We start from the raw sequence: 288,358 nt of genomic DNA on the forward strand, positions 1-288,358 counted from the left end.
TTAACGGGTGAAGAGGATGGTAGACAGAATCTTAAAACTTGGACTGGCCACTATGGAACAATTCTTAATGATGTCCGATGCCAGTGCTTCATAACCCTTTTTCTCTATGTTTCTCTATGGACCACTTGAAAATTGCCAAGAGCCTTGCCAAAACACCAGATTGGTTTTTCTGTTGGTTGTGCTAGATGCTGTATGGTTTTATTTTTACAGACACAGTACAGGCCACCCAAATAAAGCTTTGGAAACACCATCCTAGACTATTAAAAGCAGGGGGGGGGCCTCAGGCCTGGGGTTGAATGTGGGACCCCAGCAGCCCTGTTTATCTGGCCCTCTTGACTCTCCCCAAGCCAAACCCCTCAGTAGCCCTGCTCCACACTCGGAATGTTTCTTCCTGGATGGAATGTGTTCTTGAAGTCCGATAATGCCTTTTGCTTGTCTGGATGGGGAACACAGAGAACACGAACAAACACACACACACAAACACACACACACACACACACAGTAGCCTAATGCACAAAGGTAACATTTCAGAGAACCATAGTTGGAAGGGATCAGAGGGTCAACTAGTCCAACCCCCTGCAAAGCAGGAATCTCAGCTAGACCAACACAAATGGCCACCCAATCTGCTTAGAAACCTCCAATGAAGGAGTCCACAACCTTCCGAGGGAGCCTGTTCCACTGGCAAACAGCTCTTACCTCCACCCACTTTCACCACTGGCTCCACCCACCACTGACATGCAACCCTCATGGATTCATGGGCTGAAAAAAGTTCCCCATCCCCGATTTAGTTTCAAAAGGTAAAACCAGCACCTTAAACTACATAGACAGGCAGCCAACTAAGTTGAGAAATACGGATTATACATGCTGATCAGAGCACACAACAAGTCAAGCCTGGCTGCTCTAACATGGATTCCTTAGGAAGGAATTCTCTCCTTTGCGTGCACTGAGTGCTCTTGGGCTGCTACTGCAAGGGAGGTCTCACATTGAAAGCTCACAATTGTCCTTTCCTCCACATTCAATCCTACCCCATCTTAAGGCCCCCTTTGGGGAAAGGATAGTAGGTTTCCGCCCTCTTCACTTTCCAGATGTGAAGGTGATGGTCCTTCCCTAATAATTTATTTTTTTCTCAGCTTCTCTAGGATCCTTAAGTTGGGGTGGGGAATTATTTTTGGCCAGCCTTCTATCAAACCAAAGCTCTGCCTGGCTAGGCAAGTCCAACTCCGCTACCAGAAGAGGACCTTTCCTATTAAAACAAGCCTGAAAGCTGAGAAGATTGGCTACATCTATAGTGTGAGAATACACCCTTCACCTGCCTTATTTGGTACTGTTCCTCTGACATAATTGCTCTCAAGTGCATGCAGGGAAGATGGGAGGTCACACACCACTGTGTTAACTAGGTTGTAGCCTTTCCCCACCCCTTCTTATTTATTGCAGTCACATTCACAAGTTCAACCCCACAGCTGCTGAGATGGAACAGGTAATGCAAAGCAAGCAAACTATAATGAGATACAAGTTGCACCCAGAATTGCACCAAAGAGCAAAATACAATGCAGACACAGCCACGGATTAATCAAAATGATTATATTGCCATTGCAGCATGTTACTGGAATATTTATAAATATAGTAGGCAAGTTAGAGAACTATCCACTTCAAACGCAAACTAAAATGCACTCATAGTAGGAACACAAGTACAAGAAAATGTTACTGATTTGTTTTCTCAAATTTATGGTGTTTGGGCCACTAAGTGAAGTGTTGTGTTCAAATGAGCCAATACTAAAAGCTTACTGGAAAACATGTCACAATGTTAAGCAGAGTTTTAAAGGGTGCTGAAGCGCATGACGACACTTTCCCACGTATATAAAAGCTGTTGCACTGGGGAAAATGTGCTTTGCTGAAAAATAATAACCAAACTAAGTTATGTTCTGTAGCTTCTCCTAAACAGTAGAGGTTTTTGGAATCTTTAATATGTTAAAAGGCATTTGGAATAGTCCATTTTGATATGCTATTCCAGTCCTGAGACTGAAGAGAACAAGTTGCGAAAAGACAGCGAGCCAGTTCCGTGCTATTTGTTAAAGCCATGAGAAATGAAATCTACATCGTCATAACAAGATGAATGGCCTATGAAGAAGGGAATGTTTTCTAAATTATTTAGTCAGGTTGCACTAACCTTATTCCACTATGTACAGTGGAATGCAGTTTTTGCACCATGTTACAGTGGAAATAAATGATTAAGCGTGCAACATAGCAATAGTTCAGCTACAAAAAGCTACAATTTCAATTCAATGATTGATTAATATTGGACTTTACAACCACCTTTTCTGCAGATATATGCAAGCAGAGAATCCCACCTCTCAACTAGTTTCTCTTCTTCCTGCTGCAGTTTCCTTATGGAAAGGGGAGTTTTAACCCAGGGCAGCACTTTTTGTGATCCCTCAATCCCTCGATTCTGGAAAAGTTCAAGACTACAGCTGATGCTTTTTCTGAATGTTCAGCTTCTAGACAGCTTTCAAAAGACAGACAACACACTACATTTTACAGGTTGTAGGGTGTTTTTTTCTAATAATTTTATTTAAATAAGACACAGGGACGTCTATACTGAAAAAATACAAAACAAAAGCCACACATTTCCTTGTGTAAAGCAATATTGTGTGGTAATTCAAATACTGTTCAGCACAGTGGCTAGAAATAACAGTACAACTATGTACAAAACTCTTGAAACAATATTTGACAAATTTCTACAGCTGAATGTAGGATATATTGGAGATCAACAACTGCTGGGAAATTTACATAGCAAAGCATTAGGTTTTAAACACATTTGATTCAGAGCCTTCCAATATGCCAAGGGCAAATGTGTGTGACAATTAATATTTAGTTTCTCGTGAGAAAACAGAACAAGTAATATCACTGTAAATATTGTTCACCAGAGTTCACTCTTGATCTAAAAAGTCACCTGATAGTTTCTCATAAAACCCTATAACATCAAGAACTGTGACAATGTATTTATATTTGGAAAAAAGAAAGAGGGTGAGAAGGTAGATGTACTGTCATAGTCAACTTTAATGTAAAACTTCAAAGAACACACATTTAGGTCACAAGAAACTGGATGCTTTTTCCCTTACCCTTTATTAACATACAAACTATATAGTGCTTCCACCAAGGCCTGAGATTAGCAAGATTAAAGATGCCTGTTGCTGTATTAAAAAAAATACTGTGAAAACAAAAGACAAAACAGATCTTTTAAGCTTTCCGCTCTCCGCCTGCTCCTACAGTCACACAGCGACTGAAAAAGAGGCTGTCGGTCTAACTTCCTAACAGGTTATTACCAAACTCTTTGGTGATGATAGGAAGGAAACTGGGCTTCATCTTGCAACAACATACATGTGCTGTATATTTCATTGCTTTTCTTAGGTACTTTTCACTGAGGCCTTTTTTATTATTTCCCAAATTTCTTCCACAAAAGTAGTAGCGGAGAGAGTATAAATTGCTGCTGCAGCAGCTGCAGTCTTAATCTTTTCAGTTCCTGAAGAGGGGCAAGTAGGCTTTCTTAGAACAGGCTTGCATAAAGGTACTTCCACTGAACTGAAAGCACAGAGCTAAGAATATTGAGTGGGTCTCTTGCCTTTGGGGTCCCTCTTTGTATTGCAGGTTCATTCTCTCTGAAAGCAGCACTCGCACAGTTCCAGGGCTACTGTAATGTAACACTACTGGAGGCTTCTAAGCTATGCAGCATCTGAAGACAAGCGAATGCACTGCCTGCCCACCTTCAAACTAAATTTACCTGCCAATGGGCCTAAACCAGAGGGTACTAAGAAAGGCTTCGATTAGATACATGACTTAAAAACTATTGCTTCTTTCTTTCTTTTTCTTTCTTTCTCTTTTTTGTTTTTGTTTTTTTTTCTACAAAACCTCATAGCCGCTTTAAGAGATTTTTTTAAAGTTCAGATGCAAAATACCCACTGTACAAATAAAACAAAGTTCACCTATCATTGCTTGTCAAAAACCCGAGATATTTTTTTTTTTTGCAACCAGCATATGAATGGAACATTTCCTCCAAAAGAGAAACTAAACATTAATTAAGACTCCTAAAATGGTAACAGTAGCATTTCACGTCCTTATAACTCGCCAATGCAAACGCGTGAGGAAATTCCCACCCACCCCCTCTGAAACCTGGGGGGAGGGGGGGAATGAATTTGCTGAAATTAAACGAAAACATTCTTGCCTTAGAGCCTCTCTCACACACACGTCATGGAATGTTTCTTATGTGCAGCCTAAAACTGAACACTTTATTCACAACAGCTTAACAGTCATTAACTGTGCAAACACCTGAAACTTTAAAATGCCACAATTTACACGCTGAAACGATGGCAAATGCAACAGTTTAGTTTTTTGTTTTACTTGTAACCACATGACAATGTGATGCAGCACACCACAGATCTGCTGGTTCTCCTCATGTTCACCCATGTCCAGGGTTCGTATCCCCCTAGATCTGAATGCACTTTTTCCAAGAAAGTGGAATGTAATGAGGAAATATTAATGCATAAAATAAGGAAAGGCAGAAGAGTGATGATCCCTCTTTAGCTTTTTAGCTGTAAAATATTTTATATCCCAATATGATATACATTCCAAGTTACCTGAGTTTAGACTTCGAGAGAAGTACCTGAAGCTAGGCCATATAGGGTGGGGACACTGTGCAACTGTTGTGGCCATTTTTTTTTTTTTTGCATTGTATGTATTACAGAAGTTCAAAACATAAATACCTGGATAAATTGTAAACATAATCCTGAAGTACAGTATTTTCCATAGAATACAACAAAGCAAGACATTTTCTATTTAGACAGGCAACCTTTGTTTGATATAGAGCTTATTTATACTGTAGAATTTGAAACAGAACACAGGACAAAGTACTAATCTGGTCAAACATTCTATGAAATGCATAGTCTCCACTTAAAATGCTTAATGATACACAGATTCTGCAAGCATTCTGCTCCCCCCCCCCTGCAAACTCACACACAAACACAAAAATGCTGAATGCATTTTTGTCCCTGCCAAGAACAGTGCTGAAATGCAGAAAGATGCTGATAAGTAGCTTTGTTTTGTTCCAGAAAAGTGCCACTCATGCAGTTGAGTTTTAGACCGTCCCTCTGCCTTTGCTCATCTAGATTATCATCTAGATTATCACATAATTTTGAGGAGAGGAGTGTTCTTCGGACTGCAGATCTTGCAAAAGCTGTGGTGGCTGCTGCTGGGATGGCTGTTGTACTAAAACCTCTGTAGGGTCCATTGTGCTGGTGTCGTCTGACAGAGAGGAGAAAGAGACCCGAGATGAAAGCTGCTCAACAGTCAGAGTACTCAAAGCTGTGCTTTGACCAGAGTTTGGAGAGCTTTTGAGCATCAGGTCAGAAGCAGGTAGTAAAGGGCCCAGAAGTTTTACAGGACAGAAAGCTGATCCGGTTGGGATGAAATTAACCTTGTTTTTGTCAGGACATGAAAAGAGAGGGGCTGAGACAGGCTGACGAGTCCTAAAACAAAGGGGTTGAAAAAGAAATTAAAGTTACATACTTGAACATTTGCAGATAACTTAGCATGGGTTGGCAGTTTTGTATGTTGCTAGAATGTGAGTGACAAGAAATGGGATTATTTGACAAATGGGCAAACATCTTCCATATTGGTAGTCAGCTGACTGATCCACAGCAATAAACAATATACATGCAAAAAGCAACCAGAGAGGTAAGACTTTTCCACAATTCCCTTCCCTAAAGGATTCAGATGCACAAACCATATCATCAGAAATCAATCAATGTGCCATTTATCAATAGAAAACTCACTGTAGCAAACACACGTGAAATGATAGCACAATGTCCTTTTTTCTTTATCTCTATTTTGTCCAGCAAGGCATCTACATTCACTTTAGAATCCTCTATTAATGATCCGGAAGCATTTTTTACCAGCATCTGGTTTCAGCTATTTTCCCAAGCAATATGTCTATGCCGTCCTAGTCTAAATTAGTCCCATGCTATTTCCTTGTAGAGCAAAACAGGAGATAAAACTGGCCAAACTTTAAGATATTCCTGCATGTATGTACTTACATACATACTGTGTTCTCTCCCCCACTCCCCAAAATGCATAGCTCAATTAAAAAGACCAAAACTCAAATGCTACCAAAATAACTCTGGTCACGGCTGTTATTCACAGCTTCAAAGGCTAAAAAAATAAAGCTGAACTGGTATCATTATAAAGACAGCTTTACTCATGCTGGAAAATACTTTTTAGAACACTGAAGAAACCATAGCTCTGCTTGCATTTCCTCCTCGGTTGTGCTTTTATACATCTGGGTCATGTGGTCAAGAACAAATAGGTTGCATTCCCGGCCCCGCCCCCCGCAAGCTGACAGGAACACTTCAACTTCTTGCCTGTGCAAAATTGGCAAGAGTGGTTTGCTCCTGAAAGAAGAAGAAGAAGGGAAAAAACCCTCATCAGCTGGAGTAGTTTATTCATCTGCAGTTGAAAAGGTCCAGTAAAAAGGTTTCCTGCATTTGCAGATCCAGCTGATATAAAAGGCATTACTTACGACATTTCCTCAAAGACCTTCACTCGCTCACATCCCTCTGGGGGCTCTCGTTTGAACATGTAGCTGTTGTTGGGTTTAGGAGAGGAGGCATACTTGGGCAACGGTGAGCTACTCCCACTGTCTGAAAATTTAAAGCAGTTGTATTACTAGGGATTGAGAGTGCTTTTTAATTAAATTTGATTTCCAAACACCATGGCTTTTGCACAACTTCACTGTTAATGCCAGTTTGTTTCAAGTCACAAAGCTTCTTTTATTGCAGGCTATATCCAACACTCTGGTAGAGCACATTTCTTCTGAATAAAAGCTTTAGAGGAGCAGTAATCTACCATACAGCAGCACATAATGGGAGGATCTTTTTATCCAGAATGTTACAGACTGAATAAAGCAGAGCTGTAATCCTGGAAACAAATAAGTTCTTTATTATGCATTTCAAAAATGTAAATGATCAGGGCAACATGTACAGCATATGCAAAGAAGGGCAAGTGGTTAATGATAACGTAAAGTTCCGTTGTGTCTTGTCAAAGCATAAACACAATAATTGGAAAGTGCTCGTAAGCAGCTTTTGAAATATGAAGGCATTAAAAATATTGTCCACAGTAATGTCACCCACAGAAAAGACCAAAAAGGAAACAAAACCAAGGGCATATATAATGCAGATGCTGATCTTCAATCTGCTGTGTATGTGAGCTTTGGAACACAGGAAAGGGCTATTCTTTCTCTGCATCCCTGCTTTTCATGGCTGACACATTGGTACAGCTGTTCCTGGTAACCCTTCTTTCACCTTGGAATACCATTTATCACAACAGCAGAAACCTACGAAGAGCTCGGGCGCCATTCTACCTCCTAAAATTCACCACTGGACTTACATGAGCCAAGCTGGACAGCACTCCTACATTCCTAAATGTCCTGCATATGTTTTTCAGACAAAGACCCAAAACATTTACACTTTTTTAAGATCAAAAGGCTGAAACAGGCACCTCTCAGAGCCTTTTTACTTTTTTCTGTATCTTGTGGTTATAAAGTCCTGAACTCACCAAAAGCTCAAATTTGTTCATAGACTGTAGTAATGGAACAGGGCTTTTTTAATTTTTAAAAAAGAGTTGCGAAGGAGTAGGCAACACTTAGCCTGCTAGAATATATATAAAATTATTATAAAGCTGAGGACTCATGATTTCAAGAAATAATAGTTGGAATGGGGACTTTCCAGGTATCCTGATGGAATGGCGGCTGCTAGGTGAGAAAGGGCCGTAGAGATTGGTCTCTTTCTCATCCTAGGATACATGGCCACGTAAACAACATCAGCACTATCTAGGGGAATACAGGACTGCATTCCCTCTATGGAACTATGAGTAAGTATTCCAAAACAAGTAGGAGTGTGAGGAACTGCCAACAACAACTTTATAAAGTTCCCTGAAAGCTAGTAGTAAAAGCCATAAAAGGATAAATACAAGTTCTAAATGCTGCTGTTGTTTTTTGAAAAGTTGAGTGTCATTTCTCTTGTTGTTTCCCTCCCCCCCCCCCTTAAAATGTCTTCCTCTGTGGTTTCGAAATCAAAGTTTGCTCTGAGTAGACCCACAAAAATATCAGAATTGGATGGTTCACTGGAATTTGCTGGTAATAACTTTTTACCTATACAGCTCAATTAAATCATTCTAACATAATCCAGTGACCAATTACACTGGGTAAAGACTATGAAATGTCCACGGGCTCATTTATATATCCTTCAGTTCCCTAACCATATATAGCACACAAACTTCCCTCCTTTCTTTCTTGTGTGTATTCAACCCTGTATGTTCCCTGAGCCCCCCCTTCAAGCATTCAAAATTTAATTTTTCACATAAAGCTAGTCCTAAAAAAACTAACCCTGGAGGAACCTCAGAGTAGTGAGCAAAGTTTTCACTAACTTAAGAGGCGCTGTGCTCAATAGATGGCTAACAAACAGTGTCAAAGGCTGGTTGTTTTTTAATTTTTACTTATCAGAACTGAAATTTAATTTAAAAATTCAGAAAGTAAAGGCTGAAAACCAGTATCTTTCTTTGTGGAGCAAGGTCTCAAAACTGAACCCTCCAGCTGTAAATAGCACATGGGGTCACCAAACTGAATTCTAATCACTGGCACCCTGTGGAGCTGGCACTTCTAATGCAATAAAACTGCTTCTAATCACAAGGCCAGCCGGGCCCTTCCTCACCTCCCCTTCTCCACACACACAACAGGTGCCATTAACATTTTCTCCACCCCCTGCTGTGCAAGATCACTCTCCCATCCCAAAGCAGACCATGGGTTCCCTTTGCAGACTTTATGTTCATTTTCTTTTGAAAATTTCAACCTATTTAAGCAGCTCTTTATAGAAATGTAAAGTAAACAGCTGATCTGATCCAAAGAGCGGCAGTGGAGCCTGTGGTCAAAGCGCAGACTTAGACAGAAAAGAAAAGATGCTTTAGAAATGTAAAGCAGGTCTGTGTCTGGCCAGCAGGTTAGCTCTCCCCATGCTTGATCAATTATTAACTTCCATTTTTTATTCAGAAACACAGTCAGGTCCAGCTTAAAGCTGATTTACGACTGAAAAGTATAATGGAAATTTAGCTGGAGAAGAAAACAAGCCCTACGACAGGGAACAACAGAGCACGGAACCTTTGGGCATTATTTTAAATGCCTTTTTAGCATAAGACATTCAAACTTGAAATGGTCTCCTTCCAAAACACTGATACAGTACATTAATCAACTGCTTAGGTTGAACCATCACAGAAGAGCCCTAAAATAAGAGGTGGCAGATGGCTTGAACAGAGATTAAACTGCCAAAGGTGGGATTCACATTAGTAGTTTGGGAACTTCAACTCTAGAACGCGAAGTGGGGGAAATATTCAACAATAAAAGGAATTGCCAGCTCTGTTATGCAAACAAGTTGTGAACTACCACTAAATGTGGTACCAAATATGCTTTTCCGGTACAGTAGGACAGGATCAAATTATAATCACTAACAATGATTAGTCTGGCTTTCTTCCTAATAAAAAAGTATTTTAAAACATGTATTTCTGATAATCAATATTATAATGTGATTGTGTACTCCAATACACATTTCTGCAGCTTCCTAACCGACAGTACAATGCCAACCTAGATCAATCTACTTTAGTAATTTCCCCATGTTTCTATGAAGTTGCGAATTCTGCATATGTGGTACAAATACCTATGACTGAATAAACAAACTTGGCAACTGTTTTCCACAAATGAAAGATTGCCAGTGTTGGTGGCCTGATAGAATAGGTTAGATAGGAAAGGTGTAACAATTGACATCCTCCCACCATCTTAATTAAAACAGAGCCAGTGATTTTCAACAGTTAAAACAAAGCAGAAAGTACAGTTGGCCATACTTCTTTAACAATTGCTCAGAGATTTAAGAACACTTCATCCAGAAAGCTTCCTGGAACTAGCACATAATACTGTCTGGATTGATAGCAACAAACTTTCTCTTCTGAAAAAATAGATTATCTGTTTAAGTTAACTGGAAAACGTAGTGTTCTGCAGTACCTTGTTTACATTTCGCAATATCACAATGCATTGGGGGAAAATCACACATGGTCTAGAATACAAACCAAAATGATTATTTTATTCAATGCTCCATTATTTTTCTGTACTTAATTAAGCACACAACACAGTTGATGGGGCAAATGTACTTTTTAAGGGACCACTGAACTAGTGAGCAATCTGCACAGCCTTTTATCAAACTGTGCCTTGTTCCAGAGGTACCTGCTAACAGGTAACCATCTGTGAAAATAAGTATCAGATTCATCCTAAGGTAGCATGCACAGCAATTAAAGTTGTAACCACATCAGAGACTGGCTAACCCAAAAATACAGATCTCCAATGATCTAAACTGGGACCAGTGCAGATTATCTGGAGTGAGAGGTGAGGAAGGAGGTAGCTCAGTTAGTGGGCAATAACCAATTATTCAAGGTGGGGAGAACAAAAGAGGGGTACCGAAGGCTCAAAAATGAACTCTCCAGACTCGCTGATTGGGCATAAAAATGGTGAATGGAGTTGAATGTTAGTGTAAAATGAAGCACATCTGGGCAAAACATCCTAATTTCACATACATCCTGATGCAGTTTGAGCTGGTGGTGACTGGCCAGGAAAAGGATCTTGAGTTCATGGTGTATTTTTATTTATTATTATTACACAATTCTGGTCATCACACTTCAGAAAGGACATTGGAGAGAGAGGGAAAGGGTAACAAAAATTGTCAAGAGTCAGTTCTATACAAGGAAATGTTACGGCTTTTCCGTTATCAGGACAAAGAGAAGTACTTTTTCACCTAACACAGTTGAACCATGGAATTTGCTATTGCAAGTTGTGGAGATAGCCACCAACATGCAGCTTTAAAAGGGGATGAGACAAATGCATGGAGGGTAAGGTGATGGCCACTAGTTATGATGACTATATGCTACCTCCAAGAACAGAAACACCATGCCTCTGAATACCAGTTGCTATGGAACAAACAGGGGTGTGCTATTGTGTTAATGTGGTGTTTATGGGCTACCCATAGGTATCTGGTAGGCTGCTGTGCAAAATAGCAGACTGGACTAGACAGGCTTCTGTTCTGATCCAACACTGCTCTTCATATGTTCTTAAAACTGTTGATAAAATCAGCCATTATCAGATAACCCAAGATAATGAAAATTGTGGCAGCTCTGCCTACCGAAAAGAGTTTTGTGAATCCTTCAAGACTTCTCTCTCTCTCTCTCTCTCTCTCTCTCTTAGAAAGAGTAGATGTGAATGCTAATTTTCAGGCATTCTGCTCTAGAGCATTCCCAAAGCTGGATCTGTGCAGGTGTAGATACCATGAAGAACTGTGACCTTCAATCGAATGCACTTATCACATCAACTCCAAAAGAACTCTTATCTGTGTTCACCATTTCAGACGTCATTAAGTAAGAGAAGCCCTCTCTGTAAAACCAAATGCTGACATTGCTGAAACATATCTTAATGGCTACAGGCAAAATGCACAGACATGGACTTAAAGTTCTGCAGAATATTATTTTTTCCCCCCAACTAACAAATGTTAATCATTCAACAAGCATTTGAATGAGGTCTGTGAGCATGAAACTAAGGAAACCTACCAGAATTTTCTAGAGGTGATTTAGCCTAGTACCTCTGGGTTTGGTGGGCTGAATGCTTGAGTTTTAGCTATACAAAGGGCAACATCGAATTTGGAAAAAGGGCTGGGGTATGTAAGATCTGTGGTGGCAAAGAGCTAATATAGTGGTAGACAGCATGGTGCCCTCCACATTTCTTTTTATTACAATTGCCATCATCCCTGATCACTGGCCATGCTGGCTGAGGCTAATAGGAGCTGTAGTCCAAAACGCAGAGAGGATACCTCGTTGGCTAACCCAATTTCTAGTATGTGAAAGTGACAATAATGGACTTTACTTTTTGCTGCTAAGTATTAGTACTGCTGTGCCTTTCTTCTTCATTAATTAGAATGTGTTGTGAACTGCAGAATCATTTAATTACATTTATTTTATTATCATAATTAGAATGCTTTCCCTTCTAAGGTTTATTTGTTTGCTTGTTTCCTTTGAATACCAGTTGAAAGGATGGTTGACCATCCAAAAATTTACTGGTTGTTAGTGTCTAGACTGGGTGCTTAGATGTAGATAGCTATATATTATAGACTGTTTATCTATTGATTTGTTTTTTATCTGTCCTTGTTTTATTGTATGAGTATTTGTGAATGTCTGGTAGTTTTACATTATTTTATTGCACCTAGCATTGATTGCTCATGATGAAGGGTGGGATAGAATATTTTTTAAAAAATAAAATAAAATTCAAAGTGAGATCATGATCTTTACTTAGTTTACCATGAAGCATATATCCAAAAGGCAGGCCAGGCTATAAATCTCTCCTCCATATGTTTTTGGACTTCAACTCCCATCAGCTCCAACTAACAGTCAATGGTCATGGATAATGGGAATTGTAGTTCCAACATCTGGAGGACACCTTGTGTAAGTCACAATCCCTAGGCTTTTTTCTTTCTTTCTCCCATTTCAAGAATGTCTGGTCCCTTCATGGAAAAATATTGTGTCTGGCTCCAACTGAGTAAAGAAACTAGAGCCAAGACAGCAAAATCACATGTGGGGGTTGAGGAAGTGTCCATGCATTGTAATCCTCATGAAAGAGAGAAAATGGATGGGGAGATTATCAGGCAGGGCTACAGATGGGAAAGAAAGTTAAAGAAAGAAAAACATGAGGCATGTGAGGAAATGCTTTAATTGTAAATGATGTGCACAAATATGAAAAAATAAAGGTAGAATGTGGCCAGGCCACTAACAATACAGAAACAGAAATTAGCATGAAAGATGGAAAACAAAAGAAGAAAGAGCTGGAGCACTCTAAAAATAATTGGGAAAAGGATGGAAGATACAAGGCGTTTTTTGTTTTTGTACAATACTTAAATGGAGAACTCCCCTTCTGCTGTTTTAAAAATTTGTAAACCGAGAGACTTCATTATTTTATTCTTAATTTAAAACAGCTCATGTTGACCAGGAGGCCTACACCTAGTGTTAAAAATACATGCACATATTCAATCCTACAACCTACATTAATTCCACAAACCAAGCAAAATAATGATCCCAAGGCATGGTCTGAAAGCACATGGTGCATCAACTTTGCTGAGACTAAGCAGCCAGGAGCCTGGTCAGTGTGCAAATGGAAAACCAGCTGGAAATGTCCCACGTGTCCTTCAGCTCCATGGAGGAAAAGGGGTATATAAGATAAACAGACACATGTATTTGCAGATTGTGCATAATCTGTTCTACTCCTGATAGTTATAAAGTGAACCAAGCAGCTTTGCAGAAAACTGAAACCACTCCCCACTCCTTGTGGTTTCTGCACTGTCACCAAGCATTGGCCATACACTTCTAAGCTTCTGTTTGCAGCCACTAAGGGCTAAAACTGTAGGTCTAAAAAAAAGGAGACCGAAAACCAAGAATCTAATCATGCTGAATTCTGGGTTCACCACCAACACTTATGCTTGAGTAGAATTGCAAAATTCAAAAAACCATTGACTTTGCCAAAAACTGAGAACGCTGCCAGACTTTTAAGGCTGCAAAATGCTATATTCACTTTTCTAGGAATCAATTCCTACTGGACTCAATGGGGCTTACTTTGAGTAGACATGCATAGGATTACTCTGTTAAATACACACAGTGAAACATGACCAGCATTGATTTCATTCCCACAAGTCATTCTGTTGCCATAGTATTTTGTACACTAGACTCAAATATATTATTGTCTTCCCAATTTACCCTTTAAATGACCAATAACAGTGATACCGCAACCACAAACTCTGGATTCACCAATAATTGTCACACTATTTTATAAAATATTCACTTCATGCTTTTCCTTAACTTTTCATACTATAGCTTTCATAAAGAATTAAGCTCATTTGCTGTGTCCTTCTGACATTTATGGAAGATGTTTGTGAAACTGCACAAACAAAAGGGAAAACAAATGTAAACAAGCAAAAACAATTATGAGCAGTCTTCAGTTCACACCAACACAACAAAATAAAATGAAATCAAAAATCTGATTTAAGCACAATGACAGTACAGCAGAACAAAAGCAAGCCATGAACCAATTATTCAAATAGACTCTCACCTTTGTCACGGTCATACAGCATGTCTTCTGTGGAGCAAGGACTCCCATCCTGAGACTCAGGAGGACAAAAAGGAGAAATGCATGGGGAATGGCTGCTGCAGCTGCTGCTGCGCTCTTGCACAGAAGGTGTTTGTGTATCGATGCTACGCGTACTGCTGCTACGATAGTGAGCAGGTAAGGGAGCTCGTCGGCCATCAGGAATATCCAAGGGCTGCAGCAAAAACAACATTCTTAAAAGGCACAGTGAAAACTCCTGCCCCAGAGTGAAGTCTGGGACCTGGAGGGCACTTTGACCTGTGCTAATTTCTTTCAAGCCAGAAATGACCTTGGGAGAGGGAGGGAAGTCAGCTTCTTACAAAAGGAGGCAAGTGACACAATGGCATACTGTTCATCAACTCATTTAGTGCAAGAGACTGCATGAAAATTCTAGTCACTTGAACGTGCAGCTATATCCTTAAATAAACATCAAGGCTAGATACACTTCAGCCATTAGGCCACATGCTGATATTTATGCTTACTAAACAAATGGTTTGGCATTATTTAATAGTAACCATATTAAAGGGACGTGGGTGGCGCTGTCGTCTAAACCACAGAGCCTAAGGCTTGCCGATCAGAAGGTCAGCGGTTCGAATCCCTGTTGCTCAGTCCCTGCTCCTGCCAACCTAGCAGTTTGAAAGCACGGCAAAGTGCAAGTAGATAAATAGGAACGTGACGGGACCTAACGGCCAGGGGTCCCTTTACATTTTTATACTAAAGGAAACAAGAACAAGACATTTTGCAATTTCAAAAGAGACAGGAAATGTCACACAGCTTAGGACTATCCCTATTACAATTAAAGACAATTAAAATTCTCCCCCCCCCCAACAACATCGAGAGAGGAAAAACCCCACAAACACTAATTTTAAAGCACAGTCCCCTGGGATCTTGTCATAAAGGGCAGGCAGCAGTAATTTAAGGGGTCAACTCAGACTTCATTTTTTCCATGAACTAGTTTCTCTTTTCTTAAGAGAAGAGTTTATTATTGCTTTCAGGGTAGAAAGTGTTGAAAGAAAGCAGTGAAGCTCTTCCATGCTTTCTACAAAACAGTTATGCAGTCTTTTTTCCCTTACAACTTACATTTTCACTGGGAATCTTTCTAAAAAGAAATATCAAACTTTATGATGGTCTCACCATAGGCATGTCATTCATTAGAAGTGAATTACTGACAGCCTATTCATACCACTGTTCAGCTACCATCTCATCAGCCTTGATTAACATAGCAAGTAATTCTTTCAAACACAGTAAATAAGTTGATTAAAAAGAAGTACACAGATTAAATTGTGATTTGCAAAGTTAGAGGCATCACATTGCAAAGAAAATACTGACAAAAGAGAAGAGTGATGCAAAAATACTGACTCTGCCTTAAGATCACAGCAATTTTTGCTTTCCTGGAAAGCTGTAATGAAGAAAATTCTAATACACTGATGTGCACTCCCTTTGAGAGAAACACAAAAGGCTTAAGTTCCAGAAAGTAAGATTTAGCTTAGGAAATGCCTTCTTGTTCAACATCCTGTAAGTGTTTGAGACATTACTCTAGCGTTACAGAACACTATTTTCACTTCATTTTTTTATATGGGCTTTCCAATTCTTCAAGGCATTTCATTTTCGGCTGATTTAGAAACAAAGACTGAAGTTTTTCCATTAAGTACTTTTCCCTCAAAAGCTTTTAAATGGCATCAACAAATGTATAAAAATAGCTTTGTCTTGCTGTCAAATAAGCAATGTTTCAAGGCGGCTTTCCATTTGTAACACTTAAAGACTGATCCTCTGAGCGCACACAAACTGCAGGAGCAGACATGCCAGAAGGGTGGTAGCAACATGCCACCCCAAACCATTTACTTCAGGGGGCTTTCCGATCTAATGGTTCTAAAAGAACCATGCGCCTCCTCTATGAGAGGTTTGGAGTGTAGCAACACAAGAACAGGCCTTTTCTGCAGTGGCTCCCTGCTTATGGAATGCTCTCCCTAGGGAGCTTTGCCTGGCGCCCTCATTATACACCTTTAGGTGCCAGACGAAAAAGTTCCTCTTCAACGAGGCCTTTGGCTTATTAACAGTCTATGTCTTTTAAATGTGTTTGGCGGGGGGAGGTCAATGGTTTGGTTTGTTGTTGTTTTTATTATGTATTTTGTATCTTATCTTACATTTTTTTGCTGTGAACCACCCTGCGATCTACTGATGAAGGGCAGTGTACAAATTTAATAAATAATTATTTTTTAAACAAAATATTTAAAAACTCAAACATAAAGGAGCTGCAGCAGCTCTCTCATTTTCATTTCCTCCATCAGCACCAGCTGGCACCAGTGTGCTGTACCAGGGAAGGTTTCATACATCCCAGAGGTAGTGTTGACGTCTTCTGCCAAGCTGGCAAACTGACACAAAGCCAAGCTACCTATGAGGGCATGCTAGAAGAAAAGGTCTGAGTTAACTAATGTTATGCTTTGCTGTGTTTGTGTCTCCAGCAGACTTTTATATATTTGTACATATATGCCTATCTTTGTCTCAATCATAATGCGTAACAAAAGCAACAGAACCAAAATTTTAAAAACTGTAAGCCTATGAAATTACCTACTTTGCAATTCTGTGGCTTGCTGTCCTACTTAAAATATAAGTTACTTCATAACCTCCTTTCAATTTAGGGTAACAAAATCCCAGAAACTTATATAAAAGCACCTGTGCCGTTCAGCATTTTCTGCAAGACTTTTCTGCATTCTGCTGGATGCTTACTAATGGAATAACAATTATGCCTGTGAAGAGAGCATACTGTGATGTCAGCAATAGCTAATGATCTCTCAGTAACTCTCATGAGAGCATGGGACACGAAGCTTTGAGCTTATTAAAGCCTATGACCTAAAATGAGGCATGAATTGCTGTTATTGGGCAGATCAAATTATACTAAGTGCCAATTATTCAGCAGGCATATTTTCAAGTGTCTAAAAAGCACATTATGCAATATAGTAGTTGATGAAGAAATATAAGGCAATATAGTACATGTAAGCCCTGTCTTGGCAGTAGCCTTCATCCAACACAGAAATTATTTGCATATATGGAGTACTGAATATATTGACGTATGAACTCTCGCCTACACTCCCCCACCTCTAAATGTGTATACTTTTCTAAAATATAGTTTCTTCAGTTGTGACTTCTCTGTTTTAATTCTGGAGATAAGAAGAGAAATATTGGATCTAGTTGTAACTTTGGAAAGGGGATTCTTTTCAGCTCAGTATTGCCTCTCATCAGAAGCCCTGGCAAAAATCCAGTAAATCACTTAAAACTTTGAGGAGTCCTAATGAAATCAACATAGTTCCTCCTCATTGTACTGCTTGATCAGAGCATAAGGACTCAGGAGCTCAGAGACCTAAACCTTGAACAGCCAGCAATAAATTGTTAAGAGGACAAGTATGTCCATTTTATTTTTCACTTTAATTTTGGGAGGTATTATTGCCACAGTGACAATGACACTGTAATATAAATTGTGGGGAAATGGTGTAAAAAGCAGTATTTAGGAGATTTCAGCCTAGTTAAAATTGTCTCAACCACTCTGAGTGTTTTAAGATCAGTTCTTGCACTGTTTTATTCGAATTACTAACCTCTAAAAATACCAATCACACAAGATGCCTGGATTACTTTACCACCACCACCATCGTAGTAGTTAAATGCAGTAGTATATATTTAGTGTTTTTTTGCCACCTTACACTACCAGGTTCTTTGTAAAACTGAAACTAACTATATTAGTTGCTTATATGAATACATGCAGAGTATTTATGCTCTCAGAGATTAGTTCAGTCATTTTGCACAGATTCACACATTTCTACATTCAATTTCTATATTATGCAGCTTAAAGTAACCATGCTTAGCATCAGCTTACCTTGGACATTTCTTCCTTTCCACTGTTCTCTTTGATGAACACCTTTTCTAGTTCTGGACTTATTCCTTCTACATTGCACGGCACACGCGAAACAGCTGATTTTGGCACTGAAATGTTTGAGAGCGGCATAGGGACTGATCTTGATATAGAAGCCTTTAAAGACAAAAGATATGTCAAATTTAGCTTTAAACTTATGGCAGGAGAATTTATGATGTGAAAGTTTGAGCTGTGCATTCATCTGAAGGTAGAGAAATATTAAAGAGCTATGCATCTTAGATTTCTGATGAAAAGGAAGAAAAGATTACGTTCCTACTCTTATAGAGCTTTACCTGCTCAGTACTATGCTTATCAAAGTGATCAGTGTACTGGCTCAAGAAAAAGGACATAATACTTGCAAGGAACACTGTGACATCCATGACATCAGAAAACCAAACACATTAAACATATCCAGCGGTATATGCTAACAGCCAAATGTGCAGCCACCGCACCAAAGGTATGGGAGTAATGGGTATTTTTCACCCCACATCCGAAAGGGCTGAATAAACACAGACCTCTTATCAAGAGTCTTTGTTAGAGCAAAGGTTCTCAAACTGTGGTTCACTGATTACTGGTGGTCTGTGAGCTCCATTCAGGTGGTCTGCAGAATGGTTGTGCACCAGTCAAGACTATCTGTACTTGACCCTGCAGTTAATTACCTCCCCCCCACCCCCAGACAATGGAAAATAAGGGCATTTTGACCAGCAGCAGATTACTGAACTAGTTAACAAGGCCCTAGGGCCTGTGCTGAAGAGAAATACTGAAGTGGACTGCTGAGACCCACCCCCAGCAATTTTCAAGTGGTCCATGGAGGAGGGGGATGTTTGGGAACCACTGCACAGGAGGTTTTATATCCTGTTCTAAAAATGATTGCAGATAAATGTGAATAATGAGTACTGAAAAGGGGTACAACTGGTTAAAAATATTGCTGAATCTTTGTGGTGCGCAAACACTTTTTAAATCCTAAAACGAGGGTTTCTAGCAAAGTGTCTGTGACTAATAAGATGGTTCAAGTATGCTGCTTCAGTGGGAGTAAAATGACAAAGATAAACAGGACCTCCCTGGTCAGCAGGACTGAATAACCAGGTGGTGATATATTAGCATTTTTAAAACATCACAAGTCCACAGGAGGACAGCAAGGTCAAATAACTGTGACTATAAATAATATAAATGGTTGTTGCTGCTGAGAAAATGACACTCCTTGACTGCTTTTAGTGAGTAATTTGGATGTCAGGATTCAAACCTAACCCTTGTTTCTGGTGAACTCAATGCTGCAAATTTATTATTTTTAAACAGGAGATTTCTCCCCAACTTTTCCAGGCTTGTTAAACAACCTGTCACTAATTTTTCCTGCATGAATTAAAACAGGTATAAAATCGTCCTTATAATTCATAACTATGGAATCCATTTTTAACTGTAGACAGAAATTCAAAAGTGGAAAAGGATGATCACTTTTAATTCTGAAGGCTGCCTGAACAAGCTCAGTTGTCTGCTTACCTGAGTCTGATTGATTGCTATATGGTTGCCATGGAGAGGCGACTGACGTTCTTTTTCTTTATTGTGACGACTACTCTGTTTACTGCGCTGGAGCTGCTGTCTCAATTTGGCAATCTAGCAGGAAGAGGAGACAAAATCAAATAAAAGAAGGCGTGTAACTGACAATGCGCACATCTTGAGTCTAGCTGAAAGGGGGAGGAAAGGCACCTGCCATACAAATAAGACTAACTACAAAACTACAATATCACACTTCAGAGATAAACATGGGTTACGATTACTGCTTCTTGCATAGAATTTAGCTGCCCTGATATGAATGCTCTCTTCCAAATACTAACTATTAGCTTAACATGAAAAGTTGCTTTCTATGATTGTTCTGAGAAGGTAAAGAGGTATATTTGAGAATCACAACCATATCTAAATGTTCATAAAAACATAATGTTGTAATTCACACATCTGCCTTGGAAAAAAGATACACTAATTCTGACCTGTTTACAGAGCTAGCTCTGAACATGCCTTCTAAGACAGAACTGTGTACTGTACTTACAACAGTGGATTTTAATAGAGTCTATGATGAACTCCCAAATACAACTGAGGGCTGTCCTCCAATGCAAAAGCCTAATGATGAGAGGATTGATTAGAATGCAACCTTTCTCAGAAAAAAAACTGCTGGTTGCTGCTCTTTTGCATATGTAAATTGAAATAGCTTTCTGAAGTTACTCTTAAAACAAACAGCCAGGTGGCAATGTTAGCTAATCAGAAAAAAAAATCAACTAGGCTTTGATGCCAATAAAAAGGCATCATATAAAAATAAATAAATAAACTGCACATTTTATTTCGCCATGTAAAGAATGTGTGACATTATATGTAGATCTTGCTCCTATAAGCAACAATCACACTTTTAGCACCTTTTGAATATATTTTCAGTTTGAACTTTAAACCCATCAAGAATGTTGGCATTGTTCCCAGTGAATAGGTGTTTAACACCACCCTATTCTTGCTCTTCACTGTGTTAATTTTGTTCATTTTACTCCTCTTAACATATTTCAGCAGAGACTTGCGGGGGGGGGGTGTCCAACTGAGCAAGCTGGAATACTTGCACTGAAGAGGCATTTACTTAGTGCTGCGTTGGATACAAGCAACAATATCTACAATAATATGCAGTGTGCCGTTTCTATGGTGTCAACTGAGCATATAAGAATTACTGGTACAGACAGTATATGATTATTTCAATTTTAACATATAATACCCAAATGTATTAATTGGCTTTCATGTTAATTGTGGCCAAATAATGACAAGAATATGTGAGTCACAGATACTAAGTTATATTTCAAACATCACTACGGGGACATTTTTGAATCTGGGACAGATCTGATTCTTATCACGCATCTATCTACCTTTGGAACAATGCACACAATAACGTAAAACAGTGCAGCACAGCTTTATGTCAATATTATCACAGAGAACTCTACTGACTCCCCAATGCATTCTCTCCATTCACTCACATTAAAGAAACCCTTAAATTGGGAGTTTGTAAAAGGGAGAAGAACATGAATGTGCTCCCATGGACAAACTACATCCAGTGAACCTGTGAGACTTGAGGGCCTCCTGTTTGTCAAACTGTTAAACACTTACTTCTTTTAGTTGATCAGCGCTCCCCCATGAAGCTGAACGCTGATGCGATCTCTTTTCTAATACCTCTTCTGCCCAACAGCTAGGTGTCTAAACGAACGAAAACCAACAAGTATGATATGGCACCATTACTTGCTCTTGTTTTAATCTTATGTTAGAACACCATTTAACAGTTATATTGCATATATGTATATTTCACATATGTATCTTCTTAGAGCAGGGTCGCCAATGTGGCACCCATGAGCGCAATGGTGCCCTTGAGGTCTGCCCCTGGCACACCCAAAGCCTCTGAGCTCTGCCCCCCCGCACTGCCCCCTTCAACATCAGGTGGTGAGGGTGATTAGCTTTTTCTACCCTGAACAGTAGACAGAACTGAAGAAGGAAGCTGGAAGAGTAATGCTCTTTCCCACATCCTCTTTCAAGTCTATGTGCTTTTTAAGGCTCAGATTAATGCTACTGGATCCGGTTTTTGCTCGGATCCCTTGAAAAAGTGCACTTTATATTTTTCTCACTCTTGGAGGTGGGGATGAGAAGTGACCAGAGCGGGTGGTGCCTCACAATCCTTGCTCAAAAATCCAAATGTGTTCATAGGAGCAAAGGATTGGGGACCTCTGCCTTAGATCAGCCCTAAAATAGGATTAATATCCTTTATTAATGATGGATGCTGTTACTGGGGGAGAAGCAGTTTAGTCTGCCGAGTGAGTTTGTGGCAGAGGTAACATTTGAACCAGAAGACTTCCTGGTTCACAGCTCAAACAACTAGTCATTTCTAGGCACGACAATAGCTCTCTACAAACAACATGCAAGAGAATTTCCTTCATATGTTGCTAATAACATTTTCACCACGGAGCACTGTTTTAGATAAATGCACATTTCATTACTGCATACTGAAGTCACAAATGCATGCTTAGAACATGAACTAAATTAAAAACTTCTAAACAGCAATAACACAGACCATGTAATATTGGCAACTTGCAAGCTGTGCTCCTGCCACATCCCCCACTTTTCTTTACAGTGCATCTGCTATATTGAAAATGTGGCTTGCTAAGGCAAGTTGAACCACATGAACAGAAGCAGATGTGAAAAGCTTCAAAACAAAGGAAGCACTTGTTTAGAAGTGCACAAGCGAAGTGCTTTAGTGCAACTGCAAAATACAGATTCCCAGACAAATAAAGAAAATAAATATTTAGCTCAAGGAAAAGGACAAGAAGTAGATATTGTAGTAAAATTTGCCAAAACGTCAGCCTGTGGGAATGAGAAGTCAGATTTGCAGTTTTGACTTAGAAAATGAAGAACTGGAAATAAGGTATCTTATTCAGAACTATCCCTAAAGCAAAACCTTTTCACTCAGTACCACATTGAGCTTTTTGATATCAAGCTAACATCTATATTGTAATACTATGGGTTACACCACTTGTCATTTGTGTTAAATGGTAAATGGGTAATATGTTTAAAATGTTAATCATGCAGAAGAATTGGAGACATTTCTAAAGACACATATAAGAGATTCTAACATTTCAGTGGTTTCACAGACCCAACAATGGACTAACATGTTCATCTGCAGGCACAATAATTCCTTTCGCAGCAGAGTGGCTTCTCTCACCCTTACTTGTATTTAATATTCAGAAAGTGCTTGGAAATTTTTGACTATTCACAGAGCAAGCTTGTAATAAAACACTTGCCCTGATTGAAAATGGGGCATAAAAGTTGCCTCTGGGCAAGGTTCTTATCATCACCTTCTCTGGGCTTCCTCTTTTCTTCTGACAGATGCACATTCACAGACCTCAGCTGTGGTTGTGGTGCATATGAGAGAGACTCCACCCAGACTGGCAGTAGTAGAAGGAAACACAGCAGCAGCATGGCCACTGCAGTATCTGGCTTCCTTCAGACAGTGAAAGAAACACCAAGACAAAGGCAGCTCGGCCCAGAGGCAGCCATAACAATGCTATTGCCCCAGCTGGCAAAACATGCAATATGTTGCATGAGCTTGCTTACTCACTCTTCTGTTAAAGGGAGCTCACATTCCACAGCACTATCTGATCTTTTTAGCTGGTGATGATAGGGACTGAACATGCAAAGGACGTGCTTTTTCACTGAGCTATAGTGTCTTCCCATTTAAGTGTCAGAGGCTGAAAAGTATTGCCAATAAGGCCCTTTAAAAGCAACCATGTCAAAAGGACCATAACCCAAAATTGCTTTAACAAGCAGGTGGAAAATTTGAATTTTCAGATTTAGGAATGCTATAGCTCAAGTTGCTGGCTGGCTTTTCAACGAACATAGCAATGAGCTAGAAAATTTTTTTGCATCAACTCATTTGATTTTAGCAAATTATGACTGTAAAATTGAAATTTGAGAGCCTTGAAGATCTCCGTCCCCACCTCAAGTACTACCTCAGTCTTCTACTCATTTGCCATATAAATAACTCCAAATTCTATTTTCTCAACACCTATTATGAGGAAGAAAAATGCTACACACATACTTTATTTTTAAAGTTACATATGAAAGAAACATGCAACTATTAAAATGAGGACCAGCAGCTGTTTTGGTACAGTGTACAGCCCCCCCCCCACTATTTCATGACTGTACAATGGGCTTCTCTGATTTTCAAAGCACTAACTGTGCACCTTTAAAAGGCAGCATAACTGCCACAAAGGCCTTCTATGCCACCCCTTTCATCAGTGTGGACTTTTGTTCAAGACGCAACATGTTCTATGGGCACAGATCTGTTCCATCACTCCAACCTTCTAGCCCCGTACTTTTTACACAGTCCAGAAAACAGTGGAATGTAGCTGATGATTGTGCATAAGCCCACATAAGAGAAAATGAAAAAGTTGTCAAGTGTTTCATGGATAGCAACTTGTACACAGCAGATTGCAGGGAAATGCACATAACCCTGCAACTGTATGCTTAGGAGCAACTAGGACTTCAGCCCTTCTCCATGTGAAAGTCTACCCTGCACTAAGCCACGGTTTTGTTGCATGCAAAAAGCAAGTATTTTTTTACAAAACATTAATAGCTAATTTATGCATGATGTCCTTTTATCTTCTACTACAATTTCTCGTGTTCTCCTTCACTATGCACAATAATTGAGTGTTAGTCATGAAATGTAGCTTTTTAAACATTCTCTTATAAAATAAGGTGCAAGTGAGCTGAAAAAAATTTTTTTTTAATCCATTTTTTTGTTAAGAACCAAAATAACAATTATTATAATTTAAGATGCTGATTCTGCAATATATTCATATTGACTGCTACCTGATACACATGTCAAGGCTACAGAATTTTGAAGATTTCGATCTCCAAAGTAGTAAAAAATCTGCAACTGTAGATGAATTGTAACATTCTTTAAAATGCTGAAACTTGTACATATGGACAAACTTTAAAAGCCCATGTCTTTACTTGCACCACTTGGAGAGAAACTGTACACATGGAAGGTTTGAATGACATGTTATGAAGACGCATGATGAAACCACGCTGCTGAAGCTAAGCAGGCCCAGATCTGGAAAGTGCCTGGATGGAAGGCTGCCTGGGAATCCCAGATGCACCACCCCGAGTTCCATGATAGAGGAAACGGACAATATAAACAGTACTGAATAAATGTCCACATTCCATTTTCTTAGAAGCTACTTCAGTCACTCACCTGTGGAGTACTAAATGTTGCCTCTAGGTGAATAATGAAGCTTGAAGAGTTTTGGCCACTCAAAAGGGAGATGGCTTTCCCAACACATTCAGAATGCTATTTGTGTCATAAAGTATTAAAACACAGATAGGACATCAGATGGAACAATATTTTTTTGAGGGCTAATTATCTCTTGCAAGACTATTTGCCAGTCGGACTTCCAAAGGTGATACATGCATGTTGTCACGCCGTACAACCTGATCAGCAGTACAGCCAAAATCTGTACTCAATAAGCATTTGTGGATTTGCTCTTTTCTAATGTTTTTAATTTAATTGGCCGACCTTTTTTCACTTTATGAACTCTTATTTGATTTTATATTGTTTTATTGCTTATGATTATTATAAAGGTAAAGGGACGCCTGATCATTAGGTCCAGTCGTGACAGACTCTGGGGTTGCGGTGCTCATCTCACTTTATTGGCCGAGGCAGCCGGAGTACAGCTTCCAGGTCATGTGGCCAGCATGACTAAGCCGCTTCTGGCGAACAAGAGCAGCGCATGGAAACACCGTTTACCTTCCCGCCGGAGCGGTACCTATTTATCTACTTGCACTTTGAGGTGCTTTTGAACTGCTAGGTTGGCAGGAGATGATTATTATAGGGATTAGTTATCTATTGTGATTTTATTGTTGTTATGCACTGTACATTTACAGTATGTAACAATAGGATACAGTATTAAGTATAATAAATAAACAGTCTCATTAAGAAATTGATGTCACTTAGCAGTATAGACTTCTAATATACTTGGGCAATATGCAGTCACTGATCAATGAAAATGTACCTAAAAAGCACTTTTTAAAGTAGTAAAGCACTCAAAAAAGCAAAAAAACAACAACACCTAAAATGCATCTAAAAGACCAACTTATTTATTTTGGCATATGTTTTATTATGACAGCAATAAAAAGTTTAAGTATTATATTTTCCCAATGCTTCTCCAAGCAGTTAGTGGTAAGATATAATTACATCCAAAACTCAACATGAAGCATGTAATCTCACTTGCATATAACTTTTGGAAACAAATGTTCTTTCCCCTGAAAGTGACTCTGTAGGCAATATTTTTAGTACACCTTAATTAAAATTTGTGACCACCTTCAGGCACTAGATAAGATCACGCTGCAAGTCATATCTGGGTTGCAGGTTACCCTCTGGATATAAAGTCTGAAGAATGAAAAGCACTTTATTTGCTTTCAAAATAAGAAATCGCTAAGAGGTGCCAAATTCTACACTTTGGATTTGGTCATTTGAGCACAAAACGATTTAACTGCTTTGAAAACAGACAATTTTGAACTGCAGTTTAATTTTTCTAAGTCTTGTGAGCCTATTTTGTCCATTAAAACAGATTAAATACCACAGGAGTTTGTTTTAATTTGGTCTCCGTCATGTTATTTTAGTGTTGTAGTACTAAAGTGATGTCCATAATCGTGGTAAAACATCAGATTAGTAGTTTTATGTCCTTGTTCAAAGGTTTATCAAACAGTAACTTGCATAGTTCACTCAATTCAGGCCAAATATACGATATTCTGTCTATTTTTAACACAGGATTAGCTGGGACTGGCCATTAATTAGGTGGTTGGAAGGCACAAGAACAATCATGATCATTTTGAAGTGGATGGGTTTTTTACATACAGAATTATGATCTTGAGATAAACTAATTTTGGTCTAATATAGTTTATCCATCCCCAACAAAAGTGTTGAGAAGCGGCTGGGCCCAATACATTTTACCACCAGAAATGAAGGAGAAGACAGGCATGCGAAGAATATACAGAAATCAACTGAACTAGCCATTTAATCTCACTTAAACACTGATGAGAGGACAGTGTCCTCAACTGCCCTTAAGGGCAGCAGTCTAGTAAACTGTGTTACACACAGTTGTTTTCCAACAGAGGAATATACTTGGGTGGCTGCCACTCTGTGCCCCACACGGACTAGCATGTGGCCCCTGAGGCAGCAGTCAATACTCTTTTGCTTACTGCTAGGATAGTTCCTGGTTTAAAATCTAAAAATTGTGAATCACCAACAGAACACAAGAGCCCATGAGGATTTTTGTGTGTAATTTAAAAAGAAAGTGCTGAGACTAAGACCTTAAGGGGTACCATGCCCAGTATTTCTTAAAAATGAAAATTATTCAGCTACATAGGAAGCTGCCCATGGATGGGTGCTGTTCCTGATGCTGCCTTTTATTAAAGGTTTGAGATCTGTGACTACTGATTTTGTTTTAAAAGCCACCTTAAGAGGATTTTATTTTGTTTTTACCTTTCAAGCAATTTGCAAACTATTTAAGAATAAAAATTAATAAAAACCAGGTCAGACCGTTTGCCCATCTATCCCAGAATTGTATACTCTGATTCACAGCAGCCCTCTGGAACAGATGTGTGCAGCTAATGTGACACTTACCAGATGTTGCTGGACTACAATTCCCATCATCCCCAACCACTGGACATGCTTGCTGGGGGTGATTGCATTGTGAGTCCAACAATGTCTGGAGGGCACCATGCTCTAGCTCTAGGATACAGGTAGCCAATGTAGTGGTCTCATGATATGGACCAACTCCCATTAGCCTCAGCCAACACAGCCAATGTTCAATGATGAGAGCTACAGTCCAACATCATCTGGAAGACGCCACATTGGTTATTCCTGCTCTAGGGACTCTGACAAAGGTTTTTCTATCCCTTTCTACTCGATCCTTTTAACTAGAAACGTCAATAAACCTAGAACTTTTTGCATTCAGAGCATGTGTCCCACTGCTTGGGTTATGGCCTTCCTCCATACTCTGAACTGACACTCAGAACTGAACCAGCTCACCATGTTTTTCAGTAGTAATGCAGTAATTATAACCCAGATATACTTTTAAACTAAGCTAACCAGTAGTTAAAGGAAAACATGATTTCACCCCAAGTAAGTAATAATTGATTGTATTCCTCTTACATAATAGTGCCTAAAACCATACATCCAGCAAGTCTAACCATTCCATTACTGCAGAATGGCTCTCAGTATTTCCAATACTCCCAGCTACTATTATGTCAATCAATAGCCAGATCTTGATGTAGAGTCAGACCAATGCATTAATAAGGACAGCATGAAAGACTCCAACAAAATGAAAAATGGGTCAAAGTGACCATGTTCCCTCAAGCTCCAAGTTAAATCAATAGAATTTGAGGTAATCAACTGTACATGTTGAGGTCTTGCTAGGCCATTTAACAGACAAAGAACGACAGTATCTCCAGTTTGCAAAACAGATACAATGCAATTACAATATTAGAATTACTATGACAATTCACCAGTGCCATAACTGAAGTTGAAAATTTAAATCTCAACTCCAAAAGTCCTTTCACATCTTTCTTCAAATCTGTTCTATGCAAACCAAAGGAGGGCATCTGTTCCACTGAATAATTTGGAACAATCAGAGATAAATACATTATTCCCCTTCTACAAACTAACACTACTGTTCACCTGGAGTATCACGCTCAACAAGGTATTTTTATTATCATCATTCATTCATTGTGTGGTACCCAATGCACTCTTTCAGTAAGCGCAAGATATAAGTTTACACAGTTCAAGTTCCCCATCCCATGTGCACCCTCCCCAAGTCAGCTTTGAAGAGTTGAGGGAACTCCCAAAACAGATTTAGGGGGCGGGGCACCTGAGAGTGGGAGAGGAAGTTCCATTGCACAGCTAAATGTCCTTGCACTGATAGAGCAATTGAGTTGAATACCACTCACTTTTTTATATTCCACCTTTCCTCCAATCAGGAGCACAGAGCAGCTAACACTAAAAATTAAACCATGCAGTGATAAAATAATCAAAACTATAAAATCTCAATATAAAACTATAAAATCTGCAGCAAGGGGACCACACCTAATCATCTGAATGACTGGACAAATAAAAATATATTCAGTGACAATTTCTACTCTAATGGCAGATTGAACACCCCCTGGGAGGGAGTTTCAAAGCTTGGGTGTCTCATTATCTTAGTTAGCACACTAAAGCTGCAGTTATTCAACCACCAGGTGCTGCCAAATATATGTGTTTAATATGGGGATTCAAGAACAACTCAACACCAGCTTAGAAGATCAGGCTGCCTTTAACTTTCCTGTATTTAAGGGGAAATTCCAGCTTTCCAGAAAGGCATTAAGCAGGGTGGTAAAAAGGGCTTAGCTACTTCCCATCTTAGATAAGTTATCATAACCCTGTACTCTGTTTTTCCCATTCATAACACACAGGAAAAGTACAGAAGAATCATATACACTGCTACAGGGTATGGAAAGCTGACTACAGATCTGAGGGAAGAGGAAAAAGGCATTATCTCAATTGCTTTATATTCAAAAGAACCTTAAAGCAAACTACAAGACAGAATAAAATAGAATTATACTGTAAAAAATCAACAGGGACCAGGCCAAGAAAATCCTTCTGGGAAGGCATGTTGGAATAAAAATGCCATTAAAAGGCACTGAAATGCCAAGATAGCCAATGCCTGTCTGATATCCACTGGAAGGGAATTCCTATAACAGTGGGACGGCTCTATTATTATTATTATTATTATTATTATTATTATTATTATTATTATTATTATTACTATTATTATTATTATTTACCCCACCCTTCTGGCTGGGTTTCCCCCAGTTGTTTGTCACCATGTAGCAGACCTCAGGGGCATGAAGCACTGCAAGAAGTGCATACCCCATGGCTGTACCAGTATGTAGGAAGGTAAGAAACTCTCACAGGTACTCTGATCCCAAATTCTTTTAAAGACCAATATGAAAACCTTAAATTTGACCCAGTAGCATGTTGGCAGTCAGTGCAGATCCCTGTGCAGAGTAGGTGTTACATGCTGCTGATAGTATCAGGAGCTCGTCCTACACTCAAGTAGACCTTGGCAGAGACACATGCCCTACTGGCATGTTCCCTCCCTCCTGGTCGATCATTCAGGAACTTCAAAAGCTTTCTTCTGCCCGAACATCACCGTGACCGATGCCAACAGACATCGGCACACTTAGGGATCCGCAGAGTCTTCGCACCTTGCATGACAGACCTCGGCAACTCAGCATTTTGGCTAATCTACATTATTTACATATAAACACACATAGAGCACTGCAACATGGCTTCCTCTCTCTCTAGCATCAAACAGCAAAGAGAAAAAGAACCAAGGACAATAGTCCCACTTCACGGAACACAGTAACACAAACATCCTGTCTCCGTCACTTCCCACTCTGTGGAGTCAAAACATACACCATCATGTGAAAGACAACAATCCCATTACTGTAATCACGGAGCAGGAATCTCAACAGTTAGTAGTGTAGATGCACTACATTAATTAATAAATAATAATAATAATAATACAGTAATCAAGTCTAAAGGTTACCGATTCATGAACAACTGTGGCCCTAGCTGGAAAAAGGCCCTCTTGGCTACTAATAACATCTGGGCCTCTAGTGACAAGGATGGATCCAGGAGTACTCTCAGATTACAGAGCTCCTCCTTCTAAATGCGTGCAACTCTATCTAGATCAGGAAACCAACCTGAACATGGGAACTTCTCACCTATGGTGCCTCCATCTTGTCAAATTGATAACCAGCAACTGTTCTTTTCCCTGGGACTTACTTGGTCCTGGGGTTTGTCTTCAATTAAACACTACAGTTCAAAGCCACACTAAAAGAGCCACCCTGTCCAGATATTAGACTCAACATCTGAAGCAAGGAAGAGTCAATGCTAGGGAACAAAGCTCATTTCCTGAAAGAGCAGGCTGAAGCACCTATCTTGTCCCAGTGCCAATTTCTAGAGGTACTGCAAGCCCATAAAAAGCAGCATAAGAACAAAAAAGAAAAGAAAAATCAATCTGGAACAGGAGACAGGAAATGCACAGGTGGGCCTCTAGAATGGATGCACATTAGTGACAGCTGATTTTTGGACTTTCACATTTCTATTGTATTTGAAAAGAAGACTAAATATAAGGTTCTGAATCCCTCCTGTATACCTAACGTACTCATGCCTCAAATTAAAAAGCTTCATTAATAAAGCTGTCCTGCTCCAAGCAAGAAGACCCCATGGCCATAAGGCAAACCTGAAATTTCAGAAGCCACTACCCCTCACAAATAACATGCAGATGTTATTCTGTATATCAGAGCTCACCAGCGATTTATAAGCTAAATAGCCCAAATGCCCTAGCTTTGCTGCAGTAGAGGGAAAATACCATCTTGCACATGGCTGCTCAGAACCTTATGACCTTTCCAAATGGACCCTAAAATAAAAGACAGATCCCTGCCTTGAGGAACTCCCAACCTAAGCCTGGACTGTTGGGTAATAAGGAAAAGAGAAGTTGAACATGGCAGGGGTGCGTGAAGTGGAGGCAAGGGTGAACTAGAGAGATGTTTCTATTAGGGAATATTACAATATGAAGGAGAGTATGTTCCCTCAGCTTGTTTTGCCTCTTCTCTTACCCATCCTCAACCAACTCATCCACAGTGTTTTTAGGTACCAGAACTGGCTATGTATTGCACATATTATTTGGAATGAATGGCACACAACAGTTAAGTAAATAGCAATGATTGGCTTCTCAAACATACCTGAGTGGATTTATCCTTCATGCATGAAGGATAGTGTATGTGGGGATCTCGTGGCCACTGTCCTGTGAGGTAAGGTCCCGTTATTGTGTCCAAGGAAGAGGTACGTCTTATGGTGCTAGAAGTTCTAATTTGCTGGGCTTTTGGCCTGTCCACTGAAACAGAAACATGTTATATGCAACAGTTAATATGGTGTTTTTAGCTATTCACATCTGTTTTTAGTGTGGCAACTAGCACAAAAGGCCTTTTAAAACTGAAAATATTTGCCTTAAGTACAAAAAAAACCCTCTCAACAGGTGAGGTACATGTGATCAATGCCAAGTATTCTGTAACTAGAGGGAATATGCACAACTGTTACAACCAGACTACACTAAAGGTGAACTCAGGAAAGAGTATTTGTAAGATTTTCTCTCACTTACTCTTCCATCTTTCAATCCCACCATATATAAATCCAAGGCTTGATATTCTGCATTTTGAAAACTTATGGCAAGCTACAGTTTCCGGGGGGGGGGGGATACACCGGAAGGCCACACCTTTAAGACTAATATTTTTTATGATACATTTGTAATAGGTAAGGCTGAAAACCTAATTTCACCTTCTTAGAAGTTAAGACCCACTGAATAGGACATGGTTAGGGCTGCACTGCAAGAGTTTATTTCATTGTATGTGCAGACACAGAGTGCTAGACAAAACGTTATTATATTAAGAAAATACAACTAATGTTAGAGCTGTGGAAGCTACACTATTCCAGTTAGATCACTTCTCATTGTTTTACCTTGCATTTTCTTAACAGATTCTGAGCCTCGTGTGACAATGATGACTTGAATATAACATCCAATTATGGGGACAATGTATCCCATGAAGTACCATCTCCATGTCCTGAACTACGTACTATCAAGTAGCAGGAAGGGAGGGGAAGCTATATCATTTGGAGAACCTGCAACTTTCTACCTCCAAAGTTATTAATAATTCATTTCTATACTGCAAATTCATAAAAAGATACCCACGTGGTATACAGAATCTCAATTAAAACCAAAACATCAATAAAAATCAACAAATATAAAAGAATCTGAAATACAAAAATAGATGTTCTAATGAGATAACGAAAACAATAAATTATTTCCCTAACACTTGCTAAAATAACAAAGTCTTTAAGTTGGCACTTGGAGCTCATTACAGACAACACCAACTTGATTTCATTAGGTACAGAATTCCTTAACTCACACATAATGCACAATTTTTTGCCGAGGACAGTCTAGCACTGCCAGGCACCGTCAGACATGCCTCTGTGGCAAATTACAAAGATCAGGCAGGGGAGTAAGGAATAAAGCCATATTTTAAACACAACGCCCAAGATTGCTTAGAGCTGTATATAATAATGGGATACTAAAAATAACTTGGTAGCATAGTGACTGCCAGTGCAGCTCCCACATAGGTGCAGGGGAGCATGCCCAGTAACTACCCGGCTGCAGAATTCTGTGTCAGCTACTGCTTCCAAACCTACTCCAAGGGCAGCCCCACATAGAGTGTATTATAGTAGTCTGTCCTCAGTTATCAATGCTTGAACCGCCATAACCAAGCTATCCTGATTCAGGAACAGTCACAGCTAATGCATATGCTGAAGCTGGTGGAAGGCATTCCTAGTTACTGAGGCAACCTGAGTCTCAAGGGACAAAGCTGAGTCCAGGAATACCTCCAGACTGCATGCCTGCTCAGAGGGAGTGCAAGAACAGGCAAATGGACTATATCTCAGACACAGAAACCACTCATCAGCCATGTTTCCACCTGGCCAGGATTTCAACTCAATTTACTGGCCCTCATCTAGCCCACCACAGCATTCAGGTACCAGTCCATGCTTTGCACAACCTCACCTGATTCAGACGTTATGGAGAAACACAAGATGGTTGTTATTGGCATATAGGTGACACCTGGCTCCCAACCTCTTAACAACTACTCCCAACAGTTTCGTATGTTTAATAGCATCAGGGATAATATAGCGCCCTGTGGCACCCTATAAAACAAGTGCCAGAGAGCCGAAAGGTACTCTCCTAATGCTATCCTTCGTAACCAACCTCGTAGGTAAGATTGGAACTGCTGTAAAACAATGGCCCCCAATATCCTTTCCTTGGAGGCAGTCCAGGACACCTAGTTGATGCCATCAGAAGCTGCTGAGAGATCAAGAAGTAGTAACAAGGTTGGTCCACTAGGAAATCCAAGGTCAAACTCAATTCTGTTCCAAAACTGGGCCTAGATAATCAGTCTCCTCCAAGCGTACCTACACTTGTGCCAACACCTTCTCTCAACTCCTTTGCCCTAGAGAGAGTATTTGTGACTACATGATAATCATTAAAAGCCAATGGGTCCAACATGGGTCCAGCATGCGTTTCTTTAGAAGAGGACACTTTCAGCCAGGCAAATAAACTGCACCCAACCACATACCTCCTCAACTAGCTTTTATGAACCAGGGTGGACAAGAATCAATAGGGTGATTTCAATGATATATATATATTTTTCAAAATGAAAGAGCATGATAACCTATCGTAAGTATTTTTTAAAAGTCAAATATACTACAGCAGGATTTTTAAACTCAAGATTCAAAAGTATTAATGTTAGCAATGGTAGCATTGTTACTAGATTACTAAATAAGGTATTTAAGCTACACTATTATGACTCAATGTTGGTAAAAGTGCTTTCAGAAGTTACAGAATATACAGCCCCTTTATTGTACTTGGTTCAAATTGTTAGTGTGACACATATTGCTCCTGCAATGAAGTTGCAAAGCTTTTAGACAAGCGATCAAAATACTTTGTGCTTGTCTCTTGCCACAGATTCCTTCATTTTCTGCATCAAGTGAAAACTGATGAATGTTTAAAGACAATACAAACCAATATGAATGTTATTTGAATGGCCACTGGAAAGAAAGGCTTTTCAAAGGGGGCAACAAAACTGTGAAAATCAAACTGTTTCCCCATTTCCCCTTAGGTGCCAGTTAATACCTATTCTGCTGCCATGCTTTCAAGTGTCTTCTGTAATGCTATTATGAAGCTAAAACAAAAGTTCAAAATAAGAAGCTATGGTTCTTTCGGACATAAATTCCAGTAACATTACTATTTTTGAATATATATTATTTACTGATATGGAACAGGACATAAAATAAATATGGTTCAATATAAACAATTTCCTCTTTTTTATCATTTTATGTTGTATGCTGCTTTAGATTTTTAATATAAAGTGGCAAATAAATAAAAAGCGAAGTTTACTGCCCTAGATTGAACATCACAGGAAGGCAAACTATGGTTTGAGCCCCTCGATAGGACAGATATGCCATGATGAGTAAAATACAGTATATGTTGAGCTTTCGAGGGAGTAAAGAAGCAAAGCACACCTCCCTTTTCCACTAGTCTTTTCCCTCCCTCTACTCTGCACCCCTTATTAGTGTGCACGCACACACAATGTCCTTTAGTGCCATATAATACAGCCAGCAAAGGTTTCAGGAGGTTTGGAAGCTGCTCCTGAAATCTCCCTTGTGAACTCTGTTCTAGGATAGCTGAAACCTGAACAGCAGTGCTCTTTTTAAGAAGTCATGGATACGCTGCACCATTTTGTTGCAGATCTCCAGCTGTGATATATGTAACATCCAAATGTATTACTGCTCCTTCATTTACATTCTGGTAGGATTTATTTCCCAAGCTCAAAAAGACAAGTTTCTTCAAACGTCTACATATAATTTTAAGTCCAAAAAATAAAACCTTCCTTTGTATACTACAACGTTGGATTTTCTTTTTAAAATTCTTCCTCCTCCACCACCCCCCACAATATTTTCCCAAAGGGCAAGAACAAATACATGTTCGAGATCTTTAGATGCAGTAGCTTGCAGTTTTATCTCTAACACTATTTTCAACTGATTTCCATTTAATTTTTTGGTACTTTTTTGTATGTTTATGTACTAAGCTATAAGTGATATTTACAGAACATTGTCATGTTTGCTACGGACTCTTGAAACCAGAATTCCCATATACAGCTAAAGTACTGAACACATAAGTTTTCCAGACTTTACTGGGGTCACGTAGCTGGCACTCTTGCCTTTTTTTAAAAAAAGAGCAAACAAAACTAGGAAAGATTTCGACTACTGAGCAACTATTGGTGAAGATAAGATTACATGACCCCATGACTGCTAATGAATGCTTGGATTACAGCCCAAACCAGATCATATTCAAGAACATTACACTTTTTGTAGAATACACAATTAAGCTCAACTTTTATTTAATGTATTTTCTCTCTGGAGCTAAAATAGACTTCAGTACCTTAATAGCTTAAAACCACTCATTTGAAGTTAAAAAAGAAAAGTAAGCTTCATCTTAGTTATAGGAGGAACTTAGTAAACTGTACTAGTCTGGGTTCCTGACAGTATTTTACAGTTGTACACAGATATGTAACAACTTGAAAGTTTTAAACTTCAAAAATCCAAGTTAAATTATTTGCAAAACTGAGTTATGACTAAACTTGCCTGTCATTTTAAGAAGATGGAAAGTATTTTGTACTCTCTGCTAAGCAACCACATATCATTGTTACTTATGAAATAAAATTTTTATATAGGTGTTTATCTAGATAAATTACAAATAAAGATTTAAGCTGCTGTACCCTAAGTAGCAATCCCACATTTTATTTTATTTTGCACACTGGCAAATCAGAATACCAGCTGAAGGCCTTCAATGAATTACAGGGATGGAATAAGCAACTGGGAAATTCCACCACAACAGCACAGCACAATATTTCTAAACCCTGGTACTTTATGGTAGCTTCTTGCTCACTGAAGCTGAACCTCAGCTGTTTAGCAATTGTCCTGAGGAGGGGGAAGTGAACAGAAAACTGCCTTGAGAACTCTGATACAAGGAAATAGTAATAACTGAACTTAAACTGCTACTCTATCCCTGAACATGAGCTATATAGCATAGATAGAATGTTTGCATCTCCCTGCCTTAACATATAGAGTCTGGGGGTGCGAAGATTTGGCCTCAAGGGTAGGAACCTCATGGCACACTGAATAATTGGAGAGAAATCCCTTAAGCTATGGGTAGGCAAACTAAGTCCCGAGGGCCAGATCCGGCCCAATCGCCTTCTAAATCTGGCCCACAGACAGTCAGGGAATCAGCGTGTTTTTACATGAGTAGAATGTGTCCTTTTATATAAAAGGCATCTCTGGGTTATTTTGGGGGCCTGCCTGGTGTTTTTACATGAGCAGAATGTGTGCTTTTATTTAAAATGCATCTCTGGGTTATTTGTGGGGCATAGGAATTCGTTCCCTTTTTTTCTCTTCAAAATATAGTCCGGCCCCCCCACGAGGTCTGAGGGACAGTGGACCGGCCCCCTGCTGAAAATTTTTGCTGACACTTGCAGTGCTCTGGGTGGAGTGAGGCAGGGTGGAGAGGAGAGCGAAGAAGACACAAATTATGAGAGCTTAAGCTTTTTGGTCTGAGTAGGTCCCAATTTCTCATCTCCTTGATGCTTCTTGTATTCAACACCTCCTAGAGAACATCGAATATGCTCAGCATGCTTTGTGTCCTCTTTAGGGTTTTTAGTTTATTATTCTAATTCAGACATATGCTTTTAAAACTTTTTATCCAAGATACTTTTAGCATAAAGGTAAAAAAGGTAAAGGACCTCTGGACAGTTACGTCCAGTCAAATTTGACTATGAGGTGTGGCGCTAATCTCTGCTTTCATACATACCCAATAACATGACCAAAATAATTCAGAAAGTTGCTCTACATAAAGAAGATGCAGCTTAAATGAATTTACTAAGATGTTGAAAAGGACATCTTTTAGCCACAGATAAAATGCTTATTTGTATAAGCATTTATGCGACATGTCGAGTACTCATTTGCATACATCAACATGTTGTCTATCTGATGTCAGAACAGGCACAAATTCTACATGTAAAGGTGTTGACATGAAGCATGTAACATATGCTGGTGGACACATGGAATTTTCACAAAGTACTTTACTCATAGCCACCATAATGTCTGTTTTGGTTCCATGCTTTCACAGAAGCTCAGGATTCTGAGAGCTACAATCTGCTAAGCAACTACATACCATTGTTACTTAGGAAATACAAACAATATCATTCAGAAAGAAGATGATAAACGAGCACATTATCCACAACAACAGTAGTGAAAACACAAGAATAAAATGTCTTCCTAAATAAGGTTTTTCAATATCTGTCTAAAACAGGAAGCTTGTTGAACTTTTGAGAGTGTCCTGTAATTGCAGTGCCACCATCAAGAAGGTTCTGATTCTGGTATCCAATTTCCACCAAAGATGAGCCAGAGAGCAAATGTTTTGGGGGGGACATGCGTACGGTTGGGCCAGAAGCAACGTGTTTCACACCAAACCATTCTGAACATGTGGGATCTTATTCTCGATATTAGTTTAGTGCACCATCACAATGCAGTCATAAAAAGTTAGCTTTTCAGTGTCCAGGGCATCACCAAGGGGAGTTCTTGAGAGTAGTGAGATCTCATATATGACATTTTTCTACACACTATGGAAGAAAAACACAACTTTGTATGTGATGGTGCAAGGCACAAGTTCACTGAGCATGCCAACATGAGCACCTGATGCATTAGTACTCTTATTTGAAACAACTGTATGTGTATAACCAGTAAATAAATCAAACCAAACATGAAAGCCATAAACTTGAGCTATGTTTTCACAATGATTTATGACATAGGTCAACTGCCCTTCACCTTTAAGAAAACAGGTCTAGTTAACTTTATCTTGTATTAATGCCAATGTAGCCCAATATAATTTATTCTCAGCAGTAGGGGGAGGAAGGAGCAAGCTCTAGGCCTCAGAATATATTCAAAGGCTACTTGAACGTGTTAACAAAAGCATTTAAAGATTAAATTCACTGTCCATAACCCTTTAGAGGCTTGTAAGAAAACATCTGCATCCATTTTAAATTACAGACAATAGCCATGTCTCATCCAAATAATTTGCCAGAGATTATACATTTTAAATTGTACTCTCTATGCTTAATTTATCATATTTTTATCTTGATTTGGTAAAGGAAACCTCCAGGAATAAATTTAGAAGTCATGCATTCACAGAAGGACAGCTTAAATATTTTTTAAAACAAGTGAATTCACATTTATATTAGTTTAAAAAGGGCCGGATTAGAATGTAAAATGTGGATTATGTAATTGAAATGCATTAGTTTTATTACAAAGCAGCAAGCATTTCTCCCAAATAAAACACTATGGCTGTTTTATTTGGTTAGCTAATATTTTAACACAGTGGCATTAAAGTAACCAAATGCTGTTCAGTCACCATTATTTTCCAGTACAACTTTTTGCACTGGGTTAATTCACATATGTATTATTCCTTTTTCGTATAACCATGGAACTCAGTAAAACAAATGCTTGCTTATTTAGCGTGTTTATAAACCACTCTTCATGCAAATATATCCCAGGATGGTTGTAAGACATCTGTTTTTATCTTCAAAAAATGCAAAAAGGAAACAGTTTTTAAAAATGTAATAGAAAGGGGGAAAACTGCAAAACGTCAGTTTTAGTAAAACATCAGATGCTGTAGTACTCCAAATAAATATGCACAAAACCCAAAGCATGCAATGACTATTATGTTTTAAAATGTACGTTGCTGAAGATTATAAATATGTAGAAAGAAAGAAAATGCATTTTTGTAGAAAAACAACAACCCTGTTCTACAAATTTCAGCTCTAAAGATTGGCCTGGCTTGATTCTATTTTAAACCAGAATTAATGTTTTGGTTTTTTAAAACCAACATTTTAGATCATCCTTAAGCTGCAAAAGGGGGAAGGATGATGGAAGGGGAAAAAACCCAGAGGAAGCTGTTTTCATTCATGCAGTAGTGATGTCAGCGTCTGCAGTGGCAGCTGCCTGACCTGTACAAGCTTCCAACCCAGAGCACTTTTGCAGATTTCTTTTAAGAACCTCTGGCAGCTCCATTTTTACTAAAGAACTTAAATCAGAGCAATGTCCTTTAAACATCTACACTGTAAGAAAGTGAAAGACATACCTATGTATACAAATATATATATATCCTAGAATGGCTCCAGTACAACTGAATAATGCAACTCATTTGCAAAGCCAGAGCCATGCATTGCAGTATAAACACTAATGCAAAGAGAAAACAAGATACATTTATGTGTGACTTAAAACATTCTAAAGTATGGTATCTATGAAACATATTTATTATTCTTTCATGCTCTTTGAAAACAGTTAAAATAAGTAACTGAATAATTAGAGTAATTAATGATTGAAGCTAAATTGATTTATTCTGCTACAAAGGAGTTTTCACAAAGCAACCGAGTTCTCTGAAGTTATTCCATAATGCAGGTTGCCATGCTAACTATATACTACATGGGCCAGAGTCAGAACAACTGGTGAAACTAGTCCACGGGGCAGATTCTGCAGGCTAAGAATTTGAAAGTAAAACTAAACATTTTATTTATTAGCTTGCAGAATTAAATAAGGCTTGTTCTGCTATCTAAGATGAGTGATGCCATAGACCCTAAAAGGCAACAAAATCTAGTGGAACTTTAACGGCTAAGAAACTGATTATGGCATAAATCTTTTGTGGACTACTGTCTACTACATCAGATACAAATGTGGGTTATGGTCCATAAAAGCTTACGTCATAGTAAAGTTAGATGCCTCAATAGCTTGGTTTGTTTGTTTGTTTGTTTGTTTGTTTTTTGCCGCAACAGGATAACATAGCTGTCCTTCTAGAAATTATAAAATGAATGAATTCAAATATTCAGTACGTGGGCACATATTTTCATTTGTTCAGGATTTACTGGAGGGTGCCTGCTTTGAAATGCCAGCTCAACTAATGAGGATTTCCTTATGGTACATGCAGGTTAACAGTTCACTGCGGTCAATCCATAGTTATATATTGTATTCTCACAACTCTATTAAACAGTGGATGCTGCCATGATGGCTTAAGGCAGGCTCAAACAAGTTTAATGAAGTCATTCAGTTATAATTTAAGAGGACTGAATCATTGAAAGTAAGGCAGTAACATAATTCATCTATTAAAAGAGACTGTATTATTTTAAAATACTTTGATAAAAGAATGATCAGCTTTTTAGTATTTGTTCACAAACACAACACATTTAAATACAGATTCAAACATGCAGTATTTGTTAGCAGTTTTCCATTTTGTTTTATTTTAGCAAGCAAACAGAAATGTTTGAGTTAGCTTAATTAGAATTGTATGCACTTGTCTTGTCCCCATAAAAGGAGAAAGCTTACATTTTCTAGACCCAATAACATGGATTAACCTCCATTTTTACAAAATACTTGGTTTAGAAACACTAATTCCATAAGGGTTTCCATAAGGATGAATCAAGATCATAGGCCTGATGCATAACTTACATGTAATTTGAAATGCAAGGGGGGAAATTAAATTTCATCTAGATGTAAATGTTTTTAAGGCTAATATAATACAAGCAGCATTTTGGAGGGGTGAATTTAGTACAATCCAAATAACCATAACTGCACAACTAAGTGCAAGGATTCATGGCAATAATGCATCCAACTTGCTGCATTCAATACTATATCAAGAGGGGTATCTAATTTGCTTCTGAAACAAAACACAGTCTTGGCATGATTAAAGACATGCTTAAAGATACAGGTTACCCAATAGCTATAGAAGGATAAGCAGTATATTTCATACGATTCATTCAACTGCTTAAGGGGAGTGGACAGAGCCACCTTTTAAAGAAACTTTTTCAAATATGTTTGGAGGGAACTTTTCCTAGGACATTATATTCTTTAACAAGAATACCACAGAATGTGCATTCTACTTGCCTCCAGGGTTCAACAAGGTTTAATTTTAGCTCTACAAAGGGTTGTATTTGAGGGAGAGGGGTTTTCAAAAGCTTTGTAAGTAGATTTGTGCATCTTATATATTGGAAATATTGCAGGAGCGGCATGGGTGCGGTATTCTATTTAGAACCTGCAGTTTTGCTAGCATGAGCTTGTTTAAGTCAGGTGTTTTTTATACCTTCCTGGTAAAAGGGTACAGGAATACTTTTACAAACACTGCTGTTTTGCAAATCTTATGGTCTTGGTAGAGAATGCTAGTATCTTTGTGCTTCGGCTTCCCGGAAGGCAGACATCTCAGAACTTACGCTTCAATAACCTATTGAAGTATTTAAATAAGTTGGCCAATATGGAACCATCAGACATTAGCCCAGCCTTTAGGCACTAAACCAGATGAAAATTTCCATACAAGGCATGGATACAGCATGCTGCAACGCAAGTGTTGAAAAACACTCTTCTAACCCCTTTTTAAAAAGGTGGATAAAATATACTTCATTAAACTGAGAATTCTGCTTCAGGGCACAGGCCAGTCCAAGCATTCTATTCACACACATAAAACGCAGCAGCTTACTTTCTAGTTTAGTAGCTCTGCATTAATAGAGCTTGGGAGTTCCTCTCTCCTTTAAGGATATGCAACAAGGCTCACTTTACCAATAGATAAAGGATTGCAAGGTAGAATTTTATAGCCCTTCAGCAGCCTAAACCGCGAGTATAGCAGATGCAGGGTGTTAAAAGGGGTCACTAACCAAGACCCCCGTTGCAAGCTCGAGCTGAATTAAGACCTTGAGTCTAAACATTTAGGGTGGTGTGTTGTTGGGTGTTTGTGTTTTTTTTAAGGGCTGAGTCACTTCGCCTTCTTTAGGGCTGGCGATCGTATTCACACTTACCTGGGCATGAGGCCCCCACCGAAAAGACGGGAAGATACTTCCGAGCAAACCCTTGACAGAAATGCGCTGCTAGATCGGGGAGGTGGTGCCATAATCCGAAACATGAACCGCGGGGTCGAGTTTGTTATTTTTTTAGAGGGGTGGCTCAAGGAGGGTCTTCTCCACAGTGCTGCGTGGGGAGTTTGAGGTGGAAAATTGGGTTATTTGGGGGGGCGCAGAGACGGATTCCAGGTGAGAGCCCCACAGGTGCCCTTACCTCTGTAGATGGGCGAACTGGGGCTCCTCCTCTCAGGTGAGATGCTTCTCCGCCGGCCGCTGCTGCTGTCGGGCGAGCGCCTCTGCCTCACCTTCACCCTCCCGGGCTCCGCCGCGCCGCCTGCTCCCGGCGGGGAGGCGGCAGCCGCGAGGGACAACGGAGGGGTCGAGCTGGGCGGGGGCGGGCTGCTGCCGCCGCCGTTGTTGCCGCCTCCTCCTCCTGCTGCTCCGCGAGGCCCCCCGGGGCCGGTGTTGCTCCCCACCGAGGCTGAGGCGGCGGGAGAGCGAGTGGGGCTGTGCTGGTTGCCCCTGAGGAGCTGGTAAGGGACGGTGGCGCGGATAGGCTGGAGCAGCCGGCTAGTCCCCGAGCTGCCACCGGGGGCGCCGCTACCGCCGCTTCCTCCTCCTCCTGCTGCTGCTGCTCCGGCCCCGCTACTACCGACTGAGGCGGCTCCGGCGCCGCCGCTGGTGGGGGACCCGGCGGCCCCGCGGCGCATCCTCTGCGCGGGCGGGTGGTGAGGAGGGGTCTGCGAGGAGGAGCTGGACATGGCGGCGGCTCCGAGGGCCACAGGAACGAGGCGGGTTTTTTCCCCCCCTCGAGGCTCTTTCCCCTGGGAAGGAAAAAAAGGGGGGGTGGGAAGGCGACCGGGGATCCCGAGTGAGGCAAGTTCTACCGCCCAGCTGTGGCCATGGCTGCCCTCGTCGGCACTCGGCTCCTCGCGGCTCACATTGTCCACACGGCGCCGGCCGCTGAGGAGGCACAGCTGGGGTGGTAGTGGTGGTGGGAGCGGGGGGTTGCTTAAGGCTCGCGCTCCTACCTAGCCGCGAGCGATGGGGGGGGGGCAGGCGGCGCTACCGCACCTGCAGCCAGCCAGCCCTGCCAACCTACCCTCCTGCTCCGCCGCCCTCCCTCCGAATGGCACTCCGCAGGCTCCGCCGCCCCGTCTGTGGCGGGCGAGGGGCGTCAGGCCTCGCGCCCATTGGGCGCCCTGCCTCCGTTAGCTCGAGCCGGATTGGACGCGGACCGGGAACGGGCGGCGCGTCTGCCCAATCGCCGGCCTCTGCTTTACCTGGAGGAGGGGAAGGGCAAGAAAAAGGAAGGGGTTGGTAGTTTGGAGCCGCTTTGTGCGAAGGAGGGAGGTTTGTAGGTGGTGGGGGGCGGGGGGAGTCCGAGGTGGGAAAGTGGAAGTTATCCTTTTGGGATGGGTGGCCCTCTGTCCAAAGACCAAGCTGCTATTACAGGGGACACGTGACAATGGATTGCTCTGATACCTGTTTGGGCTTTGCTTTCTCTCTCTTTGATTTGCATCCGCTTTCATTCGGAACTGGCAGATTGCAAGCAGATCCCAGTGCCGATCCCAGGAACGTGATCTTTAGGAAAATGTGTATCTAACTTTTCAAAGAGGGGCAACCTGAGTACAGGAGGTGCCTGAGTCCTGAACACAATTTCTCTTCATTTATATCAACCCATCACTGATGCTTAAAATTGGAGCAGTCCAGATGTTTAGTACTCTATCCAACACTCTGAGTTGACCCATTGAAATTAATGGACGTGACTCATTTAGGATTCTTAATTTCAATCTGTCTCCTCCCAAGTAGAAATTAGCTGGATCCAACGTTTAAGCTAGAAAACTGTGCAGCATAATAGCCAGAGAATTAAAAGGACTGGTCTTTCTTGTAAATAGTATATCCCAGTTTGCCTAACTTAGCTGCACAGAAGCCCACCACCCTACTCACCCAAACTCTCACTATAGGATATTTATTAAAGGTTAGATCTTCATTCTAAACATAGTTGCAAAAACGTTTTTGAAAAGTTTAGTCTAAAAAGGTACAGCCAGGTTTTTAAAAAAAATGTTTACTATATCTATATGCAGTGCTTTTTTCTCTCATTTTCCTACTCATATTGAAATACTGCCCCTCAATGAGGCCAAACTTAGATTCACAAAATGTTTAGGGGTATGCATAGCCCTGTGTGCCCCCAGAATAAAGCACTGCCTATTTGTAAAAACTTTGTATGGCCAGCATGTAGGAAGCTGCCCTATATTAAGTAAGGCCATTTGTCCATCTAGCTCAGCAGTGACAACATGGACCGGCAGTGGTTCTCTGCAGTTTCAGAGAGGAGTCTTTCTGAGCCCTATCTGGAGAAGCTGGAGATAGAACCTGAGACCTTTTGCATGCAAGGCATCTGCCCTGTCACTGGGCTGCAGTCCTTTCCCATCGCCTTTTAATTTCCCATGATGCCCTACAGCAGCACTATGCTGGGTACATTGTGAAAGATTTATATTGCTCTCCTAGTCCCCTAGCATGACCAGAGTACTGCTGCTGCTAGGTAAGCCCACAAAGACTCACTCGCCTTAGAGTGGGATCTACTGATGTAGGAGGGTCCCGCCTAAGGGCCCTTTGTTGAGAGTTTTTATATGGAGGTCCATTCAATCATGGAATTCCCTCATGTTGCAGGTACAGATTTATATTTATTCTTTTTTTTTTTTTTTACCCATTTAAGAACAATCTTAACCATTTCACCTGCTCATCTGGCCAATAGGGAGCTAGCTGTCAGTCCACCCTTTTGCTGTGCCTGAGCCCTATAAGTTAGGAAAAGGCACAGAAGAAATAATTGACTGGTTCTATGCCGTGTAAAACGAGGCATGCTCAAGGGCTTATGAAACAAGAGCAGATGGATTCTCAGGAAGGGGAGCTTTCTGTCTAAATTTTAGATACTTAAGTGCCTTACCTTATAGCTGAGTTTCTGGACTTCTTCTGATCATACTTCCCAAGCCCTACCAAATCGCATTAGCTAAGAGGACTAACTTCCCCCACCAACTTCTTACTGGTCAGCAGCTGGTTATATTGCCCCAGCTGTATTGCTTTTCACAACTACTGCTAATGGTGGGGATGTCTTGGCAGGACCCCTGGAGAACAAGTTCTGTATTGGTAGAAAACCTGAAGGTGACATAGGCACAGGGCACACTGTGACATAGGGACAAATTGCTTAATGGTTGCATGAGCTTTCATAGCCTTCTTTATCAGATGCTAGGGTACCATGGCATTCTTTGTCTAAAGGTTGTCCATTATTCTAGAAAACCACAGTCTCATGAAATGAATGGATGTTCCCTTATCTTCACAATTCACACCTCCATAGAACATTGTGGTATTTCTTATTTCGGACATAACAAAACGTCTTTCATTTGTATTTTTTCTGGCAACCCTGTTTCTACCTGCTGTTTTACCTCTATGGAAATGGTTCTTCTCTTTATCCTAACTTTTAAATGTTTAGCTATAAGCCAGAAGACATTATAATAAATCATGCCGAACTGCAAAATTTAGGAACTCTGAATCAACATTTAAGGGTAGCAGAATGAGATTTCATAACTGAGACATGAACGGTTTGGAAAGAAACCAAGATTTTATTGCAGACTTAACAGTGCAACCCACTGCATGTTTATTCAGAAGTAGGCCTACTGTGTTCAATGGGACTTACTCCTGGGTTAAGTGTGCACAGCAATCTTCCCTCTTGTGGAACCAACTGGTAAAATTCACGGTTTTAACCCCCCCCCCCCCCACAACACTCAGTCTTGTTTCCATACTTCCATTTGGGTTGCTAATTTTGTTCAGAAGTCAGATGACCTCTGATAGAGAACTAATCAAACGTGAATAATGGAATTGATTTGATAGTGCAGGTAAAAGGGCTGTTGTCAAAAATATACAAAGCATTATTAAAATTGAAGAATCCTGCGAAAATATCACGAAAATGCAGCAGATTAAACTGGTATGATATGTATCCTGCGTGTACACCAGAAATTTAGAAGCCTTATCCTACAAAGATGCTATTGGCATCAGTATGTTTAAGCACACCCAAAAGCACTGCATTCTTGGTGGTAATAACAATACTGTAGCATATAGCTCAATCTAAAAAGTCATAGCTTAGCTGAGATCCTTTGATGGGGGAGGAACCCATTGATCTGAAACACTGTTAAATACAGGCAGGAAGTTTACATGTTGGCAACTGCAAGCAAGTGTGTGAGGAGAGGAAAATAGAAAGTTCATTTCATTTAACATTTAATTAGTATTTTTATTTCATTGGAGTGGGGTAAGAAAATCCTACATGATCCCCATTTCTGATTGTTCCGCCTTTATATGGAGCCAAAACTCCAAGCCTTTCACAGCATAGCTTGCAAACCACTTTAGGAATATTCAAAATTGCTAAAAATTCAAAATGACAGGTGGTATAGAAGCGGAAGTGATAATGACTGTTGACTGTGTGTTGCATACATTCCTCTTTACAGATTTAGTATAATCACTAATTAGCTATAATAGTTTATAATTGCATCAACAGAATGTAATGGATCTCTGTTATATAATTAATCCTACCCTTAAGGTAAGTTGTTTATATGATGCGTGCTGTTTTTCCTCAAATGTTTCTCCTTCACTGACTTGTGTTCTTGTTCAGTATCTGGCCACCCAGTGCAACGGGCAAGGATATAAAGAGAGTGAGTGATATATCTGATCTCTTGTTGCATAACGTGAGTTGTGTTTGCAAAGGTTATGTCCCCATATCATATCCAACAACAACAAGAAGACCAATATGTAAAAAATGAGTATTGTTTCATAGATAAAGTACTAGGCTTAGACATAGAAGACCAGTGTCTTTTAATTCAAGGCCCACTGAGCAGCTTTGTTTACAGAACTGTCTTTCAGGTATATCATCTGTAAAAAAGAAAAGAAAAAAGGAATAAATACTTATTTTACAAAATTGTTGCAAGGCTGATGATTCCAAGGCATTTACTGCCCTTGAATTAGTGTTAAAACATTTTTTTGTTTTGTTTAAATAGGCTTTTAAAAACTTGACTTTACCAACTAGTCTTCATTGCTCTGCTTTTGATATTTTATTGCTGCTTTAAAAAAAACCTGTCTCTGCCTCCTGATCTGCCATTGTGCTTTGCATGCAGAATGTCCCAGTTTCAATCCCTAGCATTTTCAAGCAGGGCTAGAAGAGAACTCTGCCTGAAATGCTGGCGATCCACTGCCAGTCATTCCTGAATACAATGGTCTCACTCATTTTAAGGCAGCTTCCTATGCTCCTATAGTTTTGTGATTTCTAGTTTTACTGTGTGTTATGCTGTTTGCAGGGAGTTGCCAGGAACTTGTATGAGGAAAGCCAGTGTATCACTATTATGAATAGAATAAAATAAAATACAGTGGTACCTTGGATTACATACGCTTCAGATTACATACGCTTCAGGTTACAGACTCCGCTAACCCAGAAATAGTGCTTCAGGTTAAGAACTTTGCTTCAGGATGAGAACAGAAATTGTGCTCCGGCGGTGTGGCAGCAGCAGGAGACCCCATTAGCTAAAGTGGTGCTTCAGGTTAAGAACAGTTTCAAGTTAAGAACAGACCTCCGGAACGAATTAAGTACTTAACCTGAGGTACCACTGTAATTAAATAATAACCCATGACACACTGCAGAAGGAACGGAAATAAGGCAGGAAGAGGAACCTAATAGCGAAAGAAAACAAACTAGCTGATGACACTGTTGTCCAAGGAGAAAGTCACTATGGGTACCAGCATGTATATGATGGGTCAATCAAGAGCTGCCTAACTAACACTATTAAGTAAGAATGATCCATATTGCATCTTCATCTGTCAATAACATTTTGCAGGTAGTGATGGGGTCAGCTTCAGTATGTTAAAATTTAGATTTCAGTATGTGATACAGGCTGCAATCCTTACACAGGAGCAAACTCCATTGAACACAGTGGGGTGTACCTCGAAGTAAACATGTATAGGATTGAGCTTTAACACTAGCTCCCCACTATCCCCATAAAACCCTCCACATAAAGCTATATAATATTTAATAAACTTAAATATTGGGAACACAGAAAGCTCAGAATGGAATAGAAACGTTCTATCTGGCTTTGAAAATTCAGAAGTTGCCAAAGGTAGATCATAAGAGATCTGACAAAGGAAGCTGTGGTAGGACAAGGAATTTCCAAAATGAAAAACAAACAGACTGTCATTTTCTTTTATGCAAGGAAGGGAAACAGATTTGCAAAAATGACTGCATGCACCTTGCTAAGGGTGGGATTTTCTGCTTGTGAGAAGATCTGGATGTCAGCAGTAAGATTAATTATTTGGCTCTAACTGCAAATATGATTACTTATAGAATCACAACAGAACAAAGCTTTTCAACTTGCCGCACCTTTTAAAATGATGGTGGAGTGATTAGTCATTAGGAAATCTTCTGAGCTATATGAGCAGTGGCATGATGCTTACTTAAGTGTTCCCCAGCATTTGTGTGGGAGCTGATTAATATGGAGGCAGCTATCAAAAAGTTGTGGGTTGGGGCGTTCTTTCATCTTACTTATATGTGTGTTTAGAGGAAGGCTAGAAGACAATTTCTTATAAGAATAAATGTGAGAGTTATTCCAGAGTTCAAAGCTTTTGCTGAAAGTATGCAAGTTTAATTCCGGTGAGATGTTCATCTTGTCTTCAGCTAATGCATCAGCTCTCTATTTCCACACTATTTATTGTGAGAAACAAAATGTCACTATGACAAACACCTGTCAATAGAAATTTTACAGGAAAGTCATTAACATGTTACCCAGTTTTAATTTATCTAGTTTACGTTGCTATTAACGAGTGCTACAGCCATCCTGTGCATTTTCCACTTGTATATCCTATTAACAAACAAGACAAGCTGCTTACATTGCTATATAGCAATCTGGCCATTTTGCCTCTTTGCTAATAGCATGCAAAAGTCGAGAACATTGCACCCAACACCACTGGTGTACAGCCTCTGGAGGCTAACTAAATAAAGTTAGCTATGTCTGCATCCCACATTGTTTTTTCTCACAGACATTTCCTGAACGATGGGAAAGCCTCTAACCCTTGGCTGAAGTATTTAGTGAAGTCTTTATATATGAAATCTTTATAATAGACTTCATGGCCAGACTGTGATCCTCAGCATTTGATCAAGGCAGTTACCTGATATGGCCAGTGATGTGTTTTGGAGGGTGTTATCCATGTTCCAATAATATTTCCCTTAAACTACTGTTACCTTTTTTTGACAGTCTCTCTTTTAGGAATGTCAGCAACAGCAATAGTATAGCTTGCCAAGTCCAAGTGGGGACTAAGAGCTCTCTAGGTCATAAAAGTGGAATCTGAAGGTGACCCTCAAAGAGAAATAAATAGTTATTTCAACACTATGGTGCCCCCACGTGTGTGCCTCATGCATGCATGGAAACATAAGAGAAGCCACGCTGGAGAAGACTTAGTCTATTCTAAACCAATGACTTGTTCTTCATAATGGCCCACCAAATGCCTCTGGAAAGCTCATTAGGACATGAAGAGAATACCCCTGTTCTGTTTGCTGTTGCTGAAACTAGTGGTTGCATTGTGACTGGCAAGCACTGATAGAACAGTTTTCCTCTGTGAATCCACAGTTCAGAATCTCCAGAAGTGGTTGGACTACAACTGCCATCATCCCTAGCCATCTTAGTCAGTGGTCAAGGATGATGGGAAAATATCTGGGGTTCCAATAACACTGGCCTAATCCTGCTTTAAGATAATGGCCTTCACCACATCTTGTGGCAGTGAATTCCATAAATTAATTATGCACAATGTAAAGTTCTTTGCCTGTCTTATAAAGGTAAAGGACTACCGACAGTTAAGTCCAGTCGCGAACAACTCTGGGTTTGCGGCGCTCATCTCGCTTTACTGGCCAAGGGAGCCAGTGTACAGCTTCCAGGTCATGTGGCCGGCATGACTAAGCCGCTTCTGGTGAAACCAGAGCAGTGCACGGAAACACTGTTTAGCTTCCTGCCGGAGCGGTACCTATTTATCTACTTGCACTTTGACGTGCTTTTGAACTGCTAGGTTGGCAGGAGCTGGGACTGAGCAACGGGAGCTCACCCCGTCGTGGGGGTTCGAACCGCCGACCTTCCGATCGGCAAGCCCTAGGCTCTGTGGTTTAGACCACAGCATAACCCCCAAACCTTTTGCCTGTCTTATATCTCTTGCCAATTTATTTCATTGTATAATCCCAAGTTAAATGGGGGACCTTCTATTGATCTCCCCAACATGCTTAGTATTGTCACCCTCTATCACTTCTCCCCTTTGTCATACAAAAAGAAAACCACCCCTCCAAACATTCTAGAACCGTTTCCCATGGTGATTTTGGCTTGACAATAGATCTATGCTGGTTTCCAAGACCTCCAGCAGATGAGGCTTATATCTCACTACCTCCCGTTTGGCTGAAAGTACCTGTCTCCATGAGAAACATTATAAGGCTGACCTTCTCCAGCCTATTTACATCATAAGAGGTTCTTTTGTTGCTAACCCCACGGATGTCAAGAGCGTCACTCTTGTGCATAACAGCTTCTGTTACTTGGTAACATTTCCAAATATCATAGGGGAGAGTCAAAATGACATAAGACTGAAATTCAACAGCATTTAAACAAACAAAAAAAGCTACATAAGGGAATTCAAAATACGGAACAGGCTGTTGTATTGCACTTGTCATCAAACCACCCACTTCCTTTTCATAAGCACTCTACACACCTGTGCATATAGAAATAACTGTGAGAAAGGGCATCTTTCTTTTCTTCAGGCGTTGTTGCACTCAACATTTCATTTTATTTGTAAAAGCTGTGCAGAAAACAGGTTCTTGATTTCTTTTTTTAAAAAAGTGGCATGGGTATTGTACAAGCATTCCCAGGAAGGAAGATGCTTATAATGTTCACATCATGGGGCTTTCAATGGCAGAAGCAACTGTGTGCATTTAATGCAGCAATTAGTAACTCAGAAAGAAAATGAGAAAATAATATAATACAGTATACTCCTCTCGCAAACTGCTCTTCCACTTTTCTTTTCTGGAAAGATTACAAACTGAAACATGAATGTTTTTTTTTTCACCCACTACTACCACCTTGCTCTATCGAGCCGTTTCACATACTTAATGGTGGCATTCGACTTCCAACAGCCCAAGCCAGCATAGCCACAGATCAGGGAGGAGGGAAGCTGTGGTTCAGTATAATTGGGAGAGCACCACATTGGCTACCCCTGCAACCACTGGCGGAGCTTCATGCGCCTGTGGGGGTGGGGCACCCAGCACGGGCGGGCAGCCACGATGGCACCCTGGGGATCATGCTGCCAGGGGTGGGGCGCTCTCCCCGCACTCCTCTTCCTCTGCCAGTGCTTGTAACATGTTGCCACTCTCAGGCTCACAGTTATTTGCATTCCTGTGTACAGGAAGTACATGCAGATCTATTGACATGCAATTGCTGCAAAGTGACACAGTTATATATAATTGAAGCCACCTTGACTGATGTCTGCAAGTTCACACTTACTTGGAGTAAATAGGGTAGGAGTCAGAAATACGATTCCTCCCTCTGTGTGTATAGTCAGAAAGCTTCACAACTTGTCCTAACAACCAGACTCTGCAGTCATGGTATACGATCCCCACCATGATTGCCATTATTATTGTGAAGTTGGCAATAGAGATGCAGGGCTCATTGTCACAAGCTGAAACCGCACTCCCCGCCACTGAGTTGTGTTTGCATTTTCCTGTCTGCAGGCCTAGGGGAATGCAGGATATGTGGACATGCAAATTAAAATCACACTTAAGAGTGTTCTGACTATCACAGGGGACCCTGGGGAGACCCTGCCTCCCATGTATGCATGTAAATAAACAGCCCAACTCTCAATAAAAGCTCAAACAGGATTCATCTGAATTACAAGGCTACTTGAACAGAAACGGCAAAAAAATATTTATTTATTTTTAGAGTAGAAGTACAAGCACTCAAGGAGTAAGTGAACTGTTTCAGGTTCCGTTTTTGGACTACTTCTGTTGCTCTAATCAAACAGAATTATATAAAGAGCCTAGTAGACTGCAAAGTTCCCGGGATACATCAGAGAGCCTCCTAAAATAGAACAGTACTAACAAGATTAGATTGCCACTTCTCAGTAGTATTTGCTCTTCTAGACCCAGGGGAAACAAATCAGTTGATCTTAACAAGTAGATTTGTCTATCTCTACATAAAATTAATATATGTCATCCCCTCAGAGTTTGCTTCACCTTCTCTAGAGCCCTGGAAGTGAGACTCTTGCAGCTAAATTTGGTGAGGAACTATTAGAACTACACTGAGGAGACTTGTTCTGAGGTAGTGAACCAGGTTAAGGAATCTTTGTAAGAAAAGGCATTATGGAATCTTCCTTCCAAATCACTTCCTCGTTGTGATCTCAGTTAATAGAGCCGTATCACTTTTCTTTCAGGAGCAACACACTGAAGAACATCAGTTCCTTGCAACATCATTTGGACTAAGGCCTAGTGTAATCGGGAATCAGAATTTAAAGAGTTTGATTGATTACATTACATGGATTAACACTACAATGGATTGGCAAATACATAAAGAATATTTAAAGGTGAATTTATATTGCCAACGTGAAATTTAGCTAATGGCTGTTAGCCACTGCCAAACCCATCTTCCTTGAATATGTTTAATTTAATAAATTTCTGCAGGCCAATGCACATAATTAACCTGCAACTGTTCCTTGAGCACCCTTTGTACAATCACACATGGATAGTACACATCTGCCAACTGGAGTTTTCAAGTTCTGCATGTTTGCAAGTTCTTTATTGTCTATTTATAGGTTTTAAAAATTGCAGTCACATTTTAATCGTACGTTCCCCACTATAATAAAGTGTCATTTGCTATTGAACAGTAGCTTATGTTAGAAGCATCTTCTTCAAGGAACTGAGGGGTTAAGACTGGTAAGGCAAAGGTAAAGGGACCCCTGGCCATTAGGTCCAGTCGTGGCCGACTCTGGGCTTGCGGTGCTCATCTCGCTTTATTGGCCAAGGGAGCCAGCGTACATCTTCCGGGTCATGTGGCCAGCATGACTCAGCCGCTTCTGGCGAACCAGAGCAGCGCACGGAAACGCCGTTTACCTTCCTGCCAAAGCAGTACCTATTTATCTACTTGCACTTTGATGTGCTTTTGAACTGCTAGGTTGGCAGGAGCAGGGACCGAGCAGCAGGAGCTCACCCCATCACGGGTATTCAAACCGCCAACCTTCTGATCGGCAAGTCCTAGGCTCTGTGGTTTAACCCACAGCGCCACCCATGTCCCATTAAGACTGGTAGCCCTTCCCATTTTGTCAGTCCTAGAGACAACATGTTGGTCTCTAAGTGTTTGGGACTACAACTCCCATAAGCCCCAGGCAGCATGGCTAATAGTCAAGGATGGAGGAGTTGTAGCTCCCAACATCTGAAGGACACCACAACAGCTATCCCTGTTCTAAGATGAAATTTCTGGTTGCCCAAGCATAATAGTGCAGCTGCATAGAGTACATAAGGGGAACATATGCATCAGATGTGATCATAACAAGAGCTGTGCCAGAGGTCTATCTAATACAGAATTCAGTCTTCACAGTGGCAAACCAGATGCCTAATGAAAAAGGCCACAAGCAGGACATTGAGCAAACAGTACTCCCCCACTCGTATCTCCAGGAACTGATGCACAGAAGCATACTATAATTCAGACATCATGATTTACAGTTGCTCATAGTTGAATCCTCCATGAATTTGCCTTTTAAAACCATCCAAGTTGGCCATCACTACATCTTGTGGTAGCAGACTGAAGTTCAACTACGCAAAGTGTGAAGAAGTTCTTTGGTCTGCCCTGAATTTTCCAACGCTCAGCTTCATTGGCTGACCCCAAGTTCTAATATTATGAGAAAAGAAGGAAAACTTACTTTCCTCCACAGTATGCATGATGTCATACACGTCTATCATGTTGCTTCCCCTTTGCTTGCCTACAGTCCTTAGATGATTTCCATCTTTTGACCCTCTGCTTCTTGTATGTTCTTCTACACAAATCTTAAAATAATGGAAGAGCAGATGCAAGCCAATATTATGTCATGATACAGATGCGGAAAATTCGAACGCCCTTCTTTGAGGGCTACTTTGTAAAAACAGAACAAAACACCCTTAAATCTTAAAAAATACTTGATGGTGGTCAAACAGGACAATTACTTGATCCAGTTTGCAGTGATGCTGTTATTTACATGATGTTCATTGGCCTTAGTCATGGTATTTAAAGAGCAGCAGACACTGGCCTTGAAATGAGTTATGTCTCTTGCTTGGAACAAGATCCTTGACCATTACATAAAACATCCTCCTTTTTTTGATGCACTTCAATGAGCTCAGTGTTCTTTGTTGCAATAATGCATAATCAATACCGCCCACTTTAAAAGTCAGAAATTCCAGAGAACGGCAGTTAAAATAAATTATTTTTGACTGGAAATGTTAATTTAAACTCTTTAATCAAGGGAAACAGTTCTACATATGTAGAATCCATGGTCCTACAAGGTAGAATCCTGCCATCCAGTCTTCTGAATTTAGTGCATCTTTTCTCTGGTGTTGAAACAATAGCTAAGGTGGCTATTAAGCACTTTGAACACAGATAGTGCTGTGGAACTGTAATTTAGGTTCTTAAAGTGTTTTTGAGAGATTTGAAACGAACGAACATTTGGATCCGAAAACTATAATTGCTGCACCTATGATTTATATTAAAAAAGGGGTAAAGGGACCCCTGACCATTAGGTCCAGTCGTGACCGACTCTGGGGTTGCGGCGCTCATCTCGCTTTATTGGCCAAGGGAGCTGGCGTACAGCTTCCGGGTCATGTGGCCAGCAGGACTAAGCCGCTTCTGGCGAACCAGAGCAGCGCACGGAAACACCGTTGACCTTCCCGCCAAAGAAGGTATTTATCTACTTGCACTTTGACGTGCTTTCGAACGTCAGGAGCAGGAGCAGGGTTGGCAGGAGCAGGGACTGAGCAATGGGAGCTTACCCCATCGCGGGGATTCGAACCGCCGACCTTCTGATCGGCAAGTTGTAGGCTCTGTGGTTTAACCCACAGCGCCACCCGCGTCCCCTAAAAAAGGGGTAGGATACCGTTTTTCAGCTGTATGGCCACATTGCCTTATGGGCAAAACTCTAGGGGCTACAAGCCAGTGGTGGGTGGAGACATATGCAAAACAGTGGGTGGGCCCAGAAGCAAAACTGGGCGGAGCAACGGATGTGACTCTTATCTGTGCACAGTAGGCTACATTCCAGCCATGCAAAGGACAATGGTATCTAGCTACCCACAACTCCATCCTCCTTTAGGGCAGGCAGTAAGTGCTATTTCAGTTCAAGGACACAAAGCAGCCAGGAAAATCACTCAAGGTGGATGGATGCATTAGCTGGCACACTAAAGCCTAGAAGGTTCTAAAGTTCTATTTCCTTTTATAGTATTTCTCTCCCTCGAACACTTCATTTTGCCTTTACAGTTTGGAATTAGGCATTAACTAGGTACAATAAAATAGATTACCTACTGACTTAACCACATGAGGCAATTTACACATTCCTTTAAATCAGATGTCAGAAAACTCTCTGCAGAGGGCTGGAAGCTAAACTCTGGTCCACCTGACGCAGAACAAGTGAGAACAGACACACTTTCATTAACAAAGGTGTGACACACTTAAAATTGCTGTACAAATAGCACTTGTGGTATCCAGGCAGCAGAGGACAAAGGAAAACGCAGAAACAGTTTGATCTGCCTATGAAACTCACATACGTCTGCAGTTTTAGTCCAGGACAGGGGCTCGAATTCACTGGGTGGCCTTAAGCAAGTCTATCTAGGTAACGAAAAATAAAAAATAAATGGGGAATGGGAAGGGAATCAAGTATGGCTCTCTGAAGATCTTGGAGAAAGGGGAAAGGTAAAAATGCTATACATTTGTGGTTCTCAAATTTGTCTTTTTTGTCGATCATTTGAACATTGCTTGGGGGTGGGACCACTTGATGGACCACTCAAACTTCTTTTTTTAAAAAAATCTACAGCAACTAATTCAAAATTTTAATAACCTTAGCATTTGCTTTCTCACGTGGTGGATGTGCTGATTTGGGGAGCCAAGTTCTGCAAAACTGATCATTCTTGCCAGGATAAATAAATAAATAAATAAAACAGAGGGCCAAGTACAGATATGCTTAACTATTCCACAGCCTTTCCATGGACGACAGTTCAAGAACCTCTGTTGTAAATCAAAGTTCAGATGGAGCACAGTGCTGTGATGAGCAAAAACATCTCTCCCTTGGCCTTGACAACCCTAGGATTTATAAAGTGCATTTCAAGTGTTCACAGAATTTCATGTACCTCGTTCTATTATCATTACAACCACCATGTGAGGTGGGCCAGTATTATAATCCCAGGAAGGATACTGCAGGTCAGAAGCTGAGACTGAAAAATAGAGCCTGGAGGTCATAATATTTCCCTCAAAATACTGTCCAAAGTTCTTTGCATCCTACCTGCAGGTTTTGTATTGTAAGAAGCAACTTTCTTCCAAAGGCTGCCAGAATAAACCTTGCGAGCCAAGGCAGATCCACACCATATATTTAAAGTACACCCAAGAAACATTTCAAAAGAAAGAATTCTGCAATTTCCCCCTCACAGTGGTACAATTTCCAACACCTTTAACAAACCACAGTTCCTGGGATTCTTTGGGAGAAGTTATGCGCTTTAATTGTGCGCCAGATGAGCTGTAAATATATAGTGAGGATCTGTCCAGAGTGTGGTGTGGTGGTTACCTGCTAGACTAGTACCAGAGAAACCCAGGATCAAATTTTGCCACAAAGCTTCAATCAGACCCTGCTACTTAGCCCTATAGTGGGAAGTTGGTGCACTCCAGGGACTACAATTCCCACCTTTTCTGACCACTGGCCATGGTAGCTGGGGCTGATAGGAGTTGGAGTCCAACGTCTCAGGAAGAACAGAGATTTCCCATCCTTGATTTAGACTTCTCTCACAGGGTAGTAATAATGATAAAATACCCCCTTGTAAAAAAATGTGATAATAATCAAAGACAGTTCCACCACTCAACAATGTTTCAAGTTGGGCTGTTAACCATTAATTCATCTACCTTGGGCTGAATAAAACCTTCTCTGTTCTTTAGCAACCATTTAAATATACCAAGAAGCCCGCAGGGCATTCTACACCTAAAATACTCCCATTCTTTTATGATGTCTTTGAATGCCGGACACAAACGTTTTACTGAACCGCAGAGAACACACATTCCCTAGGGCATTGTGAGAGCACTCACCTGTTTGAATGGCGCCTTTCTCGTTGCTGCTGGAGATCTGGGCAGGGCAGGCAAGCCTGTTCCGTCAGTGAAAGCCCAAGGGAACAGAACCCACACAACATTCCATCTCCTGGTTTCATACCTTGCCATTTTACTGGCAAGTTTGGTCCAGCAGGAATAATTACCAGGTTAACAGGCACCATAATGAAACCCAGCCAAACAACCTGCTTTAGATCAGTAGTCTTGGAAGTAGACTTTGGGTTGGTCCAATCCTCCATCTCTTATCTTTCTTCTGTTCCCACCCCCTCCGTTCCCCACTTTCCTGTTTCCCATCTTTTTTTCTCCTTGCCTTTGAAAACAAACCAAGAGATAACTCAGAAATTATGTCACAGCAGAGCACCTCATCTCAGTTTCTTGACCAAGATACAGTAAGGACCTTGACCTTGCTTGGAAAATAAACGACTAAAACATTGTACAGGATCTGAGTGAATTTGATGAATGAGAATGGGTTCAATCCTAACCATACCTACTAGAGAGTAAGTCCCATTGTAGTGCATGATGTGTAAGGACATAAGCTGCAAATTACAAATAGATGCCCCTTACATGTGAAATGCAAGTAAAAATAATGTGGAATCAAAAGGTGTTCTGTAGGAACACATATTTAATCAAAGAAAAATAGTGAGATGGAATATCTAAGGAAATAAAAAAAAAGCAAAAACACCTCCTGCTATTCCATTAACTGACTGCTTTTGCTCAGTTAATGGAATATTTTAATCAAATATGTGAAGGTAGAAAAAGATTTAAAATTCAGCCTCATCTTAATTTTGTAGAGAGTTTTTTATGGAAAAATCTCAGCTCTAATAACATTGTATTGATTGTGCTGTGTAAAACATATTCAGCATCTGTACTTAAAACGGAAAAACAGGATTTCAAGAGAACAATATATTCATCTCACATTAAAATATAGATGATTGCAAGATATTTAAATATTCCCCTTTTAACCTCTGAGCAAGACTGTTGTTCTGCTTGCTTCATTTTCCTTTCAATCTTCTGGTGCTTGGGAGAATATTTTCTAATATCATTTTGTTGCAAAGCTTGTAATCATATGCATAAAAGCAAAGTCAGGCACTTCCCAGTTAAATATTATAATACTAAATTAACTTGGTGAGCAGCAGGACAGTCTTAACTTTCAGGAGGTTTAAATACAGTTGTCAAGATTTTAGGCCTAATTATATGGCTGTATCTGACATCAGGTTTTGGCAAAAGATACACAAATTCTTCTGCAAATTCATGGTGCATTAAAAATCCAGCATTTTTCTTCTGATGGCATATTTTATATCTGCAATACAGCTCTGTTGGAAAGTACCAAGCTCCACAATTTAATCAAGATTAAAAACCAACAACAAAAAAAGAGCTTAATATTTTCTAAAAATGACTAAGGAGATAAAATAAAATAAGGTAACCAAACAAAGAACTGGGCCAGAGTTTAACAAAAGGTTTCCATACGAAGTTTTAGAAACAGACTATCCGTAACAAGTAGTATGATGGATGGAAGGAATGAACTGATGATGTCAAATCCATCTCACAGATCTTTGAGAAAGAGGAATTAACGTTGCTGCACCAGACTATCATTAGAATAAACAACTTCCTGTATGAACCAGGTGGCCAAATTGCTATGATTTGGTGTGGGGCAATTGTAAGGGGGGGAAACCCTGTCTTCTTTGAGCTGCACACTTCTTAAAAGTGGAATTCCCTCACACTCTTGCTCATCCTACTTTTAACTTCTCCGTCCTTCAGTTTATTTATTTCTTGAATCTGGGGGACAACTAGGCAGGAAAGGAGGGGGACACATAGCTTTCAGCAAAGACAGATTTGATGTTACACCATTCAGGCATCTTTTTAAAGTTCAATTTTGGCTTATGTATACAATCAAATACATGGAATAATTTACAGGAAAACTATTATGAAAGAAATCCACAAATGTTCTCTGGTGAGATTTTTTCCGCATGTTTTTGCTGTTTGCATGTAAATAGCTTTTTAATGTCCTATGAGTTGTGTGTATGTGGTGAGTGACTTAGGAAGACAGGCTTCTAAATGGGATCTTTGATCTCAAGCATTTATTTTATCTCTGTAACAAATAAAACTAAACGGAGTTGGTGGCTGAACCAAGTCCTCTTTTTCATCTGTACTGCAGCTGCTGCCTACATCTAGGATGATATCTGAGCCTCTCTCTCTTAGCTACCGCCCACATCTCCAGATGCTGTAATAAGCTGTGAATACCAGGCCTTTTAGCTCTTCTTGAAATTAAATCTTCACATGACGGAAACCTTCACAGCCATTTTCTTTTGTGCTATGCGTAATCTTTCTTTTCTGTAAAACTAAGCCCACCATGTAAGTGGCCTTCATAAATACTGGGAATAGAAAACCTAGTCGTCCATCTGCTTCAGTATATTATTTAGAAGGGCAAACAGTATCTTACTATGAGAGAATTCCTTAAATTAACAGTGCAAATATGGATTACACTATAGGACGCTTCATTATGTTCAGAAGTAATGGGAGATATTGAAACTGGATGGGAAACTGTGGTTTCCTGCTACATGAGCAAGCTGCAACGAGCCTCAGATTCTCTCACTCTCTACTCCTTTTTTGTGTTCAAGAGATTGGAGACAACCATATTTCATTATTATATTACATTTCTAACCCACCACTCCTCCTCCATGTTGTATCCTCATGCTGGGTAGTGATGGGACCAAGTGAGCTTCATGGATGAGTGGGGATTTGAACCCTAGTCTCTGAGGTCCTGGTCCAACACCCTACACCCTATTGACAATACCATTCCTCCCAATGTGGGATTCCCTATAAAGCCCCGGATATTGGTCAAGAATTATGGGAGTTGTAGTTCAACAACTGGAGGGTCACAATCCCAATTTTTGGTTTAAACAAACCACAGTTATTTGCACATTACAGGGAGCTATGGCTTCTTTGAAGTGGCAGTGCTTAATCTTCTCTGATGCACAAAAGAGAAGGAAGCACAGAATCCCAAGGTTTGCTCTCAGAATGGTAACTAGTTTCTTGTTATGGCTGAATCATCCCAATAAGTCACAGCATTCATTTGCTAGATACATCTACAACAAAGTGTTATGGAATTTTATTTGTTTTTAGTAATAATGAGAAAGTTAACTTGTAGGGGGAATGTTGCAGCCCGAGGCTGCACATCTAAGAATAAATACTTGGAAGTGAGTTACAACTGAAAACTATTGTTCTTAATTCATTCAAGTCATAATAAGCCTGGAATGCAGGGCTGTCAAATACTGTTTTTACTCTAAAGCAGGGAAGCCGGAAAGTCTCCAAATCTACCCAAGGAGATGACCCAATGGCTTGGTCGAAAAGCCTGCAGTATGTTTTGAACAGCTTGCTTTTTGGTTTTCAGAGACTCATTAATTATTTCTTTAGTTTTATGGAACAGCAGCACAATCCTATGAGAAGTATTGTTGGGAAATAAGCAGCTAAAACGGGTGGCACAACTCCTGGCCCAGCAGCAAGAAGTGAGTTGTCACCGTATGACTATGACAGTTTGGTGGCCAGGGACTTTTTAGTACCAAATGGACATGGCAAGACCACTAGAAGTAGTTTTAAATCCAAATGACCTCACCCCATAGGCTCACCAAGTTTCAAAGGCATGAGCAGCGAGAAAACAAACCAAGCTTTGGAGAAACAAGCCATGGTGTGTATTTTTGTGGGGACAACTTCTGATTCACTCATGGTTTGCTATCTATGAACTGGTCAGAAACTAGGATTTTCCCATTCGTCTGGGAGTTTCCTGTAGTCATCTGGAAACATATAACAGCTCTCTTACAAGTCTGCTTCCAGACACTTCAGTCAGTACTGGCTCAACACAGAAATTGCTCTTATTCTCCTGGGCACCTTCAAGTGGTTTCCATTACAATTCCAAGATACCCAGTTAACACTGTTTACAGAATGGAGACAAAGCACTGCAACACTTATTCAAACACAATTCTGTTGCTATATACTCTATCATGCTAACCTAGGATAGCGTATCTGCATCGGAATGTGTCTTGGCATGGCTCAATTACAGTTGTGGGTAATAATTGCCACCACCATAGCAGCCACATTTGCACTCAACTGCTCTAGAATGCAAAACTGAGTGGAATTAAAGAGCGTGAATGGTGGAACCTAGAGAGGCCAACTTACTCAAGTAACACTCTGTGACAGGGATGGGAAACCCTTTTCAGCCAGAGGGTGGCATTTCCTCAAGGACAACCTTCCAGAGGCCAGTAGTGGCCAGTAGTGGCTGTGACCACAAGCAAAAGGAGGTGGAGCCAGAGGCAGGTGCAGCAACAGACGTGAGATACATTTTAGCTGTGCAAAGACCAGAGGTTTCTACGCACCCACAGCTCTGAGTCTAAGAAAGAGGTATTATCACTGTTCAGGTGCCAGGCAACAGCACTCAAGGAGGACACAGAGCAAGGCCAAAGAGGGCATGGCTTGGGGAGGGTCCCATGGACCAGACAGAGAAGTCTGGAAGTCTGGATTTGGCTTCCAGGCTTGAGGTTCCCCACCCTTGTTCTATGACATTAGGCCATCAGAGCGGCAGTGACATTGGTATAACTAATCTTTTATGCCTGTGCGTGTTTATGCATGTTGCCAAACCAATTCTACTCTCAGGGCAGCCAGTTTGTTTGCTGTCATAGCTATAGGCTCCGTTTCTGTAGGATGAAGTGTAATTCCACCCAGCCTCACTGGTTGCAAGAGCTGGGTATTGGGTTACAACCATATTGCGTTGGAAACAAACAGTAACAGAGGTGAGATAATCCGAAAGATCCCCCTCCACAAAAGAAAAGGTTATTATGTCATCACATACACCTTTTTCTAAACTTTTTATAGACTTTACTTTTATAGAATGTTTTAGATTTAAACAGAAAATGGGTCAAAACAACTGCATGCATATAAAATCATTCCAGAGAACAAACAATGGCTCTGCTTTGCACATGACCTTTGGGAGAGCCATAGTTCAGTGGAAGTTTAGTGCCAGAAGCTCCCAGTTCCCGGAATCTCTTGATCCAGGATCTCAGGAAGTTGGGCTTCCAAGCCCTTGGAATACATGACCTTGCTACAATCTGTATTGTGTCTACCCACTTCTGAAGTTTAGTGATTATTTTGAAAAGTTCCACCTTGAACCGAAAAGTCAGATACACCTGATGAAAGAGTTGAACCATCTTTTAATTCACAATAAAAGCACTGCATGGAAGAGTACAAAGAATTTGAACACACATGTGTTTTACACAGGAATTTTCAGATCTCAGGTGAAATGAAACTCTCTCCAACTGTGTCAAGATCACGAGATATTCTCCACCTTGAGTATTGAGTCCTAAGAACAAAGACGTGTTGAGCATCCCCATAATTTTTAATCAAGTGCAGGCCTGTCAAGGAGTTTACCAGCTCTTCCAAGACGTAGAGCCTTTTGAAGACTCATTTATAGCCTGGTGAATATAATTATTTCCATTTTTGCCAACTTGTGATTGAACATTTCTCTCCCTTGCCATCCCATACTTCCTCCCCTAAACCCTTCTACTCACAGTGACAGATCCCTAGGGACAAATCTAGTTTTAGCCCTCAGATGCATGCAGATAGGGGAACACATAAAAGAATGATCAGACATGAGATATTGCCAAAGAATGTTTTCAGAGATACACATTTTACCTTCATGGATGTTTCCTGCTCTTTATTATGGTTCTTCGAAGCTTTCTTAGATGCTTTCTTTGCAGTTATTCATAGAGTATAGCTGAATTATATGGTCCCTTTACCTTTGCTGTAGTCACTAATTTACAAAAGGTGACAGGCGGACCACATAAACATACAATACACTAAGAAAGCTCCTAAGCTCAACCGAAATCAGTAGAAGCCACACAAGAGAATGATGTAGATTGAAACTGCATGCTCCATGTTCCATTTCTCATGTAAACATTCAGACTGATTTTCATCTCCTTCACTTATAAGGTTTCATTGGCTTCTGTGTTGCCAACAGACTGACCATCAAACACTCTGTAGTCTATCAAATAGATGTATCCTTATTTGCACATAGTTAATATGTGGTAAACCATAGTTAATATGCCTATCATGCCTGCTTTGTTCCTCTCTGTTAACATGCAGAAAACGCAAATTGAGATCCTTGGTTTAGTGCTGTGCCCAAATCAGGCACAATGGTTTGTTTTGGTGAAACAAACCATTATCACTAAGCTATGAACAATCCTTTCTGCAGATTGTGGTTTGTATGGAAAATCATAATCGACCATTTCATAGGTTTATCTTGAGCTATGAATAGCTTATTTCTTGTGTTAAGATTATGTTTTAAAATCCTTTCCAAAAATCTATAAGAAGATTCTTTTTCAAGGGAAATAAAGTGATTTGTAATGCTTATGTCAGAGCAAGGGCATCAACTATTGCCAAAATAAAATAAGAGACAGTCATACCTTGGTTTTCGAACAGAATACGTTCCAGAAGTCTGTTTGACTTCCTAAATGTGAAACAATAGCGGAAGCCACATCGAATGCTCAGCTTCCAAAAAAAGTTCAAAAACCAGAACACTCACTTTCGGGTTTTGATCATTTGGGAGCCGAAACGTATGTGTACCAAGGCGTTTGAAAACCAAGGTATGACTGTACTCACCATAGTGTAATTTAGCTGAGATTTACCAATCTCACAGGCTCCTCTAAACAAATGTAAATGTAGAAATAATTTACATTGCAGAGGAATTGTCAGTTGCGGAATAACTGCCCCAAAGCCCCTCCCACTTGTAACTCTGCTACAGAACACCTCCAATATGTCACAACACTCCAGTACCCAATTGTTAATAATTGGAACTCATTAGCCCAATAAAGATCTGCTGCAGGGACAGTTTAATAGTATAGATTTATTTCATTTTATTAATACCTGCCCCAGAAAGAAATACACTCCAGTGTAGCTCACAACAAGCAACACAATAAAAAATACAATCAAAATATTAACACAAATACCTTCATTGTAACACTTTTGTGTGTTTTATTGGAGCCCCAATAAAAATATATACTGTACTGTGAAACTTATTTCGATGTAAATTATTACAGGAATCATAAAATAATCATACAATAAAAAAGAAATGCTAAATATAAAAGTATGTCCTGCTGCCTGCCTTTTATTTAATGCAAAGCATTTTGAAATATTAGCTTATGTTTTGTACTGTACGTTACATCTAATTTTAAGTATATTTTAGATTATACTGCAAAGTGGTTTTTAACAGAGTAAAACGGGGCAACAGTAGTGGCAATATTGCTTTTGGACTAGTCAAAATATAATGGCTAATGTAAAATAAAGAACAAAAACGAACAGTACAACATACAACCTAGATGATCAGGGATTGAGACCCCCTTGCCATCAAATTTGCAAGAGACATAAATTCTAACAGCCTCATTTAAACTGTTTATTCCTTCCTCTAGAAATAATTATTCATATCCTAGAATATGATCACAATCTAGTTCTTCTGCTGATATGATGCAACATCATACAGAATTTAGTGCAAATTAGATTTTCTAAGCTATCACTCAAGTTAATTAATAGAAAGTCATCTCTCATTTACCATTAAATAAATCTCTAATTCATTAAAAACAATGTCTGGTCCCTTCTGTGACATCTGATAAACACGGCTACAGAACTGAACATGCAAGGACACTATTTTCCAGTTTCAAAAGGAATATCACATTTAATTAGCTTTTATTGCACACATACAAATATACGGCACACCTAGATCTGTCAAACTTTATAACATAGTTTTCTCAAGAAAAAACAACACATAGACACTAAGGAAACATTTAACATTTGTTAGTGTAACACAAAAGCAAAGCAGTGGATCCAGAATAAGTTCCCCTAACATCAATGGAACCTAAGGCATGACTAGCATCCCAGTGATTTTGATGGGAATTAAGTGTATCTAATGTAATCTAGAAGATGCATCCCACAGAGGAACTTTCCCCAGCCTGATAACCTCCAGACAGCATGGCTGAAAGTCAGGGCTGATAGGAATCATAGTCAAAACCACCTGGGTGGTACTAGGTTGGGAAAGGCAGTCACAGAATATTAATTTTAAAAATGTGTATCATGTTTTTAAATAACCATGTTGCACATTCCTTTTGAAATACTTGCTTTTGGCACAGAACAAATGTATCCTCTTCCACTCAATCCCTGGTAAAAAGAAAATAAATGAACCTTGCACACAATAATTATTCATATACACTACAATAGTGAGCACAGGGAAGTTCAGCTAAACTTTAGTAGGAATAAGACCTGTGAATTGAATATGTGGGTCGGAGGATACCTCATATAGTTAAACATGTAACTATTTGATCTTTTCCAATACTCCAACCCATCAATTTTACATTTGACCCATATAAATTATAGGATCAGTGGTAAACTTGTGTGTGTGTGTGTGTGTGCATAAACACATACCCAGATTTCACTCTCTAGTGGGTACAGAGATTTGCAATGGAAAAGCTGATCAAGATATAAACCAGAAACATATGTGCTGATGAAAACAAACAGCAAATGAAAAACTGCTGAGTCCCAAGGAAATATAGTATGAAAACCCCCAAAACTACACCAGCAGCCCATTCTGAGCTGTGGATGTAGACAATTCTGTATTTCATAAAAGGGGTAAAATAGAATCTGGCACTGTTCAACGTTTCTACAAAGTTGTGCCTAATGTTAGAGAACTTAAAGGCTGTTCTCCCAAAATGAGCCAGTTTATTCACTATCATGTACTTCTTACCCGTTTATTAAATCAAAGTGCTCTTGTAATATGCAATGTCTTCCTTTGAAAAGGCAAGCCCTGAACTAATGTCAACACCTAGATAGCTTATCTGGAATTAAAAGGAACTCTGCTCAAGGAGTTCAAGATGAAGATTATAACGGAATTGCCAGGTTTGGCACAGGTACTTTCAAACTTTGTAAAGGACATCACAGTGGATGGAAAATGTCAATGCTTAACCAGACAATGACTCAGATTGTGTCACAAAGAAGTTGAGCTACGTAGCACACAACGCCTCGGTATTTTACATCAAGTGATCAAGGTACATTTGATTCAACAACTACGATTCGCACAGCACAGAATTTTCAAGTGTAAAATCGTACCAAAATCTTGTTAGGTTGTCATTGACATCATAGGAGAGCAATGGTCTGGGAAAGTCATTGCATGCGTCTTGCGCTGCCAGGACATGTGGTGCAAGCGTGAAAGGTACATCACTGAGAAGTTCCAGCATAGAAGGCTGGCTTTCCACATTCTGATTTTTCTCTGTCCCCATCTCAGGCAACTTTGGTTGATTCTCTGAATTTGTCTAAGGAAACAGAAGAGAGAAAAAGAGAGAAAATGGATATTATGAATGCTGCACTTGTTCACAGTGGCCTTCTTGCGCAGCGTCGTTGTGAACTGGCTTGAATAAAATTGAAACAGTCAATTCATGCCATGATGTGGCCCCAAGCGAAGCCGAAGCAGTAATCGCAGGTGACAAATGAAGTGCCTCCTGTGAATTTTGTGCTTTGGGAAGACAGGGAACATTTGTGTGCGAGGATGGTAACACAGTGTCTACTTCGGCACTGCTGTTAAATGAACATCTCTCTTTAAAAACGCAGCTGCACAAAGCCATTACTTTAACCAGATAGTGATCTAAAGAGACAGGCGTTATTCTAGAGGTTCCAGTATTCATTTACATGACTCAATCCTGTATCAGCAACTCTTAAATCAGATTACAGGGGCCTTTCCACACAAGCAGCTTACTAGACTATAAATGTGTATGTTTGTTTCTCTTTGGTGTACATTGCCTACATGCAAGATTGTCCTTCGGTCACATGTAATACTGCGTTTCTCAAGAGCAAAAAACAATAACATTTTGCAGCTGGATAATCTGATGCTTTCCCCAGACAGTGCATTTATTGCTATTGTGATTAATAAGCAGGGGGAAAGTGGCCTGAAGGAGGAAAGGTCACAAGGCCTCTGTTGTTAGTAGTTTCCCCTGAACAATAAGAGCAACTGTGCATGCTGGATCAGAGCACCGGTCTACTTTCCCCTGTAAGAGAAAACATGCTGTCAGGCATGATGTCCTTGTTTAACGGCATAAGAAAGAATTAAAATCCCTAGAGTCTTGTTTTGTTTGCTAAAACTACACCCCAGGGAACAGCTGCTTGCAGCTTAATTGTTGCACAAATGTAGGACTTCAAATAATGACCCATATTAATATAGCATGTGAGGGAAAATATGTTTAAAGTTAACTGCACTCATTTGAAAAAAAGCTGGAGAAAGGAAGGTAACTTCATATGTTGTCCTGTCCCATTCATTCCTCTTCCTTACAAGTGGAATGAAATGGATTTGGAAGAAATGCCATACTGACAACAATAGAAGTTATTCTTTTATACAGCAGCGCTGCAAGCAGTAATGAATGATTTACAAAAATGCTGTTCTGAATCTTTAGCAGACAAAAGAGAGGTTAAGCTCTTGTTTTCAAATGGCTAAACACCCTAATTATGACAATTTGCAATGTATTGTTTCATTCCATCTCGCTTTTACAGGCACCCTGCTTCTCCTCTTTTGGTGTTGGGTTCCACACCTAGTTCATTTGACTAAAAAAGGATTAACATTTCAGTCTTGTGGGCAATGTATGCAAGAACCACAGCTAATATCTCTGAAAGCCATGGCGTTTGAGAAACCCAACTCTTTTATAAAAGCAGGAAATGAACTTACCAGAAAATTCTATGGTTACCAAGTTAAGGCACTGTGCTCCTACATCTCAGACAGAAGAAAATGCAAGCTAAACTTAAGTAGGGGGAAACATGTGCTTCTATGTGCATCTTCTCAATCCATTAGGTTTTCTGAGGGGCCTTGTTTGGTAGACCACCACTATCAGGCTGGCCATGTCTGTGAAAAGGGTAGCAGGGCCGAATCTTTTCCCCTTAATCACTCAGTAGCATCATGAAAGCAGCAAAGACTGTGTTTCATAAAGGCTATGGAGCAGTATTTAAATGTATCAATGTGCTGGGTTTTATGAATTTATAACCATTTTAATGTCATTTTACTGTGCTTAGTTGTATTTTGTAGTGAATGAGGCCCATCCTAGGACCATCCACTATGGAGAGACATAAATAAACACTCTACCCTACACATATGCAATCTAGCCTGAATATGATGTAAAATGCATTAACTATAAGATTCAGAAGCCTGAAATTGCCATGACCTACAATTGTATATACACCTCCACTACCAATTCTGCATTGTAAGGCATTCATTTTTTCCATATCTCAATTTCCTTCTGTTTTGCTTTCGAATTTGGTCCTTTTCTGACATCTTTTTAAATCATCCTATTAAAGGAAAAGTGCTTCTCTCCTTTTTAGTAACAAATCCCTCTTCATTCTCTCAACTGCATTGCTGCAATACGAGGAAATGGTAAGGCAACAGCAACAACCCAGTTGCGTGAACTTCTTTTCCTCCTTGCAAGAGTTTGCTTTATAAAACCATCAAGAAGCAAAGCTCATTGGAAAGTAGGAGAGGGGGGAGGGTCTCAAAACCCATTGACTTGCTTCCTTGGTTTTCAAACATCAGATGGCTCTAATTAACTGTTTCCGCTTCAGTCTGTGCAAACCTTGCACATTCTAGGAAGAAGCATATTGCTTTTCCCCATCTCTTAATAAGCACATGCACTGTCATGTGCAATCAAAAGTACATCACCAAATATATCTTCTTCCCATATTATGCTATGTTTTCCCTATGAGAGTAACCTGCAGAAACCATGCCATGAAATAAAACCGTAAAGCAGAAAAATGGCTCTTAAGAGATGGGCAATAAAAATTTCAGAAAGAGTTCTGTAGTTGAAAATTTAACAGCTTCAAATGATAAATAAACAACAAACAAACAAATAATAAAAGAGATATGGAGACTTTGTGAAGCTAATGCTACTTCTATTTGGTCTTTTAGTTTATCTCTCTTCAGATTACATCATTCTATTTAAATTTGAACAGTTATGAATGCTCAATCAAATATATTCTAAAAGAAATATTGTGTAGGAAGTTCCATATAAATAAAGGATTTTAGGTATACAATTCCATTAAAAATATATATTTAATGCATATTGCATGGTAAACGTGTGGATTCTTATGTAGGGCAAAGAAGCTGTGTTAACTGCCCCAACGAGATTTAAAACCATGGGTTGTATCCAATCACACTCCTCCAAAGATAGAAGGCTCTTTGAACTAGCAGATTTTTCTGTGAATAGAAAGGGGGGTGATTTCCACAAGTTCTCCTTCTTTCCTGAAGCCCACACCACCCCAGCTGTCAGGAGCAGACTGTGGGGTGATGGAAGGAAGAGGGGACTACAGAAGGAAGAGGGGAACAAGCAAAAATCATTTCCCCTCTTTCCCCTCAGGGAAGTCTCTGCCAGATCAGGGAGCCTTCTGTGAATAAAGGGACACAACTGGATGCATGTATCATTCATTTAGAAACTAGCACACTGTTTCATGTATTTAACTCTCAAAGAAGTTAACAAGTCTGAAAAAGTTATGTGGATAACCTTAGGGGACTTCATGCTGGCATTGGGATGGGCCAAAGGCAAAAATGAGTGGAGCAATTAATGTCATTACACACACACACACCTCTCTGTGCCATCCAGGTAAGCAAAAAGCATTATGACAGCTCAAGCACACATGCCAGCCAGGCAAAACTATTCAAAGAGGGTTGCCGAGCAGGAAAAGTTTGGGAGTGGCCTAGGAAAAGTCCCAAGGGCCTGATATGAGTGTCCTGGAAGCCACATTTTGCTCCCAGCCTGAGGTTCCCCATCCCCGTCCTAGAGATATCCAGGAAGCTTGAACCTTTCTGGACAGTTCTGCACCCATTGCAGCTGTCTGAAAGCCACTGCTATCTTTCTAGAAAAAGAAGTTCCAGAACGCACCATGGACGCCTCCCTTGTTCTCTTATAATGGCAATGGCGCCCACCTGGGAGGTGCTGGAACTCAGTTCCGGTGAGTTCCAGTTGAAAAAAGAAGCCCTGCTGCAAACCCTACTCCTCCAAATATGTCATAAAGATCCAGGTAAACTGCAATCTACAATGAACTCTACCAATGTTTAAAGAAGAAACAAGAACAACAAAGCACTTAAGCAGGCTTCCAAATCCTGGCCAATTAAGTTTGCCACGGGGGTACTGAATTACACACATTAAAAAAAACCACAATGGACAAAATGTGTTATAACTGGATAGTTTAAAACCAGATTTCTTTTTAAACAAAGTGTGGCACCTACACATCAGTACTAGGCTGACTAAAAAGGTATTGTTTTGTATATAAGATCTTATCAAGTTAGGTTAACCTTTACTTCTCAACCATAGCAATTAACTAAGCTTTTCCATGCCTAGCTTCGGACAAACAACATTGGTGACAAGAGCAAGGGCGGTATCTGTCAATCCCAAGATGTTATGCCAACTCTAACAGTACTAAGTATGGAAGCATGGGACAGCACCTTATCAATCCTGTTAACTTGCCAAGCTGGTTTCAACACGCGTATCACAACAAAACAGTGCTGCGCAAAGTGAAGGTTATAAAAATGGCTTAAGCTTCCATGCTTGTCTCTTTCCAGCACATACAGTAATTTACAGCAGTGTGTTTGGAGGAGTTGTTATTCTACTTTAGACATGCTGATTCTGCATAACATTCACCTTTACTCAGCTTGTCCCATTGCGAAGTGTGGGGCGTTCAAAACTTATTCTTCAACAGTTGGCTACACAAAATGCTGTCAGGTATACCATCATCACAATTTCCAAGTAAAGTGGACTGTCAATTCAAATAATTTTGAAGAGCGTCTTTAACATTTTACATTAGAAATTCAGGGACCATATATAGGCTGCAATGACAGCTGATGGTAAACATTTATTTACAAAAACAGGTGCTTTTCTTGTTCAGCAATGTTCACCCATTATCTAAATGCTGTATGTTCACAATTCAAAGAGATGTTCACAATTCAAAGAGATGTTCACAATTCAAAGAGATGAGTAATAGTACAATATCCTACAATGGAAAGCTTGAGCTTGCAGACAGAACTTCAGTGGCAAATGTTAATAACACAGGACACATCAGCTAGCCAAGACTCCATTATTTCTGAGTTTTAACAAATTATATTTAGAAAGGGCAGTCAGCAGAACAAAGCAGCTACAGCAGAGGGTTTAGATCATGGGTGGGCAAACTAAGGCCCAGAGGCCGGATCTGGCCCAATCGCCTTCTAAATCTGGCCCACGGATGGTCTGGGAATCAGCGTGTTTTTACATGAGGAGAATGTGTGCTTTTATTTAAAACGCATCTCTGGGTTATTTGTGGGGCATAGGAATTCATTCATTCCCCCTCCCCAAATATATAGTCCAGCCCCCCACAAGGTCTGAGGAACAGTGGAGCAGCCCCCTGCTGAAAAAGTTTGCTGGCCCCTGGTTTAGATGGAAAACCCAGGTTCAAATCCTTTCCAGTCAATGAAGCCCACTGGAACAGGGCTGGTGCGGTGGGTGACTGTACTCTGAACTAGACTGCCGTGAATGTTCCCCAAACTCATGATTCCTGCAATCAGTTTCAAGAGCTGAAGGCAGACCTTGATCAGCAGCTAGGAAATATAACTTTGCTGACAAAGCCAGGGCATAAGGAGTATCTCTCCCTAGCCAATCTGGAAGTCTCATAATGTCAGCCAATCATGGGGGGAAATAATGCACTGTGCCATAACACACACAATCCTGGCCCTAGCCTCAATAGTCCTTAGTATAAATCTCTGTTCATCTAACATCCCCTGGTCTGGTTCACATGTCACAATAAGCGGCATGATGGCTTACAATGAGCAAGCATGTTGGTACCTTCCTTGTTTCCTGAGAGTAAATGAACCAGAGCACTGATTTAGTATCACATGCAAATCAATGCTTATGGTTTCTTTCTATCCAAGCAAACCAGGAGAGGAAGCCAAATCAGCACGCTCTGGCACGCTTTGCTCAATCATGGTAAGCCATAGTTCAGCTTACCATTATGCACAAACCAAGTCACACACATGTCTTCAGCTGAAATCACAGAGATTTCAGAGCTTGCTAGAATGACCTTGCTCCCCCCCCCCACATGCAGTGAATGTATGAGGTTAATGTGAAAAAGGTTAGCAGCATGCATGGATCTACTTGGGTTAAGTACAGCATCTTGTTTCCACAGCAGCCAACCAGATTGTCCTTGGAAGCCTACAATAGCCTCATCCTATTGTCAAACCCAGAAGTAGCCACCGACAGCCTGAATCACTTGCAGTCATTGATAGGCTTGTCCTACTTCTGGGTGGATAAAGATGACCACTTTACCATATATTCTACCACACACCTGCCCCTAACTGACTGACTAACAAGGAGGAGCAATTTTTATAGCTGTTCCTTTTTGAAAGAAGAGAAGGAACAGTTAAAAATAAAATGAGGATGTCCTTGAGAAGATTTAATTTGAATTGAGATGAATCATGAGAATGGCTGTTCTTTTGGGAATTATGAAGTACAGTCAGCATCCTGTGGGGATGTACAAGGTGTTCCTATAGAGTATAGAGGGTCATCAGTGCCAGGCTGAGGGAGAAATTCTGCACTGGTCTGTAGTAGTTTTCCTTTATTTTTCTCAAATCAGACACAAAGGCTGCAAATCCTAAATTGCCTGAGAAATTTCGGGCTAAATACATGAGTATTCTTCAGAACAACTCATTAAACAGCTGAAGTGAGAAGCCACTACTATGAAAAGGTACTGGTTTTTGGCTGTTCCTCATTTTCAGATTTTGCACAAATGTCTTAACAGGGTTTGTAAAATGAAGCTTATAGGAACATGACGCTAAAGAACATACTTGGGGGTGGTCATGAAACCTCTCAAAGTTATCTCAAGACAAAAGTATATATAAGAACTCATCTACATCTATTGTACAACTCTGAATTGCCCTTCTAATCTCTTTTAAAGAGTTCTGGTAGAGACTTCCTGCATTTTTATATAAACAGGATCTTCTTCAGTAGCAATTTCTCTGAATTGTAGCAAAGAACAGCTCATTCAGCTTTGGCATGACTTCTGCTCCCAAACTATCACTGCTCAGTTCTATTTAGGAACTGGAAAAATCAAACTGAAGCTATCATCCTGTTACCAAATAATTGCAAGGTGTGTTGCAAAAATGGAAAGACATTGTGATGATAGAAATACAAAGTGCTGGAGGAAGAGTGCATGCTCAATAATTCCTTTGCATCAGCTTAATTATTACGAGAAAGGGCAAAAGAGCAAGCATCAGGGATTGATTATAAATGATAGCAACTTTTTCTGCACTCTCTGGATCTTTTAACATTGCTGTACTACAGCTGTTGCCAAGATTCCTTTCAGCTCTGCTCGACCTCATGAGCCAATCATCCAGTTCAAAGATGCAGAAGGCTTTCCATTCTCCTCTGTCTGCCTTGACCAGCCTGAAGTGCATCTTTCTGAAGAGCTTAGTATGCAGGACATATACATGTGTGTATGTAATTCTTCTGTGCTGTGCCACAACACAGACACACCAAAGTCTGGTACTGATCACAGAATCCAACATCTTGAGAATCTCAGCTTTCAATATTTTAAAAGCAAATTTGCAGGACTTACAACTGTGAAGTTAGCCTTCAAAGTGCATGGGCAATCGTTGAAACCCCAGAGGGAGTTCAGCAGGATTTCTAATGGGCTGAGCTCTTTCTACAAATAGAAGATAATGCAAAATTTGCACACAGGCAAATTTGCTAAAGTTGCATGATTTATGTAACTTTCTTTCTGCCTTAGCACACATTTTGTTGGTGGGAGAGTGTTAAAAAAATATCTGCATGTTTCCAGTCCCAACCCACTGCCTCTTCAGAAACAAGCTGACCTCAAACCTTTGGCTCTTTGTGTCAAACCGAGTATGCAAGTGTACTCTGAGATGCACACACTACAAGTTGAGCCACACCTTCTGGTTTCCCCAAATAGCTTTGGACCAAAGCCAGCTCCCAAGCAGAGGAGATGTGAAGCTTGTGTCTTTCATATGAACTATAAAGCACAAACAAGGGTCAATAAAAGACAGCATTTGCCCACTTGCCTATAATGATCACTGGTTCCTTTTGAACAGTAAACCTGAAACTACAAGACTAAAGCCAAGTGTCTGTTTTGAAGATCAAATAGCAAGACAATAAACTGACCACTTGTTAATTTCTTTGCTGGTATAGTACTGGGTAACATATTTGATGACCCAGCTAATGCTAGAATTGTCTCTCACACTGGGGGAAAAGGAAGACAATACTCCCATTCAAAGAGATGCTTTCCTGCACAAGTTATATATTTTGAAGATTACCGGCGTAATGTGGTTGCTGTTAGATTGCAGTTTTCTAGCTGCTGAAGTTTATCCAGGCCCATCTAAATGAAAAAGAAAGCAAGTATGATGTTGACTTTTGGAAAGCAGGGATTAAGTAGACCCTGGAAGATTTATTTTGACCACTAGAAGTATAAGTCACCCAATAAAGCAGGAGAAGAGTACAGTGAAGAATCAGGGCAATGAAAAATAAGGTTGGAGGGCAAATATGTGAATTTGTGATCAGCTTCACAAAACAGTATTTGGATGCTTTTTTATAAATAACTGACAGGAAGCACCAATACATTTGGCATCTGTTGAAGAAAAGCACATCTGGCCATCAGTGCAAAATGCAATGTCAAAGAAGCAAGCATAAGTTACTTTTACAAGGTGACAGTAGACAAATACAAACCACAGCAGTTATTTCTACAACTACCTTCTTTGTTTCTTGCACCAGTCTATTCCCCAGGGCACTCAAACACAGATGTTTGATAAGCTTTACAAATCCTAATTCATGATCATGCCATCTGTCAGAATCAGATGAGGTTTTATTTATTGTTACAGGTATTGCATACTATACTGTTGGTTGCTGCGAAACAAAACAAAGCAACAACGATTCTCTTAATTTTCTTAATGAGTCAAAGAGAGAATTAAAGGGGGATAGGTGAAATGATAGCTGTGGACTCTGGCACTGCAACTCAGTATTCATTCTTAAGGGCAGAACTCTGTATTTTGAAAATAAGATTGCAGCAACCAAAAGACATTTAGACAAGGACTATGATAGCAAAGAACAAAAGGAGGAAATGGCAAGACTATGAGGACTGCACATAGGTGAGCAGTAAATGAAGCAGGAGGGGGTGGGGAGTCAAGAGTATCAGCCAGAGATTCAAGGCCAAACAATTCAGTCAAGTAGCGTTTGGAAAATCATCAACATAAATTATTGTTAATGAAAATTCCTATGGTAGTTTTCCATGCACAAAGTCATTGACAATCTTTACAGCAATTATGTTAAACAAAGTTAAACTATAATCCAGCAAGTTGACCAAGGCAACCCAGCAAACCTGATGACTGACTGGGGCTTGGAACTTGAGTCTCCCAGTCCTAAAAACCACTTTGGCATGCAACCATCCTAATGCAGTACATTTGTCAACCTACAATAACCATATTAGTGATCATAAAGAGTTGACAGTCTCATGATTTAAGAGCAAAGATCAGCATTAGGAGAACAGATGGATTTCTCAGTCCTCTCCCATCATCTTCAAAGGTTAATTTCAAAAGAGACTAATGTTAAAAGGAAATAAACTATGTATATTGCCTCTGCAGACAGGAATGTTTTCCTTTTTTAACCTGAGCCTTTTTTGCAATATAATTTAATTAAAATTATTTTTTTGTTAAGCAAGGAGAATGGATCCAAATGACAAAGGCCATCATCTCTAATAAGCCATACGACTCTGACAGTGAGCTAATTGTAGAATTGTATAGTTTCTTGTTTAACCTTCTTGCCACTCTCCTCTAGGAAGTCTTAGTTCTGGTTCAGCAAACTGCTTTCAGCAGCACATTACTGAAAAGTCAACTTTGCTCCATTACTGGAAATTACAACTCAGAAGACCTTGCCCACTGTCACCCCTTTTAGATGAGCAATACCAGCACCATGGATGCCCCTAAACCCAGGAAAATTACTGTGACCAAGGTTTCACTGCTCATAAATGTCAGCACTGCCTAAAAGCAGTAGAACAGAGTTGAAGTCCAAGGCGGAATTTGAAGCACTTATGTTCAAGGAAGGCATATACAAAAAGAGAACATTTCTTGGGGATACACGATATATTTAATACAATTGTGATTACATAAGATAGGTTCCTTCATATGAAGCAAACCTTCATATATTTATTATTGGGGGAAAAGTTGGAAGTGTTTGCTGCATATCCTTGTGCAATGTTTTCCAAAGAACTTTTTGACATGCAAATACATGAAATATGACTCACTAGTAGCTATGCCCTTCTTGTTTATTCATAACCACACAAGCATTTCTGTCTCCATTTCAATGCATAGCTTAGAACACAAACATCTATCAACTTTACAGTTTGTTCTTTGTAATGCACAGGCATGGAAATAAAGGTTTAAACATCAGTCAATGTCTGCAAACTTCCTAGGAAAAGTGATCTATTTGTTTCATTTTATTCAGCCTGTTTAGAAGCTTGCCTATACACAGCAACCAGAGATGTGAAGACTTAGAAAACATAAAAATGGGGGAGAGCTGTAAAAAAAATTGTTTCCCCCTCCATGACATTACATGTCTAACAGCAACCCATAAAATGATAGAAATAAACAATAAAAGTGGTATCAATAAATGTTTTAAGTTGACAAAAACAGAGAGTTTGATCTTAAATATTTCTATGTGAACACCAATTACATCTTCCTAGGATTTCTGTGAGGCAATGCATGTTAAAATTACTGCTTCGTGGCACCATTTTGCATTTTTCTCCTTGCAAATTTTCCTCACATTTTTTTCTGTCCTTGTAAGGCAGGTGTGGGGAATCTTCGGTCCTCCAGTTATTGGTGAGCTACAACTCCCATCATCCCTGGCCATTGGTCATGTTTGCTGGGGCTCATGGAAGCTGTAGTTGAAAAACACGCTGCAGAGCCAAAGCATGAAAGCAGTCAATTACTTGCGCCTGGAATCCTACCATTCTGCCTCTACTATAAGGCTTGAAGCATCTTCAAAACAAGCCACACAGACAATCAGGATTCTTAGGATAAGAAAAATGCTACCCAAAGCAGTTTTGGTATATACATAGTGTGATTGCACAATAAAGAGTACACACAGTCTTCAGACATAGCCTTATTCTTTTGGTCCCTTGAGAACAAATTCAGGGATCTATCATATTCAAACATGAAAAAGTGATGTGCATGACCAGTCCCAGTATTATATTTTTCACCGATTCACTTCCCTGCAAATAATCTCAAAAGCACTAGCAAAGAGGGCAAATGATATACCAAAAGCTGTTTTCAGAAAGGACTGCAGTGATCAACTAGACTTCCCTCATTCATTGCTGCATTTCATATTTCAATATTTTCCCCTAAGCTCCCCAAATAAAAAATAAATTGGTAGCAGGTAACAAGGTGGCGACAGCTGTCACTCCTTGTGCCATTTAAATAGGTACAGTGGGGGGGGGGGGGGAAACAGCGGCAAGAGTATGGGTAGCAGCAGTCTTGTGATGGGATTCACAGACAGATCAGCTTTTTTGCCTGTAGTTCCTGCTATCCCCAATCACCTATAACTCACTTGAGGCGTTTGTCTTCCTCACTTTTACTATGCTTGAAAACATATTTTATACAAAGAATCCTTCTTCCATGCTTCTAATGCCAATGAGGTTCCTGAATTCTTCTCATCAGCAATGAAATATTTGATCCTTCTAATTTTCCTAGTTTGTTGAATTTGTCCGAGTACACAGTATTGTGTTAGCATTGGCATTTCCCAAAATAACTTTCAGAAATGAACAGCTTTTCTGTCTCCATCTTAATTTGAAAACTATTTCACAGTTTTTTCTCTTGTTTTCTTTTCTTACTACCTAATGGTACTTTACTGAAAATTGAGGCCATTATCTTTTGTCTACTATTTTCAGTATCATTCTTTTCTTAGAAACATGATGTCAAACATTTCTTTATCACTTTCTCCCTAGGTACCTATTCTGTCCATGTTCCCTAATTCCTCCCTACCGTGCAAACTAGGTCTAAAATAAGGACTCTTTATTACTCGGCGAACCTTATGTAAGCAATTAATCTTTTGTAAAAACTTTCTGAAGTGTGATGGACAACACAGTTTGCCATATTTTTGGAACACTTCCTTAGGGTACATCTTATGTAGGTAATTATTTATTTTGTTTTTTATTTATTTTTCAGAGGGAACTGCAACAAAATGTTGCAGTGTACATCACTCCCTGCTTGGAATTCCAGATTCCCTTTAAATCCCCTCCCCCAAGGTTTCCCTGGCAACAGTCATTAGGCATTTCATGCCCACTGGGCATGCTCAGTTCTTTCTAACTGATGAGTTTTTTTGCTCCATTTGGGTTTCCCACTTCATTTTTGAGGGGGGCGGGTTGGATGGGGGGTTGTATAAACTCATGTCCAATTAAATTCTCCATGGGTGTCCATGGGCAGCTCTTTCTTTCTTCCATCTCTGGGGACATTTGCAAATAGTTTCTCAGGGTGAAACAGGAAGTGACCTAGCCAAACAATGAGATGGTCCTTTCTACAAAACACACACACAAATGGTCTGAAAGCACAGGAGCCCATCACCTTGCTGATTTTAATTAATTTTTATAATGAAATGTTTTTAGAATGTTGCACTATTTTATTGTTGTTAGCCGCCCTGAGCCCGGCTTTGGCTGGGGAAGGTGGGATATAAATAAAGATTATTATTATTATTATTATTATTGAAGCTATGCAGGTCTAGGTCTGACCAGTACTCTTCCATCTCTCTCACTAGCCTTTCTATTTTCCCTGTCCGCCTCCCGTGTAAGATTCTGGCCCCTGGTAAATGCAGCAGCAGCCTGTGCCACCAAATTATTATGGGGCTGTTTCCACCTCTCCCAGCCATAGGTAATTTCTGCTATAAAATTCTGATATCTCTCAGAAGTATCTATAATGAGGTTTTGGTTACAAAAGCATGGGAAGATTTGAATCAGTATTAGTATATAGATGACTTGTTTGTTTATTTAAACCATTCATCTCCCATCCATGAGTGTTTCTACTCTGGGGATAGCTTACATTATTAAATCAACAAAGTAAGAAATTTAAAGACACAGAGTTGTATCCAATGAAGTCATTCTATTATGAAAGTTGTTTTAGTTTTAAGTTGCTTTAACAATGGGTTGCCTCCAACCCGAAACAATTAAAATGGTAAATATAAACATAGAACACATTTCAGGATATATTAAACACATATCATTTTTTAAAAAAACTTAAAAGACATCAGAGCAGGTGTCAGAAAAGCCTATCTGGAGATAGTTTTGGAAGCAAAGTAGGTTCTGTTGTTGTTTAGTCGTTTAGTCGTGACCCCATGGACCAGAGCATGCCAGGCACTCCTGTCTTCCACTGCCTCCCGCAGTTTGGTCAAATTCATGCTGGTAGCTTCGAGAACACTGTCCAACCATCTCGTCCTCTGTCATCCCCTTCTCCTTGTGCCCTCCATCTTTCCCAACATCAGGGTCTTTTCCAGGGAGTCTTCTCTTCTCATGAGGTGGCCAAAGTATTGGAGCCTCAGCTTCACAATCTGTCCTTCCAGTGAGCACTCAGGGTTGATTTCCTTAAGAATGGATAGGTTTGTTCTTCTTGCAGTCCATGGGACTCTCAAGAGACTCCTCCAGCACCATAATTCAAAAGCATCAATTCTTCGGCGATCAGCCTTCTTTATGGTCCAGCTCTCACTTCCATACATCACTACTGGGAAAACCACAGTTTTTACTATATGGACCTTTGTTGGCAAGGTGATGTCTCTACTTTTTAAGATGCTGTCTAGGTTTGTCATTGCTTTTCTCCCAAGAAGCAGGCGTCTTTTAATTTCGTGGCTGCTGTCACCATCTGCAGTGATCATGGAGACCAAGAAAGTAAAATCTCTCACTGCCTCCATTTCTTCCCCTTCTATTTTGTCTTCGTTTTTTGATGTTGAGCTTCAGACCATATTTTGCGCTCTCCTCTTTCACCCTCAATAAAAGGTTCTTTAATTCCTCCTCACTTTCTGCCATCAAGGTTCTATGTGTGACCAAAACCTGCTACCTAGAGACAAATTTCACTATACCATAAGCCTTAGCCGCTACAGTAGTGTTTCATCTGTGCTATAAATGTATTTATAAATGTATGTCACCTGAATCTTTATATTCTAATATTTTTCATTGACTATGTCATTATACTTAGCCAAAAGAGACAATATAGTGGACACAATACAAATAAAGACATATATTATGTTTACAGATATGAACAGGAATTAAAGGATATACAGTCATACCTCTTGTTACGTTTGCTTCAGGTTAAATCTTTTCAGGTTGCATCCCGCGGCGACCTGGAAGTACCGGAAGGGGTTACTTCCGGGTTTCGCCGCTCGTGCATGTGCAGACGCTCAAAATGACGTCACGTGCATGCGCAGTAGCGGCGAATCGCGACCCGCAGGTTGCATTCTGCTCATGTTGCGAATGGGGCTCCAGAACGGATCCCGTTTGCCACCAGAGGTACAACTTAGTCATATTCAGAGCAGACCCACTGAGAAGAAAAAACAGCCACACCAATGATTTAAGGAACTTAAATCTATGGATTTCAATGTGTTTATTATGAATGGAACTAACACTGGATACCATCCAATATGTGCAACCACAATTTTCTTTCATATTTTTACTACAGCAATTAATAATGAAGAAACAAGCCATTTTCAAAGTCACTAGCAGCTTGCCTCTTTGGCAGCGAGTGCTACTGCAATGAACTAAAAAGTAAAGTGTTTGCAACAGACACAGTTCCTTTTTCTGAACTCATTAGTTATATTAATTAGCACTACAAATCTGAATAACATAACTTTTTACTGAACCAGGTCTATTATAGGGATATATTGATTACAAGCAATGGACATCATATGTCCATAAAAGTAGATTAGCAACAGTTAGGAAGCAAAGAAAGAACCACCTCTAAATAATCCAATGGTATGCTCCACTATCCTGCAAAATGACTTACAGTTTTGGCCAGTGAAACTGTTTTGACACCAGAAAATCTTGTCATTACCAGTACTACTCGTGCATATTTGTGTCCCTCCCACAAACACACACTCTCATATAAATGCTAGTTTAAAAGGGTTGTCTCCAACTAAGTATACCCAGAGTAGACCTACTAAAATGAATGAAGCTAAGCATGTCATGCCCATTGGATGACTAAGTAAGTTGTGCTCAGTTAATCTACTCTGAGTAGCACTAACATTGGCTACAACATTAAGTATTTAAATAAAGCAATTATCTAAAAATTAAACCAAGTATACTGGCTTGCATATAGCAGTTGTAGCATTTTTTCTTTTACACATTAATTTTCAATGCTTTGTGTACTTTAAATCTTCTAGAAGTCTTTTATGTTTGAGCCTGGTAAGGCTATGTTTCCAGTTTATTCTCATCAGCAGTAAATGTTTAACAGATCACTGTAAGTAAGGGAAGGAGGCTGGCAAGATGAAGTAGGGGGGCATATACCATGTAACTTCATCCACCTAACAGAAAGCGATGATGTCAAGTCATGACGTGGGCTGGACTACAGAAACATAGGAACCTCCTCCCTTTCATAATAAAGTCCTGCCCCCACAATTTTGACAGAGCTATGGTTGGGCTGCATCCCGAGTGTGCCCAGATTTGCAACTTGTGCCAGATGCTTTTGCTGCTCATAGAAAAAGCCAGCCTCCTCTGCATGCCTTACAGTGCTTGAGAAAAAAGAATTACGTTTTTGAAATATTATCTAAATACAGAAAACCACAGCTGATGTTTAGTAACTCCTGCTATCCCCAACCATATCCTTTCTTCAGACAGAGTTAAAAGAGGGATTTCTGACCTGTGTAGTCTGGTCACCCTCAAGTCCTGAAGACTCATTGCTTTCTTCATTCACTGTATTGCCTAGAAGACACAATGCAAGAGATTCATGACTGCAACATCACTTACAATGTAAAAGTTTGCAAATTGCTTCCCCACCAAAACCCAGCCCAAATCAAGACATCTAACACTGAAATTAACAGGCAGTAAAATGTTCAAGAAACAGCTGAAAAAATGAGACGTGTTCCATGTGCTTCAGCAAACTTCTTATTCCGCAAAATGTTTCTCATAAATAGTTTCCTCATCACAAACTACTTCCCTCTCTTCTTATTGGAAACATTTTCAAAATTGGTTATAAAATACAAACTTGTTTATAAAAACATAGGTATTGTTCAACAAAAGGGCACATCATGTCACACTGCATTTCAGTAGAGAGCTGTCGTGTTTGCAAATTTTAACATCAAAGATATTTTGCATTATAATGAAGATACTTCTGATGCACTGAGAAATTCACTGAAAAGGAGAGATCAAGCATTTTGAAATTTTCTGCTCTACTATGTTGAACCACGTTTACGTAATTATTAGTAGAGGTAGCATAGTTGTGGCCGACTGAGACCTCTGAATGGGTTCCTATTTCCTTCCTACTGTGAAATCTCATTTGTACTGTTTCGTTTGTGATCTTGCTATGCTGCCAAACTAGATATCCTTCACAACAACTTCTAAAATTAGGATTCACACAAAGCTAGAAGAGACACCACAACGATAACCAGTGTCAGGGAACTGACATCTAAAGCGCCGGAGGCGCAAAGGCTCACTGAGGGTGAGAGAGCAGTAGCAGCGGAAGAGGGAACCAGTAGAGGGCGAGCAAGAACTCCAAGGGAAAGTGAGTCGGAGGGATGGCTCAGAGACGCTTCAAGCGAAACCAGTGGGGAGGTCTCAGGACCTCCTATAGGGACACCCACACCTCGACGGAAACTGTCACGCCGAGAGGCCAGACGACGTGTTTCCGTTAAGGAGCTTTTATGTTGGAAACGTTTCCGAAAGCAGCCACTTTCGGATTCTACTAGTGATTGACGCAGCCATGCTGGAGGGGCTCCGTCACAGGCAGAGGTTTGAAAGCCTGATCAAACTCTGAGGGACTTGCATTTTACGCACAAGCAGCTCATCGTCCCATCACAGCAATCCGAAAGTCTCCGAAAGCCAGCTTGTGCAGGGAGAAGCATCATGAGCAATCCAGCCGGAACCGGGGAAGCAGGAGCAGCTGGAGGAGGTCCAAGCCTGGAAGAAAGGTACAGGGCGTTGGAGATCCAGTTGGCGCTGCAAACGGCGAGGCTTGAGGAGAGGAGGGCTCAGGATGCAGAAAAGGGAAAGGAGAAAACCACCCCGCTCGCCAGAAAGGTGCCAGGATTGGTGCAGAAATTCGGGGGGGATCCCAGGAACTATCATGCCTTTAGAACAGAGATGCAATACGCTCTAAACTTGCAGTTTGATGACTTCCCCGATGAGGAATCGCGAGTGGCGTATGTGATTGGCCATCTCGAATCCGGGGCGAAAGATTGGGTTAGACCCCTGATGGCAGCGAATAATGAGATCTTAAAGGACACGAGGAAGTTTTTTCGTGCCATGGACCTGATGTTTTCCAGCGATATTGAGCAGGGGGTGGTGCGAAGGCAGTTAATGGCTTGCCAGCAAGGAAGCAGATCTGTCCGTGAGTACTGGACTGAATTTACCATGTTGATTCACAAATTGGGGTGGGACCTATCGGCGGAGCCCATCCAAATGCTTTTCGAAGAGGGGCTTTCTTCAACCGTCAAAGATGAGCTTTCCCGGGGCCCCAGGGCGGAGTCTATGGACCAGTTAACCAAATCTGCGCTGGCCATAGGAGCGCGCCAGGAGGCGAGGGCTATGGAAAAGCGGGAAGGGAAAGGAGACCGTTGGAGGGAGTTCCGCATTCCAGACATTCCAGAGCCACCTTTCCCGCCGGCAGAGCCGATGGAAGTTGGAACAGCGCGGGCGCGCGCAGTTTCAAATCCCAGTGAAGGGCGGAAAAAGGAGGGAAGGAGCGCCAAGAGATGTTATCTCTGCCAACAGCCAGGGCACTTTGCCAGAGTTTGCCCACAAAGAAAGGAATGGCAAGGGATGGCAGGAGCTGTTGGGGGAAAGGAAGAGGAAGGCAAGGAGCAAGTAAAAGCCAACGCCTGGCTGCCACCGTTGGGGCACAGCAGCCAGGCCAAAGAGCAATGAAGGTGCCCATGCCAGAACCCCCCAGACCCGCTTTAGTGATAGAGGTGTTACTAGAACTGCCAAACGGACACCCACTAAAGGTCAAGGCACTTTTGGATTCAGGCAGCTCCTGTAATTTCATGAGTAAGGAGTTTGCAGCTGAGCACCAGATACAGACTATCCCTTTAAGTAACCCCTTGCAGGTGACTACGATTGACGGCAGAGAGCTGTTGGGGGGAGAAGTTAGCCAACAGACTGTCCCGATGATAATGAGAGTGGCAAGGCACACCGAACAGATAGCGTTTAATGTGGCCATCCTGGGAGGAGCGCCCATCATTTTGGGGATGAGCTGGCTGGCGCTACACGATCCGCTAGTGGGCTGGCATCAGAGGGTGGTCTCCTTTGGGTCAGCGCATTGCCTAGAACACTGCAAGGAGGGGAAGGTTTCGGGAGGAGACAGAGTCACCCTAGCGGGGATGGAAGTGATGGACAAAGGGAAGGTGCCCCCGCAATACGCAGATCTGAGCAACGTATTCAGCGAAAGGGAAGCAGACAAACTGCCACCGCATAGACCCTTTGACTGTCAAATCAACCTACTCCCAGGGGCCCAACTCCCAGTAGGCAAGCTGTACGCCATGTCAGACAGGGAGATGCAGGAGCTGAGGGAGTTCATTGACAAAAACTTGAAGCGAGGTTTCATCAGAGAGTCCCGAGCGGTGGGGGGCAGCCCAGTGTTCTTCGTGGACAAAAAGAACATAGACAAACCGAGACTGGTGTGTGACTTCAGGGCCCTCAATGCAGTGTCGGAGCCCCTGGCTTTCCCTATGCCCCGAATTGATGACATTTTGACCAGAGTAAGGAAGGGAAAGATTTTTACAAAACTGGACCTGCGGGGGGCGTACAATCTGATACGCATAAGGAAGGGAGATGAATGGAAGACCACCATGTTTACCCTGTTGGGAGCCTTTGAATACCTCGTTATGCCCTTCGGTCTACAAGGGGGCTCCGCGTGTTTTCAAGCTTTTATAAACCACGTTCTGGGACCTTTGCTCTACAAGAATTGTGTGGCCTTTTTAGACGACGTGTTGGTGTATTCGGAAAATGAGGAACAGCATGTGAGGGACGTTCGAGAAGTGTTGGGCAGGCTGCAAGCCAACCAGCTGTGGGTGAAACTGGAGAAGTGCCAGTTTCATACCAAGGAGGTGGAATTCCTGGGGTACCGCTTGTCAGACAAGGGATTGGCCATGGATCCAGGCAAGGTCCAAGCGGTACTGGAATGGAAGACACCGAAGACCAAGAAGGACGTGCAAAGATTCTTGGGATTTGGGAACTTTTATCGGAAGTTCATCAAGAACTTTGCCCACTTGACGGCGCCCATCACCGACTGTCTCAGCAGCAAGAAGAAATTTGTTTGGACGGCAGAGGCGGATCGAGCCTTTGAAGAACTGAAAAGGGCTTTCGCCTCGGAAGAACAACTTCTGCATGTGGATTTACGAAAACCCATGAGAGTGGAAACAGATGCATCCGACCGGGCGGTAGGGGCGGTCCTTCTTCAACCGGGGAGGAGTGCGTCGGAGTGGAGACCGTGTGCCTTCTTCTCGCGGAAGCTGAATAAGTCCGAGAGGAATTACACGGTGTATGACAGGGAACTACTTGCCATTCACGAAGCATTCCGGAGGTGGAGACATTTATTAATTGGGGCACAACACAAGGTGCAAGTGTGCACCGACCACAAAAATTTAGAGTATTGGAGAACAGCTCGAGTGCTCAACCAACGACAAGTGAGATGGGCACAGGAATTCTCCAAATTTAACTTTGAGATTTGTTATGTGCCAGGCCCAGAAAACGTCAGGGCGGACGCGCTCTCACGCAAACCAGAATATTGGGAAGGGGAGGGGGTGATCGAAGAGAGACATGTCATCCCGGAGGACCGCTGGGTGTGTGGGGCGGCGATGGTGGGGCAACGAGAACTGGTGGAGGAAACGGAAAATGATGAATATGCCCAGGATAAGCTCAGAGGTCTCAGGGGGGAGGGCGAGAGCCCCGGAGGTTTTGAGGAAAGAAATGGGGCATTGTATTACAAAGGGGCATTGTATATACCCGAAGGTGAATTGAGGGGGAGAGTACTCAAGCAGTTGCATGATAGCCCCACGGCGGGACATTTTGGGCAACACAAGACCATGTGGTTGGTTACCAGGGAATTTTGGTGGCCTAAGGTGAGGGAAGATGTAAGGGAGTATGTAAGAGGGTGTGACCAATGTCAGCGAGCCAAAGGGGAAAGAAGGGCGCCGGCAGGGTTATTAGAACCTTTACCCACACCAGAACGGCCTTGGGAAGCGATATCAATAGATTTTATGACGGATCTGCCAAGGTCCAAGGGGAAAACAGCCATCATGGTAGTAGTAGACCTGTTAACTAAGATGTGCCACTTTGTAGCATGCTCACATGCAGTCACAGCGGAAGAAACGGCGAAGTTGTTTGTGGAACATATCTTTAGGTTGCACGGGGCTCCCTCGAGGGTGATCTCAGATCGAGGCAAACAATTTACTTCCAGGTTCTGGAGGAAGCTCATGAGCTTGTTACACGTGGAAGTCAATTTTTCAACTGCCCGGCACCCTGAAACCAACGGGCAGGCGGAAAGGGCAAATGGCATTCTTCAACAATATCTTAGGTGTTATGTCAATGACAGAGAGAACGATTGGGTCGAAAAGTTGGCGTTGGCAGAATTTGCCTACAATAATGCGGAGAATGTGTCCACAGGGATGAGTCCCTTTTTGGCTAATTACGGGTGTCACCCCAGGGCATTTCCAGGGGAAGGAGGGGAGAGATGGAGCGTCCCAGCGGCTGAACATTTTGTAGAAGAGATGGAAGCCATCCATCAGCAGCTCCAGCTCAACTTAGAAAGGGCTAAGGCACAATATAAGAAGCAGGCAGACAAGAACAGAAGGGAAGGTGAAACCATAAGGGTGGGGGATCAAGTGTGGTTGTCAACCCAAGGGTTGCCATTCAAAGGGGGTTGTAAGAAACTGAGGCCCAGAAGATTGGGACCCTTTGAGGTGATTCAGCAGGTCAACCCGGTAGCTTTCAAACTCCGATTACCCAATCACATGAAATTGCACCCAGTGTTCCACAGGTCGTTACTGTCACCATACAGGGGAGGAGGTGAAGGGGAGCACGTCAGGGGACCAGCCTTGGAAGAGAGGGAACGCCGCAACCATGTAGCGGAAATCCTCGATTCCAGGTGGAAGGGAAATCAGGTGGAGTATTTAGTGGCGTGGGAAGGGGAACCGGAGTCAGAAAACACCTGGGTAAGTGCGCAGGAAGTCAATGACGAGGTTTTAACAGAAACGTTCCATCAAAGGTTCCCGAGGAAACCTCAGCCGATAGCAAGGTTTAGGAGGGAGTATTTCGGCACCACCGATGAGGAAGAGGAAATGGAAGGGTTCGCGGAGTCGGAGTTGGAAGAGGGAGTGGACTCTGATGACGAAGAGTACCTAGAGAGTAGGAACAGCAACAAGTGGAAGGAAGTGTTCGCGACGTCGGAAGATGAGGGAGGTTCTTTCAAGGGTTTTACCTCCTCACCGCCAGTAGGAGAGGAGACGGGAGGGGGTGAAGGGGGCCCTGGAGGGGAGGTGGATGTCAGGGAACTGACATCTAAAGCGCCGGAGGCGCAAAGGCTCACTGAGGGTGAGAGAGCAGTAGCAGCGGAAGAGGGAACCAGTAGAGGGCGAGCAAGAACTCCAAGGGAAAGTGAGTCGGAGGGATGGCTCAGAGACGCTTCAAGCGAAACCAGTGGGGAGGTCTCAGGACCTCCTATAGGGACACCCACACCTCGACGGAAACTGTCACGCCGAGAGGCCAGACGACGTGTTTCCGTTAAGGAGCTTTTATGTTGGAAACGTTTCCGAAAGCAGCCACTTTCGGATTCTACTAGTGATTGACGCAGCCATGCTGGAGGGGCTCCGTCACAGGCAGAGGTTTGAAAGCCTGATCAAACTCTGAGGGACTTGCATTTTACGCACAAGCAGCTCATCGTCCCATCACAACCAGCAACTGTTTTTGAATGCAGTTATCGTTACTTTCAACCTTCTCATGCTGCCTGAAAAAAACGTAGGGTTGAATGCTTGTTAATACAGAAGTCACACCTCTTGGGACACTGAAAACACAAAGCCCAAGCTCATCGTGATGATGGCTTTACCTGTTGTACATATACTTGAGGACACACAATGTGGTTAGGATGACACCATCCTTGTAGCTTCAAGTGGAACAGAGGGCTAGCACACAGTCTATCTTTGATTCTGACAAAAGCTGCTTTTGGTGTGATAAAAGCAAGCCAGATGAACATCTGCAGGAGACTGTACTAAACAGGGTGTTCTGAAAAACTGTGTCACCATGAGCCTCCTGAAGGGCAACAGAAACATTTGTTTTCCTGACAAGAGCAGCGAATGCAGGCTATTCTATTGGCCACTTCTTTGGAAGCAAGGCTAGCCAATTAAAGGAAAGGAGTAGGTGCAAAGACATAAAAGCCCACCAGAGGCAGCCACAGGGAAACCAAAAGCTCAAAAATGTCGCAACTATTTGTCTAATGACCGCCCCCCTGACCCAAAGTGACATCTCATGATTAGAGATAACCACCCACCCAGAGTCTTCTCCAGACTTGGAGCTGTATTGTTATGTGTACATGGCAAATTTAGCAAAATATTAAAATTCAGATATGCATGAAGCTTAACAGAGTCAGAATGCTTAGTACCAGCAGGTTCAGGCCTATTTTCTCTCCTTCCTCGCTTGCCCTAAGTTATCATGTTGTTCTGCAACGTATGCTTGGGAGAGCACTCCAGGCTTTATGTGGAAAACAGGCAAGTCTCATAAAATAACACAAAAATACTACATTATCAAGCTGTTTCAAAATCTAGCCATTTGCTCTGTGCAATCCACACACAAGGTTATTTTGACCTCAAAACTCCCAAGGAACTCTACATCTAGAGATCTACCCAACAGTCTCTCCCCTAACTGAAGACAAAAGTCTGGAGCCCAGCAGAATCAAACTAGGGCATGTTTCTCATTAGGATTCTATGTTTCAGTAGGTGAGAAGAGAACAGACACATTGGTCCAAAGCGTTCCATTAAAAAGTACAAATGACATTTTTGCTAATGGACCCATATCCTCAAATGGATCAAAGCAAAACAAAAATAAAATAACATTGATCTTCCAGTTCCATTCCAAAAGCCCTGAAAGTCCCATCTACTGATATAGTGCTATGAGTTAAGAACAGATGGAAGTGAAGGTAAAAGCATTTTAAATATTTCAGATTGTGGTGGCAACCAATCTAAGTATATTTTTAAAGCTGAGTTTGCACCTGGCACCACTGACAAAAAAAATTGAACATGTGGAACAGGCAGCATGATGGCAGCCCAAGGCAGTCCAACAGTTGTGCATATACAAAGAATGTGAAGTTAAGGCCCTGGGCAAGAAGAGGAGACACTCGAGTCAAAAACATTTGTGTTCCAAATCTGAGAGTCAAAAGATACTGCTCCTCATGCAAAAGTGTTCATTTGCAAAGAACAATTTTGGAGGGCAGCTTGTCATGTAAAACAAAAGTTTTTTATTTTTAGCCTGATGAAAGCTAAGCTTAGAAAGATGCCAGACTCCTCCTGCACACACATAAAAGAGAGAGAGAACCTGAACTGTCAATTTACACATGCTTTCTGATATTTGCCAAGTTATTATTCTACAGTACTGGGCAACCTTAATTTCATTACTGAATCCTGTAAAACATAAGAGCCCCAAGTCCAAACAAATTGCAGCTACAAAGACCCAGGGGCTTGAGGAAAAACTGTCAAGTGCAGGCTCCTTTCATGCCCTTCAAACCCATGTGCTGAGTCGCGACAGCCCAGTTACATAGTTGTTTCCTGCGGGGGAAGCACCTGCAGGGCTGTGCTTTCTTCTGGTATGAAAGCACCTGTTTTGCATCAGTTATAAGACTCACTCCGGGCCGTTAGAGAGCAGGGGAGCTTGTGTATGCTTCCATCCCTAATGGGAAGTGGGGAGGAACTGGGGTGCAAGTGGGCTTGTGTGTGTGTAAAGCGGGGCATTGAAAAGCGCTGCACCCAGCACTTCCCATTTCCTATCAGTCCCTTTCACCTCCTTCCTTCCTATCTCTCTCCCCTCTTTCCTTCCTTGCCTGGCAACTTTCAATACTACAACCTTGCTCTCTTTAACCAACTCCTGCTCTTGCAGGTGCTTGTGGGCAGCTGCTGCTGATAGCTGAAAGGCAACAGCGTGGCCGGGAGACAGACTGAGGCCCACCTGAAAGCCATTCCCAGCCCACAGCTTGATAATTCATACGGGTTTCTGCAACTCCAGTTGTAAAGACTTCTGAGCACCTAGAAGAAGTAGGTTTTCTGAAGCAGTGGTTCCCAAACTTTTTCGAGCCACTGCCCCCTTAGTTCCATAATCTCATAATTGCAGTTTGCACAATCCACTAAAGAAGACAGTAACACAGTAAAATTCAAAACATAAATGATTGATTGCACATTTAGTTTAATTCAACAAAATTGATAAACTTGATCCAGTGATACCAGCTTTACAAAACTTGATAGTGATTTGCACCTGCCTACCTCTTAGCGCCTCCCCTAGGTAATCCCACTGCCCCCCATGGTGCCCATTTTGGAAACCCACTGTCTAGCAATACATAAACAAATTGAGAAAAGTGTATCTTTCTCAGATCTTTTTATGCTATTGCATAGGCATCAATTATTTTGCCATAAGACTTCAAACCAATATATTCTGATCTACATATCTAGCCTTTCAAGTTCTGGTTGAGCTTAAAAAGAAGTGTTAAAACCTCCATTCTGCCGCAGAGAATACTTAGCAGCACCCTTTTTTGGAAATAAACAAGGTTTTCATTCTGCCATCTGAATTTGGTTTAGCAACATTAAGGTTGGGCAACATTAAGGGACTACTTCACTTCTCAGAAGTTCCATATTATTATTATTTTAATTTTGCTTTCATGTACATGTTGAATTATGCTGCAGCTGCCTCGCTACTGACCACTTCTGTCCTGAAAAACTGTAGCAGAGGACTGTGAAGGTCTTGATTAAAAAGCAAAATGTTAATGTGAGACAGGACAAACCGGGTGCAGCTGCTCCATTTCACTGAACAAGCACCTCTTCTCCATTCAGCTGTGAAGAATGGCACCGACTGTAAATTGTTCTCTACTGATAGGTTCCACAGGAAACGCAAAACTACACTACTTTCAACTTTTCAAAGCCATTGATATTTTAAAAGAGGGTCCTCAATATACAGGGGATCGGGTGTGTGTGTGTGTGTGCTATGCTTTGTTGGTCTTCAGCCTTCAGTTTTGATCTTAAAATTTCCCCCTCTGCATGCAAAGCCACATCCACACAGAGAGCAACAGTTTGTGATAATTTGCCAGATGTGTTAGACAGGCAGAATCATTCTAATTTCAAGCAGAAAATACCCTTCACCGGTTTAAGTCAAGAGACAGACTAGATGCACACCACAAGATTTGTCTTTCCCGAAACGCAACAGGCGAAACCCCCAACTTTAAATAATTTAACCATATGTAATCCTGCTGCTATAGTGCAACTTAATCGTAAGTCATCACTGGATTATCCTTAAAAGAGAAGATACCCACACCCACTGTAATCATCTGATACGTTTCCCAACCTTGGGCCTCCAGCTGTTTTTGAACTACAATTCCCATCATCCCTGACCACTGGTCTTGTTAGCTAGGGATGATGGGAGTTGTAGTCCAAAAACAGCTGGAGGCCCAAGGTTGGGAAACACTGGATTAGATCCACCTTTTCTGGACATTTGTGCAGGTGGAACTGTGGCATTTGTGATCATGTACACATTTGTGATCACATAAACAGAACCATTTCAAGGGCAGGAAGGGATAAGTCAAAAGGGGCCCTATTTTGCTTGGACTGGCAAAAGGGAGGGGCTGTAGCTTGGTGGTGGAGTATCTGCTTTGCATGCATAAGATCCCATGTTCAATTCCCTGCATCTTCAGGTAGGGCTGGGCGATATCCTTTTCTACTGCTGCCAGTCAGCTAGATTGTCCAATGGCCTGCATATAAAGCAGCTTCCTATATTCTTATACTGGTCCATCGTTGAACTGTGGACATACATTCTATGCTGGTAAATTTATCTGGTTTCTGACATTTCACTGACAATCTTCACTGAACACACTGCATTTTTTATGCTTGCTGATATCACAAGACTCCAGCGATACTTGTAGTTTTTGTTCAGGGCACATTTGGGAAAGGCAGAGGAAGCCCAGGTCAGGACAACACAAGCTTTGCTGTGGATCTGTGAAAGCTGTGAGGCTATCCAGAATATGTTTACATTACTAGTGAGGGTGGAGCGGAAAAAACAGAAGGAAATCTACTGCAGGGTTCAAGATTATTGTTACATAGTTGAGAGCAAGATAGTTCCTCACTATATCATTGTTTTTTATTGTTGATGTTTAAGTGTGTTTTTAATATTTTGTTCCGAGCCGCCCAGATTGGCTGGGGCAATCCAGTCAGATCGGCAGCTTATAAATAATAAAATTATTAATATTCTCATCAATAACCATTATACTGGGGGGGGGTTCCTTCCCCGCTGCCCTAAAACTCCCCCCAACCCCCAATAACAAATGAGATCAGCATTCTGTCTACCTCTTCACTTATGAAATACTTATTCAATGATCCATTAGAGTGTTCTTAATCTGCAGCAGTGGATTGTTCAAGGTCACCTACCTTTTGCTTTACGGAGGAGAAAATCCTGCCCCTATACCAGATCACAATCTCAATTTTGTGCATTCCAGAAATACTTAGCAGAGAGAGAGGGTGTCATGCACAGCATTACCAAGACCCATTGGGGTGGAGTGGTAGAAGGAGACAAACATTAACAAACCAATGTTAAAGTATTGCTTTTTTTCCTACTATGGGCCTTTTTTTGGTGGTGGGGGGTTTCCCCACATTGCTTATCTACTTCAGCCTCCCTTTATCATCACTTCTTTAGCTCTTAATCATGCTCAGCAACAATGCCAGTCCCCTTGGCTGTGATTCAAAGAGCTACATTGGGTGTGCCCGAGGGCTCAGATGAGACCAGTATAATTTTGCAGGAATTTTTTTCTCGTTGAAGAGCTGACCGCCATGCTATATCAGAAATGGCTTTTTAGAATAGCACTTGAGTTTCAGAAGTGGTTTGCCCCATGGCGTGGGGTGAGGCACTGTCTCAGAAAATGCCCAAAGACCCCCTGGAGATACAGAACTGGGTATGCCCTGCTTTGGACCCCAGGCATTATGTACGGAAAGGAACAGATTATTAACCCATTCTTTCCAGGGTTCTGTAATTTCAAAGAGGTCAAAAATAAAGTAAAACCCCTAAGAATTTTAGGTTAACTTTGAGGTTTGCAAGTACTTACTTTTGGGTTCTATCCTAGTTTTACCCCTGCACACTGATCCAGTAGAGGCTTACAGCACTGAAACTGGGAGAGAGGTGGGTTTTGGCAATTCACCTTCCAAATCTGCACTAGAGGGCTGGGGGGCATTCTAAATAGCTTGGGAATTGATGCAGGAGGACAAATGGCTGAAAATCATCCCTGTTCCAGTTGCACCAACAGAAGCCTCTACTGAACTAGAGAGCTTCCATCAACAGAAGGACCTTTTGTATACAGCTTACCATTAGAAATGTTGGCTGGGGCTGGTAGATGTTGTAGTCCAACAACATCTGGAAGGCACAGCATTGGCTAGAGACTAAGAATCATGCTTGATCTCATGGAACTATCTTGACAAATATCAGCAAAGAAAAATGAATCATCTGGCTGTCAGATGTGTCAGCAAGTAAAAACACAAACCAGAATTGGGAAGCAAATGTGGCTTGTTTGCTATGATCTTGAAAGCCAACCAGAATTTGGAATGGTGCGTTTTCCATTCAGGTGGCATTCAGGCTTCTACACTCAAAGGGAGTGGGATATGGAAAGAGATGGGAGATGTTTTTATGTTGCATTTTATGTTGTGAACTGCCCTGAGATCTGCAGATAAAGGGTGGTAGACTAAAATAAAATAAAATAAAATAAAAAAATATTCAGCTCACACCCGGCAGATCCAGCTAACTGACCACAGTTCAATAATGTTTCTTATTTGAGATATACACCAAAACATTGAGAAATTCTTAACAAAGCCCTTTAGACTTTCAGTTGACACAGTCAGCAGAGATGCAAGGTCATGTCACATAAGGTCTTAGCATGTAGGTCATATGCATGATGAAGCAAGAACAGAGCTTTGGACTTGCATGCCCTTTCTCTACACATACAGAGCTTACAATGGGAACAAAAATCCATGAAGCTCAGTGCTTACAAACCTGGACATCACACATGCAATCCACCCTACCACTGTTGTGTGAGTTGGCCTACCTGTGCAGGAATTTCCACTTGTGGCTCCCACTTCACATGCTATTCATTCTATTTGGTGAATGAAGACATGCAACCTTAGCATTTCTCCTGGGTGTAACTGCACTTCTTATGCACTAGAACCACATGTGAAACCAGCACTTAAAATAGTTAAGTATAAATATAAACCGACAAATGGCTGAAATCCATAAACAGCCCAAGGACTTGTGCTCACCCAGTGGCTTTTTAATTTTTACTTCCCGAGTGGCAGATCCCCATCAACAGTCATAAACTGCCTTTGCAGCGCTGAGAACCCACTGTTCAAAAATAAATAAATTAAAAGTCCAAAGTGCCCTTGCATATGAGCCTGGGTGGTATTCCTTTGGATCCTGGCCTAAATAAACACAAGATGTCAATGATACATGTACACGGCTCATGGAAACAGTACACATCAGTTCTGACGTCTTCACAAGGCCATTGCTCCATTTCTTTTTCACCAAGCCTTGAACTCTTTTCTGAGTACTTACCAGAACTAAAAAAAAAAAAAACTTACTGAAAGCCATTTTGGGTGGAGAAACGAGGTTTGTATGTATGTGTGGTTATTTCAACTGATATTACCAGTCTCTTCATTTCATGGACTGATATGAAGCTTTAAACAAAGCAAAAGCAAACCAACTTCAGAGGAACTAGTAAATGGCAGACATGCCAACATCTAATACAGAAGTCACCAACCTTTTTGGACCATTGGGCATATTTCAAATCTTAAGAGTGCTGTGGGTTCTAGTCACAAAATGGCCACTATGGCATATCACAAAGTTAGACAGCCCAGTCATGGTGAAGCTTTTCACATAATTGTATTTCCATGCTAGAAAACGATGGACCTGTTGAATGTCTGCCTACCATACAGCTGTTGAAGACACACGAAATGCCAACCCTAAACCAAAGCCTAAGCTGCTCCATTAAACACAAACAGCAATCTAGGAAAGGTTTATATGCTTGTGTCAGGGAACTGCCATCAGTGCCAGAGGGAGAGAGCAAGCTCCAGAGGGATTCCAGAGTGCGTCCCGGGATGGGGAGTGGCAGCCCATCTTCTGGGGAAGAGAATCAGCGTAGCACCAGTGGAGAAGGGGGGCAAATGGGGGAATTGGCGAGGCGGTCCCTTGACTCCTTGCTGGGGACCAGCGGGAAGAGTAAGGGTCCTCTGCTGCCTACGCCCTCCTTGCGCAGAAGGCTTCCGCGCAGGGAGAGTAGGAGGGGACTAGGCGTCAAAGAGCTTCTTTGCTGGAAGAAGTTTAAGAAACGCCCACTGACGGATTCTGCCAGCGATTGAGACAGCCACGGGTGAGTGGCTGTCCGGACAGAAAAGGTTCACTCAGGCAACCCAGCCAGGTGTTGGCACCGGCTTACGCACGAGAACCATTACAGCTTGCTTCCTCGGGAACTAGATAACCACCAACCAATTCCAAAGGCCAAATATTATAGAAGGGAGGGTCTCTCCCCCCCCCCCCACAAAATCTACATCCAACACTCTTCTTTTGCTGAACCTGATGTCTTAAAAGAGTTGGCAGTAAAGTGCTGCAGTCAGATTAATGCTGTGATCACAAGCCAAATCCATAGAACATCATGTGATAAACCGAAAAACAATCTAGAATCCTAGATGAAAGTGCTCAGCCTTCAGTCAGATGCACTATATACTGATCTTTCCAACCTTATGATTGTATTCATGATTTGAGGGAACAGTAAATAAAATCCTCAATATGGGAAGTATTCCTGATACACTATATCTATAAGAGTAATGAGGTAGGCCAGAAGTCATTTGCTAGCACATAGTCAATAAACAAAGGATCTTTCTTTTTCGAGTTTTCCCACAAAGTGGTTTTCAACATCAACTTCAGCATTCTTGGATCCTTCCCAATATATACTTGCCCTTCACAAATCCTGAAGCAGTCTACGGCCAGTAGTCTTTCACTCTGCTAAAAAACTGAACTGTACAGGTCAAACACCAACACTGCTCAAGCCTGAACAAGAACAAACTAGTGACTTGGGACTGCAGATGGTTAGAACCCAATTCTGTACCTGACAATGCAGTATTTGGCCAAGGTCATAACTCTTGAAGTTACTGTACACTAGCAAAGCAATGCTTACAATGCTAATCCAGGAAGTTTTCAACATTGCTAGTTGCTGCTAGACAGGGATCCAAAACCAGGTGTCTGTGTAGATTGCAGTGACCCCAATGGCTTGAACTTATAGACCTCAGTGCTCTTATTATTAACCTGTGTGAAACCAAAGCTCAGTTGCTATTTAGCAGTGGGGGGAAAGACTGAACTGTCAGAATAGCTTTAAGTTTTGGTGACTTTCAAACAGAAGGTGAGTGCGACCCTCTTAAAATAAAATTCAAGGAAATTGGCCAACGTATAGAGACCTATTAACAGAGGCGGGTAAAGGGTTAAAGTTGAAAGAATATGAGGAAGACCTTTTTACAAAGTTGGCTGCATCATAGACAACTAAATGAACAGTTTAAGGAAGACAATAAGAAAGGTTTCAGTTACACAGTTTCAAACTTTCAAAAGAAGTAATTGAGAATGATACGAAATTACTTTTAAAAATGTATAATCTGCGGCTATATGGGGAAACATTGGATGAAATGGTAAAGTCAGCACAAATAAAATGGGCACAGCATGTAGGTCACAATATACAACTTGAAGACTGGGAAAAGATGTGGAAGGTGAATTTAAAATTTACAGATTGTATTTTACTGAAAGAGAATTATATGAAAATGATGTATAGATGGTATATTACACCAGAGAAAGTGGCTAAAATGTATTAAAAGGGATAAAAACCTTCTTGGACATGTAAAGAAAAAGATGGTACATTTTATCATATGTGGTGGGAATGCAAAAAGGTTAGAAATTATTGGGAAATGATATTTAATGAATTGAAAAAAAGTTTAAAAAAACCAGAAGCATTCTTCCTAGGATTTTTTGAACAAGATATAAAAAAGGAAAATTGGAAATTACTTATGTACGCAACAACAGCGGCAAGAATTACATTAGCACAAGCTTGGGAGACAGAAGAAATACCAATGAAAGAACAATGGCAAGGGAAACTTATGGAATATGCAGAACTGGCAAAACTAACTGATAACTACATGAAAAAGACAACAAAGACTTTAAAAGAGAATGGGTACCATTTACAATATATATGAAGAGACAATATAATGAACTGGAATCATTGGCAGGGTCTGAGTAAATAATCACAATTGTATATAATAAAAAAATAAGATTATATGTATTGGGGAAATTTTGGGGAAACAATATGCAGGGTGAACAATATGGAAATAAAACAAAATGGGAGTATGAGGGAAGTCCAGGGGAGGGGGGAGGAAAATATGGAAAACTGTTAGAGAAATATTGTTAAGAGGATGTATATACAGAAAAACCAATAAATATTTAAAATAAATAAAAAAAATATAATTCATCTCCTCCTGGTAGTGCTTGTTTCATGAGGGCATTTGGAGTGTCAGGCTGAATTTGAAAAATGGAAGGTTCTAGTTCAATATTGGTGAATCCTACATGATTTTATTGCATTATCACAGTAGCACTTTCATAACAGAAAGTTGAGTAATCATTTTTCCAATTACAGTAGTAGGTGTGTCTTCATATTCTATGCCTCAAGACTCTGAAACAGAGAACAAAAAAACCCCTCATCTTATTTTGAAAAACATTAATTAATACAAAGCTGTCTATTTCTTTAAGCATGCCATGTTTCTTTAACCATACCATGCACAAGCAGCATACTGGTGCAGCAGCTTAAGCTCTCCTCCTTTGATCATCCCTAACTTAAATAACAAAACAAACCACAGAGCAGTTGGCTGAGTGTTAGATCTAAACCAGCACCCATAGTTGGCTTCTCCCAAACAAACCATGATCAGTAAGCCAAGATCAGAGTTAAGCCAGAACTGAGGCATTTGCAGCACAGTTGAAATGCCAATTCTCCATCTAAATCAACTACAGCACGATTATCAACAGATTTCAAATAGTCAACTTTTGACCAGGGCCCACAGATTTTGGGTGTCCTTGGTAGGCAACTCAAATGCATAGTCATCAGGACTATTATCTGGTGTCCTGCTGAACTCCAGAGCCTCTGAAGCTCCTGCCCAATTCCAATCTTAGAAGAACTCTTCAGAGGGCAAGACAGCCTGAGCCTCCTGAACTTGAAACTAAGAAGAGGCCACTTCTTTGTTTTTCTCTCCTGTCTCCATCAGTCCCTCTTTGTGGCTGTCGTGGCAGCTATCACTTTCTTCCTCTTCTCACCCACCAACCAGAAGCAAGCTTCTTCCTCGCCTCTGAAACTTCTGAATTCTAGGAAGCACTCAGTGCTTGGCCTGCCTCTGCTGTCCATCCTGGACTAAACATGTACAGTGCAAGGTTGCACTGCTGCCAGGCAGCAGCAGCTCTCCACCAAGAGCTCTCCTTAGCACAGATGTGCAGAGAAACAGGGAGAAGGAGGCGTGCATACTTAGCAATGATTGGTGCTGAGAAGGGAAGGACTGCTCAGTGTACATCCAGCTAAGTAAGTGGATGTCGACTTGTCACATTTTCCAGAGTGGGTAAGGTGTTTTTGCCAGGACTATGTGCAACAAGTAATTAGTTGACTCCTGTCTTTTTGCATGCATGCATGCACGTGCATACACACACGCTTGCTTATCCCAAGCCACAATGTGTCAAAACAGGAAGGGGCACTTTGCTCAAAGGGCCCCAACCTCAAAGCCTCAGATAATTTGGAGTCCTATTACTAAGTTTTGCATTAGCCCATCAAAACACACTTTAAGCACCTGTAACTGTGTTTGTTGGACCAAAGAGTGGTGCAGGTTTACAAGCACAACTGGATTTATGTACCATCAGCAACTTAAAAACCTTTGTGTTCTCGACAACCAGAATAGGAACACTTTGCAAATGACTACAACAACATTATCAACCAAATGTGCCAGATGTTCTTTCATAAAGGCTACACCCACTGTATTTACAGAATTGTAAACTATATGATAAGCTGGACCCATGGACGAAACAGCCAGGGGACAGGCAATTGTGCTTCTGAATGGCGATGCCAACATTCAGATATGGTAATATACAAAGTCCAGAGAAAGCTGTACTTAGCATATTCTACTCTTAAGAAACACACCTGCTTATACTACAAAGCATTATGAAGGTCCATTGTTTGGTAACCTAATTCTGTTAATCTGCATAGGAGATGTTGATTGAGCTCATTCAACCAAAACTCAACTGTACTCTTAAGTTAGCCAACTCTCTCTGTTTCTTTTATAGTATTAATAAAGCATGAAGCTGATAGTTACTCATGTTGTTGCATTCAGTTATTTTCCTCTTGTAAAAATATGCAAATTCACTCCTTTGTGTTTTGGGGCTCTCGTGTGACCCTTCAGACTGTACAAATCAGCTCTAGGGGTTTTGGTCCCATTATTTCAAATTTGCTCTCTGGATGAAAACATTCCATTTATGCTTTATATTAAACTTCAGACATACAGATTCTTAAAAAACAAAAACAAAAACCATAGTAGGAGAAAGAGCTAGCTTGGCAATTAATGCTGTATTCAATTTACTTGAGAAGTGCATGAAGCAAGATGCCACCTAATGATGCAAAAGCAATACTGCACTTTGTTTTTGTGTAAAACCAGAACCCAAGAGGATTAGTTTGACTCCACACTGAATGAAGGGGTAGCAATTATCTCCTTATGCGACTAGAAATCAGTGACACTGGAGAGGGTTGTTTTTCAGGTCTCCCTCATCTTCCTTGCCCAGTGAACTCAAACTACAGTAATCAGACGCATGGAGCTTTTAACCCTGTTATTCACAGAACAGGCAAGAGCAAGATAGGCAAAGAAACTCGCACTTCAAAATATAGCTGTTATTATAAAGAAGTGACAATCGGTAGACAAAAAGTCCCAATCGACTTTTGCATAGAGCAGTTGATTAAGGTGGGATGCTTATTAAAAATCTCTTCCCCCCCAGCAATTTTGCAACAAATGCATACTGAGCAGAAACCTGTTGAACAGCATTTGAAATGCTACAAGGAATGAATGCAAGGTTGCTAGAAAGACAAATCAATAAGAATTACCAATAAATAAAACAGTATACACCAGAGGCAACCAACATGATGCCCTCCAATTGTTGTGGACTACAATTCCCATCAACCTCAATCAACTTGGCCAATGCTCAGGGATGGTGGGAGTCGTAGTTTTCAACACCTAGCAGGCGATACCCCCTTGGCTACCGCTTGTTTACATAATTCCTACCACTTAGAAAGCCACAACCATCTCTAAAAGCCATTCTAACCCCATATGTTCTATACTGCTTACCAAGACTTTGAGGACAACATACTTGATCCGAGTTTATTACATCTTTACACAGCGATCCTTTAAGCCCAGCTAGCAGTGCTTATAGTGGACTTAGGCCATGGTCTTAAGGCATATGATACTGTAACCTTGCGAAATCTAATCCAAGTCTTGATGTGATCATCAGCAGGGAACCCTCTGTGTTGTTGCCTTGAGTGCCATAAGGAAATAAAGGCAGAATATCAATCAATCAATAACCAGAATTCTTCTCAACTAGAGTTTGCTAACTAACTTCAAATCCTGGTAAGCGGGAAACACTGATGAACACCAGTGCAATCATTAAGCCTGGGTATTTTATTATTATTTGTTATTATCATTTTTAAGATTTCCTAACGACTCTTCATCATAAAGTTCCAGGGCTGGTTACAACAACAAAACATACAACTATAAAAACAAATAAAACCATTACAATGATAACACACATGAAACCGTTCCAAATGGAAAAGGGCAGCCAGGGCAGAGCCATTGCAAATATTTCATACACAAAACAGCAGCAGTTACCTATGTGGGGCAGCTGTTATTATGTTGAGAGTACGAACAGGGAGACCCAGGTTCAAATTCCTTCTTAGTCCCAAAGCTCAATGGGTGACCTTGGTCCAGCCTCAGCCTTACCTTCCTCACCTGCACACAGGGTTGTTTTGCAAATAAAGTCTAAGTTGGGAGCAAATTTATGTATGCTGCTCTGAGTACTTTGCAGGAAGGACAGAATGATTATTATTACTAATTATTAATATTGTTGTTATTTATTCATTTTTGAATCACCACCTACATGAGCATCAAGGTGATTTAGAAACATATAATAAAAGCAGCTAAAAGTAATAATAATGAAGCTTGTTGATGCCAGGAGGGCACATCTCTCCTGAATATACATATGATCTTAATATGGTGCCAATTATATAGCATAGGAAAAGTTTTATGGAACTATGGCAAGCAATTTTAGAAGAAGGAACACAATGATAATACACTTGTATAGAATAGTGGTTATTCCTTCTTGCACTAGTCATCCAAGGAAACAGCATTTTTACACACAGTTGCTTCATATTAACATGACACTAATGCCAGGAAACTTAATGGAGGCTCTCTACCACAGCCTTCAACTCTCACCTAAGAAAGGGCTGAAGAGGGTCCTTCTTCACTGCCATGCATTTTGGGTGAGATGGCCAGGAGAATGCACTTCCAACTTCCATAAAAGCATTTTTAAAATTCTTAGTTTAAAAAGCTGCCATGGCAAACCATGACAGGAATGCAGGCATTCTGCTGGCCCCCTCACTCAAAATGCCTGGCTCTAAAAAAGGACCCTCTCAGCCCTTTCTCTAAGCAAAGTAAGACAGTGAGGAGGAAGTAAAGGCAGTGGCAGAAGATCTTTGCCTCACCGAATGTACAATAATGAGGTTGGGGGGAAAGTCCCCAGGACAGGGGCAGTGCCTCTGTACCCACCACCTGAGACAACTGTCTCAATCTGTTTCATTATTGGGCCAGGCCAAGCCACCAACATGGACAATTTCAGTTGTGACTCTCTCTCTTTTGGTATTTTGTGTTTTTAATTCTTACTTGTAAACCACCCAGAGGACTTTTGTCATTAGGTGGCATATAGATATTGGAAACAAAGACGACCCCTGATTCTTCCAGATTATATGAAATTAAATATTATATTTGGGACATCTCAGGAAAACAAAAGGAGAGAAAGATGGGCTCAAGTCAATCTTGTTTGAAGCTTCATTGAATCAGAAAACCCAGTACATTCAAAATACTATTACAAACGTTCAGCAAGCAAAGTTGAACGCAGGCAACCAATGAAGAACAGCAAGCGTTTCATGCACTTAATTTCATTTAACTATATGGGAAGCAATACTGTTTTCCTCCTTTCTCAGCAAACTAATAGATCTGAAAAGTTTCTTCTCCAAGACCATAAACTATTCTGCACACCACCCAGCAGGGTACACATGAGCATATACCCTTGAGCACACATGCTCTGGTACTAAGCAACTCCTACTGAAAAACAACATGCAGCAAGAAATATTACTACTTAATTCCCCCAGGCAAATGATTGGAATAAATTCCACTCGCGCACTCTCAAGAACAAAAAATCCACAGAGAATTTGGGGCATGCATGACGCAGCGCACAAACCCTCATGGGAAAGAATTCTTAGAACTTCTTAAGTTACTAGCTGACAAGTCTCACATCTAGGATATTTATGAAGAAGGTTGTCATTCCCCCAGAGAGATAATGTAATGCACAAACTAAGAGGCAGAAACAACAGAGGAGCTGTTATCCACCCAGGAATGGAAAGACTCACTATCCTGTATCGGTTCCCAATTGCTCCCGATTCTCCTGTGTCCATGACTCAGTTGTCATTCAGGGCTATTGATTAGTCATTTCTATGTCACAAAATCTTTATCGAACCCGGTGTACATTTCCCCATGCACACTATATTTAGGCCTCAAAATAGGATCAAGTAAGCTGAGGGACGCCACAGAAAGACAATAGTCTCATCACAGTAATCCCCCTATGCAAACAGAGGCTCTGCAAAAATCTTATGTCACTCTATTTCTCTTAAGGAGTCAACATTACTGGGATTACACATCCTCCCCCTGACCAGCTGCCCTCCAGGTGTTTTGGACTCCAATTCCCATCACCACCAGCCAAAATGGCCAATGGTTGAAGATGATGAGAGCTGAAGACCAAAAGATCTGGAAGGCACCAAGCTGAAGGAGGCTGCTAACATAACTAGGTCACTCACTGAATGCTGCCTCAGAATAAAGGTCACACCCACTCCATACATTTAAAGCACAAGATTTTCCCTGAAGAATCTTTAAAACTCTAGTTTACCCCTCCCAGAGCTATGATACCCAATACTCTTCGCAAACTACATTTCCCAGAATTCTTTGGGGAAAGCCATGTGCTTTAAATACCACAGCAAACTGTATATTAATGCTGGTTCTAAATGTGTTTGGATGAATATTAACTATTGTTTTTTAGCTAGTTTGTTCGCATTTTATAATGGTATTTTTAAATGTTGTAAGCCACTTTGAATCCCAGCTTGGGAGAAAGGTGAAATAGAAAAAGGAAATAAATGCATTCCATGGTGTAGGTGCCATCAAAGACACCTTAAAAAGTGAATATTTTAAAACCAGCGATTGTACCTTACCCTTAAAAACATTTAATTTTTAAAACTGATATAACCACAGGAAATAGACCTACGACTAAGCTCTTTGTTACTTGTGAGCAGGGAGGGTGGTGCCAAAAATGATGCAAAGGGCCTAAGAGAAATAATGGCAAGGCAGAAACAACATCTATGCTAAGTCTTACAGTTTATATTTTCAGTTCATACATGACCACTCGGGGGGGGGGGGCATGGTTCAAGATTAACTTCTTTGAAATTTCTTAGTGAACTGAATGTACTTTAAATATAAAATGGTAACAACCTGTGAAATACCCAGAAAATTTTGTTCAAAATATATGCTTTTTTTAATAAACTCTTAGAATCACTTACCGAGAAAAACAAATCCATCTGCTTCTTTTTCTGTCACCAATACCTTCTTGGTATCTTGGTTTTTTCGGAAGAAGTTGAACATCTTTTTGAAATACAAGTCTAGAAACAAAAAGGTGAGAAATGGGTCAAGTGATGCTAAAAAAAACTTACACAATTCTGGCATCATCAAAATAAACATTATAAAATGCTCTTAACATCAAGTTCTAAGATTAGAGACTTGAACTGGGGGAGGATCCTGCAGGAGCAAACAGAGAACACCAGAGAGATACAAGTCAGTTGTTCATTATTGCTCAGTTCAAGAAATATGAGTTTATGTACACCCAAGCAGCGGTGGCTTGACTAACTCAAGCACTGGAAAAAGTTAGTCAAGATAATATTATATTTTCCACCATAAAAATATTTTAATCAGCACACTATCTGATTATGTGAAGAGCATTTTTACTGCCAAGCAAAATAATTATGTGTATTACAGAGAAATCAATACTGTGTGATTCCCCAGAGTCAGGAACAGCAGGGCATAACTGACTTTCCATGCTAAACCTAAGGTTGTCTGTGGGGTGGGGTATGGAAGCAAGCAGCAGCAACAACAGCAATGACTGCACTCTTTTCTTTTTGTGTTATGCCACCCACCCCATGGCAGGCATTTTGTGGCTGGGGCCTACAGCACCCTCTCGAAAAAGATTGGCAACCCCTGATTTAACAGGATGACATATTCTAAACTAAGTTAAGTCATGAAATGACCTGTTTTAATTATTTGTTTAAAATCTATCCCACATTATTATAATTATTAAAATTTCAGTACTGCCCTTCATCCAAGGACGTGAGGATGTTTTACAATATAAAGACACAAAAATAGCATAGTAAGAAACAAAACAATACAGTGGTACCTCGGGTTAAGTACTTAATTCGTTCTGAGGTCCGTTCTTAACCTGAAACTGTTCTTAACCTGAAGCACCACTTTAGCTAATGGGGCCTCCCGCTGCTGCCGCACCACTGAAGCACGATTTCTGTTCTCATCCTGAGGCAAAGTTCTTAACCAGAGGTATTATTTCTGGGTTAGCGGAGTCTGTAACCTGAAGCGTATGTAACCCAAAGTACTACTGTAGTTCTTTTATAAGTAAGGGGATCCTTAACCTAATAGCTTTCATTCCATGTAACAGTAAGTACGCCTCCTATCACTGCAAGGATTTCTACTTGCACAATGGAGCTTCCCCATCCCCTTCATCCCCGTGTGCCACCAAAATCTGTTCAGTGGGTTCTCACAACCCTCCAGAGCAGATTTTGAGGGGGTGCACGGGCAGAGCGCATGGGGAAAGTCTTGTTGCACAAACACAAATCCTTGAGCTGATGGAATGAGGGAGTTGGAAATTGCCCCATGACCTTTCACTTCCTATCAGTTTCCAATCTGTTGTGCAGATATGTCTTTCTCTCTTCCTAAATCCTGCAGTACTTGCATTTTCACTTTCAGCAGCTCCAAGCATTGACTTCCTTCCAAATGCTTGACTATGAAGTACTCTTCTTGAACTGCAAAGATGTCCTTCCTTTATACACTAGGCTAAAAGGGAGGAAAACACAGAGTTACTAAAGCTCACATGTTAGTATCAGGATTTCAAAACTTCATCTGCAATCACAAAATTTAGATTATATTTAAGAATGAAAGAAAGAGTTCACACTTTCATTTTGATAAACCAGGCCACTAGACTTCTGCATTAAAGCACACTAAAAGTCCTACCAAAACTCATAAACTGCAATATTTAGATCACAAAGCTTTTTGTTATAGGTCTAGGTGTGTTCCAATGCCCAATGGAAATACTCTGGCTTCTGCCCTTTTAAAATAACGCTGAAAATTATTAACAGTTTACATGTCTGTCCTGGGCCCGTTGTTGTTCAACATCTTGAATGAAGGTATGGGGGGGATGCTCAGTCTTGATTGGTTTTTTCCAATGGGTCTACCCTGAGTAGGGGTAATATTGGATACAACTCATACACACATATACAGTAATACTGAACCTAACTTGTAGGGCTCTTTTAAGGAATAGTGGACTTATGCACATGAAGGTCTTTGAATCCTGAAGGCTGCTTACTGAAACCAACAATTCCTCTAACTTTTGTAGAAGCGTCTTCCTTATCTAGTTAGCAAAGGTTCCTTCAACACTGCACAAAGGGATACAGGTATCTTTGCCTTTGGCAAATAAAAATTGCTTGTAGCCAATCAGCACTGAAGGTTTACAAGAATTGGTTCTTTCTATGGCAAATACAAATGTCTTAGGTAATGGGCATTTTGAGGGCAAATAATTTTTCAAGAAGTAGTTTCTTCAGGTGAACAGTTCATTTACAGGGGCTAACCAGATGCAATAATGTATGACCACCTCCGACACATGATTAAACCTGGCCAGTCCCATAACTCACAGTGATCTACTCACATAAACAATGTAATGTTTCAAGACAGAGCACACAGTTGTCTCCAAAACCTACTTCTGCTGCCCCCCCCCAAGATACATGTTTCTTGGGATGCAACGTTTTAGTTGATTTGCAGATTACAGTATATTAACTAATTATAATTAACAAGCAGCAGCTTTGGAAAACAACCAAAGTTTTTTTTATATACAAGAACTTACAAAAACCACAGATAGCATGTGCCATCTTACAATGAGCATATCCACCCTTGCCTGCTGTGATAAATGAATAAATAATCTAGAAACAGAGAGACTCCATTTCCTGCTTGTTTTGACATATTTGAATTTAACGAATTAATCAATCACCTAAGCAGCAAACTACTAATCAACTAAGTTTCTCTGAATGGGATGCCAACCCTTGTTTTCTTCTTGACACCCCTCTATTCTATGGGTCACCAGTTCAGACGTTAATTTATACACAGAAGACCAGACAGGTAGGCTGTCAAAATTCAACGTCATCCCGTGACTCTACGCCACTATCTATGGGTAGGACGACCCACCAGCCCCATCTCAAGGAGGACCCAGAAGAGCTCTGCCCCATAAGGTGGGAAAAGCAGTAAAGCAAATTTGTTGGCGCGGGTAGCTCCGCCCACCAGACGTGAGCAGCTGACGTAGCAGCTCCACAACACCCCTCCCCAACTGGCGACGCGCATGCGCGTGTTCCAAATCCGCACGCACATTCTGAATGTTAACGGATATAACCGTCGAAGCGCAAAAAAAACAACACCGCCGGCGTTATTCGACGACTGCCCCCGCGCGCTACAAACGAAACGAAGGACGAAATAACCCTCGGCCTCGACTTTCCTGTTTTCGCCACGAGCGAGGCCTCTCTGACAGCCGACCCTACCTGCCTGCCTTGAATACGCACCTCCGGCAGCCTTTTCTCCACAACAACCTCCGGTTCCGGGTTCACGAGGGACACCTCCCGGCGAATGAACTGAAGTAACCTCGTCGGCTGAGGAAAATCAGTCTAAGTTAGCTCGCGTGCGCATGCGCAAATACTCCCTAACGCGCGCTCCGCTACACGGAAATGACGTAGTGGCCGCCTGCGTGTAGAACGTTCTGCGAGCGCATTGGAAGGTTTACACTGGGACCGTCGAACTCTGCGCGCTTCGCCCGTTGCCCTGGTGACCCGCGCGGCGAGCGGAAGTCGAAGTTTCCCGCCAATGTAGCCTGGATAAAAGGCAAAGGGCGGGGGGGAGGCGGCCTTGGTTCAGACGCCCAGTTCCGAAATGGCGGACGTGCTGGAAGGACCCCGGGTACGCGTAGCCACAAGTCAGTTGGCGCAGTACATTGGGAAGCCCGTTTGTTTCGTGGGGCGCCTGGAAAAGGTAAGAGTGGCTCCCTTACTCCTCTTCGTCCGCCGGGGGATTTGCCTTGCAGAGCATTGCAGGCCCCTTGGGGTGGTGCATCCGCAATGCCCATGGTACCCCTCGCTTAGCTCCAGACAAACCTTCGCCAAAGGCTCCTCCTCTTTAATGTTGCCGTTTGTGAGACAGCTGAAGCCGAGGCTCATTTGTCATCCTTTATTTAAAAACAAAACATTTATCTCGTTTGGTTTGCAGTATGAACACATTAAATATTGTATATATATTGTTAGTTTTACATAGTGATTGTTGATTATACACAACAAACATAACAATTCCACAAAAAAGAAAGAGGTTGTCTCGAAGCTTCTGACCTCCCTCACTCCATGAGTTCCATTTCTAAAATTTTGTTCCTGCTTCCTTTATTGTAATGTCATCTATTATAAATCCATAGTATCGAAAGTTTGTGTTACTTTACAAGTGTTAATGTATTCCTGCTAGTGATTTCAACTGTTTACAGTGGGAACACATTAAATATACACAGGAGGGGTGGTATAGAAAATTATTCATAGGATATTTAGCAAATGAAGTTTATTATATTGGTACCCTGCTTTGGATAACTGCAAAAACTCAAGGCAGTTACAACCCCAATACCCCCAAAAAATTATAAGTGAGAGGAAGCAACAGGAGGAGAGCGGAGGTATATATCCTTATTTTGTATATATTACCTTGAATCTTTTTGGTTTTTAGGCTTGCTTGATGTTGCCATTTATTTTCTCCCTCTTAATATTGTTATTGCAGATGTAGCTCCCATGGGGCTCTGTTACGGATATGCAATTCATTTTAGTAGAGGAATTAAATCTCCCCATCACCCTTATTAAATGAGATGGTATTTTACTTATTTTTTTGCTTTCCCTTCCTGGAATGTGACTTGCATTTTTACAGGCTGCCATGTACAGTTTTAAAGCATGCAGTTATGCCCACATGTAGATGGAGTATTACCTGAGTGCTTCAGTATTTCCGACAAAAGACTGACATAGTGGTGTTGATAGGCAGGTGCAGCAGGTTAAAAGTGCCTTTAAAATGAGTGTTTTGAAATTTTATTTAGATTCATCCATCTGGGAAATTTTTCTTCCTATCTGATGGAGAAGGAAAAAATGCAACCGTGGAACTGGACACACCTGTAAGTATGTCTTGTCTTTTGGAAGATTTCATAATTCTTACGCTTAACAGTTTTTGCTGGTGTTGAGCGTAAAAAGGTAAAGGTACCCCTGCCCATACGGGCCAGTCGTGACCGACTCTAGGGTTGCACGCTCATCTCACTCAAGAGGCTGGGAGCCGGCGCCGTCTGAAAACACTTCCAGGTCACGTGGCCAGCGTGACGATGAGCCAGCACCAGCGCTGCAAACGGAAACGCCGTTTACCTTCCCGCTATAAAGCAGTACCTATTTCTACTTGCACTTAAGGGTGCTTTCGAACTGCTAGGTGGGCAGGAGCTGGAACCGAACGATGGGAGCTCACCCCGCCGCGGGGATTCGAACCGCCAGCCTTACGATCAGCAAGTACTATACAGTGGCTTTAATTGTAGAAGCGGAATTGATCTGAACAGTCTTTGTGTTGCTGGTATAGCAGTTCCATATATGAGGGCTTCAGGTTCTAAACCTCAGCTAGAGAAAGGAATTTACGTAGTTCTCGTATTAGCCCAGTAACAAGAATAAGCACTACTGCATTTACAACTGCCCCATTAAGTTACGTACCTGAAGACTATAGAAGCATCTTCTTAGACTGAACAGTGTGTTGATTATATTTTTATATTCTTACTCTTCCGCTTTGCATAACTCCCCTGCCCCATAGGTTTGTCTGGGATTGTTTGTTGCTCACTCCCAAGCCATAAAAATAAGGTTAGAATCAAATGCAGTAGCCTGCTAGTGCTACAGATATTCAGCTAACATAAACTCTGCTTTTCTGTGCTGTATAGTACTGATGCTTCTGCTTGGTGCAACAAAAATAACTTCCACAACAATAAACTCCTTTGTCTTACGTTTGATCTTGCCTATTCTTCGCAGTCATCTGTATATCATTTGTATAGGGTTATCAGTGTGTGCGTGTGCGTGTGTATGCATGCTCACATGAACAGCAAAATTCAGGTGAATTTACTGGGGTGGGTCAGGCAAGACAAAAGGCTTGAATGGGCTGTGTTTGTCACACATTCCCAAAATATGTGATGTAGTTGAGCTAGGTGGATGTTTGAGAGAATAGATAACCTCACCTTTACTTGGAATGAACTTCACTTTCTTGAACATTCTTAAGTAATTCTTAAAAGTGTTTTATGGTAAGGTGTTAATGTAAAATAGAGAGCCAAGTTTAGTGAGTTGTAATTTCAATTCATAAGTGCTGCGTTGGAACATAAAGTGAACTCCCAGAAACGTGGGGGGTGTAAAAATTCTTAATAAAGACATTTACTTGTTCATCTACCATTGCAGCTTGAAGAAGAGATCTCTGGGGTCATTGAGGTAGCAGGAAGAGTTACAAATCAAGTAAACATAATGTGTGCATCATATACCCAGTTCAGAGAAGATAAAAACGCATTTGGTAAGTGAATTATTTCCTCCATCATTGCAAATTGCAGTTTTTCAATACTTTGAATAAGCTTCTGGCACTCTTGATTAACAAGTTTCTTTCAATAATGGTCAGTTCTTATCTACTATTTTCCCCCATGGAAGTTATGTTTGGCATGATACCCAATCAAGTAGATGCACAAAATACATTTTCAGAAATTAAAATCCCATGTGGATACAGTGGTACCTCGGGTTAAGAACTTAATTCATTTTGGAGGTCCATTCTTAACCTGAAACTATTCTTAACTTGAAGCACCACTTTAGTTAATGGGGCCTCCTGCTGCTGCCACTTGCGATGACAGCTTCATGGTCATAGATCAAGTTGTCATTCCTGTCTGTTCAAAACACTGAACTTGGTATATATCTAGCCAGATAGTATAATTCTGTTATTGATGTATTAAATCTGTTATATAGCCTCTTCTATCCAATATAGTTATTGCTCTTACAGAGGGAGAGCTGTTGTGGATACATTTACAAATCTGAGCTTTCGTCAATTGGATTTTTATCAAATTAATCCCTGTTCACATTCAGGCAAGATACTGGTTAAAGCAACTCCTTGAAATATTTTTAGCCTTCCTGACTTTGGAATTGAGTACCGTATTTTTCGCACCATAGGACGCACTTTTTCTTTCCTAAAAAGCAAGGGGAAATGTGTGTGCGTCCTATGGAGCGAATGCAGGGGGGAGGCAGTCAGGAAAAGCCCCCAAGAGCCGCACACAAGCTCCGTGCGCTCTTGCGGGCTTTTCCCCAGGAAGGAGAAGGGACTGACTGGCTGCATCAGTTGCTTCTCCCACCTCCCAGGAAAGCCAGAAGAAGCCGTGCAGCCCTTTTAAAATGTGCGCGGCTTCTCCCGGTTTTGCGAAAGGTGAGGGAATCCCCCCCACCTTCCAGGAAAGCCCTGCGCAGCGTCTCCCGGTAACCCAGGAGGGAGAGGCTGCACGGGGCTAAAGGGGAAGCCAAAACAGCGAGCGGGATCCATCCCGCCCCCTGCCTTGGCTTGCTCCATAGCTGCGCGCAACCCCTCTGGCAAGGAGAGGCTGCACGGGGATAAAGGGGAAGCCAAGACAGCGAGCGGGATCCATCCCGCTTGCTGCCTCGCTTCTTCCATAGCCGCGCACAACCCCTCCGGCAGGGAGAGTTGTGCGCAGCCTGTACGCTGCTCTTTGGGGCTGGGGGGGAAATATTTTTTTTCTTGATTCCCCCCCCCCTAAAAACTGGGTGCGTCCTATGGTGCGAAAAATACGGTATATGTTTAAGAATTGAGATGCACATTATAGTTAGCGTTGTCTCTTAGGTAGTATTGTATAAATAGGATAGTTCACCTGCACTAATGTTTTTTAATGCTATATTCTTGTTTCTTTCAGATTTAGCACTATATAATGAAGCTCTGAAAATTATCCATGAATTTCCTGACTACTACCCTTTTAGTACTAATGCATGATTGGTACTTTTTGTTACAACTTAAGAGTGGACAATTTGGTGATGCTTACTGAACAGAACTGTTCAAGAATCTCTGTATGAAATAATCTTGCTTAAGGTGTACTTGGGACTGTCTGCTATGCCAGCAATATAGTACATAATCTAGAAGTTCATGCATTTGTATCCTAAATGTTAAGCTGTCACTCAGGTAACCATCTTAGGTAAATACATAATACATAACACAGTACTTATTCTTTTATTTTTAGGTGATCTTTTGTACATGAAAAGTATCAGAGAAATCAGTGTATTAAATAAAATGCAAACTATCATAATATTGATGACATCTAAAGTAAAACGTGTTTGGTTTTATTCTAAGACTTAATTGGTGCTTTAGTCGCCTTACCTAACCAGCATGTTATAGCAGTTCAACAATAAACACCATTTATGTAGTAGTTCTTGTCTGAAGAATGATTCGTACCGAATATCTGTTCTTTACAAAGTAGCTGGAATATTTTTGTAAAGCAGGACTCCTGGAGGTTTTTTGGAGTGGGGGGCACCATAAATCAAAGCCTTATTTTTCAATGTAGATTTACTATAAAGGTAAGCACTTTGAATGTTGGAGCTTCCCTGTTTACTTTAACACCCAATACTGCCCGGTGCTGAAATCAGAACACAATACTACAAAATCTGGTACTAGTATCTACCTGGACTATTGCAGCATCACCTGTATGAAGTTCATGAAACATTTAATCAAAATGGGAAGTTAAATCAAGCTTTTATTTTACAATGTCAAAAGGAGAAGCAACTGTATTAACAGAAGTGGTTAAAAACCCTCGGTCTGCAGAAATACATACACAAGCCGAAATGCCTGAGAACTGACTTCAAATCAGAACTACTCTATGCAGTACAGCCCCTGCATCATTGAGCACTGAGTGTTAAGATATTCATACAGAACTTTCATGTGCACAAAAGAATTTGTGCCCTCTCAAAGTCAGCAAATACAACTGCTTTAATTTTACAAGATACTGTTAAGACAACTGGGTAACACATTAATAGCAGTTCCTATTTACATACTCAGTATAATTTTTACAGAAGGGAAGGAGACACCATATTAATATCAGAGCTCTTTTAATACTTTGAATATAAGGGAACAAAAATAAAGGCTATAAGTTGCTCTTAAAGGCTTAAAATTAATTCTAGATATTCTGGAAATGTATTGAAGCAACTACAAAAATACAGGAACTTAGATATTGTGATATGCATCTTAAATATTGATCAATAGTAAAAATGCAATTCTGACAGGAAGTAGACTTTGACTATTAAAAAAATGGTGTACATAGAAATAAATATTTCTGCTTCCATTAAACATTTGTTTCCCCCCTCCCCTTTTAACATCGTATCTTTGTACAAAGACGGAAGCTTGGATCCAAAATGGCCTGCATGCAAGTAGAACTCTCTCCCACTTGCATCTGTGGCCAATTTTTGACCTACCCACTGCACCACACTGCCCTTCATAATGCAGTGAGAAAGTAGGCAAGAAAGCCCAGGGGCATGCACAGAATATTGTGCATGGTTCTTTGCATCCAAGCCAACAGAAGATTGTCAATTAGTCAGCTATAACGTAGGCCAAACAATTACATTGCATTGAAAATGTGCACAAAGGAAGTTCAAGTTTCTAGTTGACTAGTGAAAGTTTGAATGCAACTTACTTGCTGTGTTGCTAATTAACAGTAGAAAAAATGTAAACTAAAATGTAACATACACTACAGTAGGTGTGAGGAATCTTTGGCTCTCCTATCAACCCCAGTATACGTGGCCAATGATAGTGCGAGTTGTAGGTGAGCAAAATCTAAAGTTCCCTACACCAGCACTAGTGTTCTATACCAGTCACTGTATTACCATATTCATTTCATGGCAATGTTACCTTTCTATATTTTACCCTATGGAAGTATATTATATACTATCCACTATCCAAATCTATAAGCTCCTTTTTTATTTTGACAGAGGTTTAAACCAGTTCGATGGGGAGTTTTTTTGGAGGGTGAGATTTATTTGCTCATCAACATCTGATACAAGCAGCCATTGCCACAACTAGGCAGGTGATATTCTATGTCGTCCACATTTTGTAAGTGAACTTTTAACTAATGTCTCAGGCTGTTCTTGATTGTGTATTATATGCTTGTGGTTTTCTGATGCAAATGAATGTCCTCTTGACCCAAAGCAAAATTTGGATGTATGCAATTCACACTATAGTATGTTTCGGGAATACAGGTAAAATGTAGTTTTTTTCAAAGGTTAGGTCTTTCACATCATTGAACTTACACAGCTACAGTCCGGTATTAATTAATCTGAAGCTTTTTAACACTAATTACATTATTTTGGGATGGCCCGCAAAACATGTTACACTGGCACTGAGATACTTACTTGGATATTTACTCATCCAAACCAAAGCAGCTCAACTCACACAAAGATTTGTCTTAGGAGTGTCACAGAAAAGCAATGCAGTGTGAGCTAAGTTATAGATGGGAGCATAAACACTTTAAAATCCAAGCTAGAAAAAATGCTGGTGGAAACATCTGTATATCCAGCATGACTGTCTTTCCAAGAAGAGTTTTCAATGGAATTACCAAAGCACAGCAAATGATGCCACTTCATCTCAGATGGAAGCCTCAAGGTCTGGACAGTGTAGTGCTGAAAGTCTTCCTGAAGGCTGCTTTGAATTTCAATGAAACCTATAAATGCCACTGAAATGAACTGCTTCACAACCCACTGAACGAAGTCCACATGCCAGATTTGAAGAATCAAAATCAACCACACATCAAATTGCTGATGTGATAGGATAATTTATTTTTCTATTGCAGGCAAGTCTACAGTAACACGTTCAGAGGTATGTGTTTGGGCTCTGAGGGAAACCTATTGGAGAAAGCCTCTCATGTGAAGGACCTTATTTAAGCTCTAATGTTTCATGGCTGGATCATCTCTGCCGGGACAAGATTCCCCGTTGTATCCAGCTGCATACATTTGCAGGAGCAGGCAGAAACAGGGCATTCAGTATGGTCCCTGGACAAGAAAGAAGTAGCATTATAACACTGCAAGGCAGCCTTTTTATTTAAAAAAACAACAACAACCCATCAAATTTAATGTGTATTTTTCTCATTAAAAAAGAATAAAGCACTTTGGTATTGGTTAGAAAGAGATTACAGAAAACACAAATGGTTAACATTGTTTAAAATAATAATAATCCAGAGCTGCTCATGTCTATAATCCACTCTACAAGATACGTTTTAAGTGTCCCTGAAATAACTCCCTCCAATTCTTATTTTAAACAATAAATTGAAAGCAGTGTGTTCATGCTCCAAAAGTAAAATTGATTTGATGCTAAAGATTGAACAGTTGGAAGTGGAGGAATGCAGCTTGGAATGTAATACAAGATGATTAGCTACCACAGAATAATGTATGTAACATCCCACCACCCATTTGAGCCTAAATGCACTGCCTGGAAACATCAATTGACTGCAGTTGGAACGTTATGTTCATTCCCCATAGAATCTTTCATGAGTGCATCTGTATAGAGCTCTGGGCTACAGCTAATGTGTTGAAAGAGCTTATAGAACAAAGGGCGATAGCTTTAAAAGGTAATATAACTGCTTTGAGGTCAATACTGAGAAAACCATATGCCTCAAATATCCTACCATGTGTCAGCTAGCATTTACTGTGATAATAATGAACAGCTTTATTATAACATCTGAGGGCATGTAGGCTACAGCAAGACAACAGAGAAAATTCTTGTAAGACCCTGAGAAATAAAAAATGCCCCAAAGTTGTAGAAGTGCAAAAAAGTGCAATTTAGCCTTCACATGTGTAATGAATTCACTCATGCCGACTGCATGTTACTAGGAAGGCATGTTTTGCAAGGCACCATATGCAACTAGTTCCAATGGAGACCTGCTGTTCAGAAGGGGGCGGGAAGGGGGGAAATCCCACCAAGGGGGCATATAAATCCTTGAGCATGCCTGTTGTAGGTATTTAGACTTAGAGCAGTAGTCAACAGTGCTAGTCCAAAAGCAGAACTACAATAAGTTCCCCCTGCGCAATGGAACGTAACTTCCCTCTATGCCTTTGACATCTGCACTGGCAGGTTGGGGGACCTGCCAGAGAAAATTCGGAGGGTAGTAGGAGGACTGCAGGGGAAAGTGGAAGTTCCGTTGTGCAAGCAGAACTCTGATCATGCCGTGTTGGCTGCAGTCCTTATACTGCCACTTTTTAAGAGTCCAAGCAAACATTGAACATTAAACCACTCTTGAACACCACACATGAGAACATCAGAAAGCCTTGTGTTCCCTTAGTCTTCAAATACACTAAATTTGTCTTATGAATTGTTCTACATTATGTGCTACCATGTTCGGTTAATGCTCAAGATGGTGTTGGGTTTTGTAATTTTAAAAAGCTCCTTAATTCTTGTATATTTTGAAGAAATGTGAACAGACTTTCATCAAAGGTATCAAATTCATGAGTATGCTTTCATTTGCTGGGTAATCTTATAATTTCTAGGGCTTTGTCTCAGATTCTCGGTGCTACTGTAGCAGAATTAGTAGTGTGGTAGTATGTGCTGGCCTACAAATCCATATAAGAAGAAGCTCTAAATAGGTGGGATGCAGTCTGGAAGAACCCATGGCTTAAGCAACACATTATTCTTAACTTACCTGAACCAGCTAAGCATGTGTCCAGCATGACCACCGTGCCTACAGTTGTGGCACCAGGAAAACCAGTTGTTGAACTGGGCCAATTTCTTGTCCTTGCTAAGATCCACCTTTTCATCTGACTTTGATCCTCCTATGAATAAGAAAATGTAGTCTGAATTGATTTCTATGGTAATGAGAACAGGTTGTTTAGGGTTCTATCCAATTAAAGCAGTTCAGCAAAATAAGCATTCACAGAATGCTTTCTGGACCACAAAGCTAGAAGCCTATGAATAATAAAATGGAGAAGTTCAACAAATGGGAGGAAGCCATACCTGGACAGCTGGAAACTGGAGTGCCCATATTTATGAGACAAAGTGCACAGCGAGGAAGGGGCTTGCGGCAACCAGGACAACTTGTGACTTTGGACTTGGTTGGGGAGCCACTTACGCCATACTGACTGAATCCTCGGCCCTGATGAGGGATGGTCGAGCAGCTGTACGAAATTGACTTTCCGCAAAAATTGCAACTTACAAACACCTTGCAAATATAAAAAAGGGATACGAGGGTGATTAGATTTGCTTTTATTTATTATTAAGCAACTAGTAGATATATTGCTACCCTATAGGTTTTTCAAGCTGCACCACTTCATACCCACCCATTGGGATGATAGGATTATCAATGGGCCATAATAGCTAAACAGAGCTTACAAGTTCAGAAGCAAAACATTTTTTAAAAAAATTAAAAAGCTTGTATGTTTAGGAAAGAAAAAAAAGGACAGACAGGTGATATGGGGAGAGAGACTGATTTTGAAAAATATAAAAATATATATGCCAATATTGGGTGGACTTTCTGTTTAGAAATAAAGGTTTGTCATTTGTTTATTTTATTTATTAAATTTCTATAACACCCTTCATCCAAGGATCACAGTTTACAATATAAAAACATAAAACAGTACCAAACAAAAACAATAATGTTCACCAGTAGTGCCTCAGACAAGCACCCTGCAAACAACTGGATCTTCCTGTTCTTTGTCAAATGAAGTCTGCTGCTTTATGTCCATTGGCTAAATTGACTCATTACGTGGCCAGGAAAATTAGAAGCACATTTACCTGGGCTAAAGGTTTTGAACTGGGATCCAGCTTGCTCCGATGAATGTCAAATTCTGCTCGCTTATGCCAAAACCGCCATGCATCCAATAGATTCCGGTAGTTCTCAATCCAATACTGAACCCTCTCATCTTTAAGCACATCGGATGGAGAACCCTAAAAAGGTAGGCATAGAGGAGACTGTTTCAAAGGTCTCCCCAAAGATGGTCTGAAACCATCATTACATTATTTTGAACACTAGCTTAAGAAATGTTGTTTTACCCATTTTAAATAATTTTAAAGCTTGTTTATGAACACCACTTAATTGATGATGATGATGTATTTGCCTAGCTTGCAAATAACCCCAATCCAAACTGTGGCTTTCTGTAAACCAACAAGGATGAAAGTGCATGTACCAAAAGTTGCAGTCACTTTGCTTCTCTCACCCCTGCTGCAGCCACGCTACCAAGAACTAAGTCATGAATTGCCCCACAATATCCTATCAGAATTGCTTCACAGTAGCTAACATTTCGTTAGCGCAATAATGAATTGCTTTTATTATTATTAATTAAATTTCTATACCATTCTTCATCCGAAGATCACAGGGTGGTTGATAATATAAAAACACAAAAATACATACAATAATAATGAACAAAAACAATAACCCCATGCACAGTATTATTTAATTAATTTTTTATTTATTAAATATTTATTAAATTATGCATGTTACACAAAAAATAATGATAGTTGTATAGTATTAACACAAATTTTATAAATCAGATTTTTTATGTAAAAAAATACAAACCTGCAGCATACAATAACTCGCTGTTTGAACATCTCCTGTTCTATCAACATAGCTTTCCATCAAATCCACGCCATCTTTTGTGAGTCCTGTCAGAAGAATTCCTTCAAGGTTCCCAGATTCCTTCATTTCATTTGTCAGTTTGTCAATGAACCTATTCAGCTTTTTAAAATAAGAAGATTGGTCAGTGTTTTGCTTATTCCCTGAATTACATCCACACACCTGCACACACACACACACACACACACTCACTCACTCTCGTACACAAATGGGGTGTGGTTGGGCTGGGCTCACTGCAGCATTAAGGTCTTAATTATTATATCTAATCATCAGGGTTTAGCAATAAAAGCAATAAATAATATCCACCTTCAATGTGTACTCAATTTCAAAATATTTCCGAAGGGATACAGAACAAATGCAGTGGCCTAAAAGAATCATGAATTCCAAGCTGACTCTTCTCTGTTAAATATTTACTGCTCAGATGCAGTTCATACTTGCCATGGGCAAATGCTTTACAAGACTGTACAGAGATCATTAGACGAGTTCTCAAAAGCTTATGTCATAATAAATTTTTGGTTTTTAAGGTACAAGAAGACTTAGATTTTACACTTATTTCAAATGGCTATTATACTTCAGGATGGCTATCAAAATTCTTTTGGATGACAAAATTCTTTTCCCAACACCCAGAGAATAGCATGCAAGATTGTGTGCAATTACTTATTCAACCCTTTATGTTATCTAGAAAGAACAAAGGAAGAAAATGATGGCAGATCTGATCATCTCACCTGAGCATCAGTTAGGAATTTACAAGCAAATGCCACTCTGTCTCGTACAGCTACATTACTTTCATACTGAAAGAATACAAAACACATTAGCATTAGCCTGAAAAAAAACAGCCAGTCTCCTGAAAAAAAGGCTGATGTTAAGTTTTATGACAATTCTATATTTACAGTTGTATAAGATGACAAATTAATAAAAACAGCCGTAGTGATTTTGAGAAAACTATTCTTTTTTTCTAGTTGCTTGCCAAGTGAAAGATATGTTGCAACTTCTCAGTTTGGTTTCCAAGCACCACTTCCCAAATCTGGGGGAGTTTTAGAAGCAGTGTACAGTGGTACCTCGGGTTAAGTACTTAATTCGTTCCAGAGTTCTGTTCTTAACCTGAAACTGTTCTTAACCTGAAGCACCGCTTTAGCTAATGGGGCCTCTTGCTGCTGCCGTGCCGCTGGAGCACAATTTCTGTTCTCATCCTGAAGCAAAGTTCTTAACCCGAGGTACTATTTCTGGGTTAGCGGAGTCTGTAACCTGAAGTGTATGTAGCCTGAAGCGTATGTAACCCGAGGTACCACTGTACAATCAATGGCAGGGGTGCAGGCTCTACCTCTGCTGAACAAATCCTATCTCTTTGCAATATCTAAGGAAAATGTTTACATGGAACTGGGGAACCTGTGACCTCCTAGATGTTCTGGATTCCCATCCCATTCCTGTCTCTGCTCACCACTGGCCTCACTAGCTGGGACCGATGGAAGCCAGGAGTGCAGCAACATCTGGAGGACCACAGATTCTACATCCCTGCCCTTAATCTTCAGAATGGGACCTTTAATGTATTTTTGTCAAGCAAGTGAAGCTGGGATCCCACCTCAAAGTTGAGAAGTGGAATCCATCTGGGGAAATTCATTATTTAGGGTTATGTTCCACCTCTTAGATGATGGCCAATGCTCGTAAACCTGAGTTCATTATTTCCTTTTCAATAACATTTTCACAGTGGATTGTTTCACGAAAGCTGCTGAAGACCAAAGTCCTAAGCAGCCCAGGGCCAAATTTTCTAACACACAAAGAACCAGACCAAGTTCTCAGTTTTGCATCTGAATATTTGTGCCTTTGTGAATTTAGTCAACGGAGATTAGCTAACAAAAATAGCTTACCAAAACCCCATCAAAAGAACCCGATTCACTTGTTAGGAAAGCAAACATGGCACAGAGATAAGGGTTGTTGAGCTGTAACCTCAGGGTGCTGCACATTTCCCTCCACAAGGAGTTCTTTTCATCAGTATAGCCTGATAATGCCATGGCCACTACGTTGAGGTTTAGATCACCTGCACAGCAAAAATAAAGGCCACACAATAGCAAACATTTCAAGCCATTTGGTTTCCACTTCTGAAGGACATTTTGAAAATACAGTTAAAATCTTTTGTTTGGGATGACAGAGGGATCTGTACCCCCAAACTCAGCAATCAAGGTGTTCAACAAAAACAACTGCCACTGACCCTGGAACAGAACTCGCTCTGAAAGGCAGAACAAAAGATGCTGGTACAATTTATTGACTATGAGAAGAAATTGACTTCCCGATACTGGGAAAAGTAACACTACAGTGGTACCTTGCTTCTCGAACTTAATCCGTTCTGGGAGTCTGTTTGACTCCCGAAACCGTTGCAAACCTGTGTATTCCTTGCTGAGTTTGTGTACAAACTTTGTATTCCTTTCTATTTTATGTTGACTGTATTTGGAAGTAATCCTGTACATTTAAAAGCCAAAATGTTTTAGCCATGCATGTATAACTGCTGGGCGGGGTGGGATAGGGCACTTGAATAATAAAGAAGTTTTCAGTCAATTCTGGAAAAAAAAGAAAATACCAAGGCACGGCTTCTGATTGGCTGCAGGAGCTTCCTGCAGTCAAGCAGAAGCTGCATCGGATGTTTGGCTTCCAAAAAACGTTCACAAACTGGAACACTTACTTCCTGGTTTGTGGCGTTTGGGAGTTGATTTGTTCGGGAACCAAGCCATTTGAGAACCAAGGTACCACTGTATTGACATGAACTACCTCTTACACCACATTCTATTCATGCATAACTGTTTAGTTTGATCTACCATTCAGAATGGCTGATTCTAGGACATAGTGCAACATCAGATGAAGAAATGGGGACGGGTTGGTACCACTGCTCCTTCAGCCTCTTCATCCATGGAAATGCTTCATCCATGGTACAGTAGAATTGTGATGTCTATCCTTTCCTGTTACTAATGCAATTGGGTATGGGATCCAACCAGGTTTCCCCCCCCCCCCAATATACTGTGTTGGATGCAAAGATCCACGAACATATAGAAAACAGTCACTGGCTACAAACACTTGCACAGTGCTATAATCAATGGGTTCCATTCATGCCTCCTGTTTCTGCCAATGGAAAACATTCAGATTTGGTTTGTTTCTCATGTTCTTTTTAACATAGGGTGTAAAACAGCCCTCCACAAACAGAAGACACCAGCTGTATCTGGCAGAGCACTTACCTGATTCAATCCTTTGTGAAGCGGAAGAGAATATGAAATCTCTATTTTCACTGATAAGCAGGATATTATTAAAGAAAATGCAACAAGGAGCAGCTCACTCTGCCAAAGTGATACCAAATCACAGCAGGTACCTTTTCCAGAAGATGCTCCTTTGTTCAATATCTGTATTGCTCTTCGAATGTCCAAGTTGAATAGAGCTACAGCAGCAGCTCGCTCCCAGTCTCCTTCCTGTTCCAAAGAGTATAAAAAGGGCTCCACATCCAGATCTGTGCCCTTCTTTATCCATCCACAAAGCTGCAAAGCCAGTGACCTCTCCTCACTCAGATATTGAATAATGTCAGCCTGTCTGTCTGATCCACTCCTGCTGTGCCTGAGGTTCTCTGTTGTTCCTAAAGAGCAATTGTTTTTTGAGTTATTTGCATACAAAGATAAATAGAAACTTAGATTCACGAACATGTAAAGCTAAAACCAATACAGTCGTACCTCCGCTTACGTATCCCTCTGGATATGTAAACTTCGGGATGCGTAAGCGCAAACCTGGAAGTATATTTCCGGGTTTTTGCCGTGTGTGCACAGAAGTAGTCCCTCCAGTTGCAGAAACCTTGGGATTCAACCAGAACTCTGGAACAGATCCCGTCCGCAACAGGAGGTACCACTGTATTAACGATAAAAGCATCACAGTTACTGTTAATTAAGTCAGCTCTTCAGCTATTTCTTGCACCTTCTTCAAAACCTGACAAAAATTACTCATTTGGGGAGAAAGGATTTATCTATTTTTAGAAATCTGTGTACAAATAGATTAAGTTGGCTAGGGGTACTAGGAAGTCATGCAGAATGTCATGTGAACCAGAAAAGTGGTTGAGAAAACACACTCAGAAACAGCATGAGTTCAAAAGACATCAGGAAGGTTTCATTTTTGTTATCAGACGTGTTTACATTCCACCCTTCTCTGAAGAACCTCAAAGTGGTGTACATTGGGCCATTAAATTTCCCACTCACATAAACCCTGTGAAGTAGGTGCAGCTGGTACAGAATAGCTGGCCAAAATCACTCATTAAAATAAAATTTAAAAATTAAGTAAGAAATCAGTCAAAATGCACTTACCCATAGAGGATTTCACGATAGATTTGATGCCTGCATAAACTAAAGATCCTTTGTTTCCTGTGCATTTCTGATCCATATCCTCAGTATACTGCTTCATAAGTATTTTCAAGTATAGGAAACTTGGCAAATTAACATTAAAATAAGATGCGGCAAAGATGATGATGGTGCATTGGGTGGCTAGGAAATTCCTATACCCCACTGGGTTTGGTCCTCCTCAGTTCTTGAAGAAACGAACTACAGCTTGGATCCCAAAAGCTACTTAAGGTCCGCAAAGAAAGAGCTTGTGCTATCCCAGTGGAATTTATTACCATTTCCACCCTTCAACAGCTGGTATTTGTGCCATATCATGTGGCCTGAGCACTGCCAGTAATGAGTTTTGGGTTGAAGGTCAGTGGTGACTTTGCTTTTCAGGCCTAAAGTAAATTAATTAAAGTTTTTATCTAAAGTTTTTATCTAATGGCTCATTATCTAATGGGTTGGTTGAATGGGGGAGGGGGACGGCAGAACCTTTTTCTTCTAATGGTTTAAAAAATAATGCTACATATGGTTTGGGGCAGTTTATATGAGTTTGTTCTGGTGTTTGGATTTTTTGTAACTATTGATGTTTGTTCTGTTGAACATATAAATTATTTTCTGCTGGTTGTCATAGCCTAAGGCAATAAATAAACTTCAACAAAGTAACACACATTTGGATGAAGAAGAGTAGCCTTTTAACGAAAAATCAGCCACGTGTCCTATGTAATACACAGACCATAGGTAAAGGTAAAGGGACCCCTGACCATTAGGTCCAGTTGTGGCCGACTCTGGGGTTGCAGCGCTCATCTCGCTTTATTGGCTAAGGGAGCCGGCGTACAGCTTCTGGGTCGTGCGGCCAGCATGACTAAGCCGCTTCTGGTGAACCAGAGCAGCGCACGTAAACGCCATTTACCTTCTCACCAGAGCGGTACCTATTTATCTACTTGCACTTTGACATGCTTTCAAACTGCTAGGTTGGCAGGAGCAGGGACCGAGCAATGGGAGCTCACCCCATCGTGGGGATTCGAACCGCCGGCCTTCTGATCGGCAAGTCCTAGGCTCTGTGGTGTAACCCACAGCGCCACCCGCATCCCTACACAGACTATACTATACTACTGGTTAAATCTGCATCATGTCAGCAGAACTGTTCTGGTTCCTTAAAGGAATTTGAAAGTGGTGAATCACCCTGACCCCACCCTGCTCCATGTGCTCCCTCCCCTACCTTTCCTTCCTACTACCACTGTCTTCTTGGACACCAGTGGATCATCAATACATATTTTGCTCCTGCCAATATGCCCTAAGTCTCAAGTTTCTGTTGCTGCTTATTTCTTTCACCTCCTGTCCTACAACCAATGGACATCTTTGCAGTTGTCTGGCTCTTTTTTGCCTAGATGAAGCTTTGGCCCATCCCACCTACAGTCTTCCCAAGCAGCAGAAATAAATACATCAAAACAATGCTAAGAAGAGAATATCTCATTCATCTGTCACCAGGACAAAAGCATTGCCTAACAATGCAGCAAGCCCTCTATATTAAGACTCCTTCCCGCATACAAGAGTTTTTAAAAGGATATAGTGCAGAGTGTACCAAAGTGACTTCAGTTGTGGGTCTTCATTTCCCGCTAGCACATGGTTTCTCCAGACCTGTTCCGTGTCAAGGCCGTACCTGGATAAAGCTCTAAGACGCATTTTAGTGGCTATGTCTTTTTCCAAAGAACTAGCCTTTCCATCTTCTGTGCACTCATACAAGTGCCTCCCACATGCCCACATTAGAGAGGTAATGGGGCTCCATGCCAGAGAGATCCTTTCAAACACAGTGAAGTCAGACATAGTCCTGTTTGGAGTCACAACCACCATTCGATTTTGATTAGTGGGATGCCATGCAAAGGAAGCAATATAGTGTTCACAGGGCTGCACACTTCTTTCAATGATTGTAGGCTCAGTCTCATCCCCAATAGGTGTAGGAGTGTGCTGCATATCGTAGAGCTTGATTATGTTACTATCCCTAGTCAAAGTAGCTAGCAATCCAGTTCTCGTCGGACACCATGCTACTTTAGTTAGAGGTTTTGGTTGTTCAGTCAGGGTCAATACAGGCTTTTCAAATTTTCTAAGGTCCCATATAGCAACCTGACCTTCATAGAAGGAAGCCACACGATCATGGAAGTAGGGGTCAACCGTTACGCCCTGAACAGCCTTCGTATTCACAAACATCTTTTGGCTTGTATTCCTAAGGTCAAAGATAGCCAGGTTTCGGTGCATTCCAGCTAAAAGAAGTTTCTGATCCCGTGGAAGCCAACAGAGAGAAAGGCAAGCATCGTTCTGGCCTAATTCATAAAGTGGTTTTGTCACAACAAGTCCTGCTTCAGTGTCTCCAGATGGAAGCCTTACTTTCTCAGCAGCAACTGGAGTTTCTGGAGTGTATTTACTACTTATGTCCCAGATCAGTACTGAAAAATCAGCCCGATGTTTATCTAGGCCTGCAGCAAGCCAATTACTGTCCAGTGGATTCCATGCCAGAGTGTTACACTGCCGAGCATGCTTTGGAACAAATTCCTTTCCTATCAGATCCTTGGATTTTGAGTTATGATCTTGGCCAAGGCTGGTAAGGACAACTCGGCCATTGGCCTGCCCAACTGCCAGGAGACATTCAGGATCATATTTAGGATACCAAGCCACACATTTCAGATACGGAGTGTCTGAATTAATGGACAAAAGGGTAGCTGTAGTTTCTTCAGATAAACGCAGTGATCCTGCTTTGAGTTCAGAACTGACAGCAGATTCAATGTGGTAGAGGCTGAGCTCTGAGTCACAGACAACAAATCTATCAACGTGGTGTGGAGCCCACAGAATATCAGGTTTGGAGCCACTCATGTCTGCTGCTGCAAATTGATGTAAGTAGTTTAAAGTGTTGTTGGAAGACTAGAACTGTGTTCGTTCATATGGACACTGGTTTTTTTCAAAAAAAAAAGAAAAAAGAATATTATAGCATGACAAGGCCGTGAATGTCTTCCAGATCTAAATGAGAATCTCTTAATAACATTCAAATTTCTCGTTCCCAAATGCTTTCGGGGGGATCGTGGAACGGGTGACTAAGACTCCAATCCCAACCCCACTTACCTGCCACAAAGCCCCAATGAATTCAGTGGGACCAGTTTCTGAGGAGAAATGGTTAAGATTGCACTATATAACCCACTTAAATTTTTCTGCAGTTTTACCTAGGTTTTAAGTAAAATAATAATAAAAAAGTTCTACTTGGGATCGTTCGCACGCGCGGTCGATACATCCTGCAAAACCCGTGATTCTCAATACGCAGTTTGCACACCCGCCCCGCGTCCCCACCCGTCGTCTGAAGCGCGAACGGGCGTGTCGTACCCGCCTTGAACTCAAAAGGGCGCAGCACCGCGAAGGCGCGCAGAGGCCGCCCCGTCCCCAAAGACCCCACCCCAATTCTGCAGGATGCTGAGCACTGCCGCCCCTGCGGCTCAAGAGGAAAGACAGGCCGAGTCCGCCACCGCCCAAACTGGAGCTGTCTCGCGGGAGGGACTCACCCTGCAGCCCCTCCGCTCCTGGGGTCCCGGAGTTGCGCAGTCAAAATGAAGCGAACCAGTAAAGGTATAAGATATTGGGGAGCGGGGAGTCGCAGTTTCCACTTCCGTCTTCAGGGAGACTTCCGCTTCCGGTGCGAGCGGGAATACATCCGGTGAGGTGGGGGCGAGTCGGAGGAGGAGACCTTATGTAGAATGGATGGGCGTGGCTTTCCTGGGCTTCGGTTCTTTGAACGCGGAGGGGTTGATAAGCGGCTGCCCTTACGTGGCAAGGAGGTTGCGCAGACTTCGGCCGCCCGGGATTCCAGGAGGCTAAGCTGCCCGCCAGCCCGCCTGAACATCACTTTCAGACAGTGCCGGATTTACGTATAAGCTGAACCAGCTATAGCTTAGGGCCCCACTCTCTTGGGGCCCCCCAAAAAAATTTAAGGGGAAAAAACCTGGATGTGCATTTCCAAAATATAAAATAAAAAAATAAAACCAGCACACACCAACGGTGTTTTGTGTTATTTTGTTATGTACCTATTAGGTCGATAAATTACCATATAGCATATATTCAGTACAAAAAAACAGCGACAATTTGTTGTTGACAAAGGACAGCTGGCCATATAAAGGGTCCCATTACCTTCAGGAGCTTAAAGGTAAAAGGTAAAGGGACTCCTGACCATTAGGTCCAGTCGCAGACTACTCTGGGGTTGCGGCGCTCATCTCACTTTACTGGCCGAGGGAGCCGGCGTACAGCTTCCGGGTCATGTGGCCAGCATGACTAAGCCTCTTCTGGCGAACTAGAGCAGCACACAGAAACGCTGTTTACCTTTCCGCCGGAGGGGTACCTATTTATCTACTTGCACTTTGATGTTCTTTCAAACTGCTAGGTGGACAGGAGCTGGGACTGAGCAATGGGAGCTCACCCTGTCACAGGGATTCGAACCGCCAACCTTCTGATCGACAAGTCCTAGGCTCTGTGGTTTAACCCACAGCGCTACCCGCATCCCCTAGGGCCTCATCAAGCCTAAATCTGGCCCTGCTTTCAAAGCTCCCCCTTTGCAAGTGGAAGGCTCAAGCCCACCACCCTGAGATTGAGGGGGTCAGGCTCTGCCAGTTTATTTATTTTTATTAAAGATTTTCTTGGTTTACAAAAGAACATGCCTTCTCTCTCTTTTTTCAAGTAGTACAGTATTCCTTACAAATTAGTTACATTTGTTGTGAGACATTAGTGTTGAGTACAGTATAGGGTTGGGGAAGAAGAGGGGGAGAGGAAGGGTCGGGCTGGTGAGCCTAATACAGTATTCTTTAGTATAGTGTACGGGTGGGGTTTTGTATCAGCGTTGACTGGGTAGGTTCCCTGTCTATTCGTTTACTACATTGCCTTGGCAGTGAGAGGTATTGGAGGGTAGGGTGTGGTTGGTTGGCTGCAGTTGGGTTTGTTTGCATTTGTGGGGGGAGAGGACTTGTTGGGTCAGATAAGCCAGATTGATTTGTATGCTGTCGGTGGATTCTTGTTGTCCTCTTGGGCTGTGTATGTGATAAAGGGGAGCCATACTGGGGTGAAGGCATCCTCTTCTATTTGTCCCCGTCTCAGTTTCAGTTTATTGGTTAGCTTTTCTAGTAAGGCCATTTCCCATACAATTGGATACCATTGGTCCATGTCTATTCCTGACAGGTCTCTCCAGTGTCTAGCTATGAAGCTTCTGGCTGCTGAGAGTAGGTGGGTTATAAACTCTGAATAATGTGAGTGGTCATTATGAACTTGGAAGATGTTCAGTAGGGCCAGTTCTGGGATGAGTTCTAATACCTGTTTAGTTATTTTGCGTATCTCTTGTAGGACTGCTGTCCAGAAGGGTTGGATTTTAGGGCATTCCAACCACATGTGGAGGAATGTCTCAGGCTCTACCAGTTGAGCTATATATGTGAGATCACTGTGCTGCTCTGGTGGACAGTAGCAGACAGTATTTTTGGAAGAACCATTTGCTATGTCAACACCAACATAGCACTGCTATGAGGAAGGGAAAAATCTGAAAGATCCTCTTCCTTCATGCCACTTTTAAGGGTACAATCCTCTTCCCTCTTACCTAATGAGAAACTGGATTGAACTCCCCTCCCCCAAGTAGACACACATAGGATTGCTGTATAAATCAGGCAGAATTTGTTGAAGCCACAAATCCCATTCCTGATACCTTGCAATAATAAACCATTTGAATAGGGTTGCCAGATGAAAAAGAGGGTAGGTCACCTGCACTTTGATAGGTGTGTTGAAAACTCAGTTTTAGCAGGCCATGCAAGTTATGCTTACTGAAATTCCCTCTTCTAAACAACTATTAAAAATGCACCTGATGGTGCCTCTTTACCAATCTGGTCATCCTATCTTTGAGCAGTTTACAGACAAAAAAGTAATAGCATGTAGCGGAGCATGTGAGAGGAAGATTACAACATTCATTAGTCTTGTAAAGGTTGCAGAACCAGCTGTTTAACGGGACTGAATTAAATGATGTGCTCTTATGACCCACAAGGTGGAGCTCAAATCTTCTTTCTTTCTTTCTTTCTTTCTTTCTTTCTTTCTTTCTTTCTTTCTTTCTTTCTTTCTTTCTTTCTTTCTACAAAACTAAGGACTGAGAAGAGTGAGCCCCACATTCAGTGCTGTCAAACAGGCAATGGATATTAACAAAAGTACAAAACTGTCGACACACTTCATGTCAGTTTATTTAGTGTGAAATACCAACTGCTTAATGATTAAAGATACAATAAAATACTGGGACTCAAGTCTGCCTGAAAGCTACGTATAGAGTAACTCTCTGTTGCTTCATCGCAGATCTTTGAGGGGCTAGCAGTTGTGTGTGAAATACTTTGCGAAGAGTTGACTCTGACAATGGAAACAATCTTGGATGGGGGCACCAACATGGTGTCCTCCAGATGTTGTTAGACTCCCAACACCCATCTTCCGCAACCAGCATGGTCAGTGGTCATGGATTATAGGAGTTGTCATCCAGCAACATCTGGAGGGCACCCTTTGGGTTCTCCTGGGAACCTTGTTCGGTTTTGTGAACAGGCAACAAATTGGTCCCAGATTGAAACTAAATACCACACAGGCATCTTGTATCTGTTCAGCTTGTCAAAAGCAAAAATTTTGCTGGACTACAGCTGAAGCTTTTTCCTGTTTGCTGAAAAGCTATAGTTTTTATTCATTCATTTCTGAATTTCTGAATTGCTTACTAAGGTACATTTCAAATTAATGTTGTCAAAGTGATTCACAACATAATTACTGTACATATGTAAAGGTAAAAAAAGGTAAAGGACCCCTGGACGGTTAAGTCCAGTCAAAGGCAACTATGGTGTGTGGCGCTCATCTTGCTTCAGGCTGAGGGAGCCGGCATTTGTCCACAGATGACTTTCCGGGTCATGTGGCCAGCATGACTAAACCGCTTCTGGCACACGGAGGCGCATGGAAACACCGCTTACCTTCCCACCGAAGTGGTACCTATTTATTCATATTTACATATGTAAAACAGTTATATAAATTGTTATATATGTGTTTGTGTATAACAATTTACATTTTACACTTTACATTTTATTATGGAAACAGTTGAAAACAATTGCATTTTTTAAAAGAACAACTATATAAAATATGAAAATATAAATCTAGAATAGCTGCTTCCCTCAAATTGCAATCCAACAATCACAGAGTACAATGCCATCTATTTTTAATCCATTATTTACTCTTTAGATATACAGTTATCTCACAATCAAAGTAGTTAATAAGGAGTAGTTAATCCTTGATTTCTGTGTATGTGATACGGGTAGTAGATCCCTAATTTGATCCTAAATGATTCCCAGTTTAGAAAATAACAGACCAAGATATGTGCATGTTGGTGGATTTGTTTAACCTTTCTCTTTAGGTTTTCAGGGAAAGTGAACTATAAGAGGAAAAAGTTTGGAAGCTGTGAGGCAGTATCCAGCCAGCCTCCACATCAACCTTTTCCCAATATTCCCACACATTCAGGGCTTGCCAGGTTTCCAAGAACATATCCATGAAAAGAGGCTAATGGAAGCAACATTTCCCAGACAGTCTGGAGACCAGCCTGAAGTTGTTACATAACAACTACCAAACGAGAAAAGAACTACTAACTTTCCTATAGCCTTGGGGTGGCTAACCTATAGTTTTCCAAATGTTATTGCATTCCAGCTCCCAAGAGTGCAAGCAAGGCTGGCAAAGATTCAATGGACCTGTCATGTGACTTTCATGAATGCTATGAAAGATAAGAATGCTAATAATAAACTGCTAATGACCCAAAGAAAGAACTATATGATAAACTTGACAATTAATTTATTTCAGATAATTCTGAATTAATAAACATAGTGACATAATATTTGGTCCAATCATATAGGTCCACAAAGGTGGAAAACTGGTTCATTTCTGATTAGATTTTCTGTATAGCTTGAAATAATTCATACCCTTACAGCAGCATATGTTAGTCTGCTCAAATTACTTGGTTTGGGAAATGCTGGAGCTCGTAAGTGCATTTCCTGGATTTTACACTAATGTGTCTATATTTTCTTTGTAAGGTATTCAGAGGCAACAGTTGCCATGTTGATCTCAAAGAAACAAAGTTGCTGGCATCCATCTGTCTCAGGAGACAATGGAAGGTTGCATCGCCTGCTGTGGCTTTAGAGAAACACAGAGACATGTTGATCTCAAAGAAAAGAAGTTACAATTACATTTACATTTACAATAGTGAGTGGAGCCTTCATCCCCTGCTCCTGAGGAAATAAAAAGGTAAAGGTACCCCTGCCCGTACGGGCCAGTCTTGACAGACTCTGGGGTTGTGCGCCCATCTCACTTAAGAGGCCAGGGGCCAGCGCTGTCCGGAGACACTTCCGGGTCACGTGGCCAGCGTGACATCGCTGCTCTGGCGAGCCAGAGCCGCACACGGAAACGCCGTTTACCTTCCCGCTGGTAAGCGGTCCCTATTTATCTACTTGCACCCGGAGGTGCTTTCGAACTGCTAGGTTGGCAGGCGCTGGGACCGAGCAGCGGGAGCGCACCCCGCCGCAGGGATTCGAACCGCCGACCTTTCGATCGGCAAGCCCTAGGCGCTGAGGCTTTAACCCACAGCGCCACCTGCGTCCCCTGAGGAAATAGGTCTGTATAAATGGACTTTGAAGACTCATCCCCAGTACCACCGACAGCCCAGGAGAACCATCTACTACAAAGGGAGGCCCACTCTCTGCATTCCAGTCCACTGAAGCACATGGCTGTGTAACAGAATGCCAGCTTTCTCCAGGGAAGCTAGGATGATGATCAGAATGATAATGATCATTTTATGAATTACTTTCTACAAGTGTATGAAGACAATTTGCAAACACAACTAAAAAAACAACTAAAAAAGTTTCAAAAATAGTACCAAAAATAATAAAAGATCAGTTTACAACCAAAACAAGATAACATGCAAGCCAGAGTCAAGTTGGAAAGGCCTGTTGAAACAAAAGTGTGTTTAGTTGTTTGGGGAAAGTACAAATAGTGGATGTCTGTCATATCTCAACAGGAATCCTGTTCCACACAACAGGGGTATACACACTGAGAGCTTTGCTCCATGTTGCTGTGGAGTGGACTTCTGATATTTTAGGAACTGGGAGGAGAAACTCTCTTGCAGAATGCAGAGGCCTACTGGGCATATCAGAGATAAGGTGTTTTCTCAAGCTGCCCCTGAGCTGTTTATGGTCATAAATGTTAGTACCAAATCCTTGAACTTGACCTGGTAGAGTATTGGCCACCTTGCTCTAAGACAGCTTGCCATCAGTTGGCTCTAAACAGCATAAAGCAACACTCTAAGCTCCGAGTGAACTTGGTATCTGGCTGCTCTCCTGAATCCAGCTTCACAATGAGCTGTCCCTGGTCCTGATCATTTGCTGCCGGGCCTGCACCTTTCCACACACCTAGCCAGAGCATCTCTGTGGGACCCAGCCTGGAATGGGAGACAGACAAAGACTGCAATCCTAATTAGGTCTTCTCAAAATTCAGTGGGACCTTCTCTGGAGTAAGTAGGATTATGACTACAGTCTTAGGCTGCAATCCTGAGCCTATTGAAAAGGAAGTGAATCCTATTGGGCACTGAAGCTTCTGACTAAATGTACTCAGGCTGTGCCACCTCTGTAGTACTTATTGTGCTTGCCACACAGAGGCATAACAAATCTGATGAAGTGGACTGTAATCCATGAGAACTTCTACCATTATCAATGTGTTAGTCTTTAAGGTGCCAGAAGATTACAGTGGTATCTCAGGTTACAGATGCTTCAGGTTATAGACTCCGCTAGCCCAGAAATAGTACCTCAAGTTAAGAACTTTGCTTCAGGATGAGGACAGAAATCGTGCAGCGGCAGCAGGAGGCCCCATTAGGTAAAGTGGTACCTCAGGTTAAGAACAGTTTCAGGTTAAGAACGGACCTCCAGAACGAATTAAGTTCTTAACCTGAGGTACCACTGTATTTGCTTATTTTTTTCTGCAGCAGGCCAACCTTTGGAAAGAAATCTTTAGTAATAATTGGAGTGGTAACAGAATGTGTTGATAACTGCAAATGGTTGTTTGGTAGGTGTTGTCCCCTACCCTTTGCAGGACACGGTGCAGCCTGTTTCATGCCTTAGACTGAATGCATGGAGGGCAATTGTAGGGTGTTGCCCCTGCTTACAACCTCCATGTGTGCAGTTGATTGATAGTGTACAGCTCTATGTGTGTAGAGCTCTCTCCCCTCTGCTTTGGGACCCTGATTTCTCCTGATTGTGAGTACAGATCTTTACATAGATGTAGTCCATAGCAGGGATGGGCAGATCTGGGTCCAGTCGTAGATCCCAGGATGATTTGCAGTAGATGGCCAAGGACTTAGGACACTCCAAAATAGCAGCTACAAAATGACTCCCTAATTTATACTGTTGAAGTGAAAAATGTTGAAGTAGATATGCTTTTGGAAGCACTGTGAACTCTGTTTCTTTTTGGTATTTGAAATAATTCATGGGAGCAGAATTCTTCAGTTCTAATTGCTGAACCAGCTGTTGAAGAATTCACCAAACCCAAGGGAGAGCCTAGAGAAAAAGTACCTTCATAGGTTGTGAAATTCATTGCTGCACAGGTAAGATAATGTGTATCTGAGTAGAGTGGCTGGGAAGTCCACCAAAGCACCTTATGAGCAGTCTGTATCTGCACAGGTGTGCAGGTGGACATGCTCCAATTCTAAGCACAAAAAACAGCTCCGCCTACTTACACCCATCTGCCAGGAGTTCTAGTTTGGCCTATAGGTCAGTTAGCTGATATCACACCCATAGGCAGGTGATGGACAGGGGTGTGGCTTTCAGTTCTGTATTGGCACACACAACCTAGACATCAGGATTTAACACCAGCAGCTGATGAGTGGTGGTTAGATCCTGTTCCGTTTTTGGCAGTGCACGCCAGTTCCCAGCCATTGTGACATCAGGTGATTGACAGGTAGCAGCCCAATCCTGATAATGACCTGGCCCTTGGCACTGAAAAGCTTCCCTGCCTGTGGCATAAAGGTAACTGCTAGCATTCACTGGTGTGTGTGTGTGGTGAATAAACAGGTGTACCTGTTTCCAGATGTTTTCAAAGCTCATCTATAACCTTCCCCAAATTTTGGCCATTCACTGTAATGCACACATAGTATCATGGTTGCTTTCTTATCTCATACAGGAAGCATTATTGAATAATAAGCATGGGTGTGCTTTGGAGGCATGGCAGGGACAGCCACAAATGCCAATAGAAGTTGTTTGTAAGAAGTACCGCTTTCATTTACTGAATAGCAAACAGCAACCAACTCTATAGCAAACTCTCTGAATGGCTGTTCCTTTAAAGTTGTTTATGCTCCCACCCAGATTGCTAGACCTGGCTGCATGCCTAACCACTCTGCATTCAACTTGGACTAATAAAACATGAATAAAGGACCATGAAAAATCCAGATGCAGGGTTCCCTGATTTGCATCAGGACTAATTATTTATTTAAGGACAGCTGTGCTTAAAAGTATTTAAAAACAAACCAAAAAACCCAGCGACCCTAGGAATGCATTTTCTAGTTCATATTTGTTTACAGAATATTTATTCCCAAGCTTGCTGATTTGGTGTTCTATAAGGTAAGATACCAATATTTTAGAAGTTGTTTTTCTTAGCAAAAAATTCAAATGGGACTTGAAACAAAATGACATAATAATTATTGTCATATTGTTAAAATGACATTGTATTGTATTTTTTTTTGGGGGGGGAGAATGAATTAATTAGATCAAAGTACTGGGTGATGTTAAACAATATTCTGTAAGGAGAGTTTGGAACTGGAAAGTGCAGCACATTGTTTAAATGTTTCATATTAGTGATGTATTGTAAATGCATTTCTCTAAGATATTCTTGTAAGTTGCATCTAAGGCTAGAGGTGCTTTTTTACTAGGATAAACTCAGTGGAATTAACTTCTGCGTTGATATGTATAGGATTGCATTGTAAGGCTGCAGTCTAATGCACAATTACCTAAGATTAAGTTCTACTGAGCTCAGCTGGATTTACTTCTGAGTAGACATACATAGAATTTGGCTGTAAGTCACAGTGTAAGTGTGTTCAATCAAGCTGCTCAGCTATCTTGTAAATCTAACCAAATATGCATATGCCAAACAACATCCCGTGGACTATGTTAAATATAATGCTATAATAATGAAAAACTTAGTAGTGGCTTTTTGTTGCTGAATAGTTTTCTTTCTAAAATATGGGGTTACATAAATTAAAATCAATGCCTATGAATTATTATGGACACGCCTGTGTGTTAAAATGAAATTTTGAGGCACGCTCACTTCAGGCACCCAAATGAGCAGCATTGTAATAAAGGGGTGAGGGGGGCTCAAAAGGTTTTCTACACAGAATGGAAAGTTTGAATTTTGCACATATCTCAGAATATAACCTGCGGCATGATCTCATGCATGCCTACTCAGAAGTAGGCCCCATTCACTTCAATGAGACTTGCTTCCAGGGGAGTGTGTGCATAGGATGACAATGCTAATTCCTGCTATTTAAAGTGATTTCTCTGCATCAATTATTTCCAGCGTTTATAATAGCTGGTATTAGACCACGGGGCAGTTTGTAGGAGAATGCCAAGTACAGTATACCTGAGAATATTTCAAAAAAGTGAAAAGGTTGATACGGCTTTGGACAACAGGAACATAGGAAGCTGATGTAAACCAAGTCAGACCAATGGCCTATCTAGTTCAGTATTGGTTACTCTGACTGGCAGCCGCTCTCTGGGGCTTCACGCAGGGATATCTCTCAGCCCTACCAGGAGATGCCATGGGATTGAACCTGGGACCTTCTGCATGCAAAGCAGATGCTCTGTCCCTGAGCTATGGCCCTTTCCCCAAGGGAAACGTTTATAATGGTTTCTGGAAAATATGTGTATCTAATTCATGATCTAGGAGGGCAAAACTGTCTGTCTGTCTGTCTGGAACAGGGGTAGTCAACCTTTTTATACCTAGCGCCCACTAATGCATCTTTCTTGATGGTACAATTTCCTTACCGCCCACCAGCGCTCAATGGAAGGAGGATTCAGCTTGTGCTGCAGAACCCCTTACTGCCCACCTAGAATCCAGAAACGCCCACTAGTGGGTGGTAGGAACCAGGTTGACAACCCCTGGCTGAGAACATTTCCCCACAATTTCCTACCATATACAGTCATACCTCGGCTCCCGAGTTTTCCAGTTTTCAGACGTTCTTTTGGAAGCCGAACATCCGATGGGGCTTCTGCAATGGCAGAGGAAGCCTCTGGGGCACCTGGGGCAAGGCGCCCAGGGGCGGGGCAAACAGCTCATAGGGGCCCATAGGGGCTAGGGATGGGGTGCGCCATGCGGTGCCCCGATGGCACCCGGGGTGCACCGCTCCCATCACACCCACCTAGCTATGCCTCTGGGCTTCTGTGGCTTCTAATTAATTGGCTGCAGGAAGCTCCTGCAGCCAATCAGAAGCCGTGCTTTGGAAGTCGCATGTTTCGGAAGTCGAACAGACTTCCGGAACAGACTCTATTCAACTTCTGAGGTATGACTGTATACACAAGGCAGCTTGCAGTATAAGAGCTTAAAACAAATCGTTTTAAAGCCAATAGGGTTGCAGGGAACCAGACAGAGGGCCTTCTCGGTAGTGGCGCCCACCCTGTGGAACACCCTCCCTTTAGATGTGAAGGAAATAAGCAGCTATCCTATCTTTAAAAGACATCTGAAGGCAGCCCTGTTCAGGGAAGTTTTTAATATTAAACACTGTATTGTTTTTAACACTTGATTGGGAGCCGCCCAGAGTGGCTGGGGAAACTCAGCCAGATGGGTGGGGTATAAATAATAAATTATTATTATTATTATTATTATGATAAAATAAAATTAAGCAAACAAAAACAAAAAGCAAAAAAGGCAGAACAATGGAAGGAACATTGCTTAAAAAGATAATGATCATAACTTAAGCATAATTTTAATTTTAAAAAATGGGAAGTAATTTTATTTTAATTTTTAAGCCTGGGAAATTGGCGGCACGGGGTGTGTGTGGAATGCCCCCGAGCAAGGAGCTTGCTCTCCTTGTGCCCCATTTCTGAATTCATTGAATAATAATATTGTAAAGTTGGAAGCGACCCCAAGGGTCATCTAGTCCAACCCCCTGCAATGCAGGAATCAGAGCTTAAGAATCCCTGACAGATGGCCATTCCATCTCTGCCACTAACATATGCTGCTGTTTTCTTTCTTTCTCGCCCACCCAGAAATATACTATGCCTCTTCTGTTCTTCCCCCAATATTTTTTATCGGGTGCTGGCTGTGGTCTGTGGTAAGGTTGCGTTATATTCATTGAGCAAATGTGTGTTAAGTAGTTACAGATTTATTATTAATATGCACGAGACATTAACAGCTCTTTTTGTTTTTATTAGCAGGAGCAGTAAGTGACCCTTTGATTTTTGAATCCCCGTCACTATGTGGAAAAAACATTCTGTCTTTTGCCTTTTGGTTTTGGCTGTTGCTACAAACTGTGTAGTGTATGGACAAAACAGAAGAAGGGGACAGAAGCCAAGTTCTCTAACAGGAAAAGCGAACCTTCAGGGTAAAGTCATTTTCTTAGAATTTACTATAGGCTGCATGAAATGTTTCCAAGCGCAATGGAATAATCTCCAAGGGAAAGTGGCAAATTATTAATATATGGGGATTTTGAATCATTTTGGTAACAAGTCCTGAGTTCTATGGGAACAGCATGTTTTCCATTAAGACCAGACTACAAGGGACATAATTATTCTATTCTAAAAGGCACGTTCCCTTTCACATAAAGAAACTCTACAGACTTTTTTTCAGGTGGAATGTGCTACTGGAAAACGCATATCGCACACCCACAATTTCAGAATAGATTGGAATATTTATTTCCTTATTGAATAAACAAAATATCTTGTTGCAAGGAAACCTCTAAGCAGTTTACAATAATGGAAAATGAAACATTAGCACTATAAAATTTTTTATTTAAAAAATCCCAGTTGAAACCAGGTATTTAAAAACTTTCAAGAGACGATTCTAGCCAACAGTAGCTAAAAAGAGATAAAGCACATGTGACTTCTACATGTTTGGATTGGCTTGCTGAAACAAAAATGTTTTAAGCAGATGCTGAAAAGAGTATGATGAAACCATCTGTCTGGTGTCAATTGGCAGGGAGTTCCAAAGTATAACTGCTGCTACACTAAAAGCTTGATTTCTTACAACTGCACAGCTAGTATTATGTGGCACCTACAATAGTGTCAGTTCTGCAGATCAAAGTGGTCTAGAAGCATATATGGGATCAGGTGATCCCAAGCTATTAGGGCTATATATTCTAGTTGTGACACCTTGAACTTGGCCCAATAGCAAATGGGCAAACAGTACAGATCTCTGAGCAGGGGTGTTATATGCTGAAAGGCTCTCACTCCTGACAGCAATTATGCTGCAGCATTCTGTACTAACTGCAGCTTCTAGATCAAGCACAAGAGAAGCTCCATATAGAGTACATTGCAGGTATCCAATTTTGCAGTCACCAATGCACAAACTCCTGGCTTCTCCGGACAGCCCTAGATTCAAACTGCATGCCTGCTCCTTCAGGGCAGTGCAGCTCCATCCAGCTCAGGCAATTGACTCATTTCTAGTTGTTGTTGTTTTCATTTTCCCTACAATACACACATAACAGGCAAACTTCTAAGGGTTTTCTTTAATACAGAGCAGAAGAAGCCATTGTCATGTAAATAGATACAGTGCACAAAAGGTTGCCTTCAGCAATATGCCGGCTGTCCTGATTCTATGAAGTGTACGTCATATTAAAGCAGATGTGAGAAACCAATGGCCCTGCAGATGTTGTGGGACTCCAGCTTCCAACAGCTCCAGCCAGCATGACCAATGGTCGGGGTGATGGAGGTCGTAGTCCGACAACATTCAGATGTCTTGCAACAAAAAAATCCCCTGTGTTGCAAAACAGAACAGTCTGATAAACATAAAGCAACACATAGGCTAATAGTATACTAACGATATTTATATAACACAGTTGAACTGTTTCTTAATTCACAATCAGAAAACATACAGTATGTACATGGAGTCACGAACTAATAAGAGAACATTCAGACATCAGCAGGTTTCCCATGCCTATAGTAAAGGACTGCAGCCCTATGTCAATCAACACTTCCAATCCCTAGTGAATGAATATATTTCAGCAATACTATTATGGCGGAGGACCTTAAGGGCCACAAACGACAACATTTTGGAGGTCCCAAGTCTCAAGGTGGTGAGATTGGTCTCAACTAGGGCCAGGGCCTTTTCAGTACTGGCCCCAACTTGGTGGAATGCTCTGTCCCAAGAGACTAGGGCCCTGCAGGACTTGACATCTTTCCGCATGGCCTGCAAGACAGAATTGTTCCACCTGGCCTTTGGTTTGGACTCAGTCTGACCCTTATGTTTCCCTCCCCTTATGGTTTTGATCTATGGGCTACTTTGGCTGCATTTTAAATTGCATTTTAACCTGTATTTTAAATTGTGTTTTTTCCTATTATGTTTTTACTGTAATTTTACTGGTGTTAGCCGCCCTGAGCCCGGCTCTGGCCAGGGAGGGCAGGGTATAAATAAATTTTATTATTACTGTTATATTATTGTTATCATGTGAATTGAGAACATAAGAACTGCCCATCTAGTCCACCGTCCTGTTCTCACAGTGGCAAACCAAATACCTTTGGAAACTCACAAACAGAACCACCACTGACTCCTGTTCCACCATCTAATGAGAAGAACCTAGAATTGGATTGGAATTCCCCTCACCTCTTCCCTTTCTATTTGAAACCACCCCATGTTGTTGTCTTCTCCCACTGCAGCTTTGTTCCCCGTTTTTGAATGATCTCTGTCCCATCTTGCCCTCTGCAGCTTCCGTCTGCTTCATCGATATCATCTTCATCCTGGACAGTTCCGAAAGCGCAAAAGATGTCCTGTTTGATAAGCAGAAGGAGTTTGTCACCACCTTAAGCGACAAGGTTTTCCTCATGAAGCCCACCAGAGTCCGCAGGTACGACTTCAGACTGGCAATCATGCAGTTCAGCAGTTCGGTCAAAATCGACCATCCTTTTACCGAATGGAAAAACTTGCAGACCTTTAAGCAGGAAGTCTCCGGGATGACCTTTATTGGGCACGGCACGTATTCCTATTATGCTATTTCCAACGCTACCCAGTTGTTCAAAACAGAAGGCCGCAAAATAGGTGTCAAAGTGGCTTTGTTGATGACGGATGGGATCGACCACCCAAAGTCTCCTGATGTGCAGAGCATATCTGAAGCAGCCCGGGCCCTTGGAATATCGTTCATCACCATTGGCCTTTCTAAGGTTGCCAATCAAGCCAAACTGCGTTCGATATCTGGCGATTCGCCCGGGAAGCCTGTGATCATCCTCAACGATCCCAACCTGTCAGACAAAATACGGGACCAATTGGTAAGTAACATTTTTTAAAGGGTTCTTCTTCTAGTAATAGTTTCGTAGACTGGTAGAGTTGGAAGGGACCACAAGGCTCACCTAGTCCAACCCCCTGCAATACAGGAATCTTTTTGCCCAACAGAGGGATTGAACCCATAGCCCTGAAATTAAGAGTCTCACACTCTACCAACTGAGCTATACTGCAGCAACAGTAGCCACCAACGACAGGGCCTTTTCAGTAGTGGCATCTTAGTTATGGAACAGCCTTTTAAAAAAAATGATGTGGCCTCTCAGTTTTTAAATCTGAGGGGGTTTTCTTTAACTTTGAGGGTGCAATGATTTCATTTTTTGCTTATTTTGCTTGTATGATTTCATGCCTAATAATAATAATAATAATAATAATAATAATATTTATTTGTACTCCACCCATCTGACTGGGTTGCCCCAGCCACTCTGGGTGACTTCTTCATATCAAAACAGTTTTTCTTACTCATTGATTGTAAGCTATCCAGAGAAGTTAATATTATGAAGTGGCATACAAAGGCTGCAAATAAATGAATAATTAAGAAATAAGGACTTGTAAAGAACCAATTTTTTTAGCATGGCAGCATCAACACTTTGGAACTCCCTGCGTGTTGACATGTGGCTAGCGCTTTCACTGTACTCTTTTCAGCACCTGCTTAAAACATTGTTGTTTAGGCAAGCCTATCCAAACATGCTGAAGTTTCATGCAGCTACCGTTGATTTAAAATAATCTTTTGGATATTTTAAAATGTTTGTTTTAACTGTTTTTTAATTGCTAATTTCAATATTTTTTTCTAAATAGCTTAGAGGATTTAAACACCTACCCCCACCCCCACCCTCACCCCATTAAGTGGTATATAAATTTTATTACATAAAAATCAAACGGTCAATCCATCCATATGTTGACCGCCTAAGAGGCCACAAAGAATGACTTTAGCCATGTAAGTTCTCCATTCCTGCTCAGCTCCTGTGACACGCAATGGCTTGAAACAGTAGCATACCAGCCTTTTGCCTATTCAGATCATACACCACTCTTAAAGAGCTAACTTTAACGTATGAATGGGGCAGCACATGTTATTGGGAACATTCACGTGGGAAAAGAGGGCTTATGTTGGTCAGGTCTTATTTATTTATTTATTCATTTATTTAGAACATTTGTACCCCATTCTTCAGCCAATAATGCTACCAGAGCAGCTTACATGTAATCAAAACATGGCAGACCCTACCCACAGGCTTACAATCTTAAAAATGGAAATGACACACAAGGGAAAGGGAACAGGGAGGGAATAGGAAAACCCAAATCCCAGCTCTGGCACCAATTTCTAAACAGCCGTTTCCATAATGACCAGCTGGCACAGATCAGGGGCAGGAGGTGCCTGATGGCGATGAGACGAGCCCTGCTCCATAACTCTTCCCCCAACTGATGGAAAGTCTGCCCCGGGTTGACTGTTAGGGGAGAGGAGGCCTGATGGAGCTGGCCTGTCACAACAGAGCGGATGTACTTGAGTTCTACTTCCCAGCTCTGCCACTGCTGGAATGGCTGCCTGCAGGTGATGGTTGTAGGCAGAGGAGGCCTGATGGAGCTGGTCTGTCATAGCAGAACCTATGGAGATCTTCCCCCATGGCCAGCAGTGGCCTGTGGCTCAGGTGACTGAAGCCTTGTGGCTGGAAACAGAAGGAGGGAAGAATGCTCTTGTGGTCAGGTTGTGCTTGTGGGCTTCCCAAAGGCAAATGGCTGGCCAGTGTGAGGAGGTTGGATTAGATAGGCCATTGGTGTGTGATCCAGTAGACTCTTGTTATGTTCTTATCTGGAGATGCTGGAGATTGAACCAAGAACTCTTTACAAGCAAGGCAAATGCGCTACTACTGAGCTATGTCCCTTAATTATACCATGGCATAATGAGAAAGATTAGCAGTTTGCTGGCAAATAGAAACACAGAAGAAGAACAGGATGAGGTAAGGTCAGACGGCAAGAAATATTAGACATTGTAGAAGACCGAAGCTCTCAAGGGAGAACTGGATGCGGAAGTTGTGAATACATCCATGACAAATAAGGAAATGAGCCTCTAGTGGCTCATTAGAAGAAAACATATTACGGAAAGGAATAAGTGAGGCGGATGGGATTTTGTTCTGATCTTCTAATAGTCAGCTGGGTTTGAGCCATGCTGTTCCATTGTACATATTCATACTCACCACGAAGTTTGGGTAAACAGAGCTAATGACTCTATCATATCAGGTTTACTTCGGTATTTCCAGAAGTGTTTTTCCTGCTGCACCTTGACTTTTTATGATATTGTTTTAGCAATGCTTATTCTTCCAATATGTAAGCAACTTTGTGAGATTCACCTGAAAAGCGATTCATAAATGCCTGAAATAAATATTGTTGTTAACCAGACTAATCTGAGTTGAAATGGCATGCCATGCTAATATATATATATTTAATTGTTTTATCTTCCAGGCAACTCTATTTGATGAGCGGGTAAGTTGATCAGCTTTTGAGTATTCAGTGGCATATCCACCATCCCTTTCCATTTGTTCAAGTTGTGAGTGCTGTTGCCTTTGTAGTCAAAACAGCACCATTCGCACATTCACTACCGTGAGGTATCAACAGGCATGAGGGGGAAGGTTTGCTGAAGTACAAAAAAAAGAAAAAACCTTTAAGGGGGAAGCTTTAGAATGGAGGAATGAGGGGACACACAAAAAACAGACCAATGACTTGAACATGTTCTGTGACAATGACATGTTAGAATATTGTGGGGGTGAAGAAAACTGGGTGGGAAGAGGAATGAAATGGAGAGTCTGGACTCCTGATCAGCAGCACTGCACACTGCAACGTTTTGTTGCAGGCCCCACTTTTCATGGGTAAATATATGCTGATTCTCAGATAACATTTCCTGCAAAAAGATAACGTCCTCATAAGAAAAAGGGGTGCACATGTGCACAATCATGTGATTCCTCCATGATCCAGCTGGCCCCACCCCCCAAATACACGCCATCGCTACCATCATCATCAACTTGTGCTCTTTCCAACCAACACAACCCAATAGTCCCATTCCACTGAATGGTAGATGCGTTGTTAGAAATTTGCCAGGTGCCAGGCACGTTTTGCTGCTGGTGTGGTTCCAATTGCAACTACGTGGAGATTTCTGGGCGCAAGGTTGGCAGCCACAGTTTAAAAACCTTTGTCCATCATTTATACCATTTCCATTTCCACTTTGTGTGTTTCTCCTCCTTGCATACTGGGACAAGTGAATTGTTGTAAGAGCAGTCAAGCAATGTAGTTGAGATCATAGAATCCTAGAACTGAAGTATTGGAAAGGACCCCGAGGATCATCCACAGATCAGCATAAACATGGAATTCCTCTCCTCCCCCCATGTTATCTTTTGCTGTGTATACACCATATATTTAAAGCACATTCCACACACACCACACAGAATCCCAGGACCTGTAGTTTTTACCTCTCACAGAGCAACAGTTCCCAGCACCCTTAACAAAATAAGCTTTACGTAGAATTTACTGAAAGGAAGGGACCTAACTTAGGCATGTTAATTAACTTTGATGGGTCTGCTGTGAGTAAAATATAGTTCGCATCCACACCATACATTTAAAGTGCTATGATGCCACTTTAAACAGTCATGGCTTCCCCCAAAGAATTCTGGGAGTTGTAGTTTGTTCAGGGTGCTGAGAGTGGTTAGGGAGTATCTATTCCCCTCCCAGAGCTACAGTTCTGAGAGTTCGCTGTGAAGAGGGATTGATTGACCCACATTTCCCAGGATTCCTTGCGGGTGGAGGGAGAGGAAAATGTTCTTTAAATGTATGGTGTGTATGCAGCTTTTATCTCTTTAAGAGGAATAGATCAAACAAAAACAGCATGGAAGTGTTTTTTTCCTCTGAGAGGCCCAAGCAGCTGTGCAAGGACTAAAGGTCAGGAGCATTCCTCCTTTTCAAGGTGGCTGCCTGGGCCTGTGGGACCAGAGGAGCGGATGCAGGGGTGGGAATCGGAGTGACTTGTTCTCAGAAGCAAGAAGCCAACAGAGGCATGAAAGGGAAGTTGCAAGGGAAGGGAATAGAAAAGATTTCATTCCATTGGGGAATCAAGGCCACTTTGGATGCGACAAAACTTCCCACAGGGGAAGCACTTCTTTGTAACTAGGCAAGATGCAGGATGATAAAAGCACATGTGCGTTTTGCCTGCGCATGAGTTTTGCATGTTGAAAGCTGAGCTAGATGTCATGGATCCAGGTGATCTACCAATTTCCTATCAAGTGGGAGAAGGGGTGTGGATTGCTCTGTAAGGTGGGCAGTAGTGTGGTATGCGTGTTAAATTCTTCTCAGCCAGTTTTCTCCCAGTGGGGTTTTGATAGTCATCTGAGAAATTTTTTTTTTTTGGGGGGGGGGAGTATTTTGAGAGAAGATCACATCAAGTAAATGTCTCCTGTCTAGCCCTGCTGGGCTTTAACTTGCCCCAGACTTCAATGGAAATCTGCACTACCTACAATGTGGCACATGGGTTGTGTTGCCATGACATCTAGTCAGTCTCTGAAAAATTGTAATTGCATTTAACTGCCTGGTGCATGGACACTGTGATACCCATAGCTATACCCATACCCAACACATTTTGTGGGCCTCATGTAGGCCAGTCTTTGTGGGTGATTGGCACTTAACTTGTGTGTGTTCCCATAAGGACCAGGGTTCAACTTCGATGCTACCCTTGGCTTCAGAGGCACACAGAAGAAGCAAGACTTTTCACTGTTTCCAAGTGGCTCTGAAACCAAGAGTGAGGACAAGTTGGAGATCATGCTCTTCATCTTAAGTTCCAGGCTAAGGAGAAGCGCAAGCACTTTCTATATGGCCTTGCGCTGAGCCTGACTTTGTGCAGACACCAGAGCTCTACATAATATAATAGATAAGACACTTCCCTTCTCCTGGGGTCCAGTAAGAACTTCTTTCTGATTATGGGAGCCTCCAAAGTCCAGCATTACATCGCCGATGAGACTTAACTCCAGTTCTCCATTTCTGGTGGATAGTATCAGGTTTTCACCAGACTAATGAACCACTAGTATCCTGGGACAATTTGGGACAATTACATTCATAGTTGGAAAGGTGAAATTCTAACATTGCTGTTTCTGTTGAACTTGTAGTGTGAGCAAAAGAGCTGTGAATGCGAGAAGGGAGACCGAGGACCGCCAGGACCACCTGTGAGTATATATGATGGGCAGCAGGATCCTTCAGATTTCCTGCTTATAGTTTATAAGAGCAAACTATCACACACAAATGCTTAAAGGAGAATATAATATGTTTAAGTGTGTCTGAAGGAAAAGGAGGAGGAATTGTTCACTCAAGAAGAAAGTATTATTGGTAAAACCTATTTGGTGTTTCACAACTTTCTGACTAGTTGCAGGACCTTAGCCAGACCTAGCAGAGTACACACAGAATCCATGGAAGCAATTGGCAACTTGGCTGCAGGCAGGATAGATGAAGCAGGAACCAGGAACTTGTAGTTAGGTGTTTATTATATACAGTGGACTATTTACAGGAACAGAACACGGATCTTATGCTAGCTCTCTCTGACACAACTCACAACTCCTACACTGACACAGAACTCTGAACACGAACACCGAATTCCCAGTTAGTAGGCCATTAATTATCACTCTCTTGAGAGAGCTTGACCAATTAGGGAGCGGTCTCCATGTCTCTGTTATCACCAGGCACACTTACTCAATCAGATTGCCTTCTGGCTGTCTGCCAAACCTTAATTGACTCTGTGTGAGTAGCTGCATGTACACAGTTTCTGAACAAGTATAAAAAGCACCAGGTTTAGTTAGGCTGACCATGTGTTCTGCTTTACAGGGTACAGTCCTCTATTTTAAGGAGTTCTCTGTTTGACAGACTGTCTAGTCCAAATGTGGTCTAAAGATAAAGAACTGTAGGAAGGGAGATAAAGCAGGGACCTTGTAGTTATCCATCAACATTTAGGACCCGGACAGCTGTCTGAGCATGGACACAGGTCACCTGGTCACACTCTTCCCCGCTTTGGAGCCATGCATAGCATTTCAGTACCAGTAATGGTTTCTAAAATTGCATCGATTCACAGAAATTGGGATGTGCAAACCTTATGCAATTCTATGTCCTCTCAAAACAAAGAGGGTATATACTCTATTAATGATATTTCTCTCTCCTTGTCCCCTCAAGGGTGGTCATGGTGGCAGAGGGGATAAAGGTGACCGAGGAACTAAAGGAGAAAAGGTAAATCGCCACGAACACCTCCCTTGTTCTCTTACAATGGCAATGGGGCCTGCCTGAGAGGTGCAAGAACTGAGTTCCAGCAAGTTCCAGTTGAAAAATATTGCCCTGGTCTTGACTGTTGTATTTTTAACAAGACTATGGTCAAAGTTGGGTGTAAGTGTAGTATAAAAGGAAATAATATTTCCAAATATTTTCACTGGCTTCTATCTTTTTTTCCAGGGTGAGGCTGAGAAAGGAGAGCCTGGAGAAAAAGGTGCAGAGGTATGTGAATTATTGCTGTTTCCAATAATTCAGTGTGAAGTGTGTTTCTGCTTTCTCACAAGCCCTGTTCTTTAATCTGTCTCCTCTCTAACTGTCCTCTGTTTTGATACGCTGTTTCGTCACAGTGGGACTTTGCAAGCAGAGCCATCACCGTAGCTCCTTTTGCCGCCTTTAACTTATCATCTCAGATGTCACAGCAGCCTATGCAAGACTTAGCTGTTCTGCCCAAGGCTAAGATCAAGGTGGAGTTGTATCTAACCACAGCTGGTAGGACAGAAGGCAGGGAGCCCAACAGTAGGTTAGAGACAGAGCTAATGGTGGGAAGAGACAGTTTTGTCTTCTTCATTGCTGAGTTCTATAGGGGCAATGAGGAGACTAAGGAGGAGGAGGAAGCTGATAGGTAGTTCTTTTCCCGGGGCTGGTACTACCTAAGAAGGAAGGCAGAAGGGGCTGGCTAAAGGCAGACTGAGATTGGTGGGGCAGTGTTTCATTTGCCCTGATGAACCAGCCTCACTGGTTAGAGTGCTGGACTATGACTGGAGAGACTCAGTTTCAAACCCCCACTCAGCCATGAAGTTCACTGGGTAATCTTTGGCCAGTCTCTCTATCTTCCTTACCTACTTTACGGCGTTGGGAGAACCGTGTCAACTGCCTTGACCTGCTTGGAAGAACGGTAGGTCGTAAATGTAATGGCGAGGATATTAATCATAGTATATAGCGAGGTCTACAATCACAGTGTAAATCAAGTTGCCAGTGGTACTGAAACAATGGGTCTTCAAAAGGTGCCTTCAAGAGTTGATGGATTTTGAAATCTTTGGAAGAATGCTTCTATATGTGATGTATAACCATTGCCTCAATATCCTATAGAAATAGCAGCCTGTCTCGCATGTGGAAACACTAATGCTAACACTTCCTTTCTCTCTGCATTTTAATGAAGGGAGCCAATTTGTTAATTCATTTCTTTGCACATGAATACTGCCTTCCTCCAATTAAATGAATGGAGAGAGCTCTGTGTGAAGATCAGAAGCATCTTATTCTCTCTCTCTCTCTCTCTCTCTCTCTCTCTCTCTCTCTCTCACACACACACACACACACACACAATTCTTCAAAGGATGGCATTTCATTCTTTCTCCAACCAGGTTGTTACTTGGCCCTCCATGCTAATTAAATAGCATATCTATTTATCATATTCTTGATATTGTATTAGTCATGTTAAAATAACTTTATTTTGTTCTTTCAATAGGGAGGTGCTGGTTATAAGGGAGACAAGGTGAGATGGTGCACAAATGCTTACTTATATTGCCATATTAAGCAGTTTATAATTAGATGTCTACAAAGACAATGCATTAAAAATATAGGGGACGAGTTGTAAAAGAATCATATTAATAGAACCAGATGAAAGAAGGAAGAGATATGAATACAGTCCATAAAGTTTCACAAGCTAGAGTCTTTTGCAATGTAAGCTTTTTCAGAGTATTAGTATTGTGTTCTTTAGGATCCTGCTCTGGGCTGAAAGAGGCTGGTAAGGACTAGTAGAATAGAAGGCTTAGAGGACACACCGGTCAGGAAACTTCAGAACAACTTAATTCTCTCTCTTTAACAAGAACAGTAGCAGGAAACCCCTGAGTCCAGCCATATACGACAAAATTCAGTGCCACTTAGCAACTAAGTTGCAGAATGACCCTATCAGCACAGGGCAGGCAGATTGAAATTTTGATAATTTAGATCAGGGGCAGCAAACCTCTGGTCTTCCAGGCATTGCTGAATTACAACTCCAGTCAGCCCCACCCAGCATAGTCAGTGGTCTGGGGTGATGGGACTTGTAGTCTAGAGCCACAGGTTCCCAACCCTGATCTAGATTGTCAGAATAACCAGAGAATGTGATGCTTCAACTTCCTATACAAAAACAAATTTGAATGAATCATCACCATGAAATCATGCCAATAATATATACTTTTTGCAGGGTGAGAGAGGGGAATGCGGAACACCAGGACTAAAGGGAGACAGAGTAAGTACCATAAGCAACTTGCCATATGCATACATACAAGCTGTGTCAAAATTCTGTTCAGAACATTGTGTGAAAATGCAAAGAATGTTTTTCTTAAAATGGCAAAAGGCAATTATAACTGTTCTCATTCAACCTACCGGTGTTGGTGGAAGGTTAGTTAATTGTTAGCTTGAAAGCATTTCATCAAGAGAAATGGATCCAATCAGTCAAAGTGGACCAGTTTGATTCTCTGGGAACACTGTGGCAATAGTCACACTGTTTCAGACCTCTATGGGTTGCTTTGAGATTCTGCTGCCTGAACAGGCTTTCCTTGGCCTGATTGAGAATTTCCATACCGCTCTAGATTTGAAATGGCTTATAAAAATAAAGGTGCTTAGCAAACATACATAAATAGAAGAGTGTCATGTTCTGCCCCATGGAGGAGCTCAAGGGGCGCAAGGAAGCAAAGCAGGTTGGTTGTTGCAGCACCACAGAGAGCTCCTGGTGAGCAACTTGCTCCAACTCAGACAGAAAGTGAACTGGGGCCATTAGTGGTCTCCCAAGTCAACAAGTAGTTTAACAACCAGTCCCAGGGAATGGTAGCTTTGTGAAGGGAATAGGGGCCTCCTAACAACTCTCAGCATCCTTAACAAACTACAGATTTCATGATGCTTTGGAGGAAGCCATGACTGTTGAAGTGGTATCACAGTGCTTTAAATATATAGTGCAGTCAGGTCTGTTATTTTCAGTGAGTGTCCTCTGAGCAAAAAATAATTGAATACCACCCTATGTTTTTAATTTTGTAGGCTTTTTTGTTGCTGTAAGAAACATGAGGTATATAAATTTCTTAAATAGATACTCTGCCCCCTTTTGGAGAACTAGGGCTAACTTGCTGAAGACAAGACCTCCTCCTTGGAGTGCTCCCACCTACACCATTGAAGTTGTGAGGAAGGCGCTCAGTTTCTCAGGTCCAGGAGAAGGAACCTGTGGTGGTCCTGGTGTCATGGGGTTTGTTTGATCAGGCCTGTAGCCTCTGGTTCAGTGCTTCACCAGTCACTAGCATCGGGCCTGGAGCCAGGAACCTGGTCCAGCTCCTAGGCCGGTGACACTGTAATCTCCAACCTAATGTCCAAGTCACTACTTCACTTATGGGTCACAACAATGAGCCGGAATAGGGCAACCCAAAAATCAGTACATCCAGTATAAATATAAAACAATTCAAATTCAGCCTGAATTGAGAATGAACTGTGGCTTTCCAGATGTTGCTGCTCTTCTGTCAGCCCTCAAACAGCATAGCCAATCTGCAGGGATGATGGGAGTTCTAGTCCAACAGCATCTGGAGGGCCACAGGTTCCTCTTCCTTGATCCAGACTCAAATTTGATTGGCCTGTTTTGTTTGCTCAGTCTGGTTTTTGTGGTTGATGAGAGAGAAAACTAGTGCTTAATTATTTTAATTTGCTAAGAAGGAATCCATGTGAACTGTCAGATTCTTAGTTCTTATAGCTCCATACAGCAATGTCAGTTTACACGGGTAGCAGGTGAAGACGTTGTAAGGGAGGATGTGAAATGTACACATGTGTGAAGTTAAAAGAAAATTAGTTAGCAGCTGGCAGTTTAAATGGAAAGGGGGGGAAATGGACATAAAGACCATATGTCGAGATTGTAGAAATGTAAGGAAATAGCATTTTAGTTGTTGTTTTTACTGAGGGCAAGGAAGGAGAAGGCATTGAACATCTGTAAAGGATTAAAAGGCCATAATGGATTAAGCACTTGCAGAAACTTCTGAACAGGCCAAAGTTCTCATCACCCACAGGATTCCCACTTACAACAGGAGATGAAGCGGCATTGCCAAAAATGAATGAGGAGGTTTTTTTAAAAAAAGAAAGAAAGAAAAATAAGAGGCAGCAATCATGCCAGTGGAAAATGAGCAGACACGGAGAACACACAGCAGAAGCACAGAGCAAAAGATTGGGACACACAGCACTAATATTCTGGAGTACATTTATGATCTGGAAAGATCAGCACAGTAGTATAATTGACTGTACTGTTGGGTGTCCCAACAAAATGTAAAAAAAGAGAAAGAAATGAGGGAGATTTATTGCATAGTATTCATCAGTGTTTACTGGTGTTTCCCACTGCCCAGAATTCTGGGTTTCCCTAAAGGGCAGTCAGCGGAGGGTACAGCTTTTATATTAGCTGAAAATGCAAATAACTGCTGGCTGTTTGAATTCAGGTTGGGTGTGGATCGTGTGCACAAGTCTGCAGAGGCCAAGCTTAGCTGTAATTATTTCCATTGCTGGTTTTGCTTCCTTGATGCCGGAGCCCACTCCTCCCGCCCAACGGCTCACAAGTTCAAAGGGGACCACTTGAGATAGCAAGCAGCTGGGGCTAAAGCTAAGGACGAGAGGGATGCTCCCAAGAGAGAAGGGCACATATTTTGACCACAGAGTTCCATCCCGGCCCCCATCCCTCCCCTCCTTTAGCCTAGAAAATGATTGATTTTAGGATGGAAGAAAACATGTGCTTGTCTGGGAGCATTTTTATCCTCCTTTTCAGTCCAAGAAGGCTCCCTGAGAAGCTGAGCGATAAGATGGTCCCTGTAATCAGACTTTCAATTTAAAAGATGTGACATGAAAGAAAAGGGGATTGAGAGGAAGAAAAAAAATAGCAAACTCCAGCATTAGTTCTTAGATATGAATGATTGACTTTATAACTTGTTAGTCATTAGCCATACACAAGAGTAGACCCATGGAGGTTAATGGGTGTGACAAACTCAGGTTCATTCATTTCAGTGAGTCTGCTCTGGGTGGGATTTAATTGGCTACCATTCAGAGTTGTGTTTTTTCTTCTAATGACCAGATCAAATAGAAACAGCTGGAGAAAAACAGGAGCCAAAAGCTGCTGGTCTCTCAGCAGGGTGGGTGGCGGGTCCTGCTCCCCTTCCTTCCCCCTGGGGCAGGCTGATGGAATGACTGCTGCCAGGTGACATTTCGTGGATGGAGGTGGCTTCTTTGAAAAGCCCCTGCTTCCTTTCCTCTTCTCTGCTGCAGACCGGTATTCCAGCCATCCAGATACACTTTCTCATTGTCAGAGACTCCATTCCCAAACCAAGGCATTATTGCTAGGAGAAAGAAAATGATCTTGCATGGTCTGAATAGCAACTTAAAAAGAGAGAAGCTTATATTGATGTCTGTTCAAAATATGTTTTGCGATTGATCTGTTTTAAATCGTCATGGCTTCCTCCCAGAAACTTTGAGATTTTTAACTTCTTAAGGGTGCTGAGCAGTCTTTGTTTTCCCCTTCCTTCCCTTCTTAGAGGGTAACAATCCCCAGGAATACTTGCCCTGCTCTGATGGCAACAAACAGGGGAACAATGGAGATGGGAAGGAGCAGAATTGCTCTTGTAGGTCCTTTCACAGCCTATGCCATGTACAATGTTGTGCAGGCTTTGTACATGAGATGAGGAACCCTGCAAAAAACAAAAACACAAAACAGCAGCCTTACCAGCTACATTTTGAGAACCTGAGTGCGTGCAATTGTACAGTTTGGGTTTGGGATTTGCTACCATGCTCCTGTTTTCTCCTTTTCACATTCAGCTAAAGCTGCTTATATTTTGAGTGCAGTGTGCAACATGATGCTGAATATTCCCCAACATAGATCTACTGGACCAGCCTTTGCCAACTTAGTGCCCACCAGATGGTTTGGACTGCAACTCCTATCCATCCCTGGGGCAGAGAGGAGTTGTAGTGCAAACCATTTGGAGATGACTAGCTTGGCCAAGGCTGTGGTAGCCCATTGACAAACCCTAGTTTCAGGTCAGAGATCTGAAATGGACGGAGCATGGAGGAGCAACCAGTAAAGGGGAAATTTAGGCAAATCTGCCTAACACCTATATGTACAGATAACAGCAACCACAGCTGCGGGGAGAGAGCTAAGAAGTGTTTTAGTGAGCCTTGGCTGAATCAGAACTTGCAATTAATCTTTCTATTTTTGTTTTATTTAAACAGGGGCTAGAAGGCCCTTTTGGCCCAAAGGGACCGAGAGGACCTCAGGTGAGTTTGTTTACAACCTAATTCTATGTGAAGATTATTATTTGTTTGCATTATTCAACTCCAGGGGACATTTGGCTTGTGATGTGTGGATTTCTTTGGCTAGAGGTGGTCAATCTGTGCCCGGGCTATACTTCAGCAGAACTAGGTGGCACCTTTTCCTGTTCCATGTGCAAAATATGACTGGACTGATAGCAGTTGAACACTTGTGATAGAACAGCATCTTCCACCACACCACACCCAACTCTGTCTTCCAACATCACACACACACATCACTGTACACACAGGTCTGCCTTACAACAGTTCACCACCACTGCCTGCCCGGCATCATCTGCCACTACATTCTGCTGAATGGTAGAGCCGGCCCTACATTTCAAGATACATGACTGAATTGCCCTTTATGTGAGTTCCTCCCTCTCCAAAGCCTGAAGAGATGCAGCCTCTGTGCACTTATCACCTCACTGTCTTGTCTGTGAATGCATCAGTTGTTGCTTGCTGGCATTCCCTGCTCTGTCTCAGAACTAACTTGAATAGAAATGTCAAGGGGATGAAGTTAGTGGACAATTAAAAATTAGTAAGTCACCAGGGCCAGATGGCTTATGCCCAAGAGCTCTTTGAAAACTCGAAACCAAAATTATTGATCAGCTAACAAAAATATGCAACAGCGCCACAGTGGGCCTCCTTACCAGAAGACTGTAAGATAGGTAGATAAACGCCAGTTTATAAAAGGTAGGCGGAGCAGAGCCAGGAGATTACAGACTTGTCAGCCTAACCCAGGCATAGGCAAACTCGGCCTCCAGATGTTTTGGGACTACAACTCCCATCATCCCTGACCACTGGTCCTGTTAGCTAGGGATGATGAGAGTTGTAGTCCCAAAACATCTGGAGGGCTGAGTTTGCCTGTGCCTGGCCTAACCACATTTCTTGGAAGCAATTGTTAAAGTTCACCCCCCTCTCCCACAATAATAAGTAAATATGAGAAGAACAAGTCATGCTGAAGACAAATCAGCATGGCTTCTACAGCTGGAAAAGTAGAGTTTGGGGGGAGAAGGAGAGTAACAATAAAAAATCCAGTGTCATAGTGTTCTTATATGACTCTATAGCTGTAACAAAAAAAAGGATATTGTGTCATTGAGTGAGGCACATTGTGTGATGATCCAAGATATGATCATTTCCATGACAGCACCGTGAGGCTCCTTCCCTTCTGGAATATGGTTGATGGCATCTATGTCCATCAATTAAAAGCGTTTTTATTCTCCCAGGCTTTTAGTGAAAACTGATGGGAGAAATTCTGTTGGCTATATCTGCTGCTGTAATGCTACTGGAATGATTTTGGTTATTGTTGCTGTACTTTTGTGGGGGAAGGTCTTGTTAATGGCTGTTGACTGCTGTTCTACATTGTGTTTGAGTATACATTCTCTGTGTGTGTTTCTGTCCCACAAACACTGTTAGTAGCTTTTTAAATTGGTTTAAATTTGACTAAGACAGAGCAGACACACTGAAATTAATTAAATAGACCCATTGATTACAATGGGTTTACTTTGAGTAACACTTGGTGAGATATAACCCATTGGCACCTACCATGGAATCATCAAAGTGATGGATGGGATATAAAGGCAAGCAATAAAAATAGATAAAACTTATTTGTATCTGAAGATATATATCTGAATACCAGATATGGGAAACAGGAGGAGAGGGCCATTGCCTTCACACCCTGCTTGTGGGCTTCCTGGAGGCACTTGATTGGCTGTTGCTAAGAAACCAGATGCTGGGCCTCTTAAGTAGGCATCTTATGTTCTTATATGGCTCAGTGGCAGCATATCCTTTGTATCCGAGGAACTCAAGCAGTGGAGAACTTTGTGCTGTTCTGTTCTTGAAATGTACAGCTTTCCTTCTGTGTGCTTATTTTTAAAAGCTGTCATTCTCAAGGGGAACCTGCTATCAATCTCCTCCTTGTCACAGTGTCCTGTTCTGCAGCTACAGTGCTGAGCTTAAAGTAGAACTGTGAGAACATTTTTGACTTCTCAGTGGAACTGCTGAACCCCCTCCCTTGCCAATTCTTCAGCTTTTCTTCCAGTAGAAAAATGTCTAGTATTTCTCCATAAATGCTTTGTTGTGATCAAGAGGAGTTCCCATGGTAGAAAATCAGACTGCTACTGAACAGCACCAGTGATAACGTCAGGCAAGACTTAAGCAGGGATTTCCCGGAAGGTTTGATGAGTTCTTCTTATAGCACTGTTGTATAGCTATGTCCCTGAAATACCGCTGAAATTGAAATTACAGAATCATAGCAAGGCTTGTGTACTTTAGCTGATCTGTACAGCTCAACTACTGTATATCCACATTGTATACTTGTTGAATGTAATGTCTGAACACCCTATATTCTTCCTGGAAATGTCTTCCTGGACATTTGCACGGCAGCTCATTCTGAGACTGCACTTGTTGATGTTAAGCCATGAGAAGTCTCCTCCCACAAACTGATATTTCACCCCAGAATCTGATTCTCTCCCCGCCCACAGGATAGTTCTGACTGACAAGAACATTTCTGACAATGTACATACACAGTTTTCTTCTGTAAATACTGAAATCTTTGAGTGTGCAAGCTCATGTCTTTAGAGATAGAGGAGAGGGTTCATATATATTCTATACATGTCTGCATGTACACATCTTAGTATTGCCTTGACTGTAATATTATTTTGCTCTGGCTTCTTAACTGATCGCATGTTATTGGCTCCTACTCACTTGAAATCCTTCAGGATGTCAATAAGACAAGAAGATAGTAATAAGATATTCCAAGAAGCTGAATGGTTTTTAGCCAGATTCCAGCAATTCCTTCAAATTCACATTGAACTCCTGGGGTTAATTGGCTCTGGATACTATTCTTATTCTTATTACAATCCCCCCCCCATTTTATATTATATTTATTTCATCTCAAATGTAATAGGAAGATTGGGGGTCTGTATTGAAAGGTACTATCAGTGTGTAGACCACTGGCCTGTGAGCACTCCAATTGGAGAATAGCCTCTACCAAAGGCATCATGGACTTGGAAGAAGCATGAACTCTGGACGAAAGGAAGAAACGAGCTAAAAGGAAGGCACGTTTGGCAAATCCTCACCGTGATCAACTCCCACCCAGAAACCTATGTCCCTACTGTGGAAGGATGTGTGGATCCAGAATTGGCTTCCACAGTCACTTACGGACTCACTGTTGAGACTGTATTCATAAAAGACAATCTTACGTGGCTACAAGTGATCACCAAAGAAGAAGGTCAGAGTCAGCTGGAAAGTTCCCCTGAACTAAGAGCAAAGGAATAAAAAAAGTTTTACAATGAAAATGAATATACACAGTTATGAATTCTCTCTTATTGCAAGGATCCACACACATATTTATTTGTGTTTATTACTGAGACTGTGCCTGAGGTTATGCATAACATGCTTATTGGTAAAAGTCAAAATTCTCCTTTCTTTATCTTTCTAAAGGGAATCAGTGGCCCTCCAGGTGAGCCTGGTCCAAAAGGCATTCAAGGAAATAAGGTAAGATGTACCCTTTTGCAAGTGGGATTGGCAACAGAATGTTGCAGAGTGGGAGTACAGGCTGAAACAGTTTTAGGTGCGTCCGATATGTGAATGACTTGAAGCATTTTTTGAAATTTGCACTCCTCTGAAGTGTGCTGTGCAGTTATCTCACCAAGCAACGTGCACAAAAAATGTATCATATAAGGGAAAACTGCTCTGGTAAAAATATGTATATTAGGCAAACTTGAGTGCGAAGATGCGTATATTAGGGGAAATTCACACCAAAATGCTGATGGATTTTCATGAGGACTTGGGTTTGTTTGTATTTCCCCCATGCCCCGTAATTGCCAATCATTGGCATGCCAGCATGTATCAATATATTTATTGTGCTACTTGGGTCTCTTTGAACATTGAATAGCTAAATATTTATAAATGCCAGGACTAGTGTTAACAATACTATTTTGCACTTGACTGTCAAGACGCGGGAGTTTTCATGAATGCGGCCTCTATTACACTGTATGTGGGCGTTCATTATGTGAAACATCCTGGCCTTGTTTCTGAGGCAACCAGAACATTTGAAGATACAGAGGAACTGCTATATGTGGAAAGTATTTGTGACAGTAAAAGATGCTGGAATCTTGGCCTCACACAGGCTTTTTCCTTGCCTTGAATTTTCTCGTTCTTTGTTTGCTGTCTTTCGTACAGATCGCTACTGTGCCATCTCAGCAGACACACAAAAAAGGGGGGGGGGAGAGAATAAATCCCACACGTTATCAGAATCTTAAGCTTTCCCGAAACAGAATGTATTTTGATTATAATATTGATTTGATGTGAGTTTTGGGGAGCAGAGACCACGTGCAGACAGGAGGGGAGGGGAAAAAACACAACTTTTATTGGTTGCGGTCATGATAGCATAGGGCAAAGAGCCTGCTATAAGGCTGCCCAACTGATGGCCCTTGCCTCCAGCTCTCCTGGATGGGGGACCAGAAGGGATTTGCTTGGGGATTAGGGGGCCATCCTGGCACAAGCCATTCTGGAGGGCCATACCCACAACCTGGGTGTGTGGTGACCAGCCTTAGCCCTTGGGTTCTAGCTGATGCCTTGGAATAGCCCCATCCAAGGTAGCTTCAGCATCACCAATTGCCCTTGCGTCTCATTGGCCAATCGTCTGTGATGCTGTGACACACCAACAACCTGTCTCCCGCTCATTGCACCAGTAGCGGGTTTCATTTTAGGGGGTGAAACTTAATTTTTGCAAACTTCTTCATTGAGGGGTCTTTAAAATATGCTTTTCAATGTGGTGAATTCAAACCTGCTATCATTTTTGTGACTGGACAACATTTAGCTTGGCAAATCTACATTTGATTCAAAAGCACATAAACTTGGTCTCGGAAAAAACCAAAGAATTTTAATTTTCTGAAAATGTCAGGTAATGCAATAAATTTTTAGGTTTCTCCGCATAGAACATATCCTACTAAGCATACAACATTATTTTGTTACATCCCCCCCCCCACTTTTTTTATAAATAGGACAAGTTTAAAATTATTTGAAGTTGCATTGTAAGATATAAAAAGGCATTTATCTTTATATAGTTATACACCAAGCAAAACTAAATTTAACCAAAATATCTTTTGAATCCCCAAGTTATGATACAGCTTTTCAGCATCGCTCGTTTTTGGAATCTGAAAGTTGAAAAATTCAACATGCTCTATTGTGCCAGTAGTACTAGCTACCTTAATGAGAAGAGGGAGAAGTGGAGATTAACTGTTTTTTTTTTTTAAACTTATTTCTTGGCTCTGACACATTTATTTGCCTTTTGTACATACAGGGCAAGTTAGACGTGATGTTAATTGTGTGAATGCAGTTACCATGCATATTTTGCAAAGAGCCTCCAAGGACAAGCCTGAGCTGCCTTAGAACCAACCATTAGGGTTGGGGGTGGGCAGGGAGAAATTTTTCTTTCCCTGCCACAGCCCCAACAAACTTCTCCCCTCTGAAACTGCCAACTGTATTTCAAATATAGCCGTTATTGGCACTAGTAGATAAACCCCTCCCTGTGCTGTGATCATGATCCAGGTCGGGGGATGCCACAGCTGCAGTTAGTTGAAAGGGAATCCCAAGAATCCCAACCATGTGATTTAAAGGTGTGTTTAGCATTTTTGAATCTCTCCCTAATAACTTCTTTAGAAGCCACCCTTGGAGAACAAAGTGATGATCAAAAAGGCATTTCTGGGATATTGTATCACAGAGAAGGGAGATCAATTGACTGCATGTACCAAATGTGAATAACTGTAACTCGGGGCCAGTTTCTGTGTGTAGGTTTTATATACATTTTTAAGCAGTTGGGGTTTTTTTTTGGGGGGGGGTAGGTTTATCTAAAATTTTGGGAATTATCAAAGCTGTTCTGAATTACATTCAGGGCCAGATTTAGGTTTGATGAGGCCCTAAGCTACTGAAGGTAATGGGGCCCTTTCTATGTCCAGCTGTCCTTTGTCAACAACAAGTTGTCGCTGTTTTTTCGTGTTGCATATATGCTATATGGTACCCTGTATATAGAAATGAGCAAACTAGTGATATTTTAGGGAGCAGGCTAGCAGGCGGGTCCCATTACTTACACTGTTGCTGTATGTAGGTTTTATTTTATTTGTTTTTTATCTTATATTTTGGAAATGTGCATCCAGTTTTTTCCTTTTTTTTTTTTTTTTGGGTGCCCCAAGAAAGTGGGGCCCTAAGCTATAGCTTGTTTAGCTTATACATACATCTGGCACTGATTACATTCACTACATTTTTATAGCACATGGTTTGTTGTGATCTTTACGCATGTTGGAGCATTCCGAATAATCTCCAGTCACTGGAAAAGTTAACTTGTATTGACTTCACCATGTAAAAAGCTGTAACGGCACTTGCTTCCTGCTTAATTCCATTTAAGAATTGGTCAGTGTTCTCCATCAACAACAATAATATAGAGATGACTCCCTTGTTGTGGAAGCACTACCTTGAAACAGTATATTTTTTATCTTTAAAGCACTTGATTAAAAAGAGTAGTATTGCCAATAATCTGCTCTTTAGTTACATTGTTGTTTTATGGGCTGAAGGGAGATATAGAAAAAAGCTTTTATGAATAAATGCATTTTCAGCAGACAAATCCCGAGAGATCTCTTGCTTTCTGTGTTTGCAAAGTAAATTTGGATCTGAAACATTTCCACCCTTAGCAAAGCCTTGGCAAGTCATTATTTACAACTCCTTTATTAAACAACTCCGTTATTTATCTTCTGGACTGAAAACTGTATACAAAGATACAGAAGCCATCCATTTTTTAATTAGCGGGTTTTAAAGTGGAGTTTGCATCTTGGCACCCTTTGGTTCTCAGACAAATGAGCTTCAGCTAGTAAATGAACTTGCCCAAGAAAGAGTTTTGCCCAGTAAAATGAATGACTGTTTACAGCTCAATAAATACCCATTCAGCCTGTAAAGGTCAGTGCCTTTTTCATGTGAGTACTATGGCAGACAGATACTTAGCAACCTCTCCAAAGTCTGTTATCTTTACAGAAAGATCATTCAGTGCCCCCCTTTTAGGAAAAAAAAAGTTTCCATACACTTATGAATGAATTCAAAGTCTTGCAGTTATTTATATGGTGGACAGCTACTTTTCCCAAGTGTATAAATAATAAGTCTGTTCTCAGGACAATACCCGTGGAGCAATTCAACTGCTGTGGAAGAGGTTTCTGACAAAATTAATGGAGAAGCTACCGATGGCTTTCCAACTGGGACACAAATGTGGCATGCATTTAGGATTGCCACTGCCAAAATTTTCTGTGGGTCTCCTTAAGCACTTGATGAAGGCATTTGTTTAGTTTTGTAGGTTGTCAAGGGGGAAAGAGAATTCCATTCTTGTGAAACAAGACAATATTGATAGCCGTGGATGTTCCCTCTGAGTCATATTCTAGGAAATTTCGATTCTGTGCTAAAAATACATCCTGCGAAGCAATGAAATTAATTCAGATTTTTGGGCAGGGCTAGCCTAACTCTCCAAACCTAGACAGCATCTTAAAAAGTAGAGATATCACCTTGCCAACAAAGGTCCGTATAGTAAAAGCTATGGTTTTCCCAGTAGTGATGTATGGAAGTGAAAGCTGGACCATGAAGAAGGCTGATCGCCGAAGAATTGATGCTTTTGAATTATGATGCTGGAGGAGATTCTTGAGAGTCCCATGGACTGCAAGAAGATTTCCTCCATTCTTAAGGAAATCAGCCCTGAGTGCTCACTGGAAGGACAGATCCTGAAGCTGAGGCTCCAATACTTTGCCCACCTCATGAGAAGAGACGACTCCCTGGAAAAGACCCTGATGTTGGGAAAGATGGAGGACACAAGGAGAAGGGGACAACAGAGGACGAGATGGCTGGATAGTGTTCGCGAAGCTACCAGCATGAGTTTGACCAAACTGCGGGAGGCAGTGGAAGACAGGAGTGCCTGGCGTGCTCTGGTCCATGGGGTCACGAAGAGTCAGACACGACTAAACGACTTAACAACAAAAAGAAAAAGCCTAACTCCCAACCCATTGCAGCAGTGGGGGGTAAAGATATAGCAGAAGTGTCCCTCTGTTTGGCTTTACAAGTTTGGCCTTGAGGTGGGGAGGGGGAAGCACAGGTGAGCAGATGCAGAAGCTACCACTGGTGACCTCTTTACCTGCAGCAGCCAGAGTAAACCTCCTGAAATATGGTGTTAGGTGGGAGAGGGATGGGACAGGTAAGAATTAGTTGGGTCACCTGCCAGTGATGGACCCAATCTGGAGCTCTCTGCTGTGCCAACCTGGGGCTGGTGCTCCTGAAACATAGATGCAACAGGCATCTTCTATACCAACTTTTAAACATTTGCTAAAAACTTTTCTATGCCACCAGGCTTTCTCAGACAATTAAAACAAATATTTTCTGGAATAGTTAGCTGGACAAGGGTGGTGCTGTGGTCTAAATCACTGAACCTCTTGGGCTTGCTGTTCAGAAGGTTGGCGGTTTAAATCCCCGTGATGGTGAGCTCCCCTTGCTCTGTCCCAGTTCCTGCCAACCTAGCAGTTCAGAAGCACATCAAGTGCAAGTAGATAAATAGGTACCACTCTGGCGGGAAGGTAAACACCGTTTCTGTGCACTGCTCTGGTTCGTCAGAAGCGGCTTAGTCATGCTAAGTATTGCCAAAAGTGGCCCTCTGAACTCATCCCTGACTATGCCGTGGCATCTGGATTCCCAGAGTCTAATCTGCTTGCACTGGCTTTGACCTTGCCTGTTTGGTTCATGTCCTTGTCTTGACACCTGACCATGCTGAGGCACAATGGAAACCTTGTGATTCTCAGCATTCTTGTTTTGTACGGGAGGGAAGAAGCACAGAAGTTGCCAGATGTAGCCCCTTCCCTCACACAGATAAAATGGGAGATATTTCTTTTTAAATGGCTTACATAAGAAAAACCCCAGTCTTCACCCTACCCCACCCACAAAAGGCATTGCATGCAGCCTTAGGGCTTTAGCTTAATGCCAGAAAATGTCATGGGTGCATATATGTTAATTGTATTAGCAGCTGCTGAGAATCTGGAAACAATCCAGGAGTTACATGAAAGGGACTAATAAAGTGCATCTTACATAGCCAAGAAGAAGAAAATCCAAACAATTATATGATCTTCATGGGTAGCCTTTTTCATTCCACTTAGGCATACACGCATGGACATACACCTCTGGATAATGCTGGGACAAACAAGTGTTTTAAATTAGGAAACGTTCCATTGTGCTAAATATTCTGGATGATTTCTTGTTGTACAAGCTCTTGGAAGCAGGGATATTTGGAAAGCAGAAAGCCAGCCTTGTAAGAAAACTGCCAGTTCCAGCACAAAGAGAAAACACTGGGTCAGGTTGAGAGATTTCAGATGTTGGCTTTCTGAATCTTTCCACCGAAAGAGGCCTACTGTCAATATTATAGATATTGGAGTTAGGTGGATTCTGGAGGATGTCCTCATAAACAAAACGAGTGTGTAAGCCATGCTTTAAAGTTATGCTGCTAAAAAAAGTTATGGTTCTGCCTGTGCAAGAAAAGTAAATGAGAGATGTTAAAAATTAAACCCCATCTTACTCTTTGTACTAATAATGAACCAAATTCTCTTGAGTGTGGGTCTTTCTGTAGTCAACGGATCCAGACAGAGTAATCGGTAGGCTTCAATGAACCCCAATATTTGAAATGTACAAAATGTCTTTAGGGAAAAGCCTAGCCAGGAGCACACCAGAAGCAACCCACCTGAGGACTGAGCATGTCTGATGGCTGCATGCTGACTGTTTGCTGGTAGAGGGCGGGGAATAAATCAGTGGAAAGATGGAATGGAGTTTCCTAGAAAAGGGCATATCTCATTAGCTGGAACTCTAAACTAGAGTGTACATTTTGTTGCAGGTTCCATTTTGGGGGTGAAACCTATTGTTCTTAAGGGGTGGAGAGGAGAAAGACCTTCTTAAGCCTTCCTCTCTTGACGTGCATTCGGCTGGCTGATACTTGCTATCAGAGATGCCTGACCTAGATACCTGGAAAGGGAGGTTGGGGTTTCTTTTTTTATTTTATTTTCTTGATATCGTTATGGATGCATCTGGACATTAAAGATCCTTGTGCAATTAAGAGTTAATTTGCCTGGGGGGACAGAATCAGATGCTTTTGGAATGGAATATATTTGACCAAATGACAAAAATCTAGATACAATGTCTTCTTTTTTAGAAAGGCTGGTTCTGATGTCCTCATAGGGCTTCCTTGCATGAATCCTGTCATTGTATAGTATTTACGGTAGAAACTCTGCCAAGATCATTAGAAAGCAGACATGTATTAGCTCTCATGTTGTTCTTGGCTTTTCTTCCTTTTCCTGCTGTTGGGAAAAAAGAGATTTCTTGTTGATAATTAACATCGAAAAAGTATTAACTTTTTCACCACCAAAGCATCTCTGTGTAGCAGACTTCTGAAAACCTCACATTTCTTCCTAAGAGATTTTCGTCTAAGAAAGAACAAATCAATGGAAACTTAAGGGTGTGCCTTCTAATTTGAAAGTCAATAGTTTAAGGTTGCAATCCTATACTTGATTTCCACTGGCTGAGGGCTTCAGGATTTGGGGGATGTCTTATTATGCTAACAGGCCACCACCTATGCTGCTGTTACCACAGAAGCCCTGGTAAGGAAAGAGCTAAGTGGGGCTTGCTCCCAAGTAGGGATGCCAGAGACTTCCTTGGAAATGGGAGTGGAAATGGCTGCAATTCATAGAGGTCAGGAACAGAAACTATGCCGATGAATATGAGCAGTATTCACCTTTATTGTTTATTATTGTTTTAGTTTGCAAATGTTGCATAAGCAATTGCATTGTTTTCTGCATTGGCTTTGACATTTGCTTTCCAGTAAAAAGTTTTGAAATTAATGATGTCATTAATGATGTCATTAATTCCATAGCTAACTGTTAGTTTTGGCCAGGGCACGTAGAGAGATGCATAACGTAGGTTTTAGTGGAAGGCGAGCTGGAGCGGAATGGAAACAGTACTGATTGCAGCAAACAGGATAGGACAGAAATTACTGCCTCATTACATTCCTGCTTCCAAGTAAAGCAAGTGTGGCATTGTAGCCTTGGAGTAGTGTATAAATTCTGCTGAACACAGTGGGACTAATTTAATCCATTCCGAGGTACATGTTACTTTAGAAGTAAAATCCATGAGGTTCAATGGGACTTACTCTCAGGGGACTGTGTAAAGGATTGCGCCTTAAATTCCATTGATTTCACTTAGACAATTCAGCACATGCTTAAATCTTCCGCACAGAAATAAATGGGACTGGATCTGTCAGCTTCGAGTCCTTACTTTCTTGTAGATAAGCTGGCATTTTCATGAATTTGACATACACCCGTTTATAAATTCAATTATGTTGTCTGAAGATGGAAAGCCCATATTGCTTCAGATTATCTCATCTGTGCAGTGCTGCTGAACTGTAACCAAACCACAGGAAATCCAGTTTCTTTGCTTTGTTATTTTAACTTCTAGCTAAAGTAAAAGCACTGAAAAAGATTCTCTGTGCTCGTTCACTGCCACATGAAGAGCGAAAGATACAACAAGAGAAACATATGTTTAAAAACAACCCAGTCATAAAGGGATTATTTCCTGGTATGGGAATATGTTAGTGTGTCAGAACACCTGCTATTTACTGTGTTCCGTGGAGTCACACAAGGATAACTTTTGAGCTGAAATGCAGGGCAGCAATAGAGCTTGAGGAAACGCAGCAGTTCCTAGAAGCCATTTTGCTTGATCCTTGTACTCAAAGTCCAATGGGATTGTAAAGGATCAAATCAACACGGTTCTCAACCTGGGTACTGTGGATCACAAATTCATTAAATGGAATTTCTTATTCATATTGTTTGCCACTCTACAGACTAATCATTTGTTTATTTCTGCTTCTTTTAAGGGGGAGCCAGGCCCAGCTGGTCCTTATGGGCCTGCTGGAGCCCAGGGAATTGGATATCCAGGACCTAAGGTAATGTATAAGATCAACATTGGCAATATGCTCATGGAAACATTAATGGTTATTGGACTATGTTCTTATTTAATTTTTATCCTTTAATTTTACAAGGGTGACAGAGGTCAGGAAGGAAGAATCGGGCTTCCAGGACCTATTGGGATTGGTGAGCCAGGCTTAACAGTAAGTAAAGCGGTCAAGTTTTTCAGAAGTTTTTTCTACACTGTTGGAATTTTTGGGTGCAGCTGATTGAAATGCAGTGGCAATGTGTATTGATTCATTATGAAGAGTAATGAACAAAAACAAAAGTAAACCATAGGTTTTCTGCTTCCTGCAAAAGAAAGTTGTGCAAGGGATCAAAGTGAGACTGAGAATTAAAAATAACATACTGTTAAAGAATTTCTGCATTTTAGCTGGAAGCAAGTGGCACAATGCATTGGGCACCTCTCCTGTATAAGTCCCATTCAATTGAATGGAGTCATTTCAAGGGGACTTGTGCAGAACTTTCTAGTTTGGTATATTAAATCCACCCATTTGACATAGCCACTGGAGCTCTGATGTGGAATTCTACCGTCTCCAAGACTGTCCTATGCATTTCAGCAGAGGCAATGTGTTTTCCTTAGGATCATATAATTTGCCCAAAGCATCCCTGATTATAGAACATTTATTCATTTTTTTCACCCCTTGTATTCTTGCTGTATTCAGTGCTGTTTTGTTGCCAGCAGAAAATGGCAAGGGGTTGGCTCAAGGCTTCATCATGCTTAGAGGAGACCTATTGAAAACCCAGGGGTCTTAGGTTGTTTCTTTTGTTAAGGGGCCTTATTTCCCCCACCTCGTCTTCTGATGGCTGCATACTTGAAATATTAACTATAGCTTTAACAGCTTTAATGGAGTGTATATTCTTGACCCCAACCCAAGTCTCTGGCATGCATGCAGGGGATTTAGTGCATACATGAAGTTTTGCAGAGTAGCTTCTTCTAGTGTCTTAAGCATGGAGACCTAACTTCACATGGTGTTGGGCTGGGGAAGAAAGTCAATTCTGTTCACATTGAAAGATAAACCTACCTAATTTGGGGCCACCCAGTCAGATGGGCAGGGTATTATTATTACTTTTTGAAACAATACATTAACTGAAACACAGCCCTCCTTCAAAATTTGCACTCTCCAAATTTTACAGTGCAGCTCCCCAGCCAAGGAATGTATACAAAAATGCCTAGGGTGAAGTGTGCATATAAAAGGTAAAGGTAAAGGACCCTTGACAGTTAAGTCCAGTCGCGAACGACTCTGGGGTTGAGGCGCTCATCTCGCTTTACTGGCCGAGGGAGCTGGCGTTTGTCCTCAGACAGTTTTTCCAGATCATGTAGCCAGCATGACTAAGCCGCTTCTGGCGAAACCAGAGCAGCGCACGGAAACGCTGTTTACCTTCCCGCCGGAGCGGTACCTATTTATCTACTTGCACTTTGATGTGCTTTCGAACTGCTAGGTTGGCAGTTGGTCAAAGCCACATGCAAAAATGCATTATATTAGAGGAAACTGGGTTGCAGAAAAGTGTATGTTAGGCAACAATGACATAGAAAAACATGTATGTTAGGAGTATGCTAAAATGTTGGGGGCTACATGAAGACTACTTAAAGTAAAATCCACAAACTGATATGGAAATGTGAACCGAACTTAAGGTTGGATAAACGAGAAACTGGAAGAAACTGAAGCTGGCAGATGAGCCCATTCCTGCTTAGTTGTTAAAAAGCCAAATGTGATTTGCTAATAGCATCCGGTTAAGCCCCCAATGTGGAAATACAGTTCACACCTCATATCCCTGTGATGCATTTTGTAACACTGAAGAAACTGGAGGGAAGTTCTTTCATGCACTGTGGGATCCAGGTGTGGTTCAGAGACCCATAGGGCTTTGCATCACAGCCTCTAAACACCATTTGTCCAATCAACTCCAGGGTCCACGTGGTCCCGAGGGCGTGCAAGGAGAAAGGGGACCACCGGGAGAAGGAGTTCCAGGACAGAAGGTAAATATTTCAGTCAAAATTTTGAGGATTTCCAGTTCACTCAATTTATTACCTCCCCCTCCACTTCTTTGAGTGAATTACTAGGTGTGCATTTTGTTCTTCTTGCCACAACTTTCCCTTCCTTTGTCTAAAATATGTTAGTATTTCCTCACTTTGTCCCAGGGTTACCATTTAAGGAGGTTGGGAGTGAAGTTTATCTTTTCTGTTCAGGAATACGTGTGAGAATGCCTCAGTAGCCATCAATATCTCTGGTCAACTCTGTGTTGTTAACAAACAACCTTCATAGCGAAAATCTGACAACAGTTTAAACATCCTAAAATAACTAAATTCTAAAAAAATCACTACTGTTTTCTCTTAATCCTTCCTTAAAGAGGGCTTTCCTTGGGTCTTGTCAGATGTTATTGACATTTCCTGCCTCTCAAAACACTCAGTGGTGGTAGCTATTGGAGGTGATGGGGGTAAACAGTGGTGACAAATGTTTTTCCCCCATCCTTCAGTTACTTCTGTTGCTGCCTTGTTGGGTCTGTGGTGATTCCTATTCCCTAGATTTATGTTACCAAACACCAGGCCTGCGTGACTCCTTCGCAGGCAGTTAGCATTCTCCTCCCTCAGGCCAATTAGTATTAACAGCCTGGCGATTGTTACGGACCATTAATTAAATGGATCTCTGTACTAGGCCTGCATCCCAAAGCACCAATCCCTGCTCCAAGTTTATTCAGAAATGGGGATTGTTTGACCTAGCCCAATAATATTCCTGCAGTCGAGGAAGTGCCTACAACAGAGGCTTGGTTCTATTTTTTCTGTAGCAAAGTGGGATAAAAATGTCAGAAGCAAACCAATAAATCAAATGCTCTTTGATTTGTTACACAAAAGGATTTGTGTGTCTGTGGTATATGCAGAGCTTTTGTTCAGTTGGAACTCGCCAGAACTCAGTTCCGGCACCTTTCAGGTGTGTGCCATTGCCATTCTACAAGAACAGGGTGGTGTTCATGGTGAGTTCTGGCACCTCTTTTTCTAGAAAAATGGCACTGGGTATATGGATCAAATTTCGTGGGTTGGTAACATGGCCAACAGCCCAAATCCATAGGAGGGCCCATAGCTGAGTCTCCAGCCAATCCAGAATCCATTTGCAGCCATCTGAGGTCAGTGGTCCTTCCAGCACTTCTTTGGAGCCTGGGTGGCTGTGGCTGGCATCCATTGTTCTAATGCCCCCACAATGTCTCTGGGACCTTGATATGGCATCATGAGCTCTCTGTGTGTAGCATTTAGGTTGTGATTTCCTGTCTGAAGTGATTTCCTTTTGTAACTTCAATGAGACCAGCAGGAACTCAGCTGTCCTTAGCAGCCCCAGCTGTCCTCCTACTCTCAAAGCAGACCTGGTTTCTCAGCATCTTCATGTCACTCATTTTTCACCCTAAAAGACGACACCATTTGCAGTTGTATGTTGGGAAAGCAGGGCCGTCTTTACCTGGGGGTACAAGGGGTGTGGGGCACCTGGGCGCCAAATTCTGGGGGGCGCCAGGCACCCACCGCTGAAGCCACCTAAGCTTCTACCTGTTACGAAATAATAAATAATTTTGATCAAGCTAGAAAGACAAAATACATATATACCTAGTAATTACCGAAATGTATACCTACTGTTTCACTAAAGGACTTCCGCGTTTGTGCACTCATTTACCAAAGACACAGCACGCTTGTCATTCACAACAAGTGATAAGGCGTAAGCATGGTGTCTGACATAAGCATAATATAAATTAATTTGGGGGCTAAACTAAATTTGGGGGCACTGGGTGGATTTTTGCACCCCAGCGGCGCATATGCTAAAAACAGGGCTGTGGGAAAGTCTAACATCAAAGAATGCTAGACTAAATCTCTGTGGAGACTTGCATCTTCATAAACCATTAGCAGTTTCTGGAAAATTAAACAACCTACTCATTAACATACAAGTTTAAAAAGACAAAAGTGCTTAACTGTGGAAATAAAAGCAGTTTTTATTGTCCTGTTCCCACATATATCCTGTCCTAGCAGATATGGACCGGAAGAGCCACAACCTCCTGTGGCTTGAGAGAACTCATTTGTTTTTCTACAATATTTTCCCCTCCAGTATGCAAATATTGCATTCCACGTACTCTAACTGAAAAGTTGCCTGCAACTTTTACAGTGTCTAGACTGAAACTAAATGCTCATCCCACTTTAATATTGCTGTATGTGTCCTACTACTTCAATATTGCTATGCCTGTTTTATTTCACTACTAGCAGACATTTAGCTACTAGAGAGGATACGCATAAATTGGTCGCTGCCTGTATATAAATAATCTAGGGGTTAAAGAACTGAACCTTGCTGTGAAGTAGTCGATGCTTGGCCATATCTTATTCTAATCCGATTTACATGTGTGCAATTGTGGCAGTCTTGAAGGAATGTAAAAAAAGAAGAAGCTTAATTCAATGCTAACGTCCTGTATTTTCAGGGTGACAAAGGTTCTGAAGGGCCAGCAGGACCTGTTGGAGCACCAGGACCCTCCATCAAAGGAGATAAGGTACGATGTGAGGAACAGAGGGTATAAATTGAATGAAAGCTTATATGAAGATGGTGCCCTAGGAGTCTGAAGGACGAAGAAGAAATTCATTGTAAAGAATGCAGGAAAAGTGTAATGAATAGTTGCCTTGATTGTGAGACAGCCTACATAATGTCTGTGTTCAGGTATAATGGTAGACTGTGGTTTGTTGTGAAATGAGCCTAGTTTCCCTGTACCCTCCAGAGTTGCACAGTCCTCCTCTCAACTTCTTTTCTGGCATGGCTGTGGGGAGGAAGCTGAAAGCTTTCACTGATGATTTTGATTAGCCACAAACTGCATGTGTTTAATCACTGTGGTTTGTTTGAAGTCAGATGGCTTCCTAAATCACAATTTGGAGTTGGCTTGATTCAATAAAACCATAGTTGATATTTACCATGGTTTGTCAGATTTGGTTGACACGACAAGGTACGCGGAAGCAAAAGTTCCTGAACTTGTAGGCATGCAAGAGGAATAAGTGAGGAGGTGGAAGTGCTTGAGACTGGTGGGAGGTTAGGTTTGTTCCCAACATGATTTATTGTGACATCCAAATGCGCCCCATGATGTCATGACCACATTTTTTCATATCATTTTGTCCTGACTAGGTCTCATTATTTCCCCAAATGTTCTCTATCCCATGATCTTTCCCCCCGGGAGATGTTCCTCTTGAATAGTTTGTGAGCCAATGTGCAAGAATGTGGGAAAAGCCTTATAAACTTAAAAATAGTATGGTGATGAAGTTGATGAAGAATGCCTTGACTAAAGCAATAACTTATAGGAGAGACCATATTTTCATGCAGGGTGAACGAGGGATGGGTGGACCACAGGGCATAATGGGACCACCTGGAACTGGCATCCAAGGAAAGCAGGTAAATGTACATCAGGGGTCTACCTACTTTTGACCAGGTATTTGGTTGACTTATGAACAAATCTGAGAAGGAATTGTGGATATGTGATTTCTGTTGAGGACGAGAACATTATGCAACCATAGCCAGGAAAAGATTTATTGAGCCCTTTGGAAGTCATTGCCCAGTCCTGATTCACTTCCATGTTTGGATTATGCTTTTAGCATACAAGTCATGTGTGAACAGATCATGTAGAACACATAGCCTTTAAAACAACAACAACAACTGTCACCCTGTTCTTCCAGGTTTATAATACAAAATATGAGATAAAAGAAAGGCTAGAATGTAATAGAAATTTTAATGGGGCGGGAATAACGAAAGTCTTAATGTTGGGTTGAACTTACAAGTTACCCTGCATGCCTGTCGGTGTGCACACAAAATCACAATATGCTTTTGTGACCTACCTTTCCTTGTGACTAAAGCTTGTAAGGTCACTCCCCTTGGCTTTATTTTTAGGATCTCTAGCGTCTAAGGAAGGGCAGTTCTGATTAACTTCATAGTTTTATCTCTTTAGGGTATTCAAGGTCCAAAAGGTGTGCCTGGTGTGAAAGGGTCACGAGGCCTCGGTCTGCCTGGACCAAAGGTATGCATTGAACTTGGAATAAATGTATTGTACAATGGGGGGAAAATCAGATTCAGTTTCAGATTTGTCCATTGCTACACAAAGATACCATACACATGGCTGCCTCATTGTGTTTATTTGACCCTTACAATGACTTGACATAAATCTTAGTAAATTATAGGTTTTGAACCATATCTGTTTTGATAATCCCATTCTTATCCACCTAAGCCATCATAATGGATAGGCTTCTGGGTTGCCATATTTTGAAGAGCAAAAAAAAAGGACACATTTGCCGACATCTACTTTTAACTATGGATGACAACTCTACCCATGAAAAAGAGGATGTGTCCTGGGAAAAGAGGACATATGGCAACCCTACTAGTAGAAAATTACAATTTCTGTGATCTGCTACTACATCTGCATTTCCATGACTGACTGAAAGTCAAGAGCTGGGAAGTGTGTGCACAGATACTCATCAGACCAACTTCCTGGTCAAAGATAAAACATTTCTTGAAGGATGTTATTTGATGGGAGCAATGGAAAGAAAACACAGTTCTCTCTCTTTTGAGCCACATTCCATCCTTGATCTTTGTGGGAAACATCCACAATATCAGTGGGTGATCTCAAAGACATGTACATGACCACATTCTGACCAGCACTTAAAGCTTCCCCTCTGTTGTATTGGAGGAGTGTTCTTGCCTCAAAACGCACAATGCCGTGTTTTAGAAATGGAATGATCACTGCAGCTAGGGATGCATTAAGGCAGCGGTTTCTGTTCTGACCTGTCTCCGCCATAATTAGTTCAGTTTCTGGGAACCACTGCCTTCAGGTATTTGGATTCCAAAGGGTGCAGGCTAAAACCAGCACTTTGATTGGGATGTGGAAATGTATGGGAAGTCAGTGAAGGTGAAAAAGGACCAGTGTTGTGTGCTCATGCTATCTGGACTCAGTTGCCTGCCTGCACCCTTAAGATCTTCAACAGAGGCTGTTCTTCAGTTGACCCCCTTCAGCCGATGGGTATAGCCGAAAGGGCCTACTCAGTGGTAGCACCAAGACTGTGGAATGCTCTCCTGAGAGAAGCTTGGCACCATTTTACCTTCAGTCTCTCTCTTGGGATTTTTAATTCTGTTGACTGCTTTCATCATGCTTTAGTTTGTTTTATTGTAAGTTTAACTTTTTGTTAGGTGCTCTGAGAACCTGTTGAAGGAAGGGCTGTTGAATGAGTACACACACATACACACCCCCTACATTAATAGGAAATTAGGAGAAAACGTTACTTAGCATGCTCAATATAAATACTTTTGTTTTTCTAAGGGACAAGAGGGCGCATCTGGACCAAAAGGAGAAGTTGGACCAACAGGAATTGGACAGCCTGGACCTAAAGTGAGCCTGTTTTGAACACTTGTATCTAAATGCTTTAAAACTGCCTTTTTAAAGGAAATTGAGTTCCAGAGCTTCCTTCCAGTGGTGTGCCCCGCTCCTTGATAGTTCAGCTTTGTAACACTCATGGCTACTTCTTGTGATACTTTTGGAACTCTGGTATAGGTACCAGATATATTCCAGTTGCACCAATTGCTAATAGCTCAACTATTAATAGCAGTGCTATTTTTGACAAAATGTGCAGAAGTATTGGTCCATAAAGCATCAGTGCCTCACTGATTGTTGACATTATCTTTTTTAAAAAAAATAATTTTTAATAGTTTCCACAGAAAAAATACATAACACATCACATTTTCAACTTTAACAAATTTTCCAATTTTGGACTTCCTTCAGCCTCTCTGACAATCATCCAAATTTAATTTTTAAATACACAGTTCTTAAATTCACTATCGCCTTTCGAAAAACCATTTGAAACCTATTTTTCTTTTTTGCAATATTTCTTTAACTTTTACAGAGCTTCTTTAAATGCCACTAACGTTATTTCTCTATCACTTATACTTTCCCAATAGTCCACCAACTTTCTCCAGTCCTCGATAAACTTTTGGTCCCGTAGATTGTTGACATTATCAAGGGAAGTTAAAATAAGGAACAGATATTCAAACAACCTATGCTGAGCCCACTAGACCACATTGTAGGATAAAAAGGAAAAAGCATCCCTCCCCAACTGATCCAATGGTGTGTTCCAACTTGTTTTTGTTTTAAACCTTCTTCCAAAGGGAGAACCAGGAAGACCAGGATTTCCAGGAGAAAGTGGGAAGCCAGGTCTGTCAGGAGGATCTGGGAAAAAGGTAACACCATTTTGTTTGTCAGCTGCTTGTCTAAAACAAAAGGTCCAAGTTCGGTTTGCAGTGTAACTCACCCTTGACAAACCATTCCTCAGCATAAAGACCCGCGGTTTTGGCTTTCGACTTGCAAAATCTTATTTGTGCCCCCTGCAGTGGTATAATGGAAGGGGAATGTGAGGGAGCACAGCTCATGGCCTTTTCTCAGAGCAAGAATGACAATACCCTCAGTAGGGCTGCCATGTAATTGGAGGATAATTTAGGAAATTAACGTACAGTAAGGTAGAGATTGAGGAAAATAATAAAAAAGAGAGGCTTTATACCATGTATTTATTTACTATCTATATCCCACCTTTATCTCCAAGGAACTCAAGGTGGTATACAGGATTCTTCTCCTTATTTAATCCTCACAAGAACCCTGCGAGGTACATTAGACTGAAAGAAGATGGTGACTGGCCCAAGGTCACCAAGTGAGCTTCATAGTCTAGTGGGGATTTGAACCCCGGTCTTTCAGGTCCTAGTCTGACACTCTATCCACTATACCTCACTGGCTCTCAGCTGCTTCCAACGCTACCTAGAGATACCTGTGATTGTGCCTGGGACCATCTACATGCAAAACAGATGCTCTACCCCGGAGCTATGGCTGTCCTCCAGATGTCTTGTGCTGCTGAGATTTTCCTGTTTCAGATTGTTTTGTTTCCCCTTTGTATTTTATTGTATCTATAGGAAGTATTTAAGCTGCACTGGAAATGCAGTTTGCTGAAAGGTGGAGCATAAATCAAAAAGGCAAATAACTGCTGTGTGAAAATTAATACCCTCTTTTTATTATTGTTAGGGGGAACAAGGATTACCTGGCCCAAGAGGCCCAGAGGGAATTCCTGGAAAGGGCGAGGTGGGTCCAAAGGTAAGATTGAATAAATGTGTTTTAGAAGTGTGAGAGTGAGTGAAGTAAAATCTCTCTCTCTCTCAGTGAAGGAAGTTGTAGGACTGACACCTTTTAATCACGAATATTCCATAGTTCAATTGTTTTCAATATTGCTTATGAAAACAAAACTGGATAGAGTTCTTGTGGGCTGCAAGTCTTCTCAACTGTGTAGAGATGCACTTATGCACCGGCACAGATGGGGAATTGAACTTGCGAAGTCCACAGGCAAATGCTTCCACTGCTATGATGTCCCTCTGCATTCCTACCTGCATTTGTTCTACACACAATTCATGTCAGGAAGGGGCTCTAGTTTCAAGTCAGGAAGGGGCTCTAGCTAAAACTACAAGAACTTCCAAGTGTGCACATCCTTCTGAAAGTTTTTTCTTTTTAATAGCAGATTTTATTAATTGAGAAAAGAAGGGGACTCCAAGATTTGAAGAAGTAACACAGAACAGGCAGTTATTAACAAGGCAGGACATTAATAATGAAATTAATATAAGTACACGTTTGTATATATACCAATACCTGTACAATAAAAGATCACATACAGATTGCTGCAATAAAAACATCACAGCACCTTCCTCATCCTTAAAAGTAAGTGGCCCTCATAAAGAAGAAAGATTCCACAGGGCTGATTGTGGCAAGCTCTGATCTGTAGGTTCACTCTATCTGTACTAAAAACAGGAAGAATAAAATTACAAGATAATGAAATATTAATAGTGTATTCTGAAAGTTAACACCAGAATTTTCATTGAAATGAATGTTCGTCCAACTGAAAAATTCGGCTGCTTTTTCCTCCTGGAGACTCATTAATGGAATACTGGGCAAAGGCATTAATCTAGAAGTTTGACCTCACAGTCTGTTGTTTCTGGAGCTCCTTCTATCCTTCTGCTCTTCTCTGGGACCGCTGACACTCATCAGTATGTGACCATTGTGTGGAGACAGCTCAGAAACACTTCACTTGCAGTTGTCCAGCAGCTGACTGGCAGATTTCATATGAAAACCCAAAGGAAACTGTGTTGGCCTATAAGAACCCCACCCCCATTTTGCAGACTTGCCCTAAAAAAAAGAATTCATGGGTAGAATTGATAGTTAACCACTTCAGGGCCCATCAATTATCAATTTTCATTTTAGATATTCTTTAAAAACCCATAAATATATGTTGGATGGAAATAGCTTTGTGCCACAGTTTATTTTATTTATTTTATTAATTAGGGTGAAGAGGGACAAAGAGGAGCAAAAGGAAATGATGGTCAAAGAGGTTTGCCAGGTGATCCGGGACCAAAGGTATGTTACTTTCATTTCTGTATTGCTTCTCTCTGTGTGGGTTCTGTCTGCTAACAGCCTGTCTGTGTGCAGTGCATCAAATGCAATTCATGTAACACACTTGACTACTGTAGTCCACATAGCAGAAGCTAGTGTTCAGCTATCTCGGCCATAGGTGGCAAAGACTTTTCAGCTCAAGGGCTGAACTTCCTAGGGCCACAGGTCATGTACACATTATAACCAGGCAGAAATACTCAGGGAGAATGCAAGTCAGAGCCAGTGAAGGGTGTGGCCTTGGGCAGAGTCCTGAGGATCATATAGAGAGGTCTGAGGGCCTGCGTTCAGCGCTTAGGCCTGAGGCTCCCCATCCCTGGACCAGGCACCTGATTGGTATGAAGGCGGGACAAACGGCGTGGGCAGAGAGATCCCTGGTCTTAGCTGATTTCCAAATGAAGACAAGGAACCTGACTTCTCCACAATCACAAACACCAAAGGGAGAGCACAGGCTACATCACCAAAGACGCATCCCGCTGAAATTAAAATTAGCAGAAAGGAAACAAAACGATAGAATAGTTGCTAGATTGTAGCTATCCTGAAAAACGCTATGATCGAGATGGAGAGCAATTGTTGTGGGTCCAAAACCTTAGTTCAGAAAACTGAGATGACCCTTGAAGTCCTTTCTAATGAATTCAGGAACCAATTACTGGAAATCCAAATCAACATTTTGCAGCTAGGCAAAATGTTTTAGGATGCTCTTGAAAGCCAGTACTTTAGGACTCCTTGTCATCGTCTGAATATGTTGCTGATGATATAGACATGCATTGATTATATATTTCTTCTGCAGGGTGAATCTGGTATCAAAGGTTCAGTTGGAAGCCCTGGACCTTCCATTCGTGGGCTTCCTGGCCCCAAGGTAAATAATGCCCAAAAGCAATGTGGAACACCTGATCCTGGTACTTTCCTCCAAAATTGTGTGATCCTTTAATAAAGATGTGTTCTTTTGTGTGTATGCTTAGGGGGAGCAAGGATATGCAGGACCTCCCGGGAGCGATGGAAACCCTGGAAATTCAGTCATGGGACCTCAGGTGTGCAGTTTAATAAAACAAAATATTGGCAATATGATTCAATATGACCACATACAAAGAAGTAGAAAGAAATACTAAATTGGGTGTTTTTAGGCTTGTTGGGCAGGATCAGGGCTGGTTAAAGACATGCTGAAGCCCTAAGCTTCCATTTAGATTTTGGCAAGCTTCCATTTAGATTTTGGCAAGCTTCCATTTAGATTTTTGGCAAAAAGATGCATCTCTTTATCCTGGCTTTTGACGCCTGGAATGTGTGTTTTCAGGACCCACCTTATTTGTTGCAATACCATTTTTTGTACTTGTACATTTTCGAATTGTTTTTAATTTTGTGTTTTAAATTGTTGTAACCTGTCCTGGGGCCTTAGGGTAAAGGGTAAGTAATAAAATAATAGTAAGTGATATCAAGCTTAAGTGGCCTTCTTTACTGAGTAATTGAGTAATCAATGTTATGATATCAGCAGAATCTGAAGTCATATCCAACCAGGTGCAATGGATTTATAATAGCAAGCTGCCATCTGAGTCTTTCTTGCAATTCATTGTAAAATATTTTGATTACCCAATAAAGTCGTACATCGAAAGACGAACAGAATCCGTCCCGGAAGCCCGTTCGACTTCCAAAACATTCAGAAACCAAAGCGTGGCTTCCGATTGGCTGCAGGAAGCTCCTGGAGCCAATCAGAAGCCGCACTGGACATTCGGCTTCCAAAGGACATTTGCAAACCAGAACACTCACTTCCGGGTTTGCAGCGTTCAGGAGCCAAAACGTCCGAGTGCCAAGGCATTCGGCTTCCAAGGTATGACTGTAAAGTTATTTTTTTAAAAACAACAACAACAACAACAACATTGTAAACACTTGCATTTTAAATACAAAGACACAGGAGGTAGAGGAGTGGAAACAGTTCGGTTAACCACATATTAGGGAGCTAGAGATTGCAGATTTCTTATAGTTGCAGGCACCAGGAAGGAAAAATTTAGGCTGCTATTCCATGGGCCCTGGTCATCCGAACATGCCGAAAGATGGGGACTTGTTTTTATTTAAGTACATTATGTTTTGGGTCAGGAGAAAAGTGTCCATAGTTCAGATGTGGTTTATATTATTTATTTCTAGTAAATATGGGTTGATGTGTTCACTCCAGCGAATGAAAGATAGAAACAGATAAATTATGATGGCAATAATCTTGACATGCTAGTTTTATATGTACACAGATTTATTTATTTATTTATTTTAAACATACTTAGGGGAGCATTCAGACACCCTCAGTCTGAAATGCCACAATCCATCAATTGATGAAAGCCTTTCGATGGTGTGGATGCTAGATTTAGGATATTGTGTAATGAAGATGCAGCAATACTTACGCCTTCTAAAATCAGGAAGAATATGTGGGACAAAATCCTCAGTTCATAAGAGAAGGGTATTGTTATCCTATTTTGTTTGTTCACAAAGTGAGAACATCTGTTTGGCAACTCTTCCCAGTGCAGGAATTTGGAAGTCAAAATAAAGACAAGACCCCTTGCCCCCGATTTCCTTCGTTATTGAAATAATTAATGGGGAAACTACTTGATATTTTAAAACACTGGCAACAAACCAGAGGAATCCTTTAGGCACACCCTGAGGACTCAGACATGTCCAGCATGACTTCTGCTCCTCCCGTCTTCTTGGAAGAGGAGCTTGCCGTGCACTATATTCTATACCACTTCTGAATTTCCCCAAATTCGGTTCATTGTGGCTTATGGTGCAATCCAGTTCTCAAGTATTGCCAGTTCTCAAACTTGCAAATTAGCTGTCAATGTCCAGATCATGAACACTTTCCCTGGTAGTATTCTGCCCGATGAGCAACAGCTTTCACCTTCCTCCCCAAGTCCTTTTCAACCAGAAGTACAACACGAAGGTGAAGCTTCTCTGTCCCGGGCATAATCTGTGCGTGCTGTGACATGGCAGGCTGCCAGTTTTGTCTTCTTGCATGCCGACATCGAAGTCTGGCAACGTTAAGAGTTAATAATATGATGTTTAGATAATTTATATTGACGTTCATTATTTGTCTTCAGGGTTCTCCAGGCTTACCAGGGCCACCTGGACTTCCTGGAGCAAAGGGGGATGGCTTTCCGGGTGCACCAGTAAGTGTAATTTCACCTCTAATTTGTGATAGGTAAGAGGTAAAAGGTAAATGGTTAGAACAGTACACTGTCCTCAGTGCCCTGAAGCGTCACACCTTACCTCCTTCGGGATCTCAAGTGCCTTCAGAGCTCCAGCACGCCTCTTAGGTTCATAGTGACCAGAAGAGTCTCTCCCCCTTTCTTTTCTTTTTAAAATATTTTTTCCTTTATTATACATAAACAATGCGATACAATACATACAATACATACCATACATACCAAACCATACCATACAAAACATGCATACCTGCAAAACATACATTACCTACATACCTACCCAACATAAATACACCATCAGTGTTTGACTTCCAACTGTTCTCATTGTGCTTTTTTCAATTTATTAATCCATACGCATTTCATTTTTGTTTGTTCTATTTTTCTAAATGAATTTTACTATGTGTTTTCTTTGTTTTTTAGTATCATTCTATGTCTGTCAGGAGATCCACCTTATCCGTATAGTTTTTGAGATATTCTTTAAATATCATCCATTCCTTGTTAACTTTTTGTATAGTGTTTCCTCTTAGTCTCCCTGTTAACTTTGCAATATGTAAATATTCAATCGTTTTTGCTAACCAGTCTGTTTTTGTGAGGACATTTTCCAGTCTCTCCTCCTTTCAAGGTTAGTGCTCTTCTCTGCCCTTGACACAATCTTAGGCTGGCTTATTTATGTTTCTGCCACTTAGCCCACCACTGGGGATATGCTGCCCTCAGCTTTAGGTATCTCCTCCCTCTCTTATCTTATGTATTGAAATTGGTTTTATGTTTTGATTAGTTCTTATTGGTGTTTTACTTGCCTTGTTTTTTATGCTGTTTATTTTCTGTTATTGCTGTTTTGTTTTATTAATTGCATTTGTTTTAATATGGTTTTGCCACCCTGATGGAAAGGTAGGATACAATTTTAACAAGAGATTAAAAAAAAAAATGCACGTTGCTGTTTTTTACATGAAAAAATAAAAGCTTCTAGATGGAGGCCAAAATCCCATTATTTGTACATCCTTCGGTTCTGTGAGACTAACCAGCCTGTATTTTTCTGACGTCGTTCTAGGGACCTCAGGGAATGCCTGGCCTTCAGGGACCAAGAGGACTTAAAGGAGCAGGGGACCCTGGCCAAAAGGTACTCATGCTAAAGTAACACCTATAATTTTAATAGATAATTCTGTCATTAAAAGCATTAAAAGAGAGCCAGTGTGGTGTAGTGGTTAAGAGCGATGGACTTGTAATCTGGTGAACCGGGTTCGCATCTCTGCTCCTCCACATGCAGCTGCTGGGTGACCTTGGGCCAGTCACACTTCTCTGAAGTCTCTCAGCCCCACTCACCTCACAGAGTCTTTGTTGTGGGGGAAGAAGGGAAAGGAGAATGTTAGCTGCTTTGAGACTCCTTCGGGTAGTGATAAAGCAGGATATCAAATTCAAACTCTTCTTCTTAAAACAAATTCTATGCACTGTTTCCCTCCATATTGAGGAGAATGTTCTTGTGCTTGGATGCTTGTGGGTTTCCCACAGGCATCTGGTTGACCTCTGTGAGAACAGGACGCTGGACTAGATAGGCCATTGGCTGATCCAGCAGGTTCTTTTTGTATTCTATTTCCTCAGAAATGAACATAAATCACAGTTTCTTCTTGATCGATAACATAACTTTTATAAAGTTGACAGAATCCATCTTGACGTAGCCCTTTAAGTGTTAACAGAAGTTAGACCTCCGGCACGACGTTCGTTTATTAGCTTATGTCAAGCTGCCATTTGGGGTAATGACCCACCCAATGTGACTAGCTTGCATTTCAAAAATAAAAATAAAAATCCATACCAACTCTCAGAAATCAGAAATTTAAAACTAGCAGCAGTACAGCAAGTGTTTTAAAAGCATAGGCCATGTTTTCTTTTTAAAATAGAGAAAACAGAAAAATAAAAATGCTATCCTCTCACCTGTGGGTGTTTAAAGAAAAGCTGAAATTAAGGAAAGGTGGCCCTAAATAAATGGCTTTTTGAATGCTACTTTAAAGTTTGAAGAGTCTATAGAAACTGTGTGAAATATTTATGTGTGCTTGTCTAAATCTGCCAACTTTCAATCAGGCCTCTGCTTTAACAATGTAAAAACTCTGCTGTTGCCTTCTGCTGCCCAATTTACATAGGGAAATCAAAACCTGTCGCAGCTGAGCCATTGGATAAAATGCACATTTCAGTATGTCTTGAGCTCTTTAGTGGCTGCCCTCAAGGCTGCTAAACACTTCTGTCCCCATGTGAACAAAACAGCACAGGAATTTGTCAAAACAAACAGATAAATCACTTATAGTACTCTGGAGCATATTCTGGCAATGGCAAACCAGTTTGGTATTATCCTAGTAAATAGAAGAGAGAGAGAGAGAGAGAGTGCTTCCTACATTCCATGGTTGTCATATGAGCATTCTTATAAAATCATTCCATTTGCGGAATTAGAGCTATTAAAAATTAGATGCAGCAAAAGTTCTGCTGCTTTTTGCTTCTGAGGAATGCAGTGTGCATTTCTGTATACTAGGGACTCTGCCTCTCTGTTTGTTCTGCTCACTGTTCCTCCTTCCTGCTCCTCCTCACTCCACTTCCCTGTGGTAACCCTCTAGACCAGTGATGGCCAAACTTGGCCCTCCAGCTGTTTTGGGACTACAACTCCCATCATCCCTAGCTAACAGGACTAGTGGTCAGGGATTATGGGAATTGTAGTCCCAAAACAGCTGGAGGGCCAAATTTGGCCACCACTGCTCTAGACCATGTGGGGGGGACTTCTTGACTCCATGGGCCAGTTCCTTATCGGGACCCCTGAATATTTGTACCCAAGAAGCTGAAAAAACAATAATCCACATGTTCATTAAATAAGAGACACAACATGTGCTTCAGACAAATCATTGAAGCCGCAGCTATTATGGATCCCTGCACCTGTAAAAAGGAACAGTTTGTGTGGTTGAAAACAATCTCACATATTGGCTTTAATGCAGTTACGCAAATAATACCTTTTACCCCTGTCCAGGGGCTGACACAGGTATAGTTATTGATGCACAAAGCCCACAAGCAGAGCCTGAGCATTCTCCCCAACTATGATTTCTCACAATTTGTACTCAGAGCCATTGTCAGGCGTCAGGGAATCCACCCTGCCCCCCCCCAACAATAGGTTGCCAGGAATAGATAAACAAGGAGAGTTCTTACCAATGTCTTTTATTCAATAGTCACAGAGAGAGGCTTAGAAAAGCTGTCTCTTGGAGTAACGGCATTGCTCCGAGTAATCTCCACCCCACTTCTCTCCTCAATTTTCAATAGTACCACCCAGCTTACGGTGGCTGCTTAGGGCCATTTGTTTCCGAGCCCTTTGCTCTCCTACTTTCAATGTTTGCCTGGTTCTGGGAGAATGGAGGGTGTGGTCTGGAATGCTTTCTAGTGATAACGTGTCAGCCAGCTGCTCCCGCTCTGCTTCCCCCTCTCCCATTACTTCCCAACTTTCCCCCTCATCTGCCTCTGAGCTGTGACCTCCCACAAACCCCTGTTGTAAATCTATACTGTCTTCCTCTTCTCTGGAAGGCCTGGACTGGGGAGGCGGTCTCCACCATTCCTCCTCTGCCCAGTCCCTGACAGCCATATTGCCTCTGCCAGTGGAGGTGAAACACAGCCATTGTGGTTAGAAGCCATTGGTAGCCTTGTCCTCCATGACTCTGCCTAATCTTCTTTTAAAGCCCTCCAAGTTGGTGGCCATTACTGCCTCCTGTGGGAAGGCGTTCCATGAGGAAGCGCTTTCTTTTATCTGTCCCAAATTGTCCCAGATCCAGCTTCATTACTGGTTACTGAGATAATATTTGAAAATGTGGCATAGAAATTGTTCCGGGTATTGTTTTCCTTCTCACAGAGGTTTGGCAGCCACTTTCATTGTCATTTATTTTCCGTATTATTGAGGTATCAAAAACACACACACACAAAGCGACCAGTAGGACTTGGTTTCCCCCTCCGATCCTTCTTCTGTACTGCTCTAATTTCCTCTATTTTTTAATAAAAAAACGAACAGCTTTGTTTAACCGAAGAGCCCCCTATAAACACATTTACATACAAGTTGGAATTCCACTAAGTATCACTCCGTAAGAATGTTCCCTCAATCTCAATTGGAGCTCTGTTCTTTGGGCTTGAGAGATGGCTCACATATGCAGGCAGCAGAAAGGAGGAATTTGGTGAAACAGAGGCCCGATTCACTCAAAACCGCCTGTGGGATGCGGGAACACTATAGGCGTGACTTTCTTGTTGTGTATAGGATAGACATGAAGGGCAAAGGAGCAGGCTGTAATCACAACAACTGAGTATATATATAAAAGGCATGCAAATTGTAAAGCCACAGCCTTGATACCACAGCAGTGGGAATAGCCTACCCTAGCATTTTTACTGAAGAACCAGAGCCAAAGCTTTGGGGGGGGAGGGGAACCCACCAACAGTGGTCTCTGGGGGCAAGGTAGAGCCAGCTGCAGGAAGCGTATCATGTTAAGATCCTGGCCTATCAAACATAGGCTCAACTCCAGTAAAGAGCTGAGTGTCTGTTCCTCGCCCCGGGCTTCTTAATTGATCTCACACACGGTAACTGCCCGTTAGCTCAATTTCAGCTGACTGCATTTTCTTCCTCCCTCGCCCTTTTTAATTAAGAAAAAATAAGCATGCAGAAAAATTCCTGCGGTTCAAAAACAAACAAAAACAAAGCGAAAAGCCCAGCATGGTAACTCTTTGTATATCTTTGGATCCATTTCAACAGATATACATAATACTTCCCTTTTATAGAGTTGTTTCTAACCCATATCATTCCATAAATTTACGATGAATGTGCAGTCGCTTGTAGAACCTTATTCTTGTGTTTCACAGTAGTGGAACAATTTAAAAATAAATGCACCAGAGGTCACAGAGTTAATCGAATGGAGCAGAAAAATAAGACATACACCCCTGTCTATATAATATATATGCAAACTGTTTAATGTTTGATTTCACACCAATTTAGACTACGTATCACATGATAACTATGATTAGCTGCAAAACAAGTCAACTTCAAATCACAGGCTATGAAGCTGTCTTGTTGAAACTTACCATAGTGCTAAACCACAGCCACTGGTTCAAACAACTCCAGAAGGCATTGTTAATTTAAAAAATTGAAAGAAAAGCTTCTGATTCCTCGTCCACCCTGCCATTGGACACACAGGGGAGAAAAGAGGGGTGTGTGAGCCTGGGAGGAGAATAGACCCATTCATGTAGCTCTAAGTCTGTGGTTCTTCAAATGATATAGGTCTCCAGCTCCCCTTATCCTCATCCATCATGGTCAGGAATGATGGGAGCTGCAGTTAAGCAATAGTCCTCCTGTGGCGTAATGGGTCAGTGCTCCTGGCTCTTAACCAAAAGGTTGGTGGTTTGAGCCCACCCAGGGCCGGCTGTGGACAAGATTCTTGCATTAGAGGGGATTGGACTAGATTACCCTTAGAGTTCCTTCCAACGCTGGAAGGTCATGGAATCCCCACCTTTGACCATGCAGCTGTTGTCAAACTACAAATCCCATCATCCCTGACCCTTGGTCATGTTGGCTTCTGGGTGTTGGAGGTAAACAACATTTGGAGGACCATAGAGTCCCCATCTCTGCTCTAAACCGTGGTTTAGCTCCAAACTCCCAGAAGCCCCAGCCGGCACACAGGTCCTGCTTACAGTTTCCCATCTGCTTGACCCGCATTAGAACATAATGCTGGACTAGATAGATCTTTGGCCTGATCCAGAAGAGAGTGCTGGTTTAGCAACATGTCTAAACTGTATCTAAGTATTTACAGTAAATGTTTTGAACAGCCTGTCTTTGAAATGGTTAAGAGGAGAAACATTTGCTTTCAGTAGTCCTGTGAATTAAAGTTAAAGCAGCCTGGTCCTATCTGAAATTAAGTGAGTGAGTTCAGAGGGGCATAATAATAATAATAATAATAATAATAATAATAATAATAATAATAATAATAATAATAATAATAATACAACAACAACAACAACAATTTTATTATTCATACCCCACCCATCTGGCTGGGTTTCCCAAGTAGCCTGCAATCCAGTTAAATCACAATGTTTTAGGTGAATAAATCAGAAAAGCCGGTGGGTGGGGGGAGATACAAATTCAACTCATCCACAAATACCAAAAGGCCCATACAGAAATTGACCCGTCCTTTGGCACCACCTGCTGGTAGCACATGGAATCAATGTGCCTCTCAATGTGCAAATAATAACTGCTCGGGGGATGGGGTTGGAGCAATGCCACCATAAAAAAAAAAAGGATTTGACACTTCATGTGTCAGCTCCCCCTCCCCAGTCCAAATGGGAACATGTCACAGCTGCTTTCAGATGTTTTCCAGTTACAGATCTATAACATGTAGTTTGGCCCCATCTTTAGCATTCAAGATCAACCATGTAAGCCTACACGTGTATGATCCATGGTAAATTCCTCTGAGTTTAATAGGACTTATTCCCAAGTAAGATTGTTGAGTTTTTTTAAGGACTGCTGCAGCTCTAATCTTCATGATCTTTTCACAGTCTGATCCACAAACCAGTCAAACAGGCTTCTCGGATTTAAGCGCTGAAGTCGCAGCATTCCAGCCCTGAAAGCTTCTCCATTAACTAGTTTTTGAAGGTTGGGCTGCCCCCTCTCTAATATCACAGACGTCTCCTCCCCCTAAACAAACCACAGTTGTACGCAAATTGTCAAACAGACCTTTGTCCTTTAGGGATTTCACCAAGATCAAGTTGCTCTCAGCCATCTGTCAACAACTGTCCTATTATTTAAATCTCTGGCAGCTTTGTTAGACATTTCTCCATGATGTGTTTGAATTGTTAAACCTTTAAGTGCTGGGCTGGTTAGAAACTCTGTGGGAGAAGAAGGTTGCTCCAAATAACACTTCCAGCAGCTTTCCCCATCATTTAGAGTGAGAGAGAACTTCGTGAAGAATGAGTTAGGTGAGCTCTCTCCACACTCCTCAATATTTACCTGCTCTGAATTGTCTCCCTCTCTTTCCATAGCAATTGAAAACAGGTTGAGAGATCAAGTGCAACATTCAAAAGCCAGCCCAATGTCTATACAGACATTGTGTTTTGCAACACCAGTAAAAAATGGTCTGTCTTTGAGTTGCCCCAGGCAATTCCTTGGACTTGAGCAAGGATAACCTACTCCAACCCTGATATCTTTATCCCAACGCTTTCTCTGGGTGCCCAAGCCAAATGAGGTGTCTGTTTGTGAAAGGGGCATCTCAGTGGCTGTGTGACTGAACTGCAGAATGCTTTTCCCAAGTAGGGCCACATGTACCTAACTTTAATGCCTTTTTTGCCATTAAATGTATTTTATTTTCCAAGACCTTTTTGAATTTTGTTGTAGCTCCTAATATTCCCCTGGCTCTGTGGCTTTGATTTTCTGCTCTTTGTTTTGGGTGTGCATTTAAATATTCTTTTAAAATAAATTTTAAATAACCTTAACTGGGAAATGCTTTAATGGTGCTTTACATTTTACTGTATTGTGCATTTTCTATTCTATGGGCTGCCCTGAGAATGCACGTAAATAAATTAATAGCACCTGCAATGTGGCCTTTAGCTATTGATATCTATGGGAAGTGCTTGCTGGCTTTTAAGTTGGAACATCCTCTGCTATGATTTGTTTTGAAAGCAAGCAGGCTCATTCATAAAATTCTGTGGATGTAATACCTGTGTTGAACCTCTTCCTTTTTGTCTTTCTTTACTTTAGGGAGAACCAGGAGCAAGAGGATCCCCGGGGCCTCCTGGTCAAAGAGGAATAGGAATACCTGGACCCAAGGTTAGCATGTATCTCTGCACAGTCTAGCAGAGGGATTGGGAATATGCAGTGTGGCCCTCCAGATATTGTTTGACTACAATTCCCATCTTCCCTGACCACTGTCTGTGCTACCTGGGGCTGATGGGAGTTGGAGTCCAACAACATCTTTAGGTACCACAGGTTCTCTTCCCCTGATCTAGAAGTTCCTGCCCCTTATATATTTAAGTTCAACATGATAGCCACCTTTCTTGGAATGCTCTGGAGCTAATTTACATTCAATATCTTAGCAGCTGCTGCTTCTTTTTTGCCTGTTTTAATCTAGACGGGTTTGTGAGTGCCTTGCAAGAGAAGCACTTCTTTCTATAATGTTGCATTTTGTGGCCGAATTGTTAGATGCAGTGCACCCAGCAAAGGAATGCAGTGTTGCCTTTGTTTGGGGGGTTAGTTGCAGAAGAATGCTACTGATCCTAGGCTCTTAATAACGGGGACTGAGTGGTTCATTCCAGCCATCAGGCACTTTTTCGCCCGAGACTTCAGGTGACGGCTGTGGATGTACATTTGCTTACCTTATGGAGCAAAGGATAAGCGCTTGCACACAGAGAATCAGCATGTCAGGGGGAAGGGTTCAGCCTATCTTCTTTCTATGTGCAGGGAGTTGTTTTGTTTTTCAAATGTGTATCCAAAGCCTGAAATGGTGTAGTCAAGGCAGCTTTGCTGGCTGTTGAACGTGACCAAGGGCAGAGAGAAGGGGAAATAGATGGGATTGTGCTATCAGTTTTCTTACTCCCTAAACACTTCCATGGCTGCCCTTACTCTGCTGGCCTCTTACTCCAGCCTTTGAATTACCTGGAGTGACCTCAATAGGAAATATTTCCAAGTTGCGACGAGGGTGAAGAATTGAATTTGTTCGCATTTTAATGAGAAACCATTTAATCCACACTTTTTGAACCAATATGTGAACCGAAACATGGCTATCCTTTGAAATTTGCACTCCTCTGAATTTTTCAATGCAGTTTTCTAACCAACCAATGTGTGCAAGAATACATACATTACTGTATGGCATGCATAAAGAGGCATCTATTCATGAAAATGACTTACAAATGAATTATGTTAGTGGGAATTGCTTTGCAAAAGTGTATACATTAGTCAAAACTGCATGTGAAATTTCATTGATTAGGAGAAATTGCACTAAGATGCCGATGGATTTTCACAAGAATTTCTTTTTTTTAAAAAAAAAGAAAAAAGCCAATTGCCAAAGAACTGAAATTAAGATGGGAAAGAAGGAGAAGCTGCAAGAAACTGAAATTGATCAATTTGTCCATCCCTGTTTCTGAGTAGACATGTATAGGAATGCACTTAAGTGCCCCCAAGCAGTTACAAAGGCTTGTATATGTAATTCTTTTCACAGTTTCCAGCATTTGGAAAAGGCAGAGATGGGCACAAAATTTTACATGACACTATGCAATTCTGACTTCTTCCTGGAGTTGTCTTAAACTACTCCCCTCCCCTTAATCTCAGACAATTTTATTTCTTTTTTTCCCTTTTTAAAAATTAGGGTGTTATTGGACAAAAAGGTCTGCCAGGGCCACAGGGTCCTCCTGGAGATAGTATACAAGGAATTAAGGTAAGAATGTAGGTGCTGACATAAGTTTTTTTGCAAGTGACTCCCCCTGCCCTGTCTTCATTACACAGTTGTTTCATGGAACTATTTATGTTGCAGCTTAAGAGGGGAAAGAAACCCCAAAAACCTAATTTTTAAATGTCCACTTGGTTGACAGTTACAGATAGTAACTTGGTTGACAGTTACAGATAGGTAGCCGTGTTCGTCTGCCATAGTCAAAACAAAAAAAATCCTTCCAGTAGCACCTTAAAGACCAACTAAGTTAGTTCTTGGTATGAGCTTTCGTGTGCATGCACACTTCTTCAGATACACTGAAACAGAAGTTACCAGACCCTTCTATATAGTGAGAAGGTGGGGAGGGGTATTACTCAGAAGGGTGGTGGGAATGGGTGATTGACAGACAGTGGTGTCTTAACTAAGTGCCAGCCCTGTTGGAGTGAAAAGATCAGGCCTTTAAAACTCTATCTTGATCAAGGACAGAAATTTGTTCTGGAAGAACTGATGAACTGTACATGTGCCATACCCTGGACTTTCCCCTTCCATGGAAGTGAAATAACTGAGTAAATACTGTTTGCTCTAACAAATTAAAAGGCCGTCATGTTGTGTCAGGGTGTCCTAGCAGTGACATATCTTTTAAACTAGAATTTAAGTTTTGGCCTTTAGAACCTAATGACTTCACACACAGAGAGAGACACACACCTGCTGTCATCCAGACTAGGCAATTACTTATACCAAAGCTATAAATATCTGGAAAAATGTTGAGCTGGGAGATAACAGAAATCACTGGGTTAAAGTTGACTGAAAGTGCAGAGTTGCCATTATTATCAATTTAGAATGGGGTGGAAGGTTCGCAGGCTATGAAGGACTTGCTCACAGATTTATTGACAGCTGCATGAATTATGATAGCTAGGGAAGTGGAAGGGGCAAGCAGAATATAAAATGGAGGAATGATATAAAGAGGTGTAGCTATTAATGATAAATTGAGATGTGCCATTAAGTTAAGATGGGGAATATGTAGGAGAAATGATTTCGAGGAGATACGGAAGGTGTTTGTAGAATTTGTAAAACGGAAAGGGGTCAAACCATCGCAAGAGGTGTTGAAATTTTGGGAGGTTGAGTAGTCACAATGGAATGGTCTCGGTGGTGGGGTGCACATTTTTATTCTTATTTATTTATGATTATTACTTTGTCAAAATAAAATAAAAAACAAAACAAACGTTGAGCTGGATCCTTCCCACAAGAATCTGACTTAGAGCAATGCATTTTAAAAACACTTTCCCATTTACATGAACCTCAGTGAGGGCACAGAACACGGCTTGTGAGGGGCATGGCCTGGGAAGGGGGTGTGGCCTGGAGGAGAGTCCCAAATGTTGAATGAATGGAGAATCCAGTGGGGACTCCTCTGGGGCAATTCAAAATTTAGAAAGCAAGTGTGTTGTCACCTACAAAATGTCATCACTCCTTATATGGCCACAGAGATGTGACATTTCTTGCGTATGTAAAGCTCCAGGTCTTACGGTTTGGACGGCTAAGAGTAGTGGTTCCAAATATTTTTGGGGGCCACTGTTGCCTTGGCTCCATAAACTCATCCCCGGCGCCCCTTGCCCTATAAAGAGCATTATTCAGAATAGTGGTTGAATCATGATGCACTAAGAAAGGTGATTAGTAAAGGTAAAGGGACCCCTGACCATTAGGTCCAGTCGTGACCAACTCTGGGGTTGTGACGCTCATCTCGCTTTATTGTCCGAGGGAGCTGGCGTACAGCTTCCAGGTCATGTGGCCAGCATGACTAAGCCGCTTCTGGCGAACCAGAGGAAACGCTGTTTACCTTCCCGCCAGAGTGGTACCTATTTATCTACTTGCACTTTGACGTGCTTTCGAACTGCTAGCTTGGCAGAAGCAGGGACTGAGCAACGGGAGCTCACCCCGTCGCGGGGATTCGAACCGCCGACCTTCTGATCAGCAAGTCCTAGGCTCTGTGGTTTAACCCACAGCACCACCCACGTCAAGAAAAGTGATTACACAGCAGCATTAAAAGCTGTAACCATTAGTTGCACATTTATTCAAAATCCAATGTAGCTTGAGTCAACAAAATTGATAAACTTGATACAGCAATGCCAGCTTTTCAAAGCCTGATAGTCATTGACACCTCCAGTGGTCGCTTAGGTTTGGAAACTACTGGCTTAGAGCCATAGAGTAGAAAACTGTTTCCCATCATGTGAAGCTGTCTCACAAGAGGAGCATCTGTGTATTAGGTCTCTGGGTCATGTAAGTAAACCCTGTGGCTGAGAAATATTGGTGGCTGCTTAAGCTGAGCAGCTGAGCCCTGGGGATGCTTTTGGGCCACATTTAACATAACTGTTCCATATGGAAGTGACATGAAAGCTGCTCTGCTCAAAGGGATAAGACGGCTGGGCTAAACATCTGTTAGTGGATTTCCTGCATGCTTGTTTCCTGTATGTTTAATAAATGTCCATATGGGTATAGCCAAATGCAATCCTTGCAGACAGTTCTGCATTCAAACAGAAAACGACCTAAATAACCAAGGGAACAGTACTTTGCTTGCAGCTGCTAAATGTTACGGTCTTTTTACAATGGCTATTTCTAAGCAAATCTCTATGTTGTTTTTAGGGAGACCGGGGTGTTCAAGGTTTACCAGGACAAAAAGGCTCTGTGGGGGTTGGACTACCTGGGTCTAAGGTAAGAGAGTTGCCCATCTATCTCTTTTTAAAAAAATCTGTTTTAATTAAAAGTTTTCAACATAAAATACGATAAAAAGCCAACTAATTTAGAAAGGAGAAAGAGGGGAAACAACTAAGATTAAAGAAATAAAGGAATAAAGAAAAGGAGAAAGAAGGGGGGGAGAGGAATTGGAAATTTAAAAGCCTTCTATCCATAGGAGCCAAGGCTCCTTCAGACACCCCAATAAAATATTTGAGGGGGCTGCCCCCCCAAGTTGAGGGGCATTACCATTCAAATGGTGTCTGTGTGCTGTATCATGTGACCAATTATGTAGGGCCAGGCTTATAGCCATGTTGTATCTTATTATTAGGGGGATTCTGGAGAGAAAGGAGACCAGGGAAAGAGAGGTAACAAAGGAGAGATTGGAGAACCTGGACCTGCAGGACCAAGGGTAACACTTAAAAAACCACAACTACTTTATTTATTCTTTCACAACAGAAAATTGTGCACTTAATAATTTATATTATTATACAATCTTTCAGGGATTTTCAGGACTCAAAGGCGAACCTGGTCTTACTGTAAGTATATCCTGATGTGTTTTATCATAAAAATGTGACTGTTGGTAAAAGCTGCAGCTTGGCACTTTTTATGATCAGAGATAGGGAATCAGTGGCTCACCAGATGTTGTTGGATTACAACTAGGAATGAATCAGTCTTTTCCAGGTCCTGCTTGTGGACTTACTATAAGCTTCTGGTTGGCGGATATGAGAACAATATGCTGGACCAGATGGGCCACCAGGCAGATTCAGCAGGGCTTTTTGTATATTTTATGTTGTGTCAAATAAAAATGACATTTCTGTCACAGATTAAGTATCATTTAACTACGTATTTTGTTGGGAAATGTGTTCCAGCCTGTTCTGAGCCATGTACACAGCGCTGTTTCTAATCTGCTACAGTTCAGCTTTTGGGGGAAACCATGTTGTTTGTCTTGCCATGGCAGACAGAATTTTATGCAATCAATTACATATTGTAGCATTATGCCATACCATTAATTTCAATGCAAAGGCCATTCATTTCAACGCAAAGAACACAAAATACAAATGGCGGCGGGGGCGGGGGGGAGGACAACGATACACATTCTCAATTAAATATTGTTTGCGGACTGTTGTGAAAACAGCAGAAAACACGGATTGCATTTGCTGCACTAATTTCCATTTTGGACATGAGAGAATTGAGCGAACTTTGGCAATTTCCACTCCCATGCAAGTAGACATGATTCTTTCCCCTTTTAGAGATGTTCAGAGAACCATCTGAATATCACTGTAACAATATTTTTTAGTGTTTCAAAACATCCAGTCACTTGCTTTATGCAAAGCAAGCGTCCAATTTTCCATTAGAAAACAAAACAAAACAAAAACAATTAGGCAATGATGCATAACTGATTTCCAAATCTGAAATCACAACTGAACTGGCTCCTCTCTTTCAGAAAGAAGATGTAATCAAACTTATAATGGAGATATGTGGTAAGATCTACCTGAAGGAATGAAACCATTTCATCGTATTAGTTGTTTTCCCTAAAAGAATTCAGAATTGACCTTAGAAGTGTGTATATTTATTGGGTAAGGTTGAAAGAACCATGAATAGAAGGAAAATAGCTGAGAGTGGTGTTTCACAAGTGCTGGCCTATGTCTCTGCAGTGTTAAACAGTTGCACCCTGGAAGTCGAATGGAATCTGTTCCGGCAGTCCGTTCTACTTCCAAAGCATTCGAAAACCAAAGTGCAGCTTCTGATTGGCTGCAGGAAGGTCCTTAACCGTCCAGAGGTCCTTTACCTGTTTTTTACCTTTACTGTCTTGCTGCATCTCTACTTCTGTGTGAGGTGAGGAGCACTATACCAATGAAAAGAAGGGAAAAATCACATGTATAAAGCCACCCTTAGTGGAACAGTTATTCGAAATAGCATGAATGTGCAGTGTTCACCAGTGTTGGGAACAAAAGACTCACATCCACAGAAAACAGGTGGCGTTGTCCACTGTCTTTCCCAATTTTCATCAGCATGTACACACTTATTCCAAGATGCATCTGAAGTTGCTGTCAGAAGGGAATGTAGGGAAGCCTTTCTCATGCACACGGACAGAGGAAGCACCTTGTGTGCACATCAGAACATTTATTTATTTTTTGGACCCCAGTATGCAACTCTTGGGGAATTATTTAAAATCTACATAGCAGATAAGGTAAAGGTAAAGGGACCCCTGACCATTAGGTCCAGTCGTGGCCGACTCTGGGGTTGCAGTGCTCATCTCACTTTACTGGCCAAGGGAGCCGGCGTACAGCTTCCGGGTCATGTGGCCAGGATGACTAAGCCACTTCTGGCAAACCAGAGCAGCACACAGAAACACCATTTACCTTCCCGCTGGAGTGGTACCTATTTATCTACTTGCACTTTGACGTGCTTTCGAACTGCTAGGTGGGCAGGAGCAGGGACCGAGCAACAGGAGCTCACCCCGTCACGGGGATTCAAACTGCCAACCTTCTGACCGGCAAGTCCTAGGCTCTGTGGTTTAACCCACAGCGCCACCTGTGTCCCTACATAGCAGATAGCTGACTTAATTCTAACCCTATCTCATCCCCTTTTTAACAGGCTGCGGTGTTAAGTGCAAAGAAAACCCTCTGGAGCTCGTGTTTGTGATTGACAGTTCGGAAAGCGTCGGGCCCGAGAACTTTGACCGGATCAAACGGTTTGTGAAAACGGTGATTGATGCCGTCACCGTCAACCAAGCTACAGCTCGCGTCGGCATCATCAACTTCAGCCACAAAGTCGAGCTGGTGTCCACTTTGCAGCAGTTCCCCAACAAGGACAGCTTGAAAAGTGCCGTCGATGCCATGCAGTACTTGGGAGAAGGCACATTCACTGCCACAGCTCTCAGCAACGCCATTGATGTGTTCCAGGCCGCCCGGCCAGGGGTGAGGAAGGTGGCTATTGTGATAACGGATGGGCAAGCAGATCGCCGCGATCAGAATTCGCTGGAGGTGGTTGTGAAGAACGCCCACGCTCTCAACATTGAAATCTTTGTCATTGGGGTGGTTCAGAAGAGCGATCCCAATTTTGAAAGTTTCCGGAAAGATCTGGACCTCATCGCTTCAGACCCAGACCTAGAGCACGTCTACCAGATAGATGATTTCATGACCCTGCAAGGTAAGAGGGAGCAACCTCTCTGGAATGTTATTTGCTGGAATATTAGCAATGCATCTTGGTATTATAAATGTTAGTTGCTATAGATAGCAGCGGGAGCTTTTGCATGATGCTAAAGTATAATAAGGAACATCAGCAATGCTTTTTTTTAGTATGTGTATATATTCAGAATACCTATATAGCTATGGAAGCATTTCATCCTGGTATGTTGCTAACTGTTGCATTTGCTGACTTCCTTGTTTTAATGTTTGCATGCAAAATTGTTTTAATCAAGATGATAAGGATAAGGCATCAGTCCTTAAAATGTCCCTAAACAGGGCTGCCTTCAGATGTCTTCTAAAAGCCAGATAGTTGTTTATTTCCCTGACATCTGAAGGGAGGGGGTTCCACAGGGAGGGTGCCACTACCGAGAAGGCCCTCTGCCTGTAGTATGTGAAGGGTGAAGGGAATTGTAGTTCTGAGAGAGAGAAACTTCCGTTCCCTTGATTCTTTGGGGGATGGCATGTGTTTTAAAAGTTTTTAAAGTATGGGGTGTACAAAGCTCTAGCCCAGGCATAGGCAAACTCAGCCCTCCAGATGTTTTGGGACTACAACTCCCATCATCCCTGACCACTGGCCCTATTAGCTAGGGATGGTGGGAGTTGTAGTCCCAAAAATCTGGAGGACCGAGTTTGCCTATGCCTGCTCTAGTCTGTCTGCTCACATCCCAGGTTTTCTCCTCAGCTGAGCTCTACTTCTCAGTTAGCTTAGCTATTTAAAAAGTAGTAGTAGTAGTGTGATATTGCAGAGAGGTAAGTGGCAAGCACTCTTCACTTCTTTATAAAGATTAGATTCTTATCCTGCCTGCTAGGGTGCTCTTACTTCCATGGTGGCTTACAAGTAGTATTAAATCACATTACAGTGGAACCCTGGTTGTTGAACTTAATCCATTCTGGGAGTCGGTTCAACTCCAGGAACCGTTCAAAAACCAATGTGCAGCTTCCGATTGGCTGCAGGAGCTTCCTGCACACAAGTGGAAGCGGTGTTGGAAGTTTGGCTTCCAAAAAACGTTCAGAAACCGGAACACTTACTTTCGGGTTTTTGGCTTTCGGAAGCCAATTTGTTTGTCAACCAAGCCATTCAAGATCCAAGGTTCCACTGTAGAAAGAACCCAACAATGGACAATGTCGACATTGAAAATGTCCTCAGTAGTCTTCCCAAAGGACGGTAGTAGAATGGCCCAGGAGGGATGGAGGTGAAGAGTCCATCTGGCGATGGTCTTCTCCGGAGGGGGCCTTCTCCTGTCTCCTCCTTACTCCTGCAGTCCTTTCCACAAGACAGTTTAATGCCCATAAGTTCACTCTCTTTGCATAAAAAATATACAATCTTAACCCTCCCACAACACATACACATCATACAGCAGAGCGGACCTCAATTTAAACAGGGGTGAGGAGCCTGTGGCCGTCCAAGATGGTGTTGGGACTATAATTCCCATGGGTCAAATTTTGTGGGATTGCTATAAAACGTAGGGAACAAGCTGTCATATCATCTTGATTAAGGTTTTAAATGACAACTTCAGGTTATATTTTAGTGAGCAAGATCTAATTTGTATATTTTAACTGCTGCTATATCTGAACTGTCCCTGTTATACCGAACTGACAATTTAAATGTATACCTATTGTGTTCTGATTTTGTATGTGAGCTGGAACTGGTCTGTGACCAAAATAATAAATTCATTCATATACTTCCCATGGTCCCTGACCACTAGCCATGCCAGCTGGGGCTGCTGGGAGTCCAACAACATCTGGAGGGCCCCTGGTTGAAGCAAACGGGCCTGTCACCATCAGCTCGGTCTCATTCCTGGTCGATGTGTATTTCCATCTAACAGCATTGACTTTTTCAAACCCTTCCAGCTCTTGAGAATAAGATCTTCAAACAAATTTGTGAGAATGATTTCAGTTCCTACATCACCAAAGTGCTCAGCTCAGCCCTTTCTCCAGGACTTGAGACAAGAATGCAGCACACTGGTCAATTTTCTGTAGTTGAGACACATGAGCCTTACGTCCCTCCACGTAAGCCAGAAGATACTGATTTTGTAAGTATTTCTAAAGATTTGTGCTTATATAGGAAGGGCTATAGCTGAGTAGTAAAGCATGTCTTTTTCTTTTTTTGCACTTAGGAGTTCCCAGGTTTCAATTTTTGGCCTTGGTATTTAAGTTCGCCTAGTTTCATCATGAAGGCTGGAACGTTTTGTCATTTTTCCAATTTTCAGTTCGCCAAATTTCTGCAGGAATTTGTATTCAAAAAATCCTCCTAAAAATTCTTCAGCATTTAAGAGCAAATTTTCCCTAACAAATACATTTTTGCATACAATAGATGAATGTACACATTTTTGCAAGCAATTTCTCCTAATACAATGCATCTTTATATGTTATTTTCACTAATACATTAATTTTTGCCATACACATTCATTTTCATACACTTTGGTTGGTTGGAGAACTGCACTGAAAAAACGGATGAATGATGGCTGTGTTTTAAATTTTCATATTGTTTCAGAAAGTGTGAGTTTGATAGATCTGAGATGTGAACTGAATAGAATTTCCCCCTATTCCCATTTGCCACTGACATTTAATTCTTTATTTCCTTTTCTATAGCTATCGCCAGGGGTTCCTAGTGAGAAAGGAGTGTCGTATTCTGAATGGGACCGCTATGTTACTACAGCTCCTCCTAAGCAACTTCCTGATAGTCACAGGCGACCAGCTGCCCCTTCTGTTCATGAGACACAAGAGTTTTTTGAATTCAGAACTCCCAAGCCAGATATAACTCGCATATCTAATGTAACTAGAGATGTGCAACCTCTGCCAGCTGTTCTGCAGCCTCATACGAAAGGTGTGAAAAGATTCTTCTAATGGAAAGTGTTAAGGGATAGAATCCTAGAAGTTGGAAGGCACCATGCGCTTCCTCTGGTACAGCCTCTTGCAATGCAGAAATCTTTCACCCAATATAGGACTTGAACCCACAGCCCTGAGATTAAGAGTCTCAGGATCTACCAACTGAGCTATGTACAAACTTTATGGGCCTTTATGAGTTTGCTTATACAGTCATACCTTGGTTTTCAAACAGCTTAGTTCTCAGACGTTTTGGCTCCCGAACACTGCAAAAGTGAGTGTTCCGGTTTGCGAACTATTTTTGGAACCCGAACGTCTGAGGGGGCTTCCGTGGCTTCCAATTGGCTGCAGGAACTTCCTGCAGCCAATCAGAAGCCGTGCTTTGGTTTCTGAATGTTTTGGAAGTCGAACAGACTTCCAGAACGGATTCCGTTCGATTTCCAAGGTATGACTGTATGGGCCACCTCCCCACAAAGTTGAAGTTATAGAGGTAGCAAAACTGAAGGCTATCACATGGCAACAGAACAAGGCCACCAGTTAAGGGGAAAGCTTTCTTCCTCTTTTCATAGATCACTTCATGGCCTGAAGCAGGTAAAGACAGAATAAAGCACAGGTCTTTAGCATGTCATCAGTGGGTTTGTGGGACATAACAGCCACAAGAGGGGCACATTAACTAGACAGAGTTTTATATGTGCAATCCCAGCCTGGGAGTAAATGCCATTGACATGTTGTCCCAGGTTATGTGTGTGCAAGAGTGCCTAGTCAGTAAATGATAGAACGAAATAAGCCTCTGTAGTTGAATGGAACGCGGACAAACTAGAAGGGCTTCAACACAGAACGTAAAAAGAAAACTATGGTACAATGGCATTACGTCTTCTAGGGTTGGGGAAGAGGGACGATAGCTGTCAGTTAGTGCTGTGTACAGCCCAGCTCTGTAGCAAAACTGGCAGAACCGGCAAACACAGGAGTAAGCTAGGTTTGCCTTGGTTGTAGAAAAGAGGGGAGTGGCTGTTGTTTACAGATACACCCTCCCATTACCAAATACCTCAGGTGCACCTATTCACAGCACCATAGCAGGGGAAGACAAGGCCCAAGATTTTGTGCTTCTGTAGAATTTGAGCAGGTCTCCGTAGATGTAAAAAAAACCAAACACAACCAAAACCAAAATCCAACCCATTTTGTTTCCAGATGACAGATGTTTCGAACCAATGAAAACCGGAGACTGCCGAGACTATACAATGATGTGGTATTATGCCAAGGATGTAAATTCTTGTGCTCGCTTTTGGTATGGAGGCTGCGACGGTAACCAAAATAGGTTTGAGACAGAACAGGAATGCCGGGAAACCTGCGTTCATGACTGAGCAGGTAAGTCATGTTAATAGCAAGACCTCTGCCAAAGAGTGTTTTCCTTATAAGAGTCAGGCACAAATCTTATATGCACAAGAGATCATGCTGACTCTTCTCTGACTTTGCAATTATAGTACCTTAAACAAGTGTTAGTACCTCTAAAATCTATTTATCTCTTGCCTGCCTTTTCTTTAAAAAGTTCAAGGCTGCTTGTTGGAAGTTTGAGCAGGAGGGAGTTAATATTTAGAGCTGCACTAGTTAAGAGCAGAATACTCTTATTACAGAAGTGAAAAGGTTCCATTGACGTATTTCAGGTATGAATGTTGTTTTTGTGTTCTTTTACAGAGAGAACTCGAGCTTTGAGAAGAAAACAAAGTGAACTATTCCTGGAGTTTGTATAAGAATACTAGAGAGTTCCAAATGCTGTGTTAATGCAAGTACTAGTTTTGTACCACGCCTGCTGCTTTTTACAATGCATTCAATGGATTTTATAGAACATATTATCTTCGTAATTGATAGTTTCACTCGCCAAAAAGCATCTTAATACTTCCGTGTTTGTGTTTTAGCTCTAGTACTGCCCATGGCAGCGTTTCAGGAACTTTTAACAAGAAAGATACCAAGGATTTTAATGTTTAGCTTTAGAAGAGCATGACCTTTTGTTATTTGGAAATGAAGAGCAGAACAATGGAGGATACCTGAAACTGGTAAAATCTGTCAAAGCAACAAGTGGAAAAAAGTGCCTTTGAATGGGAACGTCTACATTTAGCAGCCAAGGATCATCAAAAGACGTGGCATTTGCTTTCTTTCCCTTTAGATGTCTACAGTAGCCAAGATCCCGTTGTAGTGGTGGGCAGCTCAACACACAGGACTGGTGGCCCTCTATATGTATCCTCATCACAACAAGAGCCACCAAGTTACTCCAGTTAAGCTCAGACGAATAACAAAAATGGCTTATGGCCAGATCAGGGCTGGTAATTTTGGGATTTTTGTTAAAGCTAAGTCCACACATTTTTGTTTCTCAGGGCTCTTGTACAAATGAGTGCAGTAAAGAGTAGAATCAATTTATAGGGGAATTTTAACAGAAAAAAGCACTGAAAGATGTACATAAGTGTATTTTTTTTTGGACCTTACCACTACGCAAAAGTACTGTACAAGCTAAATGGGTAATGATTAAACTGATTATATGAACAGGAGGGTGTGTGTCTACTCTTTTTACATGAAAATGCTGCAGTTATGCATTTGTGTAATTTTCTACATATTGAACACTAAAACATGGATAATTCAATCACCTTCTTTAGGGATGTCCGCAGCATGTTTCATTTATGCCATGGTTCCTCATTCAGAAAGTGGTGTGATACACAGCAGTGGTAGTTAACTTGTGGTCCTCTAGCTACTGAGCTACAGTTCTGACCTGTAGTCCAGGATGATGAGACACTGTAGTCCAATATCATCTAGAGGACCAGAGGTTAGCCACTTCCACCCCCACAGTAGAAGCTTGCTCATGGACTAGTGGATTAGAATTAATGTACATGCCTGTCATTTGCAATGCCTCCCATTTATACTAATTCTTTACATAGACCTAAGCCAGGTGTATCTGGTAAATGTCATGAATGTGCTTATCATCATTCAGCACACAAGGTCTTGCCTTGTTTTCTCTATTATACTCCAATAAGGTTTTGCCCTTGCACTTTATAAACAGCAGAGCCATCGGGTATGATCACATAGGGGCCTTCCAGTGAAGAAATAAATTGCTACCACACCCCACCTGAATCTTGGCCATAGTTTTATTAGTTCACTCTGACACCACACCGAGTCAGGCTCTTTGTGGTGATTTCTAGCTTAAAATTTAAAAAGTAATAAATCTACAGTACTACAACGTATGTAAACTTTAATTCAGGCACACGGTTAACCTATTGGCGCACAGAGAGATTGTTCTGAAGCTCCAATGAAGAGAGTAGCTGAAGACACAGGATAAAGGGGCTCTCTTGATTTGAGGTAGCAGAACTGGCAGAATAAGTGGGACCTTATAAAGCTTAGTTTAATTTCTTATCCACCCTTCACCACAACATCCAGGGTGGGCTATAGCAATTTTAAAATACAATGTTAAAAAGAGTTTAAAACAAATATATCAGGTGACAATAGTAAAGTAAACATGTCAGCTGTTGCATCAGAATAAAGTTGAGCTACATGAGCCAAAGATCTGACAGCTCTTTGATTCTCTTTATATGATCCATCTTTCCAGGAAGAAGCATCATAAACACAGTATCCATCCACATAAGGGGATTTTAACTAGTGTTACAGTCATGACTAGTATGGGTCCATTTAAATAGGCGTCTACGTAAATAAAAGGGACGTGGGTGGCGCTGTGGGTAAAACCACAGTGCCTAGGACTTGTCAATCGTATGGTCGGCGGTTCGAATCCCCGCGGCGGGGTGAGCTCCCATCTTCGGTCCCAGCTCCTGCCCACCTAGCAGTTCGAAAGCACCCTTAAAAGTGCAAGTAGATAAATAGGTACCGCTTTAAAGCGGGAAGGTAAACAGCGTGCCGTGTGCTGCGCTGGTGCAGGCTCGCCAGAGCAGCAATGTCACACTGGCCATGTGACCCGGAAGTGTCTGCGGACGGCGCCGGCTCCCGGCCTCTAGAGTGAGATGAGCGCACAACCCTAGAGTCTGTCAAGACTGGCCCGTACGGGCAGGGGTACCTTTACCTTTACCTTTTACGTAAGTAAAACTCAGATACAACTCAAACACTTTGTATCTCTTGATCCATTGCTCAGAACACTATAATGGAATTCACAACATATACCATTGAAAGCCACAAGGGAGTTCTTTTTTAATTGAGATAAGTTATTTTTATTTGTGCACTTCATTTAAATTAATTGCTAAAAAATAGAGAAAGGCACTTCAAAGATGATATTTAAAAACAGTGATTTATATTTATCACATGAACAAACCAGTCAGCCACCGTTTGCTGTGAAAAAAACCCTCAGCCTGTCACTTAAAAACTCAATACACTGCTCAGCAGTTAAGTTTATCTTTTCAGATGTGTTTCTAGTAAGATTTGTACAGTTTGTTGTACACAATATACATTGTTAATACACGAAACACAACAAAAAAAGCTTTACAATCCGAGTATGGTATCATTTTACAATATACATCGAGCTCAAGGATGGGACCAGCTTATACTTTCTCCGCAGACAGAAGTCTCACAATCCTAACCTTTATTATTATAGTTAAATGGAAACACAAAGAAGTTAGAAGTGTGATATGTACAGAAGCCATCTCATCACTCTGACAATAAAGTAATTTGAACACTGCTTTAAAAGATGCTTTAAAAATGGTTAAGTGAATTCAACGAAAAGTGATTAAAATAATCTGATTAGGCAACAATCTGCAGAATGTTTTTTCACAAGCTGAACAAGACAAGCACATTTTGTATAACACAAAAGAATACAAAAGCAATGCAGATCAAAACTGACGTTCAGTTCAGCAATGTTCATATCCACACTATACACTGGAACTAAATTTGTAGCACTTTAATAGTTACGGCTTCCCCCAAAGAATCCTGGGATCTGTTGTTTACTCCACCCCCTTAGCTACAATTCCCAGCACCTGTAACAAAATACAGTCCCACAGTTCTTTGGAGAAAGCCATGCTTTAAGTCTATGATGTGGACGTGGCCAACTCAGCTAGCCATTATTTTATGCCAATCCACAAGAGTGTACACCAATACCTAAAGGGATCTCTTGTGCCTTTAGATGCAAACATGCTTTTGTAATTAAGAATACTAGATATTTAATAGAATACTACGATTTCCATCTTTTAGAACCAAGATCAGGGATGCGATGAACGAGGAGTCGTCAAGCGTCAGAATTTGGCAGCTGGGTGCTATTCTGCTTCTCTACACTGAACATACAACACTGAGAGAGAGAAAGTAGTTTAAAGAAAAGGGTGGAAGAAAACTTGAACCCCACAGTAATAAGCTGCTTCCCAGAAGATAACCTGTGCCTCCTTCTGCTAAAGGCACTCCTGATCAAAAAAGTAAATAAATGTTTAGCTGGCTCAGTGGTAGCCTTTGCCCTCCCAATACTGAACAATGGTGGCTCACTCAGACTAAATAACGGTGCACACTCAGACTTCCAGCTACAGCCGCTGCTCTTGAGGGCTGGGGAGGTGGGGATTTTCTAGAATGATGTGTTATGCAACATGTGAAGGTAACTGGCAGAAATAGATCCAAGCCTTTACTTTGAAAATCAGCAAATAAAACAAGTGCCAATGTATGAAGCAAAACATTGCTCCCTACGTGGTACTATTGTTGCTGTGTCAATACAAATGATGGACAGACCCCAACTGAAATAACTTTAGATGTACAAGTGGGACCTGCGGTAAAATGCTGTAGTGCATCCCAGGCCCCCAAAAGGGCCATTCCTGTTGGGACCTCTAAACAGCATGGAACAGGAGCCTTGTAGTGATTTTCGGATGTCATGGGGGAAAGGAAGTTACAGGGGAAAGGAAAGGGATGAGGAATACCCCCACCCACCCTACTAAGGACTTCAGCAAATAAAGTGAAACTGCCTAAGATGCGCTGTGGAACAGAAAGGTCTGTAGAATAATGACTGACAGCAAGGGTGTGTGATGGAAAACTGGAATCAGAACAAGAACAGTTGAGGGGAGAGAGAATAAAGGCATAGGTAAGAGTTATGACAGCTGTAAAAAGAGAAGTCAGGTATGCCAGGTTAGTATAGTAAAACAATTTGTTCTTCTTTATCATTTGGCATACTCTTTTCTATAAATACAGCTGAAGTTCTTAAGTCTTCTGGCTTTGATGATTCTAGGATCAAAGTGTCATGCCACATCTTTGGCTGATCCACACAGGTAGCAGGTTGTTCTGAGAATAGGAAAGTCTAGACTGAGTGAACCAGCTGACAAAACAAGCCTAATAATGCCCAGGGGCCTTCTACAGGACCCCAAGATGTCCCAACTTGGCAGCAAAGTAGTAGCATCCAGATTCGTGGAATTTGGAAATCATGAGATAAAACTGGTGAAGTCCTGAATACCCCAGAATTTTGGTAACCTGGAACTTTAAGAGAAGACCCAGAGCTGTGCAGTCAAGTATTATTTTGGTCTGGAGAGGTAGTAGAGGCTAGATAATGCCTTATAAGAAAGCACCAAATTCAAATGGAGGTAACAAAGACGCTGGGATGAATTCCGATTCCATAGAGGTTTAAAAAATGGTGCTTGAGCTTGAGGGTTCTGTCTGGAAATGAAACAGAGAGCCAAGAATTGGAGTAGAGGGAGAAGGCCCAGAAGAAACATGGATTGAAGCTCAGGGACGTAGAAAGAAGAATGAATTGAAGATTATTACAAGAGAAGTCAGAGAATGTGAGATTGCAGAGTGCATACACAGAACCACCCAGGTAGCCTTGGCCGAGAGGGTTCAGGAGCCACAGCAGTTCAGCTTAGAGACAGCACTCTCCAAAAGCCAACTCATGGTGTTAAGTGGCCTGGGTACAAGTTGTAACTAGGAGGCAGAAAAGTTCGGTTGAGACCTGCACTCTGTTCGCGCTCCTTATGGTGTACCAGGGCAAGTGGCTTGCAGTACTGGTGATTTGGAACCAAAAGAGCATGAACAGTTGCAGAAGTTGATCTTGAGAGGGTTCCAAGTGAGAATTCATCTGCCAAGGAGTAGTGAAATAAAATTCCCTGAATTTGCTGAAGCTTGTGCTAATGTAGTATGGAATTCCCTTTCCACCACTGCTGAGTTAACAGCAAGACTAGACATAGGGAGGAAGTAAAACTTATGGTGTGGTTCTGTAGTGGACCATATTAAGTTTGGTTCTGTTGAGGCAGTAGCTGCATATTCATTCCTGCAAGAGCTTGCAGAAATTGTATGGGGGCTCTTAGAACATCACGAGTCAACATGCCAATACAAATGACTGTCCAACACACTCCACTTGAGAGAACTATGATCTGGACTTGAGTCTGTGGAAAAGTGACTTGGCTGTTGGGAACCAGAAAAAGGCTACTGAATACTCTAAATCTAACATAACAGAGGGGCTTAAGCCCCGGAGAAACAGCTGTGAAGACAACATAAAACTTTGGGGACTTCACCTCAACCAAAAGGAAAAAGAAATGTGAAACCTTGGTAAGTTGGGAACAAGAACTCTATCTTGCTTTAACGTCTAAAACCTGCCAAGATGCAGGGATCAGAAAATAAATTCAACTGACTGTGGATGCAAACGGGCAATTGTATTCATACATTAAACTTGGGGATACAGGTGAATATGCAATTGTCACTGCAGGGGGGCAAGGAACTGCTAACCTTGCTGGAATTTTGAATAATTATTCTGTGACTCCTACAAGAAACATTCTTAGAAATGTATGCTAGATTAAATGTGGGCCTCATTATTGTTTCTGAAGAAACAGATATACTGAAGGAGGCTGAGACTCTGAATTACCAGTTGTGGTTCTTCAAATCAGATTCTTTAAAAGGAACTATCAACATGACACCTGTGACAGTTCAATGGGCATTGTACATATTGGCTCTATTAACTGTGAAGTTTCCATTTGATCCAGGGAAGGGGTTGTTACAAATGAGTTCTGCAAATGGAACACAGACCTGTGGAATTCAGTAGTAGTGTTTAAACTATGATTTATATTCTTTTCTGTTGTCATGGAACGTCAAATTCAGACAATTGTTTGGAAGGGGGGTGTAACAGAAGAGGGAGAATGATTAACAGCAGGGGCGTGTGACGAAACATTTGGGTGGATTCCGACTGACAGATTTTTTAAATGACATGTTGAGGGGAGAGTTAGAAGCGCTGAAAGAGTGTATGGGGGGAGGGAATGAGATGAGAGAGAGAATAGAGGCATTGATAAGAGTGTTCAGATAGGTATAAACAAGGGGAGAGCAAAATGCCAGGTTTGAGTAGAACACTGATCTTCTTCATGGATTGACTATTTGTTCTGCTGTTATTTCCATAAACAAAAAAGTTTCAATATTTTAAAATTAAGGTGTTTTAGTTTGGGTGTTTTCTAGGATTTAAAAGTCTCATCCCATGCATCTTGTAACAATATACACAACTAAGCATATAGAGGGAGAGTCTTATACTATTCACAATAACTCAGTAGTTGTGGCAACAAATTAGGGAAGTCTGGACTCAATGGACCAGCTGAGTTATTGATCTATTGAATTCCCAGGAGCCAGCATCTTGTCTCCTTGGAATGCCAGGAGCGGCCATGTCAATACAAATGATTGTCAAGCACACCCCAGATGAAAGAATATATTAAGCATACAAGTGCCACCTGCAAGAAAATGCTGCTGTGTTTCCCAGCACACGAAAAATAACTGCTCCTGTTCAGGGCTCCCACCAGCCCAGAACGGTAGCCTTCTATTGTTTTTCAGATCTCACAGGGGAAAGCAGGGGCAAAGTCCCCTCCTCCAAGGCCTTTGGATGCTTAAAAGTATCCGGTAGAAAGTGATGGGAAAGTCCTCTGCCTGAGATCCTGGAGAGTTTCTGCTGGTTCGAGGAGACAATAAAGGGCTAGGTGGACAAGCAGTCTGGCTATAAGGCTGATTTCTGTGTTTTCTATGTTCCTATGGTGCTAGAAGGCTCAGATTCCAAACCAGAATGCATATACATATATCTATATTTTCCTTTATTTCTAAAACATCTCTGTATAATGCAGAGAGAAGAGGTTTTTTTAATCAGATGCAACATATCCCATCATACTTCCTGTAAGCTGTTAGGGGCCCAAGAAGGTCAATTCCTTCTAATCCCACCCCGATATCTGGTTTGCTTTATCTTCACTCAACTGACATCAATATTCCATGCACCTTGAGGAGAGTTTAATTTTAATTTCTTATTTTAGTTTCTGTACCCTTTTGCTGCCAAACTGACAGCAATTCAACTACCTAAACTCATGAATAGAAAGGGTCTAATAATTAACAGATGCTTTAATGCAAAATGACTTAGAATAGTTCACTCTCCCCATCCAAAGATTAGCCACTTCACTAAAGCAGTGGCAATTTATACCAGGTGCTTGGAAAATACTTTGAGGTAGATTGCCATGTGACATGGGTCGGACAGATGAATGCCACTAAAGTCGAAACGAGCAAAAGAAGAGACGGGTATAAACAAGCTGGAGACTAAAAAGATGTTATATATCACATAAGCAAAAATTTATTCTACTACTGAGCAATAGCTTAACATTTGTCTCAGCAATGCATCTGTCACCAGAGATGCTCTGAGAATTTGGCATGCCTATTATTTTTTGCACTTTCCCCTTTTGATGGATGTAACAGAGAAGCAGCACGTCTAAAAGCCAAGATCTGAACCATTCTGGAAATCTCAGTTTTCAAAACTTCTCCACAGACAGTTCTATAGTATAAATTTTTAAAATCTAGTCTGTTATTTTCATGTGAGGTAAAGCCTACTTAGTTAAGAAGAAACATTAAGATTGTACTGAGCATTCATTAAGAGCAACAGTGGCAACAGAACAATACTATTATCCCATGCCTAAACAATGGAGAGAGGCAGAGGTGTACTGCATATGGAAACCTCGAAGTAAACAATCTTATAAGACAGTGGTAATTCTCCAGTGCTCCATTTCAATTAAAAAGCACATAGTAATGAGTTCAGGAAACTTGGTGATGATTTCTAACCAGCAAACACCATCAAGTACAAAATCTCACTGTTATCATCAATATGATGAATTTAAGGCAAACATAAAACAAGCCTTGGTAGATCACTTTAGCAGGACTATAGAGCGAGAAAGTCTAAATTTGAAGGTGGGGGGGGGGGGAACTAGTATATTTCAGTACACAGTATCTAGAGTGTGAGTGCATGATGGCTACAGGAAAACCGCACTACTGTTAAGTTTAGCACAAAGTACACAGCTCCTTCATGTGTGGATAAAGATCTATGTTTTAAAACAGCCTAACACAACAACACAACCATCTGAAACACTCAAGGGAAATCATGTTTTAGACTGACCAAAAGGATGTCACACAAGAAATAGGAATATACTATTAAAGTTGAACTAAATAATAACAGCCATCTAACCCTAAATGGAAACTAACAAACACTTTACATTCTAGACAGGCAACAAAATATCACATTATGTTGCAAGTCCAGCTCTATAAACAAAGAAAGATTTTTCTTCTTTTTTAAAAAAGGAATCAATAGCATTAAACCAGAATGGAGCTATGGACAGTTTGCTGCTTCCTATAATACTATCATTGTAGTTCTTATAGTAATCAACTTTCTGGATGAAGCATGATAAATATATGTGGATATGTTTTTAATTTATCTAGTGAAACTGTGCCCATTATAATACTACAGAACTCAAGATTCTCATTCAAGTTTCTACCTAACCTTCTGCCACATCTCAAACACTCTCAGACTTCCTTCCAATGTATGAAACTAAAACCCAACATATTCACCAACATTTCAAAAATTAGATCTAAATGTTAAACTTTGGCATCTAAGCAGGAGGCTTATTTCTTGACTGCTAACTTTGTCAGGATAAGCTTCTGTTTAAATACTCCACATTTGAATCCTTTAGCAAAGAATGCAACAGTATCTAATGTAATTAATCGAAGGTGTCCAAGAATTGACACAAAGCATTGTTTCATGATAAAAACAACTAAAATACTGCATATTGTGGGTCAATGTGGAAAACAGATATTTGTTTCAATATAAGATTTGTGTGCATACATTACTGAATCAAGATTAAAGACATTTAATTCCTCACTACAAAGTTTTATAGACTTGACCTTGCAGTCCTCGTGGCATGTGAAACGACCTTGCTAACAGCATGATTAGAAAAGAATCTGCTGGCTGCAGCCACATGAAGAAACACTTGTAATTATTTAAGAAATCCATCTAGCTCCACTGTAAGCTAAATGTTTTAGTTCAGCATTCCATAAGGCGCCTTCAGTGCAGTACCAAACATTTTATTTAGAGGATTTCAAAGGCTTTTCCATTTCAGCTTTGGCTTTTATATCACCCTTTGCTGCATCACTTAAATTTTGCTTTCCTTGATCCTTAGGAGCATCAGGATTGTACCTGAACTGGTACCCATAAGGACGGAGATGATAAAACAAATACTCCAGCTGATACATAGTGGTGGCGTCAACATAATGAAAAGAAACTGCCAGGTCAGAGCAGCAGCCAGGACCCTGCCGTGAAAGAGAAAAAACAGGATGAACAGGCAAGATAAAGAAACAAATGTTTTAAATATATTTCAAGTGTTAATATGGACTATGGTTTGTCACTTAACAATCAGTGCTCAGGATGTGTTTTTTTGTTACGTAACAGCAAAAAAAGTTTTATTTTGAAATGTACTTTTTTCAGAGTTGGTCATAAAAGTACCAAACTATAGCAGAATCACTTTGTGGGACATAAGAAAAAGACTGTTTCAAACTCTTCCCCCACCTGCCCAGTTTTATTTGGCAAGATAGCCATAAAGCTTAAGTGTTAGAAAAAATAGATTCAATATAGAAAGGCTCATCCGAGTGTGTGTGTGTGTGTGTGTGTGTGTGTGTGTGTGTGTGTATAAAGAGCTATTAGCAGATGTAAGAATTTGGAAATCAATCAATCAGAATACAATTCTCAATTGGATGGGCCAACAATGTGACAGTATATGGCAGCTATACATAGACAAAGTTAAAAGGTATTTTCTAGTGGCCTATTTAGACTGTGAAAAGCACTGCAAAAATCTTACCTCTATGGGAGGGTAGTAGTTATAATTCCAGTACCAAAAAGTTTTGGGTAGGTATCCCTTAATTAAGTGGTGCTCTGGAACAAATGGATGAAAAGTTTCTTTGCCAGTTGTATCCCTGGAATCTCCAGCTTCTACATTAATACCCTCCATGCATTTGCCTAATGCCAAGTCTTCAATAGAAGAGCTATGAGTACATTTGTTGGTTTTAAAAGCATCCACAAATCTCTTCAGAGCTTCTTTGCTGAGCACATAACCTGCGCCTCCGCTCATGTAGCCCTGTTTCACAAAAGGCTTAAATTTCCTTCCAAAATAAATTGGTTTTTCAGGACTGTGTTTTGAAAGAAGCCACCTCAAGTTGTCCAGTGCAACATACGTGTCATCATCTGCCTTCATGAACCAGTCCGCTTCATCAAGATGGTGATCGTGTACATACTGGAAAGCTTTGATGGTTTTCCAGTACAACTGATCCCTGCCTTCTTTGGTTTTTAATCCCACTGCTGGGAAGTCTTTGTTCTCCTCAGAGCTCATAAATAGCACTCTGTTGCAATGCTGGGCCCAAGTAGCTTTGACATGTTTGGCTTTCGTTTCCAGATTTTGAGGTCCAGTCATCACCCAACAAAGTATTCTTACTTTCTGGTACAGTTCTTCAGCAATATTTTTATTTTCATCTGGGGTGCAGGGAAGCAAAATTGCAAAATACCATCAGTGTGTTAGAATTTTCACACAAGTAGAACACCACATATTTATTTATGCACTTCTAAGTACTTATATGCCACTTTTTAGAGCTACACCCTCAAAAAACAAAGTATGTTGAACTAAATGACAGATACAATACCTTAGTTGGCACATCAGAAAGGTGTATACTGTACTTCTAAAGAAAGCTCAAAACAAACACGGTTTTGCCATAGCTCTGGCAGCCACAATAACAGGACAGCTGCTCCTGCAGTGTTTATGGTGCAAGATTCTACAAACTTGGAATGTTGAGGGAGGGATGATACTGAGCAAGGCTAATGGAATAAAGATTTGTAAAAGTATGCTGAAAGCTTTGAACTATCCTTGTCTACACTGTAAATGAACATCACCTCAGTTAAAGTTGATCATGACATCCACTCTCCTTTAAATGATGTTATGTTAAGATATTCTCCATCCCCTTTAAACAGGATAAGAAAACTATTTCAAGTTCCCAGGCCCTTTTACAATATGAGTGCCAGAGTTGGGAAGATGGAGAAATTATCAAATTCCTAGATATCAGCACTATGGGGGTTTTTTTTGGGGGGGGGGAGGCAGAGCCACCAGCAACAAGTTTTCAGCTTTACAAACTTAAACACAATCATATGTACACTTCCATAAGAATAAGCCACATTTAATGCAATGTAACTCACTTCAAAGTAGATGTGATAATGACCTGCTGGCTTCTTAAGGCATGTGGTTTCGCTTGGCATTTAATTGTGGACTCAGAACATTTAAATTTTACAAAACAATTTAGGGAAAAACTTAAGCCTGTATCCTAAAAGATACATGGATTATTTATTTAGTTTGAATACTTATAACATGGGATATGTGTACAATCCATTTTCGAGGGATGTACAAGGTTATATATTGTAAAGAAAACTGAACTGTAATGCTCTGTACAGCTGCATAAATATACCTTTATGTTGCCCGGCATCTGCATTGAAATTCATTTGTCCTTTCAGCTGATGGCTTTCATCATCACCATCTGAGTGATGGCCATGAGGATTGTTGTAAAGAAGATGAGGCTCAACTTTAACTTGTTCTTCCAACACTAAACTAAATAGCAAATAACATAAGAAAAATCCAATTGCTGATCCAAATGTAAAGGTCAAAAAATGCGTTAAGGATTTAGGAGATGCCATTTCCTGAAGAGATTTCTGCCGAGAGAGAGAGAAAGAACACTAATTATGTTATGCTTGAAAACATAAGATAAAAATGCAGAAAAACACTGACCATATGAACATACTGTTTCTTTCCCTGGAATTAGTTTGTGATTATACCTCATGTTGAAGATGCCTCATACTTAAGATAATATTTTACTATGTTTTGAACTAGTATAAAAACATTTTCTTTTTCTAAACATAGTAAAATATAAATCTTGGCCATTTCATAAGAAAGTATAACAATAAAGTAATAGCCAACAACGGCCACATCCATAATTTTATGTTTAAAATTTTCCATTTGTAAACTTGCTTTAAAAATGAGGAAGCGTGTAATAAAAGGCATCCAAGAAATCTGAAGACTGACAAGTAATATTGGTCAACAACTTACACTGAAAAAAATATGTTGTGTGTTTCATCTTCTAACAGCACAAATTCAGTGTGCATGCTGGGAGAATAGTGGGAGCACCAGTATGCTATAGTTAGAGTGTTGGATCTAGGAGACCAGGGTTCAAATCTCCACTCAAGTCATAAAGCTCACTGGGTCAGTCTCTCATTACCTTTTAGCCTAACCTTAATCTCCTAGCCTGCCACCATGTAATTTGCTTTACGTACACCTTTCCAGTTCTGCAGTGAAACTTGACAAAGGTAGGTGGTTTTGTCAGTTTCACCAATACTATGTCACTTTTCTTTTTTTATATATACACACCAGTGTTTATACCCTTTTTATCCCACTCCTATCCCGGGAGCAGCAACAGCAAAGAACTAGAACACGTTTTCTCAGAGTTGGTGCAAATTACATGGCTCCCTCCTTCCCACATATTCCCATACTGGGAGAAGTGGTTAACATACAAAAAAAAAAAAAGCATTCCCTAATATTTAAAACTCCACAAGAAAAAGATATGTGCTGGAGGACTAGAACTGCTATAGAAAAGAATACATTTCATAGATGGTGTGATACAAAAAAACTACAGGAAAGTTAAAACATTTGCAACCACCTTCCTGTAGGACCACAGGTGGTTTTGTAAAAAAACCATCCCTTTTTGTCTTTCAGGCTTCTGCACCAAGTGCAGCAGAGAGGTACGAAACCATCTAACGAGAGAATCCAATGCATGTTTAAGCGAAAGTAAGTCTCACTGCATTCAATGGGGTTTTCTCTCAGGTAAACGTACCTCGGACTGCAGCCAAACAGATCTATCCTTTGCAAGCAGAAGTACCATGTCCTCTGCTTTAAATGGGATTTGCTCCTATGTTGCAGCTCATGCAAGATCTGCTTTTCAAAATGTTCACAGAAATACTCCCTCGGGGCGACACCTCGACACAGCAGAGACGTCAGAAACTTCCTGTTTCTGACAACTGGTTTCCTCAGATAGTGGTATCTAGTGTTATCAAGGCCCAGCACCTGCCACTCGTGGCCTTTACAACCCTGCCAAGCTGCCTCCCCACTTCCTCTTGTGAAATACTCAGCTTTCAGTCCTTCCAGCAAGCTCAAGCAGTAGGCTGGTATAGAGGTAGTTAACCTAGAAGATCTCCTTACACTCCCAGATGCCCACTGAACTTTGATCTGCGGAACTGGCACTGTTGCAGGCGCCACATGATCTCCGTTCCGCACTTGTAAGAACTCACATGTTTTAAGGCGGCAGCACCTACACTTTGGAACTCCCTGCCTAGTGATGATAACCAGGCAGGCGCCTTCGCTGTACTCCTTTCGACACCTTCTAAAAACATGTTTGTTTAGACAGGCTTACCCGGAAATTCAGAAAGTCGATGTGTGTTTTATCTGTGGCTTCCCACTGTTTTTGAAGGTTTTAAGCTATGGTTGCCAATTCTCCTATTTATTTATTTTTTGCTTTATTATTTCCGCAGGCCGCTTGGAAGTTGTTTTGTTTAAACCAAAATCAAGCATTGTGTATATAAATTCCACGAAATAAAATGATTTCTACCGCTCCCTCCCAGCACTTATATGGAATCCTCTGCTTCCAAGTACGGAGCTGAGAGCCCGCGGATCCTGGGATGCAACCCAGAAAAGCCGCCCCAGCCCCGCTTTCCACCAATGGCGACGGTGTGGATCCATCGCTATTATAAGATGTAGTAAGCGAGCCCAGCTGCGTTGGGGGGGGGGCGGGGAGCCGATCTGCGCTTAGTGGGGACTCTGAGCTTCTGCCCATGGGCGCAGCTAAGGGGGCCTCCCCCCCCCAAAAAACAGTAAAAATCAATACAAATCTGAGGTCCCCCCCCCTCTGGCTACGCCCATGTTTCTGGTCCCAGGGCGCCCGGCTAAAAGGGGAGTTGACACCTCTCCCTCCTTGGGAGGCTTCGCTGCCGTCGTACCAGGCCGAAATCTCCCACCCGCGACACGGTTTCCACACGACACTTGTGACCCCGACCTCGGGTTTCGCCACGCCGCCCTCCCCGCCTCCTCCGGGGCGAGCCCACCTCCCTCTCTTCCCCTCACCTTGCCCCGGGCCTCGGCCAGGACAGCCGAGGTGGGCGGCGCGGGGCGGTGGAAGAAGGCGCCTCCTCCTGGTCGTCCTCCTCCTCTCAGGCGCCCCGGAGCCACGAGAGGCTTCCAGGCGGCGGCGGCGGCGGAAGCGGCGCTCGGGAGCGAGGCCCTGTCACGGCCATCGCGCGAGGGCTCCTCGGAGCAGGCCGGCGCCTACTCGACGCCCATCCTGCTACCCTCGGGCCGCCCGACCTGAGGGAGGAGGCGGAGGAGGGCCTAGGCCGGCCCGCCCCGGAGCCAGCTGCCTCATGAGGCCCGAGGACGGAGCCAACCAGCCCGGCCCGCGGCCCTGCGATGGGGCGGCGCCTGGCCGGCCTCGCTTCCCGCCCACCTGGTGACAGAGCTGAGGGAGGAGGAGCAGCCCGGCGCCGGCAGTTGCCTTCTCTCTCCAGGGCCGTTTTCCGAGGATGGCTGACTGTCAGCTTCTGGGGTGGAAATGCCCTTTAATCCCCGAGGGCTTCATTTCCTCGTGACTCCGCTGCAGCCCGAGGAGTTGTCGCTTAAGGGAGTCGCGCCCTTTGACTAAACAAGCAAACAAATAATAAAAGTTCTTACTAGGCAACCATAGCCTCGGCCGGCATTTCACCCGCAAAGACAGCTTGCTTTGGGGAACAATAAGCATGCCCAGCCCATTTGCTTTTTGCTCTTTGCCCTGGGTGCAGAGCACTCCCTGTGTGTTTTATAGGGCTGTTGCAAAAGATCGAATATAAATTATAAGATTAATTTGGCAGAGCAGGAGTGAGGAAATTCAATCCTGGGGTTCAATGTGGCCCTGTCAAGGGCATAGCCCCCCATCAAAATCAGTACATATCTGAGGTTCTGTGCTTCCCCAACAAACATCCTGACTGTGCCCCTGTTAAAACTCGGGGCATGAAGTTTACCCCATAATACAGGTCAGCACAGTGTGTGCTGCCATGCAACAGAAGTTGCATTACCTCTTCAGGCTCAGATATAAGTAGCATTTCCTGTAGCAGCCAGAAACAGCTATGCTTGTAGAATGCATGAACAGCCCCAGGGACATGGGCACTCAAGTTAGTTTTTCAAACAGTTTTCCATGCAGGCGCACCACATCGTACTACATACATGTACCAAGGGGATGCTTAGGATGATTAAAAGAAAGGAGAGAGAGAGAGAGAGAGAGAGAGAGAGAGAGAGAGAGAGAGAGAGAGATCTACTGTTAGGGAGGAAGACATGGGTGTAGTCAAGGATGCGGCAGATCAAGTAAAACAACTAAGTGACCAATCACATAGGTTCTGCCCTCCAAACAAAAGTCCCCCCCCCAAAAAAATCCTGCCCCCACTAACAAAAATCCTGGCTACGCCCATGGAGGTAAACAACAGTTTGTCTGTCATGCGTAATGTTTTCACCTGTGCATTTTAAAATGGCCCTTAACAGTCTGACGTTTGGATAGAGTGAACTCAACTACAACCACCAACACACTTCTTTGAGACTGGCCACTATGCATTTATTTTATCTCTCGTTGTGTTAGTGAAATAAGTGGCAGGATACCCAGATATTATTAAACACACACAGTTATTTCCCTCATCCAGTATAGGCTTTATGGAGCCCACACCAGAAATGTCTAGGTTCATCTAAACCTGATAGCCATCAAGTCATATGCAAAACCAACCAACCAATTTTTGCATAAATACTCAGCGCACACAAAATGTTTCAAAAGAAAATGTTCCTAGGCAAGAATGTCACAGCTGATTTAAGATAAGTGATGTCAATGGTATTACAATCAGATAAAAGCTGCATACACACTAACCTGTTTGTAGCACACAAATGTAGTTTTTATTCATCTGGAATAATTTATCTTCATCAACATGTTGCTTTCAGTCTAAATTTCTTCTCGATCCTGCTGTCCACAAGGATGTTTGAAAACTCCTTGATTAGGTGGTCCATGCCTTTTCCACATTGCACGTGCCTGGCCCCCTTGAACGTAGTGGCGATTGCAGTCTTGGTACACACTCACCCACAATGTCAGGTGTGAGGATACATCACACACTCCACGGCTACATCTGTTTTTAAATGGACACACTGCAGGCAGTGCAGGGTCATGCAAAACTTACCTCAATGTGATGAGGATAAAAGTATTTGGAAAACTGGAATAGTCCCGTGAGCCTTGATCTGTTTATGCGCATAGCAGGAAGTAACTGCAAGCTTATGGTAAAACAGAAGTGTATTTAGCAGTGTGTTTGGCTTCATCTGTTTAATTAACCTCTGGTGCCACTTTTAAACAGCTTTTTTATTACTTTATCTAGATCCTGTTTGTTTTTCTGGCAAATGAGGAAGAATCATTGTTAGGAACAAGCCTGCTCTATAGAGCAAGGTCTAATATCCTGGTAGCCCTTCCTGGAGTCCAACTCAGCATGAGTTCAACTCACAAAAATATCTTTGTGAAACATAAAGGCTTTAATGAAAGGCTTGACTGAAATTATAGTTCATGAAATGCTTATTCATCTTTGCAAGTGTGCATGTTAGCACCTGTGTGTGTGCCTAAAGGTATCCTGCAGAGTTGCTTCTTTCAAATATGTTCAGTGTCTTACATAGGATTGCATATGCTTATTCAGCTAACATACTCCATGCGCCTGCCATCTGTCCTTTCAAGATATTCATCGTCAGCATTTACAACTTGCTCCATTCCCAGCATTTTCAGGATGGGCTGTAAAAAACAAGCATAAGCAATACTGAGCTAAATGGACTACTGTTCTGACTTTAAAAGATGCTTTTTGAAATGGACACAGTATAATTGCTTTGTGGCGACTATAGTATATAAAAGGCTGTGTGATAAATGGGCATTTGCCTCTTCAGCATTGTGGAATGATCAATCGTTTTAAAATATTATTTATTTAGAAGAGTTTTAGATTGCTTTTCACCAAAGGACCTGTAAGCTGTTTCCAGCAATAAAAATACAGATTAAAACCATATACAATTTATTTTATTATTATTATTATTTGTTTAAAATGATGTTCTTTGCTTTTTCTTTTTGTAACTCTTAAAATTTCAATAAATATCTTATAAAAAAACACCATATACAATTTAAAATAAAAACGAAGATGTAAAAACAATGCAAAATACGGCAGGCCTACAACCTCAGGGCAAACTAAACAAGCCATCTGAAAGCCTGGGACAACATGTGCAGGTGTCAGAAGGCCAGCAACGATGTTAACATCTATGCCTCTAGAGGAGAATACAGTGGTACCTTGGGTTAAGTACTTAATTCGTTCCGGAGGTCCATACTTAACCTGAAACTGTTCTTAACCTGAAGCACCACTTTAGCTAATGGGGCCTCCTGCTGCCGCCGCGCAGCCAGAGCACGATTTCTGTTCTCATCCTGAAGCAAAGTTCTTAACCTGAAGCACTATTTCTGGGTTAGTGGAGTCTGTAACCTGAAGCGTATGTAACCTGAAGCGTATGTAACCTGAAGTGTATGTAACCTGAGCTACCACTGTATTGCCAAAGTTAGGTTGCTGTTGCAGAGAAAACCCCGTCCAGCATTCCAGCAGGATGAGTTACAGTTGCCAACAGCACTGCAAACCCCACCCCACCCACTGGCCTGCCTCTGGTTGTTTCAGGGTCCAGGCTGGCTGATGTGGAGAGAAACACTCCATCAGATATCTAAGTCCCAAGTTGCTCAGGGCTTTATATGCTAACATCTTGAATTGGACTCCAGTAACATATAGGCTGCTCCTGAGTATCTTGGTATACTATTTCAGATCTTTTATCTTTTCCAGTATCGTTTAGCAATGCTCTTTTGATGCTATTCCTCTGCCCCATTCTAGGGCATGCCTTCTCCCAGGGAGAGTTATGCAGTGTAGCTGGAGTGTATGCCCTGTGTACTGAAAAATAAATCCCATTGAATTCAGCAGGGCTGAATTTCCAGTAACACCCATTTCCTTTTCTTTCCCCTTTGAAAATGGGGATGTGAAATCTGAGTTGGGCTCTGACCTGGAATGAAGAATTGTGTTGAATGTGCACAGCAAAGGTTTTAATACTATCTCAATGTTTGAAGCAGATACTCCATTACAAACACATTTTCAGAGAATTCGAACCTGTTGGATTAATCTGTAGGTATCACTTTGCTTAGCTGAAACCTATGTCTCATCTATTTCAGTACACACCTATAAGGCACTAAGAAGAAATATTCCCATTTATTATATTTGGTACTTGTAAATACTTGATTATTATGCCAAATATACTGTAATGTGGTGTCTGAGTATATGCTAGTAAATGTAACATGTAATTTGGTCCTCAGATTCAAAACTGCCTGGAAAAACTGACCTAATTCTGGCAAGCTTCTTATTGAAGGATATTGCCAAATACAGGTCATTTTTATAAGTGTTTTGTAAATGTTCGCACACAATAGCTTTTTTTCATTCAGCTGAAGCTGAGTTGATTTGGATGTCAAAGCAACAGCTCTACCTTGTGACAAAAAAGGGTACTGATTCTTTTGACCTTGGCTTAAATTTTCAAATTCAGATTGAACAATTAAAGTGGATTTGTAGAAAGGACTTTTGAGGTAAGAAAAGTGATGGGGAAATGCAGTGGAAAGTGTAGGATAACAATTTTTGGCAGAATATAACCTGCCTGCAAACAAACTGGGATGAATGCTCAATAAACAAGATGCCTAGAAGCGTTCAAAGAGTAGCTGTGTAAATCTTACGGCTTCATTCAGCGCATCCCCCCAAAAAGTTTCTTCTCATTCTCTCCCCTCTCCCCCTGTCTATAAAATCTAGTTTGATGAAGAGTTCTGCTGAACTTTAAATTTTGCTCTGTGTTTTGTGATGACTCCCTGTGGTTTGTATGGGCAGCGTATGTAAATTGAGTTCTCTCAAAATACTAGTGTTAAATAGTGGGTAGACATGGCAGACGACACAGCGATTTCTCCAAGCAGCTCTTTATTTTGTAAGCTGGAATAGAAACTGAACAGCAAACAGCTCAGCCGGCCTGCTTTTATAGGCAGCTGGCTGTCAACATTGTAGCAACAACAACCCAGGGTTTCCCGCCTAAAATAACTGACGTGGACCTGAGTGAAAACTACATACACAATACTCCTGGTGGCCAGGGTGAGAACTTCAATACATAACAACTAGAATGTAGGGTCATCCAGTAAAATTGATTGGCAGTAAGTAGCCGCACAACACAAAATTAACTTACTGCAAGATAGTAATAGCTTAGGATAGATGAGATAATGACTATCAGCTATGTGTAGCTAAAATGGAACTGTGATTGGAGACAATCAGCAGAGGTTGGTGCTTGGTAGGAACTGAGATGCGAGGGGTTGAATTTGCGGGGAGGGTTGTGTGAATGTGGTCTCAGGGTGTACAGTGCTATAAACAAAACATTTCAATAATAATCACAGCCATGAAGTTATGTACGGTACATAGCAAGCAGGTGTTTTGGCGTAAATTAAGATCTGGGTTCAAACCCACTAATTAGCCAGTGAAGCCAGCTGGATGCCTTATGCCAGTGGGAGGCAGATTAAGAAGAATACTTGAGCTGGTTGCTGCTATTGGGGGGGGGCATAGGGCCACCTACCACCAGCTGCTCTTTGAGAAGGATTCGGAGAAAGAGAATCACAGGCAAAGCCAATCCCACCTTGCTGCAGCTGCCTACTCATTCAACCACCAGGTGCCCTTGGGGAAAGAGCCTGGTGATGTCTTAATATGTCAATATTGCTTTTCCCCATTTTTAAAACAGTGGAAGGATTTGGATACCCACATGTGGGAACTCAGTAACAGTAAACATTAAATAAACACCAGTTATTATTCTCTCTCCCCCACTCCCTGCCTCGCAGGGTTGATGTGGGATGGAAATAGTTGCAAGAAATCAGTATCCATGACTTTCTCTCCTTGACCAACCTCCAGGGCTGGATTTAGGTTTGATGAGGTTCTAAGCTCCTGAAGGTAATGGGGCCCTTTATACGTCCAGCTGTCCTTTGTCAACAACAAATTGTCGCTTTTTTGTGTTGAATATGTGTTATATGGTAATTTATGGACCTAATAGGTATCTAAAGCCATTTGCACATAACAAAATATGTATTTTATCAAAGTAATTGTTGAACTGAAATACAATTAAGAAGAATGCAGGCACCCTATATATAAAAATGAGCAAACCAGTGATGTTTTAGGGAGCATAGCAGGCGGAGCCCATTACTTACATCATAGGAGCCTACACAACACAAAACACTCTTGCTGTATGTAGCTTTTATTTTGTTTTTTATCTTATATTTTGGAAATGTACATCCAGTTGTTTTTTCTTTACAATTTTTTGGGGGCCCCCAAGAAAGTGGGGCCCTAAGCTACAGCTTGTTTAGCGTATACGCAAATCAGTCACTGCCAACCTCTCAGGGTTGTTGTGCGGGGTGACAAAACTGGGGGGTGGTAGGCCGGATATATACACAGCCTCGTGAGAAGAGCGGGACTAAAAAGCAAGCTACAGGTGATAAGAATAGCGGGCGGCCACCCCCTTGACACGCCGCTAGCCAACCCGCCCAGACTGATCTGCATCGCCTCCGCCCAGCGGGACCGGGAAGCCCGCGCAGGAGGCGGGGCGTAGCGCGGGGCTGATGAAATCCGCCTGTGTGTTACACGAGGCCGGCGCAGGCAGCGGCGGCTTCCGCTTGCCTCCTTCCCGTTCAAGTCCCGTTTAAGGCAGCACGAGGTTGAGCGGCGGAGCTGGCCGGTGGGTGCAATCTCTTCTGGCTTGCTGCGGAGCTGTCATTTCATTTCCCGGTGCAGGATCACCGGCAGGTAACGGGCGAAGCGAGGAGGGGAGACTTTCTTGGAGTCCGGATTGTACCTGGTCCTTCCTTGCTATTCTCGCCCCACCCCGGCACACTTTCTGCAAAAAGAGCTCAGGTGCGTGGCAGGGCGAGATCCAGCATTCAGACGGAGTGTATGGTAGCTATTGTGGGGTGGGGGGGAGGAAGGAAGGAAGGAAGGAAGGAAGGAAGGAAGGAGAGAAGGAGAGAGGCAGGTTCAATGCTTTGGGGTCGTAAGGAAACGAGTTTGTGGGGCGTGTCATAATGCCGTTATACCGATCTGTGATGTGAGCACGTTAGCAATTATGTGTCCGGTCTGTGGTCTCCTCTGCTCCCTTGCCGAGAAAAGGACAACCAAGCCGCTTGACAGGAAAGGTTGCAACATTTGGGACTATTTCGTTTAGCTGCACCTGTTGAATGTCTGGTTGTCATGCAGTTCTTACAGGTACTTGGGTATGTTGCCAGGCAAAAAGAAAAAGGCGCGGTTTTTTCTTTCTTTGATTATGTTAGGCATTGTCTTCTGATAGCTACCCTTGAGTTATAACTAACTTGTGGGCCTCCATATGTTGTTGGAGGACAGCTGCAATCATCCCTGGGTGGCCGAGGCTGATGGGAGTTGTAGTCAAACAACATCAGGAAGAGCCCCTTCTCAACTTCTATGAGTAATATGTGCTGAACTGCAAAATGGCTAGAATCTTTTCTCTGTAGTTTGGGGAAAGAGTATAAAATGTAAGAGTGTAGAAGTCTGCCCTAGGGATACTCTCTTGTCTTCTCCCCTCCCCTTATGTTAGCCTTTCTTGTCTTCAGAAATTAAGACTTATTGCAAATCTTGTCATTCACTGCCGACCAAGTCCTTAGCGTAATTATTATTTGTTTAAGATGAGTGCCAGTATGATAGTCCTTTTAACAGTGCAATCCTATAAACATAGAGTGGGTGGTATTCAACTAAGTTTTATTCAGAGTTGAAAGTAGTGGACCTACAGTTAGTCACGTTCATTTATTTCAGTGGGCCTGCTCTGAGTAAAACTTACAACTGCTCCAGAAGTAAATCCCATTGACTTCAGTGGAACATACTCCCAGACTGGAGTTACAAAGTGATATACCTAGTGTTAGTCATACTTTGCATGGGTCTGTTCTGAGTATGAGTAAATGTTGGCTATCACCCTTCATTCTATGAAGAGTAAAACTCTGGATAGTGTGAATAGTTGTGTAATACTTTCAGACCCTCCAAGTGTTTCCTGTTGGCTTAGCTGGCAAGTGTCCATGAATCTTGCTTTCCTGGATGAAGGACAAAGAAGGGTGTGTGTGTGTAGAAATTTTACAAAGGTTAAATGTACATTTATTGTTCTGCCCCCTTGACTCTGGTGCTCCCCATCACTGGCACAAAGCACCTGGAAGCTTGTCTAGAAGGCAGTGCAGTCACTGGGCAGAACATTGTGCTACCCACCTTGCTCTGGAGATCATTGGCTTGTAACTGAACTCAGGAACGTTGCTACTTTCCCCCAACAGCCTTGAGCAGATACCACCATGTGTGGCATTTGGGCCCTTTTCGGAAGTGACGAATGCCTCTCTGCTCAATGTCTTTGTGCAATGAAAATAGCCCACAGAGGTCCAGATGCGTTTCGGTTTGAGAACGTCAATGGATTCACCAACTGCTGTTTTGGCTTCCACCGTCTTGCGATTGTTGACCAGCTCTATGGAATGCAACCCATACGGGTGAAGAAATTCCCTTACTTGTGGCTGTGTTACAATGGAGAAATCTATAACTTCAAAAAGGTAAACGACAACAACCACCTCAACGCTTGCTTCAATGATCTCTTTAGAACTAGCTTTGCATGTTCAAAATATTTATTTGTTGTTTTAACGAGTTTTTGTAAGCTGCTTTGGAAGGACTTGAGCCAAAATGCAGCATATAAATAAAAATTGTTTATAAACAACACCCCCCCCCATTTGAGCTTCTTGGAAGCAAGGTGGCATACAAATATAATAATAAATAAAAATATAAGTTTGTGCTACAAAATATTTTTTGCTTTGGCTCCGTGTTTAAAATGCTCAGTAGAAATATTTGATAGGATCCCTCCTTTTTAACCTTCACGAGTGCACTTCTCTGAACGCATTCAAAGCATTTTGTCGTGAAAGGTGTAGGATGAGGGGAAAAAACTTTATCCCAAGCTTAATTCATGAGATTGGATATTCTGAGACAGCAGCCCCTTAGTTTACTTTTTGAATCATTCAGATGGTTTAGTTGCATTCTGAAGAGACAACTGCACATCTTTCCAGCACTTATTGACAAAACTAATCTACGGCATTTGAACGTTAATGTATAATTATTTCCCTTTTAGGGTGTAAAAATGCCTTCCTTTCATGTGTGCCTGACAACATGCATTGGTTTCATTCTTAAAAAAACTCATTTCTTTCTCTTTTGAAGCTGCAAAAGAAGTTTGAATTTGATTACCAGACCTTGGTCGATGGAGAAGTAATCCTTCATCTTTACAACAAGGGAGGAATAGAGCAAACAGCCTCCCTGCTGGATGGTGTGTTTGCATTCATTTTGCTTGACACAGCAAATAGAAAAGTGTTTCTGGGAAGAGATACATACGGAGTCAGACCGTTGTTCAAGGTCCTGACAGATGATGGATTCCTGGGCGTCTGCTCTGAGGCCAAAGGTAACCTCAAACTCTGAATCTCTTTTGAAATTGCCTTCATGTGGTACAGATATTGCTGCAACTTGATCCTGCCACAATAAACCTAATTGTTTAATCTCTTCTCTTTATGAAAGATGTTGCTTCATCTCACTTTTATGGAAGTATGTTTGCCCTGAATGAAGTAGTGTCTACTTGACACCTTGCTTTGACCAAATTTGTGACAGCTTTCAGCAGTACTTGCAGTAATTATTTGGTGCCTTGTTTTGGTGTGCACCTTAGCTTTCTGTTTGTTTTATCCCATGATAGAAATATGTAGGATGTGATCAAGTTTAAGATGGGTGTAATGGCTTCCAGACCAGTTTTCGCTCTGTCTCCCTCTGCCCCCATTCCTCAAATTCTTTATGGTGTGTATGCATTTTCACACTAAGCAGTATAAATAATGGAAGACCCATCTCTCTGTCCAGCGCCACCCCTACACGGTTGCACTTATTCACTCAGCGTAGTGGGATACGTCTAGACAGAGATAAGGAGTTACTCAGAAGCCTCCTCTTGCCTGTACTAGCCTAGCACACACAGTATCCATGCACACACACACTGCAGAAGATGGAGATAGGTTTGTCTATACTCTACGGCAGGTGTGGGGAACCTTCGGTCCTCCATATGTTGCTGAACTACAACCTTCATCATCCCTGGCCTTTGGCCACACTTGCTGATGCAGATGGGAGTTGTAGTTCAGCAACATCTGGAAGGCCAAAACTTTCCCTCCCCTGGTTCTATAGAGATCTCTCTGTGCTTGAGTGTTACACCTGTAGCAAACTGAATTGAGCTTCTAGTACTAATAAGAGGAAAATATGCCTCTCCTGGTATGTCCCATGGAGGACTTTACAGTCTTCAAACAAAAACATCTTGGAGGTCCCAGGCCACAGAGAGGTTAGGCTGGCCTCAACCAGAGCCAGGGCTTTTTCAGCTGTGGCTCCGATCTGGTGGAACGCTCTGTCACAAGAGACTAGGGCCCTGTGGGACTTGACATCTTTCCACAGGGCCTGCAAGACAGAGCTGTTCCACCAGGCCTTTGGCCAAGGCACAGCCTGACCCCCTCCTTTGGTAATTCTTCACAGAGCTCTAGCCCAATGGTTGCCATCAATTTGATTTGAACTGATTTTATAATGAATTGATTTTAGAATGCTGTATTATTTTACTGTTGTTAGCCGCTCTGAGCCCAGCTTTGGCTGGGGAGAGCAGGATATATATAATAATCTAAGTGTACAGTTTATTGTGAACAAGCAAGATTTGTTAGTGCAGGTTGTTAAAAAAATAAGAGATAAGTTTGCATGGGCATTTGTCAAGCTGGCCCAGCCATTGTCTGCTTAAACCGAAGGGGCAGTAGAGGCAGGAGGAATTCATTGAGGAGGGAGGCTGCACGGCAGGGCCGGTTTAGAGAGGGAAGGTAGAATGTGTTACATTTCCTTGCTGAGAAGCAGCAGGGGTATCTGCATCAGAGCTGAAGGGAGAAAGAGAAATTCTGAAGCACAAGTGTGAGCTATTCTAATGCAGGAAAAGCAGAGAGCAGCTCTTCTTCAGCAAGCTGTGCCTGTTGAGGAGGCTGTCCTCTAAACCAGGGCAATAGAAGGAGAGGGGGCTGTTACTGGGGACTCTTGGGGATCAGCCCCCTGGCTCATATGGATAACAAGGTCCTCTTGTTGCAAGCAAGCAACCAGAGGAAACACAATGAGTGGAGGCTGGGCCATTGTAAATACCCCTGAGCCCTGCATTGCATGGAGCTATTGTTGTGACAAAGGGGGCTGTGTGCCTCTCGTGGAGCTCCGGTTGATCAGAGTATGAAAACAACAAAGCCATGCCGACTTGAATTGGCACCATCTAGGCAAGGGCTGAACCACAAATATTGGGGGAAATAACTCCTTCAGGTTCGGGTCATGTGAAGAAAGTGGAGGTTTTTGTTTTTATTAATAGAACATGAGACAGGGGTATCTAGTATACTGAGGGACCAATGCATCTCAGCTTGTGCGTCACTGGGTTCTGTTTCTCTGCAAAGATGGCGAGTTCAGAGGGTACCGTCTACAAAAGTGTAGTGAGGTGCTCTAACTCCTGGGGATGGGGAAGATGCTGTCGGACCCCATCAGCCCCCAGCCAACATGGCCAGTGGTCAGGAACGATGGGAGTTGGAACGTAGCAACACTGAGAGAGCCACAAGCCTTGACTAATGAGTGCTGATTCACTTACTGACAGTGATCGTGCCTCCGGCATGGACTTTCTCCAGCAGGGCTCTCAGCAGGTCGGATGTGTGCAGGGTTTGATTAGATTTGAGGTCAGGCGAGAGAGAAAGACGTTTGCATTTACTAGAGTCATCACACTGATATGTGTACTTGTCTCCTTTATTGATAGACAAAAAAATTGTGTGCCCTCCTTTTGCTTTGCACGTTTCCCCCTTCATAAACTGTTCAAAATACAGTGGTACCTCTGGATGCGAATGGGATCCGTTCCAGAGCCCTGTTCGCATCCTGAAGCGAACGCAACTCGCATCTGTGCGGGTCGCGATTCGCCGCTTCCGCGCATGCACTGACGCCATTTTGAGCGTCTGCGCATGCGCGAGCGGCAAAACCCGGAAGTAGCGCATTCTCTCACTTCCGGGTTGTCACAGAGCACAACCCGAAAACGCTCAACCCAAAGCTACTTCAACCCGAGCTATGACTGTAGATATAAGTCATCTGCATCTGGCCATGCTAAAAGAAGAGAAAGGGGTATATGTGTAGTAGTAGCTTTCAGCACCCTGGTGCCTTCCAGATGTTATGGATTACAATTCCCATAGTCACACACTCTTTCATGTTATATTAGACAGACAGACAGACAGACAGACAGATATAGATATAGATGATATAGATGATATAGATATAGATATAGGGTGTGTGTGTGTTGCAGTTTGGTCTTGTAGGTGGCTCCTTTATTTGCAAAGGTTGAAAGCTACTGTCTCCCTATATATCTTTTTCCTAACCATGTGCTGGCCCAGGGTTAGATTTGCCACATTTCTTATAATGCTGTAGTTAGCTGTTACAGTTCTGAAAATTTCTGATGCTTTGACAGTGCATATTTTATGTTACGTGGGCAAAAGCTAACACCATTTCTGCCTTCTCTCCCCCTGTACCCCATAATGTCTTGTTACATATTTAGGTCTTATCAACTTGAAGCACAGCATGTCCCTTGATCCCAGAGTGGACCCTTTCCTTCCAGGACACTATGAAGTGTTGGATTTAAAGCCAAATGGCAAAGTTACCTCAGTGGAAGTGGTGAAATTTCACAGCCCTAAAGATGAACCTCTGCATGCTGCCTACAGCGCTGTACAAAATCTCCCCTCGGGTAACAGCAAATCTAAAATAGTCTTCTTCCTGCCTTAGTAAAGGTGCAAATTTACTGTTCTAGGGATATGATGCCTTGAGGCTTCGTACATTGCTGTTGGGGAATAGACTACGAATTATCAAACCATGATTAAATTATGTGTTTCTGATGGAGAACTTTATGTTCTGTCTAAACAGTCTGATTTTGAAAAGCCAATGTGTGGGTAGAGTGCTGGGTTCAAATACTTGGAAGGTTCTGCTTTAAACAAGCCATAGTTCCCTGTGACGTGCTAACCCAGGGAACTGCGGCTTGGAAACACCTCACCCTCCAAATGTTGTTGGATTACAAGTCTCGTAATCCTTGACCATTGGCCACGTCTGAGGCTGATTGGAGTTGGAGCCCAACAACTTCTTGAGAGCCACATCACTGGTATGGAGAGCCAGGATGGTGTCATGGATAAGGTCTTGGTCCACTATCAGGGAGACCATGGCTCAGCCATGAAAGCTCACCTTGGGCCAGTGGCTATCTTTCATCTTAACCTACCTTGTAAGAAAATTAAAAACAGAGGGTGAGGAATACTTACATGCCACCACCAGCTTCTTGGTTAAAAAGTGGAGTATTAATAAATGAATCTTTTTTTCTCTTGATAGGTTTTGATGTTGAAACAGTTAAAAGCAACATTCGGCTTTTGTTTGAAAATGCTGTCAGAAAACGTTTGATGGCTCACAGAAGAATTGGCTGTCTCTTGTCAGGTAAAAAATAATGTGTTTTATGATTACCATTGCCTTTCACTAATACAGCCACAACCTTACCGTAGGTGCATGGGTCCCCATCCCCCCAATATAGAAACAATTTAATGGAAACCATTAAACCAGACCATAAAATGCAGGCAACACTTTTTCTTGGCAAGTAATTCTGACTGGCAGGTGGCTGGATACAGCACAGAAAGCTACATGTTCCTGGTTAGGCATAACTGCTAATGATGTTTTGACAGGCGGCCTGGATTCTAGCTTGGTTGCTTCAATGCTAATCAAATTGATGAAAGAAGGAAACACTCGCTACCCATTACAAACCTTTGCAATTGGCATGGAAGATGCTCCTGACCTGCTGGCTGCAAGAAAGGTATAGTACTATTTTAGTTCAGAAGGCACAGGCTCCACATTCACCTGTATCACACTCTATAGAGAACCAGCAACCTCAAACCTGACACTGATCAAAGAAACCAATAAATTAGTGCAGTTTTGAAATCCATGGTTAAAACCAGCACAGCTTTGAAAGGTTTGGTCTGCCATTGTGATTCAAAATGGTGTGCGGTCGTACTCAAACATAGGTGAAAACTTGCTCCTTTATCTCAGGATCCATATTGAAATGTTGGTTACAATATGTTTGGAAGTGTGTCTAAACACACAGCAAACAAACATCTTTCCAAAATGTGTAGTAGATGACACAGGATAAGTCATGTTGAGAATCTAGACTTTTTTAAATGAGCAGGTTTGTAGCCCATTACACTGAAGGCATGATTCCTTGTTGACGTGAGCTGGGATTCTGATCTATGGGTGATTCACTCATAGTGCTGCCCCAGATGATTTCAATGCTAGACCTGGGACATAGGAGAGTAAGGTGGTTGTTAAGGTATCCTGAGCCTAAGTTGTTCATGCCTTCGTACAGTTAGATTCAGGACAGGCAAAACAGAGAGCTTCTTCACACAATGCATAATTTAATTGATGGAACTCACTGCTACAAGATGCAGTGATGGTCTTTTTTAAAATGAGGATTAGACGTGTTTGTGAAGGCTACCCAATTAAACATGAAACCTCCATCTTCAGAAGATACCACTGAATGACATTCGCAGGAAGGCGGCTTTAATGCCCTGCCTGTGAGCGTCTCAGAAATATACAGTTGGCCACCCTGGGATGCTGGACTACAAAGGCCTTTTGGTTGGATCCTGCAGGGCTTTTCTTTTTGCACCAGCGCTTTGCATAACTCATTGCTCTACCCCATAATTAGCAGGAGCAAATTATATTGTACATAATTAAATAGGTTGGTTTGCAAAAGGAAAATAGTAGAATTCAGCTTTTCTTGACCTGGACTTGAGATTATTTGGGGGTGTAGATTTTTTTAAAAAGAAATAAATAGATTGGTGTATATACAGTTGTATCTCAGAAGTCAAACACATTGCGCCTCAAACGTTTTGGCTCCAGAATGCTGCAAACCGGTTTGCGAATGTTCTTTGGAATCCGAACATCCGGCGCAGCTTCTGTGGCTTCTGATTGGCTGCAGGAAGCTCCTGCAGCCAATCAGAAGCCGTGCCTTCGTTTCCAAACATTTTGGAAGCCTAACGGACTTCCGGAACGGATTCCATTCAACTTCCGAGGTACGACTGTGCTGCCTTGCCTAACCATAAGCTGCTTCTTCATTCTAGATGCAGCTTAACTTTGGCCTTGAATCCCAGGTGAGCTACTTCGCAGGTCACTTAATATAAATTCTTATTAACAGGTAGCAGCTTACATTGGGAGTGAACACCATGAGGTCATTTTTAATTCTGAAGAAGGTATTCAGGTACTAGAAGACGTTATCCTTTCCTTGGAAACCTACGACATTACAACTGTACGAGCTTCAGTGGGTAAGATACATATTTTTCCCCCTTCTTCCCCTGAGAGGAAGGTGCTGTTGAAGCAGGTCCATCCTTACAGGCCCATTTTGACACATGGGCGGGGTTTCCCACCTGTCAGTCACCTGATGTCACCCCTCCAGAATGGGCCTTCTATTCCTGCTATAAAGTGAAGCTTACAAAGATAGGAGCGCCTGTCTTTATCTACGCCTTTCTTCAGACGATACTGCTTAAGTGGCATGTTAGGGGAAGCCTTGGCCTAAGGATGTAGTTTGGGAAAACAAACAAAGTTGTTTTTTGAAATGGTCTCTCCATGACTAGGCATGTATCTGGTCTCCAAATACATACGGGAGAAAACGGACAGCGCCGTCATTTTCTCAGGAGAAGGCTCAGATGAGTTGACACAAGGATACATCTATTTTCATAAGGTAAGATGCTTGTTGCGTTTCTCAAATAATGCTCATTCTTGCCTGCGGATGAACACACCACAATAAGAGAGCAAAAGGCGAAAGATCTATACGATCTGAGGTGAAACCAGAGTACACCTGAAGGTGTATAATGAAGGCGCCAGGTGAACGTCCCTGGGGAGAGCATTCCACAGACGGGGAGCCACTGCAGAGAAGGCCCTGCTAGGGATGATGCGAGTTGTAGTCCAAAAACAGCTGGAGACCCAAGTTTGGGAAAACACAGGTGTACACGGACTGGCAGCAGCTCTCTGCCTAGTGCTCTCCTAGCTCTGCCTGAAAATGCCAGGGATTGGAACTGGAGCTTTCTGCATACAAGGCAACCTCTGTGCTACCGACGTCACATCCATAGCATCCATTTAAAGCACGTAACTTTCCCCCAAAGAATTCTGGGGACTGTAGTCTGTTGAGGGTGCTGGGAATTGTAGCTCTGTGCAGGGTAAGTTACAGTTTCCAGGATTCTTTGGTGGATGCTATGAGTTTTAAATGGATGCTGCAGCCCTGTATCCTCTGCTGATTTACGTTTGCACGTGTTAGCCCAAGTTCCTTGCCCAGGAAGGTCATCTTTCTCCTATGTCCTTGATGCAGGCACCCACCCCAGAAGAAGCTGCAGAGGAAAGCGAGAGGCTCCTCCGAGAACTCTACCTCTTCGATGTCCTCCGTGCAGACAGGACAACAGCTGCCCATGGGTAGGTCTGCTTTGTAACGCTATATTGCAGTGTCAATGGGACAAAAGTAAAAATGCATTGCCATTGCTTCTAAGGTAGACGTCAAACTTGGGGTACCTTTTAGTTTTTCAGTAATCTGCAACGAGTCTCCAGGAAGAACTAAAAACAAACTACGGTCCTTATTTAAAGTTAAATTGAAATCAATTCTTTAACACTGATTCTCTATGGTGGTTTGGGGTTTTTTCAAGAAAGAGACGAGAGAGCCTGTTGTCCGGTAGGTGGCGCTGTTTATAGCCTAGCACAGTGAGAAGCTTTTGAAATGTATAGACGTTGCACAAGGAAAAATATTGCATTTAGAGCTCTGTGCAAGTGTCTGACTACAAATGGCTTTAGGATTTCTTAGTTGTTACTGTAAGTCTCTTAGATATATTCTCGTACAAAAACAACATCTACTTATAAGTTTAATAAGTAGCTATTGATGTTTTCTCTTTTTCAGTCTGGAAATGAGAGTTCCATTTTTGGACCACCAGTTTACTGCTTATTACCTGTCTTTGCCAGCAGAACTCAGAACACCAAAGGTAAACTATGCACATATAACCAAGCTAGGAAATTTATACTGTAATCCCAGACAGGTTTACTGAGAGGTTAGCCCTATTAAATTCAGCGAGGCGCCTTCCTTATTAAGCATGTTCAGAAGTTCAGGCTTAGGCTATGATCACCAGCACATTGATGAAAGGTTGAGTCTCACCTGGGAGTCTATTTAGAATTCCAGCTTAATACACCAAACCGTATGATTGACTTTGGCATTTACCTCTCTAACTTCATTCTTAAAATGCTGTGTTGTGTCTGGCACTGTCTAACGGAGCTGCTTCTGAAACAACGGATTGTGTTTCTAGTCTAAATCTTTTTTATATTTTAATGTCAGTCTTTTGGTGGCTGATATTTGTGGTATCTCTTAACAGAATGGAATTGAGAAACACCTTTTAAGAGAGGCCTTTGAAGATACCAACTTATTGCCTAAAGAGATACTCTGGAGACCCAAAGAAGCCTTCAGCGATGGCTTAACTTCTGTCAAGAAATCATGGTTCTCAATCCTCCAAGACTATATTGATACTCAGGTACACTGTTACATCTTTTATAGTCTTCTACAAGTCTGAAACTTATAGAAGTTGCTTTTTGTGTGTGTCTTTCAGGTGAGTTCACATATTTATATAGGTGACTCTCCATTTACATGGGGGTTATGTTATGCCTCCATGAAATCCACATAAATGGGGAACACCTCGCTGTGCCTACAGCTCGCAAGGAGACCCTCTGTGGAGCCTGAAGGAGACACCCTCTTTTGGCTCCGGAGAGGGTCTTCTCACAAGCTGGAGGGGCAGTGTGGTGTAATGGTTAAGAGTGGTAGACTCATAATCTGGTGAACCAGGTTCGATTCCCCGCTCCTCCACATGCAGCTGCTGGGTGACCTTGGGCCAGTCACACTTCTCTGATGTCTCTCAGCCTCACTCACCTCACAGAGTGTTTGTTGTGGGGGAGGAAGGGAAAGGAGAATGTTAGCCGCTTTGAGACTCCTTCGGGTAGTGATAAAGCGGGATATCAAATCCAAACCCTTCTTCTTCTTTGCTGAGATGCTTCAGGTCTCTCCCCCCACTTCGAGGGTTAGTGGTTCTGGAGCCAAAAAATAGACCAGAGGCAATTGTACTTCATCCAGCAGAGCTTTACTGCTACTGAAGGCAATTGAGCATAATGTTCACAAATCCAATACATTCAGGATTGGCAGAGTCCATAAGAAATCTAGTTGCAGCAGACTGAATTTAAACTTACAATAAGGAAGTGGCGCCCGCCCTGTAGAACGCCATCCTGTCAGATGTCAAAGAGATAAACAACTATCTGATGTTTAGAAGACATCTGAAGGCAGCCCTATTTAGGGGAGTTTTTAATGACTGATGTTTTAATGTATTTTTTTATCTTTTTTGGAAGCCGCCCAGAGTGGCTGGTGAAACCCAGCCAGATGGGCGGGGTACAAATAAATAATAATAATAATTAATATTATAACTTATAATAAGACTAAACCTTAAAACTATATTATACCGAACACTACACCAGAACAAAGAGATAGAAAGAGAAAGTGAGAAACCCAGGCTCCTCCTGGCCTGACTATTATAGTCAGCATGACCTTGACAGAAAGGATAACAGAACCAGTTTAAACCAGTTGTACTCAGCTTCCCAGAAGGAATAACCCAAACATCAGAAACCTTCTGCCTGCTTCTTACACATAGAAAGAAACCTTCCAGAACACTCTTGAACTCAGTAGAATAGGAAAGATCTCTACACATCAGACCAGTACTTTTTGTACTAAGAAACACGTGTGAATTGAATGTGTGTAAATTGGGGTGGTGATGCCTGTATAACACTTTGTACATTGCACACCACGCTGACTTCCTAATAAAGAAAAACCAAGTTCTCTTCCCTCTCCCATTTTATCCTTGCAACAACTGTGTGAGGTACTTAGTCTGGGATATAGCAACTGGCCCAAGTCACTTGCTGAGAGCTCTACAACTGAGGAGGGATTTGAACCCAGCTTCAGACCCCCATGTTTACTTGAAAACTGCTAAACTAGCACTCTTACACTTGTGAATGAAAATGCAGATGTGCCAATCACTTGTAATAAGTGAAGTGGTAGCTGTGAGATTATACCCAAGGATGTTTCGCTCAGCTGCAGTGCTGGCTTGCGAAACAAACTCCATGGCCTGTTGTGTTAAAGAATTTCAATAGGGTGGGGAACCTGTGGACCTTGAGTAGTTGTTGGCCTCCAAAACTGATCATTGCAATGTTCAGAAATGATGGGAGTTGGGCTTCAGCAGTCTCTGGAGGGCCACAGGTTCCCCATCCTTTTCACAAGTGAAAATCGATCGGGTCTTGCTTTGCTGACAGGTAACTTTTGTACCGGCAGCCTCTCATACCCAGTGTTACTCGGGAGTGCTAAGAAACCAAAAGTTCAGTGCAGTTTTGAAAGTCCCAAGCCACCATCTTGGTGTCCTGTTGTATCCAGACATAGGCCAAAGCCTGCTCCTTGATCTTGGGAATCCCTCATGCATCCCTCAGTATCTTCAGAGGTGTCCAAATGCATTTCAAACAAGCAGATTTTCCAAAATATGTAACAGATCTGTCAGGAAGACATGGACTCATTTGCGCAGGGGGAGTCGTAAACTTGGATAGCTAGTCAAAAACTGGGATTTATGTTTGCAGTTCTCACGGTTTCAATTTTCTTTCCCTTTTGTGCCCATAGGTTGATGATCTTCTGCTGGAGAAGGCGGCGGAGAAATTCCCCTTCAACCCCCCTAAAACAAAAGAAGGCTATTACTACCGCCAGATCTTTGAGAAGCATTTTCCAGGCCGCTCCGATTGGCTCCCTCACTACTGGATGCCAAAGTGGATCAAGGCCACAGATCCGTCTGCTCGCACTTTGAAACATTACAAATCGGCTACGAAAGAATAGACGTTTCTAACCTGTTTTGAAGTTGCTCTGTGCGTGGTGGCTTGTGAGCCTATAATTGTCCTTAGCCTAAAAGAGAAAGCAAAAAACCCAAAGCATTTTTTTTTAAAAAAAGAAAGCACTGTGCAAATTGGGATAAAATGGGACTGTACTACTGATTTAAATGACAGCACAGTTTAAATGACAGTTTCCGTTTATGCTTAAGCTGCATTTTACAGCTAATACACTCCAAAGTAATTATTAAAACCTGTGGGATCACTCACTGACTGCTTTTCTTACTCCTGGGAAGAGGCCCTTGTGGATTGATTCTGCCTCTGTGGCGGAAATAACTTGATTGTCATTGGATATTAACGTACCTTGATTTGGAATTGGATGGGGGGCAGGGATCATTTTCTGCTCAGGCCCTGCCAGCAAAATATAATAATAATAATTTATTATTTATTCCCTGCCCATCTGGCTGGGTTTCCCCAGCCACTCTGGGTGACTTCCAACAGAATATTAAAAACATGATAAAACATCAAACGTTAAAAACTTCCCTAAACAGGGTTGCCTTCAGATGTCTTCTAAAAGTCAGATACAGTGGTACCTCAGGTTACATAAGCTTCAGGTTACATACGCTTCAGGTTACAGACTCTTCTAACCCAGAAATAGTACCTCGGGTTAAGAACTTTGCTTCAGGATGAGAACAGAAATCGTGCTCTGGCAGCGTGGCAGCAGCGGGAGGCCCCATTAGCTAAAGTGGTGCTTCAGGTTAAGAACAGTTTCAGGTTAAGAACGGACCTCCGGAACAAATTAAGTACTTAACCCGAGGTACCACTGTAGCTGTTTATTTCCTTGACATTTGATGGGAGGCTGTTTTACAAGGCGGGCGCCACCACCACTGAGAACACCCTCTGCCTTGTTCCCTGTGGTTTCGCTTCTTGCAGGGAGGGAACTCCCAGAAGGCCCTCGCAGCTGAACTTCAGTGTCTGGGCTGAACGTTGGGGGTGGAGACAATCCTTCAGGTATACTGGGCCGAGGCCGTTTAGGGTTGGGCTGAACCTGATGGTGATTTTCTTGCTGGTTTTGCTTTCCTTGATCAAGTATTTGCAGGCAAGGAAGAGGTGTTGCTTTGTATTCGGGTCTAGTTCATGTGTGTCCCAAGCCATCGACATCTCTGTATACTTGTTAAACCCCTGGAAAGATGTAACATGATCCTCTACATACAAGAGCGGCTTCCAGCCGCGACGTGTATGACTGCGATAGCATCCCCACCCCCACCGGCTGAGATTGAAGGAATCATTGTGGCTGTTCTGGTCAACCTTGTGGGTATTGCATTGTCTTCCATAGCATTTCAACAACTGGCAAGAGTAGCACTCTGATGGTGACCCCATCACCAAGATGGAGCTGGGTGGTCTGATGTGGTGAGAGAACTGGGCATCAGGTTGATGGTTTCCCTGCATTGGTAAAAACCAAGGGCTGCCACCATAGAGATGATGGGAGTTGGAGTCATAGGTGCTGGGGCACTGGGTGCCCGAGCACCCACAAAATTCCCCATGAAGGGACCAGGCACCCACAAATTTCAGTGTTGAGGCCACGCACGTTGCAAAGGTAAAAAAAGGTAAAGGACCCCTGGATGGTTAAGTCCAGTCAAAGGTGACTATGGGGCTGTGGCGCTCATCTCGCTCTCAGGCCGAGGGAGCTGGCGTTTGTCCACAGACAGCTGTGGTCAGCATGACTAAACCACTTCTGGTGCAACATGACACCATGACAAACCAGACCTCATGGGAACACTGTTTACCTTTCTGCCACAGTGGTACCTATTTATCTACTTGCACTGGCAAGCCCAAGAGGCTCAGTGGTTTAGACCACAGCGCCACCCGCATCCCTATGCACGCTGCATGGCACCCACGGCCTCAGGCACCCACGGTCACAGGGCCAAGCCTACAGACCTGGTTGCTCAACAACATCCAGAAGGCCCAAAGACTCTTGTTTCAGGAAGGCCTGAAGAATCAGGCTGCAATCCTATACCTACTTAACTGGGAGTAAGCTGCAATGAGCTCGGGGGGGGGGGGTTGTTACTTAATAGAAATGGAAAGAGTTGTACTCCTTATCAGTTTGAATCAGATGGTTATGTTTTCCCTTAGCAATAACCATTGTAACTTCAGTACAAAAAATACCATGTTTTTTTTTCTTTTTCCAGATTTCCAAATTCTGGTGGCAATAATAATAATAATAATAGGTAATTGTTGTACAAAAGCATTCACAGTCTAATATAAGCACCCTAAACATTAAGAGTTTGAGGACAGTTTTACACAAGCTGGCAAACAAGCCATAGCATATTTTTATTAAAATGTTTAGAAACAATTGAATTCAATTCTCGTTAATAAAATAAGAGTTTCCCCCACCCTCTTTTTTAAACGTATGATTTTCTCTATTCTATCTTTTCCTGATTTAAAAGCAATTTTGAAACCACAAGGTGGCACCCTAGAACTTTCGGATAATATTTAAAGAGTGGCATTTGTACAAACTTGGTTACAAGAAAATTTGCACAGCTGTATAATTTACTAGTGGCTAGATTCATTTATTTAATACATTCATACTCTAACTTCATTTAGGCCTACTGTCTTTGCAAGGCTGCCACCAGTAGATAAGACTAATATGAATAGAAAATACAAATTAAAACAAAGTATTTTTCTGTATTTAATAAAAATAAAAACAAATTCATTATTTATATGCCACCCATCTGACTGGTTTGCCCCACCCACTATGGGCGGCTTCCAGCAAATTGAAACATGTACAATAGGGTTTGGCAAATCTGTCAGTTTTGGTTTCTGTCATTTTTCCAGTCTTCAGGTCAGTTCTCCACATTTCTGCTTCAGTTGGTGAATTTAAAGATAAAATCAGAAGTCCTAATTCATCCGTGTCTTTCTACAGATTTCTCCTAATAAATACATTTTTTCAAAATATTTTCTCTTAATACAATACATTTTAATATTTATTATTTTTTCCTAATATATGAATTTATATCTTCACTTTACCCTAGTATATGCATTTTTGCACACATGACTTGACTGGAGAACTGCTCTGCAAAATTCAGAGACATGCAAATTTTGAAGGATAGCTGTGTTTTGATTTGGGCATTGTTTTGGAATGAATCAGTTTTGCCTCGAAATGCAAACTCAAGTCGGATTTTTCCTGCTATCCCTAGCCGTGTGATGATAGAGAATGCTTTTCCTTAATTGCCATTTGTTAGCCTTGCTAACGAATGTTGCATCATTTCAGGGGAAAGAGTTTCAGACCTAGGAACATGTGCAAAAAAAGAGGGGGTTCTATCAACAACAGCATATCTTGGAGAAACTTCATGGGCCCCCAAACCTTTGGAGTTGCATACATGCTTATTTTTAAAATATTTGCCTGAGCAACCCCTCCTGCACCTCACTGCATGCTGTGCTCTTTTACCATTAACTGGAAGTGTGAGAAAAAAGTCTACAGTAGTCTGTTCTGAACCTGCTAGTATTTGGTCTAGTCTACTGCTTGGGCCAGTGAGGGAGGATTTTTTTGGCAGTGTCTCTGGGTACTGTGAAGGCGGTTCGAATCCCTGCTGCGGGGTGCGCTCCTGCTGCTCGGTCCCAGCGCCTGCCAACCTAGCAGTTCGAAAGCACCTCCGGGTGCAAGTAGATAAATAGGGACCGCTTACCAGCGGGAAGGTAAACGGCGTTTCCGTGTGCAGCTCTGGCTCGCCAGAGCAGCGATGTCACACTGGCCATGTGACCCGGAAGTGTCTCCGGACAGCGCTGGCCCCTGGCCTCTTAAGTGAGATGGGCGCACAACCCCAGAGTCTGTCAAGACTGGCCCGTACGGGCAGGGGTACCTTTACCTTTACCTGGGTACTGTGAAGATGCCAAGTGTGTTGTTCTAGCACACTTTAGCTTGAGAAATCCTCCTTTGCAAATCATACAGAACATTTAATTTCCTCTCTTCTCACCCTCCCCTGGTTGCACACAATTTCTTCTTTTCACCTGCAGGTGGCAGTATCTGTTCCATCATACCTTGTTTTTCTTGTTTTAAAATGAAACATTGGGTTTAGAGAACCAATTTTGTTCATATTTTTAACCACACCAAACCAAATCTTGCTAGCCTCTGAGTTAGATGATAGCCCCGTCTTTAACAAAGGGGGGGGGGGAATATCTTAGGTATTGTACAAATGCTATGTGCAATATGGGATATTTTTTAAAAACCAAGCCGAAAAATAAAAGCTTATTCAATTAACTGTGGGGGCGCAATTATTATGCAAGACTATATGCCTTGTGCCAGAGATATTTTGCAAAGGGTGATGAGTCGGTGTTATTATTCTACATCATTATTCAGTGATGAAAATAATTTAAATAAGTAATCCCTGATAATGGAAACTAGGGAGATCTTACAGTCTTATTACTTTACTATATTGAGTTGTTGTGGTCGTCCCCCCCCCCCCCGCGCTCTGCATTGCCTTGAATTCTTTAAAAAAGCAAAACCAGAAAGGTAGATGAAGAAGCATGGAAAGAAAAGAAGAGGAAGATAGTTCGTTTGATATCCTGCTCTCAGAAAGCAAGATGTGGGGCAGGGGGAAATAGGGCACAGGTTACAATGAACCAGGGTTGGTGCTTTTTGGGGGGAAGAGGTTTGGAGTGTGGAATGTTAAGTGGGAGGGAGGTACTGAAAGGACCATTGAACAACATTTGGGGTAATGGGGGGAAATCGGTCTATTGAAAGAGGAGGAGGAAGGACAACATGAGCGTCCAGGGTCTAGAGTGTGGTTCATTTGATGAACCACAACCCCCGGTTCCCCTTTGTTAATGAAGATCACGTTTCTAGAATTTGTGGAACCTGAGATGTGAGGCAAAATGTTAGTACATAGGAATAACCTCCTGGACCAGGTTAATGGCCCCTCCTGTTCTCACAGTGGACAACCAGATGCTCATGGGAAGTCTTCAAGCAAGATATGAGCTCAACAGCAGTCTGCACACCTGTGATTCCAAACAGCTGGTATTCAGAGGCAAAAGGTAAAGGACCCCTGGACAGTTAAGTCAAAGATAACTATGGGGTGTGGCGCTCATTTCGCTTTCAGGCCGAGGGAGCCGGCATTTGTCCACAGACAGCTTTCAGGGTCATGTGGCCAGCATGACTAAGCCACTTCTGGCGCAACAGAACACCGTGATGGAAACCAGAGCACACGGAAACACCGTTTACCTTCCCGCCACAGTGGTACCTATTTATCTACTGGCACTGGTGTGCTTTGAAACTGCTAGATTGCCAGGAGGTGGGACAGAGCAACAGGAGCTCACTTCGTCGCCGGGATCCAACTGCCAACTTTCTGATTGGCAAGCCCAAGAGGCTCAGTGATTTATACCACAGCGCCACCCTCATCTCTTTTTATTCAGAGGCATACTGTCTCCAAAAGTGGAGGTAGGCCATAACATTCATCACCAGTAGCTGTTGATAGCCTTGTCCTCTGTGAATTTATCTAATCCTCTTCAAGTTGGCGCCGTTCTCCTCCTTTGTTTTGAGAGAAACTTGCCTGCTCTTTATAACAACAACAATAATTTTATTATTTATACCCCACCCATCTGGCTGGATTTCCCCAGTCACTCTGGGTGGCTTACAGCACATATAAAAACATAGTAAAACATCCAACATTAAAAGCTTTTCAATACCTTTCAGTTATGCATTCTCATTTATTTGAAGCCCCTTTACTTACCCCTGGAAAAATTACCGTAGACTCCCATGGCAGAGGGTGCACAGCAGATAAGATGGAAAGAAGTAGGCTTAGGAGTACTATTTCCGGGTTTTGTTTTCCTTCAGCCTCAGCTAAAGACTTCAGGGTTCATCCTGGGCGATTGTCAGCAAAGCTCATCCCTTTGTACCTCACCCTAATGAAATACCTTTCCCTACACTCACAGCGTTGTTGTTTGCCTAGCTCATCCTGTGAAAAGTTCCTCTTAGCTTAAATGTTGGGTTTTTTTTAGCTTATGCAACAAATTAACCTTGGAGCTTTTTGAGAGAAAACGGCAGTTCTGTCCTTACAGTTATAATAATGTGGAAGGCCAGGACATTTTCAAGAACTGGCAGTTAACACCTTTCTCTGTTCAAATGGCCTTGGCTGTTCGAAAGAAGCAAAAAGCTTTCCACATACAATGACAGCATTAGTACGAGAGAGACAAAAAATAATAAATAAAGGCTTTCTGCATCTTTCAAGAGTGCATTTTTGCCATTCTGCTTTACCTTCTTAAGCAACTTCAGTTTTTATGGTTCTGGTGGTTTTTCTTCTCTTGGGGAGGCGAGGGCGGGGAGAAGCTGGGTAAGTGTGCGCACACACTATGCATTTAAGGCACATTTAAAGAACTTTCCCCAGAAGAAACTCATTTGTTAAGGGTGCTAGAGTAAGCTACAGTTCCCAGGATTCTTTGGGAGAATTGGCAGCCATGTTTTTTCTGAAATGGAAGTACTAGTCCTTTGAGTACCAATTAGGTTTTTCTCCTTTCCATCAAAAGGCTTAAAGAATCTGTGTTTGCATGCATTTGGCAATGTAAAGATGTATTGAAGTGGTAGTATTTGCATTTTTTATTTTGCATGTGTGCAAGACCTCCAACATTTCTCCAGTGAAAATAGGGACGTCCCCTTCCATAATGATAATTTTACTATTTATACCCCACACATCTTACTGGGTTGCTCCAGCCACTGTGGGCAGCTTCCAACATATATAAAAAGATAATAAAACATTAAACGTTTAAAAAAACAACCCTTCCTTATACAGGATTGCCTTCAGTCGGCACAGGGGTCAGATAACTCCATACCCTCCAACATTTCTCCAATGAAAACAGGGACATCCTAAAGAAAAGGGGGACATTCTGGGATCAAATCAGAAACCAGGATGGCTTCTCTAAATCAGGGATGTCCCTGGAAAATAGGGACACTTGGATAGTCTCTGTGTGTTGTTGTTGTTTTAAAATGTGAAATCACATGTACAGGCAAACAAAAAAAGGAAACGTAATCAAAGCTACAAAATGCAAGAGCAGTGGAGGGGTTGTATTTTCTGAAGAAACAGAGTTGATAAGGTAGAAAAATAAAAGCTGCAAAGCACACCATGAAAGCCAAATTTTGCAATTTCGTGGGGGAAAGAGAGCTTTGTATATCTGCATTCGACATGTCAGAAATGAAACCCCACCAAATGGCGTATAAATGTTCTGTGTCTTCCTTACCCTTAGAAGAGTGTAATTTATATTTATTTATTTAAACAATTTATGTGTGCTTAGCTAGACTCGAAGCGGTTTAAAAGATACAATACAAAAACGTCAATCAAAATGCCTGTGGGGTTTTGTTTTGCTTTTGTTTTTTGGGTAAAGTTCCTCAGAAGACGCCAGAAGTTCAGTAGGGAGAGGACCTATCTGGCCTCAACTGAAAGGTGCTGGGTTGGCAGAGCAAGGTGTGACAAGACTCAAAGCTTTTGAGCATGATTTGTCTATTTAATTCCTGACAATTCGGCTCCTGACTCCTTCAGCCCTCTCCTCTCCTGGACACAGCCCCTCCGATGCCTTGTCACTTAGCTCCCTGCTGCCTTCTCCATTTTGCAGGTGCCCAGGGATGTGAATTGACACAGCTGGAGGTGAGGTTACCTGTCAGTAGTTAACAGATGGTGCTGTCTCTGTAGATGATAGTGGAAGAAGGAATGTCAGCAGGGTGTGAAACTTTTTCAATTCCCCCCCCCCTTCCGCAGGTCTTCGCAAAACATCAAACACACATGCACAATGAAATCATGATGTTACCCATGTTAACAGAAGGGCGAGAGAGAACAGTGAGTGAGGAATGTGTTTGGTGAGCATTCAAGCGCATGCCAACATCTCAGAGGAAAGCTGACTGAGTCATTCATTGCCCGGAGTCTAAAAATCAATGTGGAATGGAAAGAGCTTCAAAAGATACTGGGGAAAGTACTGTTGAGGGAGGGTGGGAGTGGGTGGGGGGTGGATGGCTTAAATGATGTCATGTTCCAATTTCTAAGTAATATAAAATCATAGAAATGTAGAGCTGGAAGGGACCACAAGTGTCTTTTTGCTCAATGTGGGGTTCAAACCAACGACCATGAGATTAAGAGTCTCATGCTCTACCAACTGAGCCAACTCCAAGATGCAAACTTGTTTTGCATGAATAAATGAAACACTGGAAGCTGCTTTTTACTGCATCAGACCATTGATCGAGTTTGATAATGTTGACACTGACTGACATTGGGCTCCTCTATCCTTTCACTTGACACATTTTTGGGATAGTATTCCTCTGGGCTGGAGAGCTTTCCCCGTTGTTCTGTGCCTTGCAAAAATCTAATTTTAACTGCTGTACTGGATCTTATCAGACGCGTGGAAAACCTGAAGAGAGATTTTGCTTAACTGAGTTTCAGTTCTGCGGGTAAGTCTGCATTTATGCAAGGGGTAGCCATGTAGCAAGAGAAAAGCTCTCAGACCTGGGGGAATTAATCAGGATGCAATACAATCAAAATACAAGTCAAACGAATGTGTGGATGAGCCCAGTGTCCCTCCACTGTTTTAGGCACGAGTCTCTCCCCGCCCTACCTGGAGATGCTAGGGATTGAACCCAGGGCTGTCTGCATGCAAAGCAGATGCTGTTATGTATAATTGTTTCATTGCACACTGAAATGGAGAATGCCTGTATGTATATTGCTGAAGTGTTCAACACTGGAAAATTCCATTGACGCATACTGAAGCTCTCTGAGCTCTTAACAGGTTGATTATAGAATCACAGAATTGTAGAGTTGGAAGGGACCGCAAGGATCATTTAGTCCAACCCCCATGATATGCATGAATCTTTAGCTCAACATGGGGCTCAAACCCACAACCCTGAGATTAAAAATCTCACTGAGCTATCTCCATGTTATTAATTAACAGTGTGATAATTAGCTGTTGCTGTTCTCCGCTAGCTCTCACATGGTGTTTATCTTTAGATCATGTGAAGGTTATTCAGTTACAAATCTTCATCTTGAATGTAGTTGCCTGTTAGTCTATCTCTGGAAGTCACAGAGAACAAAGAATGTGATAATTATACCTCTTCAGGAGCAGTGGCGTAGCGTGGGGGTGCAGGGGGGCCCGGCCGCACCGGGCGCAACATCTGGGGGTTAGGGTTAGGGGGCGCAAATCCACGGGTTAGGGGGCACAAATTACTTGCCTTGCCCCGGGTGCTGACAACCCACGCTACGCCACTGTTCAGGAGTACATAGTCTTAAGCTGGAATGCAAACTATTGGGAGAGACAGAGCTTTGATTTTTGCTCTGGTCATACTTATGTTAGGTATTTCAAAAGAAGAACCTATGCTTGGACAAGCATATGCTTTATATAACTTTCTGGGTGTATCATTGATTGTTTTGTACCTGTTTTGAATAAGTTGAATGGTTAGTAAAGCTTTGAATAATATTCATGGGTCTGGACAATGTTTTATTCCAAGAAGAGTTTTTATGTATCCAACTGCTTCAAACTGTGCAATATTAATATCTGCAATAGATGCTCTACTGTTGAGCTGCAATCCTTCCCTTTGAGCCGTAGCAGCTACCCAGATGCAGTGAAATGATGGTGTAGTATGGTTTCGGATTCTTTGCAAACTAATTCCCAGATCTCCATATTCAAAATGTATGAGAACAGTAGCAACCTGTGTCAATCACATCATATCCTATCAGCAAAGAATGTGGCTGTCCTTGTGACACATGGAGAAACAGCTGGGTAGCAATAGTTGAGTTTTGCATGCATGCATGTAAGTGTGTGTGTGTTTGTGTGTGTGTGTGTGTGTGTGTGTGTGTGAGAGAGAGAGAGAGAGAGAGAGAAATGGGAACAGACAAAAGGCAATAAATGGCTCAAATTGAATCCTATCTCATGCAACTGAGTTATTGGAGAGGCAAGAATGAAACTCTTATCCACTTAGAAAGGCCTGCTGAGAAATGACCTTTAATTAAAAGTCCTCCATTAAACTGGGGCCTTATGAAATCCTTTATTCCTTAGAACAAAACAATCATGGAGAAGCAGCGAACATAAAGCAATCTAAGCTGGCAATGCAATGTGGAAGAAATGCCAGGGCAAGTCACACGGGTGAGAAACAAAGAGCATAATTGATCAGGAACGTCTACAGTACAATTGGGGAGCTCCTTCTGTGTGCATGTTACATGATAGCCTAAGGGCCCCTCCAGGTTTGTATTCTGCAACATGTCTCTGCTGAAATAATTGTGCATGTAGCAGTGGGTTTATTACACTAACCATTCACACACAAACCATTCTGCTTTATTAGCTGTTCTGCAATGGCTCCCCAGTGTCACTGCATAATTGCCAACTGGAGGGGTGCTCTTGTGTTAACAAAACTGGGACAAAAAACCAAAACAACCCTGAACACTGGTGATAGAAAAATAGTTGGTTGCTTTTTACAGGTTGGCTCTGAGCAGCCAATCACAGGAGTTACACTTAGCCTGGGGGTTAGAGGTGATCTACGTGTTCATGGCAGGAAGATGAGGCCTGTCAAAGTAATAAAATACTACAAGAATTGTTCTGCTTCCCCGCTAGACAACCATCTTCCCTCAGGTTGAAATAAGAAAATTAAAATAAAAAATTGCCCAGTAGCACCTTATAGACCAACTAAGTTTGTTCTGGTACAGTGGTACCTCAGGTTAAGTACTTAATTCGTTCCGGAGGTCCGTACTTAACCTGAAACTGTTCTTAACCTGAAGCACCACTTTAGCTAATGGGGCCTCCTGTTGCTGCCGGGCCGCTGGAGCCCGATTTCTGTTCTCATCCTGAAGCAAAGTTCTTAATCTGAAGCACAATTTCTGTAACCTGAAGCATATGTAACCTGAAGTGTATGTAACCTGAGGTACCACTGTATAAGCTTTCGTGTGCATGCACACTTTTTCAGATACACTTCCCTTAGGTTGTGTATTGAAGGGGAGACTTGATCTCTACACTTAAATATGATGAAGGATTTAGGAAACTAGGAGATCTTGAAGGGAGAGGCTAGGCAGGGTAGGAACCAAGGCTTTTTTCAGCCCTAACTCACAGGAACCCAGTTCTGGCACCTCTCAAGTGGGCGCCATTGCCATTCTAAGAGAACAAAGGAGGCATTCATGTTGAGTTCCAATACCCCTTTTTCTAGAAAAAAATAGCACTGGCAGAAACACACTACAGGATGCATATAGGTGAATATTTACTGGTGGAATATAATCAGTAGGACAAAAGACTGCAAGATGTGCAATTTGTGATAGCTGTTTGTAAAGCTGGAATGCACTCTTATCTCTACATTCTTACCCAAACTACAGTCAACCTTTGCTCCTGAATGTTCCATTAAAAATCCATCATGGTAAGAAGTTTTGCTTCTAAATTTGTAGTATCCTTGAATCTATATTGAGGTACACAAAACAAACAAGTATTCATAATAGTCCAAAGCTATGCATGCACTTAGTGAATAAATCTCTGTACCCATGAAGGACACGCGCTAAAATGTCTTTTAAACATCCACTCGTTTTCCCCCGTAGTCGTTGAAGTGTTTCCACTTCACTGGTTTGAGAGGATGGGTAATTGCTTCAGCTCTCATGTAGCTTTCTGGAAGTTCCAACCCCCAATCCCCCGCTTTGTGCAAAAATAACCTATATTATTAAAAGCAAAACTTTTCACAGCTGAACGTTGGAGGTAATCCAGGTTAGGGAATGTGCATCTATGTTCCATCAGTGCTTATGTGCTCTCTATAGAAAGCAACAAGTTTGTTTGTTAAACTCTTGTCAAATACCTCCCTCCCACCCTCTTTTATAACACTTAGGTGAGGACTTGGCAGCAATTCCTCCCCAGGCATCTATGCAGGAACCCACCCCCTTCTCAACCTGTTCAGTGATTTCACCAGTTCTACAGGTATGCTGATCAACTAGCAAGTAACAGGGCTGATGAACAGGAGAAGCTGCAGCTGCCCTCAACTCTCATTGTTTTAAAGGAAAATCAATGCGAAGGGCCCCTCCAGGACAGGTGTTGGGTTCAGAGTTTTTTGCTGGTGTTTTGTGCAACATATCATTGCTGCCATTCTAGTTCATGAGTTGTGGATTTATGCTGGACCATCCACACATTGCTCCGCTTTAGTTATTCTGCAATGCTTCCCCAGTTTTACTGCATTATTGCAATCTGGAAGGGCTTTCTTGGGCTATACAGTGGTACCTCAGGTTAAGTACTTAATTTGTTCTGGAGATCCGTTCTTAACCTGAAACTGTTCTTAACCTGAGGCCTCCTGCTGCTGCTGCGCCGCCGGAGCACGATTTCTGCTCTCATCCTGAAGCAAAGTTCTTAACCTGAAGCACTATTTCTGGGTTAGCGGAGTCTGTAACCTGAAGTGTAAGTAACCTGAAGCGTATGTAACCCGAGGTACCACTGTAGTGGAATGAAAGCAGAATAATGACCAGGAGTGCCAAACTGAATACAATACTTTTTTGTAGGGGAAGCAGGTAAACTCTGTTTCACAGAATCAATCACATCACATGACACATGCAAACCATTTGAATGGCAATGCCTGTCAACTCGGGGGAGGGGCTCAAATATTTGGGGGGGGCTGAAGGGACCTGTGCCCCTAGGAGTTGCTTCGTATGGTGATGATACTCTTCCTCAGGAATATTTGTGATATGAAAGGTTACAGGATTCCAGCAAGGAACTATGGGACACACATACTTCTATGGCAAACGTCAGAGACAAAGGCACAACAGAGAGTTCCTAACCAAGGTAATGCAGAAGCACTCATTCCTTGGAAGTCACACAACCAGAGAGGTACATTGGTAAAACCGGTGGCGGGTAGTTCCAAGGGTGGAACTGAAACAACAGGGGAATGTTATAAGTATAACAACTGTTTGTTTTCTTCTCTGGATGACGCTTTGCTCGCAGCACGCATTGATACTTTAGGGGGAGTATGTTATCATAAAGCACCAATGCAGCAGCAAGCAAAGGCTCTAGCAGCTCAGTCAGCTGCTTGTGGCTGGAAAGCCAGACAGGATGTTTGTGACTGTTGCCATGGGAACAAAGGGGCAGTCCATTCTGTACTGAGCACCGGATGTTAGCTCAGAGTGTGTGTCATGTGACCCGTACTGGAAGTACATGGGTGGAGTTTATTCTTACTGCTGTTGAGTGCAGACATGTTTCTCTGTACTGATGTAAGAGACAGAAATAAAGAATGTAAATAGTTTTCTGTCTGCTTCTTTCCCCTCCCTGGGGGACACCAAAGGGGAGAGAAGAAGAACAGTGTGTTCCTCTCACATCTGGGAAGAATCGCCGAGACCTCGCCTGCTTATCAGCAGAGTGAAGCAGCGGGGAAGTCGCCAAGGAATATCTGCCGGTGCCTACGCTGTGGCACATTCCTCTGACCCAGGCAGAATTCCAACATAACTGCCCCAAAATGCTTACAGGTGTGAGTGGTATTGAAAATACGATTGCGTAGAACCACCCCAATAACATCACAATGAATGTTTAATAAAAAGGACATCTAGCAACTCTTATTCACTGGAGGGAAGAGCTCATGGCTCTGCGCTCTTGAGCTATCTTGTTCCAGCCCTATTATTAACATATTAACAGCAAACTCTGCCCATTGACTTGCTGGGGGCTTCAGAGCATTGGCTTCCTCCCCCCGTGGCAGCAAATAAGCCAGGCTTCCTCAACCTCGGTCCTCCATATGTTTTTGGCCTACAACTCCCATGATCCCTAGCTAGCAAGACCAGTGGTCAGGGATGATGGGAACTGTGGTCTCAAAACATCTGGAGGGCCGAGGTTGAGGAAGCCTGAAATAAGCAGATCAAACGAAAGGAAAGTCGAGAGACAAAAGAAAGTGTCTCCCTAGAATGACGGTGCTCCCAATTAAGGCTAACCCACCTCCATCCCTATTAATCTATGTCACTCGTACATCTTGTAATCTGAGTTTGTACCCTCTGTGCTTTCTGGTCTAACACTCTCTGGGCTCTCCAGAGAGTGGGGTGGGAATACTGTCCAGAGACTGTGACTCTGTTAACCCTCTCTCTTCCAGTGTTTCTTCTCCTAGCTGCTCCCACCATTCCTTCTCAGTTCAGCCCTCCTCACCACAGTCCCCAACACCTAACACACGCTTCTCCCATATTTGATAGGCACCAGCTGTGCATTCTCAGGCCCCCTTTTGGACCCATTGATTGTGCTATGGAGATTATGAACTAACTCTCATTGAAAACAATGGGATCGACTTCTGAGTATACCTGTGTAGGATAGTGCTATTAGCTACTTAGATCAGCGATGTGGAATCTGTCGCCCTCCAGATATTTTTGGACTCCAACTCCTATGCCAGCAAGCAAAGTCAATGGTCAAGGATCATGGGAAATGGAGTCCAACAACCTCTGTAGGGTCATAGGTTCCCCCACCCCGGACTTGGATTAGAGTGAAGAGAAGGTAGAAAACACAACTAATACCTAATTTGTCCATCTCCATCCTGCCTGCACGCCTACTCTGCTTTGTGTATGTGTGTGTTTACATCCAGTGCCTTTCTGTTTGAAATAATTACATCATTCCCTGCAAGTTGCAAAATCTCCAGAGTAGATTTTTCTTTTATTTAAAGTGTTAACTGCTGTAAAATGCCAGATAATGAAACAAAGACTTCTAGATTCACATTTAAAGCTCTCTTTTTAAAATATATGTGTGTGCATGAAACAAACAAACAAAAAAAAACATGCTGCAATGATACAAATATATTTGAGCTACAGAAATTACAGTACATTTCCCCCCCTTTTGGCTATGAACACAAATCGAGGCACTAGACACCAGAGCAAGTTGGCGTTGGTAGTGAAGCTGATACAATTGCTATAAATTAACAAAGGTTTATTATTATTATTATTATTATTATTTCTTTACCACTTTTTTAAACATTTGGTGAACATTTCTTTCACAGAACATATCAAATAATGTGCTTTGTTGTGAAACACCATGGATTTCTTTATTCCGTACAGAGTCGCCATAGTAGAATCCATCTTTCGCATACCACTTTACTGTATGTATCAATGCCACAATAGGAAGGGGTGGGGGGAAATAATTGTGTTTTGTTTTTTTAATTAAATTTACAACGTTAAAAAAAGAAAGACCAGTCTTAAATAAATAATTCCTTGCAATGGCTCTTCTATATTACACTAACTTGGCCATTTAAACAAACAAATCTCAACATATAACAGACAGGGAAGTCTCATTTACGTCTCCTTTCGTACATCTGCGCTGCATTCCATTCAGAAGATCCTGGGAGGGAAACAAAACAACAACAAAGCATGACATGTTAATTTGAATGCCGTTCAGCTATCGGACATTGTATGAATCATGGTAAATTGGTCTAGAAGCATAAACTTATTCCACTATAGCCTGTATTTGGACTTCCAGGCACAGTTCGGGTACCACATGTTAAGGAAGCCATTGACACTGAAGAAGGATGGAGAAGGACTGTCCATAGCAGAACATCTGATTTGCATGCAGAAGGTCCCCGGTTCAGTCCCTAGCATCTTCTAGGTAGGACTGGCAAAACCACTGCTGCTCAGTGTGAACATTACTGACTGTGACTCTGTATGAGGCTGCTTATGAGAAATGGTTGAAAGAGCTGCATATGTTTACCATGGAGAAGAGAACAAAGGACCATAAGAATAACCTTTTTGACAAGAGAAAGGGTGGGCTCTCCTTTGATGGAGGTATTGAAGCAGAGGCTAGGCAGTCATTGACCAGGAATGCTGTAGTCACAAGATCCTGCCTTGTCAATTCTGAATATGGAGTTAAGTCTATAGGACCTTCTACCTCTGTGCCCAAAAGTACCAAAAAGTAAAACCAGAGAAAATGGTGGCATCCTAAGGTTTCACATTACTTTTCTGCCTCTCCTTTCATCCCTTCCCTCCACAGTAGTGCTGACAGCATTCGCTACAATAACTTTTGGACTGGCACATATCTTTAAGGATGAGGGCTGCTCATGTTAAGCTGCTAAATAAGAAGCCCAGTTGGTAGCCTCATCTCATGTACCTGTTGCTGGGCTAAGCCACATCAGATTACATGTGTGGGAGGATCAAATGAACGTTCCCACATGTTAAATGTTCCTGCGCATTCCCTAGCTTGTCAGAACAGAAAGCAGGAGTCTCTCACATGTTCATTTTCTGTGCAGATTCTTGTTAACTTTTAACATGGTAGAGCATCCAAATTTATGACATCCTCCCTGGCCCCAAATCTCCCTGGCAGTTGATCAAGACCAGGGAAAAGCTGTGCAAATGGCTGTTGCGATCAGGTGTTTTGCAGCCAAGAGTGTCCTTCCTTCCAGTATAGTTTTGGTTTCAATGTGTGAAATGTACTGTGCTTTGCATTCCCCACCTGTCTGATGTTGCCTCTGTAGGTCTCAAGTTGTGTTTGTGCATCCCAACTGAAGTGTGTGCCTTTGCCAGTGCATTAATTTCCCTATAAATCAGTCATGGTTACTATACCAACTATGGGCCCCAGATGCTGTCGGTCTCCAACTCCCATGATCCCTGACTATTGGCCATGCTGACTGAGGCTGATGGGAGTTGGAATCCAACAGCATCTCAAGGGTCCTACAGGGTCTTCACCCCTGGTCTTCTGCTCCTAGTGGTTTTAGAACACAAGCTGGCAAAGAAGAGGGGCTCAGAATGGTGAGGAAAGAAAGTGGAAGTCCTTCGAAGAACTGTTGGTGCAGGATGTTGAGGAGGAAAGATAAGAGAGACTAAGGAAAGCAGTTAACTAGGGATGGGCAAATCTCTCAATTTCAATTTCTCATCCCCCCCCCAATCTTCACTTCAGTTCTTCAGATTTCCATATCTGTTTGTGATTTTTTAAACAGTCCTCATAAAAATGTGAATTTCTCCTAATATATGCCCCTTTGTGAATTAGGTAGGTTTGACTTTAAATGCAAATAGAATCAAATTTATTCACCATCCTTAGACACATTATAAATAACATCACTGACTCATTTATTCAAGAAATGCCCCGTTGGCACAGTAGCCAGCATTGGTTTGGGGCTGGGATGAAGTGAGGTGTTTAATTGTTCATTTGTGGCTACAGTTGCTCATTTACTGGTTAACTTACCGGATGTCAAATGAGATGCCACTCATTTCTGATAGCAAAAAATTCTGAAGCATTGCAATACCCTATGATCAAGGCCAGCCCAAGGTATTTTGGCACCTGAGGTGAACCACAAAATGGCACCTCTGCTGCCAGTTGAGATGAGAGGGAGGAGTGAAAACCAACACTGGAATGAAAGGGGAAAGTGGAGAGAAGCATTGGGATGAGAGGAGGAGGCATGGTGGTGGAGAAGGAGAAGGCAGCAGAGGTGGCAGCAGGTGGTTCTGCTACTCCACCCAGGTCTGCTGCCCGAGGCGGCTGCCTCACCCTGCTTCATAGGCGAGGTGGCCCTGCCTATGGTGTTGGAAGAGCAGCTAAGACCCCTTCACACCGGCTTTTTATATCATCAGCTGCTGTGAAAATTCACATCATCCAATAAGGAGAAGGAGAAAAAAACACAGCATGCAACAGGCTAAATGTGGAAGTCAACTGCTCTGCTCTCTCTGCCCCTTCTATTTGAATTTCACTATTATGGGGTGGATTTTTAAAATGTCAGTCGAACCAAGGAAGCAGAGAAAGGTCCACACCGGCACACTTTTCCTTAAACATGAATTCTCCTGCCTTCAGCATTTGCTGCAAGATAAGAACCAGGGCTCCATCAGGGCCTGTACATTCAAGATTTAGTTTAATCGCCCATTTGCTCTTACAGTTGGAGTGGTTTTTCAAGTGGGGCTTTTCTAATCCACACTTGCGACAGATTACATATACAGAACTGGAAGCAGTTGTAGTAAAAGATGCCTCTAGTTAAAACTTGCTCTTCATTATGTTAAGAGGTTGGAATTAGAGGGGGTGTAGCAAACGAAGTGCTTTGTATACTTTATATGACCGCTCTGATCTGTGGAACTGGCACTGCTACATGCGCTGCATAATGCTCATTCCGCGCTTGTAAGAAATTGATCTTTCAGTGTGGCAGGTTGAGTCTTCATTTGCCTGTGACATCAGCTGACGGTCTCCATGCAGTTGGGTCAGCTGGCAATATTCAGGGCAGGCCTGAAGCCTGGAGTGTGTCTCTGACTCACAAAGCCTAGGCGGTCTGGCTGGCTGAAAGACTTGGGAGAACTGGTGGCATATGAAGCAGTGTGACAGAGGCTGGCTACATTCCCCTGGTGCCTCAGAGGGGCTAGACTGAGGAGACGAGAGAGGCTGAAAAATTATCTTAGCTACCTGTGAAAAGGGAAGGGCACCACATATTAGTAGCAAAAATCACTTCCAGAACTTTGACCACCCCAAAGACTTGTGAACAACCCCTTCCTGTACAAGATATGTTCCTAACTCGGTATCATCCTGGCTGATTGATGGATTCTACCAGTCATCTACTCTAAAAAGAAGTCCTGAAATCCTAAATGCATAAGGAAGCAGCAGAAGGATGTCACCAGGTTTGCTGAACAATAGGCCAAGACCTCAGTCTAGATTAATGCCTGCTCAGAGGTTCATAGCTCACTGATAGAGTAGTTGACTTGCATACCTTCAAAAGTTGCCAGATTCAATCCTATGTATCTCCATTTATAAAGGATTACATAGTAGGCAATAGGAATGACCTCTGTCTGAGAACCTGGATACTTACTGTCAGGGAAGACATTGCTGCATGAAATGGACCCAAACAGTAACTTAGTTTAAAGTAGCTCCACACAATCACTGAGAGTTTCTATCTGCCCTTCCTCTTAGTTAGAACAGCATACCCTCCATTTTTTCTCTGATGAAAACAGGACAACCTATTCCATAATAGTAATTATACTATATATACCCTGTCTATCTGATTTGGTTGCCCTACCGTAACTACTCTGAGTAGCTTCCAGCATATATATAAAACATAACAAAACATTAAACATTTGAATCATAGAATTGTAGAGTTGGAAGGGACCACAAGGATCATCTAGTCCAACCCCCTGAAATGTAGGGATCTTTTTGCCTAACGTGGGATCGAACCCACGACCCTGAGATTAAAAGTCTCATGCTCAACCAACTGAGCTTTGAAAAACTTCCCTATACAGGGCTGCCTTCAGGTGGCTCAGGGTCAGATTACTCCCCTCCAACATTTCTTCCATGAAAATAGGGATGCTAAGGAAAAGTGGATATTCTGGGATCAAATTAGAAACCGGGACGGGTTCTCTAAATCAGGGACTGTCCCTGGAAAATAGGGACACTTGGATGGTCTGGAACAGGCCTAGTCCCCATAGACTTGGTTCAATTCTCCTAGAGGCAGAGCCTTTCAATAAGAGCTTATTTAACAAAGGAAGATACACCCAAAGAAAATGATATTATGCGATTACTAATGTTTGCACAGTGCTGTCATTCCGTATAACAGCAGACTCAGGTGGCTGAGTGTCGACAGGACTGGACGCTGGAGAAGTGAAGCGAGGTATCAACATACTTGTGTGAACCCCAAGGAAGGCAGATGTACAAAACCTTTTTTTAAAAAAGAGCAAAACAAAATGAGGCTACCCTTTCCTCACTAACAAACAAAAAAACCCTAATAAGGATTGAGCATGCTCAGTAGTTTATACAAACCATATATTCCCAGTTGGGAAACTGGGAGGCAATGACTTGCTTGACTCCCTTACAGCTCAAAATATCTCAAAAGCTGTCCATCTGCTTGGAACCCTGGTGTCATCTCTAATGTCTACACAATATCTTTCAGAAAGGAGACTTCTTAATTTCAGGTTACTGTTACATAATTTCCAGTAGGTGACTAATCCCAGAGCTCTGGTGTTGCACAGTGAATTTGGAGCTAGGTCACAATCTTGCTCGGACACTTTGAAACAGCCCCACTGAATTTAAAAGGACCGCTCTAAAGTGAATAAATTACAGGGTATGTCAGTACTACTTTAGCGTCAACATTTGATTGAACTAAAGTGTGGAAAACGTCTCTTTAAAAAGAAACGACTTCCCATTTTTTGGTTTGTTTTTCTGCAGCACACTAAAATGCAGTCAGAGGGGGGGGTTGTACATAAAACTCTGGTATATATCTCTAGCAAAGAAAGACCTACTGTCCTTCTTTCATTTCTGCAATCAGATCTATATATTTCATTGTCTTCAGCCACTCAGGCTCTGTGGGTGACACCAGAGTAGAAGAGAAGAACAATGAATACTGAGATGATTGAAATTGGAACTTAATCTTCCAGGCTAGAATATTTGCTCACTTTAGGCAACTAGCTGTAAATTATTCTATACATTACAGCAATTCTGAAAGAATAAGATATTTTTTAAAAACATGGTTATTCGTACTTCTTGTATTTTCAGATCACAATAGGAACAGAATCTCAACTCGAGCTTGAATCGGTCAATTGGTATTTGCAAGTGCCTTAGTATCTAATGGCTACTCTACCCAGAGATAAACCCTACACTCAATTGCTCATGATTCATAGCAATTTGTAAAACTAAACAGAGTACCAACATAATATTGCAGTGATGAACGCTACTGGGTTGGAAATAAAGCAACCCACAATTGGAATTTCAGAAAAATAGTTTGCAACGCAAGCTTAAATAATTGCTAAACATGTTAGGCAGTTTGGTTTCCTACGCCACTTAAGAAAATAGCAGAGGGTGTTCCTTTAAAACCTTTCAATAGTCTATAGAGCACATTTAAACTAACCATGGTCTCTTTTTCCCCTGTTATTCAGTAATTACATGTCTTGTGGACCCAGTAGCAGACATCACATTTTCAGTGGGTAAATGAAGCCTTGATAAACCATCAGCAACAGAATGACAGCTTAATGTGAAGATAGGTTTGGCTGGAGAGATATGGCATGGTGCCTTTCCCCTCCACGAAGCAGTTTTGCCACTCAAAAATATGCAACTGGTTGTTACTTCAGCCAAGAGCTGTTTGACTAAGGGAGGTACTGAAACTCAATGGCAGAGCTCAGGTTTGGCATGCACGAAGTCTCAGCTTCCAGGTGCAAGATGAGCCAATGGCGGGAGGCAACTTCCTATGTGAAGATGGATATGTTATGAACATACTTATTATTATTACTATTTAAAATAGTAGGTAAGAGAGGTTGTGCTTGCAGGCTTCGCTGTAGTTTATACATACCAGAATCTAAAGATCTTTTGCCCATGAGTCCAACAAATGAATCTGTTTTATGTCCTGAAAAATATATATTTGGGGGTGTTTCAGTACATTTGAAATACAGCTTTCTCTCTCTCTCTTGTGGCAATGCGTGTTCATGGTGAATACACAGTAGAAACAAACTGCAAATGATTAAATGTGGCACCTCACTAGGTCTTAGTTTAAGAAAAGACAGGAGTACCCCTCATCTATTACTTCTGTGTCCTACTCAAATAATTGCCAATGTTTATTCATTCAATATGGGTTTGGATTAGCAGTTAAATAGTGGTCACTGAGCTACCAGCCTCGTTTGAAAGCTACAGTTGTTCTTGAGCTGTCTTTAATGATGGAACATGTGCTGGGAAGAATCATGGCTTAATTCTTTCTTTTAAAATACCTTGAGGTTTCTTGGGGCTTAGCTTCAGTTACAGTTCCTTGGTTTTTGTAGCCACAAGTCCCAGTCCAATGAGCTCAAATAGGGGATGATGACACATTTTAGAGTGCATTTACTAAGTTCTGTAAGAAAATGTTGCCTTGCAAAAATACTTTTTTTAGGACGAGGCTAACACCCTTTGGTGCATGTAGGGAAAGTGAATTTTAGAGAGTCACACTAACTGGTCGGAGCACTGAGTTTGACTTTGCACCAGGGCTTACTGCAAAGCTTACTGCAGGGCCTTGGGCAAATTGTGACCCCCAGTGTAGCTGTTCTTATTGAATTGTTGCAAGGATAAATAATAGAATCTGTCAAGTTGGAAGGGACCACAAGGGCCATCTAGTCCAACCTCCTGCAATGCAGTAATCTTTTTGCCCAAAGCTGGGCTCCAACCCATGACCCTAAGACCCTAGGTTTAGTCTTATGCTGTAATGAATAAACTATCTTGAACTGAAAGACACTTTTGCAAGAATATTGAGAGTCGTAGTTAAGTAACTTCTGGAGGGCAGCAGGTACATTACACCGGCTGTGCACCGAGAAGTGCTATAGAAAGGACTGGTTACTAGAAATGTGCAATCAAGGTGCATCACAGACAACTTTCCCAGCCCAAAGTAGAAGATGCTGGCAGAATCTTTCACTCCCCCTCCACACACTCTTCCTGATGTTACCTGTATCCTGTCCATTCTGTTTGCCAGCTATTGCTCTACCTGTTTCTTTCAACTTATCTGTTTTTCCTTTGTGTTTCTTTCATGCCACTTCCCCCTTCTTCCTTTCTAAGCTTCAGAAGAATGATGCTGGATTAGATCAAAGCTCTGGCATCTGCTCACCAAAAGTCTCTATTTCTTTTTCCTCCCAAAGGGAACATACATTGTAAAGGCTCACCTGGGCTCCACTGCTTACAGAAAGAAGAGAGCTGCAATAGGCTAACTTGACCAAAGACTTCCCCATTCTTTAATTCCCCAAAACCGAGTGGCAGCTATAAATTCTCCCTTTGGAAAGAGTTTTGTCTAGTTAAAACTATTGATCAAGATAAAACAAATGGCAAAGCTTTCAGAAGCCAGACATCTGCGTATATAAAAGATTTGTCTCCCAAGCTGAGACAGCCTTGCTCAGCACACTATAATTTTGAAAGCAGCCACTAAGTACAGCTAGATGAGTTTTGGCTGGAAGAGTTTTAATTGTCATTCAAATGGGTAATCCTGGTGATTTAATATAGCCACCAGCCCGGATGGCTAGGAGTCTTATTAATTTGTGGCAAAATACAACTCCCCTCCCCCCCAAAAAAACTCTTAGCATTGGTCTTATTGAAATCAAAGCATCTGGATTTGTATGGCTTTGGGCAGTTTTGGGGAAAATATGTTTCTCTGTTGATATGCTTTTTCTCTAACAAAATGCAACCTGCAGTTTTTGTTGCCTAGGCTTATTTATAATGTATCGCATGGAACAACCTAAATCAAATGACACATTCAAGCTAGTGCTGGAATTAGATTTAGGCTGTAATACTATAAACCCTTACTTCGGAGTAAGTCCCATTGACCACAGTGGGGCTTACTTCTGAGTAGACATGTGCAAAGTTGTACTGTTTGACCCAAAATCACCATTGGTACAGTTTGCATTAATGTGTTAACAATTGTAACAATCATTTATGGTTGCAAGATGTTTGGAGAACAAGACACCCCCACTCCAGAAGTAATAATGTACTATTTTGTGTACGTGTCTGCAAACTCTAAAACCCCCCTGAGACCTTGGGCTATGAAGTTCGCATCACAATGCAATCCCATGCAAACCTACTCAGGAGCAGGGGCATAGGAAGGGGGGGGGGCGGGTCCCCCCAGGTTCCATCATGGAGGGGGGTGTGACAAATTAGCAAGGAACGATTACTGCCCTACTAGGGTGGTTCATAATATTATTATTATTTTTTAAAAAAATGCCTGCTCCAAAAGTCTTATCTTACTACACTAGGGATTATATAGCTATATATTAAATTTCATGCATATCAGTTAATATATTGACCCTCCTCCACGAAAATAGCTGTTTACTTGGCCATTTTCCTATGTCGTGAAGGCTGAAATTTCAATTCAGTAGAGCACTTACTGTTCCCAACCCTAACCCTGCGGAAAGCCATCTAATTAGACTTTAATTTGATTTTGACATGATTTTAGGAGGTAATTTAGTTATTGTTTGATTTTATACCAGTGCTATGTATCTGATGTTAGCCGCCCTGAGCCCGACTTCGGCCGCGGAGGGTGGGATATAAATAAAAGGGTTTTTTTATTATTATTCCTTTGTAAGAAAATATGAAATAATGTAAAACCATTTTTTCCTACAAAAATAAAATTCAATGTGTAGGGGGGTGACAAGAAATTTTCTGCACCGCGTACCACCTGACCTTCCTACGCCTCTGCTCAGGAGTTAGTCTCACTGAGTTCAATTAGACTTTTACTAGGTAAATCTGTTTATGATTGCACCTTAAACCAAATTGATTTAAGAAAAAGAAAAAAGCAACCATAGGAGCCTAGGTAAGGAGGCCTGGTTTTACTCTCACCTCTGGGTAGATTTGCACATTTAAAGTTTTGCTACTGTTCCCAGAGTTAAAGCCACAACTTTCTGAGTGCTGGTGAAATAATGTCAGTAATGCTGCATGTTGGGTGGTCAGGTACATAAGTGAGCAGGGCTCCTGAACCTTAAATAGTTGTGCGTAGAGGCCTGAACTTCAGCAGGTGTACTTTGTCATGCAAATCACATCTGGGAAAATTCCCTCTTCTACATAACTATTAAAGGTGCTAGAGCCCTGTCCCTTTTCTTTGCATCTGGTCACCTTAGCTCAGGAATAGGCAAACTCAGCCCTCCAGATGTTTTGGGACTACAACTCCCATCATCCCTGACCACTGGTCCTGTTCGCTAGGGATGATGGGAGTTGTAGTCCCAAAACATCTGGAGGGCCGAGTTTGCCTATGCCTGCCCTAGCTGCACAGCTAAGCTGGGTCTGTGTATGTAGCCCTCCAGATGTTGATGGACTCCAAGTCCCATCAGCCCCGGCCAGCATGGCCAGTGGCCAAGGATGCTGGGAATTGTAGTCCAACAGCGTCTGGAGGGCCTATGCATGCCCTTTGTGCATAACCATAAGCTAGGGTTGCCAGATTTCAAAAAGTGAAAGTCCGAACACTGGGGGGGGGGGGCAAAGATGCTGAGGGTTTTTTTCCTTTTGTTTTGCAAAATCTCCGAATGAAGTTTTTACCTTTTTTTTTTTTTAAAAAAAAACAGAAATCACAAAAAACCAACACTTCCTATATGGGCTGCCTTCCCTCCCCCCCCAGGTTTTCCTGGATATTGTAGCCACTTTTCAAAATTCTGCACGGAAGCCATTTTTGACAGATGAATGCCAGCTATGTCAGGGAAATTCTGGATATATGGCAGCCCTACTATAACCAGCCCTGACTATAAGTGATACTGTTATTACTTTCACAAAGTGGCCGTCATCCAATGACACACTGAGGCACATTTGTGCCCCTATCAATAGTAGATAGTCATGGCTAGGTCCCATTGAAATCAAAAGTTAGTATGAATTCATGTTGCCTTCAGGGGAACCAAAGCTGGACTCTCACCCCTCTTACTTGGGAGTAAACCCCAATTCATTTGGACTTACTTCTGAGTAAGCAAGCTGTTGCCACAATGGAAATTCAGAGCAACCCTATGTGTGTTTACTTAGAAGTAAGTGTCACTGTGTTCAGAAGTGCTGACTCCCACTTAAGAGTCAGATTGGAGCCACGCAGTGATCACCTGATTCCCTCCAGTTGGCAAAAATTATCCGTGAATTATATTGTTTGCAATTACACGAAGTCCCCTGTACAGACAATCACAGAGCAGCTTTTCTTCCTATGAAGCTCCAGAATGTACATCAGCATTTCCCTGTTTCTGGTTTGGAAGCAATGAGAAACAGGTGTACACTTGCAGTCTTGGATATCAGTTGCATTGAAATCAGCCGGAAAGGGCACACTGGGGAATTATTGTAGGGGAGGGAATCAGCGTTATTTCCAGAAAAACCAGCATTAACTTACTTTTATGGGAGAGAGGGCTGTATCCTGGAAAACAATAAAAAAAGAAACAATTAGCTGAAGTAGTAGAGATGGCATTTCATTGTGTCGCGTTCATGAAAAGAACAAAAGCGTTTAGCACCAGCTCAGTAGCGTTACATTGCAGTTAATGCACTGATTATTTTCCGAATAATTCATGGCCACGAAATACAGGCACAATACACCAGGATTGCTTCCTGCACGAGCTTCCTTTAAAAAAAAGAACATGCCTTTATGCATTCCCCAACTTCCCCACTAAATCCCTCTGCGGGGGATGTTCCGGATGCAAAATACAGCAATAAAACGAAATGGATTTTGTTAACTACTGGTTTTATATGCAGTGTAATTTAGCAGATTTACTGGTATTGTTGCAACTACTCTGTGTGTGTGTGTGTGTGTGCATTGGTGGGTGGGGAGAGATCTTTTTACCTGAGGACCAACTTTCCTTTTGGGTAACTCCCAGAGGCTGTATGTAAGTGGTGGAGGGGGACAGAGAAATGAGTGGATGGAAGAAGAAATGTATATTGGTGAGCTAAGCTCAACAACGGAAGAACCAGACTGAAATACCCCTGAACATATGAGAAAGTAATATCTGGGATACAGCAGTGTCTGAGCGTCTCACCAGTCACAGGAGGACAATTAAAGACATAACGAACAGAGACACCTTCCAAGAAACATGGGCCCCTTTCTTTAACCATATTAATGATCAAAATCAAGACCTTGTTATTCCAAAAGCTCAATATTCTCAGTGGAGAGGTCACATTAAGTTATATGTTTGAACACTGAATGTGTAAGTTTCTGTCTAGAGTCCATGGATAGAACATACACCATTAGATGTACTGCTGGAAAAGCGTTTAACAGTTCTTGTATTTGTTTAAAAACCAATAACAATTCGTTTCTTTAAAAATAAAGAAGAAGAAATGCATATTTAACCTTTATACAGTTAGATACTTTGTATGTACCCCTCTCTGTCCATTCAGGCAAGCAAAGGGCATTCTCAAAGCTCAAAGACATATTTTAGTCAGGCAAAAACTCTCAAGAAGGATGGGAAGCAGGGCTGGTGAGGGGTGTGGCCTGAGGAGAGGTGTGGCTGCTGAGGGGGTGTGGCCTGGGGAGGGGTGTGGCCTGAGTTGGAGGGCTGCATTCAGCATCTGAGTTTGAGGCTCCTCACCATGGCCTGCCTTGATATTATGCACAGTGAGGCTGCAACCCTAACCCTCAACTTGTGTAGCAACAGTTGGGTTTCGGTGGTTAGGTTAGGTTAGAGGCAGTTAGGTTTCATTGGACATCCCTGTCTGCCAGTAGAGGAGGTGAGGTGGTCCTGCTACTGCAGAGACCCCAATGCTATTTGGATGTTCCTCCCTCCTCCAAGATTAACTCCATATTTCCAAATGATGAAGAATCACTGGGTGAAATTCTTTAGCCCAGCACTAGAAAATACTTTGATTGCATGCAGCAGGGGGGTTTATTTCCATGGGACTTTTCAGGATGGGAATGTAAACGTTTTGGTGTTTTGCTAAATGCATTGTGTCCAATTCTAAATGTTAGTTGCGGTGGCTTTTAATTTTAAACTGATTCCAAAGAAAGGGAAGTTTAAACAATTCCGGTAAAAGAGCCGACAGTTTTAGCTGAAATCATCTTGCATGTAAATCAGTGAGCTGCATGAAAGAGTGAGTTCGGAAAAGGGTTCTCACCAGAATCTCGTTTGCCCATTAAGCCGTAGAATTGCTGAGGTCTTGGTCGCCTGGCAATTCTCTGGAGGAAATGCTCGAAGGGTAAAGGCAACTCCTCCTGAAACAGAGATATTGTATCATTAGCGGAGCACTCGGTGTGCGATACTGACAGCGCAATGTTGGGTGAACAAAAAAAGAAGCCCCTTCAGTATTACGTATCACTCAGCATATGGTGCCTTGGTTTCCTCACTTTTCTTGTCTGCCTTTTCCCAAAGTCTCCAGGGAGAAATGATCCTGTTGCAAAGGAAAATGTCTTTTCCTCTAAGGCCAGATTATGAACTAAACAGAATCCAGACAGAACTGCAATAAAAATCCAATCTGGAATCAAGTTACCCTATGTTCTGTCACAAGGAGGCCACGAGGGGGCAGTGGAAATACAAAGTCAGAAAATACCAAAACTAGGGGCAAACTACACCTGATGCTGAAGATCCGTGATGAGCATTTTGAAACAGGTATGAAGAGGTAAACATTTAGATCAGAGGAATGTATATGTTTGGAAGTGTAAGATGCAATTTCCTCCAGTGCTCCAGTGTTGCAGTTAAATTTAGAATCTCATGAAAATATCCAACTATTAGCATCATTATCCTTATCATCACACAGTGTTGCATTGTTTTAAATTTGCAGCACATTTTAAATTTGCTTTAGAACATCAGGTGAGTCACATGTGGTTTGGCCCTATGGGGATGCATTCATTAAGGGATGTGCTAATCGTTCTCTTAAGGAGCTTTCACATGAGAAGCTTATGTGTGCTTTTGAACCTTTCTGGCACTGTTTGTGGCAGGTGCAAATGTGCTTATGTATGTGAGAGTTGACATGGAAGGGAAATTAAATGGGTGTGGTAAGCAATGGAGCTTTCATATTCCCATGTCATGTGGATTTAAACTTGTCACATGGGACACATAAAAGCCACCACTGTTTTATATTTAGGAAGTTTGGTTATGCTAGGCCAAAAGCTGAGCCCAACATACAATGGACGATACAGAAAACATGTTTCCTGGACGGAAGCTGTTGGCAGTCAAGACTTGTGCACATTAAAGCATATTAAAAGTACATTCTTTCCTTTGAAGAATTCTGGTCCCTGTAGTTTAAGGGTTGCTAGGAACTCGAACTCTAGAAAGCTGCTGTCAACCATTGTAGACATTACTATGACGATGATGATTACTATTCATTACCAGCCCTTCACCTCAGGTCCCAGGGCAGTTAAAACACAATATTAAAACAGTTTAAATTAACTTTAAAATACAGAAATAAAGTGGTCCCCAAAATATACATCTCAAGTGTCAAAAGCCAGAGGTAAAGAGGTGCATCTTCAGTGTTTACCCAAATCTGTATAATAAAGGTGCCAGATGCAGTGCTGTGGGGTGGCAGTCTCACAATTTAGGGGCAGCCACAGAGAATGCCCTCTCTAGGGCCACTACCCCACCACCAAGAGGGCTCCCTCTGCTGATTTTAGCACCTGAGAGGGTCTGCAGGGAAGGAGGCCATTTTTCAGGCATTTGAGACCTGAGTCGTCTCAGTTAATGTGGACCCCTTGAACTGGGCCTGAAAACGAACTGGCAACCAGAGCAACTGTTTTCAAAATAGTGTTATATGAAATCTGAAGGGTATAGCCAGTAATCCAGCTGCTGAATTTTGGACCCACTGACGTTTCCAAGTCATCTTTCAAGAGCAGCCCCACGTAGAGCACATTACAATGATCCAGTTTGGAAGTTACCAGACCATGGAGTCCAGCAGTCCAGTAGTTTCTATCCAAAGAGGGCTGCAGCTAGCGAACCAACCAGAGCTGGAAAAAGGCACTGAGGCCACCTGAGGCTTCAATGACACTGTTGAATCCAGAAAAAAACCCCAAACTCCAAACTTGCCCCTTCCAGGGCAGGCCACCTCCCAAATGTAAGGACTCAGAACACGTAACATCTCTGTCTTTTCAAGATTCAGCTTCAGTTTACTGGCCCATATCTGACCCATCACTGCCTGCAAGCATTGGTCTAACACCTCAGTTGCTTCTCTTCATTCAGTTGGAGCAGAGAGATAATGCTGGGTGTAACCTGTATATTGATGGCAATGCATTCCAGATCTCCTGATGGCAGCTCCCAAAGGCTTCATATAGATGTTGAACAGCATGGCGGAGACTACATAACAACTCCCATGGCACTGAATCAAAGTCTCCCATGACTACTTTCTGGAAATGGCTCTGGAGATAGTAGTGGAAACACTGAAGCACAGCCCCCCCCCTTGAGATGCTCTAGTCTAAACTAGGCAGCTTCCTATGTTCTTCTGTGTGAGCTCACATGCAACATAGCTCACCACTGCACACCAAATATACACAAAACCATCCCTGCTGGGTCTTTGGTTTTTAAAAAGTAGGAGCGTGCTGGATGTAGTGTGTTTTCTAGCCTGAAACCAAAATATATTGCTGCTCGGGGTTTTGGGAGAGGCACTCTAGACATGCACAGAGGAGCTTTTTCATAATTAATCCAGATGTTCCCCAAATCAATCAATTCAAAGCAAGTGCTGGAAGGAAGGTGTGACTCACATGCGGCACTCAACCCACAATTTAGATTTGCGTTACTTCTCATACGCAGTGGTTAGGCATGTATTAACACTTACTTTAAAAAAGAATTAAATAAAATCAACACCAACACAGCATTCTGTGCCACCATGATCCCAATGTTGCTAATTTTTAATTTATTAAAAACTATTTGCTTATTTTAGCATGACTCCCTCTATTCCCAAAGTTCAGAGGAGAGTGCCGCTGTTCATGTGGCCAAAATACTACCACCCGTACACAAGAGGGAGGCAACAGCAGGCTCTGGGGAACCCCAAGATTTTCAGATGATGGGAAACTCCAAAAGTAGTCCAGTGTGGATTGATTATTAGCATCTTGGTATGCTGACTGATTTGGGAGAAAAACAAACAAAAAAACAAACTAATGTTGGAGAGGGGAGGGAATGGAATGGAATAACAAGGGGAAATGGCATGGCTGGCTGACCAGAACTGTGAGCAGAGGGCTCATCCACATGGTGTTTTGCTACCTGAGGCAAATGAGACAATAGCATCCCCTCCCTTTCCACGTACCAAAGGCAGGCAGATTGGTGAATGACGCTTATTCAGCACTGACAATGGAACAGCACCTTCTAACAGCACCTAAGAGCAGCAGGATAGGTGAGGGGCAACTGGGCAAGCTGTGCAGGATGCGCAGCTCTGTTTTCCAACATCTTGCCACTGCTTCCCACTTTTCAGGCAGCCAGCTCACTCTGCCTGGTGATGGGGGCCAGCCCTGACACACCGCACACTGCAACACTTCATGGCAAGTCACACGTTAATTCTTTTACGGAGAGGGGCACAGCAACAAAGACTTTCTTCCTCCAGCCACTGGAAATGTATCAAACCCTTAGGCACCCACTAACTGCTGAGGTTATATTGAAAACCTGCCTGTCTGTCAGTGTAGACTGTGGTCCTTTAGGAGAAATGGTGGGATATAAACAAACAAACAAACAAACTAGACCAGACCAGACAGAGAATTTCTTAAAATTCAAGATTCTCAGAAAGTTGAATGCTGCAGCTAGTATCAAATTCCTCAGTTTTGATCATCCACCAGATTTTAAAAGTGGATGTTCTGGATGTTGAGACAGAGAGAACCGAAGGAATAGGTAGAATGTCCCTTGCTTACTGAACTACTTCAAATTAACTTAAAACATTTTCTTTAAGCCTTCAGACACCACAAGGGGTTGTTAATGGTTCAGAGCAAGACCTAACAACAATCTATTTCTGCTCAGTTGTGCTGCCCAACCATTTCTAATCAACCCAGGTGGCTTTTGGTCAGGATGAAGCCGGGTCCATACATGCACATAGCTTGATTTCTCATCCCTCAGTCAACTGTCACTTGATGTCTGTCAGCTGATTCTATTGAGCCCCATACTTAAGGTTTTGTGGGGTATGATATGAAAGCTGTTGTATCTGGTCTGTGGTGGTTGTTTCAGCAGTCACTTGGTGTGTAAGCTCACTTTAAATATGATAACATTTGAATGTGTGTTGGCTAGTTAAGGAAAAAGATAATTGAGGATTAAGGATCCTGTGAAAATGGACAATGGATGCTATGTTTCTCTAGGAGCTCCATCTCTTCAAATCTTTGGGAGACTCCCCCCTCCAGCAACTTTTTGTCTTTATCTTTAGTCATCTTTATTTTTGATGACTATGTAATAATGATGTACTGAAGAAGTGTGCATGCACACGAAAGCTCATACCAAGAACTAACTTAGTTGGTCTTTAAGGTGCTACTGGAAGGAATTTTTTTGTTTTGACTATGTAATAATGATGTACTTTTGCTGCCCTGAAATTAGTAGGCATTTACTCAAGGTGTAGCAGAATCCTTAGCATTTCCTCATCAGCACTAAAAAAAAACCCACACTAAACTGAAGCATGATTCTGAGTCTTAACTTCTGTGTTGGTGCCATCTTCCCTGTCCAGCCCAAGCAACCTAACCAACTGGCAGAAGATGGTCTTATTCCATGGGTGAGGAAGCTGTGGCTCTCCAGATGTTGCTGGACTCCAACTCCAGCCAGCATGGCCAATGGTCAGAGATGATGGGAGTTGTAGTACAAGAATGCCTGGAGAGTTACCTAGAATCATAGAATTGTAGAGTTGGAAGGGACCACGAGAGTCATCTAGTCCAGCCTCTTGCAACACAGGAATCTTTTGCCCAATGTGGGGCTCCAACCCACAACCTATGCTCTACCAACTGAGCTAGGCTTCTACCCCCCCCCCCCCATTGTAGGGAGGTAAAAGAGATTCAATTTCCCTGTTCTAAACCATTGGGGAACAAATAGCAAGCAAACACTGGCGTTTAGTCCAGATCCCACATCATTGCGTTTTGAAGGGTGAAGAACCCTGGAGTGATCTGCACTATGGATGCACTCAATTTCACATTCTAAAACTGTATTATTTGAGCAAACTGCAGAGGAAGTCTTGAAACTGACAAAATCTTACACTGTCTCACTTTACTTGCTTAAGAAACATGCCTTTGGAGAACAGCACTGCAGAGCAAACTTAAGAGCCCATTGCAATTCACCTATTGCCTATATCCAGAGACAAATAGAATCAGTTGTGCGTGTTCTTTTGCACTGCCCCTGCTATCAGATAATTCAAACTAAGTTTATTAATCAGTTGGTTGTTAGTAGGGAATGGCATGCAGACAAACGTAAGGTAGCCTTCCTTATGTTTACTCAGAATGGGGATAAGATAGAGTTAGTTGCGTGGTTTCTGCAACACATAGTGAGGATTCATGGATGTTATCCAACATTAACTTAAGTATTAGATGCAGGTTTTTGATGAGTGATTTTATGGTATTGAACCCTACTGGAACCCTGTATATACATGCCAATAAAGATCTGAAAATTCCATTGCTATGGAAGTTTTCGCAGAACCCAGTATGACAAGGTAAAACAACATAGTTCAGAGAAACTGACAGCTGCAGCTCAGCCTACATATTGTATTTATTAAGAAATATATACAGTAGCTTGCCCTTGAGCTTTTCCTCTTTTATCCTGTGCCCACTGGTAATCATTCCCTATTTCTCATCCCGTTATAATTTGCATTACAGTTCAGGAGCACTTTGCTGTTATTTGTGTTAGTGCGTTAGTGAATAGCTGCCCATCGGTATGCAGATAGAGAAGAATCCTTGTCATTGCCTCCCATCACCCTTGAAGACCCCCAAAGACTGATGTTGTATCCAGTACTGGAAAAAAGAAGGGGGAAATGAAAGCAAGAGAAAACCACCACTGCCACCACTCCAATCTGAAACAGAGCAGGGCATGGAGGGAATTGACCTGAAAGGATGGAAAGGACCTTGGAGTCTTTAAATAATTTGGATGCATGTCTGCCCAGAAGCCTCCTGCTTCAAATTTTCTGGTGCAAAGTTGGAAGCAAGACCAGGAACTGTTGCAGGAGGACACGTTTCATAGGCTCCGAAGCATCTTTCCATTTTATGGGCACCGTGCTACCGGCATGGTCTAGATCAGGAATAGATGGGACTCCAACTCCCATCAGCCCCAGCCAGAAGACCAATGATTGAGGATGGTGGGATTTGGAGTTCAGCAACCTCTGTCTACCCTGGTCTAGATACTGTGTTTTCCCACATCCTGCTGTTTCAGGCAACCCTGAATGTGGGGAATGCACTCTAACCTTCACAAACACACAACCAACCAATACATTTAGTACAAAAGTAACGCAATACAAAATAGACACTCAGGGCAAAGACCCGCCTTTCTGGCTGGGAAAGGCTGTTGGGGCAAATGCATCTTTCTAGAAGGTAAAGATAGTGGGCACCTCTGGAGCTTGACAGAAATGTTATTCCACAGTAGAGGAGCGCTTTAGAGCTGACTTTTCTCTACAGTGGTACCTCTGATTAAGAACTTAATTCGTTCTGGAGGTCTGTTCTTAACCTGAAACTGTTCTTAACCTGAGACACCACTTTAGCTAGTGGGACCTCCCGCTGCTGCCGCACCGCCACCGCACGATTTCTGTTCTCATCCTGAGGTAAAGTTCTTAACCTGAGGTAAAGTTCTCATCCTGAGGTAAAGTTGTTAACCCGGGGTACTATTTCTGGGTTAGTGGAGTCTGTAACCTGAAGTGCCTGTAACCTGAAGCATCTGTAACCTGATGTATTTCTATCCCTCTACCCTATACCTGGAACCTGTGTGACACTTTTGCCCCATGAGCTAATGTAACCAGTCTTGGGAGGGTGAGGAAGGAAGTTCAAATCTCAAAGAAGTAGCCTCTCAACTTTGTTATCTATTATCTCTGGCAGGGAAAGAAATGGGAATTTTTAAGGATCAAACTCCAAACGACCCCTGCGCCCCGCTTCCCAGTGCAATCCGCTCAGAAGTTAAGTTCCACTAGGATGGTATAGGAGTTCTTATAAAACACACTGCATCTTCGGTGTCCGAAACGAATAAAAATTTCCCATTTTCTCAGCTCTGGCTGCGCAGCCAGCCCGATCCAAAACACGCCTAACTCCGAAGTAAACTCCCACCCTCTTGGCTCGGATTTACTCTCAGATTACCCCACCTGCGTTCATCGGGGCTTGACCGTTTGCAAGGAAAGGACGGCAGCCTTAATATGAAAGAAGAAATAAGAAGCAAGAGCACTGGGTGGCGTCCAACTAAGCCCTACTCAGAGTAGATCCGTTGAAATTAATGTACATACGGGAGCCATGCCCGTTACTTTTAAGGGATCTGCTCTGAGTAGAGATAGCGATGAAAAAAATACATCTTTCTCTCTCGGTCTCCTTTGCTTCTAATCTTTAACGGGGCATCCACAGAACCGCAGTTTCTCCGACGACGCTGTGAATTCCTTTGCTGGGGAGAAACATGTTGGCAAGTTGCATGGACAGACGAGGGTTTTGAGAAAAACCCAACCCTGTGGATTTGCCTCCCTCTCACTGTCTAATAAACACACACACAGACACCCCCCCGAGAAAATCGCTGTGCACCCGTGAAGTCCAGGACTTTCCCCAGACGTGATCTCTGGTTTTAGAACCAGTTCAAACTCAACAGCAAAAACCAGCACGATCCCAGTAACGCCCCACCGCCCGTGCGCCACCGTCGAAAAAAAAAAAGCCACCACCGGACTTAGCCGTCGGGGCTTGAAAAGCTTCTTTCGCTCACCTTGTTTTGGTCGCCATCGGACCAGTCCGACCAGTAATTCAGCTCCTCGTTGTCTCCCAGCTCTTCCGCAAAGGCTTGAGCCGAGACTAGGAACAGCACGGTCAAAACCGCCAGGAATTTCATCGTCGCTGCCGCCCGCTTTCCTCCACGTCGAGGAGCAGCCCGAGGAACCCTTGGTGGGGACGGCAGGAGGTGGAGAGGATGCCGTCGAGGAAAAGCCCGGACCGTCGTCCCCTCCTCTCGCCCTGCGGCTGCTGAAAAGTTCTGAGAAGCTGTAGCAAAGAGACAGAGACAGAGAGAGAGAAAAGTGAGGGGTGGGCGTGTGTTGAATACAGGCTTTCCCCTCCTTGCCAGCGCATCTCAGCCTAGACGAGATGAAAAGAAAGCAAAGGCGCCTGGTCCTCCCGCTGGATGCTGCGGAGAGATGCAGGAACCTGGATGCAAGTGATGCCTAAGGCAAGGAGCCAACGCTGAAGCAGGGAGAGGGCACTTACTGAGAGAGGACGCTGCTGCTTTCCTGGGTGTGGGGCTCAATGAATGCACACCAAGCCAACCCTCTCCACTTTATATTCCTGGCGGTGGGGAGGGCCAGAGAGCTTCCTCTGCCTCAGCCTAATTGCTCCCTGGTATTTATCATGTGAGTCACATGAGAAGACCCCACCCGCACAGGCCGCCCCAAGGCATGATGGAGACGGATCAGCATCCAGTCACCTCAGGGCTCGCTCGCTTCCTTCCTTCCTTCTTTTGGGGAGGGGGTGGCCCCCTACTTGAGAGTCCGCACGCAGAGAGACGTCTTCCGTGTGGTTTTTCCAGATGATGCAATCTGGGGTTTGTATCTACGTAGGAAGGAGCCCTCTCCTTCCAGGCCTCCCCAAGATGCCTCTTGTGCCATTGTCCCAGGAGGCCCCCGATGAATCATCAAAGCAGATCTCAGTGACTCATCCGGGGTGACTTTGTGAAGACGTTTTTGGATGCCAGGCCCTGCTTGGTTTGAAGATGAGGGGCCTCAAGGCCTCGCTTCAAGGAGTGGAAGGATGACTTCTTCTTTACAAAGCCCTAAATAAATCGCTAGATCAGGAGATGATAGATAGATGCAACATGGGATTGATAGAGACATCAAGATAGATAGATAGAGACATCAAATTTGCAAATGATTGCACAAGCTGTGTGACTTGGCTGCACGAAATGCTTATGCCATTGATAATGCAGATGCAGAGAAATCAATCTTGGGTTGCTGGTCTGCAAACTTTTTCTTTGCTTTCTCCATCATGTACTATTTCCAGGCTCAGTTGCTAAATGCCACAGAGATGGACAAGGACATTCATTTGCTAGGCAGTAGGATTGCTAACGTCCCTGTTTCAACACCCCCCTCCACCTCTGCTTCAGAACTTGAACTGCAGTGAGAAGGAAGTCTGCTCTGTCTCCTGCCCAGTTGTACATCAAGGCACAACCCAATTGCATTGTGGTACTTAGATTTCATATATTTTGGCACTTTGAAGGATATGAATGGCTCTCACTCATGTTATATGGGTAATGAGGAATGTAGAAAACTTTGACCTACTTGGTTAGAAGCCAGGGGAGTGGAGCTGCAGAATGAATCCATCTAGTGTCATTTCAAGATCTCATGTTAGGATCTTGGTGCTAGGGCAGGATCCAAGTTTAGGTTCCTCTACTGTAATCAGTAACGGCTACCTCAGGAACAAAGAGATAATCATGTCTGAAGGAGAAAGGCTTTCCTCTGTTTCTGCTGACCCAGAAAGGTGAATTCAGTGGGCAATATCTCTTAAATTCTGCTTGTGCAACAGTGCAATCCAAGACCTAAGATTGCAGCTCTATGTTTGAGGGTGGCTCACACAAAACAGCCATTGCAATTCCCAGTTACTGCTAATGAAATGCTGTGGGGGTTATTGTTTCTGTTTGTGACTATGTTATGTACATTCCCCCCTTTTTATATTGTAACCCCCCCCGGGGGGGATCCTCAGATGAAGGAATTTAATACAGTGGTACCTCGGGTTAAGAACTTAATTTGTTCTGGAGGTCCATTCTTAACCTGAAACTGTTCTTAACCCGAAGCACCACTTTAGCGAATGGGGCCTCCCACTGCTGCCGTGCCACCGCTGCATGATTTCTGTTCTCATCCTGAAGCAAAGTTCTTAACCGGAGGTACTATTTCTGGGTTAGTGGAGTCTGTAACCTGAAGCGTCTGTAACCCGAGGTACCACTGTAAATGAAATGAAATAAATGAACATGAAGTACAGCTGCTTAGATTAACTCACATCAGCCCCAGTCAGACCAATAGTCAGGGATAATGAGAATCCAACAATATCTGGAAGATCACAGGTGAGCCACCCCTGCTATACCCATGTCTCTAAAAGCAACCTTATTTTCAAGGGGAACCATATGATTCCAGACTGATAGGCACTCAGCCACTGGAGTTGGCTGTTAGAGGGAATGATCAATCCATCTTAGTTTGATGAACTTTCTTGGACAGTTTACAAAACTCATCATAAGATTTTAGCTCTGTGTACTTTGTTGTTGTGGTTGTTTTAAAAAAATAACCCATGTATTTTATTCTTTTGTGTTTTTACCCTGCTGATTGATGATGGACAGAAAATAACCCTCATTTGATTCAACCTATGAGTCAGATATGATATCAGGTACTCATCCAAAAGGTTTTCTGGCAGGTGGTACCAGCGTGATGGAAACTGAACTGGTCTACTTGCCTTTACCTGTAGATTCCCCCATTCCTTTTTGTTCTCTTTGTGGCTAGAAAGAAAGTTGTCCTGACAGTAATTTCCACTTAATGGCTCAGGGTGTGATTAGTGGCAAGAGAGGATTATTTGAACAAAACAGTCCAATTAGGAGAAATCTTTACTCTCATGTGGGAAGAAAAAAAAAATTCTGGACAGAAAGTTCCTGCTCACTTTGTATTCCGATCCTTGAATAGTTTTGCACATGCTTTAGAGACGTTTGCAGATTCGCTGCCTGGGAGAAATATATATTAGTGTCCTTTTCTAATTTTTATGCTCAGGGAGCTTTAAAATATAGTTTGGGGTCTTAACCTGGGTGCCAGCCCACTCTAATCACTGGATCCGGCAGGTGTTAGAATTTAATCAAAATTCCTAACTCTTGGAATAGCCAGGCTAGCCTCCTGGTGAGCTCATAGAATCATAGAGCTGGAAGGAACCCCAAGGGTCATCTAGTCCAACCCCCTGCAATGCAGAAATCTCAGCTAAAGCATAGATGACAGATGGCCATCCTACCCCTGCTTAAAACCTTAAAGGAAGGAGAGTCCCCAACTTCTCCTGTCAAACAGTTCTCACTGGCAGGTGATAGCCTGGGTGGGCGATGAGACATTAAGGGTGTTTAAGGGACTCGGTGTGAGACAGCAAATATGTGGGGCCCCTCCCTCAACAGATAAAACCAGAGTTTAGAGTTAACAGGAGCAGTGATGTGACCTAGCAAGGAAAGAAGCAATATGGAGAAAGAGAGGGAGAGCAATATCCGAGAGCAATGTTTGATTTCTGTTTGAATCCAAGGTTGCAGCTATGGGAGAAACAAGGCCCTTTTGGGGTGTTTACGCTGTGAGCCCGTCCATTGTAGGCTCAGGTTGTATATAGGTGGAAATAAACCATATATTATAAAGACACCACAGTCTCCACTATGCTTCATTTCCCAGAGGAATCATCAACCCTCCGCAGGCACCCGGAACCCCAGTCAGAGATTGGAGTGGCATGCAACAATAGATATGCGTGAAACCCCCAACCCCAGCTAAAGTGGTTCAATCTGGAACAGTTTCGCCCTGTTTGTCTATAAAACCTCTCATATTATATTCCTGTGGTTTACATCTCAAAAGGCACTCCTGTGCCATGTTCCCTGTGGCTGGATTTATCATAGAAAATTACATTCAGTCTGCTAATGAACATTTATTTGTGCATAACAATATGCCTGAATCATCTCCAGCCTCCTTCCATGATGGTCCTTTTTTCCCACCAGGGTCTTCTCTAAGGGACAGAAGAACATAAAAAGAGCCCTGTTGGATCGGATGGGAGACTCATCAAAGTCCAGCCAACCAGGTAACCAAGGGAAGCTCCTAAGACATGAATGCAGTGGCACTCTCCCCATTTTGGATTCCCAGCAGCTGATAGTCAGAAGCATCATACCTTTGAAAGCTCAGTCAGAACATAATCTGACACTCTAACCTAGCGGTTCTCAACCTGTGGGACCCCAGATGTTGTTCGACTACAACTCCCATCAGCTCTGAGCTCTGGCCTTGCTAGCTAGGGGTGATGGGAGTTGTAGTTCAAAAACATCTGGGGACTAAGGCTGCTCTAACCCCTATATCTCACTGACCTTTTTCAAGCAAATGTCTGGTGTATCCTGTGTTGGAACCTGCCCAGAGTGGCTAGGGCAACCCAGTCAGACGGGTGGGGTACAAACAGTGCTTTTTTTTAAGAAAAAAAGGTGCTGGTGATCACCATGAAGTCATTCTAATAAATGTCACACTTTTAACATTTGTGGGGGGAAAGGTGCTGGTACCCCCAGAAAAAAGCACTGTGTACAATTAATAAATTATTATTATTATTATTATGAGGAGAGAGAGCACTCACGCACTGCTGATGTTAAATAAATGTAAAATAAGAAGAGCATATAAAGTAAAATGTAGCTCAAGGCTGATGTACACATTCACAAACCTTACTCAGTGATTTGCAGCTGAATACATGAATTGCCTCCAATGGAAAGTACAGTCCAATGTGGTGTCAGGGCACCTGAACTTTCCCTCTGTCTTGTTTAATCAGTGGTGGCCATCTCACACAGTGATGAATGTGTCCACGTGTGAATTCACTCTCAGCGTCAACAGTTTTTTTTGGCATGGTGGATCTCATTTTGTGTGTGAATGTAAAGCGAACATTCGTTGTGACAGAGAAGGTTGCTTGTGATCTACATTCCCTCCCCAGGATGACAGCCCCACGTGAATTATGGCATTCCATTTGCATAACAACTTAAGTTCCTGTAACAGATCTTGGAGCTGTTTTGTTTTATTAGATTCAAGGTTACTTAGGCATGATTGTGCTCATTTAACCTTGGCCCTTTCCCAGTAGGCACATTGTCAGGATGTTGAATATTCTCTAGACAAGCCATTTCATTCAAAGTTTGGCACTAGCTGCTAACCATTTTTAAAAAGAAAAGGCATGTAAGAGAAAATAGTATTCATGTAAGACAGAGTTGTTCTGCCTGGCCTTTGGCTTGGAATCAACATGATCCCCTTCCCCTCTTTCCTTTTTCCTTTCTCCTTCTGTGATGGAACTCTTATTTGGGGACTTCCCTGGCTTTTTTCTGGCCCACGTAGGACCAGTCTGGATAGTTGGCCTTGGTGAAGATTTGATGTTTTTAAGTTGTATTTTAATCAATTGTTTTTATACCTGGTGTTAGCCTCCCTGAGCCTGATCTTGGCTGGGAAGGGTCGGGTATAAATAAAACAACAACTTCTTCTTCTTCTTCTTCTTCTTCTTCTTCTTCTTCTTCTTCTTCTTCTTCTTCCTCACCAAGTCTTTGCCAACCTGGTGCCTAAGGGAAGCTCATAAACAAGACCCAAGCAGATCTGTGGTTTCCAGCCACGAGTATTCAGAAGAATATATCATGGAATGTGTGGGGTGTTAGGGGAGGGGTAGTACCACGGGTGCTAGGGACACGGGTGGCACTGTGGGTTAAACCACAGATCCTAGGACTTGCAGATCAGAATGTCGGCGGTTCAAATCCCTGTGACGGGGTGAGCTCCCGTTTCTCAGTCCCTGCTCCTGCCATAGCAGTTCAAAAGCATGTCAAAGTGCAAGTAGATAAATAGGTACCACTCCGGCAGGAAGGTAAACGGCGTTTCCGTGCGCTGCTCTGGTTTGCCAGAAGCGGCTTAGTCATGTTGGCCACATGACCCGGAAGCTGTACGCCGGCTCCCTCGGCCAGTAAAGTGAGATGAGTGCCTCAACCCCAGAGTCGGTCACAACTGGACCTAATGGTCAGAGTCCCTTTACCTTTACTAGTACCACGGGTGGGGACACATCATGCTCCTTCTGGGGTAGTTTGTCCACCTTTGGTCCCCACCCTGAACTCAGAGCTCACCTGTGGCTCATAGAAGTTGTCAGCATGCGACAGTGGCCACACCCCAGGAATGGCTTTGACGGACCAGTTAAAGCACTCAGACATGCATTCAAAACAATCCAAGGATTCTCAGATTTGATCATTGCCACCCCCCACCCCAGAAGTAAAAGCCCCAGTTTAGAGCTCTAATCCTATGTACCTGGAAGTGATCCTCACTGAACCTCAATGAACTCACTTCTGAGCAAAAATGCATTGGATTCATACACAGCATTCTGTTAACTTAAGCAACGCTATGATCCTTGGAAGGAAGGCCCACTAAACACAGTGGATCTTCCTTCTTATTAAGCATGAGTAGTGATATGGACATGCTTGATGCAGAATATATGCTACCTGCAAGAAACAATAGCAATCACATCAAAAAGAATTGCATTGATATGCTTATTAAAATGATTGGTTCTTTCCTGCTGATGACAACAGAGCAGCTTTTGTAAAACGACAGATGCCAGCTGCTTGCTCTGTGCTAGTTTCAAGCAGACTGGGAAATGTACATCAGAGAAGGGCAATGCATTGGGAACTGACTTGGTATTCTTTGGACCACTGAAATGAATGATGAAATATTTGGCACCAATTCTCCCCTTCCCACATGCCTATATATGATATGCATCAGAGAATACTGGGAAATTTACATTTGATTTTTCCCCCCCATTTGCATCTTCTAGAATTCATTTTGATGTTACGGATGAAAGGCTTGATGGTGCTTTTGAAGGATTCAGGAGGAAGCAATTAGGTCTCCCTGTTGCAAAAAAGGCTTGCTCTGATCCCATGGTTGTGTTCCAGCTGCAGTGATGAAACTGTGACTTGCAGTGATATAGCTAAAATCTCATCCTAGAAGTGTTTTTTTGTTTAAAAGGTGACTTGCTCTGTGCTATAAGCAATAAAACAACGAACAGGGTGGTGATACAATGACACAAGATAATATCACAACGGCAACTATCTGCAAACCAACAATAAATGTCCGAAAAAATGGCAAAAGTAGTGAGAGAGGTTTCTTGAGATATGTCACTTCATGAGCTAATAACTTCAAGCTAGTAGCAAACAATGTGGTGGGCTGGAGGTGCTTACCTGTTCTCCTGGCAGGTGAGTCCCTCCTGCTTACCTGGCAGGTGCTTACCTGTTCTCCTGGCAGGTGAGTCCCTCCTGCTCATCTGCTGCCTCTGCTGGTGTGTTTGCACCGCACTTCCCTCCTCACCATCTCAACCCTGCCCTTCTCCCTCCAGGTAAGCAGCAATGACTCACCTGCTGGGAGGTCAGACAATGACATTACCATGTTGCCTTCTACTGCTTTAGATACAAGTGTAGTTTTTGAAATATACTCTCCACCGGGGGAGTATTTATGGAATATATTGTCAATGCTAATACAAATGTACTATGTATATAGATCAGAGATGAGGAGTCTGTGTCCTTCTCCTCCCCCCCCCCCGCCCCGAGTTGTTGCTGCGCTACAACTCCTATCACCCCCAGACCAATGGCCATGCTACCAGGGGCTGATGGGAGTTGGAGTTTAACAACATCAAGAAAGCTGCAGCTTCCCCAGCCCTGCTATGGATGACCCTTCTTTCATTGCCAGTCAAAGGCCTTGACTGTTTAATGAAGGAATTAGATCTTCCTTTATCAATGTCCTCATATATAATTTACATGCTAAAGGGAAGGGGATATTCCTTTCATGAGCGGAGGAATTTATGCACCAAACAAGCATACTAAATGATCTATACACTTCATGTCGAACCACATCAAAGGAGAAAAAGGGTATTCCTAGAATTTAGGTCTACAAACCAAGGATATATAATGCAGCCTGTTTTTCTCTTGTTCTACTTCATTAAAACTAGAACATTTTTTATCATTCACCTTCCAAACCTTTTTCTTAGAAGAGAAAAATCCTTCCTGCATCTCAGATAATAAATAATTGTGCGTGCTTATAGGTTTTTATAGTGGCAGATGGTCTTCTTTCATCATCTGTGCCGCAAAAAACGAGCAATTTTAGAATGTATGATTATGGTGTGATTACTTTCAATATAGCCATTTGGTCATAATAACCCAACAATTGTATTGGTAGGTCAGATCAAAGTCCATGCAATTCAGCAGGTAGCATAGCAAGAAGATTGCAATTCTGTGTTCCCAGGATCTCTTCTTCAGAGCTATACTGTACCTGAACATGGATGATTCATTTACAGAAACACACGCGCGCGCACACACACACACACACACACACACTTACCTTGCTTAAAAATCCTAAATGCTTATCATTAGACATATTAGAATGACACAGACTGTAAGGATAAAATAGCATAGCCCAATTAAAAAGCCATATCTATATATCTTAGACTATATATAATCAGGAAAAGCTGAGCAAAAACACCCTATGTTGGCTGGCTTATGGCTTATGAAAAAAATAAATCTTAGAATTTTATGAGAAGCAGGTTCCATATTAAGGGAGCAACTACTGAAGTGGTGCCCCAAATGTTCTCTTATTTTGATGTAGTGTTTTCCCCAATACTAGAGTACTTGCAAAAACATTCTCTGTTCCCCTATCCTGTTTGCTCCCATTCTTCCCACCGCCGCAATTTTTTTGGGGAGCCTCATATTCCATCTTCTCATCACTGCATTTTTGTCTTCCTTGATTAGCCACATGAGTAATCCTGGCCAATTAGGGTTCACGCAGTGAAGGGAATAACATCCGATGCTGCATTGCCAGTTTACTATACTATCACATTATCAAGGGCAAAAGGCCAGTGGAGAGATAGGGCCAAGCTTCCGGGGTCCACTAGATAGATGATGCTAGCCAATCAGGGATCATGGAATGCTGTGACAAAGCTATCGTGCAACCAATCATATTTCAGTATGGGCTGGTGTCACTGAAGGCAAACAAAGCCTTCACTCTTGATAGGTGAACATCTTCACATTCTTTTCAAATAATAATAATAATAATAATAATAATAATAATAATAATAATAAATGCTTAAAAAGAGGCCCCTTTTGATGCTCTTGGAAATGTTTGAAAAGTGTCTCCCTTCGGCTCATCCCCTATTCCTTGCAGCTGCCTAACTTAACTTCAGAAGGCAGGGGCACTCTGAGCAGTGCAATGGACTTCCTTTAGATTGAATCTATGAGTGTGGCACCTTTAACAAATAACGCACAACCACAAATGACAACTGCTAATTCTTTTACAGAACTGATGTCCATTTCCCTCCTTGTTTAAACATTGCAGTGGTTTCTATATATTAACAGCAACACTAAATTTATTATAGCACCCCTATAGTTCCCCTGGTCCCAATAACTCCTACAGAGTACTTTTACCATGAGGAACCAAGATAAGAAAGCTGTTTCATCTACCAGACTTTGCTGAGGGAAGCACCACCTGTGGTGGCATGCATATGGGAGACAGTATCCCTTAAATAGACCACTAATAGATGTAGCTTCCTTCTTTATAGCCTGAGGAAGAATGGACTCTGGAGGATACAGCTATTACTACAACTTTAACTTTGCTGTTCTCTCAAGGTGTCTCGGATAAATGCTAAGCTGCTGTGCTGTCATCCAGGATACAAGGAAATCATCACCTGCAAATTCAAGACTGGTTCTTTTTGCCCCCAGGGTGTCAACACCTGCCCAGTATAGATGCTAATTTGCCTTAAATGAATATGCTGCCTAGAGGTAGGTTTGAGGCTGCCGAGAAGAGGATACAGCCCACAACAAGCAATGTTGTACACAATGTGTACAGAGAAGCTTTCAACCAAATGCAGGAGAACCAGGGGCAAAAGTTTCATTGACTGTAATGAATAAGAATGGTGTTCATAAGATGTAATTTCCTTTTGAGCTTCCTGTCTATCATTCTGTACACTGGATGCAGGCTGGAATTTTAAAAGGCTCTTCTCCACAGCATCTATGACAACCTTTTTTCAAATTTGACCTGCCAGGCTTCTACCAGGGCATTATCTTTTCTTTCTTTTTTTGAAAAAGAAAAGAGTAATGTCAACATGAATAACTTCACAGCTTGACACTGTTGACTATGGGGGGGGGAGGGGAAATAATTCACCGCTTTGCCAACTAGCCACGAGAGCATGTGGGTGAATCAATTAATTTTTCAAACTTGAGAAATGCAAAAGGTTAGTAATGACCACAAACTCTTCCCAGGCTTTCAAAGAGAGGAATGATTGTCAGTTTTAGCCTGTATTCCTTTGGCTATGTCTTTTGTACAAATATTCTATTTGATCTTTTTTGTGGTTCAATGTTAAATGACAATGTATGCCCTTGTGCCTCCGAGCTACTCTGTTAATATATATATATATATATGGGGGCATTGATGGGAATATTTCTGGCAAGTTTGTTTTGCATCACCTAGAATCATTCTATACACAGTCAACAGGGATCTGAATCAAGTATCACTTGTTTTAACAATGCAGTGTTGGGCAAATCATGGTTTCAAAAGACATTTTCCATGGCATATACCTTGAACCATTAGGCAGAAAATCACACACTGCCTAGAAGTCTTATGCTTTTAGTGGCAAATCATATTCAGTATCAGGCATTCAGTTTATAATGAAAACAACCTCCTCCTTTGCATAACTCCAGTGTGATTTTAAAAAGTTTCACAGTAGAAGTTTCAAGCAGATCGTGCAAAGTTTACGTGCAAAGTGGATGGCACTGTTTCGTTCATTTTCAATCATGCCATGTATTGCATTTATTGTAGAAAATGTTCATATTTACATAAAATGGCTTGGGTTTTTTATTATTCCTTTGCAATGTATACTGTTTCCACTTTGAAGTGGCTCATCATTGCCACATACAGAATGACTCCAGTCCAACTAAACAAGGTTTCCAAGAAGTATATGGCTTCTAGGAGAGCCAGAGTGGGGCTAGAACCTGGAACATCAGGAAGCTCCACCACTGGGCAACCCTAACCTTAAAAGGTAAAGGTAAAGGGACCCCTGACCATTAGGTCCAGTTGTGGCCGACTCTGGGGTTGCGGCACTCATCTTGCTTTATTGGCCGAGGGAGCCGGCGTACAGCTTCCGGGTCATGTGGCCAGCATGACTAAGCTGCTTCTGGCGAACCAGAGCAGCGCACGGAAATGCTGTTTACCTTCCCGCTGGAGCAGAACCTATTTATCTACTTGCACTTTGATGTGCTTTCGAACTGCTAGGTTGGCAGGAGCAGGGACCGAGCAATGGGAGCTCACCCCGTCGCGGGGATTCGAACCGCCGACCTTCTGATTGGCAAGTCCTAGGTTCTGTGGTTTAACCCACAGCGCCACCCGCGTCCCACCCTAACCTTAGGAAACCATTTAACACTCAATTTATTAGAAATATGAAGTGGGTATATTAAATGCTAAGTTCTTTGTGAAATATTAATCTTTTGGCATTTGAAAATATCTTGAATGTGTGTTTGAAACAAGGCAATGGTTAGCTAAAAATATGAAGTCTTCGCCCCCCCCCTCCAGCGGCTCTTGGATCATTTCAAATCAAACTACACTGAGTTCCGATTTCTGAATCATCCTGCATTCCGTTATGCTGTTAAGAGACCATCATACATACATACATACATACATACATACATACATACATACATACAGGAACTGCTCCAGGCAGTGAATATTCTCATTGAAGAATGAGCAACAGATCTAAAAATAAGAAGGGTTCTTTACGATTTTGACATCTAGAACTATAATGGTGAGTTGTCTTATGTAACACAGAGTAGGGAAGTGTAACATTTCCTTCCTGGATCAGTAGCTTTGAAAAGTTTACTTTTCAGCCACTGCTGAAGAGACAAATCAAAATCCTCACCAGAGGTTGTTTCAAAGCTGGAAGAGAGACAGAGCTTTGATTTTTTAGCTCTGGGTGTAAGAAATCAATAATCTAAGATATTTTACCTGTGCTGGGATCAGCGTAAGATATTATGCATCTTTCTGAAAGTAACTTTATTTGTTTCAAGTTGTTTTGGAGTAAAGTTCTGTACTAACGCTTTTGAACCATATTTTTGTGCTAAACAATTTTTAAAAGTCAGCTTTTATTCATCCAATTTGCTTCCATATGTGCAGTATTAATAACCTCAATAGAGTTGTCAAAGCAAAGCACCAAAAATTGCTTAGTGCTGAACAGCAACAGCAAAATAACTTTCCCTCTGCACCATCAGTGCAATCTTACACTATAAAGTTAAAACCAACAAAACATATTCAGTAAAGTAAAAGGGAAGGAGGGCAAGATGGGTTGGAAGAAAGGAAATAATTGTAAAGTACAAAACTTCCAATGGATTAATATTAATGACTTTAGCTGGGTAACGCCTCTTTAAATATAACAGTTGACTCATGATTTCACTGGATCAGATAGGCAGCAAAATGTTTAAGGAAGAAAGATGGAAATGTCAAAAAATGGGGAAATGAAGCAATCATGATACAGATCTATCTGTTTTTATTATTTTCTTTTTCTGTTTTCATTGATAGCTGTATGTTATTTGAGTGGTTTTTTGTACACTATCTCCAATAAATACGTGTTTAAAACAAATATTACCTCTGAAGAAGGGGAAATTATTCAATGGATGTGTGCAGAAGAAGAGAAATATTACTAATTTCATTTTTATCTCCTTCTTGCTCAAGCACTCTGGGAAGTGTACATGGTTTGAGCATATGAAATTACCCCACACTGTCAAACCTTTTGTCCACCTGGCTCAACTTTGTCTACTCCAGAGATGGGGAACCTGTGACATCCCACCAAATGTTGAAGGACCACAACTCCCATCTTCCCCAGCTGTTGGCTAATAGGAGATGAGGCTGATGGGAGATCACACCAAGGGATGCTCATTTATTTAGTCCTACTCCAAGCAAACCTACTGAAATCAGTGGAGTTAAGTTCATTGATTTTGATGGGTCTGCTGTTAGCATAACTTGCTTTGAGACAACCCCTCATTTATTACTCTGGTTTCTCTTCAGATCATATAAATCTTTCTTATTTATTTTCAAAAACCCACATCCTGCTTTTCTTCCATCATGAAAACCAAAGGCAGCAACTCTGTGGTCTTCAAGCACTGACCAGACCCAGACCTGCTTAGAATTAGCAAGGCTGTGGCTTCGTCTCTGCCATCAGACCATATCCTGAGACCTCATGTATCCCTACCTGAACCTATCTTAAATTTTGTTAAGCTATATAAAAATTTAATTTCACCGCTATCTACAGTATATTAGTCAGCCAACTATATGGTAATTTTCCCTATAAATGACCAGCTGTTTCTTTTACTTAGGCTATAATCTTATTTGCACTCCATTGGGAATAAATACCATTGAATTCAGTTAGATTTCCATCTGAGTAGATATGCATGTGTTTGTTTTGTTAACTGTAGCATTATTTCTTCCGTATTTCAGGAAGAATTTACTGATTTCATGACTGACTTCTGCATGGTGCTGTCCATTTTCTTATATCATTATAAACTATCCAAAGGACTGACCCACATGAAAACAAATTTGAATACTGTTAAAATCTGATTTTCTGATGAAAATCAGAACCACAGCCAACTTGTTATATTGTACTCCACAAGTGCCCCATTTTAAGTGTGGCATACCGGAAAAAAGAAGCCAAGACCAGCTTCTGCCTGGATCCTGGAATGTCCTGTTTTTGGGTCCCCCAATATGGTGTAGTGGTTAAGAGCGGTGGACTTGTAATCTGGTGAACCGGGTTCGCTTCCCTGCTCCTCCTCCACATGCAGCTGCTGGGTGACCTTGGGCTAGTCATACTTCTCTGAAGTCTCTCAGCCTCACTCACCTCACAGAGTGTTTGTTGGGGAGGAAGGAAAAAGGAGATTGTTTGCCGCTTTGAGACTCCTTAGGGTAGTGATAAAGCGGGATATCAAGTCCAAACTCCTCCTCCTCCTCTTCTTCTTCTTGTTCCTCCTCTTCTTCTTCTACTTCTTGCCTACTTATTCCATGCTACTGTCAACTGAGGGCCACTGTGGTGTCGTAGTTAGAATGTTGGACTAGGACCTGAGAGACCAGAGTTCATAATCCCCATTCAGCCATTAGGCTCACTGGGTGACTTTGGGACAGACACTGCTAATCTACCTTACAGGGCTGTTGTGGGAATTAAATGAGGAGGGAAAGAATCAGGGCTTTTTTTTTTTTAGCTAAAACTTGCCAGAACTCCATTCCGGTACCTCTCAGGTGATTGCCATTGCCATTCTAAGAGAAAATGTTCGTGGTGATTTCCGGCACCTCTTTTTTCTAGGAAAAATAGCATTAGCACCAATAACTTAGTATGCCACCTGGTGTTCCTTGAAAAAGAATGTGAGGGAAATAAATGCAATAAATAAATAATTTATGGAGGGTTTGGTCAGGGCTCAGCCTGAATCCCCTTCCCTTTTAGTATAAGAACTAGTACTAGTACGAAAGACGCCTCCCAGCATTTTCACAGGCCCATATAAGATCAGCATACACAGTTGGGCCTGATGAGCATTTACTGTTCCCAACCCAAATCCTGAGGAAAGCCTTCTAATTCAGATTTTAATTTTATCCTGACTTGTTTTTAAGATGTGATTTAATTATTGTTTAATTTTTATATCAATGTTTATATTTGATGTTAGCCGCCCTGAGCCTGGTCTCGGCCACGGAGGGTGGGATACAAATAAAAGTTGTTATTATTATTGTTGTTGTTGTTGTTGTTGTTGTTGTTACTTATTCGCAAATACTTATGAGGAATGTAATGAAACTAGAGATTTGCTTTATGCATTATTCTCTGTCCCCCTCCCTCTTATTACCTATTTGTTTTCTTATGATGCCTTAATTGCTCTTCTCCTGATGCTTCGTTTTTTCATGCCCTTACATTTCATCAGTTTAATTTCCTGTATTTACTTTTAAAGTAATGATGACGTTGCTGCGTTCTCACCCAGTCAGCTTAGTTCCACCTCCACATTTCCCTGTTCATGATTAATCCCCCTCCCCCTGGGGGAGAAAGCCAATGAGTGTAACTTTCTGCTTTCTCTCCATTATTCGAATGAAGTTGGGACAAATTTGATTGTCAACTACTTATATTGATTTCCTGTGCCTTCAAACAGGGTTGCCTCCTGTCATTCTTCAGAGCTCAAGGGCAAGGAGATTTAATAAGCTTGATGGTGTCTACAGTCCCATGGCGATCCCAGTATGTGATGAGTCCAAATGCTTATGGAATTGCTCATGCATTATCAAAGAATGACGATAGGGAGATGCTACAGGGTTCACCTGACATGTGCTCTCAATGCATTTCCTATGTGAGGAGTAGATGGAGCTTGGGATGGAGCTTTGTATGCAGAAGGCATGAGAATAAATTGAGGGATACATGCATGGGTGAAAGTGGCAAAGTGATATAATGATGCATGTTAGCTTTTACTCTGCCTCCATGGTCAAAGGCCAGAAGATCTCTGAATAGCAGTTGCTAGAAGTCCCAAGGGAGGAGATGTCAGGCTTCTGGGACTTGGCGTCCTCCCCCCAATTGGCTGTAGATAAGCAGACCAAAACGAAAGGGGTCTCTTACCAGTTAGAACTTTAATGGTTACAGTGAGAGAACAAAGAATCCATTTCTAGGAATGAAGGTGCTCCTAATTAAGGTTTCCACTCACTCCCCCCCAGTCTCCCCTGTCACTTCCGCGTTTTGCAACCTGATCTCGCAACCATTGTGCTTTCTGTGCAGCCACCTTATCTGCTCTCCTTGACCTTCGACTGAGTGGATGGACACTTTCCAGCAAAAGGGAGTCTGTTAACTCACTCTCTCCCAGTTATTCTTCTCCTAGCTGTTCCCCACCCAGTACTTCCCAGCTTCTGTCTTCTGAACTATGTCCCTCTGCAAACCACTGTTCCAAATCTATACTGTCCTCCTGCTCCTGGGAAGATTCAGGATCCTGATCAGGAGCAAGGAGGAGGCTCCCACCATTCCTCCTCAGTGCAGCCCTTCTCAGCATGGTCTCTGACAGGAGAGCTCTTGTGCTTGGGTCCTTTGTGCCAGTTTTCCGCAGGCATCTGTTAGAACACTGTGAGAATGGGCCATTGTTTTTGCCTTGTGCCCAGGCTCCAAAAGTGTATCTTCCACATTAAGGAAAGTCAGTGGTGGATCCTAGGAGTAGCCATAAATGCCAACTCCTGTGGGCCGAGATCCCTTCAGCCCCCCCAATAAAATATTTGAGGAGCCCAGGAAAGTCAGTGGTGGATCCTAGGAGTAGCCATAAATGCCAACTCCTGTGGGCCGAGATCCCTTCAGCCCCCCCAATAAAATATTTGAGGGGCACAGGCCCCCCCAAAGTTGATGGAAAATGTCATTCAAATGGTGTGCATGTGCCATGTCATGTGATCAATTATGTGGGGTGGGGCTTACCTGCCCTCCCCTCAATATTTTATTCAAGTTGGCGCCCTTTGGAGTAGCTATGCTCCTGTCTCTAATTGTCTCACAAATAGTCATACTAACACAGAAACCCAACCTGGAACACTCAACGCAACCACAGCCAATTGCACTCATGCATCGCTGCTGCCGTAAATAGCCCACCCAATTGCTGCAGCCACAGCCAATCATCAGCAGGCCTTGCTGCAGCAACCAATCACACACCCAATCACCACTGCAAATCTCCTGCTGGCTGCTGACATCAATCGCCCGTTCCCCCATGGCTATCTGTGTATAAAACGACCCATGATTTCTGCCAATCATTTCTAAGGAAAATATATCGTCTTACACATGGAAAAATACGGTATGTGCCTTTCGTTGACCAAACAATGCCTACACTCCAAGCCACGCAATGCGAGGAGCTTGGGGTCAGTCTGGAAATATGGTTGCTTGTGTACATGCTTGCTATTACTTTCAATCACTTCTCTGTATCTACGTTCTCCTCCTCCATTTTACTGCTTCGGGGTTCACTTTCCAAAATACAGTAAGTGCTTCTCCCTCTGACCCAGAACGCTTGCCACATAATTGTGGCACACCTTTATGTTTTTAGATATGCTGTAAGCTGCTCAGAGTGGCTGGGGAAACGCAGCTAGATGGGTGGGGTATAAAGAATAAAATCATCATCATCATTTTTAGAGGCACATTAGCCAAGGAACACTTTGTATACTCAGTAAACAAAGGTATTACCATTCTCAAAGTTTGTTTTTGTTTCTTATTCCCCCAGCAAAAGGAGACAAAGGCCCCAGAAGCCATTTACAGAACCACTGCAATGTTAATCCTGGATGCTTTTAAGAAATATGAAAAGCGCTAAGTATGGCAGGTCAGAAAAGAGTGCCCTCAGCTTGTTTCATAGATGTGGCTGCTTGCTGTTATGAGTGACACTATTATAAAGATGAGGCAATGTGTTTTTGTTCCTGTTCCTGACCTGCCAGTTCTCCTCATTACGCCTAGTTTTCCCCCATTGGTGTAATGCTGCAATTGTTGATAACACTGGAATTCAAGATTCCATATAGCTCTGAACTGAAACTCAGAAGCTTTCTTGAATACACTTGCCTTCCTGTGAGAAGAGCACACAGCGATAGATGTAAACTCGGTACTGCTATCATTGAATAAAACATGTATATCTATATATATATTCTCAGAGCATACAGGATGAAAATAGGATAAAATGCACAACTGAATTACTTAGTTTTGGTTCTTTTCCACCTGGGATGGATGAAAACAATCACCTCCTAAGAGGAAGGAATGCTTCTGTTAAAGCATTTCTTTCTTTGTGTTCAGAGAGCACAGTTAAGCTATAAAACCTGCTCTCCGATAGGAAAGTGATGGCCAGCAAACTTGTAGACAAATCTACGGAGGATTGTCAATGGCTGCTAGCCATGATGGCTATGTTCTGCCTCCACTGTCAGAGGCATCATGTCTCTGAATAAAGGAAAAGGAAAAGGACCCCTGGACAGTTAAGTCCAGTCAGAGGCAACATGGGGTGTGCCAACCTAGCAGTTTGAATGCATACCCGTGCAAGTAGATAAATAGGTACTGCTGCAGTGGGAAGGTAAACGGTATTTCTGTGTGCTCAGGTCTCTAAATACCAGTTGCTGGTAACCTCAGGTGGACAGAGTGTTCTTGCACTCAGGTCCTGCTTGCAGGTTTCCACAGGCATCTGGTTAGCCACTGTGAGAACAGGATGCTAAACTAGGTGGGATTCAGCAGACTCTTACATTTTCCAAAGGATGTCCCCTGAGTGTCTCTCATTAGGAGTTGGCAATAGTACCTGTGGATGAAGAACTCACCTTTTGGCGGCTGATAGTACAATCAAGTCTATAATCTCAAATGAAATGCCTTTCAGTTGTGGAAGGCTGAGACCCAATGGCCGTGCCTCCATCACTGAGATGCATGTAGGGATGTAGGGACATGGGTGGTGCTGTGGTCTAAACCACTGAGCCTCTTGGGCTTGCCGATCAGAAGGTCAGCAGTTGGAATCCCCGCGACGGGATGAACTCCCATTGCTCTGTCCCAGCTCCTGCCAACCTAGCAGTTCGAAAGCATGCCAGTGCAAGTAGATAAATAGGTGCGAAGGTAAACAGAGTTTCCATGCGCTTTGGTTTCCGTCATGGTGTTCCATTGTGACAGAAGCGGTTTAGTCATGCTGGCCACATGACCCAGAAAACTGTCTGTGGACAAACGCCAGCTCCCTCAGCCTGAAAGCGAGATGAGCGCCGCAACCCCATAGTCGACTTGGGCTGGACTTAACCATCCAGGGGTCCTTTACCTTTTTTATGTAGGGATGCCCCCACTATCAGGGTGCAGGAAGCTGTGAGCCAAGGATTCTTGACTTTTGTATTAGTTTTGCTTCTCATTCATGGAGTTGCAGACCAATGAAGCAACAAATAAACCAATCTCAATGTTAACCATCAGACTCTTTTTTGTTTGTTTACTATGCTCACT

General features: G+C 41.9%; 8 protein-coding genes and 1 long non-coding RNA gene across 16 annotated transcripts; 3 read left to right on the forward strand and 6 right to left on the reverse strand.

Annotated features, from left to right (window-relative positions):
* Nucleotides 1–3,037: 3,037 nt before the first annotated feature.
* Nucleotides 3,038–43,457, reverse strand: GLCCI1 (glucocorticoid induced 1). Of its 3 annotated transcripts, XM_081930917.1 has the most exons (9): nucleotides 43,420–43,437; nucleotides 42,532–43,141; nucleotides 31,524–31,675; nucleotides 21,294–21,380; nucleotides 19,662–19,775; nucleotides 18,129–18,281; nucleotides 14,225–14,435; nucleotides 6,569–6,689; nucleotides 3,038–5,519 (listed from the first exon to the last, which is right to left on the reverse strand). In XM_081930917.1, exons 2-9 carry the CDS (start codon nucleotides 43,076–43,078, stop codon nucleotides 5,168–5,170), a joined length of 1,737 nt encoding a protein of 578 aa, XP_081787043.1. In that variant the 5' UTR covers nucleotides 43,079–43,141; nucleotides 43,420–43,437; the 3' UTR covers nucleotides 3,038–5,167. The 3 variants fall into 3 exon arrangements, with proteins under 3 accessions (XP_081787043.1, XP_081787044.1, XP_081787045.1); XM_081930918.1 differs by lacking the exon at nucleotides 21,294–21,380 and having other exon boundaries at nucleotides 42,532–43,455; XM_081930919.1 differs by lacking the exon at nucleotides 6,569–6,689 and having other exon boundaries at nucleotides 5,293–5,519; nucleotides 42,532–43,457.
* Nucleotides 43,458–64,563: 21,106 nt separating this feature from the next.
* UMAD1 (UBAP1-MVB12-associated (UMA) domain containing 1) lies at nucleotides 64,564–105,215 on the reverse strand. 2 transcript variants are annotated; one of them, XR_014161925.1, is made up of 4 exons: nucleotides 105,120–105,215; nucleotides 82,614–82,675; nucleotides 65,938–67,035; nucleotides 64,564–65,463 (listed from the first exon to the last, which is right to left on the reverse strand). XR_014161925.1 is itself a non-coding variant. In XM_081882878.1 (3 exons), the coding sequence occupies exons 1-3, from the start codon at nucleotides 105,199–105,201 to the stop codon at nucleotides 66,790–66,792; spliced, it is 390 nt and encodes a 129-aa protein (XP_081739004.1). In that variant the 5' UTR covers nucleotides 105,202–105,215; the 3' UTR covers nucleotides 64,564–66,789. The 2 variants fall into 2 exon arrangements, 1 of the variants encoding a protein (XP_081739004.1); XM_081882878.1 differs by having other exon boundaries at nucleotides 64,564–67,035.
* Nucleotides 105,216–106,561: 1,346 nt separating this feature from the next.
* On the reverse strand, nucleotides 106,562–108,588 carry LOC309353542. The gene is made up of 2 exons (XR_014161926.1): nucleotides 108,444–108,588; nucleotides 106,562–106,674 (listed from the first exon to the last, which is right to left on the reverse strand). It is a non-coding gene; the product is annotated as an uncharacterized lncRNA (long non-coding RNA).
* A 184-nt stretch (nucleotides 108,589–108,772) lies between these two features.
* Nucleotides 108,773–113,087, forward strand: RPA3 (replication protein A3). Its single transcript, XM_081882881.1, has 4 exons — nucleotides 108,773–108,906; nucleotides 109,991–110,065; nucleotides 111,366–111,474; nucleotides 112,865–113,087. The coding sequence occupies exons 1-4, from the start codon at nucleotides 108,808–108,810 to the stop codon at nucleotides 112,939–112,941; spliced, it is 360 nt and encodes a 119-aa protein (XP_081739007.1). The 5' UTR covers nucleotides 108,773–108,807; the 3' UTR covers nucleotides 112,942–113,087.
* Nucleotides 113,088–113,677: 590 nt separating this feature from the next.
* MIOS (meiosis regulator for oocyte development) lies at nucleotides 113,678–127,576 on the reverse strand. The gene is made up of 11 exons (XM_081882852.1): nucleotides 127,434–127,576; nucleotides 125,460–126,831; nucleotides 123,874–123,972; nucleotides 122,901–123,158; nucleotides 121,414–121,583; nucleotides 120,274–120,339; nucleotides 119,492–119,650; nucleotides 118,711–118,863; nucleotides 117,934–118,138; nucleotides 117,623–117,752; nucleotides 113,678–115,979 (listed from the first exon to the last, which is right to left on the reverse strand). Exons 2-11 carry the CDS (start codon nucleotides 126,754–126,756, stop codon nucleotides 115,883–115,885), a joined length of 2,634 nt encoding a protein of 877 aa, XP_081738978.1. The 5' UTR covers nucleotides 126,757–126,831; nucleotides 127,434–127,576; the 3' UTR covers nucleotides 113,678–115,882.
* A 7,761-nt stretch (nucleotides 127,577–135,337) lies between these two features.
* Nucleotides 135,338–200,356, forward strand: COL28A1 (collagen type XXVIII alpha 1 chain). Of its 2 annotated transcripts, none has more exons than XM_081882850.1 (36): nucleotides 135,338–135,560; nucleotides 138,366–138,535; nucleotides 140,854–141,410; nucleotides 143,875–143,895; nucleotides 146,559–146,615; nucleotides 147,610–147,663; nucleotides 147,883–147,924; nucleotides 149,168–149,194; nucleotides 149,888–149,932; nucleotides 153,919–153,963; nucleotides 157,441–157,494; nucleotides 165,932–166,000; nucleotides 166,097–166,165; nucleotides 167,932–168,000; nucleotides 170,469–170,537; nucleotides 171,353–171,421; nucleotides 171,972–172,040; nucleotides 173,334–173,402; nucleotides 174,176–174,247; nucleotides 175,077–175,145; nucleotides 176,382–176,453; nucleotides 177,277–177,345; nucleotides 177,449–177,517; nucleotides 179,561–179,629; nucleotides 180,714–180,782; nucleotides 187,410–187,478; nucleotides 189,013–189,081; nucleotides 191,710–191,778; nucleotides 192,131–192,211; nucleotides 192,303–192,338; nucleotides 193,247–193,283; nucleotides 194,401–194,955; nucleotides 196,845–197,026; nucleotides 197,586–197,820; nucleotides 199,008–199,184; nucleotides 199,512–200,356. In XM_081882850.1, the coding sequence occupies exons 2-35, from the start codon at nucleotides 138,409–138,411 to the stop codon at nucleotides 199,178–199,180; spliced, it is 3,507 nt and encodes a 1,168-aa protein (XP_081738976.1). In that variant the 5' UTR covers nucleotides 135,338–135,560; nucleotides 138,366–138,408; the 3' UTR covers nucleotides 199,181–199,184; nucleotides 199,512–200,356. The 2 variants fall into 2 exon arrangements, with proteins under 2 accessions (XP_081738976.1, XP_081738977.1); XM_081882851.1 differs by having other exon boundaries at nucleotides 138,369–138,535.
* Nucleotides 200,357–207,323: 6,967 nt separating this feature from the next.
* On the reverse strand, nucleotides 207,324–214,604 carry C1GALT1 (core 1 synthase, glycoprotein-N-acetylgalactosamine 3-beta-galactosyltransferase 1). Its single transcript, XM_081882871.1, has 4 exons — nucleotides 214,241–214,604; nucleotides 211,542–211,782; nucleotides 209,894–210,561; nucleotides 207,324–209,348 (listed from the first exon to the last, which is right to left on the reverse strand). The coding sequence occupies exons 2-4, from the start codon at nucleotides 211,765–211,767 to the stop codon at nucleotides 209,124–209,126; spliced, it is 1,119 nt and encodes a 372-aa protein (XP_081738997.1). The 5' UTR covers nucleotides 211,768–211,782; nucleotides 214,241–214,604; the 3' UTR covers nucleotides 207,324–209,123.
* Nucleotides 214,605–220,866: 6,262 nt separating this feature from the next.
* Nucleotides 220,867–234,551, forward strand: ASNS (asparagine synthetase (glutamine-hydrolyzing)). Of its 2 annotated transcripts, none has more exons than XM_081882862.1 (12): nucleotides 220,867–221,151; nucleotides 222,564–222,830; nucleotides 223,483–223,720; nucleotides 226,886–227,071; nucleotides 227,701–227,802; nucleotides 228,045–228,172; nucleotides 229,547–229,673; nucleotides 229,983–230,089; nucleotides 230,714–230,814; nucleotides 231,290–231,371; nucleotides 231,756–231,911; nucleotides 234,083–234,551. In XM_081882862.1, exons 2-12 carry the CDS (start codon nucleotides 222,582–222,584, stop codon nucleotides 234,290–234,292), a joined length of 1,686 nt encoding a protein of 561 aa, XP_081738988.1. In that variant the 5' UTR covers nucleotides 220,867–221,151; nucleotides 222,564–222,581; the 3' UTR covers nucleotides 234,293–234,551. The 2 variants fall into 2 exon arrangements, with proteins under 2 accessions (XP_081738988.1, XP_081738987.1); XM_081882861.1 differs by having other exon boundaries at nucleotides 220,868–221,043.
* Nucleotides 234,552–248,861: 14,310 nt separating this feature from the next.
* Nucleotides 248,862–274,328, reverse strand: TAC1 (tachykinin precursor 1). Of its 3 annotated transcripts, none has more exons than XM_081883520.1 (6): nucleotides 274,070–274,328; nucleotides 269,376–269,647; nucleotides 261,673–261,769; nucleotides 259,964–259,987; nucleotides 255,458–255,511; nucleotides 248,862–249,558 (listed from the first exon to the last, which is right to left on the reverse strand). In XM_081883520.1, the coding sequence occupies exons 2-6, from the start codon at nucleotides 269,496–269,498 to the stop codon at nucleotides 249,509–249,511; spliced, it is 348 nt and encodes a 115-aa protein (XP_081739646.1). In that variant the 5' UTR covers nucleotides 269,499–269,647; nucleotides 274,070–274,328; the 3' UTR covers nucleotides 248,862–249,508. The 3 variants fall into 3 exon arrangements, with proteins under 3 accessions (XP_081739646.1, XP_081739645.1, XP_081739647.1); XM_081883519.1 differs by lacking the exon at nucleotides 274,070–274,328 and adding an exon at nucleotides 269,870–270,010; XM_081883521.1 differs by lacking the exons at nucleotides 255,458–255,511; nucleotides 274,070–274,328 and adding an exon at nucleotides 269,870–269,998.
* Nucleotides 274,329–288,358: the final 14,030 nt, after the last annotated feature.

The sequence above is a fragment of the Podarcis melisellensis genome (assembly GCF_964234715.1).
Source record: "Podarcis melisellensis genome assembly, chromosome: 12".
Taxonomy (NCBI): Eukaryota; Metazoa; Chordata; class Lepidosauria; order Squamata; family Lacertidae; genus Podarcis; species Podarcis melisellensis.

Bases quoted from the DNA above. Each gene is read 5' to 3' on its own strand.
- C1GALT1 (XM_081882871.1), bottom strand. From the start codon at position 211,767: ATGGCATCTCCTAAATCCTTAACGCATTTTTTGACCTTTACATTTGGA. The intron at 210,562-211,541 runs GTATATTTATGC...CCTGCACCCCAG, and splicing joins AGATGCCGGGCAACATAAAG to ATGAAAATAAAAATATTGCT. The intron at 209,349-209,893 runs GTAAGATTTTTG...CTTTCACGGCAG, and splicing joins ACTACTACCCTCCCATAGAG to GGTCCTGGCTGCTGCTCTGA.
- TAC1 (XM_081883520.1), bottom strand. From the start codon at position 269,498: ATGAAATTCCTGGCGGTTTTGACCGTGCTGTTCCTAGTCTCGGCTCAA. The intron at 261,770-269,375 runs GTGAGCGAAAGA...TCTCTGTTTCAG, and splicing joins CCGATGGCGACCAAAACAAG to GAGGAGTTGCCTTTACCCTT. The intron at 255,512-259,963 runs GTAAGTTAATGC...TATATTTTTCAG, and splicing joins CAGCCCTCTCTCCCATAAAA to GACATAAAACAGATTCATTT.
- COL28A1 (XM_081882850.1), top strand. From the start codon at position 138,409: ATGTGGAAAAAACATTCTGTCTTTTGCCTTTTGGTTTTGGCTGTTGCT. The intron at 187,479-189,012 runs GTTAGCATGTAT...TTTAAAAATTAG, and splicing joins TAGGAATACCTGGACCCAAG to GGTGTTATTGGACAAAAAGG. The intron at 191,779-192,130 runs GTAAGAGAGTTG...TCTTATTATTAG, and splicing joins TTGGACTACCTGGGTCTAAG to GGGGATTCTGGAGAGAAAGG.
- UMAD1 (XM_081882878.1), bottom strand. From the start codon at position 105,201: ATGTTCAACTTCTTCCGAAAAAACCAAGATACCAAGAAGGTATTGGTG. The intron at 82,676-105,119 runs GTAAGTGATTCT...TGTGTCTTCTAG, and splicing joins AGATGGATTTGTTTTTCTCG to GCAATACAGTGAATGAAGAA. The intron at 67,036-82,613 runs GTCAGAAATCCC...CTGTTTCCTTAG, and splicing joins AGGGTGACCAGACTACACAG to ACAAATTCAGAGAATCAACC.
- ASNS (XM_081882862.1), top strand. From the start codon at position 222,582: ATGTGTGGCATTTGGGCCCTTTTCGGAAGTGACGAATGCCTCTCTGCT. The intron at 222,831-223,482 runs GTAAACGACAAC...TCTCTTTTGAAG, and splicing joins AAATCTATAACTTCAAAAAG to CTGCAAAAGAAGTTTGAATT. The intron at 227,072-227,700 runs GTAACAGCAAAT...TTCTCTTGATAG, and splicing joins TGTACAAAATCTCCCCTCGG to GTTTTGATGTTGAAACAGTT.
- MIOS (XM_081882852.1), bottom strand. From the start codon at position 126,756: ATGAGTGGCTCCAAACCTGATATTCTGTGGGCTCCACACCACGTTGAT. The intron at 121,584-122,900 runs GTACCTGCTGTG...TTTGCTGTGCAG, and splicing joins AGGAGCATCTTCTGGAAAAG to GTGATCTAAACCTCAACGTA. The intron at 115,980-117,622 runs GTAAGTTAAGAA...TTTCTTGTCCAG, and splicing joins CACATGCTTAGCTGGTTCAG to GGACCATACTGAATGCCCTG.
- RPA3 (XM_081882881.1), top strand. From the start codon at position 108,808: ATGGCGGACGTGCTGGAAGGACCCCGGGTACGCGTAGCCACAAGTCAG. The intron at 108,907-109,990 runs GTAAGAGTGGCT...AATTTTATTTAG, and splicing joins TCGTGGGGCGCCTGGAAAAG to ATTCATCCATCTGGGAAATT. The intron at 111,475-112,864 runs GTAAGTGAATTA...TGTTTCTTTCAG, and splicing joins AGAAGATAAAAACGCATTTG to ATTTAGCACTATATAATGAA.
- GLCCI1 (XM_081930917.1), bottom strand. From the start codon at position 43,078: ATGTCCAGCTCCTCCTCGCAGACCCCTCCTCACCACCCGCCCGCGCAG. The intron at 31,676-42,531 runs GTAAGGGCACCT...TTTCTGTTTCAG, and splicing joins CAGTTCGCCCATCTACAGAG to TGGACAGGCCAAAAGCCCAG. The intron at 5,520-6,568 runs GTAAGTAATGCC...CCTTTGTTTTAG, and splicing joins AAGGTCTTTGAGGAAATGTC to GACTCGTCAGCCTGTCTCAG.